The 280,629-nt window shown below is 42.1% G+C and overlaps 23 protein-coding genes across 51 annotated transcripts; 5 read left to right on the forward strand and 18 right to left on the reverse strand.

The window, feature by feature from the left end:
- Positions 1-3,105: 3,105 nt before the first annotated feature.
- tas2r201.1 (taste receptor, type 2, member 201, tandem duplicate 1) lies at positions 3,106-4,058 on the reverse strand. Its single transcript, XM_077001260.1, has one exon. The coding sequence runs from the start codon at positions 4,021-4,023 to the stop codon at positions 3,106-3,108; it is 918 nt and encodes a 305-aa protein (XP_076857375.1). The 5' UTR covers positions 4,024-4,058.
- A 2,251-nt stretch (positions 4,059-6,309) lies between these two features.
- Positions 6,310-18,439, reverse strand: heg1 (heart development protein with EGF-like domains 1). Of its 2 annotated transcripts, XR_013130417.1 has the most exons (14): positions 17,885-18,439; positions 13,664-15,199; positions 13,334-13,447; positions 13,075-13,197; positions 12,792-12,883; positions 12,502-12,551; positions 12,117-12,277; positions 11,651-11,785; positions 11,480-11,522; positions 11,335-11,372; positions 11,054-11,141; positions 10,645-10,822; positions 7,099-7,794; positions 6,310-6,981 (listed from the first exon to the last, which is right to left on the reverse strand). XR_013130417.1 is itself a non-coding variant. In XM_077002405.1 (13 exons), the coding sequence occupies exons 1-13, from the start codon at positions 18,174-18,176 to the stop codon at positions 7,651-7,653; spliced, it is 2,994 nt and encodes a 997-aa protein (XP_076858520.1). In that variant the 5' UTR covers positions 18,177-18,439; the 3' UTR covers positions 6,310-7,650. The 2 variants fall into 2 exon arrangements, 1 of the variants encoding a protein (XP_076858520.1); XM_077002405.1 differs by having other exon boundaries at positions 6,310-7,794.
- Positions 18,440-18,911: 472 nt separating this feature from the next.
- Positions 18,912-33,941, reverse strand: slc12a8 (solute carrier family 12 member 8). 3 transcript variants are annotated; one of them, XM_077002406.1, is made up of 15 exons: positions 33,821-33,883; positions 33,473-33,594; positions 32,761-32,924; positions 32,408-32,554; positions 31,964-32,155; positions 31,607-31,838; positions 25,579-25,692; positions 24,912-24,999; positions 24,168-24,255; positions 23,026-23,172; positions 21,309-21,945; positions 21,139-21,230; positions 20,890-21,007; positions 19,976-20,036; positions 18,912-19,529 (listed from the first exon to the last, which is right to left on the reverse strand). In XM_077002406.1, exons 3-15 carry the CDS (start codon positions 32,800-32,802, stop codon positions 19,367-19,369), a joined length of 2,121 nt encoding a protein of 706 aa, XP_076858521.1. In that variant the 5' UTR covers positions 32,803-32,924; positions 33,473-33,594; positions 33,821-33,883; the 3' UTR covers positions 18,912-19,366. The 3 variants fall into 3 exon arrangements, with proteins under 3 accessions (XP_076858521.1, XP_076858524.1, XP_076858523.1); XM_077002409.1 differs by lacking the exon at positions 33,473-33,594 and having other exon boundaries at positions 33,821-33,941; XM_077002408.1 differs by lacking the exons at positions 33,473-33,594; positions 33,821-33,883 and adding an exon at positions 33,088-33,445.
- Positions 33,942-35,887: 1,946 nt separating this feature from the next.
- Positions 35,888-42,481, reverse strand: znf148 (zinc finger protein 148). Of its 4 annotated transcripts, none has more exons than XM_077002411.1 (7): positions 42,241-42,481; positions 40,581-41,037; positions 40,270-40,395; positions 39,994-40,117; positions 39,810-39,893; positions 39,514-39,632; positions 35,888-38,888 (listed from the first exon to the last, which is right to left on the reverse strand). In XM_077002411.1, the coding sequence occupies exons 2-7, from the start codon at positions 40,917-40,919 to the stop codon at positions 37,278-37,280; spliced, it is 2,403 nt and encodes an 800-aa protein (XP_076858526.1). In that variant the 5' UTR covers positions 40,920-41,037; positions 42,241-42,481; the 3' UTR covers positions 35,888-37,277. The 4 variants fall into 4 exon arrangements, with proteins under 4 accessions (XP_076858526.1, XP_076858525.1, XP_076858528.1 ...); XM_077002410.1 differs by having other exon boundaries at positions 42,236-42,481; XM_077002413.1 differs by lacking the exon at positions 42,241-42,481 and adding an exon at positions 41,582-42,201.
- A 1,510-nt stretch (positions 42,482-43,991) lies between these two features.
- On the reverse strand, positions 43,992-54,821 carry snx4 (sorting nexin 4). The gene is made up of 14 exons (XM_077002414.1): positions 54,699-54,821; positions 53,913-54,037; positions 51,218-51,356; positions 50,994-51,143; positions 50,655-50,702; positions 50,165-50,220; positions 49,834-49,906; positions 49,477-49,538; positions 48,851-48,916; positions 47,701-47,790; positions 46,671-46,770; positions 46,115-46,260; positions 45,798-45,912; positions 43,992-45,502 (listed from the first exon to the last, which is right to left on the reverse strand). The coding sequence occupies exons 1-14, from the start codon at positions 54,783-54,785 to the stop codon at positions 45,455-45,457; spliced, it is 1,305 nt and encodes a 434-aa protein (XP_076858529.1). The 5' UTR covers positions 54,786-54,821; the 3' UTR covers positions 43,992-45,454.
- Positions 54,822-55,336: 515 nt separating this feature from the next.
- On the forward strand, positions 55,337-66,151 carry tgfbr2l (transforming growth factor beta receptor-like). Of its 2 annotated transcripts, XM_077002420.1 has the most exons (7): positions 55,340-55,611; positions 58,890-59,037; positions 59,872-60,074; positions 60,162-61,003; positions 61,245-61,386; positions 63,312-63,439; positions 63,739-66,151. In XM_077002420.1, the coding sequence occupies exons 1-7, from the start codon at positions 55,557-55,559 to the stop codon at positions 64,021-64,023; spliced, it is 1,803 nt and encodes a 600-aa protein (XP_076858535.1). In that variant the 5' UTR covers positions 55,340-55,556; the 3' UTR covers positions 64,024-66,151. The 2 variants fall into 2 exon arrangements, with proteins under 2 accessions (XP_076858536.1, XP_076858535.1); XM_077002421.1 differs by lacking the exons at positions 63,312-63,439; positions 63,739-66,151 and adding an exon at positions 61,840-63,291 and having other exon boundaries at positions 55,337-55,611.
- osbpl11 (oxysterol binding protein-like 11) lies at positions 65,574-77,866 on the reverse strand. Of its 4 annotated transcripts, none has more exons than XM_077002417.1 (14): positions 77,429-77,866; positions 76,871-76,939; positions 76,582-76,757; positions 76,246-76,325; positions 76,132-76,158; positions 75,838-76,026; positions 75,442-75,640; positions 73,504-73,646; positions 72,054-72,188; positions 71,332-71,782; positions 70,992-71,178; positions 68,091-68,273; positions 67,619-67,772; positions 65,574-67,518 (listed from the first exon to the last, which is right to left on the reverse strand). In XM_077002417.1, exons 1-14 carry the CDS (start codon positions 77,536-77,538, stop codon positions 67,432-67,434), a joined length of 2,190 nt encoding a protein of 729 aa, XP_076858532.1. In that variant the 5' UTR covers positions 77,539-77,866; the 3' UTR covers positions 65,574-67,431. The 4 variants fall into 4 exon arrangements, with proteins under 4 accessions (XP_076858532.1, XP_076858530.1, XP_076858534.1 ...); XM_077002415.1 differs by having other exon boundaries at positions 65,575-67,518; positions 72,054-72,194; positions 77,429-77,865; XM_077002419.1 differs by lacking the exon at positions 76,132-76,158 and having other exon boundaries at positions 65,576-67,518; positions 72,054-72,194; positions 75,838-75,981; positions 77,429-77,865.
- A 905-nt stretch (positions 77,867-78,771) lies between these two features.
- On the reverse strand, positions 78,772-91,064 carry lmln (leishmanolysin-like (metallopeptidase M8 family)). Its single transcript, XM_077002423.1, has 17 exons — positions 90,755-91,064; positions 89,654-89,751; positions 89,539-89,569; positions 89,339-89,421; positions 88,997-89,114; positions 86,475-86,653; positions 86,202-86,307; positions 85,559-85,653; positions 85,300-85,417; positions 85,086-85,193; positions 84,900-84,976; positions 84,424-84,534; positions 83,959-84,091; positions 83,557-83,716; positions 82,852-82,982; positions 82,462-82,672; positions 78,772-82,220 (listed from the first exon to the last, which is right to left on the reverse strand). The coding sequence occupies exons 1-17, from the start codon at positions 90,878-90,880 to the stop codon at positions 82,120-82,122; spliced, it is 1,986 nt and encodes a 661-aa protein (XP_076858538.1). The 5' UTR covers positions 90,881-91,064; the 3' UTR covers positions 78,772-82,119.
- A 4,503-nt stretch (positions 91,065-95,567) lies between these two features.
- LOC143512294 (uncharacterized) lies at positions 95,568-97,279 on the reverse strand. Of its 4 annotated transcripts, none has more exons than XM_077002427.1 (4): positions 97,139-97,260; positions 96,372-96,444; positions 95,865-96,270; positions 95,568-95,711 (listed from the first exon to the last, which is right to left on the reverse strand). In XM_077002427.1, the coding sequence occupies exons 3-4, from the start codon at positions 96,179-96,181 to the stop codon at positions 95,675-95,677; spliced, it is 354 nt and encodes a 117-aa protein (XP_076858542.1). In that variant the 5' UTR covers positions 96,182-96,270; positions 96,372-96,444; positions 97,139-97,260; the 3' UTR covers positions 95,568-95,674. The 4 variants fall into 4 exon arrangements, with proteins under 4 accessions (XP_076858542.1, XP_076858540.1, XP_076858539.1 ...); XM_077002425.1 differs by having other exon boundaries at positions 95,865-96,273; XM_077002424.1 differs by lacking the exon at positions 96,372-96,444 and having other exon boundaries at positions 95,865-96,273; positions 97,139-97,279.
- A 7,410-nt stretch (positions 97,280-104,689) lies between these two features.
- LOC143511601 (uncharacterized) lies at positions 104,690-106,374 on the reverse strand. The gene is made up of 3 exons (XM_077001187.1): positions 106,239-106,374; positions 105,131-105,574; positions 104,690-104,983 (listed from the first exon to the last, which is right to left on the reverse strand). Exons 2-3 carry the CDS (start codon positions 105,376-105,378, stop codon positions 104,890-104,892), a joined length of 342 nt encoding a protein of 113 aa, XP_076857302.1. The 5' UTR covers positions 105,379-105,574; positions 106,239-106,374; the 3' UTR covers positions 104,690-104,889.
- A 1,829-nt stretch (positions 106,375-108,203) lies between these two features.
- lss (lanosterol synthase (2,3-oxidosqualene-lanosterol cyclase)) lies at positions 108,204-114,824 on the reverse strand. The gene is made up of 21 exons (XM_077001188.1): positions 114,694-114,824; positions 114,227-114,395; positions 113,797-113,935; positions 113,578-113,686; positions 113,204-113,325; positions 112,997-113,093; positions 112,781-112,916; positions 112,022-112,130; positions 111,827-111,945; positions 111,552-111,649; positions 111,392-111,419; positions 110,875-111,003; positions 110,735-110,785; positions 110,385-110,534; positions 110,215-110,311; positions 110,017-110,122; positions 109,869-109,934; positions 109,551-109,640; positions 109,274-109,444; positions 108,996-109,074; positions 108,204-108,866 (listed from the first exon to the last, which is right to left on the reverse strand). The coding sequence occupies exons 1-21, from the start codon at positions 114,705-114,707 to the stop codon at positions 108,729-108,731; spliced, it is 2,217 nt and encodes a 738-aa protein (XP_076857303.1). The 5' UTR covers positions 114,708-114,824; the 3' UTR covers positions 108,204-108,728.
- Positions 114,825-115,113: 289 nt separating this feature from the next.
- Positions 115,114-128,861, reverse strand: mcm3ap (minichromosome maintenance complex component 3 associated protein). The gene is made up of 28 exons (XM_077002428.1): positions 126,856-128,861; positions 126,458-126,693; positions 126,248-126,329; positions 125,978-126,107; positions 125,681-125,883; positions 125,445-125,584; positions 125,065-125,262; positions 124,683-124,951; positions 124,387-124,549; positions 124,073-124,233; positions 123,746-123,969; positions 123,026-123,297; positions 122,801-122,901; positions 122,551-122,682; positions 122,146-122,259; positions 121,777-121,929; positions 121,109-121,306; positions 120,949-121,017; positions 120,709-120,843; positions 120,415-120,568; positions 119,879-120,152; positions 119,589-119,686; positions 118,881-119,271; positions 118,499-118,768; positions 118,263-118,392; positions 117,645-117,842; positions 117,383-117,530; positions 115,114-115,644 (listed from the first exon to the last, which is right to left on the reverse strand). The coding sequence occupies exons 1-28, from the start codon at positions 128,345-128,347 to the stop codon at positions 115,465-115,467; spliced, it is 6,315 nt and encodes a 2,104-aa protein (XP_076858543.1). The 5' UTR covers positions 128,348-128,861; the 3' UTR covers positions 115,114-115,464.
- Positions 128,862-130,744: 1,883 nt separating this feature from the next.
- On the reverse strand, positions 130,745-135,925 carry cyp27a1.1 (cytochrome P450, family 27, subfamily A, polypeptide 1.1). Of its 2 annotated transcripts, XM_077002435.1 has the most exons (9): positions 135,181-135,920; positions 133,770-133,960; positions 133,205-133,404; positions 132,829-133,026; positions 132,244-132,407; positions 131,963-132,129; positions 131,550-131,631; positions 131,268-131,468; positions 130,745-131,084 (listed from the first exon to the last, which is right to left on the reverse strand). In XM_077002435.1, exons 1-9 carry the CDS (start codon positions 135,418-135,420, stop codon positions 130,956-130,958), a joined length of 1,572 nt encoding a protein of 523 aa, XP_076858550.1. In that variant the 5' UTR covers positions 135,421-135,920; the 3' UTR covers positions 130,745-130,955. The 2 variants fall into 2 exon arrangements, with proteins under 2 accessions (XP_076858550.1, XP_076858551.1); XM_077002436.1 differs by lacking the exons at positions 130,745-131,084; positions 131,550-131,631 and having other exon boundaries at positions 131,323-131,468; positions 135,181-135,925.
- Positions 135,926-136,072: 147 nt separating this feature from the next.
- Positions 136,073-140,209, reverse strand: bcs1l (BCS1 ubiquinol-cytochrome c reductase complex chaperone). 4 transcript variants are annotated; one of them, XR_013130418.1, is made up of 9 exons: positions 139,942-140,209; positions 139,377-139,765; positions 138,941-139,080; positions 138,440-138,634; positions 138,294-138,357; positions 137,494-137,666; positions 137,210-137,327; positions 136,658-136,983; positions 136,073-136,432 (listed from the first exon to the last, which is right to left on the reverse strand). XR_013130418.1 is itself a non-coding variant. In XM_077002437.1 (8 exons), exons 2-8 carry the CDS (start codon positions 139,694-139,696, stop codon positions 136,731-136,733), a joined length of 1,263 nt encoding a protein of 420 aa, XP_076858552.1. In that variant the 5' UTR covers positions 139,697-139,765; positions 139,942-140,209; the 3' UTR covers positions 136,589-136,730. The 4 variants fall into 4 exon arrangements, 3 of the variants coding, with proteins under 3 accessions (XP_076858552.1, XP_076858554.1, XP_076858553.1); XM_077002437.1 differs by lacking the exon at positions 136,073-136,432 and having other exon boundaries at positions 136,589-136,983; XM_077002439.1 differs by lacking the exons at positions 136,073-136,432; positions 139,377-139,765; positions 139,942-140,209 and adding an exon at positions 138,717-138,750 and having other exon boundaries at positions 136,589-136,983; positions 138,941-139,051.
- Positions 140,210-140,276: 67 nt separating this feature from the next.
- Positions 140,277-147,561, forward strand: znf142 (zinc finger protein 142). 3 transcript variants are annotated; one of them, XM_077002430.1, is made up of 8 exons: positions 140,277-140,401; positions 140,892-141,123; positions 141,233-141,447; positions 141,633-142,457; positions 142,562-142,739; positions 142,829-145,700; positions 145,885-145,990; positions 146,170-147,561. In XM_077002430.1, exons 3-8 carry the CDS (start codon positions 141,270-141,272, stop codon positions 146,652-146,654), a joined length of 4,644 nt encoding a protein of 1,547 aa, XP_076858545.1. In that variant the 5' UTR covers positions 140,277-140,401; positions 140,892-141,123; positions 141,233-141,269; the 3' UTR covers positions 146,655-147,561. The 3 variants fall into 3 exon arrangements, with proteins under 3 accessions (XP_076858545.1, XP_076858544.1, XP_076858547.1); XM_077002429.1 differs by having other exon boundaries at positions 140,292-140,411; XM_077002432.1 differs by lacking the exon at positions 140,277-140,401 and adding an exon at positions 140,554-140,684.
- Positions 147,562-147,671: 110 nt separating this feature from the next.
- Positions 147,672-154,610, reverse strand: plcd4b (phospholipase C, delta 4b). Of its 2 annotated transcripts, XM_077002434.1 has the most exons (16): positions 154,483-154,610; positions 153,534-153,572; positions 153,280-153,435; positions 152,585-152,813; positions 152,288-152,417; positions 151,530-151,761; positions 151,019-151,220; positions 150,676-150,820; positions 150,425-150,577; positions 149,881-150,039; positions 149,155-149,311; positions 148,855-148,971; positions 148,471-148,649; positions 148,250-148,382; positions 147,906-148,055; positions 147,672-147,807 (listed from the first exon to the last, which is right to left on the reverse strand). In XM_077002434.1, exons 2-16 carry the CDS (start codon positions 153,553-153,555, stop codon positions 147,698-147,700), a joined length of 2,274 nt encoding a protein of 757 aa, XP_076858549.1. In that variant the 5' UTR covers positions 153,556-153,572; positions 154,483-154,610; the 3' UTR covers positions 147,672-147,697. The 2 variants fall into 2 exon arrangements, with proteins under 2 accessions (XP_076858549.1, XP_076858548.1); XM_077002433.1 differs by having other exon boundaries at positions 147,698-148,055.
- Positions 154,611-157,822: 3,212 nt separating this feature from the next.
- On the forward strand, positions 157,823-167,032 carry usp37 (ubiquitin specific peptidase 37). Of its 2 annotated transcripts, XM_077002440.1 has the most exons (24): positions 157,825-158,044; positions 159,311-159,573; positions 159,814-159,979; positions 160,117-160,211; positions 160,305-160,420; positions 160,609-160,686; positions 161,618-161,706; positions 161,816-161,909; positions 162,096-162,251; positions 162,336-162,467; positions 162,577-162,700; positions 163,006-163,211; positions 163,482-163,599; positions 163,869-163,948; positions 164,042-164,206; positions 164,480-164,527; positions 164,664-164,793; positions 165,220-165,436; positions 165,602-165,762; positions 165,894-165,954; positions 166,064-166,179; positions 166,332-166,401; positions 166,611-166,749; positions 166,893-167,032. In XM_077002440.1, the coding sequence occupies exons 2-24, from the start codon at positions 159,400-159,402 to the stop codon at positions 166,972-166,974; spliced, it is 2,817 nt and encodes a 938-aa protein (XP_076858555.1). In that variant the 5' UTR covers positions 157,825-158,044; positions 159,311-159,399; the 3' UTR covers positions 166,975-167,032. The 2 variants fall into 2 exon arrangements, with proteins under 2 accessions (XP_076858556.1, XP_076858555.1); XM_077002441.1 differs by lacking the exon at positions 160,609-160,686 and having other exon boundaries at positions 157,823-158,044.
- Positions 167,033-167,617: 585 nt separating this feature from the next.
- On the reverse strand, positions 167,618-169,631 carry ybey (ybeY metalloendoribonuclease). The gene is made up of 4 exons (XM_077002446.1): positions 169,043-169,631; positions 168,805-168,936; positions 168,662-168,730; positions 167,618-168,353 (listed from the first exon to the last, which is right to left on the reverse strand). The coding sequence occupies exons 1-4, from the start codon at positions 169,250-169,252 to the stop codon at positions 168,255-168,257; spliced, it is 510 nt and encodes a 169-aa protein (XP_076858561.1). The 5' UTR covers positions 169,253-169,631; the 3' UTR covers positions 167,618-168,254.
- A 121-nt stretch (positions 169,632-169,752) lies between these two features.
- LOC143512303 (spermine oxidase) lies at positions 169,753-172,764 on the forward strand. 2 transcript variants are annotated; one of them, XM_077002443.1, is made up of 4 exons: positions 169,753-170,123; positions 170,418-171,628; positions 171,718-171,901; positions 172,071-172,764. In XM_077002443.1, exons 2-4 carry the CDS (start codon positions 170,439-170,441, stop codon positions 172,188-172,190), a joined length of 1,494 nt encoding a protein of 497 aa, XP_076858558.1. In that variant the 5' UTR covers positions 169,753-170,123; positions 170,418-170,438; the 3' UTR covers positions 172,191-172,764. The 2 variants fall into 2 exon arrangements, with proteins under 2 accessions (XP_076858558.1, XP_076858557.1); XM_077002442.1 differs by lacking the exon at positions 169,753-170,123 and adding an exon at positions 170,202-170,307.
- Positions 172,765-173,221: 457 nt separating this feature from the next.
- LOC143512304 (spermine oxidase-like) lies at positions 173,222-176,659 on the forward strand. The gene is made up of 3 exons (XM_077002445.1): positions 173,222-175,598; positions 175,688-175,862; positions 176,217-176,659. The coding sequence occupies exons 1-3, from the start codon at positions 174,415-174,417 to the stop codon at positions 176,334-176,336; spliced, it is 1,479 nt and encodes a 492-aa protein (XP_076858560.1). The 5' UTR covers positions 173,222-174,414; the 3' UTR covers positions 176,337-176,659.
- A 3,989-nt stretch (positions 176,660-180,648) lies between these two features.
- On the reverse strand, positions 180,649-192,381 carry vil1 (villin 1). 3 transcript variants are annotated; one of them, XM_077002448.1, is made up of 21 exons: positions 191,153-192,381; positions 189,458-189,585; positions 188,721-188,823; positions 188,521-188,595; positions 188,213-188,409; positions 187,749-187,857; positions 187,202-187,312; positions 186,777-186,979; positions 186,499-186,577; positions 185,498-185,596; positions 185,173-185,326; positions 184,950-185,050; positions 183,906-184,043; positions 183,581-183,739; positions 183,270-183,449; positions 182,794-182,939; positions 182,553-182,697; positions 182,238-182,426; positions 182,079-182,147; positions 181,530-181,676; positions 180,649-181,364 (listed from the first exon to the last, which is right to left on the reverse strand). In XM_077002448.1, the coding sequence occupies exons 3-21, from the start codon at positions 188,793-188,795 to the stop codon at positions 181,251-181,253; spliced, it is 2,490 nt and encodes an 829-aa protein (XP_076858563.1). In that variant the 5' UTR covers positions 188,796-188,823; positions 189,458-189,585; positions 191,153-192,381; the 3' UTR covers positions 180,649-181,250. The 3 variants fall into 3 exon arrangements, with proteins under 3 accessions (XP_076858563.1, XP_076858562.1, XP_076858564.1); XM_077002447.1 differs by lacking the exon at positions 189,458-189,585; XM_077002449.1 differs by lacking the exons at positions 189,458-189,585; positions 191,153-192,381 and having other exon boundaries at positions 188,721-188,835.
- A 311-nt stretch (positions 192,382-192,692) lies between these two features.
- On the reverse strand, positions 192,693-205,978 carry itgb2 (integrin, beta 2). Of its 3 annotated transcripts, XR_013130419.1 has the most exons (18): positions 205,854-205,978; positions 202,261-202,357; positions 200,474-200,531; positions 200,193-200,284; positions 199,352-199,553; positions 199,018-199,188; positions 198,682-198,923; positions 198,359-198,517; positions 197,483-197,578; positions 197,280-197,369; positions 196,952-197,089; positions 196,245-196,432; positions 195,897-196,129; positions 195,575-195,791; positions 195,221-195,426; positions 193,724-193,890; positions 193,395-193,572; positions 192,693-192,819 (listed from the first exon to the last, which is right to left on the reverse strand). XR_013130419.1 is itself a non-coding variant. In XM_077002450.1 (17 exons), the coding sequence occupies exons 3-17, from the start codon at positions 200,526-200,528 to the stop codon at positions 193,504-193,506; spliced, it is 2,325 nt and encodes a 774-aa protein (XP_076858565.1). In that variant the 5' UTR covers positions 200,529-200,531; positions 202,261-202,357; positions 205,854-205,978; the 3' UTR covers positions 193,001-193,503. The 3 variants fall into 3 exon arrangements, 2 of the variants coding, with proteins under 2 accessions (XP_076858565.1, XP_076858566.1); XM_077002450.1 differs by lacking the exon at positions 192,693-192,819 and having other exon boundaries at positions 193,001-193,572; XM_077002451.1 differs by lacking the exon at positions 192,693-192,819 and having other exon boundaries at positions 193,001-193,572; positions 202,261-202,354; positions 205,854-205,869.
- Positions 205,979-247,545: 41,567 nt separating this feature from the next.
- On the reverse strand, positions 247,546-252,140 carry LOC143512308 (uncharacterized). 3 transcript variants are annotated; one of them, XM_077002452.1, is made up of 2 exons: positions 251,008-252,138; positions 247,546-247,968 (listed from the first exon to the last, which is right to left on the reverse strand). In XM_077002452.1, exon 1 carries the CDS (start codon positions 251,897-251,899, stop codon positions 251,039-251,041), a length of 861 nt encoding a protein of 286 aa, XP_076858567.1. In that variant the 5' UTR covers positions 251,900-252,138; the 3' UTR covers positions 247,546-247,968; positions 251,008-251,038. The 3 variants fall into 3 exon arrangements, with proteins under 3 accessions (XP_076858567.1, XP_076858568.1, XP_076858569.1); XM_077002453.1 differs by lacking the exon at positions 247,546-247,968 and having other exon boundaries at positions 249,391-251,201; positions 251,286-252,140; XM_077002454.1 differs by lacking the exon at positions 247,546-247,968 and having other exon boundaries at positions 249,391-251,451; positions 251,542-252,136.
- Positions 252,141-280,629: the final 28,489 nt, after the last annotated feature.

A 280,629-nucleotide genomic window follows, 5' to 3' on the forward strand; every position in this document is an offset into this window, starting at 1 on the left:
GGGGCTGTGGATCACAGGTGCCCAGAACGGTAGGCAGCCCTGGCCCAGCACCCGGGGAGCAGTTGGGGTTAGGTGCCTTGCTCAAGGGCACCTCAGTCATGGCCTCAGGTCTGGGAATCGAACCCACGACCCTACAATCACAAGACCAGTTCCGTAACCACCAGGCCATGACTGCCCCAAATATGATAATATGATGGTTACGTTCTAAACTTATTTGGTGTGTGTATAAGTTTGGATGTGTATGAGGCGAAAAAAATATTGCCTGATCCGAATTATACATCGGCTCATTGCCAAAATCAGTGTCAGAAAAACACTGGTGAGACCACAGACCAAAGTGGTCATGTTTCATATGAGTATGTTTCAATAGGGAGTTAGCCTGACTTCCTTGTTTTATTTTGTAATCACCACAAAACAAAGTAATAAACCCCATTCTATAGCCCTTTTTCTACTTTTGCATTTCCTGTGTTTACACTAACATCTCAAAGGTTGTTTTGAACCTTTGAGAGAGCCATGTGAATTGTACTATGGGAAACCAGGTTCCTGAGGGGAGCTGAATTGGACATAAGCCCAGAGACCCTGTCTTTTCGTTGCCTGGTTGCCTCTAGTTTCCCCCCGGAGATCTTAGCTGACAAACATTTTGTGTCCTGAGCTGATTTACAATGATTCCTTTTATTTTCCCTAGAAGAACACTGCTGTGCACAGAATTCTTTACTTTCTAGATTGACAAGTGGCTATTGACACTCATTTCACTTTCTGAAATGCATTTAAAAAATGCTGTCACATCCAAGCTTGAGGTGGTGGAACGTGTGGCCCCTGAATTAGCCTACAGATAGGGTAGGGATGTTACAATACCTGAAATGCATTAGTCTGTGCCAATACAACTAAAATTCTACAATTCTCAATAACAATTTTGATACTGTGACAAAAATAAACCAATGAAATGAATATCCACATTTGAATGGGATATTCTTTTCCCATTTAAAATTCACAGTAATGGCAATATTATCACCTAATGTTGTATTAGATCCCTTTATCAACATCAGCTCTTGTGAGCATTACAGATTTTGTATTTGCTGTGTACGTCCTGCAAGCCTCATTTACCTGTGCTAATTATTTAGCAAAAAAAAAACATGAAATATGTATTATTTTGACTATAACAAATACTGTACTATGATGAAACCAATTGTACTATGTGTCTCACAGTAGTTCACTGGAATGATTATTAAATTTTCAACTAAAACTGTCATTCACAAAGCTTATGACATATCACGTTGGTGAGGATGACATCTAGGATAAACTTCTATTTTTGATCAAAAGGAGACCACAAGTTCAGTTGGGTCTTCTTTCTCTGACACTTCCTCTTTTAAAACCTCCTCTCTGTCTGCCTGCCGTTTCTCCTCCTGACCACTGTCATGGTCAAATATGTGGTTACATACCAGAGCCATGAGAATGGTTCCATAAAACCCACAAATTAATATAAAAATATTTCATTAATTAGATTTGTTTAAGAGAGAAACCGAGTGCAGTGTTGAGTGTCTGACTTGCAGAGTTGAAGGTGGAATAACGTGTCTTGCGTCATTTTACAGTAGTCAAAATCTTTATCTGAGAGAGTATCACGTGTTCAGAACTGCTACCACATAACAACCGCACTACATACAGGAGGAAAACTGATTACTCATTCAGTTCATTTGTTTAATAAGTTACCATCGCAATTACAACAATGCTCAGATGATTCTGCAACAATGTCTACAACAGGCCAGACGGTGGAAATACCTGTTGTGACCTGCTGCCAAAAGAGATCTGCATAGTTTGGATATCAGTACAGAGGATTCTGGCGGCTGATTCTTGGGATAGCTAAAAGAATGAGATGTTGGGATAATGTAATGTATCTGTTCATCAAAATATTCAACATGCCACTTGGAAAAAAATTATCAGCAAATCAGCATGTGCAGGCCAAACACATGTGCAGGAGTTGTGATATAAATCACTGCATTTCTTTTACATTGTTTCATTTGATGTTTAATAATTTGCTTTAAATCACAATTGATAAATATGGCACATTTCACACTTCATTTCATTAATTATTTAGTGGGGTTACTCGTCCATTACATGTAATATAATCAGGTCAGGTGATAAAGTTTACAACAAGACAATGAACTTTTTACATTGCAGGCTGCACGTAGTTCAGCTGGAGAGGTTTATCAGTGCGTCAGGTTTAACAAGACAATGAATTTTTTACATTGCAGGCTGCACGTAGTTCAGCTGAAGAGGTTTATCAGTGCGTCAGGTTTCTTAGAAGATAATTTTCCACCCATGGCCATATGTTCTATGCTCTATGAATCTGGCATATTATAGGCCTTGTTTCTCAATGTACATGGCAGTATCCCTGTCATGGCAACTTCTTTGTTCTTCAGTGGTGACAAAGGTCTGGTGTAGTGACACGTGCAATTTAATACTTTAATGTGTTGTGTTTGTAGCCTTCAAATAGCAATCAAAACATCTATTAAATTAATTAAAGCCTAAAATTCTACAGCAAAAAAAATTCTGTGTGTGTGTGTGTGTGTGTTATCATGGTTGTTCTTGCACTTGAAAGTACGTTCTTAGTTGGACATAAAATCAAGCCTGCACTGACATAAAACCAAATCTTGGCACAGATCATTTTTACATTTTGTTAATTCAGCGATTTTATGCATTTTAGTATTCTTCTTCTTTATGATCATAAATAAATATTTGTATAATACAGTACTGGTAAAGATTCTAACTCAACACTGTAATACTTATTATGAAATAATGAGATTCTGCCATCTAGTGGATGTTTTTTAAAAATCATATGCATTTCTTTTACATTGTTTTTTCATTTGATGTTTAATAATTTGCTTTATGTTCAAAAAGTTTGTTTATATATTACCAAAATCTATACTACAACTCCATTGAAAATTATTAAATTTTAATTCCCAACTTTTTCTTATTCGCCCATTTAAGTAAAACAGCCTCACAACAAATAGAATGCACATAATAAGGATTCAGTTAGCGTATAACCAGCATCTATTTCATACAAATATTCTATTAAAAAAAAACTCACAGAACAGCAAACATACTGCCAATTCAATCAGCTAAAAATTTTGTTGTTGGGAACAGTTTCTGATAAACATGAATTGCACGCTGCCGAAAAATAGCCTGACCAACCCCCATGTTGAGGCTTGTCATTAAAGTGTACAAAGAAATTACAGTGCAAACGACACGCACATCTATATGTACAGATGGGAATTCGAGTGTAATAATTTTATAGGCTATCAAGAACACTGAACAGAGGAAATAAAGGAAAGCTTGTGTCATGCCCGTGATGGTGGCCCTCAGCTGTGAGAGAAGCTTTGGAGAGGAGAAGGAACTTCTATTGTCCTTCATACCCTCCATGTGTCTCCAGAGGTAGAGAACAGTCGCATGACTGGATGCTGACATCACACAAAGACTTACTAAGAAATAAGCCAGTCTTAACCCAAAATCTGCCATCAGTATTTTGATCAGAAAATTCATGCTTGTATCCCCTTCATTCTGCATACCTCCCATTTGTCTCTCTTTGATAATATAGGCAATATTTGTTATGAATCCAAATAAAAATAAGACCCTGTCCATGATCAGAGCTGAGTAGATGAAGACTCTGTTGTTCTTTTTTAACCAGATGAAGGCAGGAGTCTGAGCAGGAACTATCTGGCAGTAATAGAAGACGTTCAGCCAGACGCAGGAGGTTATACTGATGTCCACAATGTACATCATAACATCCTCTGAAATGTCTGTAAACATTTCACTCAGTGAAACCTGTATAAGTCCGCATAGTGCAAGCCCGAAGGTGAAGACATGAAGAGCCAGGTTGCTTCCAATGAGAGATCCCAGCAAAATGGTCAGAGGCGGTTTCAGCCGCTCTGAGCCTCGTTGGATGATCAAACAGAGGACCCCAAAAAGGTTCAGAAGCACGGTGATTGAGGAGAGAGGAATGTTCACTGCCCCGAACACAAAGTCACTCATTGCAACAGAGAAAATGTCAGATTCATTAAGCAACATTATGCTTTGACAGTCTTTCTAAATAGTCACAACATCATCAGATGCTCTTTATATGCTCTCTAAATGTGAGAAGGCCCCTCCCCTTTTTTTGCTAAACCAGAAAAAAACCTCCCTGGAAAGATTGATGGGATGTTGGGTAGTGATCTCTGACTGCAACAAAACACATGGACACAGCCACAGCGTAATGAGTTGTATGTTTGTGTTTATTTGTGTTTACTATTTATTTGTGTGCACTATGTAGCAAAATAAATAGTAATGAATATGAGAATGAACAAAAGTGTAAATCGTGCTCAAGAATAAAACTCGACGTTTCACTCACATGATATAATAATAATAATGATGCATAAGATGGCATGGCTCTATGATATAATAATTCTCTTTAAGAAGTCATAGTTGTTTGATAAAATAATTACCATTAAGAAGACATGGCTCTATGGGAAGCTCCACAAAGCCAATGAGAGACTGAAATGAAGCTATATTAGTGTAAAAATGTAAGTCAACAAACACCACAATGCCTGCTTATGAATATAACTGAGTTGTTAGAACATAATACTGCCTTTACCTGCTAAAAACCCACGTCTTATTCAGGTACCATGATGAAATTTACATACCATAACCTAGCATACTGCATATTATATTAGTCTCACTGTGTTATGTAAAGTCTGGGTAATGTACCATATCAGTTTCCTTACTTATTTACGTAATCATTTTTATTGTTGTATGAAAGTCCTATGACAGATATCTCATAAACATACAAGAAAAACAGAACTTATTACAAGCCTCGGGGATTATACAGCTGTGTGTTTGTGGCGTAGGGTGTAAAGGGGATTATTTTCTAGTGGTGATGCCTCCCATGGTAATAGAAAGAACATTTAAAGCATTGAAATATTTGACCTGGTGGGGACATTTGTCTCAATGGGAAGAAAACTACAAATAACTACAAATGAAATAGCTTTCATTAAAAAAAAACTACAAATGAAATAGCTTTCATTTTGCTCACTAGAGCAAAATTACTTTCTGCTTGGTTACTAAGGTTGAGGTTAAGGAGTTTGGTTCAGCTAAAGAATAGTATTATTTACACATTTTGATCCACATCATTAAAAGTATTATTTACACATAGCGTTAATTAATACACACATACTCCCCAGATTGTCAGACAAGATTAGGTTTATGCTTCTCACATCTTTACTGGAGTTACAGTCATGACCAGGCAGGCATTGATCTCTCTGGCTCCTGCAGATCACTCTTTGGGGTTCAGCCTTTTAGCACAAAGTCAAAGGTTCTCAGAGCTCCAGACCTGAGGCTTGAGTGTCTGAGAATCTGCTGACCTCATGCATTTTCATAAAAATGTTGAAAACGTTCAGATCACAAAAGCTAGCACTAGAAAATGAAGAAATATCATTCCTCCCTTAGCTTTTGAACAAGCGATTTTTTAAAGGTCATAGGATGCTTCCACTTTAAACTCTGAAAAACAGAAATGATGAATCTGTATTTGGCAACAATTTCCTAGTTTCTGGATACAGAACAGATTCTGATTTTCATTGATTCTAGGAGCAGGATCACAAGAGCCACCTTCATTAAGAGGCATACAGTAGCACCGCAACGTGTGCACATACATACCATACTTATGAAAATGATGAGAAATGTACCGTAGCCATTTCCATCGGCATTTACATTGGAAATTGGTCATATTGGTCTGACATAAAGCAACTAAGATATTCTGCAAGATGCAAAAATGAACATACACTTGTGTATCTTTGGAAGAAACACCCACAGGTATATGTAGAGCGTTGTACTGAGGTCTAAAGATGGAGAAAAGTTTTAATTAAAAAAACATTTATATTTTTTAATTAATTTATTTATTTAATTTTTTTTAATTTTTACATTTTTTAAATTAATATTTCATTTTGAATCCAATAATTAACAAGGTGGGATTTTCATTATGAAGAGTCTGAATTCACATGTTCATGTTGTTCTTTCTTGTGTGCGTCATATAAACTATTGGAGCCTATTAATTTAGCTTCACTACAAACATGTATCAAATCTAGACATCACAGCCATCAAATCCAAGAAAATTCATGGACCTGCCTGTGAGAAACTGTGCTTTCTCAACCATACCAACTTCTGTTGGTATGATGTATATGGAAGGGTTATAGCATGTTTTCTCCACGCCCACCTTGGCTATACCTGGACCGCTGTCTGTTCTGAAAAAGGCAAAAGAGCGGGAAAATCCATGAAGACACACGTGGATTCAACATTACTGTTCCTTTATTTAAATATGTCTGACTAGAACGCCAGAATTGAATGACCATCCACAAAGGAGGAAAAAATACTGATAAAAGTATCTAATATTACAAGGTAGTAAGCTGTTGAACGAAATGATATAACCAAACATGCGAGACGGTGGATAACCAGCAGCACGAGGGTGGCTGCCTTGTTTCTGACACTCCCTCCCTCTCCTTCTCCCTCTCATACACAAACACAGCGAATGGAGGCATTGATTTCATATATTCCGATATAAGAAAATATATCTAACCGAACTGCGTATTTCTCTGGAAATTAAGTTATTAGAATAAATTAGACATCGTGGTTCTGTTTGTTATGCAACTCTCTTGCATTGCTATCAGATGCATTTTTCAAAGAATTAGCACCATTTCTGCATTTCTGGTCCTTGAGTGAATGTTAATATAATGACCTTTTTAAGTCCTGCTACATCTACTGATAACATAATCTACAGTAATATACCGTTGGAAAAGCTTACCAGTTCTTCCTCAAACAATTCTTCATCTCTCACATAAGGAACTTGCCAGAAACATAGCTGCACATGCATATGCAAACAGACACGGGTGCACACACACACACACACACACACACACACACACACACACACACACACACACACACACACACACACACACACACCTTATTGAACACATTCACACAAAACATAGCTGCACATGCAAATTAACATGGATGCACACACACGCACATGCACACACACACACACACACACACACACACACACACACACACACACACCTTATTGAACACATTCACACATTTACAAAACATAGGAGGTGTATCATTCTACAATTATAAATATGTTACATTTATGGCTTATTCCATTTGAGATAGTGAAACATTTGTGATGAGTCCACAGTGCAACAATGAATTAGCTAATAACAGCCCTTAAATTGTGTGTAATTTCCTATTTATGTTCACTATTTCACAGTCCTAAGGAGTGGATAGAAATGTTTTTAGATAAAAACAAAACAACAACAGCAAATCACGTCTAAATATCCAGGCTTCAGACATTGAACAGAAACACAACTGCAGTTTCACCCAGGCACCATGAACCCAAATGTCCAACGGCCCTGATCAGAACTCCTTCTATCTCTGTGTCTTTTCCTCCAGCCTCTGTCTAGTAATGGTCCTTTTCAGCCAGTTCATTTTCACATTCAAAGGCCTTTAAGTGGTCAGCTGTTGTCCAGCATGCTTCGTGCTGCGTTGCCCCGCTCACTGTGCTCCGGGGGAGCCACGAGCCCAGGTCTGAGTTCCGTCTGCTGGGTGGAGGGTGGAGTGGGAGGCGGCTCAGAAATAGTCCCTCCTCCTCGAGTCATCGCTGATGAATGACGGATTCCACTGCGCCGGGTAGATGCAGGAGTGTCGTGAACCAGGGAGGCCGGAAAATGGATACAGCCCGTTCCTCTCCAGATCGGCGTTCCGTAGAGCTGGCTACAAAATGCCGGAGTTCCACATTAGTCAGGTGACAATAACAACGCACTGTACTGTACACACAGAGTAGTAGATGAATCAGAGTGATCGGTGGTTTGAGTACACACAGAGTAGTAGATGAATCAGAGTGATCAGTGGTTTGAGTACACAGAGTAGTAGATGAATCATAGTGATCAGTGGTTTGAGTACACAGAGTAGTAGATGAATCATAGTGATCAGTGGTTTGAGTACACACAGTAGTAGATGAATCATAGTGATCGGTGGTTTGAGTACACACAGAGTAGTAGATGAATCAGTGATCAGTGGTTTGAGTGCACACAGAGTAGTAGATGAATCAGAGATCACTGGTTTGAGTACACAGAGTAGTAGACAAATCATAGTGATCAGTGGTTTGAGTACACACAGAGTAGTAGATAAATCATAGTGAACAGTGGTTTGAGTATACAGAGTAGTAGACAAATCATAGTGATCAGTGGTTTGAGTACACACAGAGTAGTAGATGAATCATAGTGATCAGTGGTTTGAGTACACAGAGTAGTAGATGAATCAGAGTGATCAGTGGTTTGAGTACACAAAGAATAGTAGATTAATCATAGTGATCAGTGGTTTGAGTACACACAGAGTAGTAGATGAATCATAGTGATCAGTGGTTTGAGTACACAGAGTAGTAGATGAATCATAGTGATCAGTGGCTTGAGTACACAGAGTAGTAGATGAATCATAGTGATCAGTGGTTTGAGTACACACACAGTAGTAGATTAATCAGAGTGATCAGTGGTTTGAGTACACAAAGAGTAGTAGATGAATCATAGTGATAAGTGGTTTGAGTACACACAGAGTAGTAGATGAATCATAGTGATAAGTGGTTTGAGTACACACAGAGTAGTAGATGAATCAGAGTGATCAGTGGTTTGAGTACACACAGTAGTAGATGAATCATAGTGATCAGTGGTTTGAGTACACAGAGTAGTAGATGAATCATAGTGATCAGTGGTTTGAGTACACACAGAGTAGTAGATAAATCATAGTGATCAGTGGTTTGAGTACACACAGTAGTAGATGAATCATAGTGATCAGTGGTTTGAGTACACAGAGTAGTAGATGAATCAGAGTGATCAGTGGTTTGAGTACACAAAGAGTAGTAGATTAATCATAGTGATCAGTGGTTTGAGTACACACAGAGTAGTAGATGAATCATAGTGATCAGTGGTTTGAGTACACACAGTAGTACATTAATCATAGTGATCAGTGGTTTGAGTACACACAGTAGTAGATGAATCATAGTGATCAGTGGTTTGAGTACACAGAGTAGTAGATGAATCAGAGAGATCAGTGGTTTGAGTACACAAAGAGTAGTAGATTAATCATAGTGATCAGTGGTTTGAGTACACACAGAGTAGTAGATGAATCATGGTGATCAGTGGTTTGAGTACACAGAGTAGTAGATGAATCATAGTGATCACAGTACACAGTACACACAGTACACAGTAGTAGTGGTTTGAGTACACACACAGTAGTAGATTAATCAGAGTGATCAGTGGTTTGAGTACACAAAGAGTAGTAGATGAATCATAGTGATCAGTGGTTTGAGTACACACAGAGTAGTAGATGAATCATAGTGATAAGTGGTTTGAGTACACACAGAGTAGTAGATGAATCAGAGTGATCAGTGGTTTGAGTACACACAGTAGTAGATTAATCATAGTGATCAGTGGTTTGAGTACACAGAGTAGTAGATGAATCAGAGTGATCAGTGGTTTGAGTACACACAGAGTAGTAGATGAATCATAGTGATCAGTGGTTTGAGTACACAGAGTAGTAGATGAATCAGACTGATCAGTGGTTTGAGTACACACAGAGTAGTAGATGAATCATAGTGATAAGTGGTTTGAGTACACACAGAGTAGTAGATGAATCAGTGATCAGTGGTTTGAGTACACACAGTAGTAGATTAATCATAGTGATCAGTGGTTTGAGTACACAGAGTAGTAGATGAATCATAGTGATCAGTGGTTTGAGTACACAGAGTAGTAGATGAATCAGACTGATCAGTGGTTTGAGTACACACAGAGTAGTAGATGAATCATAGTGATCAGTGGTTTGAGTACACAGAGTAGTAGATGAATCATAGTGATCAGTGGTTTGAGTACACAAAGTAGTAGATGAATCATAGTGATCAGTGGTTTGAGTACACACACAGTAGTAGATGAATCAGAGTAATCAGTGGTTTGAGTACACAAAGAGTAGTAGATGAATCATAGTGATTAGTGGTTTGAGTACACACAGAGTAGTAGATGAATCATAGTGATAAGTGGTTTGAGTACACACAGAGTAGTAGATGAATCATAGTGATCAGTGGTTTGAGTACACAGAGTAGTAGATGAATCATAGTGATCAGTGGTTTGAGTACACAGAGTAGTAGATGAATCAGAGTGATCAGTGGTTTGAGTACACACAGAGTAGTAGATGAATCATAGTGATCAGTGGTTTGAGTACACAGAGTAGTAGGTGAATCATAGTGATCAGTGGTTTGAGTGCACACAGAGTAGTAGATGAATCAGAGTGATCAGTGGTTTGAGTACACACAAAGTAGTAGATGAATCATAGTGATCAGTGGTTTGAGTACACACAGAGTAGTAGATGAATCAGAGTGATAAGTGGTTTGAGTACACACAGAGTAGTAGATGAAACAGAGTGATAAGTGGTTTGAGTACACAAAGAGTAGTAGGTGAATCATAGTGATCAGTGGTTTGAGTGCACACAGAGTAGTAGATGAATCAGAGTGGTCAGTGGTTTGAGTACACACAGAGTAGTAGATGAATCATAGTGATCAGTGGTTTGAGTACACACAGAGTAGTAGATGTCCGTCATCTGCAGTAGGTTTTTGGTACTGCCGTTTTCCTGCATTTCGATCGTCTCTCGGCCCCATTCCATAGACACGCGGCTGCTTTTGGGAAAATCCGAATACGGAGACATCTGAAGGTCTCCACTTTTGAAAATGATTTTGTTGATGTCATTCTTGTCTTTCCTGTGGAAAAGTTATAAAAATAGAAAAATGCACAGAATACAACATAGAAAAATATTTGCAACATTTATACAATATTATATAATATTTTCTAAACATTTGAACAAATATTTGTAATAGTTTTATCCCCAGTTATTGTGCAACCTTACGTCTTTAACTCAAGTAAACGTCAAGTAAAATACTTGAATATACTAAATTTGCTAATTGTTTCTTAGTAATGTAACATGTAACTACCTGCAACATGTGACTATCAGAGCTATGATAACGATGAGCAGGAGGCCTCCAGCAGCAGGTGACACCACCTTGGCAATCAGCCCATAAACTGATATGAAAAATAGCAAGTTAGCACAAAAACAACTGCTGAATGATGTAAACACCCTAAACATTTACAGTTACACTGCTCAAGGGATGTCTGTAACAAATACTGTTCCCAAAGTATATCTAAGTAGTGGATACTAATTCATATGAAAAGTGTAATGTCAATATGTGGTAGTAAAATCTAAAAAGCCCCTCACAATTATTGCAGTTAAAACCTCCAAATCCGAACGTGCATCTGAAAGGCAGAAAACAAACACAAACATTTGGTTTAAAAAGACGTTCTGCAGTTTGATGCTGAAGTCAAACGCACAGGAAAGCATTAAGTAGTTCACAAACACTTACTCAACACAGGTTCCATTAACAAGCTGGAAGCCATCACCACAGTCTGCAAAATGGGAGCATCAGGTAAAGGACCAATCGACACATTTACACAACACTGACCAGCTTAAATATGTAGTTTCCTGACCACTGCTCTTTCAAGCCTGATTTCCTGAGCGGCTGTGCGGTTCCTACCTCTGCAGGTGGTGTCCTCAGGGTTCTTTTTGAAGTAGCCTTCATGACACTGGCAGTATGGGGTCCCATAGGTGTCATTGCACATGGAGTACTGGGTGTCGCATCTGTTCTTCTGGGCCAAGCATAAACTCTCCGCTGCAAAAACCGAGGGATTTCAAAGTGAGACAATAACTACCCAAGCTAATTTTAATATAAGAAAACTTGCTTGTTCTTTGACTTTGTGCAGTCATTTCCAATGAATAATTTAATGTAGTTCTATATGAGCTGTTGGGCCCTTCACTGATTGTCACACAGTGCTGTTGAACCAATCGAGAAGCACAGACGCCATCTGGCCATTTGCCTTGTAACTTCTTGCTATGTGCCAGCAAGACAAAACCGAGAGTACATGAGAGACGTGCAAGGTGATGAAAAGAGCGGAAAGAGGACTGGAGAGAGACTAATGAGGCAGAGGAGAGTTGGGCCATACCGTGGTAAGAGAACTGGCCACTTAGAGTGATTGAGCAGAAGGAGTGTGGCTTCCCACAGTTCCTCAGAGACATCAGGATGATGCTGGAGACCTCGTGGATGGTCACGTTGGCCGTCATGGAGAACATATTCATGGCAGAGATATGCAAGCCCTCTGTGTCTCTGCTCGCACAAAAACAACAAAGTAATGACAGTGAATTTAATGATGTGACCACAGGATGAGATGGTGAGAACCTGACTGAACCAAATGTTGAGTGTGAACTGGCAAGAAGTGTGTGTGTCAAATAGCATGACCACATCCACACACACGTGCCAACTCTCCGCTTGCCACACTTTTTTATGATATGGTTGAAAATGTGGTTTTGATGACATAAAAATAAACGCACCGCAGTGTAGAACGTCTGTAACCACGCAGGATAGACAGAGAGGCGTTTAGCTGGAGAAATAAATGTAATTATGATTAGGGGATGAATAAAGCATTAATTTCAATATATTGTTTTGTTTTGCAGTTCATTTTTTTAATCTTTATTTATTCACACTTAGTCTCTCTTAAATATAGCACATACAGATATCATAGTATTGGAGCACAGTGTGGATCTAATGTACAGAATCCAAAAATGTACTCCATATAAAAAACACATTTCCTTGGCATATAAGTACTACATGGGGTTCATACCAGGTGCAGGATCTCCCTGTGAAGTACATGCAGACCAGTGCCTCTCACATGCAAAGAGCTGTTTACGCTGAACGTCCCTAAGAATGTCTTCGCTGTGAAGCAAAGTTACAAACACAACGACGAAGTTAGCCTTCATTGTCAAGTTAGCCTTCACTGTGAAGTTAGCTTGCTTTGCAAGTAGTTTGAACAAGCCAATATGTTACATGGGCCCCTAATGACAGTAAAACAGTTCACAGCATTAAATAACAAACTTGCGGCCAGGAGCGGAGGACTGAGCCCCTACCTTGCGTGCAAGTGCGTCCGTCCTCCATGTCGTGTCCCAGGGCGCACTCGCAGTGAAAGGACCCGCGGGTGTTCACACACACAGAGTCCTGTGGGCATGGGCTGTTCTCACACTCATCCACGTCTGCGGGATCAACACAAGCACACTGCCATCATCCGCAGACCCATGGACGACACAACTACAACCTCCCGTACTCATCCCTGCATGGCGGCGGTAGCAGTTATGGCGTGGCCACATGGTGTGTGGCTGAACTTCTCACCTTCAGTGCAGGTCTCTCCTTTCCAGGCAGGAAGGCACTTGCAGCTGTGGCCATGGTCCGAGGTCAGCTCACACCTACCTCCATTTGCACAGGACTGAGGCCTGCACACATGGCCTTGAGAGAAAGAGACACTGTGGGTTATTAATCACCCTCACATGGCTCACTCAGTCAGAGTGTGTTACTCTGAGATCAACACTTGCATGAAATTAATGTATAAGAAAAAATGGCTATTTTTGTACAATTACAAATTAATATAGGTATATGCAAGTGGCTTATTATACACGCTATTGAAATATATTCATCATAGTCTGAAAATGACTGAAAACACACCAGGAGTCATGGTTGACTTCAGAGACATCTGTGTGGTTGCGGTTTCTTTCTCTGTAGAGCCTTTGACCGTGTGCTTTCCTGTGGTCACTGCTGCCGTAGTCCTGGGGGTTACACTCTGGGTGTAGATGGCAGTAGTATGTTTGGTGGTTGTTTCCGGGGTAGCGGTGCTGGTCTTCCGGTGTGGTGCATTCACAACAGTAGATATATCTCCAGGTTGGTGTGAGCTGGGAGGTTGGGGGGGTGTGGGTGGTGTGGAGGTGGGGGCATACTGTTCCGTGGTGGGTGTGGTGAGCACCTGAGTGGTGTCCATGAAGACAAGGGTGGTGTGAGCCATGTGCATCGAGGCAGTGGTGCTGGGTTGAACATTCTGTGTTGTAACTGGAGCTGCGGTGCTAGTGCTTGCTAGCATGGTGCTAGCGACAGGGACGGTGCTAGCCATGCCGGCATCTTCCTCAGTAGTTTGTGGCCTCTGAGTCACTGGGCCTGCAGCTGTGGTGAGCCCATCTGTGGGTTCTGATGGATGATCTGTTTGAGGGAGGAATGGTTGCTGGCCAGAGAGGAACCTGGAGAAGGACTCATGCACAGTGGTGTCCACATTAGAGGGCGTGAGAGCTGCAGTGGTCAGGCCTGGAATAGTGGTATCTTCCAAATGAGTCTGTGGTCCTTCAACATCCCTAGCTGGGCTGGTGCTCAGGGGCCCTGTGAAGGTCTCAGTAGCCACAGTGTCACTGTCGTGATGGGATGTACTAGCATGACTATTCTCTGGGGTCACCGATGGAGGAATGGAGGGTGAAGATGTACTCCCATCTGTGTAGGAAGCCCCACTGGTAGAAGAGTCGGCCGTGGTGTTCATCTCAGCGCTCAACTCTGTGAGAGGTGGGCTGGAGTTGGAGATGGTGCTATCCGCCGTCCCCGTGAAGCTTTGCCCTGTGACATTGGGCTGTCCAGTCTGGTATTGCGTACCCTGGAAGACATGGGGTATCTCAGACTTAGAAACTGTTCCTTGGGTGGCATTTGTGGGGAGATGACTGCTAGATGGTGCCTTGGAATTGTCAACCTCAGTAGACGAGACACCAACTGGGTAGCCTCCACCATGCGTAACCCCCGTACTCCCTCTTTCCAAGGTAACGGTATGAGGAGCCGTCTTGGAGGAGCCGGTGTCCTCTGTGTACGGAAAGGTGCTGTTGGATGTTATGGACAGCAGGGTGCGCTCTCCAGTACGTGTGACAGCGGTGGAGATGTGGGTGATGTCAGCGTGCGAGACGGTATCAGCCACGTCCGTATCTGTGTTTCCTGGTTTGGTCAGTTCTGTCACAGCGAGGTCTCTTGCGGTCCTGGCCTCAGTGGGAGGCTGCCACTCTTCTGATGAAGCCAGATAGGCATTGGTGATGTTACCGGGCACAGCTTGTCCTTCCCAGTGAGTGGCTGTGATAGTGGGGAGTTTTGAGCTTGACCTCAGGGGATCCATGGACATGTCAGGACTGCTGTGTGATGTCCAGCTCTCTGTGTCCCCATGCAAAGAGTTCTGATCAGTGGCTGTACAAAAACACAAACAGTAAAGTATCAAGTACAAATCACTGAATGAAAAAAATAATTATTCTAAGATATATAGACACATTCATTTGATGATACGTTGATAATAACTGTAAACAGGACATTGTAATTGTCACGTATGGCCTCACGCCCCTCCCTTAGCGGTCACTCCGGGTTCCCTCGTGTCTGTGTTCCTTGCCTGTTCATCCCGCCCTGCTCGTTTGTCTCCGTGATTCCCTGTTAATTACCACGCCCCTGTGTCATTGTCTTCACCTGTTCCTTGTTTCAGTCTTGTGTATATTAGCCCCTGAGTCTCCCTTGTCCGTCGTCGGTTATTTTCGTTCTCTCTTGGTTTTTCGTGGTATGTTCTAGTTTGGTTACTCTTCGCCCGTTGTTCTCGTTTTCTGTGTCTCCCAGCCTTGTCAGTGTTTTCCTGTTGCCATTATGCCCGTGTATGCGTGTTATTCTGACTGCCCTCCCGTGATGAACCCGGACTGGTTTTCTGACAACGATGATGGAATGTCCTTTAATAAATCTCGCTCTTCTCAGCATTTGTGTCCGTCCCCTCGCTCCGCAGTGCGAGCTGCGTTACAGTAATGCTTGTCAACCAACAGAACCACACGAACATTCCATGTCGTTATTTATTGCTCAAATTTGAGTGACATGGTATTGTTTCCTGCATTTTGTATGACACACCACTAGGGTGTGCAGATCTCAGAAGAGATCTGAGCGCATGCAATGGTTTTGGGTGGAGAGTCATTGCCAGCCAAAGCCCAAGCTAACAAAAGCTTGAGCCCTAAAAATGGAGATGACCTGACCCATTGGGAATAGCTGCTTCCTTCCTTACGCTGACCTAGCAAAGTCCACGTTAAAACAATGTCAAACTCTACGTGGAGTTCACACCCTGGCAACAGTGTCCTCAACAATCACAAAGGCCCGACCGAGACACCACGGTTTTCACTATAGGCACTTTGTGAGTAGAAAAAAATTACTGTTTCAGCATTATGAAAAAATAAATAAATCTATTGATAATTACAGTTACATAACCTTTATTTTTTCATAAACAAATACTGTTGTGTTGTGTTACTTGCCTAAAAGATCAACAAATACAAGGCCTGTACAGTGTACCAACACATCATACACTGAACACCAACAGTGTAGTAACCCACTCAGTCTGTAACACTGAGGTTTTTAGGCACCAAGGTACAGGCAGCAGCTCCTAAAAAGAAGTGCAAATGACGCCTTGTAAACGGCAGCGAAGCACTTGTGAACAGATGGAAGGACAGACAGCAAAAAATAGCCAATACAGCACAGTCTTATATACTGTACAAACAACAAATGTAGCCAGCTGACCCACTGCAAACTGCATAAGACTGCAACACGAGCACCGGGCTGGCTGATTTAATAAGGTCAAAGAGAAGCCACGAGGCTAATGATCCCTCCCTCAGCTCTCTGTTTTACACACACACACACACACACACACACACACACATATATTTATATATGAATGCATGAATATATACATGAATGATGTGTCATGTATATATGTATGTATGTATGTGTGTGTGTGTGTGTGTGTGTGTGTGTGTGTATATATATATATATATATAAAGTATGCAGGGACGCAACATCACAGGGATCGATGTGTGTTAGTCAGGAAACAGACAGGCCTAAGTGTGAAGTCATAAATACAGAAATAAAAACATTCACCAGTAATTTCCAAAATGACACCTAGCTGATCCCATGCTGTTGGGACAGTGGTACTGAGAGGCAGACTAAATGTCCTCCAGCCACACACACACACATATATATATATATATATATATATATATAATGTCAGTACCACTATCCCAACAGCATGGGATCAGCTAGGTGTCATTTTGGAAATTACTGGTGAATGTTTTTATTTCTGCATTTATTTTATGACTTCACACGTAGGCCTGTCAGTTTCCTGACTAACACACATCGATCCCTGTGATGTTGCGTCCCTGCGTCCTTACAGTGCGGAGCCTGGAAGTGGAATAGAGCTTCAGCAGAACAGCTGTAGTTTTAAAAGCCTAACTGAACTAAAATGAAACATTTATATATGTTTACTGGTGCAAGGAAGATTATGAAGCAGCAGCATTTGAATATGCATTAGCTGAGGGGCGTTGTGGCTATATTATAAGATTTTATGCGTCATCGTGTGGAAGTAGAATATTGTTCAAGTAATTTCTGCAGTTAGTATATTCAGACCTTCAAATCAAACCTCGAAGAGTACTTTATTAAATACACACATGATAATTAAATACATCATATACCTCTCAATACAATTCTGAATAAGAACATAATGTCTGGATTTATGATGGTTGCAGGGGAAGAATTGTTTTAACTTCCAGTTGTCCTAATGTTTGTAGAACGCATATAGCAAGGGTAATAATGCCTAAACAGCCACAGTATTATGGTAGTAACACTAATAAAAGTGGTTTATTACCATGAAGTGATTTTTATATAGCATACAGGGTTATTAAGTAATCATCGGTGCTTTTAAAATATTTGTCACAACAAATCTCCTGAGAAACCCATTTGCCTGGGAAATTCACTGTAAACTAGGCCTACTGTAGACTCCTCAATTCACTATGAGAGTTAATCTTGACTGTGATGCAGGTCTCCAACTGCACCAAGGAGTGAACATGGAGCGACCCTTACCAGTTTGGGCTTCACCTTCCGAATGGCCAGGGTGGATGTCCGAGACTTTTGCTGTGGATGACTGATCCAACCTCACATCCCCCTTGGTCAACACTACTGTGGAAGTTGTCAGCTTTCTTGGCAAATACGTTGTTTCTTCTGAATCGGACGTGCCAAGTGATAAATAAGTCCTGGTCATGAACGAGTCGTCCGCCTCGATACTCGGCGCGAAAGTTCCAGCAACTTTTGATTTCAGGAGATACAAAACCACCAGCAAAACGACACGAGTGCGTCTCAAAGCCCACGTTTCCATGATAAAAATCCACCGAAATATCGTGGACTTCGCTGTAAATTCAACGGCAAAGCAGCCCGGGCCACCATCGGAAATGTGTGTCCTTTAACAGATTGCCATTTGTAAATGCCCGAGCAGCTAGTTAAACTTTATTTTGAGAATGAGTGGGGTTTTATTCCGGTGATCGCTATGAGAAGCAACAACACAAGTTGGTATCACGTCCGAATGGACGAACTCCTCCCCTCGGCACAGCGATAGCGGTTCCCAACCCACTCCCCTCAGTCGCCGGATTTTTCCATCTGAAGTTTACTCGGTAATAACGGCAGAAAGAATGGAGTTTCTCTCTCCCAGCAGTTACTGGTATGGCTGTTGTCGAAACTTAATGGCTCAACTACCATATTAAGTGAATGTGCATATCAAATAAAGTGACTGCCTACACGTTTCTTCCACTCCAAATTCACGCTTGTATGAATGAGAGACCCGACGTTTCTCCCCGAGTATACAGGACACATTTTGGACGTGGTGTAACGAGTGTGATGAGGTTTAGTAGGCTATTGGCCACTGGTTTCGTCTTCCCGCAAAAAAGATGCTAAACCACACTGGGGGTGCCTAGTTTGTTTGAGCACAGTCTTAACAAGAAGCAAAGCAATTAACACATACGTTTTGCTTTACTGAAATCACTGCTTAAGGACCCTACCAAAACACACGTGTTTGTTTTATATAAAACCAAGAAAGACTGCACGTACTGAATTCGTCATGAGGATAGGTTTGTACAAGTTTTATTGCACTTCAATTTAAACAAATTTAAGCTCACTTGTTCTGGTCATAGCATACTTCATTTTTTCAGGAAATAAGCAGCATTATACTAAATGAAAAATAACAAAAACTCACAAGTGAAGAAACAGTCAAACTGTGCTGCTATGCTGTAATGTCTCATCAGTTACACGCTCTGTCCATCTGCACTTAGATTGCAGACCACAGTCTGTTTAAAAACAGAATTCGAATTTCAATTGTATTGCTCTCATTAGACACTAAAGTCTGGATCTATGCACAGCTATTCATGTAATTCTATAGGATCTTAAATATTTGCTGATATTCATACACTCATGCCAAAGCAGAAGTGCTGATTGAGGATCACGTAAAAAACTTGACCCTGACTCAGTTCTCACATTCTCAGGACCAGTTCAGAGGGCTGAGGTCTGTTATCTGAGCTACGGATGAACCATCTTGTCTGTGGTGGTGATAATGGATGAATGATGGTAACGGTCTCGGAAGGCAAAGTCCGCATTTTCCTCTGTCAACTGCTTGGTTTCCATGCCAACCTCTGACAAAGCAGGTGTCACCACAATCTGGTCCTGAAGGGCCGGTGTTCCTCTAAAAGGAAGAACATTTCAGTGGCATCAAGTTCTGTATTAACGCAGAGTCTTGGAGAAAAGTGCAGTCTGTAATCAACACTGAGTCCAAAGAAACAAATTATTTTTCTGTTCCATCAACATGTCAGATTTTTTTAATAGAATTTGGCATTAAAAATTGCCTTAATGACTGAAAGCAAATGAAGAGGTAAATCAGTAAAATATTTAAAAGTTTAAGAACAAAATGGAGTCAAATCTCTTGTATAACCTCATCACCACACTCTACCTAAGGGAGTTCTTAATCCACCACACACTACCTCAGAGAGTTCTTAATCCATCACACGCTACCTCAGAGAGTTCTTAATCCATCATACATTACCTCAGAGAGTTCTTAATCCATCACATTCTACCTCAGAGTTCTCAATTCATCATACACTACCTCAGAGTTCTTAATCAATCATACTCTACCTGCTCAGGCTACTCAGAGAGTTCTTAATCCATCGGAAAAAGCTGAAGTGTGCTGCTGCACCTGTCAGCAAGAAAAAACAATACATTAATATTACCAGAGAAAAGTCCAACCTTAACACAGTTAATCAGAACAAAGCCTGTCACTGAATATATTTTCTCTTATTTAAATTAAATTAGAAGATCTGTGTGAAGTAGGTTATGTCTCACAAGGTAAGATATATACGCATCTGCCTCGATACAAAGGCTGGGTTAGTATACAGTAGTAAGAAGTATACATTGATCAACAACAGCATTAAAACCAGGGAGAGGAGAAGGGAATACAACTGAATCTCATTACAATGGCACCTGTCAATAAGTAGGATACATTAGGTAGAATTTTATTTATTGGAAACAGGAAAATGGGCATGCAAGAGCAGCTGAGAGGCGATTGGTGTCGAAGGCTCATTAATGCGTATATTGATTCTGTTACTACGGACAGCGGCGTGCAAGCAGATTAAGGAGGCGTGGCCCTGAAGAACAGCTAAGAGCACTGACACACAGCTACTGAATCCACCCATCAAACTCGTCCTGAAATCCCACAGAGCAGCTGCAGAACACACAGAGTTTGCCAAGCCACAACCAAGGGAAGTGCAAAAGAGCCTTTAGCAATCTCATCATCACACTGAAGTATAAAAGCCCTTGGACACAAACCGCTTCCAGCTATTTTACAATAACAAAATATTAAAACGGAAACAGTCAAGTTAAACTTTAAAACTATGAAATCACTATGATTAACAATGTTAAAATTACTGTAAGCAAAATATTTAAACAACAAATTAAATTCAAACACAAAGCTGTTACATAAGTTTATATTGTGGTCATTTTCAACATTTGTGGATGTTCATCAGATTCCCATGACCGTCTCCCACGGTTACCTGTTGGCAGACCAGGGCTTGCTTTCCCAATATAGAGGAACAGGAGGAGAGCAGCACTAATGTTCATCAAGGCATACACCCACTGGATGATGAACATGATCACAACAGAGCCCAGAGCCTGCAAACCATAACACACACACACACACACACAACTTGTTAAGAAATACATGCAATTAATTTCATTTGGCAATAATCTAAATTCATTTAAATCATAACAACTTTGTAACATTTATTTAAGAGCTCACTCACACCAAATAATGCTACCCAATGGTTGCAGAATCTGGCATAAAAGGAATTTGGGATTGGCCCAAGTTCCAAACCTCCCAGATTTTGTTTCGGGTCTGTAAAAACATTGGGAAATGCTTTACCAGTGCAAAAACATCCTCGTCATTTGAAGAACAGAGCTCTCTGTAACTCACCATTCTTTTCTGTGGACTCTCCTGGTATCTGATCCAGTTCAACTGGGTCTTCAGTAGGCAGGGCCTGCTTCCTCTCACTGTGTACCTCAGACTCCATAAGCCAGTCCTGGCTGCAGGTCTCATCATCCGGGCCAACGCTCTGCTCAAACTCCCGCTCATCCGCTCCTTTCTCTACAGAGCTATTGTTGTTCAAATGCAACCCGAAACTGCTGCTCAGGGTTTCTTTAGCAGGAACTCTTGCCCTCTTGCCCTGAGCCCTGGCTGTGGTACTGGAGGCTCTCTCTTCTGGACTGTCTGCAGTAGGCAGTGGGAACATCTGGTTCATGTCTTTGGTGAACTCCAGCAGTGTGCCGTTGCTGGAGTTGTTCATGGCGCTGTTGCTGCCGTAGCACGGGTGACTGCTCGTCACCAGGGGTTTCCTCGAACTGACGTTTTCAGCCAAGGGCTTCCTCTGCTTGGCTTGTAGTTCGTAGCCTTTAGCCACACAGAAGTAACAGTAATCGATAATACTGTAGGTCAGCATGAAGTTGATGGTGACGATGGGAGCCAGCACGTTGACCTGGCCGATGAAGATGAAGGCCATGGAGATGAAGGTAGTGAGACAAATGGCTGCCACTGGTGTTTTGTTGCGACCCTTCTGTAAAGGCACAGGCGGGAGAACATGAATGCAATGCACATACTCCCAGAAACAGATGTTGGATTAACTACAACAGGAACTGAAGAAGCAATGATCACAGGACTGGACTGAGGAACACACACATTTTATTTATTCAGCATTGAAAAACTTTGGCAAGCTATAGCAATGCCTAACTAGATTTTAAGATGCATTTTCAATTAATGAGAATCTATGATAAGAACAGACCGTGTGGATGAACATACTAGAGTCTTTATGCACCCGCCCTCAGTGAGTCTCACGTACTGTTAAATAACACAGTTCAACCATCCAACCAAAACATCCCAGAGAAAACATCTCTCCTAAACTCTAAGAACATCTCCTAAGTCATTCATTTTCACTCTCACTCTTTCCACCCATCTCTCCATCTCTCTCCCTTTGTCCATCTCTCCCTCTGTCTCGCTGTCCCTCTCTCACTCTGTTTCTATCTCTCTCCCTCCCCCTCTCTCTCTCTCCGCCCTCCTGGTTGAGGTGTGATTGGCGTAGTGAGCTTGCGCCTGGTTCTCTCTGGCAGGGAAGCAGGCCACCCTGGGCTAGCCCTGGCTATGCTTCCTGCTTTTGTTCTGGGACTTTGATTCGAGGCCGAGATGTCTAGGGCCCGTTTCCAGTCCACACAGAAGGGTCAGAGAGGGCCAAGGGTAAGTCCTGCATTTATAAAGCCATACTTGTACCTTGTCTGCCCTTTACAGGTGTTTTAGATGGCTACTATCATATCCTATAATTAGCAAGTCTTCCTCTTTATGGGCACCTACACTCCTGCCTGTCACCCTAAATAATGCTAGTGATGACCCATGGCAACAAGTGTATCCCAGTCACCTGCATCAAGTCTAGAATGTAAAAATAAAATTAATGACAATTCAAAACAATTATTGCATGCAAAGTTGCTTCCTTTCCGTTTCTAATCTACAAGAAACGTTTAAATTGCTGAGCAATCTGGACTGTACCTGGGTAAAATGCATTGCAAAATGATGATGTGCTGAAGTGTTTGCCTCAGAGATCATAACATGCTTGACTTTCACCTCTGACTGAAATCTGTATACCCACCCACTGGCCCAGGAAGGTCAGAGCCGGGATAACTCTCTCCTGGGCAATGCACTGCAGGACCCTGGGTGCCCCGTACAAGCCACCCATACAGGAAGCCAGGGAGGAGATGTAGAGGCCCAGCAGAAACAGGAAACCCACCAAGGAGACCTGGGAAAAAAAGAACAGAACAAATACATAGGGGAAGAGAGTGCACAGGACTCCACCCAACACAGCTATGCTCAGCCAGCAGGGAAAGAAACAAACAAAGTGTCCAGACCAAAGTAAATCAAAAAGAATATTTGCCAGTCACTGGAACCCCAAAGTAACCCATTTTGTTACATGAAATTAAATTGATCACTGAATCATTAAAAATAAATTTTCCTGAAAGATTAGAAATCTTTATAACTACGAACACAAAACAATAACAAAAATAAAAGTCTATTGGGGCAATAAGGTTGCAAACCTTAACTCACACTTCACAGTTTTACCCCCTCCCCTAAACCAGCATGTGCATGTGCTATCGCACTGCAGGTCGTCCACTCGGAGAAGCTCAGGTCGGCATGGCGACCCCAGCCAAGGAACAGCTGCGTGGCCGCCAGAGAGGGCGAGGCCCGCAGACGCCCACGCCCAAGGTGCACCCTGACCTCAGCAGTCATCCCAGCTGGTCTCGTGCCATTTACAACACACGCAGTGTGAACTCAGACAGCCTTCTGTGCCTTGGAGATCTTTAGGAATATAATTAACTTTAATGTGGGAGACCTGAACCTGAAAACAGCACTCAGCACTGGTTAATACACATGACTAGAAAGCGTGCTTTTTAAGTTACTGCAAACTGTAGGTTACTGGACAGTAAGATATTTCCTGTTGTTTCACCATTATACACTAGGAAAGTGGTGCCAAAACAGTGTCTGTGATCACACTGTGCAGAGTGGCAGCCTTCTGAGAGCGTTTACATCAACCTTGGCTATACCATTTAGGAAATCACAGTGTGTTGTATACTTTGTGCCTCAATTACAAGGAATGGAAACTAAATGACCAAATTGTGTGACTGCCTGAAATTCATTTGTTAGTTTCTATAAGCCTATAGGTGATGTTTGATGCACAATTTAAAAAACAGACACCACAAATCACCCTAGAGCTTTACAGTGAAGAGGTTACATTACCTTTTCTGCTATTAAGAAGTCGTACCGCAGTGCGTCTCTTGTGCATATAGCTCCCAACAAGAATACAAAGACAAGATACAGGAACCACCTGCAAAAAGCCCACAGTCTCAGCCCATGAGGGTTGCCTTTATGAAACAAACCCCTGATTCGAGCACTTAAGTCTGAAAACGTAAAGAAACATCCATCCCATACTTTTAAAAAGGCAGTGTACATGTGCAGTTACAGACTGCAGCACGTCTTTTGCTCTGCACAATTTGTGTTAACTATCCTCTAACTATTCATCAGCAGTCTCATTTCTGACCACAACAGCTGTTGGCTGGAATTGTCTGCATGCCAGGTCACATTTACCCTGGCAGAAGCATAGGCAGGTGTAAAAACTCCAGCAGCAGACAGATACACTAATACCAAAACAAGGCACTTTGAGATCGGTCCTCTCCGTAAACATGATCTGGTCAGCAATGATTCTGCGGTTAGGTACTGACCAGTGTTATAGCGTAGAGGGAGCTAACAAACAGCATGGCAACAGATGAGATATTCTGTAAATATTCTCCTACAAATGAAGCCGCAGTAGAGCTAGCCAATGTGTGTAAGTACATGGTATGTTCTTCCAACAACTACAAGTAGACATTTAATAATGATTTAGGTTTAACCATCAGAAGAAATACAGAGGAATGAACATGTAATGTATGTACAAGGAAACTGCAGACTAGAAGATCAGATATTCTGAGGTATTCAAGCACGTACGAGGTGAAGACAGCAGCCAGTGTCCCCAGAGGAATGTTGTGTTCAGGCTTCTGAAGATCTGAGCTCATGTTGAACCCTGCCATCACACCTTAACACCACACACACACACACACACACACACAAGCACATGCGATCATTCACACGCACACGACAATGATTAATAAATATGGAAAGGTCTTTGATCACAGACAAAATGCTTTTAATTAGGATTATCTCTACAGGCAGTCAATAGAAGCTGATTAAAATATGGTCTTGTGTGTGGTGGCATTTCTAAAGACAAGAAACATGTGAGGAAGCAAACAGCAGCTTATGCTTCCTGTGTAAACCCATGCATATAAATACATCTATTAGTATATACAAGGCAACAAAAAAAAAGACAATTTGACATATTTCAGTGCCTCTAAAGCAATGGTTAATTTGCATTTTAAATCGGATTAATGGCATATGTCCTTTGAGTGGTACAGGCCGTTTGATAAGCTCAGCATGTGAGTCTTACAACAGCCTGGTCTCCAAAGTGTTTAAACTCATTAATACCACATTACAATATTTTTATGCTACAATCCTTGTGAGACACTGAAAAGAGATTTAGGTTTTTTCTATTAGCAGTGAGGCATTGATTAATCTGCTGTTAGAAGCAAGTTGACAATATACAGCCCAGCAGAGGTACCTGTAGCAGCTGGGAAAAAAACTCCAAACACAGTGAAGAAAGTTTCTCCAGCTGTGTAGTCTGGCAGCGTGTTCCTCCACAGCAGCTCCTCAGAGTAGCCAATGAAGCCATGTTCTAAAAATAACACATGCACAGCAGAACAAATGTCCACATTCAGCAACGATTGCTGATATTTAGTTATTACATGCTAGAACATCCACTGTTATAAATCAGTTTTATAAGACAAATGAATCTCAACAGAATCTAACTATTTGTTATAGACATTAAGATATTTCTTCAAATTGTTTATTGGTATTGGATTGTTTTTAGGTTATATTTTTATATTGGTATTGGATTCTTTTTTTTAGAAGGTCATATTTTTATATTGGTATTGAATTAGAGGCCTCCACTAAGAAGCCTGCAACATCCTCAGTCCGCTGTCCAAAAACAAGGGCCAAGCTGAACAGCAGTGATGGCCTGGCTGAAGAGAGGGTGTGTTCACAGGCAAGCGAAACGAGCCACGAACAGGCGCTAGAGGAGCGTTCACACAAACACTGCTGGGACAGACACTGTGTCGAGCAGGTCAGACTCACCTCACCCTGCACGTACAGTACAATGACAGATTTTGAGCATACCGAATGCTATTAAATGGTGTTTCTCAAAACGAATAGCGGTGAGACAATTATCACAGGGAGGAGTAAGAGAGAACAAGAGAATATGAGAGAAAGAGATTGAGAGAGAGAGAGAGAGAGAGAGAGAGAGAGAGAGAGAGAGAGAGAGAGAGAGAGAGAGAGAGAGATTTGTAAGGTTTGGTTAAGCAGGAGCGTGAACCATTTCCCTCTTGGTTATCTTGTGATGGGAAAGAATGTGTTCTCTTGGATTAATGACATGTTTTTCCAAAAGGAAGTCGCCACCCTTTCAGAAGCCCTGCGCACTGCTACGCTTCCAAGTCACAGCTTGTAGCAGGAGCAAGAGAGAAAATGAACAGATGCAAAGAAAGCAAAGAGAAGACAACAAGGCAGAGATGAAAGCCGGCGATTTGATGAGACAGTCATGTGCTTGGGATGGCAGACATCCAGAGATCACCTACATATATGAAAACAAAATCCATGGGCACAATTTCTTTTCTCTAACAAATATAAAAATAGAGTAAAAATAAATACATTACTTTACACAGCATTTCTAAATTTTCCAAGCAGTATCACAGTGACGTGGAACAAAATGTGATTGCAAAATGCAATATTTTAGCCAATGTCATTGTTGTAATACAAACTACAGCATTTCTGTGAATAAACTGTAAAATCTGTCATTTCAAATATTGCATGTTTGATATATTTAAATGTGTTACATAATTTAAAAGTCTCTTGAGAACTTCAGACTTAAGAAATCCATGAACCATTGTAATCTCAGATTGTCTCGTGGCTTATACACCCTCATGGTATTGTTTTAGGTGAAAATGAAGTCACAAAACCATATATGGACTCTAAAAACAAAACAAAAATATCCACCTACTTGCCAGAAACAGAAACAGACAGAGACAAAGAGAGTGACTACTACCCTCCTGGACATCTTTCCAGCTCAAATCTGCACACAGCTATTAATAGTGAGAGCCCTTCTCATCTGAAGTCGGGGACCAGGAAGTGGTGATGTGGAGACTTCAAGCAGAGGGCTCTGATTTGCTTCCTGCCTGTTCTTTTGTTCCAGGCCAAGTATGTGGGTGAGCCCGGTTAACACCCTAAACCAAAAACTATGAGCGCATACGAGTTTCCGGTCCATGCCGGGCCGTCGTAGTGGAGTATCTTGCATGTCCCGCTGCAGACATACAATCTGCAGCATGAGGAATACAATTAATAATGAAGCACAAAAGTAACAGGACTTATTTTTACTGAAATTAAATCCACTGCCCAACACACTTGCAGACTTGCAGATGATACTGCAGACCAAGATGTCTGTGGGGATGTGAAGAAGAGGATAAAAAGTTCCACTGAAGGAGACAAAGTCTGAGAGCGTCTGATCTCACCCTCATTTTGGCCCCTAAAACAAATGTGCTCATTGCAGTGGTATGAAATTGAGAAAAGATCTCAGGAGGACATTGCTTGTAACTTACTCATCCTTTCCAGCCATAATATTTTAGGTATGATTTAACACAAAGTTACTAGGTGCAGACAGCAGTTCACAGTGGGGTTCATTCTATGACTGACTACACCCACTTTTGATTTTTTATATATTTATTTTTTTACCAAACTGAGCTTTCTACAACAAATGATTAATTTGGTTTGTAGCAGCACAGTATTGGCTAAAAAGGTCAAGTGGTCAGAGAGTTTTACAGTAAGGTCAAGGGAAGTTCTTCTGTTGCGACTGTGCCGGCTGCCTGACCTTGAGCATGTGATCATCAGCGTTATCGAACGGCAAACACACCCGTGTGGCAGTTCCCTTATCCGGCCGCCAGCAGGTACGTGGCCCACATGGCGCCTGACACAGAACCCACTGGCACGGTGCCAGCTGTGACATCACTCCACTGCCATGAGGTCTAATTGGAAAAACCTGGAAAAAAACGAGGAACTTCTATTCACTATACCAACCCAAACAACTCAACCTGGGACAAGTCCCATTTCATAAAGGAGTGAACCAGAGGAGAGGAACACACACACACACACACACACACACACACACACACACACACACACCAGGAGCAGCAACAGTAGCCAAGGGAATAATGTTTCACATTCTAAGGAATTCAAGAGTGATTTAAATCTCTTCCTGTAGTTTTTAAAACCTTAGTGTTCACCTTTTACTGCATCCTAACACGAGGGGTCAGGGCGCACAGAGAATAAGAAGAGAGAGTGAGAGAGAGAGAAAGAAGAAAGAGAAGCACAGAGAATGGAAGCATTTTCTACATTCTGAACAGGAAGTCAGTAATCAAGAGAACAGGAAGTGCTGGGGTGGACTTCCTGAAGGGCCAGTGTGAAAGTACATACTGGCCCCGTCCTGTAGAACCCAGTCCTTTCCTTTAGCTTGGAGCAGCACCCAAGACTCCTGTGTAAACATCACACGGCACGCAGAAGAAGCCTTTTAAGTCAACGCCCACACCCTCTGTAGAGATGTAGCTTCTGTTCTAATAGTTTGATTAAATGAGCTCATATCACACAGAAGAGAGGTAATTTGCACATCCATTCCCCTTACATTCATCAGCAGTGCAAAAGGAAATAAAAGAAGATGAATCCTCTTATTATACTAATTCATTACAACACTCAAGTACGACCATATTTTAATAATCCCAGTATATCTCAGTTTAGAAATAGTGCCTTGTGTCTCATTCACACAATTTATTTAGATCTATTGTTCTAAGGTTGTTTCTGAAAGGAACCTTTATAATAACATATCAACATAGCCAAACGTGTACATCTCAATAGTTCATATACATTGTACGGACGTCAGTTTCTTCTCACACTTGTATTAGACTCTATAAAAAGGCTGCATAATATTCAGATAGTGACAATTTTTGTAATGTAACTACAAAGTCAAAACGCAGCACTTCACATTTAGTTTGTTCATACGCAGCAACTTCAATCTGCTGGTAATTCGATTTATTTGGAATTAGCCCTCTTTCACACTGCAGGGAAGCAGAAGCCATTAAGTGAATTCTGATTCATTTCCCCAGCATGCTGGAGTGTGTGCATAGCAGCATCCAGCTTGTTTCAGAGGCCATTCAGAGCTGTCTGAATTGCATTGCGTCTTTGGTGAAACCAGAGGTTGCCTTGCTCTGTTGCTCCTCTGTTGATGGCAGCTAAAATGGGACACTATGTATGCCAAAAAGGGGCTGCAGTTGTCACACGGCTGTTTGTGGTTCTCAAGCTGAGAAAGTGCTTCTGTCATTTCACATCCAGTGCGGTGAAATATGGAACCAAAATGACAAGGACTGTGTGACTCATGTGAAATGGAACTATATTACTGACAAAAATGTAATTAAAAGAGAACTTTAAAGATATTCCAAGCAGCTCCACATCAACACCTACTGGACTCAGGATGCAAATGCAAGATGAATGCAAGGAAATGTATCTAAAAGAAAATCCCTCAGTTTGCACTCTCAGCAGACCACAGTCAGAATTACAACACAGGGTTACAAAAAATATTTTTTGTAAATTGTCTATGTTTTGAAAACTGATTTAGGACAATTTTGCACTGCTGAATCCGAAAATGACATCCATTTTTTTCAATCAGGTCAGTTTTTGTGATAGATTGTTAAAAATCCAATTCTGTCTAAATGGATTACATTTTGTGACATTATCGGCTGACTTTTAGCAATATTTCTGATCCAAATTAGATTTCTAAAAGAGAAATTGTTTTCAGATACAATTTATTAAAGAATTGAATGTTATAGTGGGCATTGGTAAAGGTATGTACATGTTAATTGCATGTTACATCTTCACTGTTGGAAATTTAGGGCTTGAACTTCCGTTTTTTGGAAATCCTAGAATGCTCAGCGACGGGGGTGTCTCTCTTCAGAGTCCAACAGTAATCAGTCATCATGACTGCATCCCAGCGTCCCCGATACCTGGTCTCTTTAATGTCCTGATGAAATCTCTCCCCTTGCTCATCGCTCATTGATCCCAGATTCTCAGGAAATCGATCCATATGTGAGAATAAATAATGCATTTTGATGCTCATGTTGCATCCGAGGTTTCTGAAAGCAGTCAGCATATTGGTGACAAGTTCTGAGTAGTTGCTGGCCTTGGTGTTGCCAAGAAAGTTCTTCACGACCAAATCAAAAGCCTTCCATGCTTCCAGTTCAATTTTGTTCATCGAGTTCTCAATGTCTGGATCTCTGATGAGCTGATGGATATGAGGACCATCAAAGTTTCCAGCTTTCAACTTCTCTATGGTCAATCCTGGGAAAGCCTGGCACAAGTAAGTGAAACAGTCACCATTCTTGTTTAGAGCTTTGGTAAACTGTTTGATGGTGGGAAGAGTATCCTGTTTCTATCCACCAGAGGGTTGTCGATGACATTCCTTGCTCTGCAAGGCACCAATTCCTCCCTCACAGGAGATTCTTTTCCTTCAATCTGGATGCCAACAGTTCAGCTGAGGACCTTGACAAGCCGAGATCGCAAACTAGATCATTTAGCTCATTTTGGGAAAAAGGATATGGAGCATCACCATCAAAATCCATTTTTTCATCTTGTACAACACTGGAGGAATCTTCGTCACTAATATCAGGAAGTTCTCCAAAGACAGGTACTGGAATTTCATCACAATGAGCTACAGGACGACGTGCTGATTGAAGATCAGGATACTTGAGGCTGCGCGGGTTCTTTCTGTTGATCCCAGTCACATCAATTGCACAGAAGTAGCAGTCAGTGCCGTGGTTTGTTGGCTCCCTCCAAACCATGGCAATTCCAAACTTCAGACAACTCTTCTTGCCCTTGGTCTACTGATGCAGACACTCGGTACATGCTTTGCAAACCATGTGCGGTGCCCAAGGTTTATCCTGATCACCAAGTGTAATACCAAAATAGGCATGGTAAGCACGCTTTATGAAACCTGTGACTGGATTCCTGTTAGTCACAATGGTGTATTCGCCACAGATGTAGCAGGATACGTTGGGTTTATTTTTGCAAGATCTTCTGGTTGAAGCCATTTTGATCACCAGCAAAAAATGGTGTGGCTATAGCTCAAAAAGCTGACCTGATGCAGCAAAACCAATGTGATTTTTGGATTCAGCAACTAAAAATTGTACAAAATCAGCTAAAAAAATTTGACAATAAATTGTGTGTTGACCAGTGTAATCTTTCTAGCTAAATAATGAACTAATGGTTGTAGCTCAATATAAAAGATACATTACTAAATAAAAACATTAAATATATACCATTTCTAATGAGATTGCCCATGGAGATAAAAACTTGCTTCTTAATAAATGATCAAATTTCCGCTTAATAAACACACACACACACACACACACACACACACACGAGAGGGGCTGATTTAAAGCTTGCTATACCAACCTGTAAACTACATGAATGCTTTGCTTGGAAATTTACTAATTTCATACCTGGATCCAAGTGGCTAAAGGTCCCAATAACAAAGTCCAATGTGGAGACAGCCAGGATGGCCAGAAGGACCAGCTGCAGCCGGATGATCCACTTCACCCCAGCCAGGTTGATCCCTAGCAGGGCCAGCAGGACAGCCACGGAGATCCCCCTGACAGCCCACACACTCTGCACGCTCAGCACTTCTGCTATGGATTCTGCAAAGCCTGTGATGTACATGGCCCCAGCCACGCACTGAGAGGCAACAGAGATCAAGACCATAATGCCTTGGTTACAGATGCTCCGTGCTTGAGCATCTGACCTGTCCAAATACATAGAGACAGCAGCTCACCTGTCCAAATACATAGACAACAGCTCACCTGTCCAAATACATAGAGGAGCCCAACAGTGCCTCCTATTCTCCCTCCGAGAACAGTGGAGATCATTGAATAAATACCCCCACTGCCAACACTACAGCGTTCACACACTCCAATACCTGACAGCACTGTCACCAGAGCGACCAGCACCACCAGTGACACCAGTAGCATGCCCAGCAACACTCCGGTGTTACCCTGACAAAAAAACAAGCAAAGAGGGTTGTGATGAACAGTCTCTCTCTACCGGTTACATCATGCAGAAACATCACACAGAATACATGACTCCAAAATTATATCCCAGTGATGGTTTAAAAAAACCACTTCATCATTAAAAATAACTAAAGCACTTTAGGAAGATTGTTATTTAAGCAGTACATGTTTTCTATGCAATAGTTTCTCACTGCTTCTCCATAGGAGGAAGCCTCTACTGTTTTGTAACATACTCACTACAAGCCAACCGGTGCGTAGAAACAGCACGACTCCGAAAATGTTGATCATGCACGTGGTAAAGACGCCATCCCACGTGCCGAAGAGCACCGGCTCCCACACGAACAGGTTCACCTTCCACCATGGCTCCACATGCATCTGAGAACCCTGCAAGGAAAAACATCCTGACCACAGAGCAGAGACACGACTGACATCCAGAGATGAAGGAACTCGAGGTTTTACCTAAAGCCTAAAAACAAACATGAAACATCGTCTTGCATTACAATGAGCTATGCTGTTTAACAGAAGACTAGTCTAAAAGCGTCTCCAAGTGTAGAGAAAATGTATAAAGAAATGTATAAAGAAAACTATACCTTAGCATTTTCATGGAATAACTCTTGTGTGTGAGAGCTCATGTTGCCTTATATCCAGACTTCAGCAATGTTACATTGGCCACATGAGAAGACGTTGAAGACTCTGGGGTTCGGGTGGATGAGGGACCCCCTAAATGTAGCACTAATCCAGTCTACTGTACCACCTTGAAGCAAAGATGAGGAGAATATATTACACCAACGTTCCCAGTGAGTCTTTCTGTTGATGTATGGCAATTTGAAGACTTCAACATGTTTTCCAGTGACTGCATAACTTTCGTTGTAGACATTCTACTTAGTTATAGACATGGTCACAAAAACACTTCTTACTCCGTTTCTGGAAAATTGTCACATGACCCTGGTCGTTCCTAAGGAGTTACGTTTTTATGCTATTAATTAACCAAAGGAGAACAATTTTATACATTTTCACCTATTCCACTGCTTTGGCATGCATTTATTAACATTTACTAAGCGACACCAGTAAATAAATAAAAGTCTAACAGAACTCTATATGGTAGTAGAACAACTTCCACGGGATAGATTTCCAGTTTACCAACTACGATCGTTTCCTTATGGAAACAATGAGAATAAGCAAACTTTGATAACTAGAACTTTTCACGAAACAGACACAGTTTTTCTAAAGTCCGATATGACAAATTCAATGTTGAAACTCTTTTGAAACGCTGTCCATATGAACACAACACACTTCCCTTACCTATGCCTCCCGGATGCAACATATACGTGTATAAATGTGCGTCATTCAGGTGCGCTTGTTAACGCCTCAAAAGCGGATTTATTTCTTTCGCTTCACTGGTTATAATAATCCGAGTTTGTTTTCTAAAGGTTTGAGAAAAACACACCAGACGTTATACTGGAGACCTCAAATAAATTCTTCAAAATAAGCTAGACAAAATAACATTCATTTATTAGTTTAGGTATACTTCGACTATTTTTTAAATAAAAGATTAATGTTTTACATAGTTACTCGTGCAGTTTCCGCCACCATTTACCCTATACTACAAACGAAACGAAGGAATTTACTTCACAAATTTTAATTACATACCATTTTAGCTTTACTATGAACAGCCTGTGGTGCAATGCGATGGATCTTCATTCTTGGAGTATCCCCATGCTGCGTGTGCAGGACGTCATTAAACAAATGTTGGATGAGCAGAGCCAATGATGTTCTCAATGACAGTATAGCACATTAATGACTGAATGTTCTTGGCTCTGGTGACTTTCAAATCACAAGAATAGTTAGCTACAAATCTATGCTGTGTAGACACCATATATACTCACTAGACCTTTCATTTGAAACACCACTTTATTATAAACACCTTTTATGTATACAGTTAAGAGGCTATTCAATCTGATGCAGTCACATTCATACTGTAATGTAGGTTTTGACGCTGTGTTATGAATGGTCCAACGTCTGCACAACTGTAGTCAGAAACTGACCAGCGATGATATGGGCCATTCCCAAAAGTCAGCTCCATTCTCTAACTACAACTACAAAACTGGTGTACAAGGTGTTTATTTGAAGCAGATTTTGGCCATTTATGAAAAGATGAATTAGTAATGACAGCCTGTTAATCCATCAGAATATCACGAGGTGTCGTTTTACTGATGGGAAATTCCATAACAAATTATAAGAACAAGACACCTCTAATAACTGTGATGGACATATCTCTCAAAAATTAATTATGTCTGCTGGAACTGGCACCACCTTCTATAAAGTCCTGATATATCCTCACTATATATATAAACACTCTGATTGGCACATTATGTGTACACATTATTGGTATTCAGCAAGATATGTTGACAAAAGGAACGTCTCTATTGACATAGTCTATAGACATGTGGCAGCCAGAACAGGAATTTTACAATAGCTTCAAGGTAATCGTAACAACGAAACGTCTTCTTGTGAAACCTAATTACAAGAAAGTGTTAGTGGGTTGGGGGGGAAATGCAGAGATGATTAAAAAACACTAATTTCTTTTGCTTTTGTATTTGTAAAGACATAACACAGGACACACACATAAACCCACACCCAAATCTGATCAAATCGCTATTTTCCATGTGTTAAACAGAGTACTGGATAAAAGTAATAGTATTCTATGGAAATAATTAGGCTACAATGAAATGCACACAATACATATAAAAATATAACCAGTGTACAAAATCAACATATATGGACATGCATTCACACCACTGAACAAAATGTCTGAAATTAAGAAATAATACCCATACACACTTGATGTTCAAATGTTCAAAGATCAACCGGGGGGGATTTTTCAGCAACATAAGGGTTACAGTGACTAAAAACAATTCAGCATCTTTTCACTACTTAAGGGGCACTTCTGAGTATCCTGGTTATCCAAGTATTGGTGTTTAATTGGGGTCAACATGGATACAAGGTTGATCAAGTGCTGCTTGATCTCATATGGATTAACATTACATAGAAAATGTGTGTGTTTAAAGAACACGTCCAGTGGAAATGAGTATTTTAAGACTTCAAAAAAACATTAAACACTGCTAACTAGTGGTATTTTCATCTTAGATGCAGGGAGATAGATAGATGAGGGGTAGAGAGAAACCCAAACTATAATAGCAACATGAGCTTTGCTCAGTGGAGCCAGAGTCAATAGGATTATGCTGAATAAATTGAGTACATTTGCCTAAAATTTCAAAGAGAACCTAAAAATATCCAACTTTCCCAGATCACTCTTAGCATACATAGACCAAAATGTACAGTTCAACATATACATCTTATTTACAATAAACAATAGACACTAGTTGTCTACTGGCTGTCAAAATAAGGAATGTTTACAAAGAATTATGAGAAGTAACAGCAACAAAGATTGTGTCCGTCCTTCAATGTGTGTGTGTGTCTGTCTGATATACACATAAATGAATGTAAGGTTTTAAAATAAGCTGATCTTGATCCGTGTAGTTTGTATGTTACTGTGGTAGATCTGTGGGGGTGGGGGTTGATCAAGCTGATCATAGAACTGTTCATAGAACACAGCCAGTCATAGAACTGTTTTAAGACATTTTCACAAACAAACCAAAACAAATAATAGCACACTTTTAAATGATTAATAAATCTGATGTAACAAACATAACTACATTTACAAATACCATATTTATATATATGCATCTGTACCAAACATCAAAATCATGCACTTCAGCCTTACTTTATTCCAACCGTCCAAAACACACACAAATGTCAGTTCATGAATGTAAAACGCACTATTCCACAGACAATTCATCTTTTAGTTCATAAAGACAATGATTAAACCGAGAAGACTCAATTTTGCATTTCCAAATTCATAATTCCACATGCTAGCTTCCAAAAACAAAACAGGATGACGTCAGCTCCAGACATTTTCAACCTCTGACCTTGTACAAATGTCCATGTGATTGCAATGATTGGGGAAAGGTGCTTCAGAGGAATTACACCAAGTTATTCAAGCTGGGCGTTTGTGTTCAGGTCTGAATGTAAAACATCGGATAAAGAGCATTGGCTTTTTGCCCATAAGGCCTAAGTGCAAATTTAGTGGGTTACTTTCTACAACCTAAAAACCTTCTTTAGTCTCATTGAATACCACGTCTAAAACAAAGAGTGACAGAAAGGCAGTGTCGAGAAAAAAATGAATATTCGGAATATGCATCTGAAAATGCACAAGGCACTACATGCACACAAAAAATGTAGGCCTACTCTCAAAACCAAGTCCAACTACTGAAACGCACTGTCATTAACTAACATCTAGCATATTAATTACTTCATGTATCTGAGGTACGCTGTCCAGGTATAACATGAATTATTTTAATTTCACTGAGTTCCTTTTAACTGATATCCTACTGCTTTTCCTGTCAGTGCCTGCGTGGGCTTCTACCACAACAAAAATAGATCTATGCTGGTCTCCTGTACAGTATGCAGGTTCTGTAAAAATCTGATAAGCGTTCCATGGATGGATACAAGTATGACTGTTAAAAACTGATGTCAATTAACTATGTACCTATTCCACTGCACAAATAACAGGTGTGCATTTCATTTGTACCTTAAGAGCGTTCTTCTGTTTTCATACTACCTTAGAGTAACGTGCAAAAATATCTTAGCTGTATAATTGTTATATAAAATTATGAATTTAGGTCATTTCAAATTTAAGATTTAAGAGTTATCTGCATGTACCTGTTGGCATGGTAAATGCTCTCTTTTGGAGAAACTGTGCAATCAGTTTTGCAGATGTGCTGATTGAAAGAAACAAGTATAAATAAAAGTTTAAGGAAAGTGCCTTTGAAATGTAGAGAAACAACATTAAATGACTGGTAAGATGTACTTGGTAAAATGATTTTCACTCGTGCATGATTAGTAAAACCACCAAATAACAAGAGAACATCTTCAGCTTAAATGCTTGCAAAGAGATCATCTGAGAAACTGTTGCTTACATTCACAGAACTCAGATACCAGGAGTATAAAGTGCTTTTAACATGACTAAAATCTTAAATAGCTTTCTTCAGCCAAATGTTTGGCTGCTTGTAGCATCTGGAGATGAAGTCATCTGAGTTCTGGTTTCAGTAACATTAACAAGAGGGAATTCTGGGAAGTCTGTTCCTCCATGACTTCTTAAGCTGACCTGTCCATTGGCAACACTATACTGTGAAGACAGTCCAGACCGAGATGACTGGAACTGAGATCGGAAGTTATGGTCAAAAGTGGCTATTTGAAATGTCTGACTGATGCCCTGAGAGTCTGATTTTTTTGGAGATGACACCTGGTCCAGAAAGTCCTCAGTGGGAGACACAGAAGAGGGGTTGGTCTCATCCCCTGAAAATGAGAATGAGTGTTGGGAATCTAAAAGACCAAAGTGGGGCTTCTCCAAAGTTGACCGTAGAGGAGAGCTCATGCCTGATCTAAACCGACCTGGGGAAGTGAATTGTTTGTCTGTAGAAAACAACGCCTGTCCGGCTCCATCATTCACAAACGTAAGACTCTGGTTGTTAAGGTAGTTGTCGTTCTGACTGGTCCTCTCCAATGCTTGCTGGAGAAACTTGGAGTACTCCTGAAGAAGGCTGGCTTTCTCTGCTGTGGGGGCTTGAGAACTGGTTCCCAATGCCTCGGCAGGGCTGCTTTCAGAAACATCAGAGGAATTGATGGATATGCTGGAAGTCACTTCCGTGTCTGCTACGCTGAAGTTGATTTCGGGCTGTCCGTTAGCCTTGTTGGAGTAGTGGTCCAGGAGGGACTGCAAAACTTCATCTGGAAGAACATTCTTCTCATGGCTTGTCTTGATCTCCACATTCAGAGTCTGAGTCTCTGAGAGGATTGTGGCAGGAACAGTCTCATCTATGACAGTGGCCACAGCTGCCTGAGTGACAGAAGGCTGTGAAGAAATGCTACTCACATTCAGCGCATAGTCCCGATTCGCCGTGGTCGCCTGGAGGTAACGTTTCTTTTTAAGGAACTGCATGGCATCGTCATAATTTGTGCTGCATCCAACCGGCTTTGCTGGCCCACCCTGGAGAGGATCGACTGTCTCCAAGTCAGAGCTTGGCTCTACATCCAATAGGCCCTTGTTATCCACAATCTCAAATGTATATCTGGTGACCTTTCCCTCCTCAAACGTTGACAAGGGGGAAGAAGGCTGGGGTTGTCCCAAGGGTTGCTGCTTCACATTCTTCTTGCTGGCAATCTTCTTAAGCACCAACTTTGGAGGAGTGACGATATCTTCAGCAGATGATTCTCCTGTAAGGTGCCGGTTTCCTGGTGAAGACCCAGGAAGTTCAACAGAATATTCTGCCACTACATACTCATCCTTCACCTTCGTGGTCACAGCGTAAAGAGGAAGACATTCATTCTTGCCAAGCCTGACTTCCGACTTCTGTTCACCACTGCACTCCACAACTCTGTCGGCGACAGCAGTGAATGGAGTGCGATTTTTATCAGAGGACTTTTGACGTTTTTTCTTGGGTAGGGCACACTCCTTGGAGGAGAAGGAGAACGCAAGGGTTTCTGGATCTCTCCCGAGGAGAAGGCCTTCTCTGGCAGCGGCTTTTTGAGCCTTCCTTTCTTTGTTTTCATGGCACATGCGCCTATGCTTCAGGACTCTATCAGTTCTGGAGAAGTACTGAGGAAGAAATGAATAAACATCCAAATTAACAACTTTACAGAGATCCAAAATACACGCCTCCTCCACTCTTATATTAAAAGCAAAAGGGTGCAGGGATCACATGCATTCTTTAAAAATGCTATAAAAGTAGAATTTGTTATTGAGCTCATGAGTGAAAGTTTAGGCATTATCAAAGAGTACAATGAACTCATAAAACAGAACAACTATTATAAAATGAATAATTCAGGTCATAAAAGCTGATTGGCTGAGACACCTTAGAAGCAGCTGTAAAATCCTGCACGCACGGGCACTCACAATGATTAGATTCTGCATGAACGTTCCAGGTTTTCAAACTGTGTATGTTAATAACAAAAGTAGAACATGTTGCCTGGAGGGTGAAGTATTTATTGTGAATATTGTAAATAAAAAAAAATTATATTGAGCATTGGTGTATTTTATAGCATATTGTTTTTGTCCTAATTGTATTAAATCAATGAGCCACTTGAGGCCGTGCATTACAGTGCTTTTATCAGAGGTAGGCGCGTCTTGGGTACGACCACAGCACTACATCGCTTTAATTCACATCCTCTCATGGACTTTTTACTTTAGACTAGTGTAGATATTAGAATTCCATCATCCCAACCTGGTGACAGTAATCGCACTGATAGGGCTTCTCCCCACTGTGGGTCCTCTTGTGTCTCTCCATATGATATTTCTGAATGAATCTCATTCCACATTCATCACATCGAAAAGGCTTTTCTCCTATTGGGAAGAGAATTGGTTACAGTTCTGTGTTCCTCCATTCTACATTATGCACTTAATAAAAATAAAACTAATTTTATTTGATGAATTCATAATGCAATATCCAGAATACCATTTGTAAACAAACTGGTGTCTGTGGTCTGAAAACAAGATAAAGGTTTTAATGTAATTTCTTACCGGTGTGAATTTTCTCATGTCTCTGCAACAGATACTTCTGGATGAAACGCATGTCACACTGACTACACTGAAAAGGCTTTTCTCCTGTAAGTGTATTTGAAATGAGGATGAGAATGGGGGAGAGGCCTAATGAAGACAAACTTTAGATTTGCATGTTTAGCATGTGTACATTGGGTTACGTTACCTGTGTGAATGAAAACATGCCTTTGTAGATGGTAATTTGTTCGGAAAGCTGCATTGCAGTGTTCACAAATGTGAGATTTTGGACTCTGATGTCCTAGTGACCCATCCTCATTAATGGTGAGAATCTAACAGGGTGATAATTTAATGTAAATTTACAGTCACATTTGTTCAGCTTTCAACGTTCTCATTTACTACTTCAAAAAAGTGAGAACACAGGGTCATTAAGAGTAAATCAAATGTTGCATCTCCATGATTTACAGTGTGATGGTATCGCTACCTTGGCAGGTGATCGCTGCTTTCTCTTCTTTTTTTTGTGACACTCCGTAATGTCCCGCCCCCGTTTCTTGTCTTTCTTAGTGAGAATCAGTGAGTCAGACAGCTTCATTTCTTGTTTAATATTCACCTGACAAGAATACAATTTAATGTTAGATCTTACTCTAAAATCATCACTGTTTAATAAAAGTCAAACACAGAAATCTATATTTTAATAGTGAAATTACAACAAAAAAGCAAAGTTAAAGCTCTCTGGCATTCACTGAATGACCCAGTGACATAAGATCACAAACACTACGACGTCCAGGGGCTCACGGGCATGTGGAGTGTGTACGGCAGCTTATGGGAGAGCCGCTGGGAGAACTCTGACTGTTCCATCGCATCATTCTTCACGGTCTCCTCGTGAACCATTAGTTCATCGTGTGAGATGAGGTCATGTGAGGACAGTGTCCCTCCAGTTAGGTCTTCATCCTCCTCCTCATCATCATCTTCTGCAAGGAGTGGTTGGTTGGCCAAGCTCTTTTCCCCAAGAGCCAGGGCTAAGCTTCCTCCCCTCCTGTCCACCCCTGATGGCACCAAGGCTCTTGATGAGTGGTGTAGGCCCAGGGTGCCACATCTGATCAGCATTCCCTCTAGCTTGTCATCGATGTTCATCTCTGTGACTTATTTAGCTGGTGTTACGTACCAGGAAAGGGCTGACGGTCATTGACGTATTAAGTTTTCTTGACAGGAGTCTCTACAGTTGCCCAGAGGATATTACTCTCCTGTCAACCTGAGTGAAGATGGATGTACAGAAATAGATGAGACAAAAAACAAAACGTCTGTCTTCAGTTTCTAATGGCTACGTCAAGAAAAAAAGTCATTTCATTCAATAGCTTATAACAAGTTAAAATAAGATCTTTACAAGGGACAACGCACACTATTACAGAACCCTAATAAATAAGACACCCATATACACACACGATTCTGAAACACATTTAGGACCAATAATCTTGACAATCTCAAATATTAAACCTTTTGAAGTCACATGTACAGCTGGCAGAGCTGAAGAAAAAAACAACTACTACTTACTGGGTAGCACATCTGAAGCAACGTTAATTAGCCATCTAGCTAGCTAGGATCACTGAAAATAAAGTAAGTTCAAGGTTTCAAGTCCTCTTTCAAATAACTAGTCAACTGCAGCGAAGTCATGTCGTTTTCGTCATGAAAACTCAGGTTAACCAGGCTACCTACCTCTAGCTACCTAGGAATTTTAATCCTGGGCCCTGGTAAAAATTTTTGTGTAACTTAAAAAAAAAAAAAAACCCTGATGTTACCAGTAAATAATGTTCTTGTAATAGGCCATGTCCTTGCGAAGTCAGGTGGCTGGCTAACAGGTTGTGGCGTTAGCTGGCCAGCAGTGTAGACAGTGAAGGGCAGGTAGCCCATTACTGGGAGAGCTCGGTTCGTGTGAAACCTTCACGGTTAACAGCTCGTCCCAACACGGCGTCGGTGTCCCGTCTCTCCCCCGAACACCACAACCGCACACCTAGCCAGCTAAGCTAGCCGCTCGGCTGGGCTAGCCGCCAAATGAATATTTGAATAGGCACCGCCACACAGACTCCTCGGATAATCCACGTAAAAACCCCCTTTATTATGAAAAAACACGAATTAATTCTGCTTGTAAATCGGCGTGTGAGTGTAAACAGCGCCGCTGTCGCAGGGCCCCTAACCAGCCAGCTTCGTGCCCCAAACTGCACCCTGACCGTCAGTTAGCTGGCCGCCTAACTCCGTGTATTCGGGTTCCAGGCCTGGAAAATCACAACCGCGGCTAGCCGAGCCGGCTAGTCAGTTAGCCACGACGGACAAGTTGCACTTTGACAACGACACGATTAACTACTCGATTTTTTTGGATAAATTTAAAACAGTCAGCGAGCAATTATATGCAAGCTACAACTATAAACTATCTAGCTAGCGTTACATTACGTTACCTTACTCGTTTTTTTTGTTTTGGTTTTTTTTTACAGCGCCGATGGCAACGCAAAATTAGCAGTCATGATCTTCGTGTAAAAGTTTTCTATGCAGGTTGACGGGGACTGGTTAGCTGGAAGGCTAACGGCTAGCCTGTTACATTCCATCCGTGCGGCAGCTATTCGCGGTGCATTGTGGGAGCTGTCTGGCTCCTCGAATTCATGCAGGTGGAGAGAAGATGGATTTAGATGTGTCATGCGCCGCCCGAGACAACAGGGATGATCTGTTTGCATGTCGTCTGATTTCATATTCATTATTGGTTGCATCAAATATGTAATGATTCCTAGGGCTGTTTTAGGTGTTGCTTTCGATTTTCCCCATGATATCTGTGCAACTACCAGTGTACTTCATTAAGCCATGCGTGAAAAGCATGGCATATAAAATATTTTGAATCCTTACTGGAACATTCTCCTCTCAGAAGGTGTAGTATTTTTTTGCAAAAACAAAACTGCCTTGACAGGACCAATAAAAAACAGTTAAAGTATATAAAAGTATACAAAAGCTTTGTGGTTTTGACCTATTTTTTCCCCACCACCATAATAGAATACTCTCAGCCACCAGACACTTTATTTTTATTATTTTAAATATTAAATCCCATCAGTAGACAATGTTGCTCAGATGCATGGGTTAATGTATCAAAAAAGTTAAAGGTTTATGCCTAAAATAAGCTCCATTTGTGTCACTCCATTTTTGGAGGTACAAGAAGTGAGATGATTCCTCATTACATTAGAACCATTCAGGAAAACACCAACAGGAAATGTTCCACTAAAACGGCATCTGGCATATTTGAAATCCGACATACATTTTAAAGCCCCACTGAAAGGCTCAAGTCTCGTTAATGTAGAAAATATACATAAATCTAAAATGGATATAAATTATAAAATATAAATCTAATACAAATATTGCTAAGCATATTTTCAATGCATCTCAATATTTTAATTATTCACTTCTGTGTAAACCTTTCAGACAAGAATTTGACAAATTAACATTTTCTCTCTCTTCCACTTGTAAAAGTCTAATTGTGTTTGCCGGCATTTCTTCTGAATTTGAAAGAAGGCCAATTTGTACTGCATTTTTTCACTGCCGACACTATCACAGAGGTATTTGAAGCGATTTAAAACGTCCTAACACAAGAGGGCAGCATGAACACACTAACAGACTCAACGCAATTTTGATACACTATTGTATTCATCTTACCTTCTTATACCAGCACAACACACACTATTACACCATTACCACATCGGTGTTACTGCAGTGCAAAGAACGATGCCTGCTCTGGTCCCGACCACTGAAGGACAGGCAAAAGGGGCTCATAAAGTACACAGAGAAATGAATGAACTACTCTCTGTAACTGCAGAATTATAAAGTGCTCCAATGATGTCAAGAGAGCAGTTATAATGGGCATTGAGTGTCGCTACTAGGAGGCGTTTCTAATAAAGTGTTAGTGAGTGTGCAAGCTTGTATCAAACAGTCCACATAGAAGGGCACCCCAAGGCTCAAATGATACTTTACCGTTATGTTCTTGGCTACAATGCTTTTGGAAAACTCCAGCTTTTCTGAGCGAGCGAACACGCACGCACGCACACACACACACACACACACACACACACACCAAATAGGAGATAAAGCCAATTATATGAAGACAAAAATGAGATATTTTGATTATTTTCAGTAACATTATTAAATCTTTAAAATAAACAAGATCATAAAATAGAAAATGTTTAAAAAATTGTATTTATTAGTGTTTGCACAATAAAACAGCAAATATCGTACAATTGGCTCCAATGTGTGTTATTGAAGTTATCTGTTCAATATTATTCTGCATAAACCAAAACAAAAACAGCAAGCAAAAAAAAAAAAAAAAAAAAAAACCAAACACCAGGGGTTGGGTAGGCCAGGCAAAGTTCCTCACAAAACTGTTACATGGGGAAATTATTGTATCCTGACTTTCCTGTGTGACCTTCATATTTCTTCAGAGCCAGATTTAAATCAAAATACTGACCCACCCACACACCATCAAAAATTACAAGTCCAGCATTCATAGTGGAATCCATGGCCACAAAGAAAATATGCAGCATAAGGTCTCGCATAAGACATAAACAGCAGGCTTATATTTTTCAACCTAATTGGACCATATAAAGGGAGTAGGCCAGTGGTTATAAAACAGTTTGCGTGTCCTGGCAGAGTTTGCAGAAAGTGCTTACAATGAGCATTCAGAATTTTATTATGAACATCAGCAGAGAGATGTCAGCCATAGGCCATGTAAGCTCAGTTATCAATAATCCTGGATGCTTTATTTCCAGAATGTATTCACCCCCTCAATATAAAACAGAACTTTGTACTTTTAAGTTTCTACGGAATGGGCATGATTCGGATGGTTAGAGAAACCCTAAAGTGATGGTCCTGTACTGAAACTCTGAAAATGTTTTCTGTCATTAGAGCCTCAAATGTTTGTGGCACAGACAGTCTGGCACTGATGTCAACCATAAGCAGATCACAAGACATTTCTCCGGGTACACAAAGTCATTAGTGCTGTTTTCAAAAAGTATAAAACATATAAAAGAGGAATGATTTTAGCATGGATATTTGCATAAAGTTACTTCATTAAAAAGAAAATGATTTTACCATAACCTGTAATCCTTCAGTCCTTTCAGAATTTACATAAATCTTTGTACATACATTTCATTAATGACAAAGAAAAGTGATTCCAACTATTTTGTTTTTTAGCTTGTACAAACAAAGCTCCTGGGCATTTGGTATGAAAAAGTGGTGTAATCCACACCAGTCAATGATGGAAAATAAATAGAATAAAAATTCCTCCAGTCATTACTTTATTTATGCATGTATGTTAATGCATTCTAATATATTTACGCAATATACCCCTAGATTGTAGTGGATTTTAGCAGAGGAAAATGTCATATTCAGAGGAAAAAGTTCCATTCCCCTAGGTCAGCCTAGGGGTGTGCTTCTGTGGCAACGGTGGTTCCTGTACCAACGCAGATTGTGCCTAGAGCTCATACTTACTGAGCATCTCTGCAAGAGTGCTGATCTAGGATCAGTTCGGTCTAAATGTTGGTATTCACCAGGAGATGAACAACTGATCCCAGGTCAGCACTCTTACCCCGAAGTGTTTGTACAGCTGTATGGCCGTGTGGTAAAACTCTGGCTCGAGTCACAGCTCACATCTTGCTGAAGCACTCTTTAGCATTATTCCATACTTGAATTCCCTACAGACCAAAATCAGGAGTTGGGAAACAATTACGATTCCTCTTAATTTGAGGTTAAAACCACAATATTTTGTTAAGACTTGTGTTTTTTCCATTGTTACCAACAACGATTACATGCTGTGAGCCAAGATCGGCTTTGTGTCTCATTGTTATTATATCACAGAAATATGAATATAGATATCACACAGAGCTTTTAATATTTGGGTGTTTGTCACTGACTATTACGCTACACAGTCTATAAGCTTCCTCTATTTCCTCCTGTACATGCCCCTATGTCTACAAAGGGATCACTCACCTTTTTACACATGCCGATTTGCATGATGGCATAACTGATGAGAGCCTCTTTGAGGTCTCTGTCTTTCTGTTCCTGGAACCTCTCTATGTCCTCCCAAGCGTTTTTCACAAACTCTCTACACACAAGAATAATGGCAAAATAGGGCAATTCAGGTCTCATGTGGAACCAGTAGCCATTATGAATGAAGAACAGCTCGTATTCAGACTAAAACCACTCCATCCTGGTCCTAGCCCAGGACAGCAAAGTGGACCAACCAACCTTATAATATTTTTATTTTAAGTAAAACGTAATTATGAAGTAAAAAAAAGACTGCTCACTCGCACTCTACGTTTCTCTCCTTCACCATCTCCTCTCCCTCCTCAATCTGGGTCTCCAGCGTTTTCAGTTTGGCCTCTCTCTGCTCAGGCGTCTCCTGGCCAAACAGCTTGCTCGTCATTCCTTTCAGCGAGAAGGTTCGGACAGTCTGCAGAAAAAGGTTCGATCAGAACTGGATGTAAACGTGTATGATCTTCCCTTAAAAGGCTGTGTTTTCTCCATAGATCCCATATTCATGAAGACGGTATAAGTGACTGCTCTGAATCTCTGACATTTTCCATTTCCATGTTTGTCATTTCCAGTTATCATCAGCTCCGTCAAATTGTGTTCAAAACTTTGTCCAGCAGGCAATTTATGAAACACAAAAGCTTAAAAAACCATTAAGCCGTTGGGTTATTAGGTGTAAGATGGTCTAAATGTGGCTCATTGTGAGCAATTTCTGCAGGCCCAAGTTAGAAAAGCAAATGGACCAGAAAGCCCTGATGCTACAGCCCACTGCTGGACGACGACAGAGCTGGGGTAACCGCGGGGCTGTTCTGGTAGTGGACGGACACTCACCCCAGTAGCCAGCTCCTCCCTCTGCTGTTTCTTGGACACCAGGTCCTGCGCGGTCATCTCCAGTTCAAACTGACAAAGTTCATGTTTCCTGCACACAGCCCTGAGCACAGTACAACACCAAATCAACCACTTGAAAAAAATAAACAATTAAAGAGAAAAAAATAAACACTAAAGAAACAAAGACAAAAGCAAGGGTAATTTAAACTACGGTAATTAAACCCCCCCCCATGGGCCAATCAGACTGAGTTTTAAACACTATACCCCTGCTACAGCGTAAGAGATAATATCATTGACCACTTCACTTTTTTTTTTTTTTTTTTCAAAGGCCAAATAATCTAACCAATATTACTTTCGGTGATGGCAGCGGCGTGACAGAAGAGGCCTTTGAGCGGTCTTTGAGCGGCCAGACCAGACGTGCAAGAGGCAAAGTCCCTCCAACTCTGCCCACTGCTGCTTAGTACTGATGAGTCCTTCTCCCTTTAGCTTTTACTTCCAGCTCTAATCTAACACACATGGGCTTGAAACTAAACTCTGGAGCGTGATTCGTGTTTCTGTTTTGAAGGCCATGGCTACAGGCTGTATACTTTACTGTGTGCATCAGAGGAAATACACTGATCCAAAATCTGTTTGTCATTCCGATTTTGTCATACATATTTGAATGTATATTGACATTTTAGTCACACCATCATTCATATTTTAAATAATTCAATTGCATACAATCATACATGTGCAGATCATTGCGAGGAACCTTTAAAATATCTGACGTGCAGTGTGTTGATGCTCTCAAAACTTCAAGGAGTGCTAACTGATGACCCTTACAAGTAACCAAATACACATAATACTGAAAGTGCCCTCCTGAACCAGAACCCCATTAACAGCTGTTAGTAAAATGCTCCATTAACAGCAGTTATTAAACCCTAAATCACAAATGTAATACCAACGGGAGATCATGTACTCTGTTACCATCATTTTAAACAATTTTCCAGAGGCAGAAGAGATACATCAGAGCAAAACATTTTGAATACTAGACCTTAATGCCTCCATGTAGAAGAGATATTCCTTCAGCTGGTCGGCATAATGTTCCTCTTCCTCAAGTATATCATCTATGGAAGCAGCATACCTATCAAGAGAAAAGGCTCCTGTTCAATCCTTCAAATACACACACAGGCGTGAAATATCTCAAATGTGCATCACAGTGTGAAGTATATTAAAGATCAGGAGTTTAGGAGTAAGTGCTGTACTTGTAAACCCCTTAATCCAGAAATGGAAACTGCTGCTCAAAGCAACAGAGTAGCCACAAAGCACGGAACAGCCCTTCTTAGAAATGAGGGTTTCAATCAGATAACACACTTCATTATAAAGAAAAATTTTTTTTTACCAGAAGAAACAGCACTTTGGTGCATGAAGGCAAACGAAGGCTCATCGCGTTCACATGCATTTGACTTAATCCTTGGGAAAAGACGAGAAACATGAGCCGCGGAGCTGCCCTGACAGCTACCGAAGGAAGCTGATGATGGACAGGCCGCCTGCCCTCACGAGAGCACAAACAGCAGCTGACAGGGAGCCACAAGACCAGGCTTGGGACTAGATAACCTCCGACCTTGCAGCCGAGCACAGCAATCTGGAAGGCATCAGGGCAGATGGCAGCACAGACCGACAGAAGTCGTACAAGGCTGGCTACCATCAGGCTAACACCACCAACCACAGGCACCGATACTCCAGTGAAGTTGTGACAACTCCTCAACGTTTCAAGAACGCTGCTAATCTTTTTGGCTCAGGCTGCTACAGATACATTTGTTGTGAGCCAGCCAAGCTGAAACACAAACCTCCCAGGAGTTTACCTTCCCGACTACTTGTTAGAGGGGTCAGCGGTAGTGGTGAGGGCTTCACTAGAAACTCGAGTGCCTTCAGATCAACTCCGCAAATGCATTTTACAGCTCTGGACAGGGAATCAGATTTACGTGCTGCGGGGCATCGTGCAGCACCTTCAAACTTCAGCTCTGTCGATGAGCTCTCAGGGGGTAACAGGATAGGCTGGGGGGGGGGGGGGGGGGGCGCACTGATCCTTTAAAGGCTGCACGAGAAGAGCTCATAAAGTGGCAGTGGTATAAAGTAATGTTCTGTGCACGTGTGTGCATGCATATGTAACGAACAGAATGAGGTTTGGGGGGGGCACTCACGCATCCATGTGGTGTCCCGCACTCTGTAGTCCGTCGCCCATTTCTCTCTCGATGGCACTCCACTCACTGTCCAAATCAAAAGAGCTCATCAGCTGCCACTGGGAGATTTTTCAATGTGCCTGAAGCACTAAACAAATTGAAACTGCTTCTAAGTGCCAGATATAGTATAATAATATAATATATAATTATAATATAAACAGCTTGGTTTCAAAGATCAGTCACTAACTTTTGTAACATTAATAATATTTTCAGCCGTGATAACTAATTTAAGTAAGTAATTGAACGTGGTAAAACAGTTACAGTGGGCACCAAAAAAGAACTAGTAAAATTAAACTACATCAGGCTTCAATTGCCTGTGAAGAAGGCCGAACAGACACTTTGTGGTATCAGCTTTAGAACTTCAGAAGAACAGGGCAGGATCTCATCAACAAAATGCTGGTTACACTACAACCTCAACTGTGAGCCATTATCTGCTATAGACCAGGATTAACAGGCTTTATGGGTATCGAACAGCATGAATGTTAGGTGTGACCAGTGACGTGAACCATATGTATGCAATCCTAAAGATTACAACAGCACTGTTTCTATTGTGATGCACTGTGTCAAAACTAAAATAAAATCCCCACCTGAAGACTCTGCCGTAATTGCCATGAACTTTGTAGACCCCATACAGGCGATCAGCCACTCTCTGAATAAAGAGTTCAAATGAGTTAGCAATGAATTAGCACCTCTTATAGCCATCTGCTAAAATGATGTATGAAATGGTGTATGAATATAATTTAGTTGCGTATACGCAATAAGTTCTACAGCTACACATTTATGCAATTAACATGGTTTAGTCTGTTGTATACAATCTCATTCCAAATAAGGCAAGGATTACTGCAGCATTACTGTGATTTTGAAAGCACAAAAAAGCCTGTGGTTTTGGAGTGCACACGCCTGTGTGTGCGCGTGTATGTGCGCGGGTGTGTGTTCATACTCACTGCTCTCACACGCAGCAGCTGCGTTATAACAGACTGCAGCTCATCTCCATAATGCTTCATTTCTGAAAACCTCCTGAGAGAGTGTGAGTGAGAAAGACAGAGTAAGAGAGAGAGAGAGAGAGACACACACACACACACACACACACACACACACACACACACACACACACACACACACACAGGGTCAAGGCTTAAATACAACATATGATGTTGCTTTGACACTCCCTCCTTCCCCAAACTTGTTTTTTTCTGAAAGAGGACTCATAACTGTGGGCTGCACTACTGATACAATTGTCTGCATCCCTAACAAAGCCTGTGGTAAATAACTTACTTGTCTGGATTCTTCACCCTGAAGGTAGCGTTTAGAGCCTTCAACCTCGAATCTGCCTGTAAAAGATGACAAAAGAAATTATCAAACAAACATCAAAAAACAGCAACAACAGATTTTTAAGGGAAACCACAAAAACCCTTCAGAGCAATTTGAAACACTACAACCCTCTCCCACCCTCCAGAAAAGGGGGGGATCTGTGGGATGGTCCAGGCAGCTCAAACAGACTTCCTCTAGCTGTTTATATACACTAGCATGTACCGATAAAAGACCCCTCACTGCAGCAGTACTCTAACTGTCACATGTCATTACCATACTGAGAACTAGAACCTACAGACACATTAATATTCATCCAGCTCAATATTGGTGTGGCATATTTAGCCATAAGTACCAATATACAGTCAAGCTACATATCGAAACTAAATTACATACATGCAGTATGGGTCTCAAGGAATGCACGAACACAAATAGACATAAATCACTAATGAAATACCTTTGCCTGAAATCCGGTCTCAAATACCATTTCCTTCCAACCCTGTTCCTGTAGTGGAGAGAAGTCATTTTGAGACTGTCAAATATAATAGTCTTTATAACAGAACATACTACCAAAGTGTGAGACCTTAGTCAATATTGTACATTTGTGTGATAAAGTAAATCATGCTTAAAAGCCTCAGAGATACAATATTTGGAATAATTCACAAGAGATTAAAATAGATTAAGGTACCAACAGACAGAGCATGTGTTTGATTATGGTTTCTACCATAGAGGGTCATTAAAACTTTTGTGGCATTTTGCACTGAGGAACGTCTCTTCTTATTCAAATCAACCCTACCTGAGTGAGAAAGGAGAAGAACATCTGGTCATTGGACAGGACTGGATGGGAGGCGACACGGAGCAGGAAGTTCTCCAGCCCCACCCTTCGCCTCTCCACAAAGTCCGGATCCAGATTGTCCGCCGACAGCTTGTGCCACACAAACTCTGCCTGCGACATCAGAAAACCAGTAAGCTAGAATCCTACCAACGCCTGCAAGCATTTCAGCAAGATATTGCACTTACCCGCTTCTCTGGTAAAGGTGGAACGACTATGAATGGATAGGTGACTAATAAATAGTTTCTGAGAAGCTCAAATTCACTGTAACGCCTCCACAGAGAGTCGGGGGTAGGATTGGCCCCTTCAGCCACAGCATCGACCGCCCTGCAACAGAAAGAGTTGAGCAAGGTATTTATTGACCATTTTGAATGGCCGAAGGAAATACCACATATGGGTTTAACAGTATAACCAAGGATACCACCATGGTCAGCATTTGCATAATGTGGCATTAGTATTTTGCCAAATGAGGATGTTGGGATTTTGACAGCTGTAAATGAAATGGTTTTACTCCAGGAGACAATGGCTGTGAGAATAATATCGGCGGAAATCCAACCTTGACCTCACGGTTCAGAACAGTTTTCTGCTACCATCCCCTCAAGCAGTTGAAGGAAAACCAAGGAACAAAATGTTGGACACTGAACAATCTACTCTGAGAAGAAATGAACCCTTATACACAAGTTTCAAGAAACAAAAACCAGTGAAATCTGAATTTGCTCTCCAGGTTTAACCAAGCGTCCCAATAAAACCGAGTTAACATAAACACAAAGAAGATCCACAATCTTTCAAATGTCTTGAACTTAGACCATAAAAGTTGAAATCTTCAGGGTCTATTCAAACATACACCACAAATTCAGCTGTGATGAGTAATCCTAGTGCCTGGAACCAGGAGTTCTTCTAATTTAGGGGCAGAGCACCACTAAAACGCCATAATACAGAGCAGCAAAGCAAAGGTCTTGTATGGAATTTTCCTTATATTGTTTCACAAGTTAGCAAAGCATTACACTTAATGAGAAGCAGGCCATCTACTTTAAATGCAATTATACAGTTGGCAAAAGTACACATCAGAGGAAGACAAGAGAAAGAGAGAGGGGAAAAAAAGAGGCTAACAGGGAAATGTGAAAGAGGGGGCAGAGAGAGATGGGGGAGCCCCTGAAATGAGAGAGCAGGATCCAGAGGACTCCAGGGAGGAAATGAGAGCCCATAATGGGCTCTATGCTAATAACCCTCACAAGATCAGCAGTTCCACACTCGCTGGGAGGCATACTGTACCCCATCTGCGTGACTGTGCCCAAGAACCCAGTCACCCCAAAACTGCTCACCCTGCATTGTATGGGATAAATAAACACAGACTGTATGCACGCGTGCGTGTGTGTATGTATGTGCAGCTTGCACAGATCCCCAACAAAACATGTGTTTCCTTTTATGGGGAGATCTGACAATACTGCTCTGTGCACTCCAAGGCCGCGAGTGTACAACACAGGATTTTTCAGTTTGCAGTGTTTTGTTTAGAAATGACTTGATGCTGAAGCAGCCTGCATTAGCATTGAGCATTCTGCCCCAGGCGAATATCTCTGTAGCTAACAGAAGTCTGTTAATGGTGACCCTACTGTAGATGTTGAATGTTTGCCACAAAGCAGCACTGCTCGAATGGTAGCACACAACCTGGCTCAGTGAGTTAGATGGGCTGATAAAAACGCAAATGTTGTGACTTTATGAATGGGTCCTGTGACAGAGTTAAATTAGCATGTGCCTCTGGTCCTAAAGTCAACACAGCTGAGACAGTGGTTCAAACCACTGACCCGTCTCTTGCATAAAAAGTGACACTTCTTGTTTTCCAGAAGTGCTATTGAGTAAGAGAAACAAAAACAAAAATTGCACACTCTCCCACAGAGTTCCTGATTCGTATGAGGAGTCTCTACATCTTGAGTACTGCACAACACTGTGGAGATGGACGACGAAAAGTGGACAGGCTTAGTTGAACGGGAGAGGACAACCTTTCGTAAACACCAAAGCATGCTTTGCACTCTAAAGCTGGAACGCCTCTCCAGTGTTACATTTCCGACAATGTGCTGGGAGTTGGGCGTAGATTTACACCAGCTTGTCGCTTCTGTGAGCCTTCAGCAGGACTGGGAAAGTCCGGTACTGGACAGCCACCACTTGGCACAGTTTAGTGTTTCCACTATCAACAAATCGTCAAGCCTTTGATAATCTGAACATGATGCGAGAGGGATGGAAAGGGAAAACATGCTAAGGCACGAGGCTCCAGGACCTGAATATCCTTTAAGGTCATCCTTTGCCCATATGGCATTAACATAGAAAGCATGTTGTGATAAAGGATGAATGTTTTCTGAACAATCAAATGGTACCCCTGGCCCCCACACACAATAAAAATAGCCCCCCGCCAAAGATAAATAATTCTCACACTACTAGCAGGAGATTTATTCAAATTCATACCCCAAAAGCCCTAGACTTCAATGGCCGGTTTCAGTCACCTTAATCTTGGATTATATTCAGTCATCTGGACATACTGGTTTTGAGCATACCTAACCTTTCCCCTTAGCTTCTCCCACACGTCCTTTTACTTACCACACATGAACCACAACATAATTGCACTGCTGAATTGCAATGAACATTACAACGGGCAGGACAATTCATGAAAAGGATAAGTTCAGTGAAGCCTGGGCCTGAATATTATAAATGCACACGGTCACACAAGACCATGCTGACATTCACCCTGTTTTTATTATGATCACTTAGTTTTCTTGACGAATATGACACTTAAAACAGTTCAGGTACAGAAATAAAGATGGTTGGACTCAGCTTTTAAACTCAACAGTATTAAAGTTAACGACAGGGCAGACAGAGGGGTGAATGATTTACCGTGTTTCGATGAGGTATACAGTGTAAGTTTCCTGAATGCTCACTGCGTTTTTTCCTGTTCTTTTCTCGGCTTCAGCCACTCCGATCTCCATTCTCTTTAAAAGAGTGCTCCCCGTCTCAACCATCTGGGGGAAGAAATGTAAACACGCCTATTAAGAATGTGTTTATTTAATAAAAGGGAAAAATGAACATGTGGAAAAGTGTAAAACACTCGTCTGACTGTCACTCACAACTGTCTTGGCATTCAAGACGGATCACAAGATCTCACTCATCTGACCATGTACCTGTGAGCCCAACACAACCACCCGGTGCCTTTACTTACTGCACTTCGAGGTAGAGGTGTATTTCACTGAAATATGTTCTTATACATATTTAGGCAAAGTGTTTTTTATGCTTTATGATTTCCATGTGCACGCAGTATCAAAGCCAACGAGTTATTTACTAAACAAGATGTCCAGCGGTCGGTGGACAAGTTGCAGTCTGTGACATGTACACCTAGATAGCTCGCAAACGTTTGCTGGAAAATGAAACTAAACTATTTCTAGACCGGGTGTCACAAAACTAGACTTGTGCGGTCGTTATAATCTCAGAACAGCATCAGAGAGGTTTGGTTTGTTCCGGCCGTTAATCGACACGATTAGTCAGCTATTCCTCTCCAGGAGACTCCGTGGACGGACGTCGGGCCTCTCTGAACCGACCAGCTTCCGTCAAGACCGACTTACCCTGCAGCTCAGGGAACACTCGGGTTTTGTTTTAAAAGCAACAGAAAACAACATTTTTTTTTACCGTGTTTTTAATATTGTTTTCTAACTCCGAAGGTGTTAAGTCAGTGTTTCCAATCACCGCTACTTCTTCGCTTCCCGTATCCGCCATAATCCCGACTGTGTCCTTTTTTGACGCATGCGCATTTGAACGCACCCTCCCTCGCTCGTTATGGTTTGATTACTCGACCAGATCAGACGACGAACGGGATGTGGAATAAAAATAATTGATATGAAAATAAGACAGTTGTCAAAAACTATTCACTGAAGTGCCGCAGTGAAGTATGGTTCAAATTAAAGCATTCTAAAAGAATAAGAAAATTAAAAGAGAAACGTAAAAAACTATAAATTAAAAGAGGAAAGTGTAATCAATTTATTTATACATTTATTCACAAAAAGATTATATAACACGAAGCAACAATCAACATTCAGTATTCTATTATTTGCCTTTTGCTCTGCCATGAGCCTAGTGAAACATGTTCACTGTCAGTCATGTTGATTTGGTTATAAACTAGGTTAAAATTATTCTTCGTAAGATTTTTTGGTAACATAGCTCTCGTTTAGCTATTTATCATGTGATGTTTAGCGTAGAGAAGATTGAAAAAGCTTTAGAAAAGACTTCTACATTAATTCACTCCGGTTTCTGGGCCGGCCTCTTTACACAGCTGGATTAAAAACATCTGGATCCGCCTACAAGCGACGCTGAGCCAAAAAAACCGCTTCGGTCCTAGCAACTCGTCTTACAGCGCGATTACCTACAACCTAAACCTTCACAGCATACGTGTGGACTTATCTTCGTTTCTGACAAAGAAATGTAAAGATAGCGTTATCCTACAGTCTACAGAATTGCTGGGAACACTGATTTAAGATATCGCTCAAGATTATGGGGCGCAGGCACTGGAGACTCTCGATTCTAACATCTGTTCTTCTGTCGCTCCGTGAGTAGGATCTCTTATTCTATCTCTTGACTTTACGCCGTATTTAGCTGCTGCACTGACCATTGTTTTTAAACCACTATACGACAAAGTTTGTCGGTTTTCATTGGATCCGTTTATCGTCCACTGTAATTTTATGTGAATCTGACAGGCGACAATAGAACGTCAGACAAAGCTTGAAACAAACTTTTTTTTTAGTACATCGTAAGTTTAGGCTAAAGTGCGAGCACTTTTAAAAGTGATTCTTAATGCAACTTTTACTTAGGTAAAAGTAATAAAACTATCAAACTCAGTTTTGTCATCACTTAAGTTGCCTGAAGCAAACAGCTTGAAACAAAGGTTTTAATGCGCAGATGGTATATATAGAACACAGTATCAGTGTTTACCTTAATACTAATGCTAATTATTCATTAAATGTTAAACAGGCATATAGTAACTGATTGTTGTGTGAGTACCTGAAGGGTAAAAAAACGTCACGCCCAATATCTCTTCTCCCTCATTCTCCGAGCTGTCATAATGCATTCAATCAGTATGCATTCAATCAACATACGTTTTATGATGAATGTTTCTTAATTTCTATGCCTTAAGTCCTGAGAAGAATCAAAAATAACTGTACAGTTTGGTACATTGCATTATTAACACGCCTTAAAATGATCACAATACTATGAAAAGTGTGGAAAAAAAGTCACATGAGAAATTTCTGTGGATTTTGTGGTTGATTTGTTGTTATTAGGCAGTGGCGTTAGCCTATGGCACAATGGTCCTGACATATAACAGTATATAAATGTGTCTTGGAATTCTTCTATATGGCATATTTAAAGTTACATATGTTGGAAGTGTATATTTGGAACTCTACATTATATACTTCAAATAATTCAAAACAGGATTTCTGCTATCAAGATGAAAAGATGCAATGAACTGTGACCATACTAAAATGTCACTGTAATATGCAATGGAAATTTCCAGCAGGAAATCCATCTTGAGCCTCCAAATTATCTTAGTTGCATAGCAGAGGCCCCCTTAAATGGATTGGGCGTGTGAGCGAACAGTTACACTTTCACCAACAATTATGAAATATTACTACGTGGGTGGAGAGAAGAAAACCATAACCTCTTTTTCAGACACACCATGCACCAGCTGTTGTTTGAAACTGTCCGATTCAAAATAACTGGTGAATACTGAAAGAGGCAAAGGGCACGTGTGGAGGTACCAGCTCACAGGTTATTATTCAAAGACAGAAGAAATCTTGAGATCCTCACGTGCCGTTCTCGCATCAGCCCTGCTGTCACAGTTTCACACAATGCTAATGTTAAGAGGCTGTAAGCCTCCTTGTGTCTGAAATGTCCTGTCATGCCAGGGGAGAAGAGTCAAGGATGTTGTTTCTCTCTGCCTTCTCAAGAGTAATCCAGAAAATTGTCCTTTGCAGGAAAGGGCTTTCACTGTAACTGAAAGAAGAAAGTCGGAATGACTACATGATAAATGGATAGAAATATCCATATTTAAGTAACTGCTAAACAGGTTATTTGTTCATTTAAAGTGATATAATAAGCATTTCATTTGCAGCCCCAAGATTCTGTGACGCCTGTCTCTTTCCTAAAAGAATTTGAGTTCTAAAACAATGGGGGAAGGATGTGAATAATGCAGTGATTGTGGCATCCAAACACTATATTCTTAGAAAATAACTCAGCCATAAACATTTTGGTGAAGTATATAAATGTATTATTATTGAGCTTAGAACTTTATAGAAAATCTGTAGATCACATTCAAGTGACAAGAGCAGTAAATTATGTTTGATTATGCTGTGTTATTATTTAGGAAGCACTTTGGTACAGAGGAATAAACATGCCACCCAGTGGCTGAAATTGAGTATTACACTGAAAGGTTTCAGAGTAAAGCTCATTTCTTCCAAGACAGGAGAGCCAAACTGAAAGTCTAGTGTGTCCTGATTCCATTTTCTGATTCTATTCAGCCATTCATTAACAAGTGTTTCATTGAATTTACCAGGTGTGTTGGGGCAGGTGAACACTAATTTGTGCAATGTTGCAGCTAACCAGTAACGATCTCCAGATGTATTTTAAAAATTAAACGAAGATTCAAGAATTTAAGGTTGAATGTTTAAGGTAACTTTAATTCTTTAAAGAACATATATACTATGGTCTCTGCAGCACTTAATTCTATTGACAAAGATGCAGATAAAAGACAAAATAAACAAATGATAAGATGATAACAAATAGTGCCTTTAAAGGAGTTGGCTCATGCCATATTTACAATCTAATAAGAGTTTAATGCATTAGAGTGATTAGAACTTGTGAATTACAAATAAGCAATGCTTCAGACTTGGCCAGAATGAACACTTCTGGCTTCAATTTATTTCTGGAGCAGTCACTGCTGATTTTAATTACTGTAAAGTTTACAGAGGAGGCTTTTTTTTTTTGCTTATCCAGCCTTTTAGCTTTTTTCTTTCTCGCCCCCTCTCCTTCTCCACATGTATATTTTGATGGTTGGCATCAGTGAGCATCAGTGAACGTCTGGAAGTGTTTGTGAAATATCTGTGATGCTTCTTTGAATGTTTATCCAGCTCTGTTAGATCACTGCGCTCTCTGAGTGAAACACCCCCACCTGGTTTCAATTAATATTGTTGTAATGTGGCAGCATGAGGACAGTAGAGGGAAGATGCGTGGGAAGGAACATAATGTGGGATCTTTACACTCACATTACAACAGCGTTCGCAGCCTTCACTTTCAAAACACACACACACATACACACACACACACACACACACACACACACACAGAGAGAGAGAGAGAGAGAGAGAGAGAGACAGAGAGAAAACCAAACATCCATCCCAGCACACACTATCACTTAGCTCACTATAGCCCCCTGGGGGACCTAGCACAGCCCACAGGGTCGCATGCGCTCTCTTGCCTGCAGCTCTTCTGATGACTTCCAGCGCTCCAGTGATTTCTCATCGCAGTTATTTTTGTTTTGTTGTTAGCATTATGGCCATATATACTCAATGCTATAATCTAAAGCATGAACCCATGCAGTCAAGTAACGAGAGTTTTGTGTTTTTCTTTATTTACTGTTTCCGTTAAGGATTCCCCTTAGGAGAAATGAAAATCATGGATTTAACAAAATCATGAATTATTTATATTTTTGTGGTGTGATGATATCAGTGCTTTAACGTATGAAATTCTATAAAAATCGTTAAACAACATCTTGCATTACACATTATTTCCTTCAAAGTTCCTAAATGCTGTGGCTATCTTTGCACATTTCAGTGTTTCAGGTCAGTGCGTTCACTCCCAACAGTAATGTCTGTAAGTGGTGTGATCAGTCCATTCCTGTGTGTGAGGACAACATCTGCACGAGTAACTGCAACTTCAGTTCCTTCTGTACCCTGGCTGAAGAGGTCTGTGTGGCTATATGGTAAGTATAGGCCATGGCACCTTTTTAGTAAACAGTACACAGAGTCCTTCAGCTGAACAAAGATGGCTTCCCTATGTGATGAGGCGTCAGCAGGCTGTAACTGTGGCTGGAGCCACAGCAGATGGTTCAGAACAATCATAGTTCGGTCCGTATCACTTTTAATAAACGGAACATTTTTATATACACAATGCAAACGCAGTTTGCCGATAGTAATCAGCTGTTTTTAAAAGTTCTATAAATGTTATAGTTTGCTCAGTGTGTAAATGTGATAAATATGTTTAAAGATATGTCAAAGGTAGCTGTAAACCCCAACATAACACACTCTGGTTTAAACGACCAAGAGCTTTTCCTCTCCGAGCCAATGTTATGGCAATTCATCCTGTTTCTAAAGATTTCCCTTGAGCTAGTTACACACAGCTTGGCCCCTGGGGAGGTTTTCTGGGAAGTTAATCGAACTGACCTCTGATTGACCGTGTAGTAACTGGCCATACCGAGGGAGAGCCAACACTCTGGGGGAACGCAGAGCAGAACCCAACAAAAAAAATGGTCAAATAAAAACTCCCGTTCATCGCTAACACGGGGTGAATAACAAATACATTCAGAACTTTTACAAAAGAGTTGACTTTGGCAGGAAGTACAAAGAAAACTCTGGAGCAGTGATTTCCCAAACACCGTATATTCATTTCTCTCGCTATTTGCCCTGGAGGAGCATTCCTAAACACCCAGAAAGATTTATTTGACTCTCTTATCTATGTTAAAACTTCACCGCAAAAAAAAAAAAAAAAAAAACTTTTACAACTTGAATGAATGTGTATGCGTGTGTGTTCTTCACAGGAAGAAGGTCAATGAGACTGTGAGTGTCCAGACTCTGTGTCACAATCCTCGCCATGCACTGGAGAACACGGTTCTGTCCAACGCCAGCTCCACAGAGTGCGTGATGTCTCCCCTGCCATCTGAAAGCGGCATGCTCTATCTTTGCAGCTGCATCAGAGAGCAAGACTGCAACGACAAACTCATCTTTGACAAAGGACCAAATGGTGAATTCTAGCCTATTTGACATTTTAAGCTTTTTAATGGTTGGATGTATCAGGCGCATACATAACTTGATACTATTTCACTTTTAGGTTTTTCAAGGCTGAAGGGCAAAGATGTGATTCCAGTGGTTGTAATAAGCCTGGTCCCTTTACTCCTGGTGGCTGTCATTGCTACGATGGCCTTTTATCTGTACCGTACACGACAGCTGAACAAGCAGCCCAAAAACTGGCCCCCGAAGCGAACGCACTACAAGTCCTTTGAGCCACCGGAAGGCTGCATTCGAGAAGCTGATGGCATCGACTACCACGGCAAGCTGCTGTCGCTCAGCAATGGAGGGAATTCAGACATGTCGTCAAGCTGTGCAAACAGCCTGAACCACAACACAGAGCACCTCCCCATCCAGCTGGAGGCGCTGGTGGGTAAAGGGCGCTTTGCCGAGGTGTGGCGCGCACAGCTCAACCACAGCGACTGCGGCCAGTATGAAACAGTGGCGGTGAAAATCTTCCCTGCCGTGGAATATGCCTCCTGGCGAAATGAGAGGGCCATCTTCTCAGACGCCAACTTAAAACACGAGAACATTATACAGTTTCTCACGGCAGAGGAGCGTGGTGGCACAGCTAGCACCCCCCAGAGGCAGTACTGGCTTATCATGACTTATCATGCCCTGGGTAACCTGCAGGACTTCCTCGCCAGTCATGTTCTCAGCTGGACCGAGCTGTGTGCGATGGCAGGCTGCGTGGTGCGAGGACTAGCACACCTACACAGTGACACCACAGCCAGCGGCACGCCCAAGGTGCCCGTAGCTCACCGAGACCTGAAGAGCAGCAACATTGTGGTGAAAAGCCACAGGGAGTGTGTGCTGTGCGACTTTGGCTTGGCCCTGCGGTTGGACCTCACCCTCACTGTGGATGACTTCGCTAACAGTGGGCAGGTGAGGAGGACAGATACCCCTGTTCCCTGCTCTGTTCACAAAAGCATTTTTGTACTGTCTTCTAGGCATCTGTTACCTAGAAAAAAGAAAATCTCCCTAAAAACAGCCTTTTAGAGGATTATCGATCTTTTTGGGTATAGAATTCTATAATTCTATAATTCTATAATGTGCACTGAAACTCTGAACCACCTGAAGCTATTTGTTTTCACTCTTGTTCACTGACTTGCGATGTCTCACTAAGGTTGGCACTGCCCGCTACATGGCCCCTGAAGTGCTAGAATCTCGAGTGAACCTGGAGGACTTGGAGTCCTTCAAACAGATGGATGTCTACTCCATGGCCCTGGTGCTGTGGGAGATGGCCTCACGCTGTGATGTCATAGGAGGTGAGAGAGAATTGAGACTTGGACTGCACATAAAAACATCAGTCACAACATTGGTCTATTCAAGATGATGTTACAAAATCCATAAAATACAATGATCGCATTATATATTTTAGTATATTTCATAGACTACAAAGCACTGCTGTAAGTCCCTCTGGATAGTATATATATTTACATTTACATTCATGGCATTTGGCAGTCCAGAGCGACTTACATTTTTATCTAACTTTTATACAAGTGAGCAATTGAGGGTTAAGGGCCTTGCTCAGGGGCACCTCAGTCATGGCCTCAGGTCTGGGAATCAAACCCTCGACCCTCCGGTCACAAGACCAGTTCCCTAACCACCAGGCCATGACTGGTGTATATAAGTGTGTGTATATATATATTAGTGGTGGGTCGTTAACAGTGCATATGGAAAGTTATCATACTCACATTTTCCACATTTTAATGTTTCAGATAGATTCAATCATTCAATCATTCCACATGTAATACTCCACCAGAGCAAATCATAATATTTTATTAATTTATATAAATTTACATCTTCACTGGAGTACCATGAAATCAAGAGGACTGTCTGTAGATCCATGTGACAGGATTGTCACAGATCCAGGAAAGGATACAAGAAAATATCTGCAGCATTGAGAATGCAGGGAAGCTCCATCGTGGAGGAAGTCTGGAACCATCAACAGTCTTTCTAGATCTGGCAGCCCAGCCAAACTGAGTAATCAGGGATGAAGGGTCATTATGAATGAGACCCATAGTTCCTTTGTGAAGATGGAAGGTCTGTGTAAAAGAACCATCAAAGCAGCATTCTGCCAATTTGACCTTCATGATAGATTGGCCAGCCATTCTTCAAAGGTAAATTAGAGCTTGCATGTTTGCCAAAAGGAACCTGAACAGCTCCGTGACCATAAGAAGCAAGATCCCCTGGCACGATGAAATGAAGTTGGAACTACTTGGCTATGGTTCCTAGATGTGTGTATTGACAAAACCAGGCACTGAGCCTCACTAATACAAAAACAAATACCAAGAATTAATGTTTTTTTTTTTTTGCAATAGGAACAGAGACTGGTCAGGATAGAGGGAAAGATGGATGCAGAAAAATAGAGCAGTTCTGGGTGAAAATCTTCTCCAGAGTGCCTAATATCTCAGGCTATAGCAAAGGTTTACGTTTCAACAAGACAGCAACCCATAGAATACCGCCAAGAATACACAGGAGTGTCTTCAAGAAACTGTGAAAGTCCTGGAGTTGGCTAGCCTGAGTCTGGACATGAACCCTAATGAACATCTCTGGAGAAACCTGTAAATGACCCCATCCCACCTCGCTAGCATGAATAAGTCTGCGCCAAGAAGAATGAGGGAAACCTAGAGGTCTACCAAACTTCTAGACTCATTTCTAAGAAAATGTCAGGTTCACCTGCCAAAGGTGTTCTGAGTGAAGGATCTAAAATCTAAATAGGATATTTCAATTTTGTATTTTTAATAAATCTACAGAACATTCCCAATGCCTGTTTTTGCTTTGTCTTTGTGGAGTATTGTGTGGAGACTGATGAGAAACACACAAGCCAAAGATCACTGTGCACAACGCCAACTAGAGTGTGTCATAGCAGCTAAGGGACAGCCAACTGCACATCAGTGCCCGTGGTCCCTGTAAACAGGATTTTCCAATTTATTCAAATTACAATAGATTTACAATGTGCTTTTTCATGTCGCCAGCAGTGAGTCAGAGTTGTCTTGTGGTCTGACAAGTGTACATAACAGTACTAAAAGTCTGCCATAATTATGTAAAAATCAAGAAATCCAAAGAAGCATACTAACCTACAAACATCTTACTAACCACATGAAATGTTACTGATTGTGATGCTGAAACTATGTGTAAGCTATGATGACATGAAATATGTGCTCATCTCTCTTTGATATTTGGACAGAGGTGAAGAATTATGAGCCTCCATTTGGTTCGAAAGTGTGTGAGCAACCATGCGTGGACAGCATGAGGGACCTGGTGCTGAGGGACAGGGGACGTCCCGACATCCCGCCTAGCTGGACAATACACCCTGTGTGTGCTCCACAGTACATCATTACAAAGCAAAAGCAGTTATATTGTTGTATAGTTATATTTTACAAATCAAAATTCTTACAACCAAAGAGTTTTGTGGAACATGTAAATGTCATACTTTCCTTGCAGTGCTGTAGTACTGCTGTTACAGTCTACAGGGTTTTGTATGTGTCTGTGTTACAGTACACAGGGTTTTGTATGTGTCTGTGCGTGTCTGTTATCCTTGGGTTCTTGGGTGGGATTTCCTCCTCAACAAAGCCTCTAGAAAGAACCTTTCTGTTTTGCCATTGTCTTTGCAGGGAATGAAGCTTCTGTGTGCCACTATAACAGAGTGCTGGGACCACGACCCCGAAGCACGATTGACTGCACACTGTGTGCTGGAGCGCTTCAACACGCTGGCCCAGGAGGAGTTGGAGATCATGGCCGCCGCGGTTCTTCTCCCCAGCTCCACGGAGCAACAAGACTCCTCTGAGCCCTCTCCCTGCGTGGAGCACAGCACTGGCTTCTCTCCAACATCCCCACCCTGTCCGCAAGCTCCTACCACAGCAGCGGCCCACACACCACTGCCCCCTTCAGGCAACTGAGTGAAGTGTGACCACTCCCAAAGCCCTGCAAGACAGACTTCTTTTTGTACACCATATTGGTTCAATATATGGAGCTGGTCTCCATCAGTTTCTTATTGTTTTTGTTTGTTTGTTTGTTTTTTAAAATTGAAATATCAGGTTCTGTTTTGGTACCAAAGGAATGAATTAACATATTACACCAAAGAAAAAGAATAAGAAAGGATAAGTAAGATCATATGGCTTCTGGCACTGTGTTTATCCCATTCCCAGTACCTCTCAGTTCTTGGGTAGACTGCCCCTGCAATATGGATATTTTGCCCTCAGTCAGCAACAAATATGTGAAGCACATTTTTGGGGGTAAAGTCAGGCTTCAGTCTTACACCATAGCAGATATTTAAACTACTAGTTTTGAGGATTTCAGTATTCCAGTCTGAAAGATTCCCGAAAGAGAGACGGAAAGTTAACATAGCAGGAGCAAGGGGTCTGTAAAGGGACCTCTCTGTGCTAATGCCGTTTTCCAAAAACTGTTTACCACATAATTTTCTCGTTTAAGATTTTCCATTGCCCTCCAAAGTTAACTTGCTTTTAACAGCACTGTGGTCTTCCCATGAGCTTGGCTTTGAGAGGGTTTCAATTTGATTAGCCACAGGCTCTAAACTAAATATATGTATCAAAGGCTCAACACGCAAGTGGGAAGAACTTCTCTAAAAATCAGAATGTTTCATCATTTCTCTAATTTGATCATTTCTTTAAGGAAACAATTCTGAACTTTTTTGAAATGTGATATTTCAGGTGTGTATTAATTTTTATGCTATGCTTCCTTTAACTGGTGACTTGACTGTTTTAGTCAAAGCTCACCTGTCTAACCCAGTTGGCCTTACACTCATTCGCTGAGAGGTCATGGCAAGAGTTTAGATCATGAAAAATTAACATAACAAAGCAGCCCTTCTTTTATATGATCATCTAGTGAATTTATTAGAAAGTCAACACGGCCGAGTCAATTTCCCTGACATGCCTCAGTTAGAAAACATGGTACACTACCTTTTGTTGACTTGAATTTGTGCGAAATTAAATTATGTTAATTCTTGGTCTCATTTTCCAAGAGTCATAGGACAACGATCCTTGTTGAAAGTTTAGACTAAATTTAGTCTTTACAATTACTATAATTGTTTTGGGAAATCAGCCACAATATTAAATTGTGAAAGAATTCATTTATAGAAGTTGTCTGAAGAGTGAGGGAATACCTGCAGCTTTATAGCATGTGCTAAGTTGTGCACTTAGTAAAGAGCCAATGAAGAAAAACAAGATTTTGGAAAATGAAAAAACTGTGTAAACAATCAAAATGAGGCTGATATACATTTGCAATGGACAGATCTGTTGAGCCATTTTGTCCATTTCTTACTGTGAACTGGTGTCACAAATATATAGATCATATACTCATAAAGGGTTTATATATCATCGTGTTGTATTTAAACTTTTCTTCTTCTTTACACTAATGAACAACTACTTCACTTCATTAAAAAAAAGTACTAAACAAGCCAGAAACTCGGTTAATATATTAGCAATTTTATTAGTTCATTCATCAGGACTTGTCTCAGGCTACTGGGAGTGTAATTAAAACATCAGTGCAGTTCACAGCTCAGCAGGGTATACAATTCGGGTCTGTTTTTCAGACATAGATCAAGCCTCGTTTTGGACACCTCTGATCCTCCACTGAAAATGTGTTTGAGCCTACGGTTTGGCTGAGTATGCGGTCCAAAATTCAGCCTTTTGAGTGGAAAGTCAAGAGAATTATTGAACACATACAGACCAGTAGATAGCATACATTCTGGGTGTCCTCGTCAAGACTCTGGGGGTAGGGGGCAGATATGTACACAGGCTGTGGTTTCACTCAAAATGCGTTTCAGGAAGAAGGTAAAGAAGGTGTTGCAGGCGTGAACTGGAGGAAGACCAACACAAATAAGGCACAAAAAGTTTCTCAGCAAGACCAACCAGGGCTGAAGTAGTAACATCACGTGAGAGGCGCTGAACGTGTGCTCTGGCCAGCACACGTTCCTGCCACATGCCATCAACTCACGGTACAACAAACTAAAATCTACTTACATTTTTCAGTCAAACAAGAATCTCCAGTCATGTCACCTGCTGGCTTCACTTGACTCAAAAACTAGATCAAATATGTTCATTTTGTCTTTCAAATTCAGTGTAAAATTGCTGTAAAGCATGTATGCCAGGCCTATCAAAGCTACATGTGGATTTACAAGCCAAGATATTTGATTGCCTTTCAGACTGAGCAGGTTCAGTCGAGAGGAAGAATTACACAAGAGGAAACTAGTGTTGCCTCTTAGGAAATTAATGACAATTTGCTGCATGCGATTTGAAATTTCAGATCACATTTACATGGAATGTTTGAGCTTGTCAATTTGCATTAATACTGTATGAATTCTACATATTCATCGACATTGCATACAGATACCAGAAGGGAAGGACCACGGAGACTGGGACCAATGGTTTACGCAGCTGAAATGTGATGGTGAAGTATTGTTTAAAAATCTAGAACCGAAGCCAAAATTCTGCGTGCTCTCAAAACAGGCAAACATATACAGAACAAGTCTCTACCTGAGCATTTACGTCAGAATCAGAGACAGTGAGAGAGACGCAGAGAGAATAAAAAGACAGAATGAACAAGGGGGGGAAGCATTTTCAAAGTACAACACAACAGCACCTTTAACACTCCCCCAACGCCACTCATCTAACCACAGTAGGACAAAAGACCCAAACTCAAAGGTTCGTTCATCATAGTTCCAGGTGCTCACTGGATTTCAGCGGTGATGAAGATCAACAACACATTGGTCATCATCACAGCTGGACACCGCTGGCCCTTCAAACTCAATTTTAGTCAGGATCTCATGTTCTCATGATCTCATCCTGGCTATATCAAAATCATATTACATCAAATAAGATTTTACAAGTGTTTGGAAACCTCTGACCATAGTGTGGTCAAATAACAGCATTCTATTTTAAGATCAAGAGAAGTTGATAAAGTATCCTGAAACACAGTCTTCTTCCGAATAATTGTCACATCAATCCCCACCACCGTAATCCCTTGCTATTCACAACTTCCGTTAAGGCAACATCAACAAAAGACCTCTGTGCACACTGCGGATCAGAATAATTCACTGTGAGGTCATACAAAATAATACCAATCAAAGAAGGCAAAAAACGAACGTCTGATTCTCATTGATGTAAAACCAGAAGTCCACTTCCCTCCCAACGAGCATTTAATCCAATATCAGCTTTATCAATAAGGAGTCATAGGAGGTTCTACGTCGGGCGTCTTCATTTTTGAGAGTGGGAGTGCCCACCCCGGGGCAGTGGCTGGGGGCATTACACCACCTGGGACCAGGGTGGAAGCTACAGCAGGTGTGGAGGTCAGGGGTTGGGCTGAGGAGCTACAGGACAGGATGTCTGGCCTGAGACAGTTTTCCACAGTGGTTTGTGATACTCCCAGCCATCACCCTAGGTTAAAGGAAACGGATCAAGGAACATACTTGGAATCATTTATATGGACATTTTGTTTATTTATATGACATATAGAGAGCAAGATGAGGCCACTTACTTTTCTCTCAAAGTACTTGGTCCTCCAGGGCGTCTCTGTCTCAATGCGATGTCTCTCCTCTTTCCTCTGTCTCTCCTCCAGGAGGCGCTTGTGTTCTGTGGCCTTCTCCATGTCCTTCTGCTGCAGGGACTCAGTCACATGGCGCCACAGACGTCTGCGGGAAAAACAGCCGCAAATGTGTGACAGAGGCTGGGGCTCCACAGATCAATGACAAGCCATTTTTGAAAGTTGTATTATATGTTAAATAATCTTAATATCAAGGCTTATATTTTTGGTTTTATCTAATGCTTGCTTTATGCTATTTTGGGACACATCTAAAGTATCTGAAAGTATCTAAAAAAAATGTAACACTGAATTTGAACAGACACACAGATATTGCTCATTATGTATTTAAATGGATGCTGATGACAAACAAGAACAAACCAAAACCAAAGTATGTTGCAAGAGGCATCATTTGATTGGTTATCCTCACCGAGACTCGTAAGGTCCCTGCTGGTCACTGGGTCGCACTCGTTTCCTGATGACGGGTAGTTTGGTGACATCAATGAGGCGTGTCTCGCCGTTATTGTAGCTAAACTCGAGAACGCCGTTCCATTCCCCCTGCACCCGACACACCACCGCGTTGGTGGGGTTGTGCTTCACCTCGGCGATCACTCTACGCAACAGAAACAGGCTCTGGTTACGAGATACACGCTCGGCTTTCACCGCGGAAACATTAGAGAGTCAAAACGGAACGCAATGGCAGAGCGTGGGAGACAGCTACAGGCAGACACAGTAACATAAATGACAATTCAGATTGTGAGAACATGGGGTTCTCAATTCATCAGGAGGCTTTGGGTATAAATAATTGAACATCCGATCAACTGAGCAATTGTAATTGAACAGATACACAACATTCAGAGAAGCTGTGTGGAGTACATTTAACTGCAACCAACAGAGACCCTGCTCCAAAACAACAGGCTGACCACTTTTAACATTACAATAAATGACATGTCACATACTGGTAAATATATATTTACATAAATATACATAAAATACATCACATCCTGGCAATATATTTCAGTCAAGTTAAGATAATTGTGGTGGAAATACCACTTCCTTTTGTAAACCTATAGGCTGTCATTTTTATTTGCGGTACAGCTCTTCACATTTTAAGGGTTTCAAAAACTTCATTTCTTACTCAGAAGGTATTAATACTCAAGAGAATCAAGACACCCTCCAGATAAGTACGGAAATATGTAAACATTTGATGCCTTTGCTAATATTGTACATGTTCAGAGTATACATGCGCCGACCTGCTGTTAAGACAACATGAATTCCTTTAATGTTCACATGTCCTCTCACAAATAAAACAGTGGCTAATAAACGTAAACACTTCAGAAACCTCCAGGATAAGGCAGAAACTGCAGCCCTTTTTAAGAATCCTCTAATAATCTCCTACATGCTTGTCATGAGTGAGATAAACGACTATTTGAATTACTGTGGTATTATAGGTCGCAGCCGATCTTGATGTGCTACGTGTACATTTATAAATACGGTCACTAAAATAACCAAGACAAAAATCAATAGTCATCACCCATTGTTCCTCATGCATTACTGAGGGAGTTGTGTACTGTATTAGTCTCAGGAGATGTTATTGGAGAAACTAAGAGAAGACCTGATTGACCGGATAATTCTGACTACTAGAAGAATTTGTCATTTCTAGTGGTAATGCTAACAGACACTGTATTAGTGATATATGTTTGAGCTGCCAATCTGTTATTTTCTAATGTAAACTTAATGTGTGTATATACACACACACGCACGCACGCACGCACGGTACTGTGCAGAATTCTTAGGCAAGCATTAGATTTGTTGTTTTAGCAATAGCTATGACCATATAATTATTTCTCATATATGTCTCCATATTATAATACATCCAGCATTGGACATTCTGAAGAGTTTCTGCACTATTGGGCTTAATTTTGAGACTTTCCCCTGCATAAATACATATGTTATACATTAACATGTTATGCACATAAAAACAGCACTGAACCTGCACACCTCTGCTGAAATATCTGGTTTCCTGGAAACCTTGTGCAGTTCACCATCACTGTAGTGACAGTACATCACTATACCTACTTACATGCATACCTATTACATACATGTCCTTATTTAGTGCATTTAGTCAGTTGTTACAGTGTGTCTAATGTTATCTGATAGGAGCAAGGAATAAAACCAGAAATACATCCACATTGGTTTCGATCGGTTATATCGGGAACGTCCTTTAATCTGTATTTACAGATAATATTTAAGAACATGATCACTTGGTCGCATTCTTACTTCTTATATAAATAACTATTAAAGTGGGTTCCCAAGTGGAAGCCCAATTCTCTGTATCTATAACAAAATAGGACCACAAGTGTCACTATCAATTCTTTAAAATTCACCAGTAAAATCATCTGCTGCTGTTACGAATGACCGAGTTTGTAATAAGTAAATGTTTTTATATAATCAAAACTGCTACTTCTTAATAACTATTGCTTTTATTACTTATAACTTTTTATGGACTCTTCAGAAACACCTTGGCTATTTTACCTGTTACTACGTCTGTCAGGTCGGGCTTTAAATTAGTGGCGTGAGATCACTTAGTTTGTGTCTTTCCTGCATGCTAAAAAGTTGTAATACATTTGGCTTGAATAAACAATTCACCATAACATTTCTGCTCTGTAGATGGCGCTCTACCTAGCCCAGCTCACTCCATATTGTTCAAATGCTGTGCCTTCCTGCAGCTTGATGCAGCTGCAACATAGATGCACAAGAATCTTTTGATGCATCCTCTGGACCTTTTCTCCTCGTTTTTCCCATTACTGCAGAGTACTTATTACTATTGCTTACTTGTCCTTTCAAGAGTGTACAGGCCTCTTCCCATAAGATAACTCAGATTTTAGTGTTTTTTTCATGATTTTCTATATTTCACATTTGACAATAACGTTTGGGAGTTTGGTCACAGTTAGATACATCTGTCAAACCTGTATTACAATTTTCCGCCAAGGAGACGTCACGTTTAAACATAAAATAATAATCTTATCTGTTCCAGCTTAAATGTCTTCCTGAATAATGCATGTGCTCCTTTGCCGGTGAAAAGCTCTCCAAATATCTACCAAGCCAACGTCTGGGCACGCTACCGTAATTACAATTAATTTCGAGGAAATGATGCAGGCACTATTACTGGGGCTCACCTGACAATAACCTCTCCTCACCACGGACACGGACAGAAGAATAAACACGGCGCTTGATTATTGCTCATCTGCTTCTCACACAGACAGCACACAGCATGGCAGACTGCAACAGTGGGGAAATTTAATCTGTAATCTGATCGTGTGCCACTGACCTGTGTAGCTTGCCCCCATAGAAAGGCTTGGTCTGGAAGGTGATGGCTGCACTGTAGCCGGTCTTGGCGCAGTTGACGTTGACCTTTCCACCCAGCTCCACCCAGGGCACTGTGAGGATGGAGCGGGCGTAGGCAGACGGCAGACCGAATGTGTAGTCCTCTCCATGCTCCAGCAGGTGCAGATTACCTGACAACCCACGACACACCATCCAAAAATGAACATCAGGAAAATGCTGAAATACTTTAATATATAAAGACTGACGATTCAGATCATCGACCCAATGTATATATAATTAACTTAAAAATAACACCCAGATTTAAAGACTTCAAGTATCATTACCCTCTCCGACCATAGAAACGCCAATGGACATGCCCATGAACTTGCTCTTGGTCCACACGTGTGTGTTTACACAAATCTGCCTGTCGGGGCATTCAGCATAGAACCCCGAGACAGGCGGGTGGTGGGACACCTGCTCTGCTACAAAACGCAAGTGGTAACAGTCTGACGGATCGGGGCCCTCTTTCTGAACGCCTCCTTGAGATGCTGCCGTCTTTGGCACTCTCCAGGAGCAGTGGAACGTCTCGCCAATGATCGGGTTGTACGGCTTCTTGGCGATGGCACCCTTGCGGCCCTCGTGAAAAGAAGTGAGGTAATATTCCACGAATCGGACCATGCGATCCATAGGACTTGCTCCATCAGTGATGGCCACAAAAAGATCTGGGTGGGACATGAAGTCTGCATACATCTCAAGCAGAGAGCGTTTCTCCAGGATGAAGGTAGGAAGGACCACCTAGATGGAAGGAACCGCATCAGGGAAACCATCAGCATATTTATATTATATCAACATACATTATATTATATATTAGCATATTATATTGTATATACACAAGTATTTCTTCACTCTCACTTCCCATTTCTAACATTTATTATTCTTAACCCACAGCGTCTCGTCAAAGCTAAACCAGGAATGGTGTTATGCAGTGAACCGTGACAGACTGCTTAAGAATTCCTAATTAGCAACTACGCATTTGTGGGGCAGACAGCTGGGTCAGATTGCTCACCCTGGTGAGGTCCATGCCCAGTTTGAGCTGGGAGAGGAGGTGCAGGATCACGCTGCGTTCCTCTTCCACAGCTCCCAGGTCTTCTTCCTCAGCCAGGACAGAGTCTTCCTGCTCTTCTTCTGCATCAATGTCCTCCTGCTCCTAACAGGCACATAACCGCAGTTCTATCACGGATGTTTTGGGGATCTTTTTTTTTTCTTTTTGTGGAAATCATTATTGTTTAGGTTGTTGTTAGATCACAAACTGTTGCACTGGCCTTTGGCAAGTCTGTTCACGTATTGTGCTTTCTAATCTCATTTCAATATCAATGTTTTTAATTTCATATCAATGGCCTTAATTTCTTTTATTTAAATTTCCGTGCAACATTTAAAATTATTTTACCCCTATCTGCAATGCAGCAGTCAGATGAAGCCGCAATCTGGCTACAGCTTGCTAGATTTCTTATGAAATATTGCAAAACATTCTGCTGATAATGCATGTAACAGTGACCTGACTAATTCTTCCTGTAACAGTGGAAAATGTATGATTTCAGACAAACTCAAGAATACATTTCACTGGTGTCCTTAGTGCAGATATATCACATAAAATAGGGGCATCTAATCAGAACTTTTTTATTCAGCTTTTATGATCAGGTATGCACCACCACTGCATACCTAATGTGCTTTCAGGACTGAATTGTTAGACCAGCAAACAAAGCCGTAATGATAACGCTTCAGTACAACGTTAGGGGACGTCAAGACCACACCTCTGAGTCTTGAAAGAGACATGCTTAAAACGCTGAACTTCTTTCTACTTGAATCACCACTGAGATGTCCAAGTTGATCCAGACAAATTTACTTGCCAGAAATGTGTGTTCACTTCTGGGAAGTCCTCTCATAACAAATTCAGCTAACTTCCAAGTACGTCTGAAAGCCACAGAGACTATAGACATACCAGGCCCAAAGGAGCCGGTTCATTTTACACATCGAGACACATAATAGAATTTTAAAAAATGATAATAACACTATTAAGTGATTTCCTTAAACTAAGAAAGGTTTGCAGCAATGAGAGGAAGAATAAACTAAGCAATGAAAAGCAAAGAACTGTGAGGAAAACAAACAAACAAAAAAAATGGGTCATTTTTGCCCGTAATAACTTTTCAAACCCAGTGTCTGCTTGTGTTCTATTGTCCTTCCAATAACTGGCTAAGCCACAAGTTACTTCTCTGGAACATCCCCCATCTAAGCCTCATGGCACTGACAAGTCAGAGGAGAGTCTAAGTCCAGTACAAACTCATTTAATAAATAAACGTAGATAAAAAAAAAGTATTATATAAAATATTATATGTACTATAAACCAAAGTGTACAACTATACCATTTTGCACCATCACTTAAATACTGTTGCTTTGGTCAGTATTTGGTCACAAACAGTACTAGTTAAGCAGTAAGGAGAAAGTGTAAAACATCCTACCGCAGCGATGTCGCAGGACTCCGTCTCCATGGTTTCTAGAGCCGTTTCCTGTGTTTTCCCGCCGTCTTTGGTGATGCTGGCCAGGGTGCCACCATTCTTCAGGATGTCTGGCCGTTTGGGCTCCAGCCACTCAATGGCCGGCCCTGCAGGGCAAACGGAGCCTTGTTCAGAGCTGCTCATGTCACCAGACCCTACACACAGTGGCGGCAGGCCAACGGCTCACTCTATCACAGCTACGATCCCAGGTGTCCAATCGCCTCACGATTGTCCTAAAGTTCACATTTGCAACCCGAGTCTAGAAGTGAGGAAGAGCAGCAGTGCAACGGCAGACCTGCTGTCCTGCAGGGGGGGTGGAGGAAGGTCGCCTTTACCACTTCAGCTTCATGCTGAGCAGTTCAAACTTATAATGGGAAGCGTGACCCCCTACATCTCACTGAACGGCCAACGCTTCACATGCTCCTTTTTGTGGGAGGTGGGAGGAGGTGTGTATAAAATATGTATGCTTTTGAAATGGATCAAATTCAACACTGAAAGTGCACAGAATTAGAAGACCATCAATGTTTATCTTATTTCTTCAATAGAAATGCAGGCTTGCAGTATAAATGTATATATATTAGGTAGTCGCGTTAGGGAATTCAGAAAAAATACCAACTGCACACCTGTGCTAGATAAGGAAAGCCAACCACTCAGACAGAAGATCCGTTTATGCATTAGTAACATGGTTTCTGGACAGCAGCACAATTTGAGGAAGCCAGCAAATGGCTCACTTGGGTGACGCCCTCAAAGCTCTAGTTACCTGCACTGGCCTATCAGAGGGAGATACAATTCCTCATCCATTATAAAGCTATATTCCATTCCATCCCTAGCCAAGGCCCCAGGTCATAAATTCTACAGATAAGAACAAGAGCTTGGATTTACCGATTTGCTCAAACAGACAAGCAAGACTTTATTTGTAATGAAACTAAAAATCAGTTGATGATTCAGCTGATGAGGCTTTAAGTAGTTTCCATATATAGGTCACCCAAACTCTGCTGTGCAACACATCTTTTTGATTTTATCGAAGGGAGTGGATGTCATCTTAAATGACTTGATTACTTCTCAAAATGCTTTGCATAATTTAGTTAAAGATTACCACTACACCATACCAAAGGTTAGAGCAGAGCGATCAGCAAAGGAGCCCGCCCTAATTATTATTATTATAATATGTATAAACTAATTTTCCCCATCACATGATTATGGACACCGATGAGCTCAGGTGAGCACATGCCTCCTCCAAGACACGTGAAACTACCCAGCGCATCTTTTCGAACTGCTGCCAATGTTGCGACACAGGGCAGCTGAACACGTTTAAAAGGACAGCAAGTGTGAGCACATGATTGGCTAGTGCCACTGGGACTGACAGGAGCCCAGAGTAACCCCGCCCCCTCACCCAGAGAGCAGTGCCGTTTAGTGTATATTATATAGGTAACACTGACCTTTTTGACCGGGGCAGTCATGGCCTGGCGGTTAGGGAACTGGTCTTGTGACCAGAGGGTCGCAGGTTCGATTCCCAGACCTGAGGCCATGACTGAGGTGCCCCTGAGCAAGGCCCTAACCCTCAATTGCTCACTTGTATAAAAATGAGATAAAAATGTAAGTCGCTCTGGATAAGGGCGTCTGCCAAATGCTGTAAATGTAAATGTAATTTGATCTGGGTTAAAGGATAAAGGTTAAAGTTATCTACTTTAAGATAAAACCTAATATCTTATAAATCCATGAACCTAGCAACAGTTCTTAAAAGAGATGTGAGGGCTATATTCAAACATCTGAGATGAAGAGCACTGACCTTGGTGTCTGTTTTGATAATCCAGATTAATATGATCACACGGACACATGAAGCTCGTTTGGGATCAGCATTGTCTAAAGTAAACAGTGATCACAGGAGCACTTGCCCCTCACCTCCAAGAGGAACCTTCTGATGGGCCACTTGCTGAAGCTGCAGGATGTGAAGGCAGTCACCGAGGCACGTCATGGTGGCCAGAGAGGTGGCTTTGAGCAGCAGGAGGTCCTGGTCCAGTGGGGAAGGCCCATGGCTGCTCGGCAGACCCTCAATGCAATGCACCATGTCTCTGTGCTGACCCTGCGCTTGGCTCATCATCTGCACAAGGTAAAAAAAACAATAATAATAAAATAAAAAAAGGAATTACACACGTTCCAGATCCAGTGAGGGATCTGTGCCATTTGTAATGTGTCCCGCTTTATGCAAGTTAAGACATCGGCCCTATAACAACAGGCAGGCAGCAGAATTCTGACCACGTCACAAGTGCGGCGCAAACCACACAAACATGGACTCACCTCACGAGCCTCCACCAGGTGGTCTGGCAGCAGAGAGCGCTTACTGACGTAGGCCACGGAGCCATGGTGAAGCTGAGACAGACCATGCAGGGAGCCGGCATTATGGCTGATCCGACGCTGGGACCCAGGAGAACCAGCACTGCCCTGAGACGTTGTGGACAGACTGCGAGTCTTTAATGGTGGATTTGTCTTCAGGATAAAAGTAAAGCGTATAACACTGGCCATCATTCAGAAGCGAAGGAAGGAGCAAAAAGCTTCATACAAACTAGGAAAACTCCACAAATGGTTCCTTACCCCATCTGTTACTAAGACTATCTGGGCCTGTGAATTAACCAGGTTGTTACCGAGTTAAGATCTTACGGGAATAAACTCAGGGATATTCACGAAGAATGTTTCAGACATCCTCACCTTGCCCATAGCTTCCGTGTGATGCTGTGTGCATATCTGCAATCTGCTCACCCAATGCTGTCTCTCTTTTGCATCAGTGGCTGAAAGGACCACACAAGACGTGCTTTTTACAAACCCAGAGATCACAAAAGTATCCTTTAAAACGTGCACCCATAAATTTTATAACTGAGTTTCCAGTAATTTACAAGAAGCAGAAGTCAGAAAGAACCAGGAAGCAACAGGAAGTATGAAATGGTGTCATCGTTTCACTGGTTTGATCAGCCCTGCATTAACAAACCTGACTTTAGCGATACAACAAGCAGGAGAGAGTGAGAGACAGAACAAAGGGAAAATCACCTCGAAGTTTGTACTGCTCCCCACTGATAGCATTGACGGTGAAAGTATGAGAGTCCTCATCGCTGGGGGAGATAACTGCGCCTGCTAAAGGTAGAGTGCCTCTAGGCTTCTGGTGCCGAGACTGTTCATTCACAAAATACTCCAGCAAGCCTGCCTCATTGTTGAGCACAAAGAATCTACAGACAGTAGAGAAAACCTTGTCAATGACGGACAATGGCACACTAACCCTGATAAAACCCACTTCACGCTGTCTCTCTACATAAAGCTTGTCCATTTAGTGAGTACTCACCGATACTGCCATCCGGTTACCAGATTTGTATATTTCATCAAATAACCATCCACATTTTCCATATGATCACTTCAGTTGATGAATAGAAAAAGGAAAAACACATTAGCAAAATTGAACAGTTCTAATTGCGCCTTTTGCCCCTACTTTCTATGAAATTCTACACAAAAACAAAACACACAGTATTTCCAAATGGTAATATATATTGTTTATGAAAGACAAAATAACTGTCTGTGGGATGTTTTGCTTGGTATCAAGCCACATGTAAACATAAGTCCCTTTTGTTGCCAATTACACTTACTCGACTTAAGAGTCTCTGAGACCTGTGTAGCTAATACGCGTACAACACTGAACTCTGCGGACCTGTGGCCGTAGCCATACTAAACTAAACGCATTTTTTTGTTTTATTAAAAAGGAAAAGCCATTTCTAACACACTCGGTTCTACTTTAAATCGGCCACTGAGTAAACCCTGACAGGACCGGACTTAAGAAAAGAGTGGGGCGGCTAATGGCGAACGAGCAGAGCCGCCGTCAAACATCACAGGGCCATTTGAGTTATACCTGTACTGCCAACTCTTTGAGTTTGTCCTGAAGGAGCCCGCCGTCGTGCCCTGGGCGTGAACGTCCAGCTTCCCCTCACCCTCGGACACTCGCGTCGCCTCCACCTGCATGGTCGCTAGCGGCGGCCCCTCACGGGAGACGGGCAGAGAGCAGGAGGACGTGAAGGAGCGGGCTAGCTAGCGGCTAACGCCAGCCGTGTTTGTGTGGCCAAAGAAATCCTCCCAGCTACCGAGTTAAGCATTTATACGCGGGTGTCGGAGCCGAAATGTAACGCGGATGATATGCGCGTATTTATGTTTTTCCCGTTCTACGTGTCCAAATATCTGAATGTGATAAATGTGGTTGCGCATGTGTGTGGGGAGGGAGAAATGTTTATACTCCTTTTTCAGCTCTGTGCCGCCATGTTAGCACCTGAAGCGGCCACCCAGGTCATGTGACATGTGACGGGGGAGGGGGGGGGTTCCCGCTAACATTTTTTCTACAATATTTCATTTATATATGATATATGCATTGCACTACCTCCGTACATAGGCACACTAGAAGTCTATTTTATTATATTATATTATTTTACTTTGTAACTTTAACTTTTTTATACTTTGTACTTATTGCATATTTTCTTCCCCTTATAACCCTGTGTGCTCTGTCTACCTGCTACTGGAAGTCAGGAATTTCCCTCTGGGATCAATAAACTAACAAACAAACTAACTAACTAACTAACTAATAAACTAACTAACTAACTAACTAACTAACTAACTATCTATCTATCTATCTATCTATCTATCTATCTATCTATCTATGAAATATTGTAGGAAACATGTATATGTGTGTATATGTATATGTGTTTAAATATGCATATGTTTTAATATCCTTATATGTATCTGTATGTTTTAGTATCATTTGTTAAACCGTATAAAACTATTCCAATGAGAAAGTTTTTTGGGGGAAAAGAAACCGTTGCAAGTTTTTATTCTCCCATCCTGACACAACCACGTGATGTGTCATACATAAGCAATAGATCAAAACCAATATTTCAGACAATGGAGTGTTATTTGAAGACATCTTAAATCAGACATTGAAAAAAGAGAATATGTGATGTTTTTTGCTATTCATAAAAATTTGTCCTGATGTCCTGAAGATATCATATATATATATCTCAAGAGTGTATAATGTATAAGATGACTTTTTCAATTTTAGCTACATTATTATAACAAAACACAAAACTGGGCTCAGAAGGTTTAAAAAGACAATTCTATCTAGAAAAATAAATTTGTCTTGTCATGCACTGTGCCTTGTTTTTCTTATTCCCTGAAAACAAGACCACTGGTTACATTAAACTCAGAACTCTTCTAGAGAAAAAAATCAATTTATTAATTATGAAAACAAAAAAGAAATACATTTTGTGCTAATTTCTTCCACAATGTGGTGCATATTTGCTGCCATCATAACATACATGATTAACTAGAGGAACTCAATACATGTTTATTGGATTATACAAATTGCACAAAATATGAATTTATTCAAAATGCAATGGAGCAGGGAGTAATTCAGTAAGGAAACTGCAGATGCTTACTATGTACGAAACCTTATGCATAGAGTTTTCTTTGGTCTGTTACACATCTAATTTGTCTCCATATGTGTTTTGTCACATGTGCTTCCTTTCTTCTGTGTGCTTCAGTGCATATGTGATGATTTATCTGAGAACTCTGCTCTCTGTTTGTTATTTGGCATAATGTTTTTCATTGTTAATTTGTATTTTTTTACTCCTGATTGTAGTGTAATATGAAGTGAATGTGAATGTTTAAGAAAATTGATAAAAATGGTAAAACAATTTCAACTGTGAGCCACAGGCTGAAAGGGGTTGTCGGTGGTAAATTCCAAATGACAAGATAATTTAGTGCAAACACAATTTTAAACTGCGTCCAGAAAACAGATTTCAAATATTCCGTAAACAGACAGCCAACAAGCCTTTAATTAAATAAGTACAGGGCACAGAATTGTGAATGCAGAATATGTTCTACCCTGAGATATACAAGGGGGGACAAATTTAATCCAATTGTACTGTCAAATGCAACAAAGCAGCTATAAATAAAAACTGGAATGAGTGATGCACAAATCAAGCCCCAGAATGTATAAAAATATGCTCACAGTAAACATCGCTGATCATCTTTTACATAAATTAATGTTGAATATCTATAAAGTCTGCTGTAAGGGTTCAGTGCAAGGTAATCTCAATAGCATGTGTTTGAATCACTGGCAAAGGGAAAGAATTCCAGTCAATTTAAATTAGTCTCACATAAAAAAATATGAAAAATAAAGGGGACATTTTAATACAATGATTACATTTGCCATTCGCTTGTCTTTTATTGACCCTCAACCTGAAGGTAAACAAAAATTCAAACACCTAAAATAAATAGGACAATTTCCTAATTAGAGTTAAAAGGATACTACATATCAACTAAGCGCCTTCAGGGTGTAAAGGACGTCATATTCACAATAGTCTTTAAACCTTTAACTGAAAGGAAAAATATATTGTTCAGTCCAACAGAGAAATGACACATGCATACAGTGATTCTGACCTCCCCTCCTCACCAATTTTAAGACATATAAAGAAATGATGGAAAGGTAGGCATTGTGGTGCATTAGATACTCTTGTCCCTGACTTCAACAGGAATGGACCTCTGGGACAATAAGGTTCATTCAGACTATATTTTAGTGCAGGAATCGCATATTAAAACACTGTACTGCACTGACATAAAAAGCCTTAAGAATATAACTGCTTAATTTTTGTTTATAGAAAAAAGCTAGTGTTCTATGTTTTATATCATTTTAGCATGTAACCTGTTCTCAATGTCATCTTAAGCTCCAAGTAGAAGCTACAAGTCTTATTGGAAAAGTTGTCCCAAGGTACCAGGTTTTAAATTACAACTTGATGTACAATATATGGTATAGTACTAATATGCCCCTAACATCACACACTGGTTAATAAGTGAGAGCTGCCATGTTTCATACAAGTTTTCAGGACTCTATGACTAGGTGTTTCTGACAGTTTACAGGAATATTCCAGAATTTTCCAACATAATCAGTGCCCACCATATCAGAGGCATGTGGTCAATAATCGTGAACAATAAGTGACACAAATTCAGAAATAATACTTTCTAACAATAAATAGCTTAAGATGTGACATAATGTCTTACCAAAAATGTTATGTAGTTTTATAATATCCACTGGCAATCAAGCAGAACTCTGTCTACAGTAGGCTAGTGGTATCAAATTACAACTAGATTATTTTTTTCTGAAAGAAATGCTTTACAGAATTACAACTTTTTTTAACTTTAAAATATTTTGACTAAGAAATGTATAAAAACATTACAAATTTACATGTTTCACAAAAAAACAAAAGCAATTATTGACACCTCCATGAACTATCCCTAGACCTCCATTAAGTAAGAGGAAAAGCTTCAGGCATTCACTACAGAGGTGGTAGGTGGTAGACTACATTAAGTGGAATGCTGGAATATTCCTTTAATGAATAACTCCTATGATTGAAATGAAAAGAAATAAAATGAAAGCCTTTATAGATAGATAGATAGATAGATAGATAGATAGATAGATAGATAGATAGATAGATAGATAGATAGATAGATAGATAGATAGATAGATATGCTATAGCTATGACTAAAGAACAAACTAAGAAAAAAGGAAACAAGTTATTCTATTAATGTTCGCAAACATAAACATTTTAAATGTAACACTGAAGCCTTCAGGCTAGATGTAATCTATGATTTGAAAGAACAATGAAAAATGCAGTTTTTTTGTGCAAAATTCACTGAACTTCCACCAAATCAAATTCGAGGAGATAACAAATGTGGGAGAGGGTAAAACAAAACAAAACCTCAAACCAAACATCACTTTGGTTTGACAGTCTTTGTATAAATATGCATTTTTCCAAAACCAGGAACTAAAGCAAAGATAAGATCATCAAATGAAACATCACAGTAAACATAGCTATAAAACCAGAATTTATAGGCTACTTTGAGTTTGTATAAAAAAAAAAAGTGTAGTGGGAATATTTCAAATAAAACGTCTGACAATACATGCTGCAAAACAAAACTGCAACATTCAAAATCACACCCATCTATGTCAGGTACCATCGTTACACTTACAGCTCAGATCTCCTGACCTTCAGGAGGTTTCTTTGAATTGACTGAGCCACTTCACACAAATCATAATTCACATTCACAGATCTACAACAATTTAAGCATTGGCATTAACTGCTTTAGTTGAGGAAAAAAAAATGTGTGTATACACACACACACACACACACACACACACACACACACACACACACACACAATCACAATGCTACATGTACATTGGGAATTTGAAAACAACATAAATTAGCACCAGCATTTCCTCCACTGCACAACGCCCTCTTGCACGACTATAATTTCTTGCCTGAACATCTGTTGACTGGCACTTGCTATCTACACAAAGCAAAGCACAGTCCATGGCTTTTTCTATCCCTCATCGATAACATTCACGAAGGCCTTCATGTTCAAAGAGAAGTTACCGCACCGGTGCAAGGTACTGAGCGCTGCTTGCCCCACTAACGGGAGACTCTCAGACAGAAGCCTATGGCAGTGACATGCCTGTGTCCTCCCCCCTACCTGATGCAACGAACGTGACCAATTTCAGCTCCTCATGCAGAGGACGAAGCCTGCCAGCACCGGAATGAGGTTGAGCAACAGTGGCCACAGTGTCGCGGCCAAGCCCGTAGATCCGGAGCAAGGGTCTGAGGAAGGCACAGTGGTTCAGCGGCACATCAAAGAAACGCTTTCAAACAGACCCGTTCACCCCCTGCAGCCTAATTCACAAAAGTGCTCAGCCGAGATGAATGACATAACCTCGAGGATTAATGACATCATCTCAGGGATGAATGACATCATCTCGGGGATTAATGACATAATCCAGGAGATGAATGACATGACGTTAGGGTGTGGGAGCAGAAGTGGACGGGAAAACCCAGAACTTACCTATGTGCGCGCTGCGATTGGCGTTGATTGGCGGGAGCTCGTGAGCGAGGGGGCAGTGGCTGCAGAAGTGTGAGCAGGCCGGGCAAATCAGCTGACCACGGTACACCCAATCGTTCAGCTTCACGTTCACACTGAGAAGGTGCCCGGCGTGCATGCACAGGTAGGTCTGGTCCTGCACCCACACCAGCAGCCCTTCTGAGGAGCAAGTCGTCTATGAAACAAGCATCAATCGGAAAGAGCAGCTAAGATATCCTGGGTCGAACATGTCTGACCTCAAAGGATTTGAAAATACTAATATGTTATCTTCCTCTTTCGATGCTTTTATCATTTTTTTTTATTTTACATTTCAAAAGGACCAATAAGAGGACATTTCCAGGTAATCCGCCCCACCTTATAGCAGCCACTTCCCCAGTCGGGGTAGGACATGCGTTTATTGCACTGCTCCAAGACAAAAGCTGACTTCTGGTACAGGCAGACAGAGTTGGGGCCGTACTCCTCAGCTGCATAGTTCCTCCATGAGTCTGCCAGTGAAAGACAAAAAACCAAGGACCTCAGTAATGCTGATGGTCTATTATTGACTGCTGCAGCATTAACTCCAGCTTTCAGGAATCTGCATGCCTCACTACATATATACATCACTCTATATATATATATATATATATGATGTTTCCTGCAATATTATATATATATATATATATATATATATATATATATATATATATATATATATATATATATATATATATATATATATATATATATTTCTACAAATTAAAGCTGCTGTTTCATGTACTCTACAAATTAAAGCTGCTGTTTAAACTGGACTTGTGTGTACTAAATCAAAGGCTGTCTTTCCATTATCATTAAGAGTAAAACTGTTCCCACGCTTTAAATATTTCCTTCAAGGCATTTGAATATAACAATGTAAATTTTATATAGCAGAGGACTGAATCAGAGGAGCAAACCTCTGTTCTAAATTTGGGATGTGAGCACCTTCACAGAAACCTACAACAAGCATCAATAAATGTGACAAAGTTGCTAAAGGTGCTCAAGGATGGTCTGGGTAACAAATGGACAGGCTGGCCTGGCAGGCACCTGGCTGGTTTGCCTGGATCCTGCAGTAGGAGCTGCGCTGGTACTCCCCGCTCAGGTGCCAGCTGAACTCCTGACTGAAGGGGCAGAAGTCGGCAATCTCCACTGCACCTCCGTACAAGGGCAAATCCTCGTCAGGCACTCCAAGGATGCTGTCAAAGTACTGAGGAGGAGAGTGCGTAAAATCAGGGCTTTTATTTTGAAATTATGGTTCAGTTGGGTTTATTAGATAGGTTTACCCTGGAAAACAACACAGAACCTGTTTGAGGATGGATAACAGCATTCTAGAATTTGTGTAAACAAATTTTGTGATTTCAATTATGTTGCTCAGCTCTGCCTCTGACCAAATGTACTGGTTCTATTGCCATTATAAATTGACAGAGCATCAAAAAATTCATTCATTACCTGGTACTCCTGGGGAAGAGGCTGATGATATTTCTGCAGGTTGCACACCGCCACTGCTAACTGGTCCTGCCTGCAGGAGAGCTGTAGTGGTGTGCCTCGCACAGAGTCACAGTACGGGGTCGAGGTGAGACTCCTGTACGTCACATTCACAGAATCACAGTAAGAGTCACAGTAAGAGTCCTGATACAGGACTCCTGTTAACCTTCCCATCAGCTGAAAGCATAGAGATATTCTTGCATCTTCATATGAAGAGTCTGGATTCACTATTATCCAAGTCTCAGGAAATCTATTAGATTTTAAACATTATTTACATAAACATGTATACCGGCGAATATTTGATTAAAAACTTCTAAAATGTCAGCCAAATTATAAAATTAAAAAAAGAACGCTAGGTAAGACAAAGAGTCATATTATTTGGAAAGTCGGCATAAGAGGGAAATTCAGATATTCATAACGTGAGCTCACGTCAGGTGCTGACGGTCAATCCAGAATTTACAGCTTTTCATCACAAAGTCACAACCCAAGTCTTTGCCCCATTCCAAGTTCTCCGCCATGCTGTAGTTGGCTGTGTACCACCTAACACAGAAAACCACAAACAAGTTCAGTCAACAAAAGAGGAAGTGATATCCAACACACGAGAAAGCCAAGACGCTCTCAAACCTTCTTCTTCACCATACATACTGGCAGCCCAGCAAACCAGAGCAACTTTTACTACCCCCTCATCACCATAAACAATGTCTTGACATCTTATGATCATAACTGTGATGCTCTATACACGCTGCTCTCCAGGACTGTGGTGCTGTATGTAATAACTTCAACACAAAGAACAGCATAATGTCTATGTTTTATACTGACTGACATCAATTGGTGAGTTTAACATCTATTTAATTTAATTTAGTTGATATGGTATCCATTCTGAAGGAGTGTGGCAAACCTCTTACCCTGTATCTTCCATTATAGCCAGTGTGATCCTGGAAAACACTCTGTTTTGAGTATGAGATCCAGTCATTGCTTCATTCTATTGTTGGAAAAAAGTCTATCAACTAAATGATGTCTGATAACAGTGTAATAAACGTCTAATACTAATCCATTGATACTAATCCATTGTAAATGTTGTCCTGCTGTACCTCCAATAAGCGCTTTTCCCAGTGATTCAGCTCTGTGCCTACGCCCCCCTGGTTTTCCAGTTCCATACCTTCTAGAATTGGGCATTTGAAATGTCTTCGAGCTTCCGCCTAACAAAGTGATAGAAACACAGTTAAAAGACCATGCAGAAGCTCCTGACGCATAGACTTAGATGTCTGGTTTGCAGCATGTCTTGTACTTTTTTTAAAGACTCACTACGACTCGTGGGGTGACCATAAGATGGACCTCGTGCCGAACCATGTGGCCACCTCGAATGTCCCACAAACGTGTTGCTTGCTTTATGACTTTATCGCTCCACTGGTAAAGGCCAAGACTAAAGCAGAAACATTCATGTCTGCAATAGGGCTGTTCACACTCATAAATCCAAAATAAACTGAATTCAAGATCACATCTACGGCATAAACATATAGTAACAGAACATGTAGTAACAGAACAAACCCTCTCCAGAAGTTACCTTTCATTGAATGCCGGCAAGCCACTAGCAAAGCGCGGCGTTAGCGGTTTCCCATCATCATCATGGTAAAAGGCAAACAGCCCTGCTGAAAAGCCCTGCACAGAAAATCAAGACTAATCATTGATTTTCATAATTAGTAATCATTACTAATTGGAAAAGAAAACAGCAAGGCAAGCCTGGTTCTGCCAAACTGCCATTCACTGCACTGCGTTCGGCCCACACAGGTCAACTGTCTGAGACATCTGAAATCTCAGAATGAAGCACAGAATTTAAGTGGTCATCTGTCTGAGGCACAGTATGCCCAAATATTAGTCCGCTTTGTACTTTGCAGTTGTTAGTTATAGCCACAGCAATGAAGTCCACTGGGTCTCATATTTATGAACATTTCAGCATCGGGGAGATTACTCACTTGAGTCTCATTAGGCAGGTGCTGTGCGACAGCCTAATGAGCCCTAGTTGCAAAGACTCTCACTAAAAGAAAATACCATCTAACAGAGGTCCCACCATGAAATACATAAGGCTGTCAGAAAATAGTATAGATCTGAATGGAAGACCATATTCCAGTGGGACAGTCTGCAAGGTAATCATGTAAGGCACCATGATGTAGCCATGATGTAGAAGGAAAAACATTCACTATGCTCACCAGTGCATGTATGATCTCATGTTTAACAGTGGACAGCATCCCCTCAAACTCCTGAAGTTGAGTTGAGATCATATTTGGACAAAGGTTAGCATATCCAGCAATGGGCCTACAAGCAAAGACAGCAGGGAATGTATACTGGAAATGCATTTAAACATGATTTGAAATTCTGTAACGAAGAAATTCTAATTCTGTATTTTCGATATTTGCCATTTCAAAGTAAGTAAGTCCTAAAAAACATTACGAATGACAAAATGTCACACTCTCCATGATCACCTGTCCAGCTCTGCCTCCAGCTGGCAGTAAGCTGCGTACGCGACAATGTTCTCCTGTCCACAGCGCTCCGTTGTCACTCCGCTCACATACAGCAGGAAGTCTGCGCCATCCACACCCTCACCGTCTGGGACCCCCACGGGGCCACACGACTTCCCCGTCTCACTGCACACCCTGCATTGCTGCACAACACAAACGTATCGAAATCGTCTATCATGTAGGCATCGTCTAGATACCATCTAGACATCGTCTAGGCATCGTATAGACATCGTCAAGGCATCATATAGACATCTAGGCATTGTCTAGACATCGTGTAGGCATTGTGTAGGCATTGTATAGACATCGTATAGACATTGTCTAGGCATCGTATAGACATTGTCTAGGCATCATATAGACATCGTCCAGGCATCATCTAGGCATCATATAGACATTGTGTAGGCATCGTGTAGGCCTCGTCTAGACCAGGGCTATTCAACTGGCGGCCCGCGGGCCAGATTCGGCCCTTTATTGAATTTGTACCAGCCCGTGGCCCATCTCCCCATAAATAATAACAACAAATTTGCTAACCACCCCCACTCCCCCGTCAACAAATTACGTTCTGGGCCACAGGTCAGAGCTCTCTGCCAAATCTGGCCTGCAGAAAATTATAGTTGAATAGCCCTGGTCTGGACATCGTGTAGGCATCGTCTAGACACCATCTAGACATCGTCTAGGCATCGTATAGACATCATCTAGGCATCGTCTAGACATCATCTAGGCATAGTGTAGGCATAGTCTAGGCATCATCTAGACATCGTATAGACATCGTCTAGGCATCGTCTAGACATTGTCTAGGCATAATCTAAGCATCGTCTAGACATTGTGTAGGCATCATCTAGGCATTGTATAGACATCGTCTAGGCATTGTATAGACATCGTCTAGACATCATCTAGACATCATATAGAAATTGTGTAGGCATAGTTTAGACACCATCTAGACATCGTATAGACATCATCTAGGCATCGTCTAGACATCATCTAGGCATCGTGTAGGCATAGTCTAGGCATCATCTAGACATCGTATAGACATCGTCTAAACATCGTCTAGGCATTGTATAGACATCGTCTAGGCATCATCTAGGCATTGTATAGACATCGTCTAGGCATTGTATAGGCATCGTCTAGACATCATCTAGACATCGTTTAGACATTGTCTAGACATCGTCTAGGCATCGTCTAGGCATCGTGTAGGCATCGTATAGACATCATCTAGACATCATTTAGATAACGTCTAGACATCATATAGACATCGTCTAGACATCGTATAGACATCATCTAGACATCGTTTAGATATCGTCTAGACATCATATAGACATTGTCTAGGCATCGTGTAGGCATCATATAGACATTGTATAGGCATCATCTAGACATCGTCTAGGCATCGTATAGACATCGTTTAGACATTGTATAGGCATCGTCTAGACATCGTATAGACATCGTGTAGGCATCGTATAGACATCGTCTAGGTATCGTCTAGACATCGTTTAGACATTGTTTAGGCATCGTCTAGACATCGTATAGACATCGTATAGACATCGTCTAGGCATCGTCTAGACATTGTGTAGGCATGGTCAAGACATCTAGACATCGTATAGACATCGTGTAGGCATCGTGAAGGCATCGTCTAGACATCATCTAGACATCGTCTATGCATCATCTAGGCATCGTGTAGGCATAGTCTAGGCATCGTATAGGCATCGTCTAGACATCGTATAGACATTGTCTAGGCATCGAGTAGGCATCATATAGACCAGGGGTACTCAAATAGAAATGATGACGGGCCACATTTTATATTTTCAATCACTGAAGGGGCCAGTTATGGGGGGGTTGGTGGCGACCGCAAACTGTCGACGGGGGGGGTAAGCGAAGGCATTTGGCCATCGGCTACCTGTTTGTTGTTGCCATAGAGGCAATCCCCAGCATCATCTTGAGATCGCGGTGCGCGATTTCAAAATAAGAGCGGATAGTGCGATAGAAAAAAAAATTCCAAAAAAAATAAAAAATACACTTTTCAAAACAGCTTGCGGGCCAGTATAGACATTGTCTAGACATCTAGGCATCGCAGCACATACCATACCACAAAGACCTGACTCAACCAGGACTGGATTTAGAAAACACTGATTTAATCTATGCAAACAAAGAAAGTGCAGGGGAAAAGTGGTTTGTGTCAAGAACATGGCAAGCATCTCTGCTAATTATCTTCTGTAAACCTGACCTCATTAAGTATTGCCATTACTATCAGATGTCATTAATGTACTGCAGGTCAGCACTCACATGACCTCAGCAGTAACCTAATCAAGTTTGTAATGATAAGGTATGTTAAGTTAACAATGAAATGGTCATCTAATGTGATCTCAAATGACAAGTATACTGCATAAGAGGTCCAAAGCTACATGTCTTCTGCCTTCAGGAGACAACTGATACCTCGAGCCTACACAATTCACTGCACACTGAAGAGCCTTTCTTACCTGAAGCAAATGACTAACCTGTAAATGTCGTTCAGGTACAACAACTGGTCCACATCTTGTGATATCTGCACAAGCTGCTTGGCAATATCGGTGAGGGTCATCTTTTTTTCTCAGATACTGATTTGTTGCACATTGTCTAATCAAAACACACATTGTAATCATAAGAGAATTACATTTCCTGTAAGACGATTATCAAATTCCTCTGGTGTCAACACTATAACATACATTGTTGTAAATTATATGTAGATGTAGTTACATGTATTATAAAGTTAAACTGTATGTATTATACATAGGGCATAGCAAGAATATATGAATATTTGGTCCATAAATAAGGCAGGACATGAATAGGAGAAGCAAAACCTGCTTAGTAACACAGGGCCTGTGTGTCTGCGCACTCTCAAAGCTCTCCGAAGATAATCAATAGCTTGTGGGAAGAGCTTGTCCTATGGACAAAACCAAACAGAGCAATCATATTATTCATATGCTGGATTAGGTTGCATTTAACCCTAATTTACGGAAAGAGATTTGATCCAATACTAATAGCAGATGCTAAGAAATACCTTTACAAGGCTGCTCTTGGCCTCATCTAGCCTAGAAGGCAAAGACACATTGTATAGCATCTATACAGCCACAAAATCTTAAGCTTTTTTTTAACAGACATATTCTACTACTTACACATCCAAACTGGAGTCATAAACGATCTGAACCTTTAACTGCTGCTCAGTGCTTCTTTTAGTCAGCCTCCCTGGTTTCAGATACACGTCATGTATCACCTAAAAGAATAGACTACAGTGTTTGAGCAAGTTGGTTTATTGGTGAAAGACGTTTTTATTCGCTGGGCAATACCACTGTAATACCTGTAATTACACTGTGTACTGGATTCTTCAATGTTTTGGGATAGTATAGAGACTGTAACTGTAGTCAAAGTATTCTTGAATGCGCATATAAGATCGACATTACGGTATTTCAGCACAGATAAATTGATTCTTTTATTTCTGAAGAGCTTTGGTCTAGACACGCACGTTTACTAAATGTATCACTACAAAATGTGGTTATAAAATTAGCGTTTATTACATAAACCTTCAAACAAAAGCTCACGGCACTTCAACAAAGCAAAAAACGGGTAAACTGTACAATTCTGAGAAACAGCTAACCAAATCACCACATATGAAATTACTATAATAAATTACCTACATGTTGTATAAATCTAAATTTATTTTAAAAAATTGTACCATATAATGTTTTAGATATATTAGTAAGTGTGTTTAATGTAGTGTCATATCCGTTCAATGGCAATCCGTAGCGCACATCATCATACATTATACAGATTGTTTAAGTAACCACATCTACACGTGTGTTTTAGTGTCGTGGGCTTATGGTTCAAACTTTATGAATTACTTGCTGACTTTGTTTAAGTAAACCACATTTTGCAGTTATTCATGTAGTAAACGTGAACACCAACCCTCTAAAAATGACAAGACTGATTTATCTCTGATTTGGGGGGTCAGATTGCGCTGAGCAGCCAAATACCGTAATATCGCACATATGTGGGTGCGTCCGGATTTCAAGCGCGGATATCCTGACATCCACGATAATAAAACCCCTAGAATTAGACTTCAATGCAGGGTTGCAAAACAGGTCATCAAACAATATACTTTCAAACTAGGGCTCTGGAGACACCCGTCTGCTGTTCCTCTGATAGCAAGACAGGTATTCAGATAAGGTAACCAGTTTGTTATGCCTGTAATTAAAAATAGCCCGTAAGAGTGAACTTACGTCTGATGTCAAGGGCACTTTGTGGTTACATGTGTGACAGTGAGCGCAGGTAAACAGAACGGAAAATAAACAAACGCGCCCAAGTGAACCGAGGAGCTCCCAGTGGCCGCTCACGCCGCTCGCCATCGTTTTAACTGCGGCTGACACACTCCCGACGTCCAAACCGAATATTCTTTTGCTGCCCACGCAAACCCTGTCGTTTTAATATTCATACCTCAACCAAATGTGATGAACAGGAAAACTGTACATCCGATAAATCAAAACACATTTGCATTGCATATGCCATTCATTCAGCTGACAACTCGCCCGGGTTCAATGTGAAAGCAGCAACAGTACAGCGATGGAAGGAAGAAGTGTAAATTAGAGGTGTTTTCATAATAAAAGTCAATGAAATATTGTTTGCAAATAAATATGGGAATATTATTTTTATATTACACAAATTATGGTAAAATGTCTCACAAAATGCAATAAATAAAGTAACTTTCTATGTCGGATAATTTCTTAATTGGTTCAAAACTAAAGTTTTCTGCCGATGCCGGGTTTCCATCCAAACCTTTCGAAAAAATAATGCGCAATTTCCAAGTTTCGGCAGAAAAAATGCGAATTAAGCCTTGTTTCCATTCATTACAGTTATGCGAATAAACTTTAGATCACGTGAGAGGACGCCAAACAATAGTGGTTTTACGTCCATCTGGCAGTTACGCATTTTTGCACGTTGAGGTTTTGAAACATTTTTTTCTTTTTCTTTTCTATACATGGAGAAGTTAAATTCAATTTTTGCTCTCTCCAGAACTGTTTTTGTATGCATTTGCCATCTTTACATCGCGATCATGTACAGAACCACATGACTTGAGGCATGATACGTCATCGTTTATGCGAAAAACCCTTTTCCATCCAGTTTTTCCGAATTTTGGCGATGCGATAGTCTAACTTTTCCAACTCCTCCTAGCGTAAAAATCTTTTTGCGATATTTGGGGCTTTTTTCGAATTTTGGTCTTTTTCCATCCAGCTTTTTTCATGCGCATTTTCAAAATGCGCAAAAACTCGGTGGATGGAAAACCCTCAGTGACATCTGGTGGCTTTCAAATATTATAGAACCCATAGGTTCAAAACAGCGCAGCAAACTCGTTTTTATATTTCATAAAAAAAGATTTAAAACAATGATCATGTTTCCCTTTCTGTCTCAAAATGTAAGAAGATTAAATGTTGCAAACCATACTGGGAGGTAACAAGTTGACCTTCTGAAACATTTGAACACTTCTTCCACCTCGTTGTTTCCAAAGTTTATATTAAAGGATGCCTAGAGATTTTACACCTATAGCGTGTAAGTTATGATACACTGCCGAAACAGTTACATGTTTTAAAGTTGATAAAGTTAGTATTCATCACGATTAAACTCTGCATCAAATTAGAACACAGTATTAACCAGGTAGTAGCAAACAGTGTAATTAAGGTCCAATCAATGGATATAGATTTTTATTGCACGTATACATTTTAAAATAATAACAAAATAATCAAAATAAAATTAAACAGGAATGTTTCAATATGTTTTTATAACAATTATTACTGGTCATGTTTAACTTATGTAAAACTGCTGTTTTAATAATCTTTAAAAAGACTCCTAATAATTCTGAATGCAGTCTGTTATATGTAGAGTAAATAAGACTTTTTTTCACTTTGAGGTAACACACAATTGCCTGAAATTAATTGTTTTGACATCATGTGTGGAGTGTCTGTACCAGTTCTGAATCACATTTTGCCTTCAAAATGCTGTAAGAAGAAATAGATGTGTTAGACCCATGAAACAACAGCATCTTTAACACTTCACATGTATAACTTGCTTTACCACATTTGCATCTGTATTGACATAATTGTTCTTTCTTTTCAGTTCCATTTAAATATCTGTAGTCTCACCTTCCTCATTCTTTACTTCTTCTAGCAATGTCCATGATGCCCATGGTGGTGAAAAAACCCATGGTGACCATGGTGATGGTGCCCGTGGTGCCCGTGGTGCCCATGGTGACCATGGTGACCATGGTGACCATCATGAGTATTAATGATGATAGGACTTCCTTGTACAGGCAAACCAGGAACAGGTTGTGGGCCCATCGGTGGGTAGCCGTATACTCCTGGTGGTGGGACTGGGTAGGTCATGCTGTTGCAAGGATCTACATATATACCTGGCTGCTGTGGGTAGTAAGGGTTCATACTGCAGGCAACCTAAAACATAAAGCATAAAGATATCTGAACATAACTGATACACGTATGGCTGATATATGTCTGACACACACGCGCACACACACGCGCACACACACACGCACACAATATGTAATTACTATATAACATTTTTGTGCTACATGAGCTGCTTGATGAGAACTAATTAATTGTTTGTGGAAATGAAATAAATTACAAAAGCAGTATTTTTAAGGGATTGCGTAGCTCAGAAATGTCCAAGGATTTAGATTCTAGTACCCACTAATGTGTTATTTACTTAACTAAACCTGTTAACTTAATTAACAACTTAATTTTCAACAACTTAATTTGCTTTCTAAAAACTTTCCTTCTTGTTTTATATTTTTTTCAACTTTAACAAGTATTAAGAAATAAGTTTCACGCAGACAACAAAATGCACTTTTGTAAATTACTCTTGATAATGACTCTGAAATTCAGTTAGGCTACATCTAATAACATTGGTAGGTATAACACCTATATTTGACAGCTAAAAAACTCAGTTGTTAATGTCTAGTTTCACTTATAGTCAAATATACTTACGGTAATATATCTTAAGTCCAAAAGAGTTCAGCAAATATCAGGAACCTGAGCAACACGGAAACCATAGACGGAAGATGTCTGTTTATACCGGGATGTCTCTGGTGTCTTGTGACGCTCCTTGCCCACTCCGACCAATGGAATCATGCCACGTGTAAACATCAAGGCGTGGAGTGTAAGAAATCATTCAAGGTGTAATGGTTTATCATGTGATTTAATTATGCTGAAGTTGTTTTTAGAATGGCTTTTATGTTGTGTTCGTGACCCATGTTTCACACCAAAAAAGAATTATGTGCCTCAAACTGGCAGTGTTTTATATTCATGCCTAGAAATCTAAAAATGCCTGGTGTAAAATATTAGCTAACTATTATTTGTGTAAAACTGTTTCCACAACAGACCTAAACAAATCGTTCTAAGTCATCTTCCGCATTTGAGGGCAAAACCAAAGGAGAAACTGGGTAATACCATGATGCATAACACATTCTCCATTCTTTGGACGTGACATGTTTACAATCTGGAAAAACTGGTTTTGTTTCCAGTATGTAGACAGAAGAATTCAGAGGGCATCACATGAATAGTTAGTTACCTTGTTTACACTGGTCTTAACTTCATAACATTGTTAGAACTAATGCAATACCAGATAAAAAAACATTTATTTATATTATTTTGGGAAATTTGCAAAGTGTTAGTGTATTTAAGTGTGCATTTTGCATGTGGTGTTTGTCAGTCTTTGTCTGGCTTCGTCCCGCTGTGTTGTTGCGTGAAATCGGTTGGTTATTAAAAAACGTTGAACTTAAAATATACTCTCCCGACTCTGCATGCCCGTGTCCTCGACCAATTACAGCATGAAGTTAATAAAAAAACTAATTGCTGTTCTCTTGTGTTATGTACTTGTGTTATGAATTCGAGGGTGCAAGTCATATAGCCTACCGTGACACCCACGCAGGCTGTCAATTCAAGAGCCATAAAACACTGAGATACTTACACGACCTAATAAATCTAAACCTTCAATACAAGTCTCAGTACCTATTTTATTGTTAATTCGTGAGAAAAAAATTGATTCTAGTGCCATGCTGGATTAAATTTAATGATCAGTAATCACTTACTGCAGTCTCTCCAAAATATAAAACATGTCAAAGTTCAAGAGCCACGCACCATGTGATCTCTGGAAGTTTTACGTATATTTTGATTGCGTCAGGTGTGTGCACTTATTTTCCAGTCCAACCAAATTGGGAGCATTGTGCGTGGGTGTACTATGGGATAGGGTTTTAGAACTACGCTGAAACGTTATATTTCCTCTAATCATTTGATCTAACAGAACTCTGTTTATATATTAGACAGATATATGAATGTAAGCATAGAGATCAAAGTAAGCATTTCATGTATCATATTTATCACAATAATTAAAATTCATCAGCTAAAAAATGAAACACATACAGTACTGCATTAATACTTAAAAACTTGCAGAGTCCTGGATGCCCTAAAACTTTTTTTCCAAACTTTTCCAGTGAAGTTAAAGGTATTTTAGTAGTGCTGTCTATTCCAGGTGCCGCAATTAAAAGTCCTCACCAGGATTTTGCTCAAGCTTGCTAGATTTTCTAATTAGCAATCCAGGTAAAATTAGTGGAATCAACACAATCCAGGAAGCCTGAGCAAAATCCTGGTGAGGACTTTTAATCGCGGCACCTGGAATTGACAGCACTATATTTTAGAGCTAGTGACATTGATTTTGGCCCATTCCCCAATGCATGAAAATTGTTGGTAAGTTTGGGGACAAATAAAACAACCAGAATAGCTCTTTTATTCCTCAAAATAATTTATTCATATAGTTATGAATAATATATTCATATATTTCAGAATAGAATTCATGTTTCATATAAAACATAAAGAGTACCCTTTAAAGATGTATAAATGGTTGGAGGTCTCTTTATGGCATGTTTGAATTTGTGACCTGTCATTCAGTCACTTATCAGACAAATCTTCTCAAAAAGTCGACAGTCAAGCCAAGCAATGTGTGTACAGCACTGCAGTGACAGGACACATGTTAATTTTCACCCTATTTTTTAATGCTGATCAACATTTTTTCTAAATTAGATTAGTAATACAAAGTGTAGTGTGGTTAGGGTAGATTCGTGTGTAGACAATCTTCATCTATTCCCTAATCAGAGTCACTGCTGCTCCCGGAATGCTGTGAAAAGGTATGCACACATTAAACAATTTTAAGATACACAAATTCAAATTAAGTCACAGACCTGCATGTTAACCATAAGTAATAACTGCACATTTCTGTGTGGTGTTTAGATTTACTTTTTATCATTCAGTTCTCTCAGCAGGTTCTCACCTTTCCATGTTTGCCATGTTTGCCATGTTTGCCATGTTTGCCGTGCCCGTGCCCATGACCGTGCCCATGACCATGCCCGTGCCCATGCCCCTGACCGGGCCCATACCCATGACCTTGCCCGTGACTGGGCCCATACCCATGACCGGGGGCGTGACAGGGCCCGTGACCGTGCCCCTGACCGGGCCCATGCCCCTGATGATGGCCTCCTTGACCATGCATACATTGACCAGGTCCTTGACATACACCTGCCGGACACATTGCCGGATATCCTGGCTGTACAGGTGGGGGGTATCCTGGCATGTTGCCATAAGGGGCATTTGGGTTAGGGTAGGGCTGTCCAGGATGGCCCCATTGTCCTGGCTGCTGTGGGTAGTTGGGGTTCATACTGGTGCCAGTAAGAGTCACTCTGCTGAAATGAAAATATATCAAAATCATTTTGTAGGAAATATATTAAAGCCACATTTTATATGTTGTAGTTTGTGAGAGAAGTTCTTGAAAAATGTTTACATTTCAGGAGAACAAATCCGCAGATCATTGTTAAGCTCTTCAGAGATTTGAAGGATTAAGGATTTCTATTGTGCTAAAAAGTGTACAATGTGTGAAAAAATGAAAAGGTAGATTAAGTATGCTAAGAATAATATGTTAAACTTTAACACTTTAACATGTCAACTTATTCTTAAAAGCTTGAAGAAATTCTAGATGTATGTTTCTTAAAATATAAAATTAATATTAACAATACAAACTAACTATAATGTGTTGAGACTTGTTCATTTAAAAACAAAGAATAATGCTAAAAGAAAAAAACACAAGACCTTCCAGTGAACTGAAACCCTTCACCAGCATGTCAGGACATAAATCAGCCTCAACATTTAAACCAGTTAGACTTAAGAGATAGTATGTATTACTACCTTAAGCATGTAAATTCCACATCAATATCAGTGTTAACACTAATTGTGAAATGACCATTTCAGCTTTAACTGATGAGAAAGAAAAAAGAGTAAAGAATAAAGAATGAAGGCCCTAGAACTACCACGCACTTTCAGATTAGAAGATCGTTGATAAACATATTAATAAATACAGTACTCAGGACATAAAGCAACCTCAACATTTAAACCAGTTTGACGATAATATGTATTACTACTTCAAGCATTTAAATTCAACAATATCAGTGTTAAGACTAATTGTAAAATGTAACTGATGAGAAAGAAAAATCTGAAGACATGTTTAAAGTCCTGTACCTCATATACTGAAATAATGACAAGAGGTTCACTTACTGTAATATATCCCAAAATCCAAGAAGTTTAAGAGATCAGTTCAAATAAAGCGCACGCAGCAGGTAGTGAAGTAAAACTTCTTTATGCAGACTTTGGGAGTTTCAGTAATGGGTCACATGACATGTTTATGTATTCTACGCTTCCACCAATAGGAGCACTGAGCTGGAGCAAGTTAGAACTCATACAAATAAAAGTTTAATTCTAGAGAGAATATTATATACATGTAATTTCATATTTTGTAAAATAATAATGAATAATAGATATAAACATATACTTTATAGTAATGATTTGAAAGTATAAAATTGATCACAAAAAATGAAAACAAATATATGTATATAGAAAAATATGTCTGTGATTATACCTTGAAACTTTTTTATACCTCGAAAAGTTTTTTTTAGCTAATAGCAATTCATTTACAAATATTAAATCATAAATCGAAGAAATTTTCTTTGCTTGAAACAACTCTGTAACTAAGACTCAAACAAGTCTGGCCACTATTCATTTGACAGGTAGCCAAACGTGTTTTATTTCTGCATCAATCCAAAAAACAACTCTGCTTATCAGTATGTTTGATAATGTATCTTAGTATTTAATATTTACCTCATAGCAGTAATAATGCACACACATGCACATACATACACACACATCCATATGCTTATAAGTATCAATTTCTAATCTCAAACCTAAACTTATTATCAACACACACACACACACACACACACACACACACACATACACACGCACACACACACACACACGCACACACACACACACACACACACACACACACACACACGCACACACACACGCACACACACACACACACACACACACACACACACACACACACACACACACACACACACACACACACGCACACACACAGATGGTTGCTGTCACACTTCCCAGCTCCCATCCCCCATCTGCTTAGAGAGCAGGACATCGCAGGCATAACTCACCTCAGGACACTCCAGCCTGCAGCATGAAGAACAGGAAAAGTCACTGTGAGGGCCCAACTGACAAATGAACCGGCCAGAGAACAAAGCCGCCTTTTCATGTGGTTTATGAATTTAAAACCCATCCTGGAAGATATGACCCATACATGCAAATGCTTCCAATTCAAACCAGACTCCATATATAAAGCAAACTCCCCTAAACCAGCAAGGACAGAAACAAAGAGAAATAAAAGGATGCAGATAAATACACTGCAATATATTCAGAATGACAGTTTTTTTCAACTGTTTACACACAAAATCTTTTCTTCTTACACAATTTTCTAAACATGCCCTTCAAACACCATAACCCCACACCAAATCTGCTAAACCATACACTAACTCTCAGTGTCTGACTCAGTTTTCAATTTCCAAACACACATTTTGCAAAACTCTACACACAAGTTTCTACCTAACACACAAAGACCAAACAGGAAGTTACTTGATTTCATCTTTCAAACACAACCTATCAAAATGCCACACTAAATCACCAGTGCTTCACTCCCACTCCTCATATGTGTAAGCACTCATTACTTTACAGTTTTTTTCAACTGTTTACACACAAAATCTTTTCTTCTCACACAATTTTCTAAACATGCCCTTCAAACACCATAACCCCACACCAAATCTGCTAAACCATACACTAACTCTCAGTGTCTGACTCAGTTTTCAATTTCCAAACACACATTTTGCAAAACTCTACACACAAGTTTTTACCTAACACACAAATATCAAACAGGAAGTTACTTGATTTCATCTTTCAAACACAACCTATCAAAATGCCACACTAAATCACCAGTGATTCACTCCCAGTCCTCATATGTGTAAGCACTCATTACTTTATTGAACACCAACGAATCATTGGCTAAGTATAGGCCTATAAATAGGTCAAATGTCAAGATGTCTGTTTTGAACCATGAATCCACGAGATCCAGCACCACATAGTCAACGATGCAACTGTTTTCCATAACATGGACACAGTAAGCTTGTCCACTGTCCATCGTGTCCTGCAGAATAATCACTTACATATGAAGCAGCTATACAGGGTCCCATTTGAAAGAAACAGCATCAGAGTGAAGAACCTGCATCATGACTTTGTGAATGTATGTATGCAAAACTAATTCCAGTATATTAGACTTGCACATATCAAGATTTTTGGGTTGTGCACATGTGTGCAAATATATATTCTTGTCTCTTACAGAGAATTTTGGAGATGGATGCAGATGCAAATGTCCGCCATGAGTATATTTATATAGATGAGGTGGACTTGAACCCCACTTGAACCAGGAGAAGGGGGAGAAATGTCATTGTTCAAAGGGCCATTGTGAATGTCCCAGGACAACGTGGGGGGAACATTACAATGTGTGCTGCCATTACCAATAATGGTGTCCTGCATCACCATGCAACACTTGGTCCTTACACCACTGCTCACATCATATCTTTTCTGGATGCAATTCTCAATATTCTTGTCCAAGGTCGGCAGAATCTAGATCAACAAAGTTTTGTGTTCATATGGGACAATGTCAGTTTTCATCGGGCACATCTGGTCCAGAACTGGTTTGTGACACATCCTCACTTCTCTGTTCTGTACCTGCTTCCATATTCACCTTTTCTCAATCCAATTGAGGAGTTCTTCTCCACCTGGTGCTGGCGGGTATATGATCATCGTCCTCATGCTCATATTCCACTTCTTGAGGCGATGGAGGAAGCGTGTGGCGACATTGATGCTGCCTCTATTCAAGGATGGATGCGCCACGCAAGGAGGTTCTTCCCTCAGTGTTTAGCAAGAGAGGACATACAGTAGCCCATACCCTCACCACAGCCAACACCCCCCAACCCATACCCTCACCACAGCCAACACCCCCCAACCCATACCCTCACCACAGCCAACACCCCCCAACCCATACCCTCACCACAGACAACACCCCCCAACCCATACCCTCACCACAGCCAACACCCCCCAACCCATACCCTCACCACAGACAACACCCCCCAACCCATACCCTCACCACAGACAACACCCCCCAGCCCACACCCTCACCACAGCCAACACCCCCCAGCCCATACCCTCACCACAGACAACACCCCCCAGCCCACACCCTCACCACAGCCAACACCCCCCAGCCCATACCCTCACCACAGACAACACCCCCCAACCCATACCCTCACCACAGCCAACACCCCCCAACCCATACCCTCACCACAGCCAACACCCCCCAGCCCATACCCTTACCACAGACAACACCCCCCAACCCATACCCTCACCACAGCCAACACCCCCCAACCCATACCCTCACCACAGCCAACACCCCCCAGCCCATACCCTCACCACAGCCAACACCCCGCACCCCATACCCTCACCACAGACAACACCCCCCAACCCATTCCCTCACCACAGCCAACACCCCCCAGCTTTTTCAGACATGTGTTTGGTGTCTGTCCAACTTCATGTTGTGGTTGGATTTTTTTTTCTGCACTGTACAAATATTGTAACAGCAGCAAATTATTTGGAAAAAATAAATATTTTGGGTTTGAAAACTGTGTTGCGGGTATTTCACCTTCTCTCTGCACTTTTGTATAACATAGAATCCCTTGAATGAAAGAAGAGCTTTAGGTTTTGATAAACAGTGTGTACATGATGAATCCAAAATGTCATATTATGACAAAGGTGTTGTCAATGTGATGTCAGTGCTTGCTTTTGAGATGTGTTTATGACATTTTGAATGTTGTGTGTCATTTTGCTGGAGATTTGAGGCATTTTGCATTTTGTGTGAGCAATCGTGAGTTTTGTGTGTAGAGTTTTGAAAAATAGACACAGATCTTGGAAAATGTGTGTAAACAGTTGAAAAAAACTGTATTGAACACCAACGAATCATTGGCTAAGTATAGGCCTATAAATAGGTCAAATGTCAAGATGTCTGTTTTGAACCATGAATCCACGAGATCCAGCACCACATAGTCAATGATGCAACTGTTTTCCATAACATGGACACAGTAAGCTTGTCCACTGTCCATCGTGTCCTGCAGAATAATCACTTACATATGAAGCAGCTATACAGGGTCCCATTTGAAAGGAACAGCATCAGAGTGAAGAACCTGCATCATGACTTTGTTAATGTATGTATGCAAAACTAATTTCAGTATATTAGACTTGCACATATCAAGATTTTTGGGTTGTGCACATGTGTGCAAATATATATTCTTGTCTCTTACAGAGAATTTTGGAGATGGATGCAGATGCAAATGTCCGCCATGAGTATATTTATATAGATGAGGTGGACTTGAACCCCACTTAGACCAGGAGAAGGGGGAGAAATGTCATTGGTCAAAGGGCCATTGTGAATGTCCCAGGACAATGTGGGGGAAACATTACAATGTGTGCTGCCATTACCAATAATGGTGTCCTGCATCACCATGCAACACTTGGTCCTTACACCACTGCTCATATCATAACTTTTTTGGATGCAATTCTCAATATTCTTGTCCAAGGTCGGCAGAATCTAGATCAACAAAGTTTTGTGTTCATATGGGACAATGTCAGTTTTCATCTGGCACATCTGGTCCAGAACTGGTTTGTGACCCATCCTCACTTCTCTGTTCTGTACCTGCCTCCATATTCACCTTTTCTCAATCCAATTGATGAGTTCTTCTCCACCTGGCGCTGGCGGGTATGAAGAGATGAAGCCTCGACACACACTCAACCCCCCAGCCCATACCCTCACCACAGCCAACACCCCCCAGCTTTTTCAGACATGTGTTTGGTGTCTGTCAAACTTCATGTTGTGGTTGGATTTTTTTTCTGCACTGTACAAATATTATATTACAGTAACAGCAGCAAATTATTTGGAAAAAATAATGTTTATGAAAACTGTTTATGTGTGTTGTGAGTATTTCACCTTCTCTCTGCACTTTTGTATAACATAGAATCCCATGAATGAAAGAAGAGCTTTAGGTTTTGATCAACAGTGTGTACATGATGAATACAAAATATTATGACAAAGGTGTTGGCAATGTGATGTTAGTGCTTGCTTTTGAGATGTGTTTATGACATTTTGAATGTTGTGTGTCATTTTGCTGGAAATTTGAGGCATTTTGCATTTTGTGTGAGCAATTGAGAGTTTTGTGTGTAGAGTTTTGAAAAATAGACACAGATCTTGGAAAATGTGTGTAAACAGTTGAAAAAAACTGTAATTAAATAATGTAAAAGTTTAAAGGGTTCAGGAGCTCTAACAGCTTTCCGCCATGCTTGGTCTCATATGTGGCAAAACCACCAAGCAGAAGCTAAAATGGAAATATGGTGGAAATATTCATATTTTATCTTTCTGTAATCATATTAATCAGTAAACATATATGTACTGATCACACTTAGTAATGAGTAGAATGGAAATCACTTTATTATTGAACATATGTAGCACCTATTACACATTGATCATAGGCTCTCTCTCTCTCTCTCTCTCTCTCTTTCTCTCTCTCTCTGTAGTAAATGGTGCATGTGAACACCCTTAGCAAGCAGAAGGCAGACATTCCTGAGTGTAGCCTATCTGTAGATTAGGGCGTCTGCGTCAAGGGTGACAGCACATTTGGTGGACCGGAGGAACAAGGAGGCCTTGACTTGATGACCTCATCACCTCACCTCATCGGGGCCACCAACGAGACCCAACATCCATAACTCACTGGATTATGATGTAATCATGTAGCAAAATAGTATAAGAACCATAGTCTATGGGGGGTAAAACCTGTAAAACCTGATTTACCACATTTCCATTTGTTTTAACATTGTAACATTGTTTTAACAGCTGGTCTTATCTTTCTGTATTGTAGTTTCAATGATGTTTAAATATCTGTGATCTCGCAGTTTAGTCTTTGCTTCTTCTAAAAATAGTTGCCACACCCATGATGACCCACGACCATACATATTACAATGACCCTGAGGCAGGGCCGGAGTGGACCCCTTTTTCAGCCCGGGAGTTTCATGCCCAAATCCGGCCCAAAATAATTTTTCCCTCCCAATCGGCCCAAACTAGAGATTGACATGAGCCGGCCCATCGGGATTCCTCCCGAATCTCCCGATTAGCCACTCCGGCTCTGCCCTGAGGGCTATTACAGAAGGCAGGAGCTCCTTGCCCATTCCATCCTTGAACAGGCTGTGGGCCCATGGGTTGGTGGCCATATGCTCCTGGTGGTGGGGGTGGGTAACTCATGTTGTTTGAAGGATTTCCCAAGCACCTGTTGGCCATAAGGATTCATACTGCATATAATTTTTTTGTTTTTTTGCTTTTCAAAAACCAGCTTGCCTTTTTGCTATATGCAATGTATTTAACCTTTCAACCCTTTTAAACATAATTTAGATTTGTCCTTACATACATACACACACGAAATGAAATGTGCCATATTTTGTCAATTGTGATTTTTACACCCCAATCGAAATTTGTCCTCCGCTTTTAACCCATCTGTGCAGTCAGAACACACACACACACTAGTGATTACTAGGGGGCTGTGGATCACACGTGCCCAGAGCGGTGGGCAGCCCTAGCCCGGCGCCCAGTTGGGATTAGGTGCCTTGCTCAAGGGCACCTCAGTCATGGCCTGTCTGGGAATCAAACCCACGACCCTCCGGTCACAAGACCAGTTCCCTAACCGCCAGGCCATGACTGCCCACACACACATATATATACATATATAAGTTTTCTAACAGACACCACAAACCACAAATTTGTCTGGATAAGTGCATCTACCAAAGGTTGTACATTTAAATAGCTTAGGACTCTTCCAGGAAAAATAAGTTTGTGGCTGAAAATGTAATTAGATTCTGAAATTCAGTTCTTTATAATAGTATTTGTAGTTATAATGCCAACATATGAGAAAAAAATTTTTAAGCTGTTTTAAAGTAGCAGTTCAGTAGCACTTACTGTCTAGTTTTAATTAAACATGCGAAACTTTCATTCTAAGTTTCATTCTTCCACATTTGAAGGAAAGACAAATGCACACAGTGGTGTGTGAACTCAGTGCATGTTTACAATCTTGGGCATGTATGAATAAATAGGTTTTATTTCAAATACACAGACATAAGCATTTTCAAGGAGGGTAAACATCACAGAGAATTACACTGGTGTTTACTTCAGAATATGGTTATGATTCAATCAACATGAATCCAACAGCTAAAAACACAAACTGAACACAAAACTGATTTGTATAATTTTGTTAGGCAAATATCTAATCGAGTGGTTCGTGTGGTCAGGTCGTCTGGCATACCTAAAGAAGTGAAGAAAGTGAACCAACACAGATACATCGTCTGTGGCACTTATAAGTATACCATGTTCACCTTTATATAAATGTTTTAATCCACGTATCACTTCTCGCCTATCTTGGAAATGTTGTTGGTTACCAGGAAACAGAATCACTCTATCAATAAAATACACCCGGTTTACCGTTTTCACCACCATTGTTATGGGCCCAACCTAAACTGGGACATAACAGATATGGATCTGTAAGAGTAAGAGGAGTTTTGTCTCTAAACCTTATATTGTTGTGTAAAATCACAAACAGGTAAAACGCTGTATCACCTTCAGGATAATTAAGGTCCCTTTATTTGAGTCATTTGACATTTTACAGAGCTTGGCCTTTCTGGGCCGAGAAAACCTCAAGCAATTAAAATAGGTTTTCAAGCACTAAATGCGTGAAACCTAAATGTTATTTATGTTTTATATAAATAAAGTACTTATTAATGCTGATAAACATTTTAATAAATGATTTAACTGATTAGAAGTGGGCAGGGTGAAGATTCAAAGAGCAGACATTCTCCATCTCCATCCGTTCCCTAATCAGAGTCACTGCTTGAGCTGCTCCCACAATGCTGTGGAAAGGCATACATGATTAGATGACATACAAATACTAATTTAGTTCCACAAATGAATGTTATCCTTGAACAGTTACTGCATAATTTTTGTTATGTTTAGATGCATTTATTTATTGTTCAGTTTTAATGTGAGCAGATTCTCACCTTTCTGTGTTTCCTATGTGCAAGCAATTGCCCGAGCATTTGTCCAAGCCCATGTCCCTGCCTGAACCCAAACCCGGGTCCACACCTATGCCCACATCCAGGTCCATATCCAGGCCCAAATCCAGGCCCAAATCCAGGCCCATATCCAGGCCCATAACCAGGTCCATATCCAGGCCCATATCTAGGTCCATATCCATGCCCATATCCAGGCCCATATACTGGCCCTTGGTAATAACCTCCTGGGCCATATCTGCAATGACAAGGCCCTTGACATACACCTCCTGGAGACACCACTACTACTCCTGGCTGTACAGGCGGGGGGTATCCTGGCATGTTGCCATAAGGGGCATTTGGGTTAGGGTAGGGCTGTCCAGGATGGCCCCATTGTCCTGGTTGCTGTGGGTAGTTGGGGTTCATACTGGTGCCAGTAAGAGTCACTCTTTGCTGAAATGAAAACAATTTTGATATCAAAATTGTGTTTGATATTTTTTAGTAAATAAACTATATCCAAACTTTATATGTTGTAGTATGTGAGAAATGATATATAAGAATATATAAATTTCATAACATAACAGGCATTTGGTGACCCCTTAAGAGATATTACGGTGTGAAGATTTCCACATTGTGTTAAAAAAGTATGCAAAATTTGAATTTCAATAAAATAACCTTAAATATATTAAGAATAATTAAACTGTCATAGGTCAACTTATTCTAAAGACCTTCAATAACTTGCTTTAACCAAGAAATCCTATAGGTATATTTTAATGCTGACAATAAAAATAGAAACAAAATTGTATGCTGTAACTTGTTTATTACTTAAAAACACAGAAAAATATCCAAACAGAAAAAACATTGCTCTGCAGAGGTTGTGGGAACATTGAAACGATGTAGTAGGCCCGAGAACTACCATGCACTTTCAGATAACAAGATTGTTGATAAACAGGATATAAAGCAACCTCAACATTTAAACCAGTTCGACTTAAGCGATAATATGTATTACTACTTCAAGCATTTAAATTCAACAATATCAGTGTTAAGACTAATTGTAAAATGTAACTGATGAGAAAGAAAAAAGAGTAAAAATGAAGACATGTTTAAAGTCCTGTACCTCATATACTGAAATAATGACAGGAGGTTCACTTGCCGCAATATATCCCAAAATAAGAGGGTTTAAGAGATCAGTTCAAATAAAGCTCACGCAGCAGGTAGTGAAGGAAAACTGTCTCTTTGACTTTGGGAGTTTCAGTAATGGGTCACATGACATGTTTATGTATTCTACACTTCCACCAATAGGAGCACTGAGCTGGAGCAAGTTAGAACTCATACAAATAAAAGTTTAATTGTATAATATCACTATCATATATATTAAACATCATATTTTGAACCAACAGAAAATGATAGATTTGAATTCATGCATGCACGTCATAATAATGATCTGAAAGTATAAAACTGATCACAGCAAATCTAAAATAGAAAGGTTAAATATGTTTTTGACTATACCTAGAAATTGTCATTTTAATTGATGTCAACATTTCTTTCATTTTGCTAATGTTATTAGTAACCAAGAACATGATTCTTAAAACAAAGCAGTCAGTGGAATGCAGTTTTTATGTAACACACTGTACACACATTAATGAATGTAAATAAAAATGTTAATACAAGACAAAAACAATGAAGAAACTTCCCAACCCAGGTCATGACAACATTAAGGCATAAAACGAAGGGAAAGAATTTGCCTGAAACACACCTGTAACTAAGACTCCCAAACAAGTCTGGCCACGAATTCACATGACAGGTAACCAAACGTCTTTTGGTTTCTGCGTCATTCCTAGTAGTAACACTGCCTATTTGCATAACAAGTTGCCACTTGAACCTAATGTTTACCATTTAGCAGTAATAATGTTCACTGGTACAATGTGTGTTTACAAAAACAGAGACTGGGACTAAAGTATCAGTGACCTAAAACATATACACAAACACCTTCGTGTGCTTTTAAAGCCTTACAATTTACTTCATTGTCACACCCTGACCGGTTTCTAGCCACCTGTCACCCGTCACACATACGTCAATCAGTGCACTCAGACACGCCCCTGATCACAATCACCTCTTCCATGTTAATTTACTTTCCTGTTTAAACCACACAGGCATCCTGGAACAGTGCTCTGTGCTGAATATCTGCTAGAGACTCATGGTTTTTTCCCCTTCAATGAACATTTTGTATCATGTCTCACTCCTGCTTGCAAAATGTCACATTTATGTTTAAATTTCTAAACTTAACCCTAAAGTTATCCTCATCAACTGTTTATCCCTGAACATATAAGAACCCAGACACGTGCGTGCATGGGTGCGAACACATACGTTTACTTTTAATGGTGTACTGAATTTTGAGTAAGACCTACAAGAAAATTCCAAGAAGAGGACATTTCTATGTATTTCTTAGTCTAAAGAACCAGCTACCATAGAAGGTCCTGCAGTCAAGCTTGTGAATTTACCAGGTACCAGGACAGACAACTGTATAACTTGATGGAAAACATTGTGTGTGAAAAGGCAATACCATGTATATGTAACCTAGCAACCTTCCTGTCACGGTGGGTCAGCCCAGACGCCACCAGAGGGCGCGCACAGGCACACTTTCACAATTACTCACGCAAACTCCTACACGGCGCACACCCTGTCACTCCAGACCACTCCCATATGATATGGGCCATATCACTTTCCCCTCAGTATTGACACCTGTTCCTCATCAATACTAGGCCTAATAAAAGCCCACAGGTCGTACAGTCCAGTGCTGCGCATTCATGAACTTCGCCTTGCATCATGGGAAGTAGCCTACTCTCTACCAAACCTCCTGTCGCCTGTGAACTCTCTCTCTCCCACTTTGGACTCTTGAGTATTCATCTTATGTTACATTTGCCAAGTGGCCTGAATTCCTTTATTATTTTGTGATGGATAATAAAAGCTTTAGGTTACAGCCTCCGTCTCCTACCGCCTCTGTCCCCACATCACACTTTCAATAACATCAGTATCCACAAAATCAACAAACATGTTTCTGATATCCATAGATATCTTTAGATAGGTCTGGACAAGCTGGTTTTATTTCCAACATGCATACAGAAATGACACTGAGAGAATGACGAATGAAATATTGTGCATTTGATACAGAAAAGATGCAGATTTACTGCTATAGTAGATTATGAGAAAGAGATTTATGGGATAATGTCTCACCAATATGTGATTCATCATCTAAGCAAAGAAATTTACATGAAAACATTACTAATTATGAGTACATGAGGTGAGTGCACCTAAAGGTCCAGGTTCAGTCAGAGACCCGATTGAGGGCAGCTGCTCACCCTACAGGTGACAAAAAACATCTGGCCTGGGTGCCCCACATGTGCAAAATTACATTCAAAATGACATATAAAGTATTACATCAAGGCACATCATCTCTGAAATCACAAGAGACCAGTGTAGATACCTCTGTCCTAATTTCACATTAGCTGCAAATTGGTTTGTATGAAAACAGAACACTTATTAGGCACTAAACAGACCATGGGAGACCAAAGCAACAGGTGATCCTCACAGATGAACCCTGAACACCTCACATTTTTAGCTTCCCCACAAGAGAGCTGGAGGGGTAGCGTCGTGCAAATCGGCCCAGGGTCCAAACAGGAAACACATTCCTGTAGGACGTATAACTGATGGCACAACTCTTGTTGAAAACGCCAGCAATGTTCTCCTGAAAAGGTTGAGAAGGGTCTGTATTATACACAACAGGCATTATTTCCATTTAAACCTACAGCAGACCAACAGTGGAGACTTGACAAATCATAATGCAAAAATGCAGCAATGGACAAGCACAGCCTACCTGTGGCCAGTCTCCATTGGGAAGCTGCTTGTCAATCAAAACTTGTATCCCGCGCTCAATTACTTTATGGTCAGGGTACCTTCAATCCGAATAAAAAAAAAACATTATATAAGTTCTATAAAACCATAACCTTTTTTGCCTCTTTACAGTTTATAAGAAGTGGATTATTAGGGATTTGTCACCAACAACAAAAAAACCATCAAAACAAAACAAACAAAACCTGATTCATGAAAAAAAAATCATTCAATCAGCTTGTACTAGGGGGGGATCGGGAATACCTGACAGCCATCAGAGCCAGAAGGGCCCAGCAGGTGTTGTGGATCTGCGAGTTTTTACTCTGTACATAACGCCGCTGCTCACATGATTCAAAGTCCTCTCCCCATCCCCCATCCTCCATCTGCCTCGAGAGGAGGAAGTCACAGGCGTGCCTCACCTCAGGAGACACCAGCCTGCAGCATGAAGAACAGGGAGAGTCACTGTGCAGGCCCGACTGACAAATGAACCGAACAGAGACCCAAGCCGCCTTTTCGTGTGGTTTATGAGTCCAGAACATACCCATCGAACCCATCCTGGAAGATATGACCCATACATGCAAATGCTTCCAGTCCAAACCAGACTCCATATGTAAAGCAAACTCCCCAAGACCTGCAGAGACAGAAACAAAGATAAAGATGTATATATCACATATAATACATATGTATTTAGCTAAAAAAAAAATTGTAATGTATGTAATGCTACATTATAGTAGTTAAACTCCATCCGTCAATTGATCATTCTCTTTATAGCCATCTATAAATGTAATTTTAAAGTTAATCAATCAATATGATTCTCAGTTCACAATTCTGAACAGCACTGAACTGGAGCTCCGCCTACCCTTCCCACGAGCCATCGGGTCTCTGCACACGCCTGCAGTAGTCAAGCCCTTGCTGAAGAGTGCTCCTATAACGACACACTAAGTCTCAACGCATGCCATGTTATGAACGTACTAACAAGTGCTGGGCCCAGAGCGCTGGAATTGCACCTGATCTCCTGGGCTCTGTGCTCAGGATAAGCGTGACGGAAGTGTTGCAGGGCCTGCATAACTGCAGATGTACACTCCACATAGGTGTAGTCGATCATGATGTCACCTGTGACCCGGCACAGGGTGGTCAAACACCAGACAGGGCAGGAAAACTCATAATGAATTAAATAGGGTCGCATTCTATGGAGAGATCCTCACCAAACACCTCCGAAGGGTTCAGGAGCTCCAACAGCTTTCCTCCACGCTTGGTCTCGTATGTGGCAAATCCACCATCGGCGTTTCTCATGCTTAGAAGCTACGAGAGAAAGAGAGTTTTGCTCCACATGCTAAAGAAAGTGTTGTGCTGAGGGGTGCTCTGAGGAACGTACCACATCGACCGCGTCGAAGAGTCTTTGTTGGGGCACGGCCTCCGTGATGAAGCCACACTGTTCCTGAAGGAGCATCACTGCTTTCAGGCCCTCTGCTGTGCAATCGGCCACGATCCAGCCACAGTCCCGCGTGCTGAAGGGGAAGCCTCCCTAATTCACACACACACACACACACACGCACACACACACACACACGCACGCACCCACACCCACACACACACACACACACACACACACACCAGAAGCAGGCGTGCATGCACACACACATATGCACACATGCATTCTATAAAGTCATTTGAAAGTTCCAAATTCAGATAACGTATTACCGTTCAATGCAAGCCTGCAGGTACCTTGTTCATTTGTCTGTAGTACTTCTCATATTCCGGAGGGTTCTCTTTAATCTGGAACAATGGCAATTTGATCAGGTCTTGGATTCCATAAAGCACTGCATCGCAACTGAGGAACACGGTAAGGAAGGTGCTGCTTTCACCTGGGTTACATTAAGGAACTGGTGGGCCTTTTTCAGGCACTGTGTAAAGCCAGGGTGGTCCTGGGCCTGGGCCTCAAGAAATGCTTGAACTGCAAATGCAGTATCCCATAGTTGGGACCCATTGGTTCCCTGGTGGATTAGAAATTGAAAACAGAACAGATATAAGAAAAAAATTAGCCAAAATGCCCCAAAAATCATAACATGAATTTTATATTTGTTCTTTAATAGAACAGATAGTTAACAAGTTAATTGAATTTAAATCTCTAAACCTAAATAGAATTTAAACCTCTTTTAAATGTGTATCTTTGATATCTAAGCTAAGGAACCCAAAAGGCATTGCAGTGGTAAGTGCATAATACAACTAGAACTACAGCATTGGAGTACATAAGTGGGTCAAACATTTCATGGAATCTTTTGTGCCTCAACCCAGTCCTGACCTGAGCACTGGTAATGGTTTACTGCACAAGACTAAATCTGTATGTGTAAACTGATACATTATGGTGAATCAGACACTCACCTGCATCTTCATGCCATCAAGACCTAACCTGGAAAAGAAAAAAAGGACCTTGTATAAGTAATTACACAATCGAATATTCGTCTATTACGAAATTAAAGAGTGCTTTCTAAACATTTAGGAAGTATCATGGGCATCTTCAGAGCTCTCAAATATCACTAACCAGAGATAGTCTGGGATCCTGGACACATGCTCCTGAAAGCTTGCTGATGAGGGTCCTTCAACATACCAGCGCACCAACATGTTAATGGTCTTTGAGATCTGAGCACACAGCCAGAATAAAAACTTTGATTGCATGTTGTGGTGATGTAACAATAACTACATTTCAGCTCTGCTGTTAAACTTCAAAAACTTGGTTATTGAAGTAACATGTTAAGGATTCTTAATCTTAATCTTAATTAAAAGAAAAAAATGAAAGATGCTTGTTAGATAACTCACCGGACCAATACTGATGCAGTGGGTAAAGCGATCATCGGCTTTAATGTGATCATACAACTCTATGACTGCCTTCTCTCTCAGAGTAGTACTGTGGTGAGCCTCATATATGTTGAGGATCACTGTGAAATAGAGTTTAGTTGGCACAATATACTGAGCATAATAATCAAGATATATACATGAAGAAAATACCCTTACTGTAGGCAACAGTGAGGAGGGTACTATGAGGGGTGTATATATCACAGGGTGCAACGTTGTTCCTTTGAGCTGGCCAGTTAATAGTTGAATAGTCTTGGACATACAGCTCCTATAAATAAATACCACACATTGCAAAATATAAATACATTTATACATTGCAAAACAATGCTTAGTTATGTAGCTAATATAAATGTATGCATAAATGTACAATACAGTAATGGCATGATGACAATATGATTCAGGTATGTCTGAACAGAAACCAAGTATGATTCAGGTATGTCTGAACAGAAACCAAATGATAGCCCAAATATCTTTCAGACAACTTATATAAGTGTTCACTTTCTATGTAAACCTTAATCTGCTTCAAATGAAATCAGTGTTACTATTAAACGTGTTTGGTTAGTTTTCTCAAATGGGTCAAGAAGACCTTTGAGTCCTTTATTTGGTTGTGCATTATTTCAGTACAAGTAATGCCTAAATATATATTTTTCCTTATCCATTGTGAAACCATATTCTTATTTATAAATATTTAATGTGGGTATAAAATGTAAGTCATACATCCAACATTAACATGTTTCACACCTATCCTAAAATAATTATATGTTATAGTATAATATATAATATAATATATAATATAATATATTATAATCTATTGGTTCAGGTTTATATTACACCTGTTTTGTACCCCCAGCACACCCCAGCTGTATAAGACCCGTGTTATTCTATGGCTCCCTCTATTGGCTTAAATTTGTATTGTACCTCTCTTAGGCTGAGCACAAGCGAGTCTTCTTGGGCAGTAAGTCTGACAGCGTAACAGTAGCTCATTGGAAGGTAGACCTGCCTACAGTGACACCACAGCGTGGACGGGTGTGCAGGCATCCATGTTGGAAAAAGCCTGATTGATGATAATAGACTTTTAAAGGGAATACATTTAACAATGCATTATAATGTATTAAAGTGCATAATAATGTGTACCACATCTCTGGAAAGAGTGTGTTTATTCCATCCCAACTGTACACATTCAAGATGGCCAGCCAGAATTTTCCCCAGGATGGTATACCTACAGCGCCTCCTGCAAAATAACTGGAAGTCAATAACAGTGGAAGCATACAGTGGAGTTGCATCTGCATCACACTCCTTGAATAACTCACTGTGCCTTATGCTTCAGTGTTAAAGCCAGACCTTTACTGTGCAAGTTGTTCCTTGCCCGCACCATATCCGGGTCATCAGGCAGAACTCCCAGGATTCTCAGTGTCGTGTAGCTTAGGGCTGTACCAAATACTGTAGACTTGTCTTCAACATGCCTAGAAAGTTCACCACAGAGGTTTTATATGACGGACCCGTTTGTTTATGATGTTACGGACATGATTATTATCACATGTGTCATATAGAAGACCTTTAATGTGCTTAGACACATTTCAAAATTTCCACCTCCTCCACTGGAGAATTACTTTTATTGTTTCTGACAGAGAATACTTATTATGCTTGGTTTATTTTCCTGCAATAGTAATTGTCATGATGTCTTGGAAAGATTTAATAACACGTATCAAACTTACAGTCCCCATCCCCCATCTGACAGCTGCACAGAGCGCAGATACCGCACCATCTCCATCTTCCAGGCCTCGGGCAGAGAGATCTTAGCAACATGGCAGGTTATGAGAAGACCTGAAAAATGCAGATTCACTTACATGATGAGATTAAGGAAATAAAAGAACTGCTGCTTGTATTTTCCCGTTCATTTGCGCTACAGACGTTTTTGTGTGACTGCGCTGTACCTGGAAGCAGGAAAAGTGGCCCGCCGTAGTCCCCTGACCAGTGTCCGTCCTCAGACTGGACACGGCTGTAAAAGTCCATTCCCTTGAGTGCAGCCTCAACTGCTGTCAGAGCAGCAGGTGAAGATGGCATGAACTCACTCTATAGGGGCAAAACCACTGGGTGAGGACTGGTTCATTAAAGTTTAATCGTCACAAATTAAATGCACATAACCTAACTCACAGTCTGCTTTTGTCTAATCAGAGCTGACAGTTGGCATTGCTGTAAATACAGCATACAGTAAAATGAAGTCAAATGAACTTGGGAGGTTGCTCTGATTCTTTATGTTTCGTTCTGTTTCATTAATTTTAAAATGCATACATTTTGGGGGGTTAGGGTGGGATTTTTAAAATTGGTTGGTGCATATCTTTCAAGCTGCACCCTGGCGTTTACCGTGTCCAGGCCCAGTGAGTGAGCCTCCAGCATCGTTTGGATCCTATCCCCTGCGTCTTCATCCTCCAGGTATCTCCAGGTTTGTCGGCCCTCCACGTTTGACAGTCTCCACCGTGTTAGGTCCGTCGCTGGCTCAGTTTTGTAGGGTCCCCCCCTTCTCCGCAGACACCTGAGTTGGTTTGGTAATGGTGTTATGTTTAACTCACAATATAAGCATGGAACAGTTAAGATACAATATAATGTAGGCCGTTAAAGTAACCTGGAAAATGAAGCTATTAATAACAATAAAAACTACGAAAAAGGGAACAGCCCCAGAAATATACCGATCGATTGCATTATATTGTGTTAACACAGCCACAGAAATGTCACCCTGATAAGAGTTATTGACTAATATTATAATCGTAAAAATTACTAAAACACATTTCAAGTAAATCTGCACAATAAGACGAAAACGATTATATACGTACGTCCCATCAGTCATCTTGTAAATCCTGTAAAGCGCTTTGTGACAACACGTGTTGTATATACACGTATATGCAAATATATTTGATTTGATCTTCAGACTTTATGATTAACCTCTCCACAAGTTGAAATATGCGAGCCAAATTTTGTTTGACACCGACGTTCCACCCACTACGATTTTTTATGTAGTTCTCTACAGTGGTACAATATATGCAACGTTCGGCCACGCAATATGCAAAAACACTCAATTTCCCATCACCCTATGCGATGCCGTCCGAGACAGCTTATGTGTGGAGAGATAGGACCATAGAAAGGCTCGTCCAATCATCCTTGAGAAGGTGGAGAAATAGGCGTGGTATTCAAATAATTTGCAATCGCGCGCAGAACGCAGAAGTACAATTTAAACATTTGTAGTTTTGGTTACAAACTTTTCAAAAATAACTTTATTGCATTTCTAAAGTTGCAGAGACAAACATACACTGCACACATTTCTGTATTCATAAATAATCAAGTATAGCATTCTACACCATGTCATCAAATAAATGAACTCATAGGCACATCAGTTGAATCAAATGTTAAAGTGGTAGCTGAAGGAACTTTTTTTTTGTTAAAGCTTTCATAATGTACAACATGGGGAAAATAAGATTTACTCTGTAAGGTCAATGGTACTGCATAAAAAATGAACGCATACATTAAAAACCCTTTCAAATATTCTAACATCGGCTGCTAACCAACTATTCAGAAAGTCAGTATGAAATGAGACAGCAGCTCATTGCTCAGTCTTCTACGATTTCCAACAGACTGTTAAGCTTGAGCTTGTATGCCATGTCTTCCTCTTGATTCATCAGTATCAGCCTATCAAGCTCCTCCAGTCGTTGGGTTAGAGACAGAGGTGCCTGCTTTCTGCAGGTAGAAGGAACCTCCTTCTCAGCAGGGTCGTCAGGGTCTTCAGCCTCCTGCACAAGCACACACAGATGTGCACAGAGAGCGAGAAGAAAAATACATTAAAGCAATGTGCCATGTCAAACTTATAAATTATAGCACCTTTACAGATACCAATATTACTAATTGATAAGTGTCCCTTTATGTATTATACTGTAAGGGAAGGCTATTTTGGGCAAAGCCATAATCAAAACCCATTATACAGTTCAGGGTCGGAAAGCCAGGAGTCAGATAAGCAAAACCAAACAGGAACGTTTATTCTTGACAAATCCATATTAAGAACCCTTTAAACCAGTCTGTGGTCGACGTGCCGGGAGTCAAAGAAACGCAACCAGATACCAAACAAAAAAAGAGGACAAAGAGAAACACAACAAACAAAGAGAAACACAGAGATAAGGACACGAACCCAGAAAACACACACAAAAAAAGCAGAGAGGAACACAGGTAAACATACTCGGAGAAATGATGAAAAATGAGGCACAGCTGAAATTAAAGAAACCACAACAGAACCATGTAGTGACATCGACACGGGGACAGAAACCAAAACAGAGCAAACATGGCACCATGGGAATCGTGGCATCAAGGGGGAATCCATAATACACGTGCTGAAGTTAACAATAAAAGGGACATTTACACATTGTGCACCTCTAGTAGCTAAAGACAAATGTTTGCTGTGAAAGAAAGAACATTAAAAGTAAAATTTAAAAAATCCAATGGTGAAGTGTTTGAGTATACGAAACTAAGGTGTAATTTGATCCCAACAATTGTTTATTTTATGTAAAAACTCGCCCAGAGACAAACTGCAACAGATTCTACATTCTTGAAAAACACTTCAGAACTGAATTACAGGTGCTTTCAAAACACATCTATCCTTCAACACCAACCCATTAGGCCTGCCCACTGCACCGAGAACTAGAGATGCATGAGTACCGATACTGGTATCGGGTATTTGCCCGATACCATGTCCATTTACCCGTACTCGTACTCGGAAACGAGGCTCCGATACCAACATCCGATACCTTTTTTCTAGTGGACGTAAACCACGTTATGCTAATGAGCAGACAATTCAACATGTCGGCGATCTGGAAGTACTTCACAATTAGTGATGACAACCCAAGCAAAGCAGACTGCAAACTGTGTTCTATTAAAATATCAAGAGGAGGTACTTCTGCGTCTTCCTACAACACGAGTAACCTGATAAAACATCTTAAAATGAAACACAAAACTCAGCACGACGAGTTCACTGCTATCAAACCACTGCATCAACCAACACCGCAGCAAACGCTAAGTAGACGAGAGAAAATGTCTACACACCACCCTAGATCTGTGAAGATAACAGAAGCTCTTAGCCAGTTTATTGTTCTTGATGATCAACCATTTTCGGTCATTGAGAATCAGGGATTTCGGCACCTTCTTGATGTGTTAGAGCCCAAGTATGAAATTCCCAGCCGTTATCATATAACGGAGACCATTTTACCGAAGATGCACGAAAAGGTGCAAACGCATATCAAGAGCTTGTTGCATGATATTACAGCCTTCAGCTGTATGTTGGTTTTGTATTGATTTCATTGCACTATTTTACATTAATAACTATTACATAATGCTCCTGACTGCTTAATTCTATGTAAGTATCGGTATCGGTATCGGCAAGTACAAAAATACACGTACTCGTACTCGGTTGGAAAAAAATGGTATTTATGCATCCCTACCGAGAACAAGAACTCAAAACGTAAAAGCGGGTCTCAGGAGTACCTGTCCGAGGAAGGCAGCGGACGCATCTGGGCGGCGGGCGGAGGCCAGAATCTCGGGCACTGACAGCAGCGTGGAAGGTATGAAGAGAGGCATGGAGACCGTGTCCAGAGCATCCATAGCCAACCAGCGCTGAAGCTGCTCCTCGAACCTGAAGACACGTCAGAAGGTTCAGCACACTGGTTCAGCTTGAAGAAGCAGGCGCCCAGTAATGTAACACAGCTGTTAGGAAGCCTTCAGCGCCAGACTGAAGTGCTGAACTAACCCCTGACTGTGAGCCTTCTCTGCCTGGATACTAGAAAGCAGATGCTGGGGTAGGAGCTCCTGAGTGGAGAAGGAGCGAGTGATGTCCAGCACAGACGGGCGCTCCAAGGACTTCGGCCGACTCCGAAACAGCCCCTGCCTGGGCAACTGCGCTGGGGTCAGAGTCAGCCTCGTGCTCCCCTTTGACCTGGGAGAAAACCTAATTGAAATAATTCAAATAAGAGTTATATTATTTGTAAATCTACAGTGGCTAATTAATAGAGCATAAACAACAAGCCAGCCATATTTTTTATTTGCTGCAATGGCTGCATTATCATGTCCTATGGACCTTGTTAAAATTTCTACTACTCTTGCACAGTCTATTTCCTAGAGCCTTCCCAGGGAATATCAGCTGTCTGGCAAAAAAAGACCTGACACAGGCCTTATTTGCAGCAAAATGCCAAGTTTATATTAACAAATCAGAACAGCATGACGATGAGGATTCTGTTCGCTTAAACCAGATTTCTCCACTCAGCAGACTTCAGCCGGAGTACAGAAAGCCGATTACGCAGCTCACGCGAGTGGGAGAGGCGGGACTTGGACAGCGAGCCGTCGTGTGTTCGTCGCCTCGCAGTCTTACCCGTCCACACACTGCTGCTTCTCCCAGTGAGTGCGCTTCACAGCTGCTGCCCAACTCTCCGGAGGAAGGAAGTCCTTAAGATGGTCTTTGTAATAGTACACCCAGATATCTCCACTGTCAGTGAAGGAATCTATAACAGAGACAGAAAGCCAATTTGGCCAAAGTCCCCAAAAGAAAACTACGCAAGCACATATCAGCGTGCACTACATTCAGAAAATCCCGAGTGCCACCCTCACCCTTTGCTGTCGGACTCTCTGATAAATGCCAATCTTTCAGCCGATGCTCTATGCAGAGGAATAAGATGTCATCCCAGGGTATGTGACTGAACAGAGGCCCGTTGTCCTTTTCGTCGCCCTCCTCATCCTCACCGGCTGGCGGCTGGTGTTGGGCAAGCACTCTGGCAAGCAGGTGCTCCAGGCGAGACATAAGGATTGGCTGGCTCTGGGAAGAGCTGGGGATCTGGGATACGTACTGAAATATGGACGTGCACAAACGGGGCCAGGATGCTGGAGAAGAGAGAAGAGAGACGTTTCATTATTTAGAAAGGCTTTTCAAAATGACAAGTGCCATGGCACCGTTTGAACTGTTAAATTGGAAATATCCATGTAAAAGACGCACCGTTTTGAGGGGGCTGGTCCCACTCGGGGATCCGTAGACTGAGGACGGCCCTTTTCAACCACGCCAGGTGCTGTGGAGAATTCCACTCCAGGTGAGGCACCAGCTCTTTGTTCTCGGGTAGAGAGAACTCGGGCGGGGGCCAGGAGAGGCTGGCCAGCTGCTCACAGCCGACCACACCTGCTAGGAAGGTCAGCACGCCGTTGTACAGGTGGATGACGGCGGCTGCCTCCTGGCACGGGAGCCCGGCCTGGAGCCGCTCCTGCTTGTCATGACCGAACCGGGCGTGGAACTCGCGGCATAGTCCTGCTTCTACGAACTGGAGCAGGGGCTGGCAGGACAGGACCGAGGAGGCCGGGGAGTGGGCGGCCAGCCAGCGCACGGCCTCGCCCATCTGGTGGACAGCAAGAAGACAACGACTGTCGTTTTTGTTTTTACTCAAACAATCTCGTTTCCGTCTTCATTCAGTCGTCTCTGAGCTGTGTGTGATCGACTCACAACGCAGCAAATCAAAGCTGACAAAAAATAAAACCAAGCTGAGGTGCAACATGCTGACACACCAGACGTTTAATAAGCATTGCAGGGCCATCGACACTCTGAATGGAGACTTCACAGATGAACGTTTGCTTTCATTTTGCAATATCTCCTTGGTACCGTTTTGAACTTTGCTTGTGGTAAAGTGGAGGGTCTCAATAAAATGATGGATCTGACCTGATGGGACCCTTGCAGGTCTGTGGAGTTCCCCGGTATATAGATAAACATGTATTCGGAGATGAGCCCATCTTTAACTAGCGTCTTCAACGTAAGAACTGCAGGACAAGAGAGAGAACAACCAACTCACTTCTCTGAACATGGTCATAAAGCCCCCGAGTTTGTAAGTCACCAAACCCTTTAACAAAGTAATAATTTTAATAAGAATGATGAGAGGTAAACACAAATAAAGCTACGGCTTCATAAAACGGGAACCGACAGCGTTTTACGTGTAGCGCGGCTGTAACTACCTTCCTCCAGGTTCTCCTCAGTGAGCTCTGTGTCCAGCTGGCCCGGGACGAGCAGCACCAGGGGCAGTGCGGTGTTCCAGCCACTGGCTCGCTGCACCTGCTTCAGCTGGAGGAGGGCGGAGAGCCAGGCCACGTCCTCCTCCTCCTCCCCCAGGCCGGGATGCCCTCTGCTGGGCAGCGGTGGCAGGAGCATCAGCAGGGCACTGGTGCCCAGGAGCTCCCTGCCCTCCTCCAGCTGGCTCTGGCCCTCCTCGTTCAGAGGCCCGTGGGTGACCTGCATGGAAGCAAAGAGAACGTGATTTTAACGTCGCCTGCTGCGTGACGTACAGGGGACACGTGTGCCACACTCACCAGCTTTTACCACAGCAAAATAAAATCCCTTTAAATTAGAAAAACAAAGGATTCTAGTCATCTAAAGTACCGGTATGGTATAGACACGGTGACAGTAAAGCCCTGTAGTTGAACAGAGAGTGATGCGAGACTTTGAAGTAGTGTGTGAGTGTGACGGTTTGTCAGCAGAGTGACCGAGTCGTCACCTTCACGCAGAGGTGAACCCTGTGGGTCTTCTGTGCGACGTCTCTCAGGCTGTTACTGACGAGCAGGGTGTGCATGGTGCCTTCCTCCTGCTCTGAACTCCTCTCCCTCCTCGTCGCACCGCCCAACTTCACCTCCAGCCAGTGTTTCAGGGTGCTGCAGCACAGCCATCAAACAGCATAAGATCTTCTTACAATTAACTGAAGAGACAGCTGAAATGCTAATTATGCTAATTTGTCAAAGCTGATTGGCCGAGAGCATAGGCTAAAGTGTTGCCATGCAAGACTCTCTCACACCTGTCAGCAAAGCTAAGGTCACCATCCTGGTCACTGGGAAGCAGAAGAGTGGCTTTCCAGAAGATTCTGTCAGGTGGGTCGGGGGTGCTTTCAGCCACCAGCGTTGGCAGGTCAAGAGGAGCCCAAATACGTTCACTGATCCAAAGGAAATCAGTCGATCAGAGTCAATCAGATGAACTTGTGCACCGCAAACTCAAGACACACCAAGCCAAGTCCCAGTTAGTCTGAAGTAGCTCTCACCTCAGTAACAAATTGAAGTAGAAATCCACTCTCATCTGACGGATGCTGTCCTTTCTTGTTTTTAGCAGTCTAGAGTTACATAAAATAAAAATGCTTTTACCGTAACACAGGACGTATGGCAGTATGAACATATAAGCAGTGCTGGAGCCGGTGTGGTTACCTCGTGCAGGACACGACCATGTTCCCCGCGTTGCCCAGGTCAACGATGCCTCGTTCGAGGACGTCCTTGGGGGTGGAGGCCGGGGCGCTGGGGGCCCAGGCCTTCAGTCTGAAGCGAGGGTCCACACAGCAGGGGGCCGCAGGGAAGCCCCGCATCTGTCTCTTCAGCTGTCTGCGCACAGCCACCACGTCCCGCCACCTGGACGCAATCAGACACACAGCTCAAAAGAGACAGCATGGAGGAGTGTGGAGAGACGCACTAGTCAATCAATCAATCAAAATGTATTTATATAGTTGTTTATTTATAACAGTGGTCACAAAGCAGCTTTATGAGTGTCTAAGCCCCCAGTGAGCAAGCCAAGGGCAACAGTGGCAAGGAAAAGGTCACTAAGAGCATGAGGAAGAAACCCTGAGAGGAACCACGAGAGGAACTAGTGCCCTCATCACCACCACCATACCCCAGGACTACACCATCATACCCCATCATACCCCAGGACTACACCACCATACCCCAGGACTACACCACCATACCCCAGGACTACACCACCATACCCCAGGACTACACCACCATACCCCAGGACTACACCATCATACCCCAGGACTACACCACCCTACCCAAGGACTACATGACAAACAGACGGTCGGACACCGCAATCCAGGGTTCTGCACCTTTTGATAAACTTGTGTATTCGCCGTAACTCTACTGCCAGGAAGTCTCTGGCTAGCTGAGCGATCTCCTGTTCCAACGTCTCCTCCACTAAGCCGTTACACACCTCCTCTGAGCAGCGGGCCACACACGCTGCCTTCTCCTCCAACGCACATCTGTGAAAACATTTATCCATCTTAAAGACAGCGAGACATAATTCGATGTGGCCATTATTATAGTGGTCCAAGACTTGCACGTAGTACCGTATATATTTTAACACTGAAACATTTCGGGATTACATTTTTATGGCAAATTTTATGGAAATCTTCATCTGGTTATTTGCAATAAGATTTATGATGCATGTGAGCGGGTATAAATGTTTTCAGACTGACTTGATCTCTTCACTGGCCGTTGCCATGGTGCACTGTGTGAGGACCTCCTCGGTGATGTTAGCACACAGCTCCAAGCTGAGCCGGTCCAGGTAAGCCTCATGTTCCTGCCTGCGCCTGAAAGCAAACAAGAACTTTGTGAGTAGAACATACCAAATGCCATCAATGCTCGTTAAAGACGGTAGGAACATAAACTCAATCTTAATCAAAATATCAAAAAAGCTCTGCTTTCATGTCAACATTTTAGATCATCTCCTAATCTCAGTGGTGTATTTAGTTACTGGCAGCTTTAGTTACTGGTGATGCTTTCGTATTGCAATCCAAATAGAAACAAACAAATCTTTCAGTCGTCTGTGAGCCTAAACAAAGCCTCAAAGAGAGTCATGGGTAAAATGTTCATCACCACACCTGGCTTCCTCCAGCTTGCGTTTCTCCTCAGCAATCCTCTCTCTCTCGGCAGCCATCTCTGAAGCGGACAGGTCTCTCAGCATCTGAGTCACCACCTCGCAAACCACCGCCTCTACCTCAGTCTCACTCACACTGTGGACGTGTGCAGGGATGCACGGAGACATGGCCACATCACAGGCTGACACATTAACAAACAAAAGTGGGTGCTGAAAAACACATTTCAGACGCTCTGGGGGGCAGCGAGACCTACCTCAAAGCTGCGGAGACGTATTCGGCCTCGGCTTTGGCTATGTCCGCGACCTCGGCCTGCAGAACCTCCTCCATCACAGACTCCAGCTCAGTCATTAGATCCTACAAGAGACACAAGAGGATGCTAATCACCTCATCACATCATATTTATCACAAATGTGTGCATGTATTCGAACTGCATTCGTCCAGGTTTAGGCCTGTACTCCTACTCCAGAGCGGTCCTCACCTGGTCAGAGTAGGCGGGTTCGGGTTTCGGAGGCGGGGATAAGGGTCTGATGGGTTGGGGTTGTGCTACAGGCTGGAACATGAGGGCCGGTCCTGAAGCCGCAGGCTGGGAGGACTCCCCAGTCTCCTGTGCGTCTGTGGGCTGCAGGAACTCCACTGCTGCAGAAGAGTCTATAAACTGACTGGGCTCTACCAGCAGTTTAGGTCCCAGATGAGATCTTGCATCGGTCTCACTCAGAGGTTTAACATCCACTCTGTGAGGAAGAGTTTCCACTGTAGAGACACACACAGCACAAGGAGAGGCAGGTAAACCACTGACAACAGTCACATAACCAACTTCATTAGGCCACCCAGCCTGGAAGACCATTACAGTATAATGGGCTTCATGCAACAACACTACAAACTCATTCCCAAAATGCTTGTGCATTCAGCATTTATCTAATTAATTGTTTAACTGTACAGACTGACGAACTGATATCAGAAAGCAGAACTGAAATCTCAAAACTCAAAAGCTGCTCTTTAACCCTATTGACATTAAATGAGCCAATTGAGGCATCATAAATGTTTGAGTGTTTAAACACTTGGCACAGTCCAATTGACAGCACCAAACACCTTAACAAGAAGAAAGCAGTATAATAAAGCAACTGAAGATAAGCATATGAAAATGCTCTTGCATGATGCCCAAGGTCCCACGAACAAGATTAAGCAGCCGTAACCGAACCCTTTATGGCAGCCGGCGGCAGCTCGAGGGAACCCCCTCCCCCTCTGTATTTGTTGTTGGAGTCGAAGCTGCAGACCGGTGTGTGCTGAGGTGGGTTGGGCAGGGCGCCGCCGTTCACAACCTCCCCTATCAGCACCGCCCTCTTCTTCTCGATGTCCACGGACTTCTTCTGGGGCAGGGGCAGGTCTGGCTCCTGATAGGCTGTTCGACTGAGCTCAACCATGCTAGAGAAATGACACACGAAAGAGACCCAAAGACGTGACGTGCTGTGCTTGTATGTTTTCGAGCAGGAAGAGAACAAAGGTACCGTGAGTGCTGAGCCTTTACCCATCGGTGACGCTGAGTCCGTACTGCTGCAGGAAGTCAGTGGCTTCAGAAGGACTGCGGAACATCAACATTCGGACCAGGTCGTCCACAGGGAAGGTGGTGGACCTCTGAGAGCCCACAGTGTAGGCTATATTCAGGGCCTTTAGTGCAGTGCGTCTCACCTAACCCCCCCCACACACACACACACAGTAACTACACATTTAATTTCTCATCAGGCCAGACATCTTTATTAAGTAAAAACATGCGATTTTCACCCACAAAACCTTGGGTAAATGCTCTGAGAGTTGATGACTTCTGACCTAACCAGCACACACCTGATTGAAGTACCGGTGAAGAATGCAGCTGGCCAGATATGAGGCCGTTTTCACTAGCTTGAAGAATCGGACAAAGTTGTTGCTGTTGAGGGCTGCGAAGGCCTGCACTGCAAACTTCACCTCCGCCGAGTCACGAACCTCTTTGCGAAACTGCTGCACTTCACTGTAAAGGAAAAAAAATTACCCGTGTTGACTGATCTTCACAACACAGGGAGCAATACTAAACTTAATTATAAATACTAAGCACTGAGCAAGACAAAAGTGCAACGCTTTTCATTACTGATGCAGAAACCCACCGAAGAATATCTCCTTCATTCAGTCTAAGCAGCACACTGTACTGGCGGAACTCAGCCTCATTGGGGCAGTACACCTCTTTGCTGGCCAGGTCCTGATACATCTCCTTGAGGCTTTGAAGGCATTTGGTCATGTTCTCATTATTAATTTTGGCATCAAAGGACATCATAGGCTCCTGGCACAGGTGGTGGGCACAGTGGATGTGAAAACGAGTGCACTTCTCGATCAGTGACACTGTGACGGGGTCACACAGGTGCTGCTGCGTGATGTCCTGTAGTAAACATATAAATCAAGAGTGTTTAAAGGTACCAGTAGCGTTAGACGTGTTGCCTGGAGTAATAAAAGCAATTTTAATGAAAAAAGAGAAGCGAAGCACAGACTCACCTTGCGAATGCCTCTGGTTCTATTCCATACAAAGTCGTACCAGTCCCGGTAGTTCCCCTCCCCCTGGTCCATTACCTGAGTGACCAGGTAGTCCATGGTCATGCTCAGTACCGGCAGAGGTCGTAGTTCATGAGAGAGAGGCTCCTCCTGGTCAGCTGACGACCTGCTGTATTCTTTAATGGCAGCGTAATGGTCCACCTGAGCAGTAAAACACGCCCAACTTTACCGCTTCCCAAAGGGGCTCTAATAATAATAATATTGTAGAAGTAAATTAAAAACTACAAGCAATAGTCATTGAAAAGTAAAATAAATAGAATTTCCATTGAGTGGGAAGAAAAATGAATGTGTCATGTGAACGGGCGAGGACAGGAAGTATCAACCTTTTCTGTGTCTGGAACAAGCTCAAAGGTACTGAGTTGGTTGCGGGTTTCTCTCATATAGCGTTCCTTTTCTGGGCACATATCAGGACATGTCCCTACAAACACTTTGGACATGTCCAAGTCTGTTCTCTTGGGTCTCACTACAAAGAGAAACATACAGATCTGTTGCTACATGCAATTTGCAAGCATTAATGGCTGTAGTACATTCATCTAGGCCAACAGTAAAGTGTCTGTACGTTGTCGGAGGATCTTGTCTCTTTGCTCAAGAAGGCGGTATTTCTCCTCTGCTGTCTCAGCCACCTGACCAATCAGATGCTGGAGGGATGAAGGAAGGCTGATCATTGGGCGGTCTTGACCCTGGCTCTCTGCGCCCGCTTCCTGTTGCAATTCACTATCAAACTGGAGAGTTTTTGCCACAGAGGTTTTCTTGGCAGGAGGACTAAAAGAAAGAAAAAAACAAAAACATAATAAAGTGTGTGCTAATTAGATAAAAGAAATGTAAATAAAGAAAGAGTCTAAATTAGAGTGATTACCCTTTAGGGAAAGAGCTGGAACTAGGTATAGATTTTCGCTGTTGGGGGCCCTGGGATCCCAGGGGCCTAGACTCTCCTTCTACACCAACATCCTTGACCTCTGATGCTCCTGACGCATTTTCACTTGGACCTTAACAAGCAAGTACAGTGTGATTACTTTAGGTTGTCGGTATATGCAAAAACACAGATGAAAAACAAAGTTTTATATGCAAATGTATTGAGATGCAAATGTGTTCAAATGATTAAGTAAAAGTAAATGCAGTCACATACTTTGTTTCTTTTTTTGAAAAAAGATTTGAATTTCAGTCCCCTGGAAGTTTTTACCCTTCTTTTTTGCCTTAACTACTGCTGCCTGAAAAAAATGTAAATGTTAGATTATGCACCATACAGCACAACTTGCAAGCAATCAAATGTAATGTACAATTCCTGTCTAGAAAACCCATTCTACTAAACAAAAAAGAACACAAAGGTGAAACTTACGTGGTCATGGAAGTGTACAATGGCTGAATTCTTTGCAGGTCTGCAATATATTCTGCCAACTTTCCCAAAACGACCAAAATGTTTTCCGATCAGGTCTTTGGTGTTTAGGTGAGGGGGAACTCCCTTACACTGAATGGCAGTGGCATCAGAGGAAGAGGGACCATGCAGGCTGTCGGCGCTGTCCTCCCGCCTAGCTCTTCGGACTGGGGTGCTTCTCTCGGCTTCAGGCTCAGGGGCTTCAGAGACATAAAAAGACTGTGCCAACATGCTACACTTTATAGTCCTGACATACCTATGGATTAAGGGTCCAGTTCACAACAGAGTCTCCCGATTATAAAGGCACATGGCAGCTGTGTCTTGCATGCTTTAATAAATATGAATATAAAACAGAACCTCACCGGGTTTTTCTGCTTTTTCCAGAACGTGTCTTATGGGAACCTGAGGTCTAGGTGGGGTAACCGACACACCTGCATCTGGAGGATCTGGTCTGCCTTCACTCCAGGTGATGGGACGGTTTTCCTTCTTAACTGATGACTTCATCAAGCCACTCAAGGCATTCCGAAAAAGCCCACTAGCCGCTCCTCGGTTCTTCAGCAGGGGACGCTTCGACATATGCCTCGGGGCATCTGCTCCTCCTTGGACATCCTCGATTTTGAAACTTTTTCCTTGGTTGGCATTTGGTTCAGGTGGCTCATCTTTCCGCTTCATGCCTTTCCCTAGACTTACAAATTCAGACTCTCCTGTGCTCTCCTCCTTTCCTACTCTCTCCTCCTGTTTCAGGCCTCTAAATCCGAAGGTTGGTTGGGCAAAAGCAGTGCCGGTACCGCCAAACAGAGGCATCTTAGTCTCTGTCTGGGGCTGGAGGACCTTTGTTAAGAAGCTGAATGAGGAAGAATTGCTGGGAACCGTGGTGGGTTGAGGAGCATTGGTGCCACTGCTATTGCTGGAGGGGTTGGCAGGTTGTGAGAACGTGAACTGGAGACCATTTCCACCCAGTGTCTCTGTCTGGGAAACCTTAGCACCTGTAGCTGAGACAGATGGGGCAGCCCCAGGATGAGAGAAGTTGAAACCCAGAGTACTTGGTTTGACTCCTGTGAAAAGAGAGACTGTAGAGCCACCAGATCCACTGCTGTCTGAACCACTTGCCGCTGGCTTGGGTAAACCCAAAGGCTCAGGAGCAGGAGCAGGAGGAGGAGGTGCAGGCTGAAGGTTATGAGGCTCTGGACTGACACTGAAAATTGGTTTGAAGACCGCTTCATTTGGTGGCTTAAAGCTAAATTTTCCTCCGAATCCACCGGTTTGTGCATTGTTCTGACCACTCACAACAGAGCCTGACGTAACAGTAGGAAAAGAAAAGGCAGAGGGCTGAACAAACGACGAGTGCCCAAAGCTACCTCCTGCGCTGCCCGAACTAGTGGCCAGCTGAGAGTTAGTGGAAGGAAGGCCAAATGTGGGCTGTCCAAACACAGACGTTTGACCAAATGTAGAACTCTGTCCAAATCCAGACACCTGACCAAAAGCAGGAGTCTGACTTTGTGCAGTAGATGCCGAAGGTGTTCCAAATCCAAGTGTCTCCTGACCTAAAGCTGGACGTCCAAAACCTGGTGCCTGAGCTATGGAGGAGAAGGAGGACTGTCCTAGACCACCACTTTGACCAAATGATGAAGTCTGGCTAAAGACGGGTGTTTGCCCACTCACTTGACCAAAAACTGACTGCTGGCTAAAAGCTGAAGGCTGTCCAAATGTTGACGGTTGCCCAAAGCCGATATTTGGGGTTGTGCTACTAGTGCCCTGCTGACCAAATGTCGGGAACATGCTGCTACTCTGACCGCTGTTACTCTGTGCTTGGAAGCCACCTTGTTGTCTACCAAACATATTAGACGGATTCATGATGGAAAAATGCTTAGTCTCAGTATCAGATATTGACTCACAGTATGTACAGACGGCTATAACTATAAGACGACGTTAACGTGACTATTCTGAATATAAACGTCGACTAATTGCCATGTTGTCGAACGTTAGTTAGCTAGCTTGGTTAGCCATTTCTTTAAGCTAGCTCGTTGGCTAACAACTTTAGCCATCTATCTCGTCACACCCGTCACAAAACAAAAACTTCCTACAGGGCAGCACTAGACAACTAAATACGGATATTGTCCTTTGTTGGTCTATATCATACGTGGCAACAAAATGAATGCAGTTGTCGAGGAAGCGTTTGAATATTCCCAATGTTGTTATTCTAGGTCAATATTTTAAAAGACCTACCGACACTTTCGCTTCTTCGGCATAATGGCGGGTGTATTTTGCGAGACTCAACATTATCTACTGCCCCCTATGGAGCCACGGGCTGTTAAACCCAATAGTATACGGCGCGAGACTGGGAGACTCTCTCACCATGGCTCTCTCATCCTGGCTGCACCGCGCTGGTGAAGTTCCGTTATAGTATCACGTAATTTGATAGGAATTTCAAAATAAAAGTAATAAATGAGAAGCTTAAAATTGTATTATATATATATATATATATATTTTTTTTTTTAGCAAATATACCGTTTCTACATAAATAACTACATATACTAGTTATACCTTCACTCTTTGTATTTACGAAACATCCCATATGGCATTATAAGGATGTTTGCAAAGGATTTGAAAACTTCAATGCACATTAAACTTAATGTTTTGCAGATAAAATTCAGGTAGAAATACATGAAAACACAAACAAAAGATTTCCATTTAGAACTTTATTTTTGCAAAAGCCCCATGGCTTACCCTCTTTAAACACTGTTCAATTTACAGTTGATTGGTATTCACAAGTTGTCAAGGACCTCTGCCATAAAATGGTGCATGTCTTGCACAGATTCAAAGTCAAACACGAAAGGGTCCATTACATCACTTTGCTCGTCCTCATAATGCCAGGCTTCTGTCCAAACAATAAAATATTACACAACTATAATAGGTTAACCCATTATAGACGAAATTTTTATTTTATTTTATTTATTTTATTTTATTAAAATTAAAATTACATGAGACAAGCAGACTGATGGTAGTTATATATATATATATATATATATATATATATATATATATATAAATGATCAAGCAGCATTACTAAATTAATTAAATTAATATACATCTCCTTCCACTGTTATTATCTATTTACTTTCACAGTATCGCACATTGCAGAATTTAGGATGTGCATTGTTCCCATGCGAAGTTTACAATGCAGATAACTTAACAGGCTATTCTTAAAAGTTTTCCTTTCCACAAAGTAACTTTATGAACATATACACTGCCAATACAAGACTAGAATGTAATATTCGTTTGTGTACAAAAACGAGGTATTTCAACTTGCACTAAACGCTGGCGTCGGCCATTGTTTTGCACACAAACGAGCATGCGCGATATCAGGAACGCGTTTATGCCGTGGCCAGGCAGCCATGCACAAGCAGCCACGGGGAGGTGGTCTCTTTTCTCGAGCCGTACCCTCCTCGTTAAACCAACTACTTGTAATCACGTCTCTCGAAAAAAAAAACTAACAAAAAAATCTAACAAGCAAAAAGTGTATACAACATTTCTTATAAAATATGGATGACATTACAATTGATTATCAGGTTAGCTCACTTGTGAAAACATATAAGGCCTGACCCCTCCCGCCACACACGCAAATTTGCATCACATCACTACATGCTCCTTGCTCAAAACCAGGTCACTGCTATAAGAGGCTCATAAACACGACAGACTCACCCTTCAGATCAGTGGATTATTTTTCTCACTCTTGCCCCTTCTATTACAGTTTTACAACACAGTAAAGTGTTTATGTTGCTCTTAAACTTGAACTCTTATGAACTTTTTCGGTTGATGTGGTCACAGCCTGTAACACCACTGAGACACCTTTGGTGAACTTTCCACCTTCTCTGTATTTCCACTTTTAGTGTCTTGTATTTATCCAACTTCTTTTTATTTATCTCCATTACTGCTTTTTTCTGGAACTGAAAATATCATAGAGCTTAGTAATTAATGCCACTGACCTGCAGAAGATAGGGTGTGAACAAGTGGAAAAAGAACACTACTGATGTAAGTAAGAATCCTTGGGCAAGACTTCTAATAATATTCTTTGTGTAACTGGAAACACGAGAACAAGAACAGGAATCATACCAGTTCAGATATTACCCGGATTTGCTGATCTGTTTTAAATGTTGAGGATTGAAGGTAATTCGATCATAAGAGGCTTACTGCATGAAAAAAACCATAGGACAATATCTAATATACAAGTCAATGCGCACACACATATTCTGTTTTTTCTGTATTTTATTTGAGGGTAATATTCATAACAGGGAAAAAAACAGTTCCTCTAGTCATGGTCTATGAAAAGGCTACTACGACCAAATGCAAATAGTTACAGCAACAGATTTTATTTTATTTTTTTTTAACAGTTTTTATACACTCTCTCTAACATTCTTCTGTAACACTGCATTCCAACTTCAACTAAAACCGTGAAAAGCCTTTAAGTGGATGCGTCTTTCCGTTCCAAAAAATGAAAATTGACCTGCCTGTCTGGCACAAGTACAGCGCGATTTATTGCTTTGACCTCTCCGATGTTGGGGTCTGGTTTGACTTCAAACAGCTTGATAATCTGAACGTGAATAAAGTGTAGATATTCAAAACCATTTTCAAACCATATTCAAAGCCAATTTTCATCATGCCTCTTCCTGAATACTAATACCTGTCTCATCTGAGGAGAATGTTCAGTGAATTTTAATTAGTGAGAAATTAAGCTACTTTAGACACAAGAAATACAGCTTGTCTGGTTTCTTACCCTTGCCAAAGCCAGATGCATCTCTAGCTCAGCGATGCGACGGCCTACACATCCTCTTATTCCAAACCCGAACGGGATGGATCCGAATGGGTGAGGCCTCTCCCTCCCATCCCGTAACCACCGTTCAGGCTTAAACATTTGTGGATGAAGAAAGACTGTCTCGTCGTGACAGATGGCGTAATTGTAGATCACAAATGTAGTCTGTTCAAAAGAGCTGGTGATTAGTAATTGCACATACATAGCAGACAAATGTTACAATATAAAATGGTAAACAAAAGACACCTCTCTTGGGAAGAAGTGCCCTCCAATGATGACATTGTTTTGTGACAAAAGCCGTGCATTTAGGGTAACAACAGGGTACACTCTAAAATAACAACAAAATTATATTAATATATAAAATAACATTAATGACATGATTAAAATTACTAAGACATTTGAAAAATAGTTAAATAACTAACAACTAATAATAATTAACTTTCATGGTAAAATTTTCTAACTGCTTTTAACATCATTTGAGCAGTTCTTTTCTATAAAATTGCACATTTGGTGGAAACCTGCCTTAACATGGATGTAAATTAATTTTACATAAAAGTGCCTCAGCAGAATGCTAAATGTTAATTTTAAACCTTTTGGGGGTCACTTCAGGACATGAGCCTCAGGACATGCCTTCAGGACATGCAACTCAGGACATGTACCTCAGAGTCTCCTTGATGACAGCCTTGAGATAAGGCATGTCCTTTATGTCCTGAGCTGCTGGAATTCGGTCTCCCTTGACGACACTGGCTACTTCCTGATACAGAATGTCCTGTGCTTTAGGATCCCGTGAGAGTAGATGTAAAGCCCATAGCATAGTGTTGGAGGTCTTAAGGGACAGGACAGAGACGGGTGTGTATTTAATCTTATTACTGTTTATACGTCTTGTCATGTATGAATACAGGTTTCTGTGTATTTGTAGTATGTTATGTCCGATACGTACCGTGTCCACTCCTGCCAAGAGCAGCTCGGCCACACTCCCGTACACATCTTTCTTGGACATGTTGGTGTTGGAGAGCAGGTAGGTGAGGTACTCTCCTTCAACCTCCTGCTCTGTGTCCAAACATTTCTGAATGTTCTCCATCTTCCTGTCAATTAGCTTGCATGCTATACAAAACCATGTTTAAATACATATATGTGAAATGTGAAATGAACTTGTGTACAGTTAGTGACAACTATACATACGCCTACTTACTCTGAACCATACTTTTTTTGCCAATTCAGTGCACTCAAAATCTCATAATAAACGAGTTATGAGATTTTGTACTTGTTGTTTGCAGAAGTGGCTAGTGGTCTATTTCTTTAATTACCCGTTTAAACGTGTACTTGAGTGCATTTAAAATGCACAGGCATAGAAACACATCCTCTTTAAATCAAAACCAAATGAGAGTATGGGACTGTGGTACAACTGGTCAGCTGACTCTGTACAGAGTTGTAAAAGTGTAAGGTTTTTATGTTTATCATATAAAAACAGTGTTCAATAGTCCACCATAAAAAGCACACAGCATGCAATCCTTCACTTACTCACCAAAACTGAAAATTCCATCCCATCCAGCCACATAACGTGACCAGAAGGGCAAGAAACCGCGGGTCCACTTTGGTAACATGGACACAGGCATACTGTAGGTGAACATCTGGGAAATTGATTTAATGAAGTTCTCAGTCTCAGATGGTATCTCATTTTCCAGACAACCAATGTGAGTCTCAAACAATATACGAGAGATTCCTGACAGGCAAAGGACAAAAAGATTAAATGCTCAACACAGAAATGAAACCAATCTCATCTTAATCAGAACATTGCAGTTTTATTTGCACATGGTTTACGAGTACAGTAAAATGTTATGCGATATGTGGTTAGATACAACACAGATAGTCCAGCTGTAACTAGCCCTGACTCACCCTACCTTCTAGAGAGAAAAGGTACAGCTCATTGGACATGTTAGACACCAGGTCTCCTGTGGAGCTCATCCTGCACAGGTAGCGTATCCTTTTAATAAAGTCTGTGACCACGTTATTAACCACATGCTCGTACTTCAGCGAGTCCTTGGGATGCAGCATCCGTTTATTCAGCATGGCTCTGAGTTGGTACCACTTCTCTCCCGCTCTGGTGAAGAAACATGAAAGGGGACATTACACAGGTCTCAGGAAATTAAAGCCTCTGATTTGCCACAACAGCTCCCACAGGGCTAACCTGCACTTTATATTTTCAATTGACACATTTTTTGAAAATAAAACTGGTAGCTGCAGAAACCTGGATTTCACTGTAATAGTAAGGTAATGGTGTTTAATAACTCTATTTGTATTATATGACCATTTGCCCAGCACTGTCATATAGGCTACACATATTTCTATCATCATCTCTTATATATCAGTATATTTATCAGTTTCACAGAAACACACTCTCAAAATAAGGACAATGCATCTTAGATGAAATAAAGCAGTGTTCTGAAGAAGGTGGGCGTGACTTACTCGGTGAAGGGACCGTACCCTAAGCCCTTCATATCTCGATATTCAGTCCACAGTTTCATGTCTCCTCTGCGCGGGAACCTGTCGTCTTTCCTCAACAGCTCCTCAAGAAGCTCCGCAGTGCTCAGGTTAATGGTATGCGTCCCGCCAGTGGTCATTTTAAAAATAGGACCGTACATTTGCTTTTCGTACAACTGGGGAGATCATAAAGTGAAATCTTTGCTTAAAGACAATTCGATAATTAGGTAATTAATCCACCCAGAGGTTAATATTATATGGATCTCCAGTTTTGTTGGTGTTTCCCAAAAACCTTAACCTCCAAAACTGCAAAGAAGCTGTAAGGCGTGTTTGTTGACTGCACCTGGGTTGTGTTAGAAAAGCCAGTCTAACTGATTTACATACATTTTCGCATTATTATCCCACAGATGTATTATACAAATGTAATGAACACATATATCTCGTATATAGCCTACGGGATCAGCTGAGTCTCCATGTAGAGGTTCATAACTCTGTATCCCAGAACCTCAATAACCTGAGGGGTCTTCAAGAAGAGTAACATGCAGCAGACAATAAGTCAACTTGTGAACAGACGTGGATGACGAGCACTGCGTAGTGCTCGTCATCCGTAGTGCTCGTCATCCATGTCCATGGATGTTCACGCTGTTCACAAGTTGACAGTACTGTGGATGGCTTTTGTGCCAATAAATTTATTGACACGACAAAATCACCATTGCATGCTTCTACTTAAATACTTTCATGATATAATATCACTGTAGCATGAACGTTTTACGTTTTCCATAAATTTCACACGAAAGCCAAATATCCGCAACTTTTTGTGAGTAGTGTACAGTATATACGCAATCAACGCGTTCGTTTTTTAAATGACAATTAGCGGCCTCTATAATTTAGAGGTAGAACTGCACCCGAGCTTCAACGAAGTAGTGACTTTCGAATGCGCCAGAGTACTGTAAATGTATGAACGAGTTTAAGTACTAGTTAGTTATTTTATTGTAAACTTAAGAGTGCACGAGATAAGGAAATACTTAACGATGCGATCGTTTGGGAAACCGCCCATTCTGTCCAGTTCTATAACAAAATACTCTTTTGTACTGTGGTTTTCTAAGTGACAGAAGTATGTGAAAACACAGGGTTCAATTTCCAGCTGCATTTAGACCACCTGACCTGCTAATACCACCTAACCAGCTGACCTGCTAATGCAACTTCTTCTTTTATTATTTAAAGCATTGTTTATGGTGTACCATTGACTGGCTTTAAAGAGACTACAAAAGCAAACATCATTTCTGAAGGCAGTTCAGTATGAAAGAGTGAGGATGTCCAACAGGTATATATAAAAAAACAAACCACAGAAACCTCCACATTTCAAAAGCCATATTGTTCAACATACTTACTGTACCTGCAGTTCATGCAGACGATTGTAATACCCTTTGACGATCATCCTGTACAGCAGTGTGGACAGAGTGACCTCGGGAAGATCATCTTGAGTCCTGAGGTTCCCAGGACTGGCCCTCACTGGGTGAGGAGCAGCAGTGCTGCTCCCTGCTCCTCTGCTCAGACCCAGACATGCTGTGGCGGGCCTCAAGTGCAGCCGTGCAGCCGTCGCCCCGGCCGAGAACAGAGCTAATCTGCCTGCCATCAGCACAGCAGCATGAGGGAATGTTTAAAGCAGCTTGTTTTTCACTCTGTAAAGGGTATTAGAGGCGGGGCCACAGACCCAAGGGTTAACCCTTTACCTCAAACATGCACAGGCTGCTGCCTCGGCAACGCTGCTGCTAAGGGAAATGCCAGACTACATTAAATTACTGGTCCGCCTCCCAGTAAACAAAGAAAGTTTGAAACTTCCTTGTTTTGGTGGGTTCACTCGTGAGGGTTGGGATGGGGAATGTTTTGCTAAAGGTTTTCAAAGAGAAGACATCCCACACCACTGATTTTGTGGACTGCTAAAGCCTTTCACTATACTGTATCAAAATGGCCCATTATCTTAGCACCTTCTGTGAACATGTCATGTTTTTCCATTATGGCAAAGAATTCAAGCAGTTCCATAAAACAGAGCTCAAGATGTTATATGTTGCTAAAATGCTTGTGATGTACAATTCTGAACACTACAATATACTCATGAAATTAACTTTGTGTGAGATTTTTCATTCAGTCATTGGTCTTGTCTTAATTAATCAGTACATATTTCTGTACTTCTTGATGTCTTTAAAAAACACTTTAAATAATTTAAAGTTAATAAAAGCAAAAAACTTATATAAATTCAAAATATTTAAAACTATTTAAAATAGTAAAAATCCATTATTAGTCTACGTCACAGTGACAGCTCCGGACCCTTCCCTGTGGGCGTGCCGTTACGTTGTCTGCGTGTCGTTGTGTCCATATATGTACTTCCGTGGGTGTGGGTTGTCTGTGAGCGTGTTCGTAGTCTCACCTGTGCCTTGTCTCAAGATCACGAGGGTCTGTGTTTATCACCTATTTAATGTGCGTTCGCGCAGTGTCTTGTGCTCGTCTTTGTCTAAAGTTCGTGCTTGAGTGAGCTACATGTGTTCGTGTGCTTGCGCTATTGCGCCGGACTTCACTTTGTCTTCACGAAATAAACCACCGTGTCAACACCAAAGCCGTCTTCGTGCCTGTCTCCACCCAGCATCACACTACATAAACCAGATTTTCTATTGAAGGTCTTCAACAATAGTCTTATCATCTATTTTAGATGTCTGTGTATGACTATATATATATATATATATATATATATATATATATATATATATATATAAACACGATCCTCAACTTCAATAATGAAGGAAAACTTCACATTTTAGGATTTAATTTCCAAATATTGTGTTGCATAAGAAATAGACACAAGATATCAAGCTCACCATCTGTTCCCATCATCATCTGTCCATTCTGTTTTTTCTTCTTTGGCAAATCAAGCCACTGTTCCCATTGCCCTCACTCTTTCATTTTTCCAACATTGTCAATAGAGCCAACAGGGTCCATTTTATAAAGCATGAAGTGTCCCTGAACTTGAGCCGCACTGAGCTCGGAGTGCAGCGCTAGTGCGCACTTGGCAAATCTCTCCCCGCTGGCCGCACACTCCATCGGGTAGAACCTCTGGAACATCTGTGTGAGCTGATAGTGTGTACAGTGTCCAACATGCTGCTTCAGGTCCACACGCCCGGGCCTGATCAGAGCTGGGTCAAGTCTTCAGCATATGACGGGTTAAGCAAACAAAAGCAAGTCGAATGGAGAACATTAGCACTTGGAAAAATCTGTACAACTAAGTCATAATGTAATTACAAAATTAAATGTAATACTGTAATGTTGAAGCAGAGGGGAAGGCCCATAAATGCTGTGAAATGTAAATACTTTATACTTTCATTTATATACTGGAGTATTTATATACTATTATTCACTCATTTTCCCCTTACCTGTCAATGAAATTAGTGGTCATGAACACAATTCTGGCCTCTGAAGAGGCCACTCCATCTAAAGCATTAAGAAGTCCACTAAATGTGAGTCTTCCCATACCCTGGTAGGCCATCGGGTCTGTGAACATCAAACCCAACGTCCAGTCAAAAAAACAGAAGACATTTATGCATTACTAAATGAAACAGGCTTGCTTCACCAACAACACAGCGAACATTTAATAAATACGTGCACGTTGAAAAATCAGATGATCGGGTGCACAAGATGCGTCCCAACGTAGACGTACTGTCAGTGGGCAGCAGGTCGCGACTGACGAAGGCAGCGTCCACGTCCTCCAGCAGAATGATGCTCTGCTGGGGAGCCACGCTCAGCAGGTGGTTCAGGCGGTCGTCCGACAGACTGCGGTCGCTCAGACTCATCAGACATATACTATAGCCCAGCTCCCCAGCCAGGGCCGTTCTAAAAGACACAAGCCAAAGCCCAGAAATATTCAGAACACTCCTACACTCACATGACCTGTGACCAAAGTTGAATCAGTATTTATGAGAAACACTGCATTAAAAAATGCTCTGATTATATGTTATACTTGCAGTACGTTATGGAAGTCTTATTTTTGACATTGCGTGATAATTACTGACAGTCTGCATAGGAGACAAACTGTACCTGCGAGTTATTTTCTGAGATTCATCTCAGAAAGAATTGTAGTTGTTGCTTACAGCTACCTCTCCCTATTTCTCAAGATTCTGCAGGAGTGGTTGAATTTGTATTATGCTGCCACTAATGCCATTAGGTTCATAAAACCTAATGAAGCTTGAGGTTACCAAGGAGAGTTCTTTTTCTCCATGCAATGATTATATATTCCTGGTCTGTCTGATGGACACAATAAGGTGCAACACAGACACCCCCTGAGCTTGTTAGTGCAAGAAATAAAATACTCTTCTGAGCAATTTGTCATGTCAGGTATTGCTTTCTCTCCACATGCTGTTTGATCATTCTTGGTCGATTCTCTGATATTGCTGGATTATGCATTTGTACTGCTGGGATTTTAGTAACTCTAGCAAAGTTATATAGTGATGAAAGTCTCACATGAAGCTGCTCTTTCCACAGCCTGGAGGCCCATATAGCAGATATCCCCTTCTGTATGGAATGCCTACAACAAACAAACAAAACCACTAATATCCCGACACTCATAATACACAGATCGAAAGACCTATCGAATGTTACAGTATTACCTCTGTCAATGTACCACTTCGGATTGCTTATAAATTCCTTCACATCATCCACAATCCTCTCTGCCACCCCATTCTCCAGGACGACGGAGGACAAGGGGCGTCGTCGCCGTGGGAACCCAAAGGGCCTCCACTCCGCCCCCATGGCAGTGTACATCACGGTGCGGCCCTCCTCCTGCTTCAGAGCCAGCTCTCGTGCTGCACAAGCAAGCGGTTGATGCATCAGTGAACTCGGAATAAAAACTCTGACGAATTAATAAAGGGCAGTATTGCCACGTACCACAGATATTCAGTTCAGGCTTGAAATCCCACTGCTGAAACATGTCAGACTTAATAAAGGGATGATAAGTGATAAGTCAAACTAAGTGGTGATGAGTCAAACTCTGGTCCTCCACTTGTGAGAAGAAACTGCTGCTGCAAGTCATGTATTCCAGACACCCAAAGCAATTGAAACAAGCTTTTATTGAACACTTAAACACATCCCAAATGCTGACTGGTACCTACCTTCCTGAAGTATGTTGAAGAATATTTGCTTGTCTCTGCCCAGGGCTGTGAAGGTGACGGATTCCCAAGGAGTTCCTGTGTGCAGGTCCACCATCTGCTTCTCCCTGGTCCTCTCCACTCTTATCCACTTTCTCCCATACCTATAACAGACCAACTCTGTTCATAACATTATTCCTTCATTATGCTTCCAAACTGGTGGTTATATCCATCCAACAATATCTTACCATTCAGCTTTTTGCCCTTATGGTATCATTTTCATGGTATTGCCAGTATGTCATGCTTGATTCATGTTTGGACTACTGTAGTCAATTCTACACAATGATATTCATGAAAATCCTGACAATGAGTTTGACTGGTGAACTCTGATATCTCAGGCCCTTCTGACACCCGTGATTCTCAACTAGAGAACCTAGTGAGTGAACCTGTGGTGCCTCACCAAATGATGTGGTTTCCCGGACTCGGATGGAAGTCAAACTGCGTCCGGATGCGTCCGCTCTCGTGCTGTGTGTAGGAGGTCTCCACGCTCAGATGCTGTGTATGCTTGGCATGTTTAGTAATCCAACTCAGCAACCAATGGTAGCTCTTATCTCGGCTTGGAACCTCCAGAGTGATCATGTAATGACGCCTGAAGAGGATCATGCCTATCTGGGACCCCTTCCTGGCCAGTGCAATTGCAGTGCCGACACCAACAAGCCCAAAGCCAGCCCCGAAGTAGGGGTTGTCCTTCAGTGCGCCAAGGAAGTCAGACAGGGGCATTGTCAAAGCGTACTAAACGTTTTACCTCGGGATCAGGGGCAATAGTTATGATTGCCTCTTCTGAGCGCTCTACAAAGAAAAATATCAGAAACACCCGTTTATACTAGCCAGGGTAGCTAGATATTTAACAAGACTATGAAACAGGACAAACATTCTTTCAAAACTATATTTAAGGGTTGTTCAGTTACGTTAACCAGATAGCTAACTAGCTAGTACCCTATGTAATTTACCTTGAATGAACTTACTTTAATGGAATGATCATCTCGCCAAGCCCTAGCTAGCAACACATCTCAGTGGTTGCATAAAACAGGTTAAATAAATCCATGATTGCTGTTAGAGTCAGTAAGTTAGAGGTACAGTGAGCCCTTGTTGAACCACACCGGTGCTTTCTCATTGGGCAAATGCATAGGACAAATCACATTGGCGACCACCATGACACTTCCGTTGTTCAGGAAAACGTGTCCGCCTGAAACTGAAACCACCAAAATAGTTCCACAACATAACATGTTAATAAGACATTGTTCAAACGAAATAACGTATTAGACCTGCGTGTCATAAGAAATAAAAATTATAATCGCTCGTCTTAAATTAAAATTTAAACGTTTACGCGGCAGCAAGTTAACTTCTTCCAGCGTGGAGTGCGAGAATAGCAGTAGCAGTAATGAAACAGAAATGGCGCCGCTTGCACGACGTTTCATCAACAGCGTAAGTGAAGGTAATAAAAACATCAATTAACTAGAATGTAACTGGCAGCGGGTATCGGGTATTCTGCTGAATCCTGTTCTTTTTACAAACTCTCATTATGTAAACAAGGAGAGTGTGCTAGCTTGATAGATGATAACATTAGATGGCCTAGCCCGCTGAAAATGCGTTGTTTTCCAGAGTGAATACGTCCGAAAACGGAGGCAGTAGGTCTTCATTCTGTTTCGGTATTAGTTAAGTTACATTTCAGCGGACTCACAAGGTGTCATCGTTGTTTAATATCACGGTATGCTCTTAAAAGCGTAGATAATGGTCTTTATTTGGTCACCTTTTTCATTTGTTTAAAACGTAGATAGCTAGTTAAACAGTGCATAAAGTCAAAGTGAAAATCATTGTGGCATGTTTTTAACCCTTTATTTTGTTTTATTATTTTCTTTTGTAGTATAGAATTATCTGCAGTTCTTAACTAATAATCTCATTTCATAATTTGCAGGTTTGCCTGTGGAAGTATTGTGGCATATAGAGAGGTCTGACTCAGTCATGGACACCTGCATGTTCTGAGCTTCTCTTGTGAACATCCATCCTCCATTCAGTGATTTAAGGATTTACCAGTTAGTGATTAACATCAGTTTCAAGATGAAAGAACAAAAAATAGGCCAGTGCAATAAAGAACATGTTCATACAGCATACAGCTGGATAATTGTGTGATAGAAGTTTCAAATAGGGTAAGCTGCACATGTGTTCTTATGAAAGCGGCAATAATCCACCAAAAAAGACCAGCCACATAATTGTTTGTTTAATAAAATCTGTTTATTCCCCTCTTTTTTCCTGAAGAAATTCTTAAATAGCTGGTAAGAAGGAGAAAGTCAATATGAGTACATTAGATAAGAAAAACAAACGTGGAATTCAGAAAAAGAGAAAGGTTCAAAAACACTGTTTGACTCAAGATGGGGAGGTTGATATTGAGATTCCATGCCCCGAAAGAAAGAAAAAGAAAGACAAAAGAGTAAAGGTCCTCAAGGGACATGCAACTCTGCCCTCCAGCCAAGGTGAGCACAAAGGGTTAATTAAAAGTACCTTATTTCAAAAACGCTGCATTATATTTTATTTTCCTTATATTTTTGTTATTATATTGTAATACTATTGTTAATTAACACTCTCCTTAATTAAAGCAGCCTCTGGGCAGGTAATATACGGCGTAGATTATTATTCTCACATTATTTGTTTATTGCAGATCACGTAGAAGAGGGTACAGAGCACATGTTTCGCACTCACATATGCACGGAATGCCGGCGTTGCTTTAAGACCCGCTCACACCTGATGGAGCACATGCGTCTCCATTTTCCTGACCCCAGCCTGCAGTGCCCCACCTGCAAGCACTACTTCACCAGCAAGAGCAAGCTGCGTGTGCACATGCTCCGCGAGTCCGGCGAGAAGCTCCACCGCTGTCACCTGTGCGAGTACAGCGCGGTGGAACGCAACACGCTCCGGCGCCACCTCGTCAGCGTGCACGGCCACCAAGGCGAAGACGCCGGCACCCCAGACCTGTACGCCTGCCCCACCTGCCAGAAGAGCTTTCGGCAGAGTCAGGCGTTGAAGAGCCACATGAAGGCCCATCACACGACGAGCGACGGCCAGGCCCTGCTCTGCTTCCAGCAGGGATGCTCCTTTCAGTGCACGGGGAAAAAGCAGCTACAGAAGCACGTGTCCGACGTGCACGGCGTCAGAGCCACGGAGTGCCGTCACCACGCCTGCAGCGCGCTGTTCGGTACCCGGGAGGACATGGAGGCCCACTTCCGGACCCATCAGGCTTTTCACTGCACGCTGTGCAGCTTCGCCTGCTCCAACAAGAGCCTCTTCCAGCAGCACAAAAGACAGGGCCACGTGGGCGAGACACGCATCGGCTGTAGCTTCTGCTCCTTCAGCACCTTCAACCCAGTGGAGTTTGAGCAGCACGTCGGCCATCTTCACGCCAACGAGAAGACGCACAGGTGTCAGGAGTGCAGCTTTGTGACCGCGCACAAAAGAGTCCTGAAGAGACACGTGCTGATGCACACGGGTGAGCTCACCTCTTTATGCCTTCTGCTTTTGTTCCGTTCATTTGAAATGTACATTTTTGTTTGTTTGAGATATTATTCACAAAACAAATGCATTTATTCACAGGCGAAAAGCCCCACAAATGTGCGCTGTGTGACTTCAGATGCCGGGACGAGACGTATCTCTCCAAGCACATGCTGACGCATTCTGATGACAAACAACATATGTGCTCAGAATGTGGCTATGTCACCAAGTGGAAACATTATCTGAACGTGCACATGCGCAAACACACTGGTGATCTCCGGTGTGTTAGGCTCTTGATCTGTTTTCAGCAACATTTATAACACTTCATAACACATATGACATGTAACACGATGTCTTGTTCTGTCACAGGTACAAGTGCAACCAGTGCATGTACCGCTGCCACCGCATCGACCAGCTGAACAGTCATAAACTCCGTCATCAAGCTAAAACCTTGATTTGCGAGGTGTGCGCCTACACTTGCAAGCGGAAGTCTGAACTGCAGAAACACATGCAGCTTAAACACTCTACAGGTGCTGAGCCCCAGCCGCCTCTTTACCAGTGCAAGTTCTGTGCGTATTCAACAAAGTACCGGCAAGCGCTGCACAACCATGAAAATTGCAAACATACTCGGACAAGGGAGTTCCGCTGCGCACTGTGCCCCTACACCACCTTTAGCAACACCGGGCTGTTCCTGCACAAACGCAAGGTCCATGGGTATGTGCCCGGGGATGTGAAATGGCTGGAGACGTATGCAGAAAAAGAACGACAGAAGAACTCTGTGGATGTCATGCAGAATTTTTACGTTAAAGTTGCAGGTCCTCGTAGAGCAGTTGAGGAAAAGTCAGGAAGTCCAGTGGATTCTGAAGGCAATACACAAAACGCTAACCAAGTGGAAAATAACATGATAGTCAGTTGCCATATTCCCCATATGTGTGAAACAGCAAATAATTCAGACACTGCCAATACAATCTTAGAACACCAGGTCAGTTTTGCTGTTAATTCACTTAGAGATGAAACACAAACAGATAAGATCAATGTTGGAAATCAAGCTGCTGTCCTTGGCCAGCAGCAATGTGGCATTTTGACTTCATTAGCAGGCACTGAAAATCCACAGATGGCTCCCCTGGATACCGAGACAGAAAATGAGGGAGTCGCAGCCATGACTGTGTCTATAGATGCCGCTCCTGAGTCTCACATGCCATGTGATGTCCCTCAGATCTCTCTGGAGACTGTAAGTGAAGAGGAAGATGTTGCCATGTCAGGCTATGAGGATGGCAGTACAACTAACGAGCAGTTATTATACAGAGCAAATGAGATTTTGGAGGACGAACCCCAAACCTCAACAGCCAATCAATTAGCCTCCTCCTCTTCCTCGGACCATGCAGGTCAGACTGGAGGTTCAGAAACTTTGCTTCAGGCCATGAGGAGGCGGGACAAAGACCAAGCGGAGGTCCTGATCCTGGAGGGTAGAGTGCAGATGATGGTGGTCCAGACACAAAACGACATCTACCGGTGTGACCGCTGCTCGTACGTGACCCGTAAACACGCGGCGTTGGTGCGGCACTGCAGGTCCTCCTGCCAGGTGATGAAGGCTGCGCTCCAGTGTCAGGACTGCGGCTTACGCTTCAAACAGCTGCGCTCCTTTAACACGCACCGTTTAAGGAAGTGCCGTGTACTGCAGAAGAAGAAAAAAACAATGTTTCCCGAGAACACCAGGCCTGATGGCACTGCACAGGGACAGAATAAAACAAACACTGAGCATAAGTTGTCACCTGTCACAGGGACAGGTCCGTATGAGGAGGAGACACGGGAGCTCGCACAGGAAGATAAAATGGCAGACGCTGGCTCAGAGAACAAGGAGACGACTGATGGTTCCGAGTCCCTGAGCTTGTCAAATGTGGAAATATGTGATTATCATGACGATGGTGGCAAGTTCACCTGCAAAATATGTTCCTTTTCATGTAGCAGAAAGGCCACAATAGACCGCCACTGTGCCACCTGCTCCAAACGCGCATCTAAAAGACAGCTTACTGCGATTGGCTCGGAGCCAGAGGATCAGCATAGTGAGACAGACTGTGAGGACGAGGAGGAGCAAGACACAGGAAACACTACAGGGCACTTGGGAGAGAAAGCAGCATGGAGCAAAAAGCGATTATCCTGTCCGAGCTGTCCGTTCGTTTGCCACCAGAAGAGGGCGCTGGCGAGCCACCAGAAGCGGGGCTGTCTGAGGCCCGGGGAGACGCAGTGCCAGCTCTGTTCCTTCGTGGCCAGGTCCGAGAAGTCACTGAAGCATCACTTCCTGATTCACAGCAGAGAAACGGAGATCAAGAGGGGTAAGAGGGCGCAGCTGTGCTGCAGGCTCTGTTCCTTCACGTGTAAGCAGGAGAGATGCATGACGCAGCACGTGGCCCTGAGGCACGAGGGCCTTCGTCCCTTCAGCTGTCGCTTCTGCGATTTCAGCACGGCACGGCGCCACCGCCTGGACGCCCACGAGTCCATACACACGGGCGTGGGGAGGCACCGGTGCGAGCTGTGCGCTCACACGTTCGGCACCTCGTCCAAGCTGCGTCTGCACCGCCAGCGCATCCACGACAAGCGGGCCACGCACTTCTGCGCCCTGTGCGACTACAAAGGCTACAACCCGACCGACGTCGGACGCCACACCCTCAGCTGCCACACGGGGGAGCTGCTGCACCCCTGCGGTCGGTGCGAGGCCCGGTTCAGCTCCGAAATCGCCTTGAGGCAGCATTGCAAGCGCACTCACCAGACGCCCAGCAGTCACGACTGCGCCCGCTGTGACTTCTTCTGCTCCAGCCGGGCCAAGCTCAAGGACCACACGCAGCGTGAACATCCTCAAAAGCGGGGCGCTGGCTCACGGGGATCGCAGCCTGCTCCGGAGAAGCAGCGTAAGACCTCTCCCACGCACCAGTGCCCGGATTGTCCGTTCACCTCTGGAAAGAGGCTGCTTCTAATCCAGCACATCTTGGAAGAGCACGAGGGGGAAGATCAAGCGGAAAAAACTCTCAGGTGTGACGTTTGTGGCTTCTCTTGCTCACATCAGCTTGTGTTTGACCAGCACGTCCGTTCCCATGGAGGCACCTGCCTCTACAAGTGCACGGAGTGCGACTTCTCCACCCGTAACAGGCAGAAGATCACCTGGCACATCCGCATCCACACAGGGGAGAAACCCTACCACTGTGAGAAGTGTAGCTACACCTGTGCTGATCCGTCTCGACTGAAGGTATGAAACACCAGCAACGAGGTCGGCGTAGCAACAACCGATGGCCGGTGTTCACATTTACTTTGAACATTTAGTTTTTGGGAAACGTGGCATGTGAAATGTTTACATTTAAAGAGTCATGGAGATTACCTAAAGAATATAAAAGGACACTGTGTTGTTATTGAGTGATTGTTGTTTTTTTCAGTATCACATGAGGATTCACCAGGACGAACGCAAATATCTCTGCCCAGAATGTGGTTACAAATGCAAATGGGTGAACCAGTTGAAGTACCACATGACAAAACATTCGGGTATGAGTACTCTTCACGAATGCAGTGACATTTCCACGTGCCTTTTGAATATTTTGAATATGTACTGTATTATCAATAGAAACAGTAGTTCTTACGCCACGCAGGTTCTTTGTATTGCCCTTCTCATGTACCGTATGAAATCGGGGTGCTTAACATGTTCTTAATCCTCCTTTTGCAAGGAGCCAAATTGTACGCGTGCGAGGAATGCGAGTATCGCACCAACCGCGCCGACGCCCTGCGGGTCCACTGCGAGACGCGCCATCGGGACGTGCGCTCCTTCGTCTGCGAGAAGTGCGGCAAGGCCTTCAAGACACGCTTCCTGCTCAAGACGCACCAGAAGAGGCACAGCGACGAACGCCCGTACGTGTGTTCCGTGTGCCGACGCGGGTTCCGCTGGCCCGCCGGCCTCCGCCACCACTACCTCTCCCACACCAATCAGCTGCCCTTCCGCTGCCTGCACTGCTCCTATCGCGCCAAGCAGAAGTTCCAGGTGGTCAAACATCTGCGCAGGCACCATCCAGGCCAGCCCTTGCACGGTGGGGTGGACAAGGACCCCCAGGTCCCCACGGTCCCTCTGCAAGAGGCCCGGCTTGGATCAAAGGAAGAGGAGGTCACAGAAAGGCAAGGCAGTGCAGAGGAGGTCACGGAAATTGAAGGATCTTAGTCTTTGTGTTATTCTCACACAATCCTGACAGTTACACTTTTGTCTTGGGATACAACTGAAAGTGAATCTTTTATCCTTTTCAAACACTTGTATATTCAAAGGGAAAATCATTATCACGATATGGAAAGAGTATATATAATATCGAAAACAGTATTTTATTTACACTGTTTTTTATATTTTATCATTCTTGTGATACTAGTGGCACTTTTATCACATTTACAGTTAACAATATTGCTTAGTGCTGCAAGTAATGTTCATGCTTTATAGGAATTTGATACCATTTTATTTGAAGTGATTGGCTCTACAATGGGACTGACCAGTGCATCTCGGAGAATATCAGTGAGATAAATAAATAGCTTAAATGGCAGCATACAGCTATCATATGTTTTCCCTCATGGATTTCACAAGAATGTCACAAAAGTACTGCAATTAAAGAGAAACAGAATAATATTAATATTATAGTGTGCAAAATAATATCCCCCCTCTGGTAAGACTACATGTGAAGATTAGCAGGCATAATAGGACACTGAAATTGCAGTGGAAGTTGATAACTACAAGAAGACTTGCTTTGAAATGCTACAAAAACGTTGTTAACAATATCAATAAATTCAATTTAAATAAATAAACATTTTACAATTTTAACTTAAAATTATCTATTTTGGAAATTTCTACACAGGATCTAGAACTCCGTGTTGCATAGATTTTTCAAGGTCTACAACTCATAAAAGTATTCATGCATTAGTTCTACAGTTTAAAAATCCATTGCTATTTAAAACCAGAAAATCACTTACGTCTATATATCTTACAAAGAGCAGTTACATCAAGACTAAACCACTAAATTCTTCTGTTGTGGCTGCCATTGAGGAATTTTTTGTGCTAAGCATTTAAAACAAGACACGTAATTGCAGTATTAGTACGAGTTCTGAACTCGTATTTAAATTCTTATGTGTGTAGACACAACAGCACTGAATAATCAATAATGTGTGGAGACATTCCTCTCAGCATCTTCAGGATGGTCATTCTGCACGTTCTTCAGAAGACGTCTAGGAGACTCTGGGAACCTCAAAGATCTCTGTCATTTTAATGTGCACAAACAGAGAAGAGGGGCAAATGCTGGTGCCATCTTTCGATAAAAGATGGATGTGGCGAAACCCTGGAGGACATCAGAGACAATACACGATGGAAAATCATATATAAAATTGTATATTTTGGCGTGGAGAGAGACTCCTAATGTCCAAATTGCAGACTTGCCTGTCTGAATGCAGGAGAAAGGCAGCGTGTACTGCCCTATAAAATCATTCTTGGATGCCTTATCATAATCTTCCACGACAAAGCGCACGAGTGCCAGCTCGGGGGTATGGATCACAAACTCTAACGTTTCATTCCAGCATGGGTTGAATCCTCCACACATAAGAGAGACACAGAAGGAAACCCATGCTAATGCATGCTCTGGAGCTGACAGTACTGAAACCTCATCACAAAGTGACGGATGATCAGATTAGCAAATCCGCATAAACCGCATGACGGCACAAATGAACAAATTAATATTTTTGTGCGCTATCATATGTCTTGAGAACATCGCAGCTTTTCCTCACCATTGTTCTCAACGTATTTTGTCTCCTGTTTGGTCTGGTCCACAGGAACACCATAGATCTCCACCCTTACAAAGGGGTCAACGATTGAGCCCTCTTTCTTGCTTAGTTTAGGGAGCTGCTGGCCACTAATGACCTAAAAAAAGTTGAAATAGCTTTATTCATATTTCTCTCTGTTGTGTAAGGCTGGATGTTAATAAACAGATTTGTGACTCTTGTCATGCCTGAATAGCGAGGTTGAGGGGACAGTAATCCCTGCGGTCCTGTGGCCTGTCTGGATCGAAACATTCCACTCGGTTACGCAGGATGTCAGGTTTGAGAACGTACCCACAACGGTTATTCTGACTAAACAGACCATCATTAAGATCCATCTCTAGTCCTGCTGTCTGGAAGTTAAGAGCCACTGTGGATTAGAGACATGAAATAATGCAGTTTATATACCACATAATATAGTTTGATGTCCAAGTTACCAACACTCACTGCATTTGTACAATCTATAGAGGTGAGGACTCCCATTATATGCAAATAAAGTATTCACTTTTCATATGACTCTAAAAGAATTGAATGTAAACATGATTTTGTCTGGTGATTTTAGAGTAGGTCCTTACCAATTTGACATCCTACATTCCACATCTCTTGGGGACAGAAGTTTGAAGAGTCTGTCCTCAGGCCGCTAGGATACACTCTGCTCAGCAGCCTTGTGTTGTACTGAACAAAATCACGCCCTATTGGACACAGTGGACACACAGAGCTTTCACTAATGCATGCAGCACATGAAAAGAAAACAAGTGATTTGTGGTTGAGTCATTGATCATTACCATTAACTGATATACTTTTGAATTGTGATGTCTGTATTAACTGCTGATTCCTAGAGTGATACATAAACCGAGTGTGATTTCTGAGCTTACCGACTTCCTTGATATATTTGCGAGCCTTGGCCTCAGAGAAGGAGGAGATCTCATAAGGCTTGCCGTGGCTACGCGCGTGCTCAAAGCCTCTGAATGGAACCTTCTTGAAGTATATGATAAGGTCTGAGATCTCCTTGGATATATTCATCTTGGATTTCTAATCAACAGCAAACAAGAATATATTTCAAAGAAGTGTTTGAATACAAGGAAGCAAAACAGGCAGTATTTTATTCAGAGAGTGCACTGTAGTTTGGTTGTAGCTGTTAAAAAACAATACGGAGGTCCCCTGCTGGCTGCCCCCGTCAGCAGCAGCAGTATTCTTTGTTTGTCCTGTCAATGTGATGTCGTGTTCGTTCGGTGGGTGCGGCCCAATAGGGAACCCGACACCTGAGGGTCGTTAGTCTTTATATGTCCAGTCTTTTCGGTGGGGGGGAGGGAGACACATAAAATGCTGTGGTCAACAGAAGCTGCGGGTCTATGGATTGGTAGTCTGCTAATCCCTAATACTATACTAATGTAATCATTTGATGTTCCCAACCATAGTCTTGCTAACATTTTTTTTTTTTTTTTTTATTTTGTCTCAATTTACAGTCAAAGTCACCTTTCTCCACTGTACATCAGTTTAGCTGTATTACACCTTTCACACCAGTGCCAATTCCAAGCATCAGTAGAGTGAAGCAGTAAACATCGTAGTGACGGCCATGCTGTGTGTGCAGGCTTGCCTACTTTGCTTTCTGATAGTGAGCTGTCTGTAGTCGGACTGCTCCTGAGTGTTTCCGAAGCTTCATCTTCATCACTCGCTTCACCGCTTATTGGATTGTCTACCTCCAAACACTCCAGTCCACCGATCTTCTTACCTTTCAGCAGGATTTTGCCCTTTAGCTCCTGAAACAAACATACATGAATGCTAGCAATGCTTCCTCGTTTAACACAAACTCTATGAAACATATATAACCATAGCATTACAAAACACTATCAAAACATTGATTTAGTTAAGGCATCTAACTGTACAAGCTATTTTTATGCCAAGGCTATTAGGTGAAGCGGCTCTCTGGATCGATATCTCTGAATTGTTAATGCTGCATCATCCCTTTCCACACATTGCACCATCCTGTTATGATAGACATGAATATTATTGAATTGTGAATTAATAAAGAAAGTCTGACTGAGTCTGGGATCAGACATCCGTGACGAAGTGGAAAAAGGGTAACGTTTGGCATTGGTATTTAAGGCCAGTGCCAAGACATAAATGTTCTGGATCCTGACGTACCTCAGGAGATGGCAGCTCACTAGGAACCTTGCCATCTAATGTAGTCTTCAGTAACATGTCACCAAGTGTATCCTTTAAGATCTGAGCCATGACTTTCTGTTGTTCTATGCTACACCTGTTTTCGATGGACAAGATTACAGGGTACTCTGATGCCTGAAAAGCAAAGTTGTGGATTGAAAGATCATTTAGAAAGCAAAGTGACTGAGCACATTCTTTCTTTGGTTGAATTCATCATGTTAAACACCAGTCACCTTGAAGGCGTATTTTGCCACTGTGGTAACCACGTCTTTAAAGAAAATCTTGGATGTGAGAGTATGTCCGTGGTAAACAACAGGCTCTCCGTTTGAACCATCCCAGCAGTCGATCTCCAAGCACCGGCAGCCTCTCTTCAGTGCCCTACACAGAAGATGTTAGCTTCTACCCACCAGCAGAACAATCAAACTTGTGCTGAACATGTTTTGAATATCTTCAAAATAAAGGATAAATATGTTCAATACGAAGGATTTTAGAATAAAATAACTTTTCCTGGCAAAGTTATGCCAATTAGTCAAGACACAATGTAGTGTATTCGAGGTGAGGGAAGATGTGTTTTACTGAATGTAGGCCTCCACGCTGCTCCTGCCTTTCAGCTGGTCCTCTAGAAGGTACGTGTTGTGTGAGGAGGAGATATAGTAACGATTGATAGGCTGGGTCATGTCCTGATAGAGGCGCTGGTATTCCGAGTTGTAGATGGAGCCCTCAGCCGAAGTCAGATACATCAGGAAGCCATCGATTGACATGATGTGACAGGTTTTTCCTGTCCGGAACACAAAAGAAATCACAATGAATTCAATAAATCAGTAAAGCACTTCTGCTTAAAAATGTTTCAATAAATGTAAGAGAATGCTGTGTTGCTGTTTTATTCTGAGCTCTTATAAAATACTGCCGTAGCATTAGCTAAATAAACTCTAATGGTTTCTTCACTGAATTCTTTGCTCAGTATCAATATCAGGAGTCAACAAGTATTGTGCCTTTCATTGGCATCTCTGGGTTGCGTCTCAGAGGGTCAGCACAATATCTTGCCCCAGCAGAAGGCAAAGCTCAGCGCCTTTTTTCTCGAGTGTACCCGTGTCTGACGGTTCATACTGCTGGATCAGCTGCAGCGCGTGTTCGTGACTCCCTTCGCCTTCCAGCTGTTCCTCTCGCAGAAACTCCACCAGGTCACAGTGCGAGAGCGTCTCCCCGTCGCTGGAGTAGTCCTGGAACAGCTCCAGAACGTCGGTCCTCTGGGTGAGCATCTTGTAGAAGAGGATGAATTCGTCCCCCTCCAACATGCCTGTTTTGCTCTTATCAGCCCTCTATGTCAGAAGAGTAGAGAAAGAAACACACAAATAAAGAACTGCAGTGTTCTGTATTTGCAGCATTTAGTAAGTATGTTTATAGGTTAAAAAATACAAAATAAATATGCTTCAAGGTAGAACAGACAGTAAATTCAACGTACATATTCTTGGTATACTGCTCACTGTTGAAATTTGCTTAAATAATTTACAAAAATAAGAGAAGGAGGAGATCTCATAAGATTAAGCCATATAGTGTATTACTGTCTAACTGGTCATTGGCCGGCTACTTGTCCCAAACTTAGAGGAACATGTAACTTTCAGTGTCACCCTAACAGCATCCAAATAAAAATGAGCTTAATTTTGTTTACAGTTTTAAGTCTCATTCAAATCTATATCGATGAGTGTTGTGCAGGTTCATATTCTTCATACTGCAGATCAGCAAACTTTCATTATTGTCCATCTTCTTTGTCCATCTTTGTCCTTCTTTGTCTCCTATTCACTGTATGTGGACATAAACTGTGGTGGTATCTGATGTTCTCCTCACCCTGAAAAGAAGCCGTGCGTGGTCTTCATTCATGTCCATGTTCATAAGCTTCAGCAACCTCCGAGCCTCCTTAAAGCTAATCCTGCCATCCTTGTTTTTGTCTGCCTTAATGAACAAGTCAGAGACCCATCTGAGCAGACAGCGGAATGAAGGAAAACATGTCCTGGTGGTAGTGTTCATATTTAAGTTGATCTCAGTATTGTTAAGGAATTTGGAACTGGGCCTCTTCAAAATGCCTCTGCCTCTGCTGTGAAAGACAGAGGGACAGAGTATCAGACGTGTGCATAAGGAGGATACTGGTCAAGTTTCTCCCTTTTGTCCATGTTTTCCAGGTTCTCAATGAGAGTCCTCATGCCCTGGATCCAAGCCTGGGCCTCCTCGGCAGACTCTGCCACAAGGTCCAGGTTCCCACGGCGCCCATGGAACACCAGAGTGAAACAGCGTTCCGGAGGAAACTCTGCCGCCATGCTCAGGAAGACGTCTGACTGATGGCCTTCCCTCACGGCCTCTACATCACCTACAGAGACTGGGGAGGACACCATAATGTGGAATAGTGAAACACTGTGGACTTAATGCACGTTATGCTCACTGTTGGTTAAGCTTGCAAGCACTCCATTTTCGTTTGAAGCTTTCGAGAGAGACACTTTTAAAATCAACAGTGTTTCAAATCTCAGGATTACCCTACAAATCAGTGAACCTATACGTTTAGAAACCGGAGACCAGTGTAACATTTGTGGTTGTTATGTGTACAATATTGCAATCAACATAATATTTAAAATGCCAAAGAATCAAAGTATTGATTGCGCCAGAACAGAAAAATGAAAATGTATTTTCCTTCTCTTTTATGGATTATACAAATGTAAGTCTCAGGCAGTACCCAGAGTTACACATTAATCCACATAAATTCTGACTAATCCAGCAGAAAAAGATGAACCTAATGGATTTCAGCATGCATGCGAGCAGAGCAGGATTTGACACATCTGAGGACCTACAGGTCGAATAAGAGTTCAAAGCCCAGTTGGATTTATATGCAATGGTCTTGCAGTCGTCCTGTAGTTTGTAGTGACGGTTTCTCCAAATGTGTGACTTTGCTTTGCGAAGGACGCTTCCAGCCTTCATCATTTCAAGACTGGCCTCAATCTGGGAACCTGAAATAGGATGACACACGTCCATGAAGCATGTCTGACATCCTTACACGTCCTTACATGTTAAAAGTGCTTGGGATGAGTATGGGGTTAGGACTTACAGCGTTTCTGGGGAGATCCCATTTTCCACACAGGTTTATCTGTGGAAATGAACACTCTTTAACTGATTTTGCTTTTATCATCCTTCATCTTTGTTAATGCAAATTTTTGTTCAGATCAGCAACTAAACATAGAACATGTTTTTTTTTCAGTAAGGCACATAATCACAGCTCAGCTCACCAGTGACTCAAACACAATGATGAAGCACTCCCTAGAAATACATGTGAGCTGAGATTAAAAATCCCACACAGTGAGCCATTTCTGAAATTGGTCCCTAATTGAAACCCAGTTTAGCTGGTCTGTCAGTCCAAGCCCTTACCTTGGTGCTGAGGCAGCATGAATGGGGAATCTCTGGAGGTTGAGCACAGAACCAAACATATCACAATGAAAATGAAACTATCTCCAGAAGGAAAGTATACTATTGGAGCATGTGGGACCTCTCCGGTGTCTTAATAGTGTTCCATACAATTATGGCATACTGCTTCTTACATGGAAAACAATGGAATTTTACTTATTTAATTCAAAACAGGGGAAGATTATATCAACACTCAACTTTTTAAATGTTCTTGATATTTGGTGAATAAAAACACCACTAACTTGACTACCGTACGAACTGATGGAATACACCAAGCAGGAGCAGCAATGAACGCACAGTACATCATCACAAGAACGCCTTATGTCGTTTCCTTTTTACAGTCCTCTAAACGATGGACAATGTATATGAGAAAAAGACAAAACTACACAGGCATACAATAACTGTGACCTAACAGGTTCCTTCTTCCCTGCTGTAATGTGATCCCTTTACTAAACTGCAGGCAGGGACAAAGTTACATCCCGACCACATCTGCTCTACTAAGGCAGCCACCTGGCAGTCGGCTACAGCTGAGAGTGATAATTCCTTCCAAACAGGAATGGATGTGAAGCCAGAAGGCAGTGAGCAACAGTACTCACCAGACTGGAAAGTGTCCTCTCGATGCAGACCTGTGATGGAAGAAACGCTACTGGTGACTTGGGAACCAGGGTGTGTCTAGGGAGCCCAGGCTTTCTGCTATGCTGAGAGAAATGCGGGGAGAGTGGATTCAACGCTGCCTCCTTCCTAATCCCTCCCTCTTCTCTGCTCGCCCCTCCCACCCTCCCTTTATGTTTATTCCATCAGCCACCAATCTGTTGATCATGATCTTCTTTCATTCTGTATTGATTCAGTCCTACCCACAAAATATTCTTAGTATATCTTCAACTTGTCTTAAGGTCACATCTTCAAGTATTGAGTTTTAAGTTCAATAGATGTAAAAAAAAAAAGATGTTAAAAGGCTGCAGCTGATTTCTTATGACAAGAATTAAAAAGAGGAAAATAAAAAAGACAACATTAAGTAAGACAGATATTAATAACCAGTCAATTTTTATGAGTAAAAGTAGCAGTGTTGCACGCAAGGTCCCGGACATAAAGTACAGATGTCCTTCACATTTGTTGTTGATATTCTGTTTTCATTCTGCATTGATTTATAATCCTGTTTCTCTGGAAACCCTCTACAGTTTTAAACACTGTGCACTGCAGATACTTTAAAAAATCCAATCCTTCCAGTGGGTGGTCATATCTTTTTCCTCTCTCTCAGGGCTTCTACCAGAGGGTGCAGAATACCATAACCTAAGACTGTGCTACTCTGGACTGAGACTGATGACATTTCTGGGATCTGTTGGAGGAAATTCTTCAGCTTGGGGGTCATGTCCCCATCCACCTCTCTCATCACTGGGACGAGGAGTATATAACCACCCTTGTGTGGTGAGGTAGGGAGTTATTTGGTTGATAAGTGAAGGAAGTCAATATGCACGGGTGGACATGAACTGTTAGGGTTGCCAAGTACCCGTTGGTGTTCAGAGACTCCTGTGGTTGTATTACTTTTCCAAGATCATGCCAGGAAACCATCCCCCAGACATGTACACTGCCACCACCGCCTTGAGTGTGGCCTATGGTTGTCTGATCAGTCTGTTCTCACGCTTTTGGTGGCATACATGCCATTATACGTCCACTTTATGCAGCATGAACCTGGATTTGTCTGAGAAGGCATGTTTTCCCAATCCTCCGGTGTGCAATTACAATACTTCCATACAAACTGGAGGTGACGTTGAGCATGAACCTGATTCACAGGCCCAGCTGTAGTGGTGTTCTTTCAATAGTGTTCCCTGCCATTTCCCTCATTGTTTCTGTGTTCAATACAGTGGCACATCAATTGCTCTGCACCACTTGTCAGTCACTGGTAGTCAGAACTGCAGTCAGAATTACAGTGCAAATTTCAACATAGTGTATATTTCATGGCAATTTTGACTCTCTCGCTCTCTCTCTCTCTCTCTCTCTCTCTCTCTCTCAAGTCTGTCACATCACATGTGAGTCATTGTGAACCTGCTCTCATCTATAAAGAAAACAGGGCGCTAATTCTGGAGTTGGAATGCCAATCAAGCCACCACACAAGTCCCGCTAAAGGACACCATGCCCTTATGGTGCATTCATGAAGTCTGTTTCTGACAGTTGAGTCCGAAACATGCACATCAAATGCAGACTGGAGAGCACTGGTAGTGCTCCTCCCCCGGTCCTGTTACTGGAACGATGAACTTCTTTTGCTTAGTCCAGCTCTCCTTGTGTAATGGCCCGTGTCATCCCTTCCCTGCTCTTGAGACTGTGCTAGGAGACCCAGCAAACCCCTCGTGTGATGACATATACATGGATGAGCTGTTCGGGAGGAGCTGGACTACCTGTGCAACCTGAGCTGCAGGTGCTGCTGTCAAAAACAATCATCGAGCCTTCTCCTGGTTTCCCCAATGTAAAGCCGATCACATCTGATTTCAAGAAATACAACAGACAACTCCTGCAGCAATGCATGATGAGGAAAGGACAACCGCAGAGGCTGTGTTAATAAATAGGCATATAGCACATGCTAGAGCAGCTGCAGTCTACAGTACTGTGGTAATTATCTGACTGAGCTCACTGTTGATAAGCATGTCTTTGATGCTTTGGTCTCCTATATTTCTGGAGGATCCTTAAGAAGGGGTGTGACCTCTGCATCATCCTGAATGATTCTGTAGTGTTTAAGTATATTAGCCACAGTTTTATTTGTAGGATGATAATGGAGCATGGGTGATTGTTCAATGGTCAGTGCATCAGTTCTCTTAACAGGTAAAACTGGCAAGAGTCTATTTTAATTAAACCTTAAACAGGAATGGCTAGGTTTTAAGAGATTAAATTGAACTGGTGCACTACCACAGGAAGAGTTATTTACATGTGCAGAGGGTATTCCTGTTGGCCAGGATTATTGAACACGTCATTTTCTGAATTTCAGCGTTTTGTAGCTGCCTTCAGGGTCGCTGCTAAGGTTTTGGAGGCCCTAAGCATAACTGGTCAGGGAGGCCCCCCACCCCCCGGACACAAACACACACACACACACACACACACACACACACACACACACACACACACACACACACACACACACACAAAAGGTCAACTCAAACTGTTACTATTTAATATAATCCGCATTACAACCATTCACATGTAGCAATGTAGCAACATTTACAATGTTATAATAAGCCATGGTAAATAACAGCACAGCAGCACCACTTATAATGTATAAATAATAAATAACTTTAACACTAGAATTAGAATTAAAATAAATTTAATTCGAAAGTGAGCTCGCATTGCTACACTTAGGACCAGGGTTGCCAGATTGGGGACGTTTTTCCATCCAATTAGTTTGTTTATGGTAAAAATATGGCACTGGGCGAGTTATTTGTATAGAATTGCCACACATATTTTAAAAATCAGTTAAAATTGTGTTGAATTTAGCACCTCTATGCATTTATTGGACGCATTAATTGAGCATTTATTGGACTGGAAATCGTCACATCTGGCAATCTTGGTGTTAGGTGACAGAGCGAACAGAGAAGGACAGGACCGTGCCATTTCAGGGAATCGGGGCGGGGGTGGAACATGGGGGCTTTATATTAGGAAGAAACTATTAATTTATTTACCCCGATTAAGTAATGGGGTAGGGGCACATACAATGTTTAAAGACAAAAACCGTGTCATAATTTCAACACATTTTTCAGTAAATTGGAGGCCCCGCAGTATGGTTGGGGCCTTACGCAGGCTGCGTGGTCTGCATATGCCAGTCTCTGGAATATTGCATTAGTGACTGGTATAACTACACTAACGCCAGCTGCGGCAACGCACACAGCATATAATCTACAAAATATCAGAGGGCAGCGAGGAAACCCATCTCAAAACCTCTGTAAATCTCGCGAGACCTCCTATCGCCTCCCGTTTCCGCCGTGAGTTTTCACATTCCCGCCATCACCGACTGCCAAAGCGCAACGTCGTGGTCCGCGCTCCAGTAACAACACAACACTTGGCCCCCGCGTGCCGGCAGATCCCGCGCGCCACCGTTACAGCTCATTTTGGGACAGATATCATTTTTTAAGGATTTTTCGTTACGTTTTTTGGGGGGGGGTTGTCCTGGAACAGGTGTGTATTTATTGTTTTTTAGGGGGGAGGGAGGGAACTGGCAGTGTTTTCCTGAAATTACTAGCAAGCGAATCAACCACTACCAAGTCAGATATTGCTAACTAGCGAGCTAGCTTGTATCTGCTACGTCCTCGGTTATTTTTGGCTCATGCTAACTCCTTAGCTAAGCTAATGCTAACTCGTTAGTTAAGTTAATGCTAGCGCCGTAGCTAAGTTCGTGCTAGTGCATTAGCTAAGCTCATGCTAGCTCCTTAGCTAAGCTAATGCTAACGCAGTAGTTAAGCTACATGACAGCTAATGTGCATATGCCTGAAGCACTAGCTGCTGACTTGTAATTGACTAGCTAAACGGCTAAGTGGCTAACTATTTATTTTAGATGTAGTAGAGCGTAAAGTCTCCACCAAGCAAGCTGTAGCTAGGACGGCTAAGCCCGCTAACTACATGCCCAACGGGGCTAGCTTGGCTGTAGCGACTGTGTGTGCTGGGTGGTCAACTCCAGCTCTTCTATTGTGATTGACACGTTGTTGTCGTTTTAATACAAGCAGCTGCACCTAAAGGTGTTTGTAGTTTGTTTTTATGTCAATACTGTTCCTTGGTGGAGACCCAGACTCACACGAGTGAGCTAGGATAGCGAGGTTAGCCAACTTTTTAACGTTGGAAGTTTACCTAGCTAACTGACCCTACCTTACCTTATTAATGTGGTGCATATTAATATGATCTTGGACGACTGTAAAAGCAGGAACTCGTCGTTCTTCAAGATGTTTTGATTCACTAGGCAGGTAGATTATCTATCCAGGCAAGATATGTTAACGGACCCTCATGGATATCTTGTAGGATAGCTGCCATGCGAGGAGCGCACTCTGTTAACATTTGGACGGGTCACAGTCTGTTTTCTTAGGTCTGTTTGGTTCATTTGTTTAGTTTTTTTTAGAAACTGACTTGTTTCTTCTTCAAGCTTTATATACAAAACGTGTTTTGGTTAGCTAAATGTATCTTGTTGTAACGGCATGGTTTGATACTTAGTCTGTCCACTTTAGTGCATTTCAGTTTAAACTCTTCCAGCTAATTGAAAATGCAATAAAGCTAAAGCTCTTAGAGCGTCCCTGCATTGCGTGTTTTGATTTAGCCCTTATTTATATGTATTTAATATGTATTTGATACATTTCCGTCATATAATGTAACTCGAACTACATTTTATTCCAGCAAGGATTTGCACTTGTGTGTCATTCAAGCGGTTTTTCAATTTGTCTTTCTCTCTATTGTTAGGGCTTTTGTGAGGACAACTGGCCTCATCTGTTCGTCCTTAATAGCATTCAAAGCCGAAAATTTGAGCGCGTTGTCCAGTTGACGCACTAATGGCTGTTGTAGTGCCCAAAATGTCCAGCGGTGGCGCTGTTCGCATCCGCTACATTAGTCGGGATGTGGGCACTAGCAGATGGAGAGAGGGAGTATTTGAGATCCATGAGAGGGACAACAAAGTGAATCTAGTATTGAAGTTCAACAGTGGTGGAACTCCAAAACATTTCCAGGTATTTAAATGCCATACACTCTCCAAAGAAAGAAAACAGTAGAACCTGACACTGTTTGCACATATATGAACAAGTTGACAGTTATATAATGCTTTTCGTATGGCATCTCTCAAGTAGCTTCTGTTGTACTGAAGGACATCATTGGGGGATCAATGTTCTTATTCCGTGGGTGCGTAAAATAAAGGTTAAATTAAAAACAGTGCGTTTTGATTTAAACTGTTGTTTTGTTTCTTGTTGCAGTTAAACCACAATGTGAAGAATGTTGTGTTGGGTCCTGTGCACAACCTTAGCCGTTTGTCATTGACACTGAAAGACTCCAGCGTTGTCATATTTGAGAAAATGTCCGTAATGGTTGGAAAAAAATTAAAGGACTACCTTGAAACAATTAAGCAGGGTAAACAAATGGGTATGTGTAAATGATCAATACAATTCTAACTGTATATTCAAATTTTCTGATCTTGGGAGAGATTTTTTTCTTAAAGACAGTTCGTCTTTATTTATTTATATTCATGGTTTTATTTGTTTGTTCTTCTATTAATTTAGCTCTTAAGGCAAACCAGGGAAGTGCCAGTTTTGGATTAGTACTCGGGAACAGGACTGTGCAGAATGATTCAGGCTTGTCTCCATCAGAAAAACAGGTACGGTATGTACACAATTCATCAAGGTGCTAAATGGCAGTCGCTGTCCGGAATTGTAATTTTTTCCTTCCGTGTCTGCTTTTTGCTGTCAAGGCGACTCCGAGACGGCCAAGCTTGGACAGCAGAGAGGACGGCACTCCACGGAAACCCCTGGGCAGCCCCAGCCGAGTGACCTCAACGCCTGTGCGCAGCGGCCTCTTGGAGAACAGGTCTGTGCAGGTTAACCCGTTTAGCCGTCCCGTGGATGCTTCTGTGGTCTGATAAATAAAAATCAAGGGTCACTGGTCGAAGGATGTGGTTAATTAGCATTGCGTCGTTGATGATCTGGGCAGGTGCAGAATCACGGTTGCGTGATTTTTTTATTTGACTGAGCAGATGTTCTGTGTGCTTTCCTAAGGAATGAGAAGAGGAAGAGGTTGATAAGTTCAGATACAGACATGAATGAAGACTACCCCAAAGAGAATGACTCCTCTAGGTAGTAATCACATTTAAGTAGCTTCAGAAATTTTAGCTAAAAGCAATTTCCAGTTGCAAGATGTTTTCTGACATCATTTGTGTGCAAGATAGCTAAACAAAGTTAATAAATGAATAAACCCAGAGAGTTTACATCACATTCTGTGACACTTAAGTATTCAGTAGGCACATTTACACTTGATATTGTCCCTGTCCCTTAAAGGTGGAGTAGGTAATTAATTGTAGAAGCATTTTTTGTTTGTTAAAATACTCTTTACTTCGCGATGCTTTTGTATATTGTTGTCAAACTTCTTGATAATTATTTTATTCTGTAAATCTCCCAGGAGTGTGTGAAATCCTGCAAATATAAATAAATCAGAGAGATCACTGGCATGACTAACAGTGGTTAGCTAGGTTTTATAGGTGCTGCAAAGATGTATGAAATTAGAAGGAAAGTGAACATGATCGTTCAGAACTAACTTTGGCTGTGTAGCATAGCTAGACTTGGTGTTTTTAGCTTTGCCTGATATCTAACATTACTGTAGCTGGCACTTGCAGGCTAGCCAACAAGAAATGACTCCATTAAATTCTATTTTCAACACAATTTCTCAGTTCTCACATACAAGCTTGTCAGATGTGGCTACTACCAATAGCCTTTTTTAATATGCATTGAGACATGAGATAGTTGATTATAGTGATAAAGTGCTCCTCTCTCCTTCTCTCTTGGACCCTTCCAGCTGGTGTTAGGCAGTGTGTGTTTTCATGTGTTTTGGGGGAGGGAACTTGGATGAAGGGCTAAAGTTAGGAGTGGGAATTTTCGTTATTGGATATTTGCAAAAACTAGCTTAGTCTTGTTGGTTTCTACAAAATTACATACTCCACCTTTTTAAAATATGTATTGCTGGAATATCTAAATAAAGGGCATTGGTTCTAATCATTTTTCTTCTGTTTAGTAACAATAAGGCCATGGCAGACCCTTCCAGGAAGTTTCTGCTGAGCTGCAAAGAGAAGTTGAAGTCAGCAGAGGAGAACAGGACTTCAGGTTGGTACTCATGCTGCTCATGAATTTAATTTATTAATTTATTCCATAGGTGTGGTTTTGATTTGGGGTTTAATTCATTATTTGGTCTTTAACACCTGCTCACCTATAGCCCCCCTTGCATCAGCACCCCTCCAACCATCATCCTTCTATGGCAGCAGGACAGGAGCTAAAGACTACACTCAAACACATACGTTCTTGGACAGGTAAAGACATTATTAGACCATATAAACACCATGCATATTTACTGTAGTTCTGGTCATGGTTGGTTCAAACGTGACAGCCTGGTGGTTCACAGCTGAGGTTAAAATTGTGCTGATCTTGTCTAAAGCCACAAAGATTGGTCAACGATGGAGCGTCCACTTTTCTGAAGTTGACTTTTGCTATTAAAGGTCCACCAGCACAAGCCAGTGCCCTTCTGCCAAAAGAAGCCTGACGCTGCCTCATCACTCCACACCATTTAAGAAAGTTCGGACATCTCTAGAGTACGGAGGCTGGAACAAACCGAGACCTTCCACCCTAACTCAGCCTCAGCCGCCTTTGCAGGGGTCAGAATCCTAAATGCCCCTCTCATTGATCACGCTTCCTGGAGTTTCCAGCTGCATGTTTAAAGACCACCTTCTCTCCTTTAGGTTCTCCAACCTGGGAAACACCTGCTACATGAATGCCATACTGCAGTCACTTTTCAGTTTGCCCTCTTTCTCAAACGACCTGTTGAAACAGGGTATCCCATGGAGGAGGGTTCCCATTAATGCCTTGTTGAGGTACAATTGCATTTCAATCTATAAACAGTACTTGCATGTTTTTTAAAGTAGTTCAGAATCACCTGTTATATAAATATAATAGAATCCCTCATATTGCTCTCTCTATTAGGCGATTTGCCCATCTACTTGCCAAAAAAGATAACTCTTCTCCAGAGGTGAAAAAAGATTTGCTGAGGAGGGTGAAAAATGCCATTTCATCTACGGCTGAACGTTTTTCTGGCTACATGCAAAATGTAAGGGGGACATATCGGTTTAATTCTTCATTTGCTGCTTAGAATGTCCCACTTCGCTAATCCTAATTTGGGAGCGTGGAGGTGAGAAGATGACATTCATACTCACAAAGAAGGACCAGTTCCCTCTTGGCCTATTGAGCAGTAGAATGGTTCTCTTGAAAGTCTTGATGTTCTGACTGAAATCATGTCATTTGTTTTGCTTTGGAACCTTTACAATGTAAGATGCGTTTAGGGATCTGTGGGCAAGGGTGTTACTTATATCAAATATTTATTTGTGATTTAGTGATTTAACACTTCACCTCTAGGATGCCCATGAGTTCCTGAGCCAGTGTCTAGACCAGCTGAAGGAGGATGTGGAGAAGGTCAACAAAAGCTGGAAGAGTGAATGCTCAACCTGGGACGAGTGTCCGGGCACACGACTCACGGAGGACACGGACACGTCGCGCATATACACGTGCCCTGTGACCGTCAACATGGAGTTTGAAGTGCAGCACACAATCACGTGTAAAAGGTGGGATGTGTTACAAAGCTGATTTCATCGTTCTCGATTGTTTAGCTTATTTATTCATTTTAAGGGTGGGGGGGGGTGGAGGAGGAGGAGGAGGGGTACCTGTGTGTGTGTGCCTTTAAAATGAGGCTTTTTTTGGGTGATGGAAACATTACTGTGCAAACTCATTTTTATAGAGTGGATTATGCATTTGTTTATTTCTCTTAGATTTCACGTGTTAATTGTACTCATTGTCTTTGCTGATGTGTGGGTTTTTATTCACATGAAACTCAGCTGTGGAGAGGTGGTGACGAAACGTGAGCGGTTCAATGACCTGTCCATAGACCTGCCTCGCAGAAAGAAAACGATCCCCTTGAGATCCATCCAGGACTCACTGGATCTCTTCTTCAGGGTAGGGTTACATGTTTCTACAAAGGGAAAATTTCACACCAGGGGTGTGTGAAGGGGGCGGGGGACTAACTTGTAATCCATTTTTTTGTTGTTTTATTCTCAAATGTTTTGAACTCAAACACTTTGAAAGGACAGGTTAATAGAACATTGTAGGCCACCTGTTTACACTGCTGGAGTGCCGAATACATGGAAGCTCTTCAAACCTTGATACCTCTACATGACTTTAAATAGCTTGAACTAACATTTAACTATGTTGTTCATTCTTTATAGATGGAGGAAATTGAATATTCATGTGAAAAGTGTAATGGGAAAGCTGCTACAGTTACACACAAATTCAGCAGGTTGCCCCGGTAAACTAGTCTACACAACTAGTTCATTTGCATTTATTTTTCATGTGTAAACGTCTAAAGGAAGCCAGCTCATTGCTTTCTCTCTTGGCTCAGGGTGCTGATTCTTCACCTGAAGCGGTACAGTTACAACGCTCAGCTGTCTCTAAACAGCAAGCTGGGCCAGCAGGTCCTGATCCCGAGATATCTCACGCTGCTCTCCCACTGCACGGAGAACACGCGGCCTCCTCTCAGCCTGGGCTGGAGCGCACACGTGGCACTGTGAGATTCTGCTCGATGTTAACTCTGTTACCATAGTCCAGCAGAGGCGTGCGGTCCTGACGGACCCCCTGCTTTGTGTACTTTAGACCTTCTTCTTGATCTAACCTGTGATTCGATTTGTAAACTAAATTTTTATGCCTTTTATATGGTTCCTGCAGTGTAGTGCAGTCTGGGTGTTTGTGTTCACCTTTGCCCAGTTGTAGTCAGTTATTCGCAGTCACGGCACCCCAGTGTCTTGGTCTCTTACTCTTATGTCTGTTGTGGCCATCACAGGTCCAGAACACTGAAAACATCACAATCCGTCAACTCCTCTACACTGCGGTAAGATAAATATAATTTCCTTTATCTTTTTATTAAACCAGATGTGATGTTTTCTTCGTTCTGAAGGAAAGACAGTGGACAGGATAAAAACATATTTGCATTAAAAGGTTATTGATTCTATTATTACTGTTGACAGGAAAGGCTCTGTGAAGGCTGAATGCACAGGGAGCATCTTGTGTGACTCTGACAGTGAGGAGGAGCTTATCAGGAAAGGTGGTGGGAAACATCGGCTGAGCGAATCCCTCCCAGACGACGAGAAAATGGAGGTGGGTTGCCGGCCTTATCCTGGATTTAGTACATACCAGAGGGCTCTTAGATGAGAACCCCCACCATGTTGTAATGCCTTAATTTTGTTTTTGAAAATTTGTAAGTTGAAATGTAGGATAATTCTTGGTCTCAGTGACCGATTGTTTGTGTGCGCGCGCGCGTGCGGTCCAGTCTGATGGCAGTGGTCACGTTAATGCCTCTTTATGATGATTTGACCTGTGAACTTTCCTGTGAGGTGCTATTCATTGTGAACCAGTCTTGTGTAGTCTGCACTGAGTGTGTAATATACTCCAGGCTGTTGAAATGGTGACTAAATATAATGACACCACAAACCGGGTATATATTGTAGAAAATCTGGTGTGGGGACTCTGTGCTAATGTTTCTTGGAGTGCTAATGGAACTGAAGTGGCCATCGTCTTGCCCAGGTGCAGCAGAGTGGTCCGGTGGAGCAAACCGAGTTCACAGGCATGAACGATGAGGAAATGCTGGCCGCTGTTCTTGAGATGAGTCGGCACGACGCTGGTCTGTCCGTGCCCCACGATGACGAACCAACGAGCAGCCCTGACACAGGCTTTGGAGATACAGATTCACAAGAGCTGACTCACCATCTGGACCTGCTAGATGGAGACAAACCATCTGGAGGTGTGCACAGAGTCCAGACCAAACCTTTCCATCATCTTTTTCTTGGTGTTTAATGTGTTTTGTAGGAACATGTGGGGAAGCTTTATGCGGTTTTTAATGGGGTGTAGCGCACAGAATCTGTGGGGTATGGTTGTCCTCCTCTGAAATGTGGTTGTGTGTAATCAGATGTGCTCAGCTCCCTGGACCTGACCATGGATGAGAACAAGGAGAACCAGACACCGGACGGCACTCAGGCCGAGCTGGAGTGGGTGCAGCAGTACAGCCTAGACCAGGAGCGTGAGGAGCAGGAGCTGCAACAAGCGCTCGCCCAGAGTCTCCAGGAACACGTACGGCTTTTGTCTTATGACTTCATGATAACGACGACGGGTATAATTCTGACATGGCAAACGCTGACTGGGGCAAGTGTGTGTGTGTATGTGGTAAATGGCTAATGCTGAGAAGTGTTTTGCGTGTACAGGAGGCGCGGGAGATGCGGGAAGACGACGATCTGAAAAGAGCTACAGAGCTCAGCTTGCAAGGTAGGGAAGTAGGGACTGACTTGTTCTTCAGTAGTTTCAAATGGCTGTCTGGGTTGCTTATTCAGTACCTTACTTCCAACCTCTATTTTTGAACCATGTATTCTCCCAGAATTCAACAACTCCCTCCCTGAGCTGCTGTGCTCTGATGAAGATTCGGGAAATGAGGATGCTTTGGACATGGAGTACAGTGAGACAGAGGCAGAGGAACTGAAGAGGAACGCAGAGGTGAGACTTGCATAGACACATCGAGTGCCAGTCAGGCGCATTTCTGATTTGAACCACCACAAGGTAGTAGATTTCACTTTGTTAAACTGATTGTAAGAAGTGCACATTTGGGTCAAGTTAACAACTGAATGCTTGTGTTGTTTCCTCTGCAGAGTGGAGAGCTTGGAAACTCCTTCAGACTCATTAGTGTGGTCAGTCACATTGGCACCAGTTCGTCATCAGGTGTGAAGAAGCTACTTAGTAGAATTTTTGCAATAGGATCTTGCACAATGAAGTAGTATGGTAAAATGGTGAGGTTCAGTGGATTCACCATGAAGCAGACACGACTTGTGCTTGGTCCCATGTCAGAGAGTCTGGCTTTGTCTTGAAATGTGATTAATTCTAGCATTTATTTAAGTGTCATTGACCATGATCCTTCTTCCTCCCTTCAGGCCACTACATCAGTGATGTTTATGATATGAAGAAACAGTCCTGGCTCACATACAATGATTTAGATGTGTCTCGGACACAGGAGGCCACTGTTCAGAGAGACCGAGACAGAAGTGGATACATTTTCTTCTACATGCACAAGTAAGGAATGGAAAAGCCGCATGGTGTCTTGTTGTTCGTGTTGTCCATAGTGAATCTTTCTAAAGCAAAAACACATTTGTTTATATTTGAAGGGATACAGTGATCCTGTGTTTTTGTGATGCTAAACAACGTCTCCTCCTTAGGAATGTGTTTGAGGAGCTGTCTGAGTTGGAGAGAGCAGGAGGAACCACAGATTCCAGCCGCACTGTTCTGCAGCCTTTATAAGGGGCTGCGCACACCGGGTCCTACCTGCGGTCCTGTGCTGCTGTGATGGGCCTCTGGGGTGGTGGACGCCTGAGCTGAGTCCAGGGTACAACTTGTACCTGTCCAATACTACTGATCACCGTCTATTCACACTCCTACTCACTTACTGCAGGCACTTTTCATTTCGCTTTTCTTTTTTCTCCTTGTTGTGATACATTGTCACTAAAGTGGATCAGTATTGATGTTCTTGCATTTGAAGTATTGCATTTAATAAATTAAAAGTCTCTTGGCACAGCAGAACATTTAATGCATTAATAATTTCAGAGCAAATGTCTGAGGTCAGGGAGTATTTGTCCTTTTTAGCCTTTTTTTCCCAACTTTTCCAAAATCCTTTATGATCTATTGAATATAAAGATTTATTCTTCTATGTTTGGGGTGACATCGGGACATACGTGTTTCCTGTTTGATATGCAGCTGAAAATGTGGTGCAATATTTACTTTGCCAGTTGGCGTTTGTCTGTCCTATAGCGATGAGTGGGATGGGGATGTTCCAGTTTATATCCAAGGCTTTATTGAAGACTGTTTATTGCTATTTTAATCATATTTTATAAATATAATCTAACAAGCTAAACAATTGATGTAGCTTGTCTTTTTTAAGAGGACCCTACTGGAGGTTTATTTGTGACCCTCTGATACACCCAGTAAATTATATTTTCTTTCCCTCCCAGATAGAGCTTTTTGTTGTGGATGCTGCACAGCCATTTTGGGTAGGATGTCTCTCCTTAGAACAAGGCCAGACACAGCGCATAATCCTTTACCGAATAGAGAAGCTATTCCAGTGACTTTTTGTGAGGTCAGCAGATGTGAATATTTATTTTATGACCTTGTTCATTTTTTTGTATGCCACTGTCTGGTTATATTGTCTCCTATTTTAATATGTTCGGTAGTTACATCTCCAGAACCTTTTATTTAAGCTTTTCTGTTTTTACTTTTCTCTGTTGGTCATTTTGATTGCATTAACAAGAAGAGTGGGCTCAATAGTGAAGTTTGTATGGTGTCAAACTTTTTTTTTCTTCTTTCCTTTCAGAAAAACTGGTATAAACTTTAATTAGTTGCTTAGTACTCAGTCTTTGACTTCCTAAACAGCAATTTTAGAAATAAAATTTATTTAGAAAAAGAAAATGCAGACTTTGTTTGAATGTTAATTATTAAATCAAACATTTCGGTGGTAGAGCAAAGTTGAGGTGATTGTCTTTATTCTCTGACTATATGTCCAGTGACTCCAACACATTCCCCCATTGTCATGACACCTGCCGCGTGCATCTCTTTGTTAGAGGCACAAGACGACTCCCTGTTAGCCTGTTGAACTCACTTAGGATGTAACTTTCTCTCTGAAACATCTGTAAATGGAAGAACAAATTAAAACTTAACTACCACCTTATAATACAATGTTTTATTAACTAATGTCTACAACTGATTTGTAATGCAAGTGCTATGTATATCATTTTTATATTACCACTAGTTTTGTCAGAATATTCTGAGATTTTCTTTAAATGAGCCATGCATACTTTCATCCATAACCTAGAATCATCAAGGCTCTGGGGTGCGTTTAATGTAACCTGTAACCATCTTGGTTGTGGGACAGCACTTTAGTTTTGTCTATATATCTACTGAAGCCTTGATGTTAATTGCGTCGATCGTTTTGTACCTCGTCCCACTCCTCTTCTGTCTCGTGTCTGTACCCCAGTAAGTGACAGATCCCATGTGCAAGAACAACCTGTGGGACAACACAACATCTATACAGCACGCATGTACATTTTATTATTATCTTATGGAAATCGATATACTTACTGTCAGGGTCCCGTGAAGATCGCTTGACGTTTCTTTGCACTGTTGCATTACATATTCTACTCCCAAGAAAATATCTCCTAAATTATACTCATCTCTGTGAACGACACATGGCAGCTTCCCTGGTCTCAGGTCCTTGGGGAAACAATCGTCTTTTAGTCGAAGAAAGTCTTTAAAATAGTCGCAAAACCAGATGTACACAAGGAAGCGTTGATGTGGATTATCTTTAGGAGATCTTTACCTCATAGAAAGGAAACGAAAGCACGTCTGTCGGCATGTCTTTTTTCCTGTAGATAGTGTTGATACGTTGTATTTTTGGGTTGTCTACACAAATTATGCCCATATCAAATTTTTGAATACCCAAAATGTGTCTCAGGGTTTCCACGTTTTTGCGCAGCCTGGCGCGTCTAAGCGGAACAACGTTTTGAAGGTTGCGCAGAACTACACCCATATTCAAAATGAAAAGCAGGTCAGAATAAAAGGGAAAAAAGTCAAGTACATTTCTCGCTTCATAAGCATTTACATTATTATAAACCGGTGTTTACACAGCGTTTGCTAGCCCGCTACCACTAGCCTAACGCCCGCTCGTCCGCGATCACAAGGTGACCAGCTCGCTAGAGCTTGTGCCAATACGTCCAAGTATTATTTATTATTCCTTCATAAAGTAATACAAACTAAACTTGGAATAAATTCTCTGCGAAATCTGTTGGCTAAGAGGTTTGTAAATTATTCATTCAAACGCCGGTGTTTGTTTTCTGGAAGTGGACCGTCTTCGCTTTGGACTTCGTTTCCTTTAGAGGTCTAAGCCGGTTGGACAGGAAGATGACTTTGAGCTTTTAAATATTTTACTTAATAAAAGTCCCAATTCGTGTTGATTTTTTTGGGGGAGGAATAAAACAAAAATATTTAAAGAGGACATTTTCAACAGGACTTTCTTTGGCAACTAGCAGCAATAGCTGTGAATTTGGCAATAGTCAAATAATTTTCACTGTTAAATGTTTTTTTTTTTTCCAGGAAAGGCTATTACGATTAGCTAGTTAGATACGTAGAATGAAATTAACGTTTTTGGTATGTTGTTATGCAGTTACGTCTGAACCAGTTAACTGGTTAACTTTTATGCTTGATAGCATTTTCCGTACTAATGCCGTAAAAAGTTAACCCGCTTTATTTCAGTGTAAGAAACAACGACCCCCGAGGGCTAGAATTTGAATATCTAGCAGCATATCTTAAATGTCAAATTATTTGTCACTGATTACAAAATCCTGGACTTGGTTTGGCAGATTGGAGTGAAGACCTACAGGCTTACATCACTGAAAACACAGGTAGGTCCTTTGGCCAGTGCATTTTACTAATAACACCATTCCATAAAACCATATAAGTAATTGGTTCCAAAGATCACTTATTATATAACCTGTCCTACAAAGCTAGTCGCTGATTTATTTCGGCAGCCAGTAGATAGCAACTGTACAGAAATATTTCTTCTGGCGTTTAAGTGAATTATCTGACGTAAGTATATGACTTTTACAATAACTTTTTGTATAATTGAGCTACACATTAAATAAATAAATGTGATGTTTAAGAGATGGTAAATTTAAACATGAATACTCATTCCGTAGCTATCTGGAAGACCAAGTACAATGAGTGTATCCTCCAGAGATGCCAAGATTGTGGTAGTGGGTGCAGGATTTGCAGGTCTGGCAGCAGCATCTGCTCTAGTTCAAGCTGGGTTTCAGCACGTCAAAGTTCTTGAAGGCAGCAGACGAATAGGAGGTAGAGTCCACACAACAAGACCATTCAGCAAAAATATTATAGAACTCGGGGCCAACTGGATCCATGGACAAGAAGACAACCCACTTTACCAACTAGCCAAAGACCGTGATTTGCTGGTTGAAGGGGTATCAGCAAGTAAAGTGATGTGCCTGCCCTGCTCTGTAACACCACATGACTACTTTTTTAAGGAAAGTGGAAAACAGCTTAATGGTGCCAGTATTGATGAGGTGTGCTCTCTATTCAGTAAATTAACCTTTAAGGCTTTTGAGTCAGAGCTGGAGGACAGACATAGAGCCCTGAGTTTGGGGGGTTATCTTGACGCTGCTTTTGCCGAGTCACCTTTAGCTGCTTCTGAGGATGGATGGAAGATTTTTGAATGGTGCAAGAGAAGTGAATGTACAGATGAGGCAAGTTCTCTCTATGAAGTGTCTGCGTCAGAGATTGGTTATTATGTTGCCCTGGAGGGAGGATTTTTTAACTCTTTGGGCCCTGGTGGCTACCAAGCAATTCTAGAAGTGTTCTTGAAGAGTCTGCCACCAGAAACCACCCTGATTGGTAAACCTGTGAGGAGCATTCAGTGGGACCTGAATAAAAAATCACAGGGAGCTGAGAGCAGAGAGATGAGCCACCCCGTCAAGATAATCTGTGATAATGATGAGAGCTTTGAGGCCGACCACATCATTGTGACTGTGTCTTTAGGGGTTTTAAAACAGCAGGCAGGAGCCATGTTTGAACCTGCTTTACCAAAATGCAAGATGGATGCTATAGAGCGGCTTGGCTTTGGCATAGTAGATAAGATCTTCCTGTGTTTTAGTGAGAGGTTTTGGCCAGAGGACTGCGCAGGAATTCAACTTGTGTGGGATGATGGTCCTGAAGATAAGGAAGTTTATGACTCACAAAATGAAGGAGATGGCTGGAAAAAGACATGGTTTAAGAAGATCTGTGGCTTTGATACGGTGGCTCGTCATCCTACAGTACTCTGTGGCTGGATTACAGGCAGAGAGGCCCTTCATATGGAGACACTGCAGGACTCTGACGTGAGAGACACCTGTGTGAAGTACGCCTTCTTATCTTGCAATTTTGGCTTATTATATTTATATTTTAAGCAAACATATTTCTGAAATATTTTTGCTTTTATTTTGAAAGGTTGCTCAGGTCCTTCACTGGCTGGTCAGTTCCTGATGCGTCACAAGTGCTGATTTCCAGATGGGGTTGCGACCCCTGGACCTTTGGTTCCTATACCTTTGTTCCCCACATGGTAAATGGGGTGAAGGCGCATGAGGCACTTGCTGAACCTCTTCCCCTTCAAAGTAAACTCCCTGAAAATAAGGTATAGTTGGAGCTTTTCTTTCCATAATCCACAGTGTAAAATATAAGAAACAGCTGTACATTTAATGAACGGAGTATGATTTGAGCTTAATATATCAATGTGCAAAATTTCAGTGTATTCGGATATTCAGTTAATACATTTTCAGTTAATTGATTGTTTGTCTCTGAAGCCTTTGCAGGTGCTGTTTGCAGGTGAAGCCACTCATGTGAATTTCTACACCACCACCCATGGAGCATACCTCTCTGGGATCAGGGAAGCACAGAGACTCATTAACCACTACAGTAAATAGGCACTCTGTCCTGTTTTCTTTTCTTTAAAAAATCACAAGACCTTGCATTTTTATGACTGCAATATAAGACAATATATGTAAGCATGTCCTTTGTATTGTTCAATGACACGATCTAAAGTTGTGGAAGTACATTGAGTAAGATTCTTCATTGAAAGGTTTTTTTTGCAAAGGGAATGCTGATGATCTACAGTGTGTGATCTTGATTATAAGTAACATTATAAGTTACCTATAACATTATAACTAACATAACTGGTGGTTTCTGACTTGCTACTGTAATGTTTTGGAGATTTACAAATGTGAGATTAAATGTCACAATTCTGTCGACCTGCTCTGCCATCTAGAACCTCTTCTCCTTTGGATCACCAGACAATTCATCACTGTTTGTTACACTGAGTCAACACCACTTAACTAAGGATTTAGATTGGCATTTTACTACAGGTTTTTAAAAAACGATGACCTGCAATTAAAGTAGATGTAATACCCTGGTTGTCCTTGTGAGGATACAATAATGTATAACTCTTAACCTGCTCAATCTGAGGATCGACTTTAACTTAGACTAGTATACAATGTAGTTAGTTATGTACAGTGCACATGTCTCCATTTTATTTACGTTTGTCATATTTCTAAACCTGTAAACCTTTTGATTTAAAATATTTGCTCTTAATTTTTAGTCGAGAAAAACGAGTGTTCTCTGGAGATCTCATGGTATAGGGAGTTTACCAGCTCCACATTTAAAAGGCATGTGAGTGGTATACATACAATTTACAGCATTAATGGACCCATTTTGACATGTTAGTTGAGGTATTTGCAGCCAGGCTGATGCTGTATGTTTCAAAAGATCGTTCAAGTCACAGCGTCTAAACACTCCTACGAGCAGTTAAACATCACATCTACTTTTTAACTTAAATAAGAACTTCACCGATTTTGCAAAATGATTCCATCATTCAAATATGTAAACAAAGTAATTGTGAGTGTTTTGGTACGAAATGCGCCATCCTGTATATAGGCTGTGTGTCGGACTTGTCCACACTTCTAGGAAGCACACGCCTTCATGTCTACAATACAAATAATGACCAGTGAACTTTCTCGTGGTTCCAGAATCAAAATGGATCAATTACAGTACAGATCGTTTTTTATTTGTTTGCTGTTATAAATACTAAACATCCCGAAGCTGTGGCTGTCTTGAGTCAACACACAGATTCAAGTTGAGCAACTTCCACTCTGCAATCTTCTAAAACAGGAAGAACGGAAAACTAAGCAGTGACTGCTGGCGTTGGCTCGGTTTGGTGAAGGGAAGAACCCATTTGCAGGCTGGTAAAACACGATTGCTTGCGTTTATCAGTTAATAATGCGGTTTTGAGAGTGAACACTGAAGTAATACGTGAGCTTTAGGTCAAAACGTATAAGAAAGCTATCGCAGAGCAATCACCATTCGTAGCAATGTTGTGATTACAGAATAGTCTTAGAGGCATTAAATGCATTCATTGCGCGTCTGGTTTCTAGTACTGACATTGTTAACAATTCAGATTCAGTAAATGTCTCCAGAAAGGCGCACTAACATCACTCTGACTTTTCTTTACATCTAAACCACTGAATGCTGATGACGTATAACGAAGGAGTTCCCTTTACGCAACCCGAGTAGCCTACTGTATCGGAGCCAATTCGGTCCAATATAATCGGCGCAGATGGAAATTCTGAAGTGAGGGGGACCGAGCTATACAATATATACGTTTATGCTTGTAGATGCTAGATTTCGGATGGGGTCAATATAAATCTGGAGGGGACATGTCGTCCCCACCCCCCCGTCCCCTGTCCAATATGCGGTAACATACTACTCTGTGTCACTAAGACACACGGTCACCGCCCTGGAAAAACAAACTCTGACAAGGGTTCATCCACACAGTCAAGCTCATTTGAATATTAAGCAGCCGTACCTGTTCAGGTCTCTTGACCCGACCCTGCCCTTCTCACCTTCGTCTTTGTGCGCTTTTGCTCAACCTCCTGCATTCAGAAGGTTCACTCGCTCGCTACTTCCTCTCTACACACCTGAATCCTGCTCCTCCACACCTGACGACTGACAAACGCCAACAAGTTCGGATTTACTCCTTGATAGGCTCGTTTCAGTTTTGCTGAGTCGCGCTACGAGCCGTACTGGTGGTCCGCTGGTAACTGCCTTAGCCTGCTCTAAAACGGATGATTGTTGTTCTCAGTGTTTAAATAGGAAATGAGTGAAACCTCTACAATGTCAAAAGATGCCACGATCGTGGTGGTGGGTGCAGGCTTTGCAGGTCTGAGTGCTGCTTCATCTCTTCTTCATGCTGGATTCCAAAACGTCAAGGTTCTTGAAGCAAATGCACGAGTCGGAGGCAGAGTGTGCACGACTAAGCCTTTCAAAGAGAACGTCATTGAGCTCGGGGCCAACTGGATCCATGGGCAGCAGAAGAACCCCGTTTTCCAACTAGCAAAAAAACACAACCTGCTAGCTGAGAAGTCCTTGCTAGACCGTGACAAGTCGTCGCGTGATTACTTTTTCAAGGATGGTGGGAAACACCTCTCAGAAGACCTTGCTGACCCGGTCACCTCTCTCTTTGAAAAACTCCTCACTAAAGCTAACGAGGACGAACTAGGACGCAAGTATAGAGACATGAGCCGGGGAGATTACCTTGATGTCGCCTTTGCAAAATCTCGTTTAGCAGGTTCAGAAGATGGATCGAGGATTTTTGAGTGGTGCAAAAGGAATGAATGCAGTAATGAGGCTGCTTCTTCCTTGTTTGAAGTGGCAGCATCTCAGCTTAGTGAATATAGTGACCTGGGGGGAGAATTTTATAATCCTTTGGGCTCAAGGGGTTACCAGGCAATTTTAGATATTCTACTGAAAGGTGTTCCTTCAGAGATCATTCTCACAAATAAACCAGTGAAGAGAATCCAGTGGGACCTGAATAAAAAATCACAGGGGGCTGAGAGCAGAGAGATGAGCCACCCTGTCAAGATAATCTGTGAGAATGATGAGACCTTTGAGGCCGACCATGTCATTGTGACTGTGTCTTTAGGGGTTTTAAAACGGCAGGCAGGAGCCATGTTTGAACCTGGCTTACCAAAATGCAAGATGGATGCTATAGAGACCCTCGGCTTCGGCACAGTAGATAAGATCTTCCTGCGTTTTAGTAAGAGGTTTTGGCCAGAGGACTGCGCAGGAATTCAACTTGTGTGGGATGAGGGTCCTGAAGATAAGGCAATCTATGACTCACAAAATGAAGGAGATGGCTGGAAAAAGACATGGTTTAAGAAGATCTGTGGCTTTGATACAGTGGCTCGTCATCCTACAGTACTCTGTGGCTGGATTACAGGCAGAGAGGCCCTTCATATGGAGACACTGCAGGACTCTGACGTGAGAGACACCTGTGTGAAGTACGCCTTCTTATCTTGCAATTTTGGCTTATTATATTTATATTTTAAGCAAACATATTTCTGAAATATTTTTGCTTTTATTTTGAAAGGTTGCTCAGGTCCTTCACTGGCTGGTCAGTTCCTGAAGTGTCCCAAGTGCTCATCTCCAGGTGGGGTCATGACCCCCGGGTCTTTGGCTCATATTCATACATTCCCAAGAGGGTAAATGGGGTGAGAAGACAGAAGGCTCTTGGAGCAGCTCTTCCTGATCTTGAAGAAAGCGAGGTATCATTATATTCATCTTTTTCTTGCTGTTAGAATTCTGGTAGGGCATTACAGTTGTTGGAGCTGTGGAGGAGTTTCTGCACTCCTGAAGCCCATAGCCTTGTTCTGCTTTTCTGATTTTCTGGTGTTTAACTCTACCCATAAAATAACACAAAATACAGTCTTCAATTACATCTCAATAATGATAATGGAAGTAAACTCTTCACAGTGTTAATCTTCAAGGTGGTACACCTGCTTCTACATGTCTTTTAGTGTTTGTAGTGTATCAGAGTGGTTACCACCTGTAGCATTTATTCATTCCAGCCAATAATCTACAACAAACAATAATTACTATGATTGACTATCTGTCTCAAGCCGTTGCAGGTGCTGTTTGCAGGTGAAGCCACTCATGTGAATTTCTACGCCACCACCCATGGAGCATACCTCTCTGGGATCAGGGAAGCACAGAGACTCATTAACCACTACATTAAATAGGTACTCTGTCCATAAATAATATATTATTGATATGAAAATATGATAATTATATAATTTAAAATCATGGATGCTTAGAAATTCTTGAATGACAAACAAATACTTAGAGGCATGATTGGTGTTCACAGTAGTGCGGAATTTGTCAGTTTACTTACTCTTATTTTAAAAGGGTAATTGATTTGTAATTAATTAAAAAAAGATGTTACATGATAATAAGACAAATTGTTTAATTTTCCATTAAACATTTTTTCCATTAAAAATTTTCCATTTTCCAAATGTTTAATTGCACTTCCATTATACCTTTTCATTAAAAAAATGGAAATACAGTAGTTGTATTGCGTTTCATTGGCTCTGTGTGATTGGAGGAACATATTAAACCATGGCAAAAATGAGGCATAAAAGAGGCTAGAACTTCACTAGGTGGTGCTATTGTGTAGCTGCTCTCACTGGCTTAGAACATTCCCTAACATGTGATTTATACCCTTATTGTACCACAATCCTTAAAAATGACCTCACTCTAAAGAAAATTATGGAATGTATTTACATTTATGCCATTTAGAAGACACATTTACTTACGAAAGTGCTTCAGGTCTGCTTAAAGTGTACGTAGCTATAATAAATAGGATTAGAATCCAAAAACACTGAACTGCTGGTTGGTAGACGTTCAACACAGATGAGTATGTAGGACATGGATGAGACACTCTGAACGTGGACAAACTCAGGGTATGGATGCACAGTGAGCACAACTAGTTCCAGACAGCAACAGGATTATAGCGTACAGCGTTTGTTGTGCCAGGACGCCTCCAGGGGTCGTGACTAGGGATGTCCCGATCCAGCTTTTTGAACTTCCGATCCGATACCGATATTTATTTGCACTTCCGATCCGATACCGATATCGGCCGATACCGGCCTATCCGAGCATGTATTAAAGTTTAAAGTTATTTAGCCAACTTACTTTGTTGTCAAACTCATGTTGAAAAGCGTTTTACTCTTGATAACAAGTAGCCAGCTGAATTAGGTGTGTTTGAATAATACACAATGGTTGGTAAGGAGAAACTGACCTGTTTATTTAGCAATTAATAAACTCAAAATAGACAAAATATTAAATAACAAACAGAAATAGCATCAGTAAACCAAGGATTAAAAAGCCACAAGTGCAAATAATATTGTAAATTATATTAAAAAAAAAACACACAACCTGAGAGGAAAATAGTCTATTATTAACATTAACATTAACATCCATCAGTGCTCTTGAACAAGTGTAAACCAAAGCTTAAAAAAAATCCGTGCACATATCGTAAACTAATTAAAAGCAAAATGCCTTCTACTCCACACTTTGCTGCTCCATCCCCATCTATACACTCCCTTCAATTCAAACGTTTCTGCCAGTGTTAGTTGTGTAGGACCTTTCTTTTTGTCTTCGGTTTTCATTAGAAACTCGTCATGTTGTTTATGGTGGTATTTCGCTAAATGCTTGATTAGATTGGTGGTATTAAAAGTTCTTACAGCTTTACCACAACGCTTGACTTTACTGTGGCATATGTTGCACTCTACCTCTTCGTCTTTGTCATCCTTTAAGGTAAAATAATCCCACACAACTGACCGATAACTTCAAATTTACACGGCGGTCCGAGATGCCACGGAGCTAAATTGGGGCAGAAACTACGCTCTGAAGGTGTGCTGGAAAATGCGGACCGGATTTTACTCTCACTAGCAAAAACTGGAATGGATTATCTAAATGGGTGCGCTGGAAAACCGGGATCGGACTTAAAAAAACTGGATCGGGAGTCTGGATCGGCATTTTCTCGTGTCTGCCGATCCGATACCGATACGCATTTTTTGCTAATATCGGCGGCCGATCCGATCCAAATATCGGATCGGGACAACCCTAGTCGTGACCTTGGGTATACCATTTGTTGCGAAGCAGTTTTTTTTCCTTTTCCCATTTTTTCTCTCGATGAACACAGAGGTGATGGCTGTGATTGTGGGAGCAGCAGTGACATGGGACAAGCAAAGAGAGTGTCAGAAAAAGTGTAAAAAATAAAGCAAATTGATAACGTTTTTGCAGTGTAGTGGGCAATGAAGGATTTTGTCACGCATTACTCCCATCGGCATTATGGATTGGCCATGTGTTAAGTGTTTCATTATATGTCATGCACATATTTAAGCTATTGGCTGGAATTTTTTAAAGAATGATGTGGTTTTACTGGACTGGGTATGGCATAGTCTCACCTAGAAAGACATGATCCATAAACAATGTCAGCACAGAACTGCTGCAGTACCAGATTTCAAACATTGTTCAGACAGTTTGCGCTAGGTGCCCTGTCCCAATTCTTCTTGCTATTCTTGTTATTTGAGGGTTCTCTATCCTTTTACAATTGGCCTGTCTCCTGAAACACCTGTTTAGAACAGGGAAAAGTGATGTCTGGGTACATCATCTGGATGTGTACTTACATATGCTATATACCTACAAAAACTCACAAGGTTTTTAGGTTCATTTTGAAATTTCACCCAGGGTTGCCACCTAGGTCTGACAAAAAACAAGGACACTGTCATACTGACACAGGGCGGTGAGTGTAATCTGTTGAGGGGGGTGGCGGCGGCGAACGTAAGTTGTTGAGAGGGGGGGGGGGGGGGGGTGAACGTAAAATGTTACCAGAGGGGTTTAAAATGGACACAGCGAGAAAAAAACAGATTTAAAGTGTGCAGAAACAGTCTGAATCGTGGTTTGAACTAACCTAGTTTTTTTGCCGGGACCGAATATTAAAAAGAAGAAAAACCGGGACAAACCGGGACAGTCCCGGGAAAACCGGGACAGGTGGCAACACTACCCAGAAGCCAAACATACCTTTTTGTGAGGAGTGTATGTATACAGCCCCGTCGACAGGGGGGGACAACCGGGTCTGTTGTCCCGGGCCCCAGTGCCAGGGGGGCCCATCAAAGAGCCCAGCAATTTATTTTTTATTTAAAGTCTATAATTATTAAATAATCTTGAAATCTTTCATTAATATAAATTTCTGTACTCAAAATAAGCTCAATGGCTAAAATATATATGTTTTTTTACCTATCTGCATATTTTCCATTAAGTGCATACACCTCCGCCTCCCACTGAAAAATGGTTTGATCATACAAGTTCTCTTGTATTACGTTAACAAATACGAGCCTCTTGTAATTGCAGGACGAAACACGAGAGAACGTGAAGAAGTTAATATTGGGCGTTTTGAAAATAAACAACCATTAAATAATGTGATAAAAAGCGAATTATTTAGAATCATTTCGAGTATATGTATAAAGATTTAACTTAAATAAGTTTAACTAGGGTGGCCATATTTTTGTTTGGGAAAACCAGGACACTGTGTGTAAGTTGTCGAGCGGGGGGGGGGGGTGGCGAACGTAAGTTGTCGAGCGGGGTGGGGGGGGGGGGCGAACGTAAGTTGTTGGTTCTCCGCCAGTTGAGTATGATGAGGCTCAACTGGTGAGGCTCAGGGATTCCGTGTCATACAGCGCCGTGCTCAGGGTCCTAGTGCCTGTAGAATTAATGGCCCGATTAACGTAATTTAAAACCCAGGACATTTCCACAGTTTTAAAAAATATCCCGGGACGCCCGGGACAGGACGTGAAATACGGACATGTCCCGGGAAATACGGACGTTTGGTCACCCTAGTTTAACGTGCTGGAAAATATTGAAATGGACCTTTAAAGTGACGTACAAGTGCTTGAATTCCACCTTAAAAGGTATGAATCCTGCAAACATGACTTTGTTCATTGCGCTGAAGCGCGGCGCGCGAAGTTACAAAAGTCGAGAGGTGCTTGACGCATCGACAGCAGTGAGGTCCTCTCGCACGGGCGGAGCCACTGCGATTACGTCATTTTCGCCTCGCGAACCCGCGCAGCTCGCGACGCGTCAAGTATAAACCAGTCAGCTGTCAGAAACAGCTTTGATGTGTGGCTATATTATATACTATATGACCTAACACAAGGATTGTCTGCCACAGAGGAAATTCAAATGACGTCCACATGAAACTTTCGGGCCCAAGCAAGACTGTCAACGGGAATTTACTTTAAAGCTCTTATAGCACAGCACATTTCACATCGCCTGACAGACTGTGTCAAATGGTGGAGATCCCTGGTAGGGATGTACCAAAAGACTAGAAAACTAGACTAGACTAGTGAACCAGCCTTGTGCTACTATATAGTGGTGATTTAGATCACTTAAAATTTTTTGTCAGGCTCCCACCACTGTAGAATTATAAAGTAACCTACATATTTAATTATGTAGAAACTTTTGAGTTTATTTAAAATAGAATAATACAAATTAAATAAACATGTGTACTCTTTATTAGTGACTGCATGGCAAGTGGAATACAGGCTATACACACTGAGCAACAAATGTTTAGATGTCACTAGAAGATATTAGCACATCATGTTATTTAATGTTAACATCAGAAACTCAATATTATCTAGTGTATATTACTATATTTGGGCATAAAATGACTGTTCAACACTTAGAAGACTGCTTCATATAATAAAAAAGAATACAAGCACTTAAAGAGCTACAGTGGATACGCCAGATTATGCAGGTAAAAACAAAGGTGTGACAGCTGCCTTTCAACTAACCAACCTCTGTTATCCCAGTGGCTTCTCATTAAAAGAATAGCATATTAGAATATTGTATTTTTTTTGTTTTATATAATGATCCTTGTACAATTTGTTTAAAAGAAAATGATTCTCAAAATCGACTTATCCAGCCTCATGTTTTTGATTGTAAAATAGTTATTTAATGTGTATTTTAAATAAAGAAATTACATGTAAACAAACAGATGTAAAATTCAGTCATCTGTATGGTAGTGTCACTCTGTCATACTTTAACTCAGACACTCAGAGCTTTCTGTCATACTGGTAAGATCTTGCGGTCTCCTAAAACAGGCCCTTCTCTTTCTTCAGGTTCTTCTGTTTCCATATGGGCATGGAATAGAAGTTCTGTCGTGAATAGCCCAAGACCAGACTGAAGTCTTTGTCTGAGAGATACTCCTGTGGACACAAACAGTGAGAGGAGCTTAACGAGCTCAACAGTTTACACTGCTCATCTTAATAATTAATTGTCTCATTATTATAATAAGGATAACTCATTACGACTTAAGCTTTGTGTTCATTAAGATCTTTTTTGTTTCTGTTATACAAATGCGATGCACTTACCTCTCTTCTGGATGGGTCAACACCCTCGGGTAATTTATCTATCTCGCAGTTCACCAGCTGGTCTGCTGGGAAGGTCGGCAGTCTGGACGAGGACATGGCTCCTGCTGAATCCTTGCCGTTGATTTGAGAGTTAGGCTTGGCCATATCCTGTACTCACAAATACAGTTTGGCTTATGTTATATGGTCTCAAAATTAATATTAAAATGTAATACTTAAAATGGCCATGTAAACCTAAATTTGCATTTACATTTTAATTTAAATTTTGAGGCTGATTTGCTTACATAATGTTAGACGGCACATGATTGATAAATAAATTCAACTCATTATTATTAATTATTAATATATACAAATCTTCTTCTTCTTCTTCTTCTTCTTCTTCTTATTATTATTATTATTATTATTATTATTATTATTATTATTATTATTATTATTATGGTTGATGTTATTACAGTATTGCTATTATTACTTCCTAGATCTGTTCTACAGTTGCTCACCAAGACCACCTGCTGGATAAAATTAGGAATATTTAAAATAAGAAAAGATACCCACCACTGTAATTTTGATCATATCAGTTGCATCTCCAAGCTCTGACTTCAGCTGTTCATAGGACTTTCCATCCTGCGAAAGAAGAAAACATTTAAATTCTGTTTGTTGTCAAGTGCAAATCCTGACCAGTGTCAGTTCTGAAAGTGACAGAAAGGCACTCACACTCCACATGTGAGGGTCCCATGCATGGAACCAGCCGGTGAAGGTGGGGGGTTCAAAGCCTTGCTTGACCACTATGATGGGTGTATCCACATCCCGCCCAGCGGGGTGGGACTTTAAGTACTCTTGCGCCGTGGAAACAGCTTCCTTCTTTTCCGTGTCATTGGCTCCTTTCCCAATCCACAGGAAAATCTGAGAAATAAACCATGGTTTTCACTCTCATAAGCAAGGTGTCTCCAAACAACAGAATGAAATTCTGTTATGGTCTGGATGTTAATGAAAGCCAGAATCCTTGAGAAGTGGCTGATTGTGACTGACCTGGTCCCAGGCATCCAGCAGCATGACATCATCCTCATCCAGGTCATCTTGATTAAAGTTTGAAATCTCAGTTGCAATGAATGTACCGGTCTGATTAGAGCACTCAAACAGACGTGGCGTGATCTGGCTGTTTTCTTCCTGAAGTCTGTTCACAATCACAGAAACACAGAGCTTAATCACAGTGTCATGTTTCAGCAGTGCACTCGTGCAGTGTTGGACTGACTGCGTTTTGACATTTCACCTCTTGCCACTGGCGTACTGTGACTTTCCTCCCAAGTTCACCCAGAAGTCGGCAGGTTCCTGACCCTCTGCTATCACGTTCTTCTCCCTCTTGGAAATGAGGTCACCCAAGGATCTGGCCATCTCTCTCTCATCTCCACTGCAGCCCTGCAGGGGCAAGATGAGGTGGAGAATGATTTTATTTGGATTTGCATGTTAAAACGTCTCATCACTTTCACAGATGATAAATCCTGACATTGCAGTGAATGCTGCTGTTTCTGCACTCATAGATGAAAATGAAATGAAAACATAGCTGGTCATATTAAAAAATAAGCTTTAAATAAATTTGATATAAGAACATTGGAGTGATTCACATCTTAGAATCTTTGTTATTATTATTATTAGACATAGGTATAAGCAATTTGAGTTTTTTAATCCAAATACTGCTGGTGATCTCCTCATAGCAGGAATCTAGACTATGGTGTAAGTGACACTGACCTTTCCATACCACAGGTAACAACAGTTGATCGTGCTGAGCACGAAGACATCGTTGGAGTTCAGAGAGGACGCTCGGACGGGCACCTCTATGGCACGTGTGTTCAAATGATTAGAACCATGAACATGGAACAGTCTTGATCTGGGTTGAGAGTTGTTGGAACCCTCTCTGGAGCTTCCTTCCTGTGGAGCAATCAGAACTTCAGATGTTCTATTTCACGAGGTACTTTTTAGAAGGAAGATTTGTGTCACCGTAAGAGGTTTCAAAAGATTCTCAGCCTTTACTGTTGGGCTGAATGATACATTGGACCCACCTCATAAATCACCATCTTGCCCTTGAAGATGGCCATGAGATGCATGGGTTCTTTTCCCATAGGCACTCGGACCTGTACTGGCTCGCCATTAAACTTCTGGTCCAGAATGACTGCTTGGTATGCAGACGCCGTCAGCTCTGCTGTGCTAGCATGACGTCCCTGCGACACATTAAGAAGTTCCTGTTTGTACAGAATGTATATATATGGCTCACCAGCCACCAACTGTGATTAGTTTTCAGGCCATCTGTTGCTCAGTGGATTGTTCTGTTTCCCACACACACACATATAGAGAATGAGAGAGATTAAAAATACCATATGCACTTACTTGCCACATATACAGAATGTAGTGCATTTTCCCATTAACTTCATATTTGTAGAGGATGAGGTAGCAGTCACCACCATAGAAGTGGCCCAACCACTTTCGGTCCACGGGGACTAACCCATTGTCCTCTATCCTCCATATCTAAAAGAAGAGAGAGGACACATCTACTCGCAGGTATTTTGGAATCCTACACACATCTACCTCCCCCCTGACACAATAGTGGTGACACTCCCAATGATTTAATGCCAAACAAAGAAACAGCAGTTGTGTTTTATGAAAACATTCTGACTGATCGCCCACATGGCGGATCCAGGATGAAAATAATGACAACCAAAACAACTTGTCATAAACTATGACAGCACATATCTGATATGTTGTTATGGCCTGATGAGATCTCAAGATTGCTGTCAGGTTTTATTCAGTGTGTCTCGTGTAAGAATTGTTCTTCCGATGAACCGGTAGAGTCCATTTGCAAGGTTTTATGGACCATCAAAAATCTAAATCAGTGCCACAGGTGAAGGTGCATGAGTCTAAGGAGCAGTCAAGATACCAAGTGAAAGCAAAATGAACACAGAGCAAAACTTCAAAAGCAGGTATGTGTTGAAAAACAGAAGACAACATGCTCAGAATTACAGTAGATAAGGACAACCCTTGCAAACTGAAGGAGAGAGTTCCTAAAGGGGCTAGAGACCTCTGGTGGTCGGCCCCGGGACTGCTGGGAGTGCCTGACACACCTCTTTCCCCTTAACACACGAACGGCACTTAAAGGTTAAATTTGCAGGCAATATCAATGACATTACAATGTAGAGAATTGAGCTATAATAGTTTTTTTTTTTACATGTTTCAGGCCATGCCTTCTGTGCTGTGTTCTAACTCGGGTCATTTCCTGCAACTTTATTTATTGCCTTTGCCTTTTACCTGAGTCTGTTCTTTAGTCTTTGAATTTGATGTATTTTGGTAACTTTGATCAAAAGAGTAATTGGAAGGAGGCAAAATGCATTGAATAATTTTTAACATTCCAGTTACATTTCTTAATATATCACTGACCTCTGCTTCACCAGAACCATCATCCACCATTTTTTGCTGGGCTGCTATGTCAGGCCTGGCATGCATTGATGTGGCATCAAACTTCACTTGCTCCACTTTGGCTAATGTGAAAATTAAAGCACAAATTAAATTTTAAAAAGGCTAGCTTTTTTTTCTGCTTACACAGAGACATCACGTGTGGTTGTCACTGGTGCCATAGACCAGAATTCTCCCCCTAGCTCACCTATTTTGCCTCGGCTGTGTGTGGTGCCCATTCCAGTTGTCTGCCCCTTCACGGTCCATTTCTGGAACAGCTGTTTGAATACGGAGGACTCTGAGCCATCATTCACCATTTCCACATATGTGGACGGAGGATACCCTTTAGCCTTTTTGTAGGCCTGAAGATGAAGAAGACTTGGTTAGGAACTGCTTCTTTGCATAAGGAACCTGTATTGCTGTCATTATGAGGTCTATGGAAAAACCCACATTCAGAACTCCACTGTCACCACATTTGGTCATGTGACTAACACACTACGTTGCTTCAGTTCCGTTTAATTTTCAACTCTCACCTCAGCCTTCTCCGGTGCTTCAGTCCTCTCTGTCTTTGAAGACTTTCGGCCCTTCCAGATAAAAATCCGTATTCCACCCTGATCCAGCAAATAGCAGTCCTATCAAAGAGAACAGATGTGTTTTTGATGTAATAAGCATAACTTCAATCATCACAGGTCCTGTTTAAATAGTGTCTTTTTCTCTGACATTTCTCATGGATGGTTGTTACTAATCTATTAATTGGTGAGCCGTGTGGTACCTGACAACATGACTATGTTCACAGACATGAAGTATTTTTCTAGATGCTAATGTAAGGAGGGTTTCTTGTGGTTTTACTTCTCTTTGTCTGTCTTTTGCTTCTTAATTTAACTTCGGTTGTCGCATCAGATCATACAGTTAAAAATTAACGTCTAGGGCCAGGGAACTGCCTTAAACAGGAAGTAAGTTTGTTTCAGTTCCTGCCATGAGAAAGCGATCTTGGACAGAGTTCTCTTTTCTGTAGCTTTGCAGTAATGTTGTTATTGATTACCCAAGGACCCTTATCGTCTGCTCATTATTTTATGGACCTTAGTATTTAATTGTGCACAAGCAGTGAACTGATGGAACATGCCTTTGAACTGTGCATATGGCCTTCTGGGAGCTGCGCAATCACAAGGCTGCAGTTAAAAATGGACTCTGCACATTGAGCTCTCTAGAGTTCCTCTTAGTTCATGGAAATCTGAAGGCCTGTTTAGGGCCTTGTCTTGTAGGTTTTGAAATGATCTTCATTATATGAATGGGTACAGGTTTCCACTGTTTTGCTTTTCATATTTGATAATAAATAATAATTTTTTGCGGGAATTTTTATAGAAAATATTTTAGCAGGTTGGGTCCTTTACAGCTAATAAATGCATTTTTTTACATTTAATACCGGTGTTTTATAATGCCATATATAACACTTATAAAACACCATGTATCATCAGTGGTTTTTAAATAGCAGACTTTCATGTGGTTTGGTCTGGTGTTATGGCTTATCTCTTACTTCAGGATTAAGCAGGTCTTGTGTGAGAGGCTTCACCGCTACCTCCTGGACCACCAGGTTGCCATCGGCATCGGAAACACTGCACAAAGCAAACATTTTAGTGCAGACACTGAAAAAGGGCACAACAACGTAGCAGAACTGGCATTAAACTTTAGTAGAGTAATGAATTCCTGGGCAAGTTTGTAATTTATTTTTAACCTGGAAAAGTGCGTTGACAAAACATATGGGAGGTATTTTTATAAACAGGTTAAATAGCCTCAGTTGTAATGTGATCTCACTGGAAGAGTTTGATGCTGGACTTGAGTTTCTCCTCCACCACCTCGTCTGGAATGGGATCTTTAATGTCCTGTTTCTCTCCCAAGACCTGTTTCATCAACTTCATGGCCTCCTCAGAAGATTTCTCATCGTCTCCCTCCACCACCACCACCTGTGCACGGCCTCCCCTCTCTCGGTCACGAATATCCTTTGCCAAATTCATTCCCTACCAAGAGAGCCGGCATCAAAACCAAGTTATTACTGGATCATGTAGACGTGTTTTTTTTTTTTTTGACATACAAAAGATTGAAAATGTCATGCTAGACTGAGCACAGTTTTTTTACACCTATCAATCTTCTGGTCTGCCAGTACAGTAGTGATATATTATTCATATATTCTGACATGAAGTCCTCTGATGTTCTCACTGATGTTCTCACTGATGTTTTACCCGAAGTCTCTCCATGCGATTGCTCAAAGGTCCGTTCCACTGGACGACGACGCTTCCCAGGTCCAGCAAGAACACGTCGCCTTTGTTGAAGCTGCTCCAGCTCATATTCACCTGAGCACAGACGGAAGCAACTTTGATCAGAGCTTTTCTGCAACTTACTTTTCTGCAACGTAGGTTTTGCTTGGAGGGGAAATCGCCTGCAGGGCATGGTGTTGTTCCAATCACCTCCGTCACTAGTGGATAGTGTAATGCCGGGACTTTTACCTTTGTTTTCACCATTTTCCTATGTTCTCCACTAATGTGTGTTTCAAATTTAATTATAATAATTCAGACCACCATGGTGAAAGTATATATAAATTATATATATATATATATATATATATATATATATAATTTATATATATATATATGTGTGTGTGTGTGTGTGTGTGTGTGTGTGTGTATTTTAAGTTTTTTAAGTTAAGTGTAAAAAATCTTTCACGTGGGTGTGTAAACTGAGAGACGTGTTGAGTTTCCTGTGTTAGGGCAGGCGTGTCTCTCCTCTCACCTCTCCTGCCACCACGTTCTTCTTGCCTTTGACATGTAGAAGTCTGCGGATGTTGTACGTGTTCGTTTCCACTTGCTTCATACCCGAAGCAACTCCACCCTTCTTGTAACTGAGATAAAGAGGATTTAGCAATTTTTCATGTTATCTGTTCCTCTTGCAGTTTAATCTCTAGATTTACATTTTGCTAATTTCAGAAATACAGAAGAAAAGGCTCGGAGCTATGGTCTATAAATGTCTTGAAGACATTGCCTGTAGAACCTGCTCTACGAGGACCATTGTCATCAGTCACTCAGTGGAGCAACAGAACTCAAGGCTCAAGGCCTCTGCTAATGTGACTTTAAACAGTACCGTAATCATGTCAGGCTCAGTCACAGGTGTTTGAACATGGACGGTAAAAGCAAATGTATATTTCATCCAAGATAAACCAAGACCATTAATCTGACCCTTGACAGCAGGGATCTTACATGATGCCTTGTTTGAAGTATCCTTGGAATTTGGAGCTCTCGCAGCCCTGCGTCTCGCGGTGCTGCACGGCCACGCCCCCCAGGTGCTCATCCATTTGGGTGGTGTATATGGCTGCAGCCCCCTGCTCATCCACAGAGGTCTCCTTGCCCAGCCAGTAGTGGATGTCATAACTGAAGGAGCTGCTCGTCTTTTGTGTCTGACAGAGCGGAACACGTTTTTATCCCCCTCCAGTCTGTGAAACTTTACTGAGCACTTAATGACACTTTTAAGTTCATTCATTACCTGATATCATGCAGTAAATACTTACATTTAGTATTAAATAGCTGTCTCCCTCATAAAAGTGTCCATGTGTTTTAGGTGGGCAGGGCACCAGTTCCATATTCTGACCCCAATAAAACAGATGTCTGATAAGTGGTATGTTACAGAATCACACTGAGGGGGAAAAAAACTACCATCGAATGACAAGGGAATCACTTTACTGGCTCTGCGTGAACATTCACGTCTCACCTCAACTCTCCATATCTGGAGTCCTGGTGTGGTTTTATTGAGGACCTTTTGAACTTCGCTCTTTACTTGTGGCATGGCGTCAGCTTCAGAGTGAGGGACGTACCTTTAAGACAGAAAAATGAGGAAACCACTCTTTAATCAGTGTTTAATAAACATACACTTATTGCCAGAATAAAATAGTTTGTGCCATAGAGGATAATGAGACTAAGTTTATTATGGTTATTAATTAGTCTAATTTACTTTCCCCTAGTAAAGCTCACAGGACAGAAAATGAAAGTATTACTTCCATCTACTGCACACACATCTATTTGTTTCTTGCTAGCTGTCATGTCTAAGAGTCACAGTCTCATGTAAATATGTAAATGTGTTGAGCCGGGGGCTCTGTGTGGAAATGTCCTTGTAATTCAGATTTTCTGGCATTGCCTTTTTTGTCTGCAGGTTTCTGTAAGTAATTATCACTTAAGTGGATTACAATGGCTCAAAGGTCTAAATTACTTAAATGCTATGAGTTAATAAGCAATTCAGTGCTCTTAAACCTTCCAGTTCGGTCGTTCCAGTTCATAACGGTCTTGAGGAAGTAATACTTTCCGAATGTGTTGCACAGGAAATATTATCAGAAAATTGCACACACTGATTTTTTTGGTTGTGCACATGCTGCCAAGCTGTTTCAGTATACTCTACTACATGGGTTTAGCTGGATATAAATTGAGCCCATCACTCAAAGCCACATCACTCACCATGTTCAGTGATGTTTTAAGATGGCTGGGCAGAACATCTGAGTCATTAATGCTTGAGTGGGCCTGAGTCAATGTGCTCACCATCGCTTAGTAACTGTCACCTGCTTCAGAGCCCCAGAGCGTCAGAGCTGCAGAGGAAGTAGTGTGGTACTATTTAGGGATTGGGCTTCACTGCTGACTTCTTCCAGTTTTATTTCATGTTTTGACTGGGTGACAACTGCTTATAATAGTTTTGTAGCTAAAGCAAAGCGGTTTGGTTGTCAAAATGACACAAAATTATGTAATGTTTCTTTGTTTCTCTGTTGCTTTTACTGAGTCTTTTGACAGAAACATAAATAACACCGGACATTACACCCTGTTCTGTCTGCACAGAAAGAGTGCAGAGTATGTATCCTATGTACCTATGTATCATTGTACCTAACCACAAACCATTTTCTGTGTAAATATGTCACAAATGGCAGAACTGTGAGCTTGAAGTGAACTGTGAGCGTGAAGTGAACTGTGAGCGTGAAGTCTTTAGTATTATGATAAGACTGGCTTATCACTTGACTGATGATCTTGAGTTCGTACTGGTTAACTTAATCCAATAAGTGAGGGACCTGACTCTAAGTTTAATTGAAAAAAAAAACTACCTCTGCTCAGCCTGTAATGAATGTCACAGGTGAAGTTGCTGACACAGGAAATGTTCTTATACCCCTGCATGCCAATCTCTGTACTAACAGAGAAAGGAAATAAAAAATTTACCTCCAGTGCCATATGTAAGACCTGATGTTATCTTAACAAGAATCAAGCTAATTGATCTCAGAACTGACATTGCAGGATACCATATATTCTTTATCGTTCAGTGTTCTACTGCAGTGTGTTTGGCGGTTACGTAAGGTGGTCTGGCGGTTGCGTAAAGTGCACTGGGTTTGCCAGACAAGCACTGGGTTTGCCACCAACCCTCCTGCTGGTACAGGGCTCTGCCTACCTTCAGACCAAGCTATCTGGAACACAGTTACTGGGGCTTTGAAATAAAGTTCTAATACAAACCATAGCTCTTCTTACATACACCTTGTAGGTTCACAAGCTATGAAGAATAAAGTCCATTAAATGAAGTTAGACCATTAAGGTGTTCTCAGATTGTCCCCATTATTCCACTTGTGATTCTAAGCAGAATCAGAGCTGCACCACACCAGCATAACCACACCCTAAATGAACGATACTCGCTTGCTGCCAGAGCTGTGAATTCATTTCTACTCACAACACTTTTTCTGAATAAATCATCATTTAAACCAGTCACAGTCACAGTTTACCTCAGTCACACTGTTTCTGACTCCAACCCGGAGCAAAATTTGATGCTAAATCATAACCCTGAGGAGCAGCCGCTCCAGAAACACGTCAGCGTTGGTCATGGCTATGACTTGTTTGCTGCGCCTCCATTCAGAGAGCACTGACGTAGCTCTGTGGTAGCATTACAGCTCTAAAATTATACATTGCTTCTAGTAAAGTCTACAACAAAATGTTTTGCCAAGCAAAACTTAAATTCACGTAGGTGCAGACCATACCTCATTGGGTAAACATGAAAAAAAGGTATATTTATATTTTGACTGGTCATAAAGCAGTAAAACATTCAGTGATATTTTATACAATCATTAAATTACAACTATTTCTTGATTGAGACAGAGCTCCCCAGCAGCACAGAGAGGGACTCACCTGCGGAGAGACGGCGATGTGGAGACGGACAGGTGCTATGGGACGGAACAGATGGTGTCGGAGACTCTCTCCTGTTCCCTCCCTACTTTACAGCCCCTGTACTTTGCCTCCCGGCCAGGCTGTCTTTCTGCAGCCAGAAAACGGACCTTTTATGGCAGGCGAAGTGGATCTACATACAGGTGTGCATGGTGTCATCCCCTTCACAGGCGGCAGCTCCCAGCTTCAAAACCCTTCCTGGAAACTGCAGAGTCCTACACATGTTTGGCCTGAAGATCTTGATATTCAAGCATGGATAGTTGTTGAAAGCAGCAACAATCTAACATTGCTCTCTGGGTTTCAACTAAAATAAATACAAAACAAGTGTGAATGAAAGTCCATCTGGAATGCATAAAGGTTTAACTCCTTCATATCTAAGGTGTTATATAACCGGTCTACTCTGGTCTACTCTTGCATCTGGTACAGTGAACCTCATCGTATGTTATTTTGCCTACAGCTGAAATATGATTGTTAACAAGTTGTGTAAACAATGATAAATAAATAGGTTTGTAATAAATTATAAATATTATTATGGTAAATAGACTACTCAAAGCATGCTTAGGTAAAAAAAAAATTAACCCTAACTCTAGTTAACTACTAATTTCTGAAGTGTCCAAAAAATTATTTATCCACCATTTCTCCCTTTATGTCAACGTTTCTTAATAAACTCTTGGAAATGCAGAAACAATGGTCTTTTTATATATTTGGACTAGTCTTTGCACAAGGTGCCCTCACATGACTTTAGCAACCTCTTAGAAACAAGTGTACTGATTATCCCTAAGCTGTTTTACACTGATTAATAACATGTAAAATCTGAATTTAGAATTCAGTAATGGCTTTAAAATTTTTTTAAATGATCAAAATCTCCATGCAGCATTTGGAGCTCCAGAGTGGGAATCAGAATACCAAAAGTGGGTTTATGTGACTGTTGTTGAGATGTACAGTGGCCCTTTGTAATGCTCCCTCAGGCCAGTGTAATAGTTTCTGCTTTTGTCCTGACCAGTGTGCACAGCAGCTCAACACTGAATCCATTGTGAATGACGTTGCTTGTGAGCGCTCCATGGGAAACTGAGGTTAGAACGCATTTATGATTTAAGGTTTGTGTGCCGTTTAGCAACCTATGACCCTAACACACGCACACAAAAACACTCCCTAGTAGCTCCAGAGCTCATAAAATCAAAACATGCGCATTATTTACACTGACACCGGCTTCTTGCACTGCTCAAAAGACACAAGCAATGCCATCTTAATTACTGTAACAAAGGCTTTCAATGGCTTTGAGTTCAACCTCGGTCTTACCGCCAGCTTAGCCGTATTTAAGAATAAACAAGTCCTACCTGCGTCTGGTACAGTGTTTCTGTGTATGTGTGTGTGTCTCCCTGGTTGCAGAGTGGCAGCCTGTCTCACTGCCTCTTTGTGAACTTCAGTCTCCAGTGTTCTGCCGCATCCCTTCTGATCCTCAGACTCATTAACCACCTCCGCCTGGGGAGAAGGAGAGGTGGAGGGAGCGGTGGAGAACAGCGCTCACAGCCACAGAGCTGTGCCAGCTGACTCAGTGGCCCTGCTCTTCGGGCGTATGTAGTCTTGGACACCCATTACCTTTACGCCACTGCTCTTGTGAGAATCCTGCCCTGTGGTTTGCAAAGGGGCCCAAACTGATACATTTCTATGGCCAGAGATCATCAGTGCATTTTTTACATTCTGCTTATTATATGGACAAGCATCCAAAATAACAAATGACTCAATTATAAGTCATGTGATCTATCTACTGCATATTCATATATTTTTTTGAAGTTCAAACATTAAAATATATTAGGTAGGAAATATGTTTATTTAGAAGGTTTCTTCAACATACATGGCTACAAACACACAGCAATAATACTTTGTACAACAAAATGTTGAACAGTGATGTTAAAAACATTTGCAAATGTAACAAGGGATTAGAAAATATAATTACACTGCCACATATTAATCTAGCCCTCAAGAGGTTCTTGCCTCAGTTCCCAAAGGGCAGTCAACAGCTGAAGGCTGATCACCTGACTCAGGTGTTTAAAGCTGAACACTGATCAATTGACTCAGGTGTTTAAAGCTAAGCACTGATCACCTGACTCAGGTGTTTAAAGCTGAACACTGATCAATTGACTCAGGTGTTTAAAGCTAAGCACTGATCACCTGACTCAGGTGTTTAAAGCGGAACACTGATCACCTGACTCGGGTAATAGCGCATGTCCTTGAGGATTGTTAACTGCACTGTGTGCATCTACAGTGGATTCGCTGTACAAAGCTTGGCTTTCCTCCAGTGTTCCACAACTGCCTTAGGAGTCTCCAGTAAATGCTGGATTTGCAACAGTTGTGGTTGCTTTTTGGAATAAAGGATTGTCACCCTGCAGTGGGAACAGAAAATTACTTTCCATCATAAAGCACTATAGCTGAGGTGACACTGTATCAAATTCAGTACATGCAAATCAGTAGGGCGTTGTCATATTTTATGAATATATGAAAGGTGCATTTAAAGGATTTAAAGACCACACATACTTTTGCCCACTGAGAGCGCTGCTTTTCCTTCTCGAAGTTCTTCCACTCTTTGAGGTCTTTTGCATAAATGATGCCCTTGATGATGAGGAGCAGTAGAAGTCCAATCAGTGCCACTCCTGCCAGAGAACCTCCCACGATGGCTGTCACATTTGGCCCCTCAGGACATTCTAACACAGGACGCACACAGACGAATGAGACGCCATGTCTCCGTATATGAACCCTCCAGGCAGGTTAAATGTATTGTATGTAATTCTCACAATTTGCTGTTATATAAGACAGACGTGGAAATAGCATAAGTTAAAAGACAATGGTAAACACTGAGCTGCATATTGCTTCAAGTGGCACTGGGTCACTATCGACAATCTGGGTGAGAAATTAACACCTGCCACTGGCCAAATGGTAAATTTATGAAGTGGCAGGTAAATTTGATCAACTCACAAGCCACAGTTGGCAGAGACATGGCGCACTGGGATTTAACAATTAACAATTAGACGCCATGGTTAACACAGAAAATAACATTTACCACCAAAAGCCAAAGAAATGCTGAATGTTTGCGTCAAACCACAACCGTCCAAATATTGACTTCGTTGTGAATCTCAAGTTACAGATAGTTAGTTAGCTAATGTAGCTTAAATACTAATGTCCAAAACAAACAATTGTCAAAAATTAATTGCATGTATAATTATAGGAATTCACGCTATATTAATTACTAATTTCGGATAGGTGTTTACTAATTTCGGGTATGTTTACTAATTTCGGATAGGTATTTACTAATTTTGGATAGGTGTTTACTAATTTTGGATATGTTTACTAATTTTGTATAGGTGTTTACTAATTTCCGATTTATGGCTGCCACATCCACCTAGGATCGTTAAGCAATTTACCGTAACTAGCTAGAAAATGTTATAGCTAGTGGACTCTATCGAAATGAAATAATGCTGAGATGTCTGTTACATTAGTATAGTAGTAGAGTAAGTACAGTAGTGTAGTACAATAGTACAGTAGTGTAGTATAGTAGTGCTCATAGTTTAGTAGTTTAGGATGCAGCTTTGCCGTTGCTATGGCTACGTAGGTAAGTAGGTGATGTAGATTTCTGTAGTAGATGTCAGCAGTGTTTTGGATTCTGACTCCGATTCAGATGCAGAAGGAGGATATTGAAACCAGAGTGACAAAGAGACATTGTTCAAGTCTGATACAGAAAATAAAAAAACACTAAAAATGAATCACCAAAAGTATGATTTTGAAATAAACCATTTCCATGTGATTCATGTGTATTGATGTTGATTTTTTTAACCAAGACATAATTGGGATTACAAAATGGTGGCTGGTAATAAAACTGAAGTGCCTGGTAGAATTTTACTTCCACCAGCCACAGTGGCAGGTGTAAGAAAAAATGTAATTCCCAACACTGTTGACAACGCTTGCAGCTTGCAGTTGCTGTTTATGTTCAGTGTCTCTCAGGTTCATGGTGTTAATGTGTTATTTATTTGGCCTCACCCCTGTCCTTGAGGATTTCTACATAATATTTGTCAAATCCGTCGAGTTCCTTCATGGAGAAGAAAATCCAGCATCCCTCGTGGTCCTTCACTCGACAGTCACTGCTTATGAGCTTCTCCACCTGCTTTTGCTGCAAGTGGGTGCACGATTGTGAGCAGTTCTTCTCCAATGGTCCCGTTCCAAAGGCCAAACACTCAATGCATTTCCTGGAGATGGAGATGAGAATATTAGCATATGAGATCCGAATATATTAGCATTTTAACGATAACGGTAATATGAGCAAATTGCGCTAGTAAGGAATAGAACTAATATATTTAAGTTGTCATGACGTGGCAGCTGAGACGGGTTCCTTACCCAACGTCCTGGCATGGCAATTGGCAGGTATGGCATTTTTCACACTTTGGCCCCTTGTAGTCCCGTTGGCACACACACTGGTTGCACAGACACTTGCCCCGCCCATGGCACTCGCTTTCGCCCGTCACACAAGCATCGTTGGTTTTCTTGCACTGGCAGGCTGTTCCCTCGAAGCCCTCGGAACACTGACACTCACCACAACGACACTTCCCATTGCCTGGTCAGAAATGCCACATCAGTGTGTGCGCGAGCTCAGCCCGGCTTCTGTGTGTGTGTGTATGTGTGTGTGTGTGTGTGTGTGACTGTGTGTGTGTTGCACTACCTCCACACAGCTTGTTCTGGAACTTCTCGCAGTGCTCATCATCACATTGGCAGTGAGGGCCGTAGTAATAGTTGCCCCCCTCTGTAAGGTGGCACTTGCACACCCCACACTCGCAGTCCCCGCGGCCCTCGCACTCCGTGCCGTTGTCTTTGCGGCACTGCGCCCTCAACGTAGCCTCGTCCTTCTTCCCCAGGCTGCACTCGCATCGCTGTCCCAGGAAGCCCTTCTGGCAGCTAGGGGGCGATGGAGGGTGAAGAAGCGCTACGCATCAGTCCCACCGTTGAACCCTTTTTTATATATGTGGATAGGACCAAACGGCGCGTGGGGTGAAAGGTCGTCTCGGCTTACCTGCATGTGCCACAGACGACGTGCCCTTGCTTGTTGCAGTGGTCGTTCAGGTCGTGCTCGTTATCACACTCACACTTACATCGGGTTTTAACATTGACCTTCAGTTTCTCTCGGAAGCCCAATGGTCCGATGTTGAAAGACTTCACGTCTATACATGATTCTGCTTTCACGGTTATATAAAATGTCACCTGGAGGACAAAACACAGCCCCCAATCAGCACAAACGTAACAACAGCATGCAGACTAACCTTATAATCACCTCTCACTACCTCAGCAATGTCTCACTTTTAAAGAAACAAAACATTGGGTCAGGTACATCTACTCTGGTCTTATAGCTCAAATAATGTCAGATAAGTTTCCATCTGTTCCATCTCTAGAACCTCCTCCAGAATAGGGCTACCCAAGGGATTTCTTTGCAGAAATCACACTGCTATAATATCTAATGTTTTCTTCTTGATCAATTGACAAAATAATAATATGATTATGATAATATTATGATTTCCATACCAAAAAGAAAAACCAAAAACATAAATTGAACACTAAATTTAAATTACAATTCATTCTAAATCAATAAAATGTTTCTTATTAGCAGTGTCTTGGATCAGGTGTGTGTGTTGTCTGTGATCAGGTGTGTGTGTTGTCTGTGATCAGGTGTCTGTGCTGTCTGATCAGGTGTCTGTGCTGTCTGTGATCATGTAGTAAGCCTACCTCATCTCCTATGGCGACATTATTGCAGGTTCCCTCCTTTTCACTAACTTTGTCTCCTCCGCTACAGCTAGACTTGTACTTTATTGTTAATTCTTCGGGCAGTGCATCATGGGTCACAATTACATTGGAGGAAAGTTTCTGTAAAGAATATGTGAACACATTAAATCTTAAATTTACACAATTTACTCCACGTATAAATTCACATTTTGATTTTCTCACCACTGCATGTAATCGCGTGTAGCTGTTCCCAATTATATTGCATGCATCTATCGCATTGTTGTAATATTTTGTTAAAACAAAAAGAGAAAAATAATAAATAAATACTTACATTATATGCATTCACAATCAGGTTGACCACATTACTTGAATCAGCACTCAGTTCTTCAACTTCAGACTTAGGAATCAATTTGCTGAGCTCCTAAAAAAGGAAAACAGCTGTGAGCTGTGAACCTCTGCAGTTCACAGTAGTTACTGTACTGTCAGGTGAGTCAACTGTCAGGTGACTGTACTGTGTAGTGTTCTGTTACTCACACTGTACACATCTTTCACTTCCTTTGTGACTGCAAATATTGGCTGTATGTTTTGTTCTTCCAGCTTTCTGGCTATCTGACCAACAGATGGGTAATCCTGATAGAGACATCACAATTAAAGTCAGAACTTCAGATGGGTAATCTTGACAGAGACATGACAATTAAAGTCAGAACTTCAGATGGGTAATCCTGACAGAGACATGACAATTAAAGTCAGAACTTCAGATGGGTAATCCTGACAGAGACATAACAGTTAAAGTCAGAACTTCAGATGGGTAATCCTGACAGAGACATAACAGTTAAAGTCAGAACTTCAAATGTCTGCATCATCCATCAGGTGAAACTGTTACTAAGTACACCTACTTTGTAACTCTACAGACTGGCCACCAGACCTCTTTAATTCCATATTATTCGCTTCAAAATGAAACGCCTGCTGTCCTTGCTGGTCTCTGCACTGTTGTGCCATGTTTCTAGCGTCCTCTTTCATTAGGAGCTGTAGACAGTTTGTATATGTTAAAATGCTTATTGTTCAGTTAATGCAGCCTTCAAGCATGCATGTATAAGTACTATTAACAAGTGAATTGTTGATATAAATGTATTATCAATCAGATTGAGATCACTCATAGAGGCCAGTAAAGGGTATAGGACTCATTGTCAGAATATAGAGTACACATGGTACAGGACGTCAGAGTACAGCAGGACTTCCAGGAGTGGTGGATTAGTGTATTCAAATAGAGAGCAGGTGTACCTTATAAAGGGTAAATAATAGAGGTAATAGAGGTAAATAATACCTCTCAGCAGAGTCTCAAAAGTAAAAGCAGAGCGTCATACTTAATTCATGAAATTTCATCTGTGTAAGAATAGTGATCAGAAGTACCCAAACATTGCTCTTGCTGTACATGTGTTTGGTGTCCAGCTGACAGGTTTCTCCGTTGGGTTCGAGGATGCCCGCGAGCTTGCCATCTCCTGCCATGTGGAAGCCGGCGTCCGTGGCTAGCACCAGCAACCGTGTGCTGTTTCCCCAGCCGATCTGGTCCTGTACACGTGAAAAAAATCTTGCGGCATTGCAAAATGTCATCATCATTGTGCACAGAGTGAGCTTGTTACACACTAGACCATCAATGGCAAGACCAACAGGACCTTGAGCAAACATGCCAGCTCTTCCCATCGGGTCAGGGAAATGATTATGAGGAGTCTTACCACGCAGGTCACAGCTTGCATGATGGCATCCAGACTTCCCTCTGGTGTGTCCAGGTTGCCAGATATGTACTGGGCAGAGACCATGTTTGTGAACAATTGTGCGTCTTCTGTCAGACTGAGGACGTGCTTAAAGCCAAATGCTGGCTGGCAATATTTTTCCTTGTCAGGACAGGGCTTTTTGAGCTTCTCTTCATTTGTGTCCGTGAATGGAAGAAGTGTCTTATCGACGAAGGAGCCGAACCCTGCCCAGTGAAGGAAGCTTAGTCATTAACCAGGTGGCTTGGAACAGTGTTGGGATTTGAATGTTCTATTGCACTCTTAATAATGTCCTCTTACCTATTCTTGCATGCCCTGTGATACTTTTCAGCTTGTTAAGTAACTGTATTCCCAGGTTTTTCACATTCTTCAGATCATCTTCCATTGAGTAAGACAGATCCATGAGATAATACAGATCAATAGGGTAACCTTCCGCCCTTCGAAACTTAAACTCGAACGTAAATGGATGACCTGGGGATAAAGGTTTAAACCATATTTTTTTCATATTAAAAAACAGATGAAGGTGGAATTAACCAGCACACCAGTGTACTGCCTCATGTGGTAGTGTGTTGGAAATAAGCTGTAGCAGGAAACAACTGGATACCTCTTTGGATTGTCATTTTGGTTAGTATACCTGGTCTTAACTCAAGGGTGATCTCTTGTGGTTTTATTTGGATCGGATCTCTTTGGCCTTGGCCCTTGGACAGTGGTTTGTCTTTGTCCTTCTTGTTGGTGCTTGTAGGACTGATGATCTTGGTCCCTTTGCAGCCTTTCGCCTGAAGCACTTTCTCTGTGTCACACCGTACGGCTTCTTGTTCCCCAGGCTTGATAAAGGTCTGTCGGCAAAACATAACGTTGATATTTCCATTTGCACCATTCGCCCTGGTGCTGGTGAAAAGGCTCATTTGTAGGTCTGGTAGTGTTTGAGAGTGGAACTGCTTTGCTTCATGATGTGAAATTGTTTGGCCTGTTCAGTTGGTCATGGTTAGATCCAGCATATTTGACCTGGAAGCTAGCTTTGATACACCAATTGGTAACAGAAGTTCAGATCAAGTTGTTTTGAAACTCTTTTTATTCATGCCATACTGTTAATCCAAATGTATAAGAGTAAATATGTTTGATGGGAATTCTATTTTTGTGCAATGTAAAGTACATTTACTGTGAAGTACATTTAGTTGTACTGTATTCAGATCAATATGGATTCACCATAATTTTTGCAAGTCATTATTTTTTTTTCAGTTAATATTCAAAAACAAAACTTCATGCTTCACATCCCAGCACCACATGTATCTCCGCAAACGTTTGATACACTTAAACACTGAACCTCATCAAATTGTTGTCCATTAAAAAATAACACAGTATTTACAGTAAACCATTAATTAGTTTGCAAGGACCTTGGACTAATTCAGTGCAGTGGAGTGTGGTTAGGGTGGAGAAGGTGGAGAAGGTGCATTATGCTTCACCACAGCACTCACCAGGTCTTGGCACCAGGCGCAGGCTGGTCCAGACTTGATACAGTCATCACATGTAGTCACTGAGGCTTTCATGCATTGATCCTCAGAGAAGACTAATACAAAAGCATGTTTTAGTGAAGGGAAGTAAATGCAATCTGTTACTCACTCACATTTAACATAATTCACAACAAGGTGGTCCTGTTAGTACTGAAACAACTTTTGTTCCTTGCATCAATGACCCTGTGTCTTTTTTTAAAGACTTCATACAGATTTTGGTCTCTTTTTATCCAATAAAACTTTACCATATGCTCCAAATGACAGCAGGAGAATAATCCTCAGCCTCAGTGCCTGGTGCATTCTCTAAACAAACAGACCATATTGCATATGTTAGTTACTAAATTAAAAAAATCATTATTATTATGTGTTCATACAGTAGCCTCAAATTCCTAAATATGAGCATACAGAAAGGAAAAACAAATTCTATGTATTGCTAAATGTTTTCCTGGTATTTCAAACATATGAAGTTAATAAAATGTCTTATTAGCTTGACTTCAATTGACATTGTTTTAATGTAATTGCATTGATGGTCTAAAGAAAGCAGTGAACATTGTTTTCTTAATAATAATATTAAGCTACAAATCTTTCACTTTGTTCTTGACAAGTCTTTTGTTTTATTATCACAAATTAAATAACTTGGTATTAGTCAATATTAGTCAACTTTAATATGCAGTATGTTCTTGTATCTGCAATTCTTTACATTGTCTTTTTTTAATATCAGATATGATAGATCCATTAAAACATTCATATTCTCAAGTTGTACTTGCCAATTACTTTATAAGAAACACTAATTCATTAGGAACTCTGTGGATGGTATGTAGCATGTTGTGTGCATGTTGTATCTATCATAAAACATTTGACAATTAAACCATTCCTGGAAAAGCAAACTCTAGACGTATCTTTACATTAGACTAGATCCTTGTCAAATATCCATTTTTTAGGTAAGATAATTGAAAAGTGATGTATAACCAATTAACCTTTAATATTTGCTATATAAATAAATGTCAGTGTTCCATTGTAGGGCTGCTGTTTGGTTAGTGGCCTCCTACCCAAACGACGGTCAGAGCCCATATGACTGAGACATTACGCACAGCAATAGCTGAGTCACAGTGACCATCACAGTGTAAATACACCCTTAAAATTTATATATAAGACTAAAAAACCTTCGAGTATGTCCTCCAGATTAAATGAATTTAAAAATGCTGATAATGTTAAATATTAAATCAGCATAAACACACCATATTATTTGAATGTTTAATTGCTAAAAAGGTTTGTTGCCTTATTCTGCTAGCCCACCAACATTCTTTCAAATGCTCTCTTATGATTGCAAGTCTTAGTTTACCATATACTTTTTATATACGTTGTAAGCCCCTTTAAGTCCTGATCAAGTTTTGCAACATGCCGTTACACTCTGAGTGCATGAGTATAACAAGTGGAGGCTGCAGTTCAGTTCAGGGTCAGCAGGTCTTAGCACACAGGAGCTTAAAGCTGCCAAATATGTGCGTAAATGTGTTGCTTCATCCTCCTTTCCTGTCATTACTCCCTCTGACAAGCTTTCTTCCTCAGAAATAACTATGTTTACGCTTCCTCTTTTTTTAGAGTTCTTTAGAATGATCAGCCATAACGGTTTATAGTTTGCTCGTGTAAATCATTGCGTATATTTTGATATATCATTAGATACATGTGAGGCATATACATATTGAGTGACATATTTTATGTTTCTTCACATTTGCTAAAAGCTGAACTCACTAAGTACCTATGCACTGTTACATATGAGCGCCATGAGTACCATGATTATTATAGGCTAGGCAAGAAATCACTTACACTTACAGAAACATTTATAAATGTACCATTATGAAATGTTAAAACCGTGTTCTACATATTGACATTAAGATGATAAAAAAAAAAAAAGAACAATAAAAGTCTTTAAAAATGAAAGTCTGATGATTGGCATTAGTTTGATGGTAGTCATTACTATCACAAAACATTAAGAAGTCCATGAATTATTAAGCAATTTTCTGTCTTTACTTACTGATGTTGAAGTAGTTTTATCATTAGTAACGATGTGAACCAGTTGACTTCCTGCCACCGATGACAGTTGCTTCAGTGCAGATCAAAGTAGTTAACTGCTAACAGGAAAGAAGTAAAGACTAAACCGCCTTATGACAAAGATGGGAGGGGAGTGTTAGAGAGAAGTGAAAGAAAAACTTGCTATTGCTACTTAATTCTGCAATATATAGGCATGTATGTATATAATACACACACACACACACACACACACACACACACACACACACACACACACACACACACACACACACACACACACACACTCACACACACGTATACACACAACATTTATTTCAGTAATTCTATACAAAAAGTGGAAATGGAAATTTCATTTTCCAGCAGGACTTGGCACCTGTCCACACTGCCAAAAGTACCTATACTGGGTTTAATAATCACAGTATCACTGTGCTTGATTGGCCAGCAAACTGGCCTGACCTAAACCCCATAGAGAATCTATGGGATATTGTCAAGAGGAAGATGAGAAACACCAGACCCAACATTGCAGACGAGCTGAAGGCTGCTATCAAAGCAACCTGGGCTTCCATAACACCTCAGCAGTGCCACAGACTGATCACCTCCATGCAGCACTGATGCAGTAATTCGTGCAAAAGGCGCCCCGATTAAGTTCTGAGTGCAGTTACTGTACATACTTTTCAGTACTGTACATACCAACACTTCTCAATTAAAAATATTTTTTTTCAGTTGGTCTTCTAATTTATTCTAATATTCTAATTTTCAGAGATAACGACTTTGGATTTTAATGGCTTTATGCCATAAACATCAACATTAGCAGAAATAAACACTTGCAATAGATCACTCTGTCATGAATCTATCTAATATACTTGCTTTTAAAATCAATTAAAAGGCCACTGTTGGCATTATAACTGCTATTACACCAAAGACACAAAGGAATGTGGTTGGTATAATGACCAGTGAAAGAGGGTAAAACTCAAACCAGGACTCATTGTGTGAGTGTGTGTGTGGGTGTGTGTGAGTGTGTGTGTGGGTGTGTGTGTGTGTATGTGTGTGGGCGTGTGTGTGTGTGTGTGGGCTGGGACTGGCCTACTGTGCACGTGAATCATGGCTTTGATCAGTTGCTCATTAAAATTCATCTAAAGATTATAGAGAAATATTCATGATGACTAATGTAAATCATACTGATTATTAATGAGGATAAGCATGAATAAGGAGTAATCCTCTTGAAAATGTTAACCTTAAATGAGGGAGAAACAGTGATTATTCTGTCATTTCCATATCTTAACAAAAAGTAATTAGGATTTGAAAGTGCAAGGAGGTTATCTCTAACTACATAGTCTCCAAATGGAGAAGAAAGTGACATTTATATCGTGTATCATGCCATGATGCCTTTTAGATAAAATGGTAAAACATGACTTTAGTTTCCTAATTTTCTAATTTCTCACTGAGTTCTGAACCCTCAAACCCTCAAACCCCAAACTGAGACCCGTTTCCTCACTCATGGTAAGCTCAGAGGAAGTATCTCAGTCACACATATTTTCATGTGAACCACACAGACACAGAAGGAGGCACGTGACTCCCTGTTTCATCTCTATACTGTATTCACATACAGTAGGCCTTGGTTGCAGCCTGTTGTTTTATTTGTAATCTCATTTATAATCCTGACATGCATTCTGTGTCCTGCATTGAAGTTGCTATTACCATTGCAAGGCTTTAACACAACTAATGGAGTTTATCATGCACAGGGCTTTAATACAACTAAAAGAGTTTATCATGCACAGAGCTTTAACATAACTAAAAGAGTTTATCATGCACAGGGCTTTAACAGAACTAATAGTTTATCATGCACACAGAGCTTTAACACAACTAATGGAGTTTATCATGCACAGGGCTTTAACACAACTAACAGAGTTTATCATGCACAGAGCTTTAACACAACTAACAGAGTTTATCATGCACAGAGCTTTAACACAACTAACAGAGTTTATCAGTTGATCACTTGGTTCTCCATTAGTGATCAGTTGATCACTTGGTTCTCCACTTGGCCCGAGACCCACTGCCCGAGACCCACTGCCCGAGACCCACTGCCCGAGACCTACTGCCCGAGACCCACTGCCCGAGACCCACTGCCCGAGACCTACTGCCCGAGACCTACTGCCCGAGACCTACTGCCCGAGACCCACTGCCCGAGACCCACTGCCCGAGACCTACATCTTGCTCTGCTTCTTGTACCAATGGCTCAGTTCACAGGAGCATAGCGGATGTGGTCATGTGCTTCAAAACGTTGGTGAGATTCCAGATGTGAGTGTGGGTCACAAGTCATCACCCCATGAGTCGCCTTCAGTTTATTGAGCCTTTCAGAAATTCATCCAGATGTATCCAGACATATGGCGTGTGTAATAAGCTGCAGCAGTTGTCAAATGGTGGACACAAATGGTGGTCTCTGCTTCTCACAACAAGGTCGGGGGTGAGACCTGCTCTCTCTGGGTGTGAACTGCACTGTTACGGTTTTATCACATCAAAAGCAAAAGTGAGAGTAAAAATACCTCTCTGATGTCCTGTCAGTAGGCTGCTGGTGTGGGGTCTACTCTCTGATGTCCTGTCAGTAGGCTGCTGGTGTGGGGTCTACTCTCTGATGTCCTGTCAGTAGGCTGCTGGTGTGGGGTCTACTCTCTGATGTCCTGTCAGTAGGCTGCTGGTGTGGGGTCTACTCTCTGATGTCCTGTCAGGAGACTGCTGGTGTGGGGTCTACTCTCTGATGTCCTGTCAGTAGGCTGCTGGTGTGGGGTCTACTCTCTGATGTCCTTTCAGTAGGCTGCTGGTGTGGGGTCTACTCTCTGATGTCCTGTCAGTAAGCTGCTGGTGTGGGGTCTACTCTCTGATGCCATTAAAGGACAGCATCATTTGCAGGTGCAGCCAACCTTTGTTTTAGCTGTTTCAGCCACGTGTGCAAGCATCAGCTTCCATAAGCTCTTCATCGGACATGCTGTCATTGCTTTTTAAAACAGCTACTTTACTTGTTCTGAGAAGTCCAGTTTATTTTTGTATTAAGAATAAGAATTTGTACATTTCAGTTTCCCTCCTGTAGTGTGAATATGGGCCTTTGAGTTTTAGCATTCACATGTGTGTTGTCACAGATTCATTCGTTGCAGCTGTGTGGATAGAAGGAGCAGCGCGGGTGGGGGGCGTGGGTGGGGTTCGCGGGTGGGGGGATGGAGCTGCAGGGAGGTGAAGCAAGCAAGCACAGAGCACCAGCCTATTGTCATCTGACACAGCTTCCTCCGGCATGCCCTCAAACACATGACGTCATGATGCATACATCTCCAGACCAATATCCCTTGCACCAAACTTGCAGTAATGTGTATTACTGTTGGCAATACGCATTCTAGTAAGTAGCATTATTCTGCCATCTGCCAGACCCAGGTCTGTTTTTCAGATTTCCAAATTGCACTGTGTGTACTGAGACAAGGATACTGTTCATTTATAATCTATTTCATATCCAGCAATAACGGCAAACACATTATAGGATGATAACACTGCTATCTGTTGTTTATGGAAGGTTAGGAGTGAAACACTTACCAGAGGCCAAAAAAAGTTGTTTCACAGCCGGATGAATTCAGAAGCAACCAGTATCACAGTATAGCTACCAAACTAATTTGCTGAGTTTAACTTTTACTTTTACATTCTATAATTCTAAATATTGTCCAGCCTCATTGAAAGCAGTACTGTACTCAAAACTGAAAGTAAAACAATTTAAGCACAGGAAAAGGGAGGGTGTGAGGGAACAGTTTGTTACAGGAAACCTCTATCTGAACCCCTTTCCTTTCCAATTCCAATTCCAATTTATTTATATAGCACATTTAAAACAACCAGAGTTGACCAAAGTGCTGTCCACAAATAGCAGGTAAAAGGTATCAGAGAAGAAAAATACAAAGAAGAATAAAAATACAAAAGTAAAGAATAGAGGAATAGATAAATAAATACAAATACAAATAACGAAAGAAGGCTCACAAGGTATCACATGCCAGGGTATAGAGATGGGTCTTTAAGCGTGATTTAAAGGCAGGCAAGCTAGGGGAAGTTTTTATATGCAAGGGCAAGTTGTTCCATAGTTTGGGCCTATGACCACAAAAGCACGCTCACCCCTGTGCTTTAGTTTAGCCTTAGGAATAACTAATAACCCTTTTCCTTTTAATGCTCCCTGTCCACTCCAGCCATGCTGATTGCTTTAGCATGTTTGTATGTTAAAGTAAAATTCGTCAGTCACTGTTTTAGCTTTTCTACCCCAACTGAAACAGGATCTGGAAATCTTTGGATGTGTTTTCATATGCACCACTAGATGGCAGAACGTTAACAGGTATCAACTCCTTTCTCCATGGTGGCGTGGTGGTTAGCACTGTCGCCTCACAGCAAGGTGGTCTGAGTTCAGTCCGCTCCATGTGGAGTTTGCTTGTTCTCCCTGTGCCTGCATGACAACAACAATGGCATATGATGTCTTTCAGTTTTTCCCACAAAAACTGGCATCGACCTTTTAAAAAGTATACATGCTGTATGTCCAGGACTTATCTTCCAATTAACTCTGTATTGATATTCATACTTTGTCATGGGTTTTCTTTTTTATGTGTTTACTCTTAATGTTAGCAGTTTCCCCACTCTGCCCAGTAGCTAACTAATTCTTCCCCCATCACACAACAGCACCATGTGTGGAAGGTGAACGGTATGTTCTTTCCAAAGATCTTCACACTGCCACCATCACACCCCCACTGGACAGTCCAACACACATGGAAGGCACAAAACCACCAGATCCTGCATCCAAAGCAAACAGACAACCTGATTGGTCAGCGACATGTTGGGTTACAGGAAGTGAAGGGGAGGGCAGAGGGGTTCAACTCACCAGAGAATGAGACCAGTTATGCTGTCTTAGACTGGCATTACTGGGGATGAAACCAGCAATCCCACAATGATATGACTAGTGCTTGGACCGCTGAGCCATTTAGGACTGTGGGCTCTGCCTTTTGCAAAACAGACCGCACATACTAATGGGGCAGTTACATAACGTGTGTGTACTGGCTCCATCTTATGCTCCGATACTCCGGTATTTGTTGCAGGAAGCTCCAAGTAGCACTTCCTGCTGAGAGCGGAATTGGTTGCGCCTACAAACAGAGGTAACCTCTTTCCCCTGTGGGCAAGACTGAGTTACTCACAAAGCTCTGAGGCAGGAAGAGGCTTGTGGGTAATGAAGTTCTTTCAGTGGGACCTCTGATATACCCTTCATCATGTATCCCAAGTGAACTAAACAGATACCTTCTTCACCTGGTATTTGGTTCCTTCTCTTACTGTCCTCTTTTCTCCCCATGTTCTCCACCATTCCTTTTTCTCATTTGTGTACGTAGGAGTTCTGCAGTGGTGTGTGTGTGTGTGTGTGTGTGTGTGTGTGTGTGTGTGTGTGTGAACAGAGCCTTATGCAGTTCTGCAGTAGGGGAGCTGAGGGGTGCCATAGGCTGTGAGGATGTTACTATAAATAGGAACCTCTGTATAAATAGCCCGTGCGTAAAATGAAGGGTCCGGCAGTAGATTGTGTTGGAAATCTGCAGCTAGCGCATTGCAGGAACCTCATTCAACGGTGCTGATGCTGCAAAATCTGGAGGGGAAAAGGAGAAAGATTTTTATAGACACATCAGTAGTTGTGATAAATGAATAGTTGCAATATTTTAAGGGAGGTCGGCTTTCTTGTAAAAATTGTGGGGTTTTTTTTGTATTGCTGTCAGAGTGCACATGCACGAGTGCTCTAGTATGCATACACGATACATAATTTGTAACTGTATTTTTGAAAATGTGCAGTACATCAACAGTACAAGGGAGGCAATCGTGTTGTTACAAGATCACTGTATCAAAATCAAGCTGTTTGATTATTCGACAGCTCTGACCAAATCACAAATGTTGCTGATTTTCTTCTAACTTGATAAATCATTATTGGAGTGATTCATGTTAAATTGTATGATCCCTGTTCATCCCTTTTAATGACCGCACACACATGCAGCCCTTGGTTTTCCTGCTGAATAACTCTGCACGATTTCCTGGGCTACTTGTGCTTGCTTTAGGTGTCAGTTTGCTAATTTGGGGTGATATTTTTCTGGTGGAAAGCCGTGCTTGGCTGTGATGACTCCTCGGTGAGCTGCCTGCAGATGGTGGCTGTTCCCTGTGGCTACTAAGGAGGCTATAAATAGCCACAGATTCAGCCTCACCCCTTAGTGCTGTATCTGTTCACACGTTCACATACGCTTAAAACACACCACACTGTGTGTGCTGCTCCTAACTGGGGTCATTGAGTCATTGTTACATTATTGTCGCCAATAATGATAACCATTACATCACTGTTATGTCGGTGTTGTGCTTTCAATGTTGCATAATTTGTAAGATCTATTAGATGCTTATATATTTCTTATATATCCCCATTATATATGTTATAGACTTTGATTGAATTTTACTGTCAGTGGTAGAAGTCACTGTGATAGATTCAATAATTATCCACTGACAGCATACTTCCGTGATCAAATTAGCAGACTGTCCATTTGGATATAATGCTAAGAACTTTGATACCAAAGAAAACTGTTTTGTTATTTTTCCAAACACAACAGAGCAGAAATAAATATTTGTGAGTTTATTTTAAAAAATGAGCAAAAATATAGAGTATTTATGAGGAGAATGTGTCAGTCATTGACTGGAAACCAACTTGAAAGAGCTAATCAATAAAATATTCAGCTGTTGATTGATGTGTCTCACTGGGTCCAGTGCCATCACTGATTTGTTGATCGGTGTCTGACAGCACTGCATCACTCAACAGTGCCAAACTGGGTCAGTTGGCACATTAAAACCACTGTCCTGTTGAGGGGCTCTTTGCTCCCCTACAGACTCATGTCTGGTCTGGGCTGGAATTCCTCCGCAGTACTGCTCAGATTTAGCAGGGGGGAGAAACAGATTGTTTCATATTTCTATACAATCTAGGATCAGTGGGGAAGAGTTGATATTTCTCGTTAGGCTGAGTGAAACGTCTTCTAGTCAGAACTGTAATTATAAATTGGTTTCCATGTAGGTAGCCAATTAGTGTTGATGTCATGAAGTTCACATCTTACAGCTGTCACCGCTGGTCTTTTTTTGGATCTGGGTGTTTCTGTCATTTCTAGACAGGCTGTAGAAATGGTCTATTTGTATCAGTTTCTATGAAAGGCTGTAGAAATGGACTGTTTGTATCCGTTTGTATCTGTTTGTATGAAAGGCTGTAGAAATGGTCCATTTGTATCAATGTGTGAATGCACTGAACTATAACAACTGCAGGTGTAACTGCAATATGTTGATGCTAAGCATAATGAGCATTTGCAGTGTAACCATGTAAACCATTATTTAAACTGTAAGATTTTTTCAGAATGTATGAATATGAATATTGTGTAATTTGTGCAGTTCAAACACAACTCATTTGTTTACATTTTGGGGGCTTTTTGGCTTGTTTACTGTGTTTTAGCTTGTAAAATGATTTTTTGGTATAAATTAGAGGCTGAGACAAATAACCAATCAGAGCATGCATACTAAATAGGGTGAGCACTCTTGGTGTTACCTTCATCCCTAAACTTTTATGACTATTGCACTTTAGTGGTCTGTTAATAGGTACTTATGAGGCACGGCACATTGCTGAATGTATTATTCCTTCTTTTGGAGACATTGATTTTTATAAACCCAAACAGTCTGAAGGATTCTCCATATCCTTTATGGCAGTCAAGGGTTCACCCTCCAGTCATGTCCACGGCGCCGCCTCTCCTGGAAACCTCTTGCATCAGGCGGCAAGAATGAGGAATGAATCTTCCTTGCCGCTTTTCTCCATAGACCGCTGTAAATGCTCTACGCCCCATAACCGACTGCCCCGTGATTGTTTTTCCATTTTAATGCACTTTGCCAGTTCCAGAGCCACAAGCCCGGAGCACAACTCCCCTCCGCAGAGTATAATGTAGAGAAACTGGTGGAGGTCAAAGGCACACATAGCACAGCACACATGCTGGTAATCTCGCCACATTTGTGGGCTTTTGCTTCCTGCATCTTCCACTTGATCATCCTCACCTCCTTCATGATTTTCCTTCGCCTTCGCGCCCGTTGTGCCTCATTTCTCACGTGCGTCCATAATCAGATAATCAGAGCTGATCAGTGCGCATTCAAGACACTGACGAGCAGAGTGGGGGAAAGGCTCGGAGACCCTGTGCTTGGTTTGCACATTGATAGGTGGTAAAATGCACAAAAATACTCTTAGCACCTGGATTCACACCTTAGTATCTATTTGAATTTACGCTCCAGTATTAATCAGAGCAGAGATTTTATATGGGTTACCGCTGTTTTCCATAGAGCTAGGATCATACCATTGGTGGAATGATGAAATATAAGCAATACTTGACCTGTTGTTATGATTTTAAACTATAGGCAAACAAATGGTGACTAAGAGACCACCACATTTCATACAACCGTGCTGTAAAAACCTATTTTGGACTGTGGTCGTACTCAAACGGCTGAAGGTGGCAGACTGGCGTTCTTGATCCAGTGCTCCCCTCCATCGACCTCTTTTATGAACGACCCGGTTCAAACACCCCGAGAGCCGCAGGTGGGTGCGGACGCCTGAAATGAGCATGCGTCAGATGTGAAGGAGCATCGCAGTTCGGCTGTGTTTGTGAGCAAGGCTTTCCATGTGCCAGCCAGGTGGGTGGCAGAGCTGGCTGAGGAGATCAGAGCTCTGGTGGGAGGTTGAAGATGTGGAGAGAGATCTATAGGACAGCAGGCACTGTGACATATCAAGTATCAGCCTATATAGCTGATAGCACTGACAGACCAAGCAAACTCCACCACTGAAATGACATCCAGGAGGAGGCGTCAGAGGGGGGCTGATGCAGAGTAAAATGGATAAGCTCACCTGGAATGAACACTTAAACTGGGTCACACAACAACCAGAAAAGTTTGACTTTTGGCAGAATGACATTAGAAGGGGTGTGCGTGTTTATGTGTGTGTGAGAGAGAGAGAAAGAGAGTGTGAGAGAGAGAGAGCTAAAATGTGAGAAAGAGGGGCAGAAAGGAAAAGAAAGATTTTGCATTTCATCAGAACTTGGTCCAACTGCTAGACAGGCAGTCCGACAGTTCAGAATCGTGACTCTCTATTTAATGGTCCAGGGAGGAAAACTACTCCATACTGCTACACATTTTTAAGCTCAGGTATGTTAAACCCAGGTAGGCTGCAGGAAAACTGGCCCTTTGTTCCAGTTCTTGCTGCATGTCCCCTGAGTGCTTGTTACTGCTCTGGAGATAAACTCCTATCCGGGAGTTTTAATTGGATCAATTCAATTACTGACAGGATAATTGACTCTATGCACTGCATATTTATTGGAGCAAAAGTTCTCTTCACCTCACAACCACACAAGAGATTTCCTTGCCACCCCAGTCTGAACATTGTACTTTCAGCGTCTTAGGAAAAACCTAATGCCATTGAAGCACTGAGTGTGTCTCTTCATGCTTCTGCAAACATGGCCCTGACAGAGATAGTTTTAGAGATGCTACATGCGTATTGAGACATTCACAAGCTGTGAAACAGATTGTAATGTTTCTTATAATCAATAAACATATAATAGAAAGTATAATGTGTTTATATATTACTAAACAGTTCTGCACATTTTAACAGCAGAGCCATTTCCCAACTTTGTGACTTTTTAAATAAATGTATGTTTATAAATAAATGTATTAAAGTCAGACTTCTCTTGGCAATTGTCCTGTTACAAGGGAATTGTGCTTTTAAATCTTTTACAGAGTTCAGTATATTAGCACCTCTCACTGTGAAAATGGATCTTCTCAACACAGATAATAGTGTACGTTCAGCTGCCAAAGCCTTACCCTGATCTGTCAATAGATCCGGTGATGCAGAAAACTGTCTGTCTTTCACTGGGCAGTTCTTGCGATCTCTTTGTGCTTTCTGAACACTCCTATGGTTTCTTCTTAGAATTCATCCATTCTCTGTCATATTCTTCTGCAAAGTCTTGGAATTCCATACACGTGAAAAATGGCCCATAGTCTCTCTGTACACAAGTCAAGGGATTCCATGGCTTGTGAAGACTGATCTCATATGTTTGATTACACAGGAAGCAGACAGAGTGAGAGGCAGTGAGACCTCAGGATAATCGACAGATACTCAAATATCAACAGATACGGTTTCCCCTCCAGATTAAATAAATCAGTGCACACTTCCTTCCAGAGCTTGTCTGATAGGTCAGCAAGAATCATGGTTTCCTTTGGCTGAGTATTCTGATGTTTCAAGCAAGTTGCACAGCTTGAGAGCATTTGGTCAATGTCAGCGTTCATTCCTGACCAATAAACAGCAGTTCTGGGCTGGCCCTCCTCTCGCCTTTGTTGCACCTCAGCTCTAATGTTGTAAAACTGCTGACATGAACCCTTGGGCCAACCACTGTTCATATATTTTATGGCCGGTTGTAGGATGTTGTCTTTTGCAGTTTCATTTGCAGTTTAAATGAAATGTGAAATGTGCCATATTTGTCAATTTACACCTCAATCGAAATTTGTCCTCCGCATTTACCCATCTGTGCAATTAGAACACACACACAAACACACACTAGTGATTACTAGGGGGCCGTGGTGCACACATGCCCAGAGCGGTGGGCAGCCCTAGCCTGGCGCCCGGGGAGCAGTAGGGGTTAAGTGCCTTGCTCAAGGGCACCTCAGTCATTGCCTCAGGTCTGGGAATCGAACCCACGACCCTCCGGTCACAAGACCAGTTCCCTACCACAGGACCATGGCTGCCCCTGTTTCATATCCGGAAGAGTTTCATGTACCATCTGTCTCAATGGAATTTACATTGTGTTGCTCATCTTCTGCTCAAGACCGGATATCTGCCAAGAGCAAATGAGTTTTCCAGGGGTGTAAACCAATTAAAAATCATAGCAGTGATGTTTCATCATTAAGTTTGGGATTTGTGGAGACATTGTACTCAAACTTTTGTTATTGATTGTCATTAAAGGCTTGTGATCTATTCCTGCGACCAATGTTGGCATGCCTACACATAGTTATGGAAATATATGCTAGACCCAAGCACTTTTTTCTATTTGAGCATAGTGACATTAAGTGATTGTTCTCAAGGCATATGCAACTGGCTTCCACCTGTCACCATCTGCTTGGAGTAGGATTGCATCTAATCCATTTTTTATACGTCTGTAGATGTCTTTGTGGGTCTTGATGGATATCAGAAGTTGAGTACTGGTTCTATGTTAGGAGAATCTTCAGATGTCCCCATTCTTTCTTGTCCCTGGCAAATGCCACTTGATATAACTGTTGTTGTGCAATAGCTCTCCTAGGCACATTGTTTTTAAAGATAAGTTGAGAACGTATTTTCCAAAAAAATGTTGTGTTCCCATTACTCTTAATATAGCCTTTTTGTTTGTAGGTCTGGACATTTGTTTGAACCTATCATCTGTTTGGGCCTACAATTCTGAGAGCTTATATCCAAGGAATGTGATCTCCTTTACTGACACTTTGACCTATTTAATTTCAAACCCTACCTCTGGACACTTTGCAGTATTTTGGTAATCTGTTCATCGTTCAGCTCCAGTGTCGACCCCCGTAACGCAATGTAATCATATACACGAACAAAAAAACCCCCCCAAAAATCAGTGATGTGCTCAAATGCCCAGCGGAAATTCTCTGAAGCCAATGAGATCCCAAATGGTAATCTGAGGAAACACTATTGGTCACATTGTGAATTGAAAGTGGGGAGTTTTGTACTATCCTCGTGCAACCTTAACTGGCAGAAGTTGTATAAAAAGCTTTGACTCCTGCCATTCATTGAATTCATTCAGTGGATTCTTCTACTTTCTTAATGACACCTATGGATGTCATTCTGCCTAGCTCCTGCTGTAGGCATCTGCACAGAGGAACCAGGATCTCCAGGGGGCCTGAATTACAGTGCATTGTCCTTCAACAGTGACTTGTGAATAGGAGGACAGTAAAACCTTTAAAGACAATCTTGGAACCGGTATACAATTGCATGCACACTTATTCTCTGTGTCTGAAAATTTCATTCTATACTCTTTTATCTAAGTCCATATTTTCACAATCTGTTTTTGCCCAGACGGTGAGACTGGTCCCTCTGGCACAATCACAAATGTGAGGTTGTGCACATTCTTTTTCACTCTCACAGTGAGCTTGCATGGACCTTTAGTTTCAATTTGTTGCCTATTGTAAGCATTGAGATGTTCAGTCGTGTGTTGAATTTGTGGCTTTGCTTTCATTGCTTTGATATTGCTCTCAGAAATCAAATTGGCCTTTGCCCCAGTGTCCAACTTAAGGGGAATTATAGTTCCATTCATACAAAATGGGACTATCCACTTGTCCTTCTCAACAGTGTTTACATGACTCTGTTGGGTATGTGTTGGCATGTAACCGTCATGGCTAACCATGCCCATGAAGAACGTGTCACTGAGGTCAGTCTCTTCTACTTCAATCACATGTTCCTCATTGCTTTTATTCCCTTTGGAAAAGCATTGCTTTGCAGTGTGATTCTGCCTCTTGCATTGTGCGCGGGCTTTGCCAAAGGAGCTTGTCTTCCAACACAGCTGCCTGCAGGCTAGCATGTCCCTCCTTGAGTCGTTTCACTTAGTTTGACCAGTTTTTCTGAATAACATTGCTATAGTAACAGCATCTCTGGCCTTTGTGCTCTGACCAAATGTTTTGGAATGGTGCAGAGGCAATTCGGTTGCATGGCAAATCTTGACTGCTCCCATCAAAATGAGCTCAGTCTCCCTAAGTAGCCCCTCCTTCAATTTTTGTTATTTATCTCCAAAACAATTTTTGTCACGAATCATTGACTCGTGTAGCACTCAAAAAGTTATATATTCCTGCTTTCAGTTTTAAAATCATCAAAAAAAGAGTCAGAAGTCTCTAGTTGTTGCTGCACATCTTCTGTGACTTCTTCAAACTTTTTGATAACCTTGTCATATTTATCTTTGTCATCTGCTCACTCACAAACAAATGTATTGAATACCTCTGTGGCTTGAGGTCCTGTCACTGTGAGAAGCAAGGCAGTCTTCCATGCATCTGGTTTGATTTTCAGAGCAACGTCATCATGAACATTCACCATTCTCCATCCTCATTTTCAGTCCTAATCACAGCTTCAAGAGGTTTTACATGATCCATGTCGATGTCCGTGCAGGTGTCCACGGAAGCAACTGCTACCATGCAATATTTCTTTTAACCAATTAAACAGATGATAGACAGTATAATTTGTTGATTTATTACTGAACACAGATCTCCACAAGTGTGTTTTTTTTCCACAGTTCTTCTTCAAACTAAAACAGATCTACCCTTTCCATTTGTTACTCATTACTGCCACCCAGTGGATTGGCAATCACTGCATTTCACAAAACACATCACTCTATAAATTCACATCACCCTTTTCCCCAGAAACACAGATTGATACAGCAATGCAAGCAAGGCAGATCAGTTGAATGGATGAGGAGTCCCGAAAGCTCCTAATGAATCGCTAGCCTGGCGTTAACATTTTCATACATACATTTTCTGTGACTAGGCTTCTCCCTCTGCCAGCGCAGAATGCCTGTGGCCAGCCCATGATTGGTTGTTTGAGTGGATGCATAATCACTTTTGCTTTACTCCCTCGTCTGCTTGTCACACAGAGAATATGCTTTGTCTCAGGTAGCAGCTGTTAACAGACCTGATCAAGTGATTTACAGCACAGTGCTTCTTTAACCACTGCCAAGTTTTTCAATACTGTGCAGGACTGGTGGAAGAAATACAATCAGAGGTCTGAGACAACTACAGAATAATACATAAATAAGTCTGAGTTTGGACTCAAATCGATGATTGGATATATTTCTTTTTTAAATAGTTTTAAATACATTATGCATGATACATCTTTTTAAGAATCCAGGTGGCAATTTTCCCGGCACAGATTATGCACGGTCATGCATTGCATTTTCTGCTGGTAATGCGGATTCTACACTACGCACTGAAGATTGTTTTCCCCCCATGTCTCACATTTCACATTTCCAGAACTGCTCCTCATATCTCTCATTAAGATCCTGTTCAAAGAATTTTTTTTTCAATCTTAAATCAGATATTTGCCAAGCCTGTTTGTCCTGGCCAGATAGAGTGTTATGGCATTTCGGCTGCTCAGTAAATAGCTGCGAGTTGAGAAGTGTGTGTTGGGAAGTGTGTGAGATTGTGCAGCTTGTGGCTTCACAAGGTGGATCAACGGGAGGTTTGGCCAGCAGGGGCAGCATCAAATGTGTTTGTGCTAACTGAGGCACCGTGCCTTCCACTGCTGCTGATGTCGTATCACTGGGGCTTCTTGTCATGTGCTAAAGTACATTTGTCCAATACCCCTCCGCAATCTCTTACCCCTCCACCACCTCATACCCCTCCGCCACCTCTTACCCCTCCGCCACCTCATACCCCTCCGCCACCTCTTACCCCTCCGCCACCTCATACCCCTCCGCCACCTCTTACCCCTCCGTCACCTCTTACCCCTCCGCCACCTCATACCCCTCCGCCACCTCTTACCCCTCCGCCACCTCTTACCCCTCCGCCACATCTTACCCCTCCGCCACCTCATACCCCTCCGCCACCTCTTACCCCTCTGTCACCTCTTACCCCTCCGCCACCTCATACCCCTCCGCCACCTCTTACCCCTCCGCCATCTCTTACCCCTCCGCCACCTCTTACCCCGCCCCCATATTGAAATTGAAAATGGAAATGGAATTACATGGAATTGAAAATCTTGATTCAAATTCTCCAAGATTGTGCAGATTTTGTGCTTTTACATAATAAATTAGACCATGTAATCATACAACTTTAACCTATATATAAAAAACTCATGCAAGTCCTGACCTCTGCCAATAGACCAACACAATGGTAACATTGGCTCTACGCAGTCCAAGTAGAACAGTAGTAAGAGAACTTGGTGTTGAGCTAAGTGTGGATTTGAGTAATTGTCCTGCCACTCTCACGCTGTCTTGAAACAATGCATTTAGCACCGAGTTGCTCAAATGAGCCGTACCTGCATTCTTATGTTAGTTTAGGACAAAGCAAAACAAAGGAATAGTAGATCCTCTAAATGATAACAAAAGGCTTATGTTCCACAAACAGGCCATGAAACTGATACCTTTGTATTTGTGGAAGTCTGCTTTTGAGTCAGCCATTTGCAATTTACCATACTGTATTCTTAATCGTCACAGTAATCTACAGTTTAATATTTATACACCCATCTGGCGTCACCAATGTGCTGCTCGTGTGCTACTGAATGTTGGGCCAGTTCTCTTCATTTTCAGACACCTTGATGTAGACTTGAAACACCACGTGACTGCCGCTCAGGCCACCAGTGATTCACATGTGTCTTTGAGACCAGACTGACTTTCAGGAAGTAATCAGCTATGTGACAACTTTCACTGATAGACGTCCTCTATACTACCTAACCTCTTTGATTAGAGACCCTGCTGACTGATTGCACCTTAAGAGGATATATACGGCATCTACTGTTGACCCCAGTCAAGCCTCCATTTAACCTTTCCTTCTCTAAGAGGGGGAGAGGTTAGTTGGCCACTTCTGTGTAACATCCTATCAAGGACAGGAAGGAGAAAAAAAAGAGTGAGAAACTGACAATAGGCAGGGGAGGAAGCTGTCCCTGCCCTCTGGGGTGTGGAGAGGGTGTGTGATAAGGCCAAGAACAGTCAGGATGGTAGATGTGTGTTGCTTTGCGGGAGATGTACTTGGACACGTAAGCCATTTGAATGTCATAATTTTGTTAACTTGCTAACTACTGACAAAGCCAAGATGAGGTAACTACAGTGTCAAAGTCTGGTGTGGCGAGGAGCCACAAGGCCCATCCTTATAGTTGAAAGTGTTTCTGGCTCCTTTCTCCCCTTGGGTCTCTTCCTCAGACATGTTCCTTAGTCAAACTCAGCACATTACATCAACCTGCTCTAGGGGAGGTGATTTTATGCCCTCAGAGATTCATAGCGTCAGCGTGATATGGCTGGAGGTGATGACAGGCTTTGGTGTGACCGTGGCGGGTTGAAGGTCAGCATCAAGGCCTCTGCATTCAATCCCCCCCACACACCTCGCCATACCCCCCCACACATACACAAACACACCTCACCATGCCCCCCCCCCCCCCCCCACACACACACACACACAAGCCACTGCACGTCCATTGTTCAGACAGCAGTAGGCCCTTTGCTGACAGCTCTGAGAGAAGCTCTGACTTCTCACCTAGCCTACTAATCCCAAACTCCGCTAGGGATTTACGTTAGCTTTATTGAAATCTGTCGACATAAGTGAGTGCTCCCCATCTCTGTGATTAACTGTTACCTTTTACCCCCCTGAAGACTAATAAGTGCCTGTCCAGGCGCTGCTGGAATTTTTATTCCACAGTGTCACGGTGCACGCAAGGTCCACGGGGGTCTGTGCGTAGTTGAAGCAGGTTCTGAGAACACTGGTATTAAGGTCTAATATGTGAGCATCGCAGGCGAGAAGAAGGCTAAAGTCTTCATTATTCTCATGTTTTTGATGTTTGTTGTTTGATGTCCTATTTAGCTTCAGTTGTCATTAATATGCACTAATGTGCAGGCTTGGTAAGGCTGTACTCACGCTGTAATCCTGGTGAAACGCTGACATGCCGAAGGTGATACACAGGAACATTTGCATGCTCAGACTCAAGTCTGTTTCAATTACAATGTCTACAGCATTTCTTCATGCACAATAATCCTTGTTTGGAAACATTAAATTACCTATTTATTTCACGGTTAATCATGTTTGACGTGTACAGTTGTGAAGCACTTTACAAATGGTCATTAAAAGCATTAACATAAATCGCCACTAACAAACAGTCCTTTAATAGTTACACTGAAATATTACTACAACCTTTCTCAAAAGTAGAAATATTTTAGTCTTAACATGAAGATGTCTGCCTTACTGACATACAGAAATAGATAAATGCATCTTTCTCTCTCTCTATCTCTCAAATGCGTGTGTCTCACGCTCAATGCGTGAGAGTTGGCAACCCTGTATCTCTGTCTCACTGCCTCTCTCCCTCCCTAATATAATGAGAGATGCTTATGATATTTAACATTAGCATTCTTATGACACTAGCCTACAGAATGTAACAGTAAGGCACATGTTGAATGTTTCTCTTAGAGTTAATGTTGGCCCACATTAGTCAGATCTATGTGGAAAATCTTATGAATGTAATGGAGAATATAGAGAATCTTATGAATGTAAGGGCCGATAGTCCTGATTTGCTACTGAATCATTTTTTAATAAAATGTATCTGTGGTAATTAATCTTCTGTAGGATTATAGGATACAACTGATGAAAGTCTGATTGAAAGTCTGAAGGCAGCCCTTGGATTTTGTGATTTCCTATTCGGAAAAATAATATCATAAATGTGTTACACACATATGTAAATCACATATGTAAATCATTCTTTTGGCACACTAAATTAACATGTAAATGATCTGGGTAATGACTGTTTTCCCTCCAGAACGTGCTCTTGTTTGCTATTCATTGTAAATTACAATTACATTTCAGAACGGACAAAAAGTGGATAGTGGAAAATGAAATAGCATTGAGCTAAGTCACTAGGAACAGAGCCATCTGATATGAATACAACCTTAAATGGGAAAATCAGTCAGGGTATGCACTGTAATTTCCTTCTTTGGGTGTTGTCTCTCAGAGAGAAAGAGGACACCCATGTTGTTGTTGGGTGAACTGATTTACCATTCAGCTGGTGGGAAACAGGACTGCCATGTACATAGATGCACCTGACTTCCATTACCTGACATTGCTATCACATTGAGCTTTGATCTCTGTAGAGTGAAATGAACAACTGGCAAATGAAAATAAACATATTCCCTCTGTTATATAAACAGGGTTTTGAGGTGGGTCTTCATAGGTAACCATGCGCATGACAGGAGGATGTGGAAAAGGAGAGTCCTCTCTGTTTAAACTGCAAAGATACATAAAGAAACATCCAGAATGAAGGTGAGTGGTGTTTCACTGCAGAGTGATTCCAAGAAAATCCCTCTTTAACGATTAAAATGTGCAGTCTTCAGACTAATCTACTGGATATAATCTCTGACACAGCAGCCTATCTCATACTGCACTTCCTCTGAGGGCAGCAATCTACAGATTAGATTAGGTAGATTAATCTACAGATTACCTATTCACACTACAATGTGGCTTTTATACTGCAGTTCCCTTAACCCTTAGATTATCCTGTCACTAATGACCTATGACCTCTGCTTTCTCCCTCCTTCTTGTTCTACTCCTTTTCTCAGTTAGGCCCTCACTTCCATATATATATATACACTCTGTGATTGTAATTCATTGTGTGGCCTGTCACCCTGAACAATTGGCAATTTTATTTCTTTGTACAAACGTACAATAATTTCATTCATAGTTTCAACTGTTTTCCCTGCACACTTGTGCGTAACCTCTTATTCGAGTGCGAGGCAACGGTGGGTATCCGTTAACATGAGTGTTTTACATAACTCTCTGAGCACTCCACTGATGTACTGCTGATGCCATCATATGCTTCTTGTCTCTAGTGGTGTCATGTGAACCTGCCTGGGCTAGTGTGCTTTCCAAAGCTCTCAGGAGGCTCCTTGGGGAGTCACTGTGTGGTCTGAGTAAGATGTATGTACCCATAACACCCTAGAACGCTGCTTTTACAACACCAAAATGCTTTTTACCCAGTGTGGGTGTATTTGAGAAATAACAGCTGTTAGGAATCTTGAGCACACCAGATCCCCATAAAAAGCACTCCATAAATGCACCCCAGATCTGTCTTAGTTTTATCATGTGTAGCAATGACTACTGACTAGTTGGTGATCAGTAATTGCAATTATCTATCTTCTTCAGTTCCCCTTTAGACCCACTGAGTTTGCTTTGTGCAGTTAGGTATTGCACTTTTTATTGACTATTCTGCTCCAAGTTCTGTTTGGATTGCTGTGATAATTAAAAGTGCAGTCAGTGGTCATTTTGAAAACTACTTGCATTCTTCTGCATTGACCTTGTGTAAATTACAGCTGTACTCCCTGTATTCCGTAGTCTGGGTGAGAAGGTAATATCTACAGGTCCTTGAGCAATGACAGCTGAAGAGATTCACGTTTGGCGCCCCTCATCCCTCGAAGTGTAATGCTCATTAGATCACATTCTTATGATTAGCAACAATAACATTTCTACGTGAATCTCTTTGAAATGGGGATTTCTGTACACCTAATCAGGAGGGTAGAGCTAAAACAGCACCATAGCTACTCTATGGTTAGGCACGAGTTTAGCAGAGAAAATGGTGCTTGGTGCCTGTGAATAATTTAAGGCCATCAGCAGGGCGAGTGAAGCTCCTCTCTGGGTGCAGTGCTGACCGCAGTAGTGATGTTACTCTAATGCTGCTGTACTCAATCTCCCAGGTGGCCTGTCAGATGTAATAACTCCTCATTATGGCTTTAATGGGATAATATGACATGACTGATCTCTGTTGTGGGAAGCAGGAAATATAGGATTGGGAAATATTTAATATTTTAGGCACCTAACGACAACATAAATTAGTTGAAAATGTGTTCTAAGCTATTTGTTGCATAGTATTAAAGGCATCTGTCCTGGTTCTGGAAGGACATCTGGATCCAATACAAGTGAACAGAGTGAATGTTTTTACAGATTTTCAGCATAGGAACTGGAAAAAGGCTTCATGTGCAGAGTCATAAGTGCTAAACCATCAAGGAAATATTTGTCAACTCAAGTGTAGATGAATTTGAATATGTACTATATTCAAATTCATCTACATGAATGAACATGGTCAGTTAATTTGAGCAGTGACTCTCCTTGAGACTCCTTGAGTGACTCTCTTTGAGACTGAGCAGTGGTCTCACCTGCAATGTAATGATCTTCATGAAGCTGCAGTGTGATATGATCTCTTCTTCAGTTTATCTAGGATGTCTAGGACTGTAAAAGTGGAAATAAATAATGATCTGATTCTGACCCTGATTCTGAGGCTTGATTTTCGTTTGATATAATTTCTTATCATGTCAGAATATTTTACATTTTGTTATGTTTTGTGAATTCTGCCTGACCCAGCTGTATTGATGGTGAATAACAACTTTTGGTGAAGTAGTGGACTGATGATGTCACCTCTATCTTCCTCTGTTCTCGTGTGCTCGTGTTTTGATAGGAGCAGTTCAGGTGTGTTTTGTGTTGAACACACCTTCAGAAATGAACCGTTAGTCACCTGGGTCATCTGATGCACAGAAAATTCTGTACGTAGACTCAAAAGCAAAATGAGGTCACCTTAGCAGGCCCAGCAACCAGAGGGTCTTCCTCTGGGATGAAGCACTTACGGAAGACTAATGAGGCTGATTCTGTGTACCCAAAACTTCACTCAGAAGTCACCAATCGTTTTGTCAATGCAAATCGTTTAAAAGGAAATGAATTCCGTGTGCTTTACCTCCTGTTTTCTGAGTTTTGTTCCTATGCGTTATAGACATCTGGGAAATAAAATGAACACCAATCGAAAAGCTCCCTGTGTGAGGAACTTATGTTAATTTTAATACATTCCAATTAATTGTGCATTTGTTGCTTTTATTCCATCCATCCATCCATCCATCCATCCATCCATCCATCCATCCATTGATGTTTGTATATTTTGTATAGCCCAGGAAAAAATAGTAAAGACATTATGGTAATTCTGGATCAAAGGTTTTTGCCCACAACACTAAAACCCAGATTTCTGTGGAAAAGCTACAGCTGCAAACTTTCACATACGTCCCACTTGCTGTTTTCTGCTGACTACAAGAGATCAGACCTCATGTGCGCTTGTGTCCTGCGACTCTCCTACAGTCTTCGTGCTCACACATGTTCTTTGAACATACCATGTATGGTTCTATACATCAGAGAAAGACAAACCACTTAGTCTATACAGTATTTATACATTCACAGGTTATATTTCCTTCCAAGTGACATCACTGACTTGTTAGAAGCTGTTATCGTTATGTTCAGCCAGGATAGCAGATCTGTCATGTACAAACTATGAGTGAACTCTTCCTGAAGTAGCCATGGTAACACATGAGGGTAAAATGGCCAGTCTTACTGCACTGTGTTGAAATATAATTGTGTATAGTTTCTTTTCTGTATACATGGGGCGGCAGCTGAAGGTGGCTACATTTCTGCTTCTGTGTCCAAACAGAGTCCCCTATGTTCAACAACTGAAGGATTGGCTTGAGCAATCTATCATATTCACCAGACAAGGGGAGGAGAGATGGGAGGAGAGGAGATGAAGAACAGAGAGAGAGGGTTGAGGAGTCGCCTTGGTTTAATGAACAGGCCCTCGTCATCCTCTCCTCACAGCAGCCAACAGCCACTACACCAACTGAAACGACTCATAGGCCGTTCATGAACTCACATGTTTAAGCACTTAGATGTGAATTAGCCAGTGTAGTTCAGAGGTAGATTCAAAGATTCATATTCAAGTGATCTCAAGCAGTGTCTGTGCCACAGTGATGGCGGTGGATGTAATAGCTCCGAGCCACCAGCATTAGAGGACATTGGATTCTATGTAATTATAACATCCAAACGATCTTTCAAAGTGGCCTTTTGAGTTTCATCCAAAAACAATATTAAAGTGTCTATTTTTCACAAGGAATGCAGACCAAATGGAGTTGCAAACATTAAGTGCTAAGCAGTCCTCAGTGAGTAGTCTACCCAGTTCTCATTAGTCTTTGGGAATTTTGACCAACTGGGACAAATGAGCTGTGATGTATTGCACAACTCAGGCCATTTTGCCATCAAGCATTATGATGATGGAATACAGACACATTATTGCCTGTTGGGTGGCCTAGAGTCCCTGTGGTGCTACAAGAGAGCCAGAGATGCACTAGAGAGTATCGTTTATTCATATATATATATATATATATATATATATATATATATATATATATATATATATATATATATATATATATATATATATAGTTTTGCTTGCTGCCTGGAAGCAATATAAATGGGTGTAATATTTGGAAACATATAAATGGGTGTAAAGCATATGAGCGACTGCGACAAGAGCCCAACTGTGTTGGCTAGAGGACGGGGTCAGAGAGTGCTCTAAAAGACAGGTCTTGTGGAGTCTTCCCAGTATGCATCCAAGGAAAGACAACCAGTGGACTGGTGGGAGGTTCATGGACAACTGAGGCACATTTGTGTGATCACCAACTGCTGAAAAGGTTCATTCTGGCTATGGTAGAAAGGTATCAGAACATGCCTGATCCCAGGCATGATCCCAGACATAATATAAAAAATGTAAATGTGCCATATTTTGTCAATTGTGATTTATACATCACAATCGAAATTTGTCCTCTGCTTTTAACCCATCTGAGCAGTTAGAACACACACACACTAGTGATTACTAGGGGGCTGTGGATCACACGTGCCCAGAGAGGTGGGCAGCCCTAGCCCGGCGACCGGGGAGCAGTTGGGGTTAGGTGCCTTGCTCAAGACTGCCAGGCATGATCCCAGATAGGATATCTGACTCCCAAAATGGAGGAGTGGCTCCACCAGTCCCAGGAGTGACAAAAGCAGTCACAATCCAGAAGAGTGTAATCCTAGAATCACCCAAAAAAAAGTCCAAAAAACCGCTGCACCTTCAAGTATCCAGGTGTCCGATGGAAGGCCTGAGTGGTCCCACCTCGTACCTGCCAACAATCCTTTATTTCCTGCTTCATTCATACTTTATATATTTTTATATGCGTTGAGGAATTAAACTCTTGAAGTTTGAGTGTTACAAAAAAAATTATGACCACCAACTGGTATAATATTAATATGAATAATAACAAGAACAACAGCAACAATAATAATACTGTAGCATCTGTCCAATGGGGGACGATGCTAACTCCCATGAGCCCCGGCGGCTCAGATCCTGTTCTATGTTTTGTGTAGTGTTAAGACATGTGGTTATTAATTATGTATTGGATTATGTGTGCTGTTTAGTTAAGTTGCCCCGTATCGGTTTAAGTATGTGTACAGTGGTGACTATTCCCTGCCATGTGTGTGTGTTACCTTGTCATTAATGCCATTCCCTCATGTGCTGTGTGTCTTCTGAGTTTGTTCTACGTGATCATTCCTCCATTTACGTGATTACAATTACTGAGACTTAGAATGGAAAGAGCCCTTTTCTGTCAAAATGGATCAGTTTACTGCCTCTCCTTCTTACACCACGCCACAATTGGTGTCAGAAGTGGCCCTGTGTGACGAGATGGGACGCATCTCCGGGAAAATCGAACGGCTGAGGAGGAAGACGGAGAAACTGAGCGGCGCGACGAGGAAGAGGCAACAGCTGGACGGCCTGAGTAATGGCGACATCCGCTCTCAGCATGGCGGACGATGACGAGGACGAGCATGATGGCAGCTATAACCCTGCCCACTCCTCACGTGCGGGCAATGGAGACGGGGCGACGGCTTAGCCTTCCTTGCTACAACGGCGACGCCGACTGGGCAGCGTTCAAGGCCCAACTGGAGGTCGTGGCGAGTTGCGAGGTGGTCTGACGCGGAGACGGCGGCGCAGCTCTGCTTGGAGCTTCAGGGACCGGCACTCAGGGTCCTGGTGGAATTACCTGCTGAGAGTCGGTGCAAGCTCGCATCATTCCGTTCCGATGACAACCTGATTAATCGGCGGCGAAGCTACTACTTACCAACCGGAGATGGAACCAGGGTGAGCGGATAGGCATCTTGGCCTCTGAGGTGGCCCTGCTGGTGCGGCAAGCCTACCCATCTTTCCCCCAGGAGGCCCAGCAACAGCTCTCCCTCGACCAGTTTGTACGCATGCTTGAGCCAGGTGAACTGCGGATGCACGTCTGGCTGGCGAACCTGGCCACCATCGATGCTGCAGTGGACGAGGCGACCAGAGCTGAGACGATACTCTCAGGAAAAGTAGACGCATGGACCATGACGGTGCGACCTCGGGTCGGACCTCCTGACAAGAAGCTGGCCTGCTGGAGATGTGGTGAGATCAGTCACAAAGCAAGCATGTGTAGGATTCCGAAAAACGACACGAGAGCCGCTTGGAGAGGGGCGCGGCGACTCCACGATGTCTCAAGGAACCCTCCAGCATTATCTCAGAAGTTACTACATAAAATGTGAGTTGAGCGGTAATTTTCTTGCACTTATAGATACGGGGTCGTCGGTCTCTCTACTTAGGCCTGACCTATTGCCAGACGTGGGTGCCAGCTTATCGGGTGCATTTCCGTGACGCTCGATATCGGTCACGGGGTGTGGAATTAGTCCTTTTGGGTAGGGGCTACCAGGGACCCATGCATTGACTTCGGCAGTGGTAGCCTGACTCTAAATGGCCGCAGGGTCGCAATTCACCGGGGTACTGTAATGGCAGAAAGGCCGTGAACTGTAGCCGTGCGACTGGCGGGGAGTGACACAACGGCACCGCTTAGTGTGGACCTGGTTCGTGATCTGTGGGAACGTAACCATGCAGGGCTGTCTGAAGAGCAGGGCCATTCGCTGTGGGCGCTACTCGAGTGCTTTAGAGGGGTTTTTGCAGTTAGAGAGCGTGAGTACTCGAGGACGGGACTTGCAGTTCATGCGATTGACACGGAAGATGCGTTACCTGTTTGGCTGAGGCTGCACCGTCTTCCACTCGGCAAGCGTTTGGCAGCGGAGCAACAGATTAACAAGATGGCCTCCGCGGGGGTGATAGAGCCATCAAGCAGCTCGTGGTCCACGCCGGTTGTACTGGCGAAGAAAAAGGATGGCAGCTGCGTCGACTACCGTCGGTTGAAAGCGGTGACGAGAACCAATCTAGAGCTGGTGTTGGGCCTTATTAAAGAGGCGAGTCTTTCACTTAACCCAGCCAAGTGTAACCTGCTACAATGACGGGTTAGTTTCCTTGGACACGTAGTGAGCGGGGAGGGCATCGTGACTGACCCAAACAAAACAATTACTGTGTAACGTGGCGGGAGCTGTTAGCGGTCGTGGAAGGGCTTCGGCATTTTCGGCCGTATGTCTACGGTATCCCATTTAAACTGCGCACTGATCACGCGTCACTGCTTTGGCTGATGCAGTTTCGCAAACCTGAGGGGCAGCTCCCGAGGTAGTTCGCGAGACTGCAGGAGTTCGATTACACGGCCGAGCATCGTCCGGGTCGTAGCCATGGGAACGCCGACGCTTTGTCCCATCGTCCGTGTTCAAAGTCGAACTGTGTGTACTGCCAGCGTGCTGAGAGTAGAACTGCTGAGGTGGGGCATTGTGCGTCGGTTGGTCAGACCCCCTTTGCCCCACCAACACTACCGTGCATCTCCGGAGAAGAGCTGTCTACGGTCCAGAGAGGGGATTCCGAGTTAGAGTAGGCGTTGCACGATTTTGAGATGGGTTCATCGCCGGACTGGGACGCTGTAGTGCGGCTGGGCCCCATAGCCAAAGCTATTCGCTCAAGCTGGAGCAGCATGAGGGTCGTGAAGGGCATCCTTTGCCGTGTGTGGGAAGACCCGAGCAAAGTTCAGGGGTTCCTGGCTCAGGGCACTTCGGCATAACCAAGACGCTAGGAAGGTTACGACAGCGTTTCTGGTGGCCAGGATGCCGTGCTGACATGGAGCTCCACGTCCACTGTTGTGACATCTGTGCAGCGAAGAAGGCTACATGCGCTCCTCTCCAGCCAATGCAGTCTGGCTCCCCCATGGAGAGGGTGGCAGTAGACGTTCTGGGCCTGTTCCCAGTCGCGGACGTGGGGAATTGGTTTATCATTGTAGCCATGGACTACTTTAGCAAATGGCCCGAGGCCTACGCTGTACCGGACCAGAGTGCAGTGACAACTGCAGAGGCTCTTGTGGACAATTTCTTTTGCAAATTTGGAGTTCCTGATGTCCTGCACAGTGACCAGGGCTGGAACTTTGAGTCTGAGGTGATGGCGGAGGTCTGCAGACGTTCATGGGTGTTCACAAGACGCGCACGACCTCCCTTCACCTGTAGTGCGATAGGCTGGTTGAACGTTTTAACCGGTCTGTGGCCGCCCAACTAGCCATCGCCACCCAAGGACACCAGCGCGATTGGGACTGGTGAGAATGAGTTTGTTCTACGTGATCATTCCTCCATTTACGTGATTACAATTACTGAGGCTTCGAATTAAAAGAGCCCTTTTCTGTCGAAATGGATCAGTTTACTGCCTCTCCTTCTTACACCACGCCACAATACATTCCAAGAGCTGTATTATAGACCAGTCATTTCATGTTGCTGATCACATATGCAGCAGTATAGCTGAAGCATTGGTAACACTAACTTATTCCAACTTGTGATGCTGAGACCGGTACGGCAACCTACCTGGTATTCCACCAGCCTACTAGGTGAGAGAGTGAAAACTTACCTGATTAGGGGATTATCCTGTCAAGACATTGGATTTGATTATGTATAGACTGATGATGACTTTTGACTAAATTAATTAATTGGTTTGGAGGTACTTAATTGTTTTCTAGAGAGCACACGTCACGCCTGGGAGAACTCTGGTTGGCCCATCCTGATGAGCGGCCTTTTACCCAGAATTCACAGCGGGAATTTTGGGTATAAAAAGAGGCTGGTAAAAGGGGGAGGGGTTAAGAAAAGTGCACTTGGATTGAGGATTTGTCTGAAACTCCCAGAGATCTGATGAATAAATCTGCGACATTTGAGTATAATTGACCGTCTCCAGTCTTCCTTCGTAGAATTGCCTAAACCCGCTAGGCTACACTACCACACAACTCTTACTCTTTCTGAACCTGGAATATATTTGGTCATATGTTATCTTTGTTAAGCCCTCCAGGGAGGGTGGAGGAGTGGTGTCCAGCTGTGGGTGTGTGTGTGGTGAGAGTCACTCATGCACTCACGCTTCTCCACCTCTCTCTGAGCTGCACTTCCAGTGACCTAGCGTGCCTCATTAACGGGAGCAGCTGAACTGTGCAAACTCTTGGTTTCATTTGTCCCCATTACCATGGTGTAACTCACAATTTCCTGCTTTAAATTGCATCTGAATAAAAGGCTCAAGAAACAACTGTGTTGAATTTTTTTTCTCAAGCTGGGGCCTCGTGCACAGAGGTATCTCTGAACTTGGATAGGATTAAGGTTAAGCTCTCTTGAACCATCTAACCTCGTCAAGCCACTGTTACAGAGTTTTAGGAGACGTCAGGCCTTCTCTATCCTAATACAGTACAGACAAGGGTCAAAACACAGAGGCTACGTTTGTAAGGGAAATACAAAAACAAAGAACACAGTTTGAAGGCACTTGTACAAACCGATAAAACTCAGACGACACAATTTCCCAAAGAGGGCCAAATCTGAGGTGACATCCAGCATGTACTCTGGCGTAACTGGGTTATCTGGAGCAGGGGAACTGAACTGGTGCTACTGGTTAGTAGGTTGGTGATCCAGTTGCTGGGAGACCAATGTGGTAGGAGGCAATGACTCCTCACTGGTGTTATTATGGTGCCAGGAGCACAACTGATTTTGTTTTAAGAACCCTTAAAAAGAAAAGTCAAAGCTTGTGGAATACTGGGTTATAATGTAAGTCATAAGCTACATGTGGTGCTTTAATTTGCCATTGCTAACAAGAACACTTTGTTCCTATCAAACAGAAAATGTGTTTTACATAGACCTTAAACTGTGCTTTGGCTAAACAGTGTCCAGTTAGAAATCTACAGCATCTTGTGTGAAACATTGTTTGGCACAGGTACTGTGTTTTGAACATTTATAATGCCTGTACTTTGACTTGTGTGTACTTTGACTTACCTGTGTACAATGTGTATACATTGTTTCTGCGAGTGTAGCTAGTGCAGATATTGTTTACTTCTGTGAGTGTAGCTAGTTTAGACATTATTTCCGTGAGTGTAGTAAGTATAGACATTGTTTCAATGACTGTAGTTAGTGTAGACATTATTTCTGTGAGTGTAGTTGGTGTAGACATTTTATGTTTCTTTTGTTAGCTTAGTCTGCTTGCTCTTTTGTTTGTGATGTTGTTTTGTTTATGTTGGCATAGAAGAGATTACACCAGTTTTGTGGGTTTCTGTGTCTGCACACCTAAACTTGTAAATACCACTGAACACCTCTGTCAGTCTCCTTGTCTGTTCTCTGCACTTCATTGTCCATTGTGTCCCTGTTATCATCTCAACCCTGTGTTATGGTCTCTTAGCCTAGACAGGGTAGTAAAATAATTTTGAATCAACATGCAACTCCATATTTACATTTTATTTCAGTCTAAGATTTTATGTACTACTGTTTATTTCAGACATGTTCTCACAGTCCTAACAGAACACACTCTAGATGCAGAAAAGAACACGCTTGACTTCGGAGGGGCTGATGAAATCGGGACCAATAGGGAGAGAAGTCACTTTTCCTGTCAGAATCTCTTCAACACATAGTTCATAACCCTGAACCCCCTGAAAGGACACAATGTGCAAATTTGAAACTTGATAATTGATTAGCATCTGCTGCTATGTCAGCCAGTGCTGGCATAATACACAAGGCATGCAGTGCCATTGAAAGTTAATGACTTTTGTCCAGCGTCTGCACATCTCAAAGGCCTAATTAGGTCGGAAATGCTCCGAAAGCCGAGGTTAGTCCACAAGCTTGGTATGCCAAAGAGCACACACTTCACGTCTCTCGACCTCAGCCTGCTTCCCGCATGTGTCCCACAGTGGTACAGGGGCAGCTCCCAGTGTCCTCTCTCAGCCTCAGTTAAGAGGAACACTTCAGGTGGCTTTTGGTGCGGACATGCAGGGACACTATAGGGTTTCCATGGAATACCTGTTGGGCAGTATCATGCTCTTCAAGCTTTGTTTGAATACGTTCATAAAATCAAAAAGAAGCAATATGTTCTGTATCACTGAATACACGTCTCCTGTCTGTCACAGAAAAATGAAAAGAACATAGACATTTTATGTGAAATACATGTATTAATGTCTGAGCATATACATGAGCATTGTGATCGTTTTTTTTTTGTTTGTAGTAGGGGTTTTGTTTGTACTAGGGCTCTGAATGATCTTTGAGGGAATGAGTTGTCACTTAAATGGGAAGAAGGAACGAAGCGGTGGCATTTTCGCAAGTTTAGGAGCTTCTCACTCGTCTTTCTTCACCCGAATAATATAGTTTCCAAAAGATCACATCTGCTCCCATCCAGGCAGCTCCACCGTCAGCCCAAAATGGCGACAATTTGTTACCGAGCTTTCGATGAGGGTGTTTCTGCTCATGTGCTCCTGCAAGTGCGAAAAACGGGCGGTGGAGGTTCTGCCTGACGGTGCAGTGTAGATCCTGGTGGAGGGGGAAGGGAAATGAACGTGAATGCCTTGAGAATCCTCAAACGTGACTCATGGCCTCCCACGTTGCAAGCCTGCCAGAGGAGAGGTTATTTTTCCATTCTAGCTCCAAAGACAGTGAAATGGCAAATGGCAGCTATTTAACTGTGCACAAAATATCAGGCTCTCTGTCTTGGTTCTCCCGTCTCTTGAGTTTTATTTTTTTGTCTGCCTCTCCTCCCTGAAGCTCCTGTTGACAGAGTTATCCTAGCTATCTGCTAGACATCCACAGATAACCCTCTTTGGGTTTCAATGACCAGAGAAGTTATTCTCTGTCAATCATTAGTTTTGATCATGCAGTATTGACCCAAACCTTAGACAACGCAATATTTAAACGTTTTTTTCTCATTTTTATATTATTCATATATTTGGAAAACGCCACTGTTTACATTGGCAAACTGTCATGTTACATCCCTGGACCCCTCCCTTTGGGCCTGCGTATACGTTGTCCGTGTCCATATATGTACTTCCCGTGGGTGTGATTGTTTGTGTATGTGTTCACACGTCTCATCAGTCTAATGTGTTACATGCAGGGCCCATTGTGTGTTGTGTATATACTGTGTGTGTTGGTTCTGTCCCATGCTCGTCTTTGTGAGTCCACTCAGTGTTGTGTGTTATATGTTAGCTTGGCTCATTATTGTAATAAAGCTGCGTGAAGAAGGAGATTCATCTACGCTTCCTGCTTCATTCCTTGCACGTCACACTAAAATACAGTATTAAGAAAGCAAATGCTAAGATAACAATTTCATCATCTTCATAATATTTGTAATATATTACAATTGTATTTAATAATATTAATAATGATAATAATAATAATAATTAAGGACAAACACAAAGCAGATCATTGACACAGGGTTCAAGTGAGAGGGTCAGATTCAGAGGTGTATAATCCAGGTTCAGAAAGTAAAAGTCCTCACCAGGATTTTGCTCAAGCTGGCTAGATTTTCTAATTAGTGCAATCCAGGTAAAATTAGTGGAATCAACACAATCCAGGAAGCCTGAGCAAAATCCTGGTGAGGACTTTTACTTTCTGAACCTGGATTATACACCTGTTACGTCCAGCTCCGCCCTCCTCTCTGGTCCCGCCTAGTTCCCCGGTTCTGTGCTGTCTGCTCCGCCCCGTCGTTAGTGGCCACACCTGAACCTCGTTTCACTCCCCTGTTCAGTGTATATCTTCCCTTCTGTTTCAGTCCTCCGTGTCGGTCATTGTTAGTAAGTGCATCCCTCTGTCTTCCTTGCCCTCGCTCTGGTTTACCTCACCGTATGTGTTTTCTGTGTCTGTTATATGTCTCGGTTGTACTCTGTGTCTGTTTTCAGCTTCCCGTATGGTCTCCTTGTATTTGTTAGTTTCCCCTCTGTGTTGTTGTTCAGTTTTTGCCGTCTTGTTGTGATGTTCTAATCATGTTTGCGCATATGTTTCTACATTTATAGAGGTCTGTCGAGATGTGTTTGTTACTCTGTCTGTTTGGTTATTCATGGGTCTGTCGCTTGTTCTCCGTAGTTAACTTACTTCCTTGTCGTGTTGATTTCCCTTTTTGTATTTGTTACCTGTCATTTAATTAAATCTAATCAAATCTTGCACTTGCGTCACGCCTGTTCCCCCTAAAACGTTATATAATGACCGACCTGTTTCAAAAGACGCAGCAAGACGAGTCCACCGGCTTGGAAGCCCTGCAGTCGTGTCTCGTGAGGGACTCGAAAGGTAAACCCGTTGCGCTTCCCTCGCTAGCCAGCTGTCCGGAGGAATACGACGGGGAAGCGGTAACCGCTGACAGTTTCTTCCTCCAATGCAACACGTATTATCGGTTACTCACCTGCCCTCCTCCTCCAGAGACTGTGCTAGTGCTGTTTTTTAGATCGCTCCTCAAAGGGAAGGCTTTGCAATGGGCGGACATTATCCTGACGAACCGTCAGGAGGAAGCCTGGACGGTGGCTGGATTTACTGAACTTATGCGAGCCAGATTTGCTGGGGCTACTACCCGGGTCTCTCCACAGCCCAGGGAGAGCCCTGTGGTACTTTCCCAAACATTTTTTAGAGGGGGCTGTGCCCAGGTCTCCACGCCCTCTGACAGCACTCCTGCCGTGACTCTCCCAAGCCCTGCTCCGCCCCCTGATGACGTCGATCCCGAGGTTCCGTCCTCGGAAGGCTTCTGTTCCGCAGCCCCGCCCCCCGAGGACTCTGTTCCAGTGGCCACGGCCCCTGATGACGTCGACCCGGAGGCTCCGCGCCCTGATGACGTCGACCCGGAGGCTCCGCCCCCTGATGACGTCGACCCGGAGGCTCCGCCCCCTGATGACGTCGACCCGGAGGCTCCGCCCCCTGATGACGTCGACCCGGAGGCTCCGCCCCCTGATGACGTCGACCCGGGGGTTCCGCCCCCTGATGACGCCGACCCGGCCGTCGCGCCGGCCGATGACGTCGACCCGGCCGTCGCGCCCGCCGATGACGTCGCCCCGGCCGCCGCGCCCGCCGATGACGTCGCCCCGGCCGCCGCGCCCGCCGATGACGTCGCCCCGGCCGCCGCGCCCGCCGATGACGTCGCCCCGGCCGCCGCGCCCGCCGATGACGTCGCCCCGGCGACGCCGCCTGTTCCCGCTGCCCGCCAGCGGGCCCCGCCTGTTCCCGCTGCCCGCCAGCGGGCCCCGCCTGCTCCCGCTGCCTGTCGACAGGTCCCTGCGGCCCGTCGTCCCGTCCCTGCGACCCGTCGCCTGGCCTTCCAGGTCTCTGCGGTCCCTCCGCCGGCCTCCCCGGTCTCTGCTGTCCCTCAGCCGGGCCTACCAATGCCCGTGGACCCTTCCCTGACTCCCCTGGACACCCCTCCGGCTCTGCCGGTTCCCCAGGACACTCCTCAGCCCACGCCAGCCCCCACGGTGACTGCCTTGCCCGCCTGTGGGCCTGGGGCTGGCTCCGTGCTGGACTGTCCGGACATTGACACTCATGTTAGTCCTGTTTTGCACTCACCTGTGTTCCCCTTTTTGCCGTGTACCCTCCCTGGTTTCCTGTTGGTCCCTGTTCCTGTGTGCGTCTCTGTCCGCATCCACGTACCTGTCCCTGTGTCCGTCCATGGTAGTATCCTCCATGTCCCTGTTCCTGTCTCTGTTCCCCAGATCGTCACCCATTTTGTTCCCGTCCCTGTCTCTGTCGTCCTCCGCCTGTTTGCCTCCGCGTCTCAGTCCTCCCTGGTGTCCAGTCCTGTGCCCTTGACCCCGTCTTGTCCGGCCCCCTTAGTTCCGCCTCCTGTGTCGCCCCCTTGTCCTATCCCGTCTGGCCCCGTTCCCGCGTCACCGCCCGTTCCTTGTCCCAGTCACCCCGTATGTCCGGTGTCCGGGCCGTTGTCTCCATCCTGCCCCGTGTCTGTTGTCCCTGCCGCGACCTCGCCCTCTCGTTTCCCTCTGTGTCGTGGTGTCTCTGTCCCCGGCGTCTGTCCGACCCTCCCTGATTGGCGTGCCCCGGAGTTGCACGCCTTGAGGGGGGGTTATGTTACGTCCAGCTCCGCCCTCCTCTCTGGTCCCGCCTAGTTCCCCGGTTCTGTGCTGTCTGCTCCGCCCCGTCGTTAGTGGCCACACCTGAACCTCGTTTCACTCCCCTGTTCAGTGTATATCTTCCCTTCTGTTTCAGTCCTCCGTGTCGGTCATTGTTAGTAAGTGCATCCCTCTGTCTTCCTTGCCCTCGCTCTGGTTTACCTCACCGTATGTGTTTTCTGTGTCTGTTATATGTCTCGGTTGTACTCTGTGTCTGTTTTCAGCTTCCCGTATGGTCTCCTTGTATTTGTTAGTTTCCCCTCTGTGTTGTTGTTCAGTTTTTGCCGTCTTGTTGTGATGTTCTAATCATGTTTGCGCATATGTTTCTACATTTATAGAGGTCTGTCGAGATGTGTTTGTTACTCTGTCTGTTTGGTTATTCATGGGTCTGTCGCTTGTTCTCCGTAGTTAACTTACTTCCTTGTCGTGTTGATTTCCCTTTTTGTATTTGTTACCTGTCATTTAATTAAATCTAATCAAATCTTGCACTTGCGTCACGCCTGTTCCCCCTAAAACGTTATAACACCTCTGGTCAGATTAAGATATAACTTAGACAGAAGAGAAAGGTTTTGGAGAACAGGTGTTCAAAGTGTTCATCCCCTGTTCAAGGGGTGGATGCATAATTGATGGAGTGTCATCCATAGAGCAGTGAGCATCCGGGTGAAAGTGTTGTAAGATCTGTCCAAGGGGGAATACGTAAATGATAAAGAACAGGGGACAGGGCACTGAATCGAGGGGAGTCGTGATTAGCTGTCGAGGTTAAGGAAATAAAACCACTGAAATAAGTAAACTGCTTCTTATCAGTAGCATAAGACATAAACCAGTCTAGCGGAGAATGAGGAATGCCCAGTTCACACAGCATTGATGGAAGAATACAATGACACACCATGTTGAAACCTGCACACAGATCTAACAGAATGCTAATGATTTCTGCATCTGCACATGTGAGCAGGTCATAAGTGATGTTAAACCAAGCAGCTTTAGTGATCTGATACTTATGGAAACAAGACTGGAGAGGTTCGAAAAAATTTGTAATAGCTCAGTGCAAGATGTCTATGCTTTGAGGTCTGTTATACTATACAAGCCTATTTCATTTCTTTCTCAGCATGTGTCCTATGAATATCAAGATGTTGTGGGCTTACAAGTCATAAGCATGAATTACAACTGGTATTTTCTGAAGAAGATTTCCATTGCTAATCTAAAAAGCCAATTTGTCAATGTATTCAAGTATACTGAAGTGTATGCCATTTTGTTAGCATCCCCAAAACAAAAACTGTTTCCTTACCACTTTCTTAATTTACTCTTTTTAAATCTGTGAAATGAAAGTTTCATCTCATGTTTCAGTTTCTGCCTAAGCTTGGATGCTTCAGTGGGACTGATATTGTATCTGTCAGAACCAGTAATTACTGGTGCTCAGAAGGGGATGCGGAGCAGGGGTCCAAATTCGATCAGCCGTTTTAATTCTCGGGTGCTGTGAGTGGCAATGGAGGCATGGCTCGCCAAGATCTCCCACTGCCATGTGAGAATGTGTAGAAACGCCAGGAAGAAGGAAGTCACATGAGTTCATTTATTATGCTCTTTCCCACAAATTTAAAAGGGGAGATGGGATGAGCCTTGAGCCACATGGAAGGCTACAAAGGCCAATATCAAAGCACGTGATCGAAGCCATTCGGAGGACATTGGTAATATTGTTCAAGATGTTGTTCTATTTTACTGTGCATGCTGAGGATTAGTTTCCATCAGACTTCATCACTTCTGTTCAGGTGTGTCACAGGCATGTGTGCACATGGTTGAAATGTTTGCTACTTTCATGACTGGCAGGAGATACACCAATCACAGTGCGATCACGAAAGGAGGTTGGGTTAGACTGATCACATGATCGACAGCCACTTGAGATCTTGGAGAGCAGTTGTAATATGTGGTTAGGCGTGCCGCCCCGATACCCAATCACATTATCTTTCCTCATGCCCTATAAAAGCTGAGCATGAGCCATTGACACGGGGGTTACAATTTATTCATGGCAGCAAATGTGCCAGTGGCAGTGCCAAAACAATGAATAAAAAATTATCCAATGAGCAAATAGGTGTATTTTTTAGGGAAGTAGACCTGCTATGTCAAAATAAATGGCACTCGACTACTATATTATATAATTACATGTTATTATCATTAAGGGTTTTCACTGTGATGAGAATAAAAATGATATTTACTCATTTTATTTTAATTATTCATAATTGTGATATGATTGTTTAAATTATATAATTTTCTGTGCATGTATAATTCACATGTAATAGTCACAATAGAATTGTTTACGCAGGTCCTTAGGAGGTCCAAGGAGGTTGTAGTGCTGTTCTAAGCCCAAATGCGTTCAAAGCTAATGTTGCATCTGGCAGCATTTTAAATGTCACGTCACCCATTTACAGGCACAATTATTTCTGCCCACCAAATTCACAAATTGCAGTAAATGCATATGTGCCAAACCAAATGAGTAAAATGCTGGTTGAATGCCCCATTGCAGCTATGAAATTAAAGCCCCAAAGTTTGGAGAACACACACAGTATAAATTAAAGTAGGTTGCGGTAATACAGTTCAGCTGTTGGTTTTGGTCAAGGAGGTCTAGGCCTAATTCAGAGGTGGAGTAGTCTTAGGAGTGGGACGTTTTTCTTAAGAACATGGCTAAGATATAGATATAGTTTTAAATGGCACTGATTGGACCAATGCATTGTTTTTTGTTATGAAAGTACATAAAATAAACATAAGTAGTTTATTCTTATGTTGGAGTTTGTTCTTCCTTTGTTAAATTGTCTCTCAACAGCATCATGCACATATGTTATCATTCTCATTTTGTTTCGTGTCTCATTTACCTGAAGTAGTTCCTTCAACATCCTTCATCCTTCAGTCAACGTGTCCTCTTCATCATCATTTGGTGTGCCCATTCTTCAGACTTCCGTGTGGTGATATTGCTGAGGCATTGCGACATTCACAGATGGAGCTTTAAGTGTTAGCCAAAGAGCTTTTCTGATGCTACATTTGTTTCTGAGACTGAGCTGCATGGGCAAATTTCCTGTTTTAGGAATAAATCATTTATATTTGTTGCCTTTTTTGCTGTGTTTATTTATACTCTTTTAGTATTAGACGATTTTAATTATATGGTTTATGTAAGGTACCCGCACTCATCTAACACTTATTGTACAGGTCTGGATGTGGTGCTATAGGGATAGGTACGACAGCAATAGGTAGAGAAAAAGAGAGGGAGAGTAATAGATATGTCATCTGTATGTGGCTAAATCCATTAAATTGAGTCTACCAGGAAAAAAAAAACCTATAATACAGTAGCTAGACTTGATCAATAAACTTGATCAATAGAAAAAAAAGACTCTTCAAGAAAGCAAGGAATTGATCTTAATTGAACAAATGACTAATCAAGGACTTGTTGTCAAGAAAACCTGCTGGTTAAACATGGCGGTGAACTAAAATCTGTCCAGATTTTATGGCATGCCTCAAATTACATTACAGGGTTCTGCTGCTGTTTGGTGGAATTAATGAGAAATGCTTATGATCGCTCATTATGTTTCCTTGTGTGAACAGGGGAACAGTGATGGCTGAAGATAATCTCTCAGCATGAACACTGTGGGGTTCAGTGTGGAACAACTGTAGATTTCACACCATCTTCTTAAATCGGCATCAACACCCCCACCGGCGGTGACATATATGCTGTGCATATATTTAGAGCCTCTTATAGCAGCTGTGACATAAGGAAGTCACACATGGCACATGCTCTTTGTGACATAGGGAAGGCACACGTGGCACATGCCCTTTGTGACATAGGGAAGACACATGTGGGACATGCCCTTTGTGACATAGGGAAGACACATGTGGGACATGCCCTTTGTGACATAGGGAAGACACATGTGGGACATGCCCTTTGCCAGAGGTGAGACTTTGACGTATGCAACGTCTGAGAATCTCATTTTCAGGCTGCCGGGGTTGCCACGGAAGCGGCACTCCGGTTCCGTGCCCTGATAATGCCATCTGCACCGTTACTTCACCTTCCTGCACAGATGTGTTCCTTGGACCAAGGGTGCTATCATAACCGGCTCCATAAATCAAAGCACCCTGGGTTATGACACACCGGCTCGAGGCAATTAAAAGGCTGCAGACCAAAAAAAAAAAGACGAAAAAGAAGAAAGGAGAGGCAAGTTGGTGGATAAATAAAATGACGAACAAAAGGAAGAGCTATGTGGGATTAAAAACACAACGCAGACACCCTCAGGAAGCAGCCGGGGACTGTAATTAAAAATGAGAAATGAATTGGAATGCATTTGCTACTCTAATTACCAGGCTGTTTCATCTACGGCAGTAATGAGAGCTGGCAAGCTAGCTGCCGCAGTGCACCGACGGTTTGCCCACCATCTGAAAAGGCCTGTGGGATCGGTTTGAAACTTGCACCTGCTATGCCCAAACTTTTTGGGAGGGCCCACCATAATGTCTCCCTGAAAGCTCATATTCACCACCTGTATATTCCTGCTGTATATTACATCTGTTTGCTGTCTATGGCATTAACAGTTGCGAGGCATCTACTCGGTCTGTCCCTTTATAAGGATTTTTCTATGTAGTTATGGTAGCACATTCTCTGCTTTACCATCTAACGTTTGTAATCCTACCACATGCCCCATTTTGAGCCCCACCAAAGTCCTGATGCTACTGCTGTTACAGAGCCTGCTGGTTTGTCCTGGTTGGGGCTTGTCCAGCTCACATGTGACACCTACCTTGCCTCTAAAACGTGATCTGGTGACAGATGGCAAAGGTCAGATGGTCTCCCTGACCATGAGTCATCCCGACATGGCCCTGGATGGCTCGCAACACACCTGCTGTACTCATCCACTGCAGTTTCTAAAAATGATAAAACACCCCATCCAAATCCTCCCCCCCGAAGGATCACTATAGTTTAATTGATAATACCTACGCAGAGCTATAACCACCAAATGGTGAAAAATGATAAACTAATATCTCTTCTACAAATTAAGCATTTCATAATTTAAAGGAAAGAATGTGGCGTTCTAAACGTCCTGCTGTGTTTGAGAGCTTTGCCTCATCCTCTGTCGTTTTATCACCCACTCCACCGTGGTCTGAGAAAGCAACGGCTGGCAAAACTCACCACGAGGAGACGAGGGCGTAATTGCAGGGACTCCAGGAGAGTTTTCAGGCAGAGAGTCACGGTATCTGTAGTTACTTAAAACAAGACCTGAGAGTGAACTTCACGGGCTAAAGGGACATGACGCTCACGGTTGCTCATTTCACATAGCCGCTGCTTTTGCGGTTCAGGGAGCAGGTGGCAAACTTGTGCTGAGCCTGGAATGAAAAAGCTCTCATCCTCCTTTGTGCTTTGTGGGAAGAAAGCGTGGGCAAAAGCAGGCTATTTCTGCAAGAACTGACATCCAGTTATACAACCCACATAAGGTGACTGTGCAGTGAGAGTCTAAAAACAGGTCTGGGCCTGACTGACTCCCATTTGCCACCAGAGATCCCGCTAAATTTAGTTCTTCATTGAGACCATTTATTCTTATTTGCAGTTGCATCCAGAAATTGCTGTTTGGAAGCAGACAATTGGATTTGGGATAGTAATGCTGGTGAGGTCCTCAGTAAAAAAGAGTTCATGCTAAATGGTTACTCATAATTATCACATGTTTATACCCACATTAAAATTATTAATGCAGACAGATTAGTTTTAATCAGAATTGTTTCTTAACTGTATTACATATGCATTAGAAGATTGGCATTGCCATTTGATATTAGTTGGTTTACCTTGAAAAAACCGATGTATGTGCATTTGCAAAGGCAAACACTGATTCATTTATTTGTTCATATTACAACGCATGCATCTGTTTTATCAAATAAATATTTCATGTTTTACAGGAAATAGAGAGATCCACCGTCTCTTCATGAGTGGTAAGTGACACGATCAATGAATGTTTTTCCAAAACAGTAAATAACTCCAGCATGAATCTGCCTCATGACTGTGGTCCACCAGCAAACAGGGATTAAAAGATTCTCTGTTCTCCACAGCCTCTGTGGGTTCCAGCTCTGCCTGAAAGGGATTGGACTAGAAATGGTCTCATACTGACTGACTATAATGATATGCTTTTGAAAGAGAGAACCAGCTCAGACCAAAACCCAAATAAACAACAGATTTCCTCAAATGCTGTCCAACATGCAGTTATTACAATTATTATTGGCTTCAGCATTTGATATTAGTTTAGGAAAATGACCAGTGGGTCTGATGTGGGCCTCATCATATTCTGAAAGGTGTTATAGGCTAAAATTAAAGTAATTTTGGAAAATTGGTTTTTAGAAAATTCCTGTGGATTTTGTGCTTGAAAGAATTGCTGCTCAATTTTGGCAGGTGATTTTCTGTGGTCACATTAACTGGTTTTTGTGCCTCTCTCTGAAATGCAAGCAAAGAAGTTCAAACCATACTAAAATAGGATTACAGCTCTAGTACACATCTGCATTGCTGTATTATGCCTTTGACAGTTACAATGATCTCACAGTCATGGTTCAAGCTCAGTTTTATGTAGATTTTTGCCCCTCTGCATGGGATATTTTTTCAGAGATTCCTTGTTTTTTATCTCTTCCTGTCTCTCTCTGACACTTAGAAAAAAATACCTTTTCTAAGTGATTATCTTTGCATTAAGTAAAAGAAAATTTCAAATAAGATCACTAATGGAAACATTTTGTTTTATAACCCTGCGTTCAGTCGTGCATGGAAGCAGACTGCTTGTGATTGCTTTGGATTTATTGAATTTAATTTACTATAAACTTGTCACTTAGATGCTATTACAGTAGGCTCAGTGTTACAGTTGGCTGGCTCCCTATGGACAAACTGTGCATGTTTTGGAACATTCTACTTTTCCAAAATAAAGGCTCAATATGTAATACAGTAAGCAATTCAGTTTTACTTTATTGGTAAAGGCCTAAAATCCACATTGTTAATGGATTAATAGTAATAATCTACATTACATTTACATTATTTGGCAGACGCCCTTATCCAGAGCGACTTACATTTTTATCTCATTTTTATACAAGTGAGCAATTGAGGGTTAGGACCTTGCTCAGGGGCACCTCAGTCATGGCCTCAGGTCTGGGAATCGAACCTCCGACCCTCTGGTCACAAGACCAGTTCTCTAACCGCCAGGCCATGACTGCCCCACGTTGACTAATCCACATTGCTAATTTAGAGAAATGTCATAGAATGATCTGTTTATTTTGTACATTAAACAAGTGAAGTCAGCACATCCCAAACATTGAGTGTTTTTTTAAGCATTTATTATGCTGTTTATTTATTTGTTTTTACTGCTTTATTACTATAAAATTTGTTCTTCTTGTTAAATGTGGTTTATTGAGTTGTCAGCCAAACACTGCCGATGAACATTAATGGGGAAAAATAGTTTCTGTTCATTTAATATTTAGACAGACACCAATTTGAAAGCCCACCTGGTGATTGTGTTGGTGGTAATAGAACACTTTTAGATGCCTCTGCCTCGTACCCTGCATGTGATTGCAACCATACCAACTGCCCCCTTCTTAATTTGTACTTGGGCCAAAAATCACACCACTCTATGAGCTGAAACGAGTTTTATGAGTAACTTCATTAAGTTCTCAGGCTCACCAAAACACCAATTCTATAGGTTTCCCAGCACATGGCCAACTGGCTGACACAGGTATGGGTATATTAACTGGTCAGCGATATGTTTTAAGGTGCCTACGGGGTGGTTTTCCAATAAAACACCTCATGAAATTATCTGAGATCAAGACAGATTTGGTAGAAGTCCGTTTATTTTGGGCCGTCATGCAGGGAACACTTCAGGCTTAGAGGTGTTTCTGCTATAGCTGCATTGAGCCCTTTTCAAACGCATGCGTCACAGGCGAGGATGAAACATTTTGTCTCATGGTCATCTGAGAATAAAGAGGAATGCTGAAAGTGGCTAATTCATCCAGCACACATGCTAGTGCTTTATCTGACTGATCAGGAGAGGTAAAGTTTGGGGTAGTATTTTGGGTAATGTTTACGGCAAGCAAAACAGTGGTACAGGAACACAGCCAATGCTCCCTGTGTGAATGTAAAGCAGATATTACACCCTACCTGGCATGAGCTAGCTTCATGCTAAGCTGTAATGTAGTGCCTTTTGAGGGCACCCAAATATTTCTTTCAAATATGTCAGATTTCAGTGTTTCATTGCACTTTATTTTAGAAACATTTATGGTACCACTGACCTATAATTTTCCTGAAACATGAAATTGCCTGTAAACAGATTTGGTTTGTCCTTGTTTGGTGACATCTAGTCAAAACAGTCTGCAAACAGTATTCCAGTCCCCTCTCATATCAGTTTGTGAACTGGAAAGAGAGAGTGATAGAAAATGGAGAGTGAGAACATCAGTCAGAAAGGAATTCAAAGAATTATTCAAAGAAAAAAACACAAATTAATTATTTATTCAGAATAAATAAAAAATGAACATGCGCGTGAATTTTACAAAGTCATGGTTATACAATGGGAGTTCAAGATTTTGGTCTGACAGATATGCTGTGGTTTCGGCTTTCATTTTATGAAATGTACTGCACTTCCTATTTGGGTGTGTTACAGAGTTCTGTAGCAAATTTAGCTTCACGTCAGTTCTGTAAGAGATGATGTACACAGGAACTATAACTTCAGTAAATTCAGCTAAATTAAAATTCTACACACTTGACTTTGGGGTTGTATCTGTGGATGTGTAACCTGCTGTTAAGCAGTAACAATGCACTGGCTTTCCTTGTTGAAATATAGAAAAATATAACTGTTACTGAGGCTTAATAGGAATTTTTAAATACATATTGTAATGTGTGAGGTGAGGCATGATGCAGACGTAAGGCTTATGTGAACACCAAACAGGACAATATGTACTTAACACACAACGAGCACAGCATGTAGCACATTGGACTAACGAGATGGGTGAACACATACACAAACAGCCACACCCACAGGAAGTACATATATAAGCACATACTACATCTACAAACACCTGAAGGGAGTTCAGGGCTGTACCGTGACACATATTGTCACATTTTAAAGTACAACCATTCAAAAAGATTAGGTTTTCTGTCAGACATCATGGTTCAGTTATTCTTTTTCTCCTCAAAAATTCTAGCCTAACCAGAAGAGAGTCCTGCTAATCTAGTGACACATACTAGTTTGAAACTTTGTTTCTGCTGATCCTGTCTGTAAGAGTTCTCAGCTGGATCATTTCATTCAATTTCACTGTCATTTGGCATAAAGAAATGTTGAAAGTACATCACAGTGGTGCTGGCCAGCATTTCTGTTTGTTCGATTTGTGTGGTAAACCAAGCAATTTAAAAGTTTATATGTATAATTTTGAAAAGCTGAGTGTTGTTCAAGGAAAAATGTTCAAGCAGTTAAAATTGCGGTAATTTAAAACTAGTCATTATACTGTGTTCTTCCCTGATATCGTCTTACCTTGCTGGTGTGCAGTTAGCACATGAGTGCTCACAAGTACTAAACATTCCCATAAAAACACACACAAGCTGCTTAATTGAATCATATCTGAATGAACCAAGAACCCGAGATTTACCTCAGGGAAACATTTCTTGCATCCATGACAGACATGGAATCATAGCTTGATCATCTCACTGGATGGAAAAAGATAATATGTTCTGACCTTGAGGAAAGCACTCATGAATTTATTGGTTTTAATCTCTTTAGCACACGATGGTAGGTGGGAACACTGAGTGCATCCATTCTGAAGGCCATAAATCAGGGTAATGGAGAGGAATAGCAGCACCTGTGAAAGTGTATTGAAAAAGTCTTGTCCCTCATTCAATCACAGATACACCGAGGTCCTGTTCCAGCCAGGACAATGTGCAACACTCACTGTGTGAAGGGGAATACTAATCCCACCCTCACAAAGAGACAGTGCTGAATATCAAAGCAAGAGACCCCTGCTGCTTGCTGCTGAATGACGAACGTTGTTTTGTAGAAGCATAGCGTAGATGTAATACTGCCATCCTTCAACCTGTCTGCCCCTTGGCTCACATATCCACTCACATGGACGTTGCTAAGAACAAAAACAGTTTGTTCGCCACTTTAAGAACAGACCTGCATGGTCACGACACTTCATTCTACAACATCATAAACATTCTGGAGCGACAACTTTCCCTCTACACTAACAGAGAGCTTCACTCAGTATATGTCTAGTCCCTGGGGTTCTTCTCAATCATTCTCATTTTCATTGTATATTAACTTCCCATGTCACTTTTGAGGTGGTATACATTAATCTAATCCCCAGGCTGCTGTAAACTAAGGCCAGTGACTAAAATTATAGCAATAAGAATGAGAGCACCATGTGGACATATTATAGGTCCAGAAAGGATAAACTCTTAGCTACATCAGACTGATGGTTTGAAGAGTGTTTTTTTTTCTTTCATTCTTCTTTGCACTCTGAAAAAACATTTGCCGACATAACTGTAACAGAAAATGACTCAAAGCATGTGGTTGTAAATCAGTGACACTAGGCTTGTGTGCAATTAACTGCAAGTCTGTTTTGTGAAAATGTTCTGCCTGTTTGAATGTTTAATGCCACATCACAGATTAGTATTCCTCAGTGTTCATTGTAAACGCACATTTAAAAGGTGCAACAGGGATTTCAATCACTAGTATTGTCTTGAACCTGCAAGACCTTGGAGAGACATAGAGACATATTGACCATTAATTCAGAAACTCTTCCAGCTTTAAGGAAGAGAAAATGCTCCACCTTCTATAATCTCTTAAATGTGAAGTGTGACACTGCCTTAGGTGTCATACAACCATCTTGGAACATACATTTCACTGTTTGTCTCTTTGTACATTTTGGTAGAACAGGACCAGCTCCATTTCAGCTGGACAACCATCCGCACTCTCTAACTTAAAGGCATTTGTGATGAGAGGCGAGAAAGGTGCTTTTGCACAATAGACCTGAAGTACATTAATTATGGGCAATGGTATTTATTATTGGCACATCCGTTCTTGTAATGCTCAACACGATTCAAGGTCACAAAACCAAAAGACAATAAGGCAAGACCTGAACGCATGAATAACGAAACGAGCAAAAACAAGACAAAGAAGGAAGTGGTTACAAAGACAGAGTTAAAAACCACACCGGTGGCTACAAAGACCAACAAACTAGTCAGGGAATTTGTATGGTATAAATGCACAGAATAAACACACAGGAACCTGAAACACCTGGGACCAATCAAGGGTGGAGAAACGAAAGACAAAAGACAAGGACAGGGCAAGGACAGAAGCAAAAACAAGAGCACATGGTGCATAGCGCCATGGGAACAGTCACACCAAGGGGGGGGGGGGGGGGGGGGGGGGGGTAAACAGGGTGGAGGGGGGAACCATGACAGTATTTCAACTGACAATGACAACAAGGTGCACCAATGCTGGGTTTGGAATTCAAAGACAACTGTGACAGCAAATCCAACCATTGCACAACCAGTGCTGTACTCCTGTAGACAGGGTGATGTAAGGGACGTGAAGTGACGCTGGGCTCCGGTCCCATGCTGTGTGTGTGTGTGTAATGCTTACTCTTAGTTTGTCAGTGTGCTGCTAAAGAGTCCCCGAAAGCCCCTTTCATGTTCAATTTTTTTCATTTTTCATCTTCCTAGCAGTGTTTTGTTATTTCTGTTTTTGTTGACCCCTGACTAAGAAACAACCTTTGAATGATGTGTTTCGCCTGTTGATTTGCAATGTTTCATATTGCACTGAAAAGCTTATATGCATCATCTCATATTGTTAGATTCTTGTGTTCTTTTGCAAATAAGTGTTTTCATGTTTGTGCATTTTGCATGTTCACAGATAAATCAACAAATCCACAGATTTGTTTCCCTCACAAAACATTTACAACCTGCATCAATATATATGTGTAAGTAAGTCTTTAACACAAAATCTAAATAGAAATAAACACCAGTGTCACGTATGGCCTCGCCCTCCTCCCTTAGCAGTCACTATATATGTATTTAGTATACAGTAATGGTGCATATAATGGTGTATATGTATGTAGTATACAGTTATGGTGTATATAATGGTGTATATGTATGTAGTATACAGTAATGGTGTATTTAATGGTGTATATGTACAGTATGTAGTATACAGTAATTGTGTATATAATGGTGTTTATGTATGTAGTATACAGTAATGGTGTATTTAATGGTGCATATGTACAGTATGTAGTATATAGTAATGTGTATATAATGGTGTATATGTATGTAGAATACAGTTATGGTGTATATAATGGTGTATCAAATCAAATCAAATCAAAGTTTATTTGTATAGCGCTTTTCACAACACATGTTGTCACAAAGCGCTTTACAGGATTTAAAAGGTTAACAATACTATGGGTCCAGAACCCTAATGAGCAAGCCAAAGGCGACAGTGGCGAGGAAAAACTCCCTATGATGGTGGGGAATAGGAAGAAACCTCGGGAGAACCAAGACTCAAAAGGGAACCCATCCTCCATTGGGCGGCCCGTTAACACACAAATTACACAAAATACAGACAAATACACAAGCCACACACAAATCACACAATCAGACTAAGTAAAGGTAAAAATGAAAGTTCTGGGTTTTGATATTGTCATTGCAAATGTCTGTTGATGAACGCCAGGCTTTCATTCCATGTCGGAGCAGCGATGCTGGTATTGTAGGCTCCGACTGCAGTGTTACTCTCCAGGTGAACCTTGGAGAAAAGATACGAGATGTAGTAAATATGTAACAAATTAATCAAAGGCCAAACTAAACAGATGAGTCTTTAATCGAGTTTTAAACATTGAGACTGTGTCTGAGTCCCGAATAGAGGCAGGAAGATTATTCCACAATTGTGGAGCTTTAAAAGAAAAGGCTCTTCCACCTGCTGTGATCTTTTTGATCCTAGGAACAGTTAATAACCCTGCGTCCTGTGAGCGAAGTGAACGCGCTGGGTTATATTGTTCAATAAGTTCACTAAGATAGTCTGGAGCTAAGCCATGCAGCGTTTTATATGTTAATAAAAGTATTTTATAGTCAATACGGAATCTAATTGGCAGCCAGTGTAATGACGATAGTACGGGACTAATGTGATCAAACTTTTTAGTTTTTGTTAAAACTCGTGCTGCTGCGTTCTGAACCAGCTGGAGTTTGTTTATCGATTTACCAGAACATCCAGCTAAGAGACTGTTGCAATAGTCTAAACGAGAGGATATGAATGCATGGATTAGTTTTTCTGCATCACTAGTATTTAATATGTTTCTAATTTTGGCAATGTTGCGCAAGTGAAAGAACGCTACCCTAGTTATATTATTAATATGTGTATTGAACGAGAGATCTGGGTCTATTGTGACGCCCAAGTTCTTTACCTCTGCGCTGGGGGTTATAGTAAAAGAATGTAGATTCAATGCTACATTATGTATCTTGTCTCTCGCAGCCCTAGACCCAACTATTATTAATTCTGTTTTATCGGGATTTAGTGCTAGAAAGTTACACGCCATCCAATGTTTAATCTCTTCTACACATTTCTCTATTTTACTGTTTGCGCCTAAATCATCGGGTTTTGCCGATAAATATAGCTGAGTGTCGTCTGCGTAGGAATGGAAACTGATGTCGTGCTTATGCATAATCTCGCCTAGGGGTAACATGTACAGTGTGAATAGAAGTGGTCCTAGGACTGTCCCTTGTGGGACACCGTATTTAACCTGCACAGATTTAGAGGTTTTATTATTAACACTTACACATTGGAAGCGGTCAGTCAAATATGATCTAAACCAGGAGAGTGCGACTCCTTTAATACCTACCGTGTTTTCTAGTCTATCCAGCAAAATGTTGTGGTCTACAGTATCAAAAGCTGCACTAAGATCTAACAGTACAAGGAACGAGACTAGCCCATTATCGGCCGATATTAGTAAATCATTCACTACCCTGAGTAAAGCTGTTTCAGTGCTGTGGTTTGGTCTAAATCCTGATTGGAACTTTTCATGGATACTATTTGATTGGAGATGGTGGTTTAACTGATTGGAAACTGCTTTTTCTAAAATTTTAGAGATAAATGGGAGATTAGAAATGGGTCTATAGTTGGCTAGAATCTGCGGATCTAGATTCTGTTTTTTAATCAAGGGTCTAATTACGGCGCATTTTAATTGTTTGGGCACGTACCCTAGGTTAAGGGAACAGTTAATCATATTAAGTAAGGGCCCTGCAATGGCTGGGAGTAGGTCTTTAAATAGACGGGTTGGAACTGGGTCGAATATACATGATGTAGGCTTAGATGAATTAATCAGTGTTGTGAGCTCTTTTTGCGATATAGGATCGAAGACATTTAGCTCGGTAATATTTTTGGATGCATAGTTACTAATAACTAAACTACTGGGGTTGGATTGGAGGTTAGGCTGCAATGTATTATGACTCTGTAGTCGGATATTATCTATTTTATTATTAAAAAAGTTTAAAAATTCATCGCTAGTGTGTGTAAGTGTTGTATTAGAACTAGTGTCGTTGATATTTCTTGTTAGCTTTGATACAGTCGCGAAGAGAAATCTAGGGTTATTTTTGTTGTTTTCTATTAGTGTCGAATAGTATGCGGCTCTAGCTTTTATTAAGGCATGTTTGTATTTGACTATGGCGTCTTTCCATGTGATTCTAAACACTTCTAGTGAGGTGGATCTCCATTTTCGCTCCGCTGCTCGAGCTGCCTGTTTTAGAAGACGGGTGTGGTCGTCATACCATGGTGCAAGCTTTTTCTCCCTAATTAATTTTGTTTTAACTGGAGCTACACTGTCTAAGGTATTGCTGAGTGTGTAATAAAACTGTTGTGTTGCCTGTTCTAATTCATTGGGCTGCAGTGGCATAGTGTTCGGTAGCTCTGGTAGTAAGTTTATAAATGTTGCTGCAGTGTCGGATGTGATAGTGCGCGTGGTTTTTGTATGGCGCATCTGATGTACATCGTATAAAGCCATTTCATATATTAGTAGGGAATGATCTGAAATGGCGTCATTTTGGGGGATGACTGCCAAATGTTCTATGTTTAATCCGTAAGTAAGTATTAAGTCTAAGGTGTGTTTACAGCGGTGGGTAGGCCCTGTCACATTTTGGGCTATACCTACTGAATCTAGTATGGAGTCGAACGCGATTTTCAGTGGGTCTGATTCATTTTCATAATGAATGTTGAAATCACCCACAATTACAAATCTCTCGATGGTTAAGACTATTTCCGAAAGAAACTCAGCAAATTCCTTAAGAAATTCTGAGTAAGGACCCGGCGGTCGATAGATGGTCACTAGTTTAAGCTTTGTTTTATTGCCTATAAGATTATTGCCTATTTCACCTATCAGAGCCTCGAATGAGTTAATAGAGGTGGTTGGTTTTACAGTAAAACCTATATCTATGTCATATATTGTGGCTACTCCACCTCCACGCCCTGTGATACGGGGCTGATGAACATAACTGTATCCAGGAGGAGCTGCTTCATTAAAACTTACATATTCGTCCACTCTAGCCCATGTCTCTGTTAAACAGAGTGCATTTAGTCTGTTATCTGTGATTATTTCGTTTACTATCACAGCTTTTGATGCAAGCGATCTAATGTTTAAAAGTCCTAGCCTTAGCTTAATATTGCTGCTTACTTCGCGTTGATTATTTAATTTAATTTTAATTAGATTTTTAAAACATATCGCCCTGTTATTCTTATACCTGCCACGGCTAACAGACACAGTCTCAATGGTTTGGTAGTTAGGGAAGTAAGTTCTACTTAGCTGATTTGCGTGGTTTGTTGTGGCTGGTCAGGCTCGGCGTAGCACGTCCTCGATGTTCCGGGAGAGGACTGCCGAGCCTAGGCGACTGGGGTGAAGTCCATCTCGGCGGTAGAGTGACGGACGCTCACGGAAACTCTCCCAGTTGTCGACGTAGTCCACGCCGACGCTGCCACAGGTGTCCCGGAGCCAGCTGTGGAGACAGAAAAGACGGCTAAACAACTCGCACCCTCGCCGGAATGTTGGAAGCGGACCGGAGACAACAAGCCTGGCCGACGTCTTCTTCCGTGCGGTGTCCAGAAGCGAGCGGTAGTGGTCCTTCAGGATCTCGCTGCGCCGGGCGAAGGTGTCGACAGCCCCCACGTGAAGGACGACGGTGCCGAAGTCATCTCGCTGCTTCAGCGCCGAGGGAAGCCGCCTGGCCACGTCCAGGACACGAGCGCCTGGAAAACAGGACACAGTGGGGTTTCTCTTTGCGCCTGGCAGATCGACCTTCAAGTGTCGTGTAATCGAGTCGCCGATAACGAGGATACCGCCTTTATTCTTCTTTGGTGCCGGCGCTGGTGAGGGCGAGGTGGAGGACCCGGAGCTGAGCACCTCGAACGGGTTCGCAGAGGAGAAGTCCGGCTGAGGTAGGGGTGACGACGCCGGCTGCCTTCCGCGTCCTCGCTGGCGCTCCCAGCCTGGAGCACGGGTCAAGATGGCAGTCGCGCTGAGCCGCCGTGACGAGGGAGTGGAGACGGCCGAGTAGGCAGCGTCGCGGGCGGCCTCGAGCCTGGTCTTCTCCTGGGTGAGCTCCGCTTGCTTCTCCAGAAGACGCTCGATCTGTCGACCCAACTTCTCCAGCTCCGAGCCGAGCTTGACGAGAGCCCGTTCCTCCGCGGTAGCCATGAAAAACAGGGGAGACCAAACAGAGGGAGAAAGAGAGAAACAGAGGGAGAGAACAGAGGGAGAGAACAGAAGGAGGGAACAGAAATTAGTTAAAATAATTAGATGTCGGTAAATGTATTACACTGATTTAGAATCGTAGTGTTTAATGTAAGTGTATTAGGCTATAGCTAAGCTATGCTAATTTGATAGTGAATCGGCGTTTGCGTGCGAGCGTGCTGCCGTGCGTCGTGAAACAGGAAGCAGGAAGCTGTATACAAGTATATGTATGTAGTATACAGTTATGGTGTATATAATGGTGTATATGTATGTAGCATACAGTAATGGTGTATTTAATGGTGTATATGTACAGTATGTAGTATACAGTAATTGTGTATATAATGGTGTTTATGTATGTAGTATACAGTAATGGTGTATTTAATGGTGCATATGTACAGTATGTAGTATATAGTAATGTGTATATAATGGTGTATATGTATGTAGAATACAGTAATGGTGTATATAATGGTGTATAATGTATGTAGTACACAGTTATGGTGTATATAACGATGTATATGTATGTAGTATACAGTAATGGTGTATATAATGGTGTATATGTATGTAGTATACAGTAATGGTGTATATAACTGTGTATATGTATGTAGTATACAGTAATGGTGTATATAACGATGTATATGTATGTAGTATACAGTTATGGTGTATATAACGATGTATATGTATGTAGTATACAGTTATGGTGTATATAACGGTGTATATAACGGTGTATATGTATGTAGTACACTCTTATGGTTCTGTCTTGTGCGAAATACTTTTCTAGTTGTAGAAAAGACATGTGGGCTTGTTGAATGACATTCAGAGTAAAGCCAATCATCTTAGCAAGATGTGGTCCCAGACAAGATCCTGGAGCATGCTGCAGAGATGCATGACTTCATGTGTGAGAGAATTATATGTATTTATGCTTTCAACATTTTCCATCTTCGCGCCTAAGTGGTTTATGATGAAAGTCCTGAAACCTGTTCAACAAACCTGTGACTTATTAGCAGTCCGAACCCATCTGGTAAGATCTTATTCCTCCATGGACCTCTTTGTGTACTCATATGTTAAAGGAAGCATCAGCATAACTGACAAAGAGTTTTTCAACAAGGGTTTTCCCACAGAAGGTTCAGAAGCACAGCCAAGAGAAGAGTTTTTTTAATCTCATGCACATCCCTGTGCATAATATGCAGACTTTGATGACTTTTTAGTGGCTTGCAGTCTTTTGGTTATTTTTAGCTTTCTGTAAAAAATTCAACTCAGCATAAAACTTCCCAATAAGGGAAAGCAGCACATTTAAGAATTGTGAATTGTGAACTGGTGTGAACTATTCATCGACCTGAATACTGTGCTGAAAACCAACGTTGTCTCAAATTATAATGTATGCAGGATGTTCAAGATGCTTGGCTGTTGGCTTCTGTTTTAGCAAAGACACCAATGAACTTACCTGAACTTACACCATTAAAGTGTCCTAGTAAAATGTTGGGCCACCAAAAGCAACCAGAATGTGCTTCAATGTGCTTTGACATTGATTCTGGTAAACCTTGTAGACCTGATTTATTTCATTTCCATACCATCAAACCATTCGTTAACCACTCGTGCTGTATGGATGGTGGTATTGATAAAGCTGATCAGTCAGGTTAAGTTTGTATTGGTTTACAGTGATCCTTTCCTCTAAGGTGACAAGCAGCCCCATAATATACCTGATGAAGCAGTCATGATTGTAGACTTTGTATTCCTTTTCTCACATATTGCTCCTATGGCCATATATTTAGCCATAGCTTCTTTATAAAAAATGGTCAGTCATGGCCTGGTGGTAGGGAACTGGTCTTGTGACCGGAGGGTCATGGGTTCGATTCCCAGACCTGAGGCCATGACTAAGGTGCCCTTGAGCAAGGCACCTAACCCCAACTGCTCCCTGGGCGCCGGGCTAGGGCTGCCCACCGCTCTGGGCACGTGTGATCCACAGCCACCTAGTGTGTGTGTATGTTCTAACTGCACAGATGGGTTAAAAGCAGAGGACAAATTTCGATTGCAGTGAAAAAATCACAATTGACAAAATATGGCACATTTACATTACATTCACATTTGAACAGTCTTTATGACTGAAATGTCTGGCCAAATAATGCCATCCTGATGCAAGATTGAGGTCAACTGGTCTTGCTCAACATTTCTCCATATATCCCACTATATTGACTGTAACATACAACACATCCATCTGAAAATATTAGCACATGCCTCTTTACTAATTTTTTACACATTTGTCCTTTAATTTGTCATTAGTAGTGTTCAATTTGTGTTTTCTGTAGTAACTGGAGCTCTGTGTATTCAACAGTGTCATATCTGGCCCGCCCCTCTCTGTGCGACTTGCTTCTTAAAGCCCTGCCTCTGGGCTTGTCCGTCATTCAGCCCAGTGTTTTTCCATGCTCTTCGTCCCGCCCTTCTTATTTGTTTCCTTTCCAAATGATTATTGTTTCTCACCTGATTCTAATTAGTTTTATGTGTATGTATTCCAGTCACTAGCTGCCGGTCAATGTTGGAGATTATTTTTGTGATTGTTATTCATTCATTCATTCATTCATGTTATTATTGTGTGTGCCACTCTGATATGTTCAGGAACACATTCGTAAGTTTTCATTCTTGATTAGGTGAGGCTTACTGTCTAGCTGTTGCTCAGATTACCACCTAGTTTATTTGTTATTCTCTATGTGTAAGTCTTTATCTCAATTTCTTAGTACCCTCTTGTCATCTTCCGTGGTGTGTTTTTGTGTTTGGACACCTTTAGTTCCTGTTTTATGTATCTTTTCGTATTACTAGTCTTGTTTCCCCCGTGTTTGGTTTGTTTTTGTTTTGTTATCATGCCGCCTCGATCTTGTGCCCTCCGCATGTCTTCGGTCTTATTTAAAAGAAGTTGAACGTACTCCCTCGCAAGTGTGTTTGCCTCCTCCTCTTCGAGAGTTCCCCTCATTACAATCAGCAAAGCTTTTTGTTGACAAGATAAGGTTAACTAATGTTGGCATTGCATCAAATTACTTACCAAGTGATTTCACCGTTGCAGACAAATTTACGTGTGGGACTGCAAGTTCTTTTATGGTTTTGGTGCAATTCCATCATCTCCCCCATTTTCCCCCTCTTCGCATTCCGATAAAATTAAGCGTGTTTACCGTGGGACTTGGAGGACACTCTGGTGACACCTCAGGAGACACTTTGACACTTTGGCCAAAAGCTGCTGTTGTTCCAGAGTGGTTGCTCTGGTAAATGTCCAACAGGAACATGATTGGAAATGATCACTGGAGATATCTTGTAGTCTTACAAAGAGTGACCCTGCAAGGTCATAGTCTATGACTACATTGTATTTAGATATGGGAGGTTGTCAGATTTTAGTGTTTTAAATGTCTTTTCAGAGTCTTTTTCAAAATCTTCTAGTTTCGTTTGCATCAGATGAAAAGTTATTTTTGGTTATAGAAAAAGAGCTTTAAGCAGTAACAGGAATATTGACAAAATAATTGTCCAAAAAAAGTGTTTGTTACATTGCATTCAACGTATCAGAATTTTAGTTTTAATGGTAAAAAACAAACAAAAAACAGCAACAACAAAATCATTACTACATCCCATTGGTGTCTTGCAGTTGCCCAAAATTATCTCTGGGGGCGCTGTCCCGCGAAAGATGGTAGACTGAATAAATGCAGCTGTAGCTTAGTCCATGATAAGTCCTGTTGCCATACCCAGTCTTTGCTATTATGTATGGTGTCAGGGCTTATTAGACACAAAACTCTGACTGAATAAAGACACTGATTTGTTAGAGAGAGCAGACAGTATAGAATTTCTCTTCGGTGGCAACTCTGCAGTTCAACATTTGGTGGACACACATTCACTGACATCAGACTGCAATTTAGCCTTTGGGTTGAAAATGTTTATATGCCTACGACTGCACCTGTTCCCTGCTCCCTCACACCACTGCCATCTGGTTTCAGAACTTCTCCTTGGCTTTGATCCTTGGGTTTAATCAGAGTCATATAGGCACCATGCTTAGATCTGACCAACTCCTGGCTTCTCACTCACTGACCAAATACGATGTTGTCACACAATTAGAACAGCTTGTAATCACTCATTGAAATTTTTTTTACTGCCTATCATGAGCCTAGCAGCATCGCTCGCTGACCCCATGCAATATATTTTTCATAAAATTTCATGGCATTTTAATGCAAATTTCACTCAGATGTTTGTAGTGAGTACCGGAGCAAATTGGAAAAGTGGCCCGTGTGTCACATTTCACGAGGGGATTTTTATTCCAGCTGAAAGAATGTAATAAATATGGAACTCCATGAAACAGATTGGCCCTAAGCAAGCCCATTAGTGATTTGACCAGCTCCCAGATTTACAGCCTTTATTTTTCTGCACAATACTGACACATAATTGCTGAATAGTTGACTGAATGAAACAGACCTACCTCACCGACAAATTCTAATGCATTACCTAATAATGAAGGCCAGTATAATCTTAATAGCATAAACTAAACTCATATTTACTACCTTAATTTTTCCTTCATAAAACAGCAACATTAGTATTTTGGTTGACATCTCTGTAACATAGCAAGCCAGGATTTCACACTTACTGTCTGAAAAAGCCAGTAAGAAGGAATGCACTGCTTTCTAATTCAGTGTTTCTAGAATATGCCCTCTCCGTGTTCCCCTCAGCAGCACTGCAGATCATAAGCTAACAGAGTGGCAGATTCCTCAGTATAAACCATCTGTTTGCCTGTGTGTCTTCTTGCCTGCCCACTGCAGTGCTCATTATCAGTGTGTTTGGTCTTTTTGTTGTTTGTATATTTACAATTCATTTGCAGCAGATTCTCTCTCTCTCTCTCTCTCTCTCTCTCTCTCTCTCTCTCTCTCTCTCTCTCTCTCTGCACACGACATCTATTTTTTTGAGCATCTGTTTATTCTTCGCTTTGGGACAGCGTGTCTCTGCAGACCGGGGGAGTTAAACACGACCACTGCTGGAGAAGAAAATGGACCAGTCAAATATGAGAAGAGAAGTTCCCCATTTAGGAACCACATTTATATATGGTCCATGCATACTGTATATGGAGCATTCCACTGAGGTCATGACTTATGAGCCTTTATGAATCTTGCTATAAATGTTTCACACTGCCTTAAGGAGGACCTCTCTTCTGTGTTATCAGTCTCCTACATTGCTAGAAAACAGAACACTCATGGAATGAAGTCCTCTCACAGAAACACACTGCCTCTACCTAAAGTAATGGACACAAGCTCTTCAGTGCCCTCCATGCCTGGAACCACGACACGGTGCTTTGAGAGCATCCCCACACAAGCCTGGCTCTCTGCAGGACTCCGGTGTGTGTAGCTTGTTTGAGAGACTCCACCGCCCGCTGTGCTGCCCACCAGACTCATTTACATGCGGGCATCAAACCAACTCATTAAATCAATTCACCAAATAACCAAGGGTTAGATTATTTGAAGTGAGTTGTCTTCGAGACGATGAAAAGATGTGTTCCACACGAACAGATGATAAACAAAGGTCACCTGTCTGACGTGTGGGGATTTACCTCTGATGAACTGGTGGCCATTGTTGCTTCTCATTTACTGTAAATTAACAGGCCTGTCCATAAATGTGGAAGACAAATCTTTCAGTGAAAGCTGTAACTATTACACTTGAGATATTTCACCCATATCTTAACCTGCTTTACTTCAGATCAATCACATGATTATGATTTCTATATTAGCATTCAATTTAGTTTGGTATATTTGTTCACAATTTGCCCTTTTGTAGTTACTAGGTTATGGAGTGTGGAAGGTGGAGGGGCTGTTCTTGTGTTTTTTGAGTGTTGTTCCTCAATGGTCTCCCATTTTGTTTAGCAGTTTTAGAAAATGGCGACTTCCACTTACCTTTTGTCTCAGGGCTCAAAAATTACGAGGCTCTCACTATAAAAAGAGAAATGGCTGCCTTTGTTATGTGTTTTTGGATTACCCCTGATGTGGCTGCCTGAAATCTCCTGGTTGGTCAAACTCCTTTAGAGTGTTTTAGTGTAATGCGAGGCTTGTTGTTGGTAATACATTCCACAGACTAGGAAAACACGAGAAGCAGAAAGACAGACTAAACACTAGGAACACTATAACTAAAGGAGGACATGGAACTAAAATAATTAATCAAAAGACACAGGACTCCAGTAACCAGGCTAAAACACAACACACAGGAAACAAAGTGGGAATCGGGTAACGTGAACAAACTGGACCAGAGCACAACACAAATCAGGGGTATATATACACATATGAGATAAGAACAACTAAATCGGACACAGGTGAGTACAATGACAAAAGGCAGAGAACTAAATGAAGGGGCATGACTACTGAAATGGAAACACAGCACATGGAGAACGATAACAACATGATTGACAGATGGGGCGGGGCAGGCGTGACAGCTGGGCCAGAGCCCCATACCTGAGGTAATCCATTTTCAATAAGCAGCTCCATATTGCATATTTTAAAAATATGTTTATTTGTGATACTAAGACTGACTAAGACTAAGACTAAAACCAGTTTGGTGGAGGTCAGCTTGTTAGTTTGTTGATTTCATGTATTGTCTGTGCACTGGGTGTTTCTAACAGCACGCTATTCTCTGTTGGGGAAGGTTAGGTGACCTGTGCTCTCCATTACAAGCGGAGTTTTAATGTTTGTGTGGCTGGAGTGATCAAGGACCTCAGAGTTCATTGTAATGAGAGAAGGGAATGACTTTACCATTAATTTCAGGCCTGTCTCGCTGCTGCTGTGCCTGACTGGGTTGTCTGTTTTGTCTCATTGACCTTTTTGCTGTACATGTTTTTTTAATAGTCTGGTCTAATAGGTTTTAAATAATTGGTGCCTGATTACTTTGGTTAGCTTGCTTAGTTTTTAGGCTCTTGTTTTGTTTCAAGTGGAATCATTTGCTTTGGTTTTGTCCTGTGTCTAGTTGGTATTTCGGTTAGTAAATTTTGTATATTTTGGCTGATAAATCCTTGCCATTGCCTTGTGGTAAAAGCTGGTATTGCACCAAGTCTGCCTGGTACAAAGGGAGAAGCCGTCTGAAACTCAAGTCTCACATGTAGTTTAATAAATGCTGCGTAGTTTGAGAGTTTAGTGATTGCACATGGGGAAGACTGGGCAGCATAATATGGAAGGTTTTTGCCTGGGTGAAGGGATTCACATCCACACTCCAGCCATCCCTTAAGATCCCCCTGGCTTCTGTGTTTATTAGGCACTGCTGTACTGTACTTCTGTGTTGATTAGGCACTGCTGTACTGTCCTTCTGTGTTTATTAGGCACTACTGTACTGTACTTCTGTGTTTATTAGGCACTGCTGTACTGTACTTCTGTGTTTATTAGGCACTACTGTACTGTTATTCTGTGATTATTAAGTAAAGCTGTACTGTACTTATGTGTTTATTAGGCACTACTGTACTGTTATTCTGTGATTATTAAGTAAAGCTGTACTGTACTTCTGTGTTTATTAGGCACTGCTGTACTGTACTTCTGTGTTTATTAGGCACTACTGTACTGTACTTCTGTATTTATTCGGCACTACTGTACTGTACTTCTGTGTTTATTAGGCACTACTGTACTGTTCTTCTGTGATTATTAAGTAAAGCTGTACTGTACTTCTGTGTTGATTAGGCACTACTGTACTGTACTTCTGAGTTTATTAGGCATTACTGTACTGTTCTTCTGTGATTATTAAGTAAAGCTGTACTGTACTTTTGTGTTTATTAGGCACTACTGTACTGTACTTCTGTGTTTATTAGGCAAAGCTGTATTGTACTTCTGTGTTTATTAGGCACTGATGTACTGCACTTCTGTGTTTATTAGGCACTACTGTACTGTACTTCTGTGCATATATTTTACAATTAATGATAAAATAAATTACAGTTATGTCGTTTCTTTTACTTGATAAAAAAAATTCATACTTTGGAAGTCACATAAGGAACCACATTTGTAATCGGATACCATACCTTTGCAGTTTCTTAACAGTAACAGTAAACGTGGCTATAAGAGTTGTGGTGGGGGTGGGGGAGATAACATTGCCATTGGTCATTTAGCCAGTGTCATAGAGTAGAGAGGTTTTATTGCATGGATCGAAGTCAAACAGTCCAAGGTCAAAAATACAGCAAACAAAGCAATGAAAGCAATCCGACAACTGAAAACAGACTCGAGGAAACATAGCGAGATACGCAACACCAACAACCGAAAAAAAGGAAAAAAAAAACATGGAAACCATCCAAGAATCCAAAAGAAAAAAAAATGAAGCGATGAATGAGTAAAAGTGGGCAAGCCACAGAAAATCAGCCATTTGAATGGGACCACAGAGTCCTTTTAGAGGGGTGATGATAGGCTGCAGGTGTGGTGGGTGGGGCTCAGAATGTTAGAAGGCCAATGAGCAGGAGGGTAGGAAAGAGGTCACAGGTGGAGCCATGGTTCTAACAGCCAGTTAATCGCACACTTCAGAAGCATGTTAATACAAGCACTCATCTTTAAAGTAAATCTGTTTAAGTTTTAACATTCTGTTCCAGTTATTCCATAAAACCAAAGTAAACATTATTCATTACAGCTAAAACAACTATAAAGACAGTAATATGAAGTTTGAAATTGTGTGTAGCAGACTGTGTTGCTACTATTATGTTGTTACAAAGCTTTGTCCAACTTCAGTTGTTTTGCAATTGTTTGCACATGGGAACCACTCAGGTGTCATAGTAACTATTCATAGTAACTATATATAATGTAATGCAATGCATCTGTGTTAAAATATATTTTAAGAAAACGCCTGAATTGCTTGTAAAAACAGGGAGGGATCTTGTCACGACTTTTCTCAAGATGTCCCAGTAGGTACAGATTTCACATAATAGATAAAGAGTTCACCTTTATGTTCTTTTCTAGTTCAAAGCTTCTATTTTCAACCACCAGCTTACAGTTCAGGCCTCAAAGCAATCCAAGAAACACTTGAGAGTAAACGTCAGGGATCTGGAGGTGCTAACATCACCACCCTTCCCCTGATTACATCATGAACACAGCACGTACCCCAGCAAGAATGAAAAGATGACGTCATGTAAATATTCTCTCTGGGGTTTGAGAAAATCTTGATACACCATGAAGATCCATTTGTCTGTTGTACAAATCGAAGAACACCAAAATCTTTCATTCTTTTTTTTAGTAGTGTTTAATTTACATAGTAGCAATTGGGAAATGCTAGATGTGACAGGAAACTTCTAAATTAAATGACTGTTTTACTATAATTTACATGATTTACATGTTAGCTCTCTTTGGAGTGTGAAATCTGAAAAGCAAGTCATCATTGCAGGCAAGAGTTTCCACATGAGCACGGCTTGTGCAGCATGCCTACAGGCTGTGCTTTGGTATCTCTGTAATGTCTTGGCACTTAGTGTGTACATCTGAGTGTGAGTATGTAACCAGATACGATAAAGTATTGATTATTCAGTAGGCCTGGTCTGGGGGGGTTGGTCCATTCATTCGCTGAGCATGAGTCAACAGTGAGACGCAGTTACGGGTTCTCTGTCCTAAAGCCCTGCTGCCCCAGCTGCAACACATTTCCTATCCGGTACGCAGTGCTGTAATCCAACTGCAAGTGAATAGCTGTGCAGCGGTGAATGCACAGCAGACATGCACAGCAGACATGCACAGCAGCCCTGACGTGATGAAGGCCATGACAGAGCATGATGATGATGAGGAAGTGCAGTGGGAACGACCTTGCTGGCGAGAGGTGGTGAGGAAGAGAGAACAGGAGAAAATGGCATACAGAGACATACAGGGAGAGAGAAAGGGAGGGGACAGGGAGGGGAGAAGGAGGGGAGAGGGAGAGAGAGAGAGGGAGGAGAGAGGGAGAGAGAGAGGAGAGGGAGAGGGAGGAATGTAAAGATGCCATAAAACCATAAAACCCAGGTTCCGTGTGCTGGCTCTGGTGATGCGGTATGCAGCACAGTAAATCAGTGTGAGCCTCGGGCCGCACTGCAGCTTTCCAGCATCAGTACCACTCCCCTCACCCAGGACCCAGCATCAACACCACTCCCCTCACCCAGGACCCAGCATCAACACCACTCCCCTCACCCAGGACCCAGCATCAACACCACTCCCCTCACCCAGGACCCAGCATCAACATCACTCCCCTCACCCAGGACCCAGCATCAACACCACTCCCCTCACCCAGGACCCAGGATCAACACCACTCCCCTCACCCAGGACCCAGCATCAACGCCACTCCCCTCACCCAGGACCCAGCATCAACGCCACTCCCCTCACCCAGGACCCAGCATCAACACCACTCCCCTCACCCAGGACCCAGCATCAACACCACTCCCCTCACCCAGGACCCAGCAGCAATACCACTCCTCTCACCCAGGACCCAGTATCAACACCACTCCCCTCACCCAGGACCCAGCATCAACACCACTCCCCTCACCCAGGACCCAGCAGCAATACCACTCCCCTCACCCAGGACCCAGCATCAACACCACTCCCCTCACCCAGGACCCAGCATCAACGCCACTCCCCTCACCCAGGACCCAGCATCAACGCCACTCCCCTCACCCAGGACCCAGCATCAACACCACTCCCCTCACCCAGGACCCAGCATCAACACCACTCCCCTCACCCAGGACCCAGCATCAACACCACTCCCCTCACCCAGGACCCAGCATTAACACCACTCCCCTCACCCAGGACCCAGCATCAACACCACTCCCCTCACCCAGGACCCAGCAGCAATACCACTCCTCTCACCCAGGACCCAGTATCAACACCACTCCCCTCACCCAGGACCCAGCATCAACACCACTCCCCTCACCCAGGACCCAGCAGCAACACCACTCCCCTCACCCAGGACCCAGCATCAACACCACTCCCCTCACCCAGGACCCAGCATCAACACCACTCCCCTCACCCAGGACCCAGCAGCAATACCACTCCTCTCACCCAGGACCCAGCATCAACACCACTCCCCTCACCCAGGACCCAGCATCAACACCACTCCCCTCACCCAGGACCCAGCATCAACACCACTCCCCTCACCCAGGACCCAGCAGCAATACCACTCCTCTCACCCAGGACCCAGCATCAACACCACTCCCCTCACCCAGGACCCAGCATCAACGCCACTCCCCTCACCCAGGACCCAGCATCAACACCACTCCCCTCACCCAGGACCCAGTATCAACACCACTCCCCTCACCCAGGACCCAGCATCAACACCACTCCTCTCACCCAGGACCCAGCATCAACACCACTCCCCTCACCCAGGCTCCACCCAGCCTCTCCTCAGTATGAACCTTACTGTGGTTCTTGCCACCACTCAGTCCTACTTGATGATTCTGAACACAATCTCAGAGCTGACCTGAACTTAAAATACAGAAATCAACTCAAAAGCTTTTTGAATATTTCCTAGAGCAACACTTATAATATTAAGCAGTTATTATGATGGGTATCATGTTGGATATAATTTTTTTTTTCTTTATGGGCGAAAGCAAACACCAGTGCTGCATCTAATTCATCTCTGTGCTTGAGAGCGATATGGGCTGGTTCACCATTCTGCAGTACAGTGCTAATCACTGCAGTGAACGAAGATCACCCTTGTCAGGAGAATGTTTTTGTTGGATTTCATTTGGTGACTACAAGTCCTGGCATGGTGTGTACGTTCTTTGTGATCTCTCAGTATGTCCATCACAACGTGTTGTGTGTGTGTGTGTGTGTGTGTGAGAGAGAGAGAGAGAGAGAGAGAGAGAGAGAGAGAGAGAGAGAGAGAGAGAGAGAGAGAGAGAGAGAGAGAGAGAGTGGGCCTCATGGGGCACTTGTAGGCTTGGATGCTCTGATAAGAGTGAAAATGCTTTTTGCCTGCTGAGTCTCTATTTCAACCAAGCGTGAAACCATCCACCAAGGTGCTGCATAAGCAGGCTTTACACCTCCACTTCACAGGTAATTACCCAAGGCCCAAACTGCAGAAAGCCTCCCTAATTGAATTCTTAAACGCCCACGTATACCTCACTTACCAAAGGTTATTCAGGTTTTAGCAGAAAGTGGTTAACCATTTAACACTCAGCTCTGACCTCCGATAAAGGTTTCTGATGTTGTGAGTCCTCAAGACTGGTAAACTGACATGGCCGGTCCATTTCTTCCATCTATCCATGATTGGATCAGTGAGTGTCTCCACAGAAGCTGCAATCCATCACGTGAGGATTCGCTGTGGCAGTTTCAGGGCGCTTGTCTTCCCTGTGAATCTGCCAACCCCCCCCACAGCTCCCCAACCCCACTACAGTCACAGCTCAAATTCTAATGGTACTTCATCTTGACTTTTAGTTTATCAAATTATCTGTAAGAAAAAAAGATCCTAGCAGAATCAAGTAAGGTTTGGAAAAAAAATACCTAAGACTTGGCTGACATGACAACTACTGACGCATTCCTTTATAAGGAGCACTGACAGATTGTCGCTGTGGAAACGCCTCTCATCTTGCATATTTTAGTCATGTAGGATCCAAACAAAATATAAGAGCAGAACCTGGAACAGCTTTGGAAGGAGGGAATCTTGCTAGGCATTTGTAGTCTAAGGCCAATGAACGAACAGATGGCATGCAGAAATCGCTGTTGCAATATGCTTGGGAAGTCTGAGTAGAGGAATGGGGTGACGGTAGTCACAACATATGCTTTGTACATTGCATTCAGGACTAGCAAGCCAGTCAAAGCAGCATGATATTGTGAGACAAAGATGCATTCATCACTGCAGTGCAATAATGCACGGAAAATCCGCAGTGAAAGATTCAGAGCTCCGTCGGCATTCTGCTGCTATGGCATAACTCCAATCGCCGAGCGAGTTATATTGTGGAAAACATACTGGTCCCAGTTTAGCTTATTGGATAAACAGCTCCATTTGGAGGCTGTAATGCTTTTCTTTTAGTTTAGAAAGGTAACATCTCCAAATGTTTCGCTTGAGAGATTTCCAGGGAGATGTGTGGTGCGGTGTTTTTGTTCTCCGTCATTCTTAAGCCTTTTTTTTCCTTTGGCTTGGAACGCTGAGACTCTTCTTCCTCCTGCTTGAGGTGATGATGTGCTTGACGGAAACGGCTGAAAGGCGAATCTGTTTGTCATGGAAGGCACATGCGTGTGAAAGCCAATATAGAGGCCTTTGGCCTTCTTTCACATGTTCCCTGTCATCTCCAGGGGGATCTGGCCCTATCCACGAGCACGGAGATTACCACAGGAACACAGAGAAACTAGAGACCTGTGATAACTGTCATCCTCAGACATGCCTGATCTCTCCTTTGAGGATAACTGGGCTTTGAACCTTACGCCTATCTTTGTCAGTGCTCCTATCAATCAGATGCTCTCAATGAGACGACGGATCTGTCTCGCGTTAAGGCTCATCAGACTGATGAGATATATGAGCACAAAGCAGAATGACTAAATGCCACAAGATATCCAAGAGCAGCAGTTTGGCACAGCAGAAAGAACAGATGTGACTCATCCTTCGTATGAGGTGTAATGTTTTTGTGCATGCCATTGTCCAGCCATATACACAGACATAGGTTTTCTTGAATAAAATGCTTGGTGCTAGAGCGAACTAGTAACTAATTGAATCATAGATATGGATCAGAGGTGAATAAACTAGATTTTTTTTTTTCGGCGTGAGAAATCGGATGTGTGGCGTGAGAACGTGTGAAGACAGTCAAATGCATGTGTCTCACGCTCAATGCGTGAGAGTTGGCACCGAGTTGGCAAACCTGTATCAATCAATCAATCAAAGTTTATTTGTATAGCGCTTTTCACAACACATGTTGTCACAAAGCGCTTTACAGGATTTAAAAGGTTAACAATACTATGGGTCCAGAACCCTAATGAGCAAGCCAAAGGCGACAGTGGCGAGGAAAAACTCCCTATGATGGTGGGGAATAGGAAGAAACCTCGGGAGAACCAAGACTCAAAAGGGAACCCATCCTCCATTGGGCAGCCCGTTAACACACAAATTCCACAAATTGCAGACAAATACACAAGTCACACACAAAGCAGACAATAAAACTAAGTAAAGGTAAAAATGAAAGTTCTGGGTTATGATATTGTCACTGTAAATGTCTGTTGATGAACGCCAGGCTTTCATTCCGTGTCGGAACAGCGATGCTGGTATTGTAGGCTCCAACTGCAATGTTACTCTCCAGATGAACCTCGGAGAAAAGATACGAGATGTAGTAAATATGTAACAGATTAATCAAAGGCCAAACTATGCCTTAAAGATGAGTCTTTAATCGAGTTTTAAACATTGAGATTGTGTCTGAGTCCCGAATAGAGGCAGGAAGATTATTCCACAATTGTGGAGCTTTAAAAGAAAAGGCTCTTCCACCTGCTGTGATCTTTATGATCCTAGGAACAGTTAATAACCCTGCGTCCTGCGAGCGAAGTGAACGCGCTGGGTTATATTGTTCAATAAGTTCACTAAGATAGTCTGGAGCTAAGCCATGCAGCGTTTTATATGTTAATAAAAGTATTTTATAGTCAATACGGAATCTAATTGGCAGCCAGTGTAATGACGATAGTACGGGACTAATGTGATCAAACTTTTTAGTTTTTGTTAAAACTCGTGCTGCTGCGTTCTGAACCAGCTGGAGTTTGTTTATCGATTTACCAGAACATCCAGCTAGGAGACAGCTAGGACGCCATTCAATGTTTTATCTCTTCTACACATTTCTCAATCTTTTTGCACCTAAATCATCGGGTTTTGCCGATAAATATAGCTGAGTGTCGTCTGCATAGGAATGGAAACTGATGTCATGCTTATGCATAATCTCGCCTAAGGGTAACATGTACAGTGTGAATAGAAGTGGTCCTAGGACTGTCCCTTGTGGGCAGAGGCGGTCTTTGCATAGAGGCGTGGCTAGGCAACTGCCTTGGGCCCCTCCCACTGCAGCCCACTGTAGGGCCCCCCTGACTAGCTAACTTATTTCTCACATATTAATGTTGATGAGCCCCCTAGCTAAATTCGCCTTGAGCCCCCAAATTGCTAAGTCCGCCACTGCTTGTGGGACACCATATTTAACCTGCACAGATTTAGAGGTTTTATTATTAGCACTTACACATTGGAAGCGGTCAGTTAAATATGATCTAAACCAGGAGAGTGCGACTCCTTTAATACCTACCATGTTTTCTAGTCTATCCAGCAAAATGTTGTGGTCTACAGTATCAAAAGCTGCACTAAGATCTAACAGTATAAGGAACGAGACAAGCCCATTATCTGCCGATATTAGTAGATCATTCACTACCCTGAGTAAAGCTGTTTCAGTGCTGTGGTTTGGTCTAAATCCTGATTGGAACTTTTCATGGATACTATTTGACTGGAGATAGTGGTTTAACTGATTGGAAACTGCTTTTTCTAAAATTTTAGAGATAAATTGGAGATTAGAAATGGTTCTATAGTTGGCTAGAATCTGCAGATCGAGATTCTGTTGTTTAATCAAGGGTTTAAACGGCGCATTTTAATTGTTTGGGCATGTAACCTAGGTTAAGGGAGGAGTTAATCATATTAAGTAAGGGCCCTGTTATGGCTGGGAGTAGGTCTTTAAATAGACGGGTTGGAACTGGGTCCAATATACATGATGTAGGCTTAGACGAATTAATCAGTGTTGTGAGCTCTTTTTGCGATATAGGATCAAAGATATTTAGCTCAGTAATATTTTTGGATGCATAGTTACTAATAACTAAACTACTGGGGTTGGATTGGAGGTTAGGCTGCGATGTATTATGACTCTGTAGTCGGATATTATATATTTTATTATTGAAAAAGTTTAAAAATTCATAGCTAGTGTGTGTAAGTGCTGTGTTAGAACTAGTGTCGTTGATATTTCTTGTTAGTTTAGATACCGTCGCGAAGAGAAATCTATGGTTATTTTTGTTGTTTTCTATTAGTGTTGAATAGTATGCGGCTCTAGCTTTTATTAGGGCATGTTTATATTTGACTATGGCGTCTTTCCATGTGATTCTAAACACTTCTAGTGAGGTGGATTTCCATTTTCGCTCCGCTGCTCGAGCTGCCTGTTTTAGAAGACGAGTGTGGTCGTCATACCATGGTGCAAGCTTTTTCTCCATAATTAATTTTGTTTTAACTGGAGCTACACTGTCTAAGGTATTGCTGAGTGTGGAATAAAACTGTTGTGTTGCCTGTTCCAATTCATTGGGCTACAGTGGCATAGTGTTCGGTAGCTCTGGCAGTAAGTTTATAAATGTTGCTGCAGTGTCGGATGTGATAGTGCGCGTGGTTTTTGTATGGCGCATCTGATGTACATTGTATAAAGTCATTTCATATATTAGTAGGGAATGATCTGAAATGGCGTCATTTTGGGGGATGACTGCCAAATGTTCTATGTTTAATCCGTAAGTAAGTATTAAGCCTAAGGTGTGTTTACAGCGGTGGGTAGGCCCTGTCACATTTTGGGCTATACCTACTGAATCTGGAGTCGAACGCAATTTTCAGTGGGTCTGATTCATTTTCATAATGAATGTTGAAATCATCCACAATTACAAATCTCTCGATGGTTAAGACTAGTTCCGAAAGAAACTCAGCAAATTCCTGAAGAAATTCTGAGTAGGGACCCGGCGGTCGATAGATGGTCACTAATTTAAGCTTTGTTTTATTGCCTATAAGATTATTGCCTATTTCACCTATCAAAGCCTCGAATGAGTTAATAGAGGTGGTTGGTTTTACAGTAAAACCTATATCTGTGTCATATATTGTGGCTACTCCACCTCCACGCCCTGTGATACGGGGCTGATGAACATAACTGTATCCAGGAGGAGCTGCTTCATTAAAACTTACATATTCGTTTACTATAGCCCATGTCTCTGTTAAACAGAGTGCATTTGGTCTGTTATCTGAGATTATTTCGTTTATTATCACAGCTTTTGATGCAAGCGATCTAATGTTTAAAAGTCCTAGCCTTAGCTTAATATTGCTGCTCACTTCATGTTGATTATTTAATTTAATTTTAATTAGATTTTTAAAACATATCGCCCTGTTATTCTTATACCTGCCACGGCTAACAGACACAGTCTCAATGGTTTGGTAGTTAGGGAAGTAAGTTCTACTTAGCTGATTTGCGTGGTTTGTTGTGGCTGGTCAGGCCCGGCGTAGCACGTCCTCGATGTTCCTGGAGAGGACTGCCGAGCCTAGGCGACTGGGGTGAAGTCCATCTCGGCGGTAGAGTGATGGACGCTCTCGGAAACTCTCCCAGTTGTCGACGTATCCACGCCGGCGCTGCTACAGGTGTCCCGGAGCCAGCTGTGGAGACAGTAAAGACGGCTAAATAACTCGCACCCTCGTCGGAACGTTGGAAGCGGACCGGAGACAACAAGCCTGGCCGACGTCTTCTTCCGTGCGGTGTCCAGAAGCGAGCGGTAGTGCTCCTTCAGGCTGTGTCGACAGCCCCCACGTGAAGGACGATGGTGCCGAAGTCGTCTCGCTGCTTCAGCGCCGAGGGAAGCCGCCTGGCCACGTCCAGCACACGAGCGCCTGGAAAACAGGACACAGTGAGGGTTCTTTTAGCGCCTGGCAGGCTAATCTTTACGTGTCGTGTTATCGAGTCGCCGATAACAAGGATAACGCCCTTATTCTTCTTCGGTGCCGGCGTTGGTGAGGGTGGTGTCGGACGCAGGGGTGAGGGTGAGGCGGAGGACCTGGAGCTGAGCACCTCAAACGGATTCGCAGAGGAGAAGTCCGGCTGAGGTAGGGGTGACGACGCCGGGTGCCTTCCGCGTACTCGCTGGCGCTCCCAGCCTGGTGCCCGGGTCAAGATGGCGGTCGCGCTGAGCCGCCGTGACGAGGGAGTGGAGACGGCCGAGTAGGCAGCGTCGCGGGCGGCCTCGAGCCTGGTCTTCTCCTGGGTGAGCTCCTCTTGCTTCTCCAGAAGACGCTGGATCTGCCGACCCAACCTGTCCAGCTCCGAGCCGAGCTTGACGAGAGCCCGTTCCTCCGCGGTAGCCATGAAAAACAGGGGAGACAAAACAGAGGGAGAAAGAAAGAAACAGGGGGAGAAAACAGAGGGAGAAAGAAAGAAACGGGGAGAAAACAGAAACGAGATAAAAATATAGCCGCAAGCGGCGATTACGGGGTCCAAGCTGAGGTTTGGCAAGATTTTGCACCCACTGGCACAACATTATGTAAAGCTTTATGAAATGTACATGAAAGTATATGAAGCACGTTCGTGAATGAAGTACCTGCTCAAAAAACAGAATCGAAATGGCAGCTTTTTAAACTTATGGTGGAATACTGCCCAACGTGGGATTCGAACCCCCGTTGTCCACGTGCATTGTGGCTGGGAGCACATTGCTCTACCCATTGAGCTAATGGTTCTGACTGGATTACAGGCTCAACTCTAACTCTTTTGAGGAAAAGAATGACCTTTGATCTGCATGCATGTTCAGCATAGAAAATGAAAATATTCACAGTACAACCATTTGTGGATGGATTTGGCACAAACTTGGCAGATATCACCTCAGTGGTCTTCTGAATGTGTCTGTCCATTTTCATAACAATCAGACATTATATAGGGGAGTTTTTGAAATATGCAGTTCATATGTCATGACGGTACCATTGTGATGCATATGAAAAATATTAAATTGCAAGAATCTTAGAATTTGTTCCACCAGTTTTGTATTTCACATGCTGCTGGATATTATAATATGTGATTTGAGGTGATGGAGTGAAAATCCTAGGACTAGTATGAAAAGTGTAAATTATATGTATTGGATTATACACAAAAATCTGTACTTTTTTGCAAAGCACTTGCAATTACAAAGTTGTTAGTGATTTTGCATAGAATCATATGAGATCATGATTGTCCTTCTACATGAAAGCATGTAGGAGTAATTCAGGAATTTCTAGTATAGCGCCACCTAGTGGTGCAATTCCCGTCATACTTTGATATGTATTAGAGGGTGTGTAGATGAACATAATATGTGAGTTTCATGTTGATTGGCATATGATAAGCTTGTGAAAGGTGTACTGAAAGCTGATTGGTCGATAGCGGCGGCCATATTGGACATATGATGGTGCAGGTCAAGGACCTGTGTCATAGGTGCATATAGATGATGCGTACCAAGTTTGGAGTTATTTGGCCAATCGGTGTGGGCAGGAGAGTTTTTTGGCCGTTATAGCGCCACCTAGGTGTGCATGTCTGCCAAAATGTATGTGCCGGTCTAGACACCCAATAGGTACATGTGTGTGAAATTTGGAGTGAATACATGAAAGTATGCCTGAGATACAGCAGAATATGTGGATTTTTGGCGAAGGAATTTTCGACGCTTGACTTCTGATGCATGTGGCCACGCCCATGTGCAGAAATGTGCACTTTGGCTCCATAACAATTAAAGTTCAGACTCTTGTGAGCGCCTGGATACCACATATGTGCATGTATGTGAAAAATCCAGGGACTAGTACGCGCTCAAAAATGTGTGGGTATTTGCATATTATGCAAATTAGCTCGACATGTAAGGGGCGGAGCATATAGCTTCAATGGAACTTTTTTTAGATGAGCTCATGCCTGATCAGATGCAGTTTGAATTTTATCTCTAGGACATACGGTGTAGGAGAAACACCTGTGTAAACTTTTTCATGAGATTTTGTGCGCTATAGCGCCACCTATGGTCGGATCGGGCTGGCGTGTTGCGCCTGAGTAGCGGAGAGGAGTACTACAAGTTGGCCAAAGGAGAAGTCTGTAGGACTTACGGTTTAGGCTGCACGACGCGTTTTAGCGGAGAAAAAGAATAATAATAATAATAATAATAATCAGAACAATTACAATAGGGTTCCAGCACCGGTGGTGCTTGGACCCCTAATAATCAGATGTCGGTAAGTGTATTATACTGATTTAGAATTGTAGTGTTTAATGTAAGTGTATTAGGCTATAGCTAAGCTATGCTAATGTGATACGTGAATCCGCGTTTGCGTGCGAGCGTGCTGCCGTGCGCCGGTGAAACAGGAAACATACATATATATATATACATACAGGTTTGCCAACTCTCACGCATTGAGCGTGAGACACACGCATTTGACTATGTGTTTGGATGGAACCCAGAGGTTTCCAAACGGTCTATGTTACAGAACGTTCGTCTTCAAGGCAAAGCTCTATTTGGGGATTTTTTATTCTTGCTTGATGGACATCATATCTCCTGCCCCTAAACCTGTGAAGCCCTAAACCAAGGCCAGCAAAAGATGAGGAGCAGCTCTGCCATTTGCCTGGGTAGTAATGTTCAGACACGAGACCCACACGCGGACACTGGGAGGTATGCTACCCTGTCAACAGCGCTCCTGGAACTGATTATGTGAGATTATCTGTTCAGATAGCTTCAGCCCGACACTCATTATGCAGTTAGGAAACGTCTTGTCTGGCTTCATCTCTTGACGTTTAACCACTGCGGTCATTTCCAATAACCTGGTCTAAGATATGAACATGAGTGAAGGAAGCACACACTGTGATGCTTAGCACACACTCGGGGGTGACTGTCACTTAGCCAGATCTCCTAGGTTTAACTCCACACCCTGCAAAGGGTTTGTAGTCTCACAAAAGCATTGCATTAAAGGCACTGTGTATTTAAATTTAAAGTTTAAAGGCCGCCGTGAAATGTCGATATGACTATGTGACGTTTCGGCCGAGAATCCCTGATGGTCTAGCGCAGTGGTTCCCAAAGTGGGGGGCGCGCCCCCTAGGTGGGGCGCGGAGCTATTGCAGGGGGGGGCGCGGAGCTTGGAAGTAAAACGGGATGCACCGATTCCGATATTAATATCTGAAACAATTCTAGATCGGGTATCGGTGACAATGTGACCGATCCATAAAAACAGATCTATTCAGTCTAATTAGGGGTCCAAGCACTGAAGGTGCTGGAACCCTATTGTAATTGTTCCGATTATTAGGGGTCCAAGCACCACCGGTGCTGGAACCCTATTGTAATTGTTCCGATTTTTATTATTATTATTATTATTATTATTATTATTATTATTATTATTATTTTTTTTCTGCCTTAAAACGCATCGTGCAGCCTAAACCGTAAGACCTACAGACTTCTCCTTTGGCCAACTTGTAGTACTCCTCTCCGCTACTCAGGCGCAACACGCCAGCCCGATACGACCCTAGGTGGCGCTATAGCGCACACAAACGCATGAAAAAGTTTACACAGGTGTTTCTCCTACACCGTATGTCCTAGAGACAAAATGTAAACTGCATATGATCAGGCATGAGCTCATCTAAATAAAGTTCCATTGAAGCCATATGCTCCGCCCCTTACATGTCGAGCTAATTTGCATAATATGCAAATTTGCACACATTTTTGAGCGCGTACTAGTCCCTGGATTTTTCACATACATGCACATATGTGGTATCCAGGCGCTCACAAGAGTCTGAACTTTAATTGTTATGGAGCCAAAGTGCACATTTCTGCACATGGGTGTGGCCACATGCATCACAAGTCAAGCGTAGAAAATTCCTTCGCCAAAAATCCACATATTCTGCTGTATCTCAGGCATTCTTTCACGTATTCATACCAAATTTCACACACATGTACCTACTGGGTGTCTAGACCTGCACATGCATTTTGGCAGACATGCACATCTAGGTGGCGCTATAACGGCCAAAAAACTCTCCTGCCCACACCGATTGGCCAAATAACTCCAAACTTGGTACGCATCATCAATATGCACCTATGACACAGGTCCTTGACCTGCACCATCATATGTCCAATATGGCCGCCGCTATCGACCAATCAGCTTTCAGTACACCTTTCACAAGCTTTTCATATGCCAATTTTTTTTCTGCCTTAAAACGCGTTGTGCAGCCTAAACCGTAGGACCTACAGACTTCTCCTTTGGCCAACTTGTAGTACTCCTCTCCGCTACTCAGGCACAACACGCCAGCACGATCCGCCCATAGGTGGCGCTACAGCGCACACAAACGCATGAAAAAGTTTACACAGGTGTTTCTCCTAAACCGTATGTCCTAGAGACAAAATGTAAACTTCACCTGATCAGGCATGTGCTCATCTAAAAAAAGTTCCATTGAAGCCATATGCTCCGCCCCTTACATGTCGAGCTAATTTGCATAATATGCAAATTTGCACACATTTTTGAGCGCGTACTAGTCCCTGGATTTTTTACATACATGCACATATGTGGTATCCAGGCGCTCACAAGAGTCTGAACTTTAATTGTTATGGAGCCAAAGTGCACATTTCTGCACATGGGCGTGGCCACATGCATCACAAGTCAAGCGTAGAAAATTCCTTCGCCAAAAATCCACATATTCTGCTGTATCTCAGGCATACTTTCATGTATTCACTCCAAATTTCACACACATGTACCTATTGGGTGTCTAGACCGGCACATACATTTTGGCAGACATGCACACCTAGGTGGCGCTATAACGGCCAAAAAACTCTCCTACCCACACCGATTGGCCAAATAACTCCAAACTTGGTACGCATCATCTATATGCACCTATGACACAGGTCCTTGACCTGCACCATCATATGTCCAATATGGCCGCCGCTATCGACCAATCAGCTTTCAGTTCACATTTCACAAGCTTATCATATGCCAATCAACATGAAACTCACATATTATGTTCATCTACACACCCTCTAAGACATACTCAAGTATGACGGGAATTGCACCACTAGGTGGCGCTATACTAGAATTACCTGAATTACCCCTACATCTTTCTTACACATGCACACACATGCAATGGCCTACCTATAGGTTTCATATACACATTGCTTCACCCATACCTACCCAGTGATTACACACACATGCTTACGCATCTCAGGCGTGCCAGATGGTGCCCATACCCTGTGCTTGGACCCCGTAATTGCCGCTTGCGGCTATATTTATTATTATTCTTCTTTTTCTGCCCTAAAACGCGTTGTGCAGACCAAACCGTAACACCTACAGACTTCTCCTTTGGCCAACTTGTAGTACTCCTCTCCGCTACTCAGGCGCAACACGCCAGCCCGATCCGACCATAGGTGGCGCTATAGAGCGCAAAAAATTGTCACGCCTACACGGTATGTCATAAACAAAAAATTCCAATTGCATCTGATCAGTCATCTTCCATTCTACAAAAAATAAATTTGAACCCATAAGCTCCGCCCCTTACATGTCGAGCTAATTTGCATAATATGCAAATTTGCACACATTTTTGAGCGCGTACTAGTCCCTGGATTTTTCACATACATGCACATATGTGGTATCAAAACGTTCAGAAGAGTCTGAACTTTAAAAGTTATGGAGCCAAAGTGCACATTTCTGCACATGGGCGTGGCCACATGCATCACAAGTCAAGCGTCGAAAATTCCTTCGCCAAAAATCCACATATTCTGCTGTATCTCAGGCATACTTTCATGTATTCACTCCAAATTTCACACACATGTACCTATTGGGTGTCTAGACCTGCACATGCATTTTGGCAGACATGCACACCTAGGTGGCGCTATAACGGCCAAAAAACTCTCCTGCCCACACCGATTGGCCAAATAACTCCAAACTTGGTACGCATCATCTATATGCACCTATGACACAGGTCCTTGATCTGCACCATCATATGTCCAATATGGCCGCCGCTATCGACCAATCAGCTTTCAGTACACCTTTCACAAGCTTTTCATATGCCAATTTTTTTTCTGCCTTAAAACGCGTTGTGCAGCCTAAACCGTAAGACCTACAGACTTCTCCTTTGGCCAACTTGTAGTACTCCTCTCCGCTACTCAGGCGCAACGCGCCAGCCCGATCCGACCATAGGTGGCGCTATAGCGCACAAAAACGCATGAAAAAGTTTAAACTGGTGTTTCTCCTAAACCGTATGTCCTAGAGACAAAATGTAAACTTCACCTGATCAGGCATGTGCTCATCTAAAAAAAGTTCCATTGAAGCCATATGCTCCGCCCCTTACATGTCGAGCTAATTTGCATAATATGCAAATTTGCACAAATTTTTGAGCGCGTACTAGTCCCTGGATTTTTCACATACATGCACATATGTGGTATCCAGGCGCTCACAAGAGTCTGAACTTTAATTGTTATGGAGCCAAAGTGCACATTTCTGCACATGGGCGTGGCCACATGCATCAAAAGTCAATCGTAGAAAATTCCTTCGCCAAAAATCCACATATTCTGCTGTATCTCAGGCATACTTTCATGTATTCACTCCAAATTTCACACACATGTACCTATTGGGTGTCTAGACCGGTACATACATTTTGGCAGACATGCACACCTAGGTGGCGCTATAACGGCCAAAAAACTCTCCTGCCCACACCGATTGGCCAAATAACTCCAAACTTGGTACGCATCATCTATATGCACCTATGACACAGGTCCTTGACCTGCACCATCATATGTACAATATGGCCGCCGCTATCGACCAATCAGCTTTCAGTTCACATTTCACAAGCTTATCATAAGCCAATCAACATGAAACTCACATATTATGTTCATCTACACACCCTCTAAGACATACTCAAGTATGACGGGAATTGCACCACTAGGTGGCGCTATACTAGAATTTCCTGAATTACCCCTACATCTTTCTTACACATGCACACACATGCAATGGCCTACCTATAGGTTTCATATACACATTGCTTCACCCATACCTACCCAGTGATTACACACACATGCTTACGCATCTCAGGCGTGCCAGATGGTGCCCATACCCTGTGCTTGGACCCCGTAATTGCCGCTTGCGGCTATATTTCTATGCTTGTATTGCTTGCTTTTCGGAGTTAGTTCAACCTTAAATATCCACTCTGTCCCGGATAGAAGTGAACCTGGACAGTTAACAGTGAACAGTTAACAGTGAAACGCGAAGCACACAGAGGAGAGGTGAATCACTGACTCGTACTCGCGCTGGTGCTATTCCACTTAGTCCGTTTATTTGCTGGTTGACCAAATTAAACCTGGGCTCCAGCACTACTTGACTGTTCATACATGAACCGGTGAGTTGCCCAAAGCTCATTGAATGCGTTACTTACAGAAATGAAATAATGATAAAATAAAGAGCAGTGGTCTGAGTCAACAATATTCCATACGCGCACTCAACTCGCTCCCTTAAAGAGACAGTACACATATTTCTGGCCGTTACATGCTTTGTGCTCTGCGTGATGTCTGCGCTTGCAAACTAGCCGCATATGAATTGCTGTTTCTCTTATTTCATCTCCTTATTTATTTTAAATTATATTTAGAATTCTTGAACCATTTAAAAGGTTTCTTGCAGTTTATTTTTTTCATGTTTGACCAAAGTTGTGAACCTATTGTTTTTGTAAGTTTCAGGTTCTTTGGTATTATTTATTTTACATTCAATGTTATATTCATAATTGCACTGACTGAACAAATGCAAGTTGTGTTGTTTTTACATGTTTTTGTGTGTGTTTAAGTGTGCTATACTGGTACAGAGTTTTCAATAAACTTCTAATTCAGTATGTCTGTGTTTAAAAAAAAAAATGTTTTAAGTCGATTCAGCACAGTTTTACTCTATCGCCGATACTAAGCCTCAGATATCTGAATCGGTATCGGAAGTGAAAAACGTGAATCGGTACATCCCTAATCAATATGGGGGGGGGGGGGGGGGGGGGGGGGGGGGGCGCAAAAATATTCTCATCTACTAAAGGGGGGCACGGCAGAAAAAGTTTGGGAACCACTGGTCTAGCGTGAAGTGCGCGATGTGAGTGGGAATCAACTGGGAACAGCTGTTAACCTCCACCCCTCCAGCTCTGGTAAAGTACTTTTGTTTTTTGTGTATCAGAATGTGAAATGATCTATGTTCATAAGTCACTGATAATATATCCAATAAAAAAATGCTATGCTGGAAATGTTTTAAATGTTTTATGTGCAGACATTCAGATGGAAGAAAAAGTCTACATCATCATTTTGTACTGTGAATCTGTGAATGTGACTTTGAACTACATTTCAAAGTTTATTGTAGTTTATCTGTTTATGCATTTAATTCTGCTGTATCTTAGCTGTTCATCTGTGTTTTGGTAAAACACTTATGTTCCTAACCATTGCGGTATGGAGGCTTAATGAATAAATCATGTAATGTTTTCTTATGTGAAGAGTTTGTTTTAATGTCTTGTTCTGCTGGTTTAAAGAGTGGATGTGTCCCTGCCTGTTATGCATTCTTTGTTTAAATTGGCATAAGCCATAAACTCAAGAAGACCAGGTATTCCTGTCAGGCACTTCTGCAAACATGTATTGTTTCATTTTTAGTATTGAATATAGATTGTTGGCTACCTTTCTTTTGTATTTGCTCATATGGAATAACTAATTGTTGTCAAAGACGCCTGTTATTGGTCATACAAGCAAAAGTGCATAATAATTTCCTGTCTGGTCACAGTGTGTTCCCAGCAGCACAGCTTGCAGTGCTCTTATAACTGACAAATCCTCTAGACACGTTGTATGGCCTGTCGTCTTCCACGTTTACAGTGGACTGCAGCCTCCACCGAGCCTTTCAGTGCTGTGAGACCGAACTCAGCCCCAGGGGAGCATGGATCAACACTATTACCCTTCGCTGTTATTCCTCTACCTCTTTTTTTATACTTTTTTTATTATTCTGAAGGGCGGGGCTCTGTTATGACAGCCTGAGAGTCCTGGGAGGGCCTTTGGCAGGTGCAGGGTGCTTGTGTTGTGTTATTTTAGTGAGCGTCTGACCCAGAAAAAGAGTCTGTTGTAGGGGACCCTCCCCCCCCGTACCTCCGCTGCAAAGCTCAGCCAACACCAACATGTCCCCCTTTTATCCACCATCTGACACGAGTCCCACGCGTGTCTTTCTTTCCCCTTTGTTTCAAGGCCTCATGAATAATCTCGCAGTAAGTGTTTGCTGTTATTTACATGTTCAATCCTCCTTTCTGAAGAAGGTAAAGGAACCTTAGGGACCACTGGAGACAATAAGATTGAAAGGACTGGGTCATTAGAATTTACATATTTTCCATCATTTGTTTTGCAAACACTATATTTAAACGTGTGTGAGAGAAGATTTATTCATTCAATCCCTCTCTCAGAATTTTCTGAAGATATTGATTTTTCAGGGAGAGAGAGAGAGTGAGAGAGTGAAGACTGAATGAATTCAGTGCTGACTGACACCTGTTAATCAGCCCACAGAATCCACCCATAGGGTGGGCCGCACTGGGCTTTATAATAACAAACACCTCAGACGAAGAACCCTGATCTGGGATCTGTTCCGCTGACTGCCAAATTACACTCATAAGGATGTTAAAAAAAAAGAACAAAGCCAGTTTGAGAAGCTTTGACGCTGACGGCCTTTGTAATCAGTGAGGCTTCTCGGAGATCAGAGGTCTCCATTAGCAGGCTCCTCACGCAGCCGTGAGCGGACGCGTGTGCGGTGTGCCGTGCTCGTCTTACCGGCGGAGGAGCGTGCACCTGCCAGACGGGCAGCCCAGGGGGGGAAGAGAAACAAACACCCGACCCCACAAAATAAAAGAGGCAAGGAGGTCAAAGGGAGATTCATTTACTTTCAACATGCAAACGCTGACATGGCCCTCCTTTCATTACTCTCGTGGTGTAGATGTGACTTTATCACTCCTCCACTCGGGTGGTGTAGATGTGACTTTATCACTCCTCCACTCGGGTGGTGTCGATGTGACTTTATCACTCCTCCACTCGGGTGGTGTAGATGTGACTTTATCACTCCTCCACTCGGGTGGTGTAGATGTGACTTTATCACTCCTCCACTCGGGTGGTGTAGATGTGACTTTATCACTCCTCCACTCGGGTGGTGTAAGTCAGCTACTCGGATCTGCTCCGTCTTTGCTTTACAAAGTGATTAAGGATGATGTCTGTACAGAACAAGAACACGAGCTTTCCATCGGGATCCATGGAGCAGCTGTATTATACAGCATAAATAACCTGGACAGTACCTTTGACACGCCAGTTAGAGAAAACGTCAGTAAAGCTCTCTAAAGCTAATGATTTCTTCTGGGAGCTGTACCTCTGTTCTGCTGATAAACAGAATATCACTATACTGATCTCCTCATTACTACATCACAGTGATGGTGGTTATCAGTTTTTATCTATTTTAAGTTAATGACCCATTGAGCAGTCGGTGCAGAATCATCAACTTGACTAATTGCTGTACAGAAACTAGGCCCCATATTCTGTGAGAATGGCTAAATTATATGAAATTACTATGAATCTTATGTTTAAATGCTACATATTAATTAGACACAAATTCACCAAAAATGCAAATAAACAAAATAATATGCAAATTAATATGAATTACTTTTGGAGACAACTAAAAGCTGAAATTTAAAATATCACTTAATGTATAACACAAACAGAAAATTATGGGAAGACTCATTTTTCATCCTAAGCCTGTTAGCGAATTTAATGTTCCCTCATATTCTAGTGCTACATAATTATTGCAGATTCCCTGAAGCAAATAAGTTTGTATTGAGTGATGGCTTTTATAACTGAATGAGAAAACAAGTGTCCTCCTCCTCTGAACACTTTCTAATTGCAGTTCATTTGAAAGGCTTTTGAGAGAGAGAGAGAGAGAGAGAGAGCTAGCTCATTTCAGCTTCCCCATTAAGAATATTGCCCTCCAAGACAAGTTTAGCATTCATAAACAAACATGAATATATCAGGTGAAAACATCACCATTATAGTGCA

This window comes from Brachyhypopomus gauderio, chromosome 4 (assembly GCF_052324685.1).
Source record: "Brachyhypopomus gauderio isolate BG-103 chromosome 4, BGAUD_0.2, whole genome shotgun sequence".
Lineage (NCBI taxonomy): Eukaryota > Metazoa > Chordata > Actinopteri > Gymnotiformes > Hypopomidae > Brachyhypopomus > Brachyhypopomus gauderio.

Excerpts from the sequence above, each read along its gene's own strand:
- tas2r201.1 (XM_077001260.1), bottom strand. The coding sequence starts at position 4,023 with ATGAGTGACTTTGTGTTCGGGGCAGTGAACATTCCTCTCTCCTCAATC.
- heg1 (XM_077002405.1), bottom strand. The coding sequence starts at position 18,176 with ATGGAAACGTGGGCTTTGAGACGCACTCGTGTCGTTTTGCTGGTGGTT. Across the intron at positions 12,552-12,791 it reads ACAGGGAGATCCTGCACCTG|CTAAACGCCTCTCTGTCTAT; the intron begins GTATGAACCCCA and ends TTATTTCTCCAG. Across the intron at positions 10,823-11,053 it reads CTGATAGTCACATGTTGCAG|GAAAGACAAGAATGACATCA; the intron begins GTAGTTACATGT and ends ACTTTTCCACAG.
- slc12a8 (XM_077002409.1), bottom strand. The coding sequence starts at position 32,802 with ATGAGCTCTCACACACAAGAGTTATTCCATGAAAATGCTAAG. Across the intron at positions 21,008-21,138 it reads ATTGGGTAGCATTATTTGGT|GCTCTGGGCTCTGTTGTGAT; the intron begins GTGAGTGAGCTC and ends TATGGTTTGCAG. Across the intron at positions 19,530-19,975 it reads TCTCTGAGTAGCCTGAGCAG|AGGAACACCGGCCCTTCAGG; the intron begins GTAGAGTATGAT and ends TCTTCCTTTTAG.
- znf148 (XM_077002411.1), bottom strand. The coding sequence starts at position 40,919 with ATGAACATCGATGACAAGCTAGAGGGAATGCTGATCAGATGTGGCACC. Across the intron at positions 40,396-40,580 it reads CGTACACACTCCACATGCCC|GTGAATATTAAACAAGAAAT; the intron begins GTGAGCCCCTGG and ends TATTCTTGTCAG. Across the intron at positions 38,889-39,513 it reads AGTGCGATTACTGTCACCAG|TACTTCTCCAGAACTGATAG; the intron begins GTTGGGATGATG and ends TTTCTTCCTCAG.
- snx4 (XM_077002414.1), bottom strand. The coding sequence starts at position 54,785 with ATGGCGGATACGGGAAGCGAAGAAGTAGCGGTGATTGGAAACACTGAC. Across the intron at positions 50,703-50,993 it reads TCTTCTCCTTTCTCACTCAG|GAACAGGGTTGGAAGGAAAT; the intron begins GTAGGGTTGATT and ends TCTCCACTACAG. Across the intron at positions 45,503-45,797 it reads AAATCGGCATGTGTAAAAAG|GGAATTCAAGTATGGAATAA; the intron begins GTGAGTGATCCC and ends TTTGGTCTGTAG.
- tgfbr2l (XM_077002420.1), top strand. The coding sequence starts at position 55,557 with ATGGGGCGCAGGCACTGGAGACTCTCGATTCTAACATCTGTTCTTCTG. Across the intron at positions 55,612-58,889 it reads ATCTGTTCTTCTGTCGCTCC|TGTTTCAGGTCAGTGCGTTC; the intron begins GTGAGTAGGATC and ends TGCACATTTCAG. Across the intron at positions 61,004-61,244 it reads ACTTCGCTAACAGTGGGCAG|GTTGGCACTGCCCGCTACAT; the intron begins GTGAGGAGGACA and ends TGTCTCACTAAG.
- osbpl11 (XM_077002415.1), bottom strand. The coding sequence starts at position 77,538 with ATGCAGGTGGAGGCGACGCGAGTGTCCGAGGGTGAGGGGAAGCTGGAC. Across the intron at positions 67,773-68,090 it reads CAGGGACCTTACGAGTCTCG|ACGTCTGTGGCGCCATGTGA; the intron begins GTGAGGATAACC and ends TTTTTCCCGCAG. Across the intron at positions 67,519-67,618 it reads CCAAGTACTTTGAGAGAAAA|GGTGATGGCTGGGAGTATCA; the intron begins GTAAGTGGCCTC and ends CCTTTAACCTAG.
- lmln (XM_077002423.1), bottom strand. The coding sequence starts at position 90,880 with ATGGCGAGCGGCGTGAGCGGCCACTGGGAGCTCCTCGGTTCACTTGGG. Across the intron at positions 85,418-85,558 it reads TTGCCGGCATTCAATGAAAG|TCTTGGCCTTTACCAGTGGA; the intron begins GTAACTTCTGGA and ends TTTCTGCTTTAG. Across the intron at positions 82,221-82,461 it reads CAATCGCAGCGCGCACATAG|ACCCTTGCTCCGGATCTACG; the intron begins GTAAGTTCTGGG and ends TGCCTTCCTCAG.
- LOC143512294 (XM_077002424.1), bottom strand. The coding sequence starts at position 96,181 with ATGCCCCTTATGGCAACATGCCAGGATACCCCCCACCTGTACAGCCAG. Across the intron at positions 95,712-95,864 it reads AACATGGCAAACATGGAAAG|CATTCCGGGAGCAGCAGTGA; the intron begins GTGAGAACCTGC and ends ACCTTTTCACAG.
- LOC143511601 (XM_077001187.1), bottom strand. The coding sequence starts at position 105,378 with ATGGCCCAGGAGGTTATTACCAAGGGCCAGTATATGGGCCTGGATATG. Across the intron at positions 104,984-105,130 it reads CACATAGGAAACACAGAAAG|CATTGTGGGAGCAGCTCAAG; the intron begins GTGAGAATCTGC and ends GCCTTTCCACAG.
- lss (XM_077001188.1), bottom strand. Across the intron at positions 109,445-109,550 it reads TTCCAGGATGGGTTCGATGG|GCTGGTGTCTCCTGAGGTGA; the intron begins GTATGTTCTGGA and ends TTCATGCTGCAG. Across the intron at positions 109,075-109,273 it reads CTGGCTCTGATGGCTGTCAG|GTACCCTGACCATAAAGTAA; the intron begins GTATTCCCGATC and ends TTCGGATTGAAG.
- mcm3ap (XM_077002428.1), bottom strand. The coding sequence starts at position 128,347 with ATGAATCCGTCTAATATGTTTGGTAGACAACAAGGTGGCTTCCAAGCA. Across the intron at positions 121,930-122,145 it reads ACGGCCAGTGAAGAGATCAA|ATGTGCGTTGGAGGAGAAGG; the intron begins GTCAGTCTGAAA and ends ATGTTTTCACAG. Across the intron at positions 118,769-118,880 it reads GGACCAGCCCCCTCAAAACG|CATCCTGGCCCCGTTTGTGC; the intron begins GTGCGTCTTTTA and ends TCTCTTCTCCAG.
- cyp27a1.1 (XM_077002435.1), bottom strand. The coding sequence starts at position 135,420 with ATGGCAGGCAGATTAGCTCTGTTCTCGGCCGGGGCGACGGCTGCACGG. Across the intron at positions 133,027-133,204 it reads GTACCTTTTCTCTCTAGAAG|GAATCTCTCGTATATTGTTT; the intron begins GTAGGGTGAGTC and ends TTTGCCTGTCAG. Across the intron at positions 132,408-132,828 it reads GGATGGAATTTTCAGTTTTG|CATGCAAGCTAATTGACAGG; the intron begins GTGAGTAAGTGA and ends GGTTTTGTATAG.
- bcs1l (XM_077002437.1), bottom strand. The coding sequence starts at position 139,696 with ATGCCCCTGTCTGACTTCCTTGGCGCACTGAAGGACAACCCCTACTTC. Across the intron at positions 138,635-138,940 it reads CTTCAACATACTTCAGGAAG|CACGAGAGCTGGCTCTGAAG; the intron begins GTAGGTACCAGT and ends TTGCTTGTGCAG. Across the intron at positions 137,328-137,493 it reads CGACCTGCTGCCCACTGACA|ACCCGATGGCCTACCAGGGT; the intron begins GTACGTCTACGT and ends TGATGTTCACAG.
- znf142 (XM_077002430.1), top strand. The coding sequence starts at position 141,270 with ATGAGTACATTAGATAAGAAAAACAAACGTGGAATTCAGAAAAAGAGA. Across the intron at positions 142,740-142,828 it reads AAACACACTGGTGATCTCCG|GTACAAGTGCAACCAGTGCA; the intron begins GTGTGTTAGGCT and ends GTTCTGTCACAG. Across the intron at positions 145,701-145,884 it reads CTGATCCGTCTCGACTGAAG|TATCACATGAGGATTCACCA; the intron begins GTATGAAACACC and ends TGTTTTTTTCAG.
- plcd4b (XM_077002433.1), bottom strand. The coding sequence starts at position 153,555 with ATGGGATCTCCCCAGAAACGCT. Across the intron at positions 152,418-152,584 it reads AAAAGGGAGAAACTTGACCA|ATGGGTCTCTGACTTGTTCA; the intron begins GTATCCTCCTTA and ends CTGTCTGCTCAG. Across the intron at positions 151,762-152,287 it reads ACGCACGGCTTCTTTTCAGG|AGGGCTGATAAGAGCAAAAC; the intron begins GTGAGGAGAACA and ends CTTCTGACATAG.
- usp37 (XM_077002440.1), top strand. The coding sequence starts at position 159,400 with ATGGCTGTTGTAGTGCCCAAAATGTCCAGCGGTGGCGCTGTTCGCATC. Across the intron at positions 159,574-159,813 it reads GAACTCCAAAACATTTCCAG|TTAAACCACAATGTGAAGAA; the intron begins GTATTTAAATGC and ends TTCTTGTTGCAG. Across the intron at positions 162,252-162,335 it reads CCTCAGCCGCCTTTGCAGGG|GTTCTCCAACCTGGGAAACA; the intron begins GTCAGAATCCTA and ends TCTCTCCTTTAG.
- ybey (XM_077002446.1), bottom strand. The coding sequence starts at position 169,252 with ATGGGTGTAGTTCTGCGCAACCTTCAAAACGTTGTTCCGCTTAGACGC. Across the intron at positions 168,731-168,804 it reads ATCTTCACGGGACCCTGACA|GTTGTTCTTGCACATGGGAT; the intron begins GTAAGTATATCG and ends GTTGTCCCACAG. Across the intron at positions 168,354-168,661 it reads CAGAAGAGGAGTGGGACGAG|ATGTTTCAGAGAGAAAGTTA; the intron begins GTACAAAACGAT and ends TTCCATTTACAG.
- LOC143512303 (XM_077002443.1), top strand. The coding sequence starts at position 170,439 with ATGAGTGTATCCTCCAGAGATGCCAAGATTGTGGTAGTGGGTGCAGGA. Across the intron at positions 171,629-171,717 it reads GTGAGAGACACCTGTGTGAA|GTTGCTCAGGTCCTTCACTG; the intron begins GTACGCCTTCTT and ends TTATTTTGAAAG. Across the intron at positions 171,902-172,070 it reads GTAAACTCCCTGAAAATAAG|CCTTTGCAGGTGCTGTTTGC; the intron begins GTATAGTTGGAG and ends TTGTCTCTGAAG.
- LOC143512304 (XM_077002445.1), top strand. The coding sequence starts at position 174,415 with ATGAGTGAAACCTCTACAATGTCAAAAGATGCCACGATCGTGGTGGTG. Across the intron at positions 175,599-175,687 it reads GTGAGAGACACCTGTGTGAA|GTTGCTCAGGTCCTTCACTG; the intron begins GTACGCCTTCTT and ends TTATTTTGAAAG. Across the intron at positions 175,863-176,216 it reads CTGATCTTGAAGAAAGCGAG|CCGTTGCAGGTGCTGTTTGC; the intron begins GTATCATTATAT and ends ATCTGTCTCAAG.
- vil1 (XM_077002447.1), bottom strand. The coding sequence starts at position 188,795 with ATGCCACAAGTAAAGAGCGAAGTTCAAAAGGTCCTCAATAAAACCACA. Across the intron at positions 186,980-187,201 it reads ATCGCATGGAGAGACTTCGG|GGAATGAATTTGGCAAAGGA; the intron begins GTAAAACATCAG and ends CTCTCTTGGTAG. Across the intron at positions 182,427-182,552 it reads TGCTGGATGCCTGGGACCAG|ATTTTCCTGTGGATTGGGAA; the intron begins GTCAGTCACAAT and ends TTTATTTCTCAG.
- itgb2 (XM_077002450.1), bottom strand. The coding sequence starts at position 200,528 with ATGCACCAGGCACTGAGGCTGAGGATTATTCTCCTGCTGTCATTTGGA. Across the intron at positions 199,554-200,192 it reads GCGCCTGGTGCCAAGACCTG|ACCTTTATCAAGCCTGGGGA; the intron begins GTGAGTGCTGTG and ends TTTTGCCGACAG. Across the intron at positions 199,189-199,351 it reads CACCCTTGAGTTAAGACCAG|GTCATCCATTTACGTTCGAG; the intron begins GTATACTAACCA and ends CTTTATCCCCAG.
- LOC143512308 (XM_077002452.1), bottom strand. The coding sequence starts at position 251,899 with ATGGCTACCGCGGAGGAACGGGCTCTCGTCAAGCTCGGCTCGGAGCTG.